Raw genomic sequence first — 250506 nt, forward strand, 5'->3', positions numbered from 1 at the left:
GCTGCCGACGTCTTCTCAAATTGTAGCTTAAAGACCTGGAAAGGAACAGAACCGTCAAAGGATGGTGTTTTTACCTTTGGATTGCTTGCTGAAACAGCTGGGCGGTTTAATTGCAACTCTTGTATACGACCTCTCAAAGCATCCACCTCGGCTTCGATTTTTTCCTCAAACTGCGTTATTTTCTCGTCCATACGTGCTTCGAGTTTTGATGATATACGCGCCTCTTGCGGTTCGAGTTGTACTGTTATGCGTGCCTCTTGTTCTTTCAGTTGTGTCTCCATCTTTGATGTAATCTGTGTCGACATTTCTGACATACGTGTTTCTTGTGCTTCTAGTCGGGATGATATATGTGACGACATTGATGATACTGTCGATGTTTGAGCAGCTATTGCAGCCAATATCATGTTCAAGTCTGTGCTCGTAACTGTCTGCGATGTTTCATTTTTCTCTTCAATTTTTGTTGTTGTCTCGTCCCCATCAGGATAAAAGGCATACTCGTCCACATCAATTCCTTGCGACTCCATTACCTCTCGTAGCCGTGCTTGAAGTTCGATCTTATTGCCGGTTGTATTTAATCCACGGTTCTCCAACTCCTTTTTCAGTTGCTGGATCTTCAATTCACTGAACTTTGCCATGTCCAAGTTGTATTCCCAATCTTCGGAATTTATTCAACAATTCCTCTTCTGACACCAATTGTAACGAATTTGCTTGCAAATCCTCTTATTTGCAATCCTCTGCTAAGTTCGAATCACTAAACTGTTGAATAAATAACTCCAATTTGTAATAATTCAAAATGGCCTTTATTAAAGTACTTCACAATAACAAACTGTGCAACGAATAGCTTGCTTAATAACCACACTGATTGATAGCTCAATGAAACTCTACTATTCAAAATAAGACTGCTATTGCTCGCTAGATATCGTCTTAATCAAACTGCTTGACAACTCAAATCAAACTGAATTCTTCTTACTCGCCTGCACTGCTTTTATAGTTTACGCTGCATACTTCTAGGCTCTTCGATTTCCAGAAGTTACTAGTTGTTTCGGCTACAAAATCGCCAGCCACAACTACGTGCACAAATTATTGCTCTCTCTTGTGACAACTCAGATAAGATATATGCATGTATTTGTGCATTGCCGCTCAGATGTTCGTATACGTACATATGTGTAGACGCAATTATTTATTCGTTTATGTAGATACATAATGATGAATTATTGATGTGCATTCACGTCACTGGTTAGCATCGGCTTAGAGATGATAGCATCGCTTAGTGCTGCTAACATTCGTTACAATATGTTGAATATGATCTTTCCAGTAAATCAACAAGTCATAAACTTTTCGACAAACCATGGATACCAAATCGAAAAATTTGCAGTAGCAAATTGATGAATTTTCGATAACAAATCGGCAACTTTTAGATAAAAAGTAGATTTTTTTCATAACAAATTCTAATCGATAACTAATTTATAACATTCGATAACAAAATTTCTCGACTCCAGTAGTGGTTCTGAACGACCTGATTCGGGGCCTAAAGGACAGGGGCTGCCAAGTGTCGGCTTATTGTGATAATGATTTTTAGGAGAAATTTATATGAACACACTGATAGGAGTTTTTTATTTTATTTTACTTTTTTTTTTTAATTAAACCCAGTGGACTTTTCACCATACCCGCCGAAACGACCAGAGTTGCGTATTCTGGATGTCATTTCAAAGTGATCCTGGATCATGCGAACTAGTTGTCATCAATAGTAAATGGCTCTCATTCTTCTTCCTTTTCTTGAAGCGATAAGATTACTCTCTGAAGGAGCCTTTTAGGTCGTCCAACCACCTCCATAAAGAACTTGGGGTCCCCAGAGCCTGACCTGCTAAATGAAAAGGACTTACCATGGGCATATTAGGTAAACAATTGAATTGCTCGGGCAATCTCTTAAAACGGTTGGCCTACAAACCACTTTTAATCAGTGCGAACTCTCTCCTAGGGTCTGAGGAAGGTAGGCCTGATCGCAAATGAGGCCGTGACACATAACCTTCTGAATCATGCGCATCATTCTAGTTTAGAAAGATAGGTTTTCGCCCCTATTGGTAGATTCACCACTCACATTCTCGTAAGATAAGTGTAGGATGCGAAATTAATATTGGGCGGAAGTCTGGCACACTATTTAAGCCAGGCGTTAGGCGAAATATAAGCGGTTCTATGACTGTAGCGTTTTGAGACGAATATCGGCGCTATTAAGGATGCGATGCATGGAATGCCATCTGTCGCTTAGACGGCGAGGCTATTAAATATTTACTTAAATAATCAAGCGGATTCCAGGTAGGCCTCGAGATAGCGAAGCCACCGCTGGAGTGGCATCATTTCTTGTCGGGTGTTTTACTGTGTTTGGTAAATCTAAACTTTGGGTGGAGGTATCAGGGCTTACTAAAATTTATATTTCCGTGCTTATGGACTTTGGTCCAAGGTATCGGGGACCAGCGAATTGCTTCAGCTTACCGCACGGTTTCCGCAGAAGCTGCTCTAGTCGGTACAAGAACCATTCGCTCTGAACAGAGAGTAAACAATATACGACAGCGAAATAGAAGCTCGTAGATATGGTGTTGTGACGTAGGCACAGAAGAAATCGAACCGAGGCCGGCAACAACAGTGGAGTAGCAGTACAGAAAAAATTGGCCTAGGGAACTTATTTCCGCACTGAATCCATTGTTGAAACGATTGCGTGGAGACCTCTAGCTGACTCATTTTTTAAGCCGGTTACGGTTACTCCTGCAAATACCTCCACAGAATGAGGAAAGTTGAAAACCTGAAGTGCCTGCAATGTGAATACTTTAGTCAACAACGAAAGAGGATACAAGACGCATTTCGTGACCTTTTATCGGACAGTGTCATTAATATCATGACCTGCTGAAGGGACATTTGGGATACGATCAGCAGATGTGCGAGGCATTTACTTTTCAGTAAAAGGGAACATGAACTCCTAGCATATTAGAGCGAGAGTACGGACCTCTTGAATATGATCAGCAGATATGCGTGCATTCACTTATCAGCAAAAGGAAACATGAATTCCTAGCCCATTTGCGTTAGAGTAGTCATGGTGTGCGTGCGGTAATGCGATCCCAGGTACGAGTAAGAGTGTGGTGATGGTTTGTACATCAGAATTCGTTTTAGAGGTATGGTTCCTTCGGCAAAGTTTCTTATTTTGATCCCTAGAATACGATTTTCACAGAGCAATGAGCGATTTTTAAATCGACCCGCCCTAATATACATACATATGGTCCTGAATTAATTTTACTTCCATTTATGGCTCCCGAAACATAGAAAATTGCTTAGTCAAAAAGAGGCAGTGCCAGGCCCATTTTTTTAAATTTGAAGATTTTCCTATTTATTGTTATAAATCCACTTGGGAAATGAAATACCATTGATATAAAGCTCTTTTTTGCAAAGATATAGCTTATTTTATTCGTCCACAACCCTTTTAAAAATCTTTTATATAAAAGTAGGCGTGGTTCTTAACCGATTTCGATAATTTTTCTTCAAAACATTCCTTAGGGTAAAGCCAACCTCTCTGCCGAATTTTGTTACAATAGGTTTAACGATTTTGCATTTATGATTAATAATATTTGTAAAATTGATTTTATCACAAACAAGTGGGGGGTGCCACGCACATTTTAAAAAATGTTTTCAAATTTTTCTGAAGAGTCTCAATATCAGTCCACGCGTCAAATTTCAACATTCTAGCTGTATTATTTACTAAATACTCATGTTTTTTGTGTTTTTCAAAATGTTATATATATAAAAAGTGGGCGCGGTTATCATCCGATTTCGCTCATTTTCAATACCAATCTATTCTGGGTCCAGATAAGCTCGTGTACCCAATTTGGTGAAGATATCTCAATATTTACTCAATATATCGTTTTAACAGGCAGACGGACGGACGGGCGGACGGACATGGCACAATCAAAAAAATTTTTTTTTTCGATACTGATGATTTTGATATATCGAAGTCTATATCTATCTCGACTCCAACCGTTATCCAATCCAATCAAAGTTATGTATGCCCTGTGTACAAGGACAACTGGGTATAAAAAAGTTGTAAAACCTCTAACCGCACCGCATTCCAAACAGTAAATGCTTCTATTATGGCCGCAATCAACCGCAAAAGTGGCGATTCGTTTTATGTTGCACAAAACTGAATGGAAAACGAGCAACAGCAAAGCAGGTAAAATCAAAAGCAAAACTAAAAAATATAAACAAAAATAATCAACGAAACAACAAATTTCATTGCACAGCTGATGGATTGCACTTGACAAGTATACAAACTGAGCTATAACGTCCGCTTGCGCTTTACCCCAGAGCTCAACGATGAACGCGAAGCCGTGGCACAGCGGATTGGTGAATGGTACGTCATAATGCTCTAATGCCACGAATAACAACCAACAATTAATTTGTTGATGTATACGTGCCAAAAGCTAGGATGACCAACATCAAATGCAACAACAACAACAGCATATCTATAAAAACAAATGCAGCAGCAGCAATTGCAACAACTGGATTTTTTTATTTACCATATTATTTGTCTTAAATGTTTATTTTACTACACAGCAATTGCACCTTTATTGTTTGTATCTAAATAGTTTGTGTCTACATATACATTAGACTGGGTCGATTTATTAACCAATATCGCGCTATTGATTTTTCGATAGGATTTGGGCTCAGGAAAAGAAGTTCCACTACGCATACCCAAAAAAATTATTTTTGAGCCTGCAAAAAAAATGACGAAAGGGTAAATTTTTCGACCAAAACACTTCCCAAAATCCAAATATTTTTTTCTAAAAACTGTTATCGCCAACGTTTTTACAATAGTTTTTTGAAGAAAAAAAATTTTATTTTTTGAGGTTTGGGGAGTGTTTCGGTCGAAAAATTTACCCTTTCGTCATTTTTTTTGCAGGCTCAAAAATAATTTTTTTGGGTATGCGTAGTGGAACTTTTTTTCCTGAGCCCAAAGCCTATCGAAAAATCGATGGCGCGAAATCGGTTAACTTTCGTCCATACAAATCGACCCACTTTAATATACATACATTATTTTTCAGAAATAGTTTTTCCATTTCTAATCGGAGCATTATTGCTGACAACAAACATATGTAATAAATTATAAGAGCAAATTGCCCCTTTTAGTAGACTCATTGAAGCATAATCGGCTCAGGTGAACGCTGCTGCTCTCATTACCAATTCGCAAACGGTTCTTTGAGGTATCGGTTTGTTAGCCAAACATTGGCAGCGAAGCGTATCAAAACAAGCCAAGCAAACTCAAACAGCGTATTGCAGTGAAACGTTTTGTTGTTACGTGGTGGGAAGTGCAGTGGGTATGTGTTGGAAAATGTGTAAACAAATATACAGCCGTTGAAGGTCACAACTTCATATTATGTGGTAAGTGAGGTCAAAGATGTAGATGCTACAGCAAAAGTATTTCAAAACGGGATCGCTTCTCGGTAGTAGTTTGATAAATCCACCTAGTTCCTATTATATTAATCTGGCTTATCAAATGTTGTACGGACTCACCGTGAAGGTAAAGTTGACCAAAGGTTCAGTAGCTAGGCCTAGATCTTCGCGGAGGTTTTAACATTATACATCTAATTGTGATCTTCTATCCGTTAGTGAGATTAAAGACCTTGGCGTAATCTTTGATACTGAGTTTTCGTTTAACAACCATATAAATTATTTAACTTCCATGTCATACTCCATGCTTGGCTGTGTTAGGCGCAATAGCTCGGAATTTACTGACCTATACCACAAAACTGCTTTATACCTCTTTAAAATATGCTGCATTTATTTGGAGACCAAATAATCTTACAGCTATAAACAGAGTTGAGAGAATACAGAAAGTTTTTATTAAATACGCCCTTCGGCCATTAAACTTCTCGGAACTCATCCCTTCTTATTCGGCTCGTCTTATGCGCTTAAATTTGAAGTCCCTTGAAAGTCGTAGATCAATACTTTGTTTATCCGTCATTTCTTTGAAAATATTATTTCAATGTTCCGCAATGAACCCCCCGGAATTGTTTATCCTTTCTATGGTAATAAATTTAGAACTTACTTACGTACTTAATTGGCGCTTAACCGTCTAAACGGTTGTGGCCGTCCAACAAGGCGCCCCTTCGCTCCGCCAATCGGCGCCAATTGGTCACACCAAGGGAGTTTAAATCGTTTTCCACCTGGTCCTTCCAACGGAGTGGGGGCCGCCCTTTACCTCTGCTTCCATAGGCGGGTTCCGATAGAAACACTTTCTTGGCCGGAGCATCATCTTTCATTCACATAACATGGCCTAGCCAGCGCAGCCGCTGGATTTTAATTCGCTGGACTATGTTGATGTCTGCGTATAGCTTTGCGTATAGCTCGAACAGCTCATCATTAAGTACCATCTATGCAAATAATGCCCCAATTAATCGTGCTCTCGACTTGTCCCTCCCTAGAGCAAATTTTTCGATAATTTTGTATTCTGCTCTATAAGTAGTTGGAGTCATACGGAACCATAAGTAGATTGTATTTAATATTTTAAGTAAAAATTATAGTTTAGTCTGTAAGGATTGTAACCCAAAGGCTTAAAGATAAACAATAAACGATTTTTATTATTTCAGAGGATGATATTTAATTGTTGGTTCATCCCTTTTTTCATTTGGGAAAACCCAGAGCATGAAGTTACAGGCTAATTCCACCTCGTCGTCCGACATATACTTTCCAGGGACATGCCTATGCCTTGGCAGCACGATAGCGTTTATCGAAAAGTAGTAGCGGTTCATGACAACCCTCGAATTCCTGGTGGCATAACTTACCGCTTTGAAAGCCGTCTTCCTCGCAGTTAAACGGTAGATAGCATTTCATCTACAGCATCCCTAATAGCGGCGACCTCGGCTTATAAAACGGTACAGGAAACGAGTAGACTAAATTTCCAGCTGAAATCGAGCTCCTGGTCAAAACGTCCCCCCTCTCGTCCAACCCACCAATCTTACCGTTCAGCTTGAATCAATCCGTGAGTAGATTTATCAGACACCTGCCCCGAATTAACTTCTCACTCAAACTGCTCCCTTAGTGAACTAGCAACATGATCAGTGTTCTGTCCTACCAGGAATGAAGTCAAAGCCGTCTAGAAAAGTAAAGTGTTCGTTATTCACAAGCTTATAACCCGCGTCTCGAAGCCTTCTTGCCGCGATGGCTGCTACCATTTAGCCCACGATGTCAACAGGGTTCAGGTTAAGATATGCACACTCATCTGTGCAGCAAAGGGTGTACATCGCCATCAATTTTGATGACTTTGTAGTATCCAACACACGGCTTCATTAATTGGCATACGATTTAGTTGAATCTTCCACATTCCAAAGGTTGAAAAGAGGTATCATTAAAAGCGCAAAGACTTTCAATACAGTACTTCAAGTTTCAAGTACATTATGTATCGTGCTTTACACAAAATATGTATCGTACAGTATATTGTATGTACAATACGTACCGTGCAGGACAGTACATAATGTAACGAACAGTACAATAAGTTATAGTACACTATGTGTTGCATAGTATAGTACAGTTCATGAACATTATGTGCCACATATTTGGTATCGCAAAATACAGTATATTACATGTCCATTATGAATCGTACATTACATTTACATTATTTTTCGTACAGTACAGTACATTACGTGCACATTAAGTAGTGTATATACAGTACATTATGTATCATATAGTACATCACATTACATGTTTGATATGTAAGGTAGTTTTCAGTACACTATGTATCACACAACACAGTGTACAGTACAGTAAATTATATATCGTACAATACGGTACATTATGTATCGCACGTTACGAAACATTACGTAGCGTACTGCACAGTACATTACTTGTGCATAACATAACGTATTAACACTTCTCTTCGGGCTTGAAGTGACTGACAAATTAAGCCAAACTTTTATCAACAAATTGTCTGCATACAACTACTGTCACTCGATAGTAAACAACATTTTAAGCATCGGCTAAAACAAGAGGTTTGCTGCAACTTTAAAATTGAAATGCTGCACAGTAACGCATTGGATCTCGAACCATTGAAAAGCAGTAAGCATCAACAAAAAGAGTTGATCTACATAGTGAAACGGAGGAACAATCGGAGAGATTGATAGTCCGTAAATTTTACAACGCATACTGAAAGTGATTAACAAAAGGAGCAAAACAAAAAAAGATTTAAGGCTGCGCGAGTTGATTATGATATTTATATAATTTGCTTACAAACTTAACTGCAGGTGGTGAAATTTCAGCTGTGAATATAAATCGCAGATTGCGCGTGAAATTCTTTGATATGGTTAGTCAATAAAATTCACCTATACATATGCGGAAAACAACAAAAACAAAACATTTGTTTTCCATCAATGCTGTGCGCGATTTTGAAGTAAATTAACAAAATAAGTTAATTAAGTACACAATAAAAAGCTAAACACAGCGAGTGGTCCATTAATTGTAAACCAGTGGTGTTTTAAATCTTATTTTTCCATTAAGTAGAGCTGTGATACAACTCAAAAGAGAGTTCAGCGGATAGATGCAATAAGCTATAGGATTATAACGATACAGGATAGCGCTTTAAGCTTTTTCTGGTGTACTGTCACAAACCCGGCCATCTCAGCAGACAACAGTTGCTACAGCAGAAATCTTCGCAAGCACTGTGGTAAGATTCTTGAAACTAAGTCGCTCATCTGTGAACTAATTTGCGGAGTCACTCCCGATGAATCCCTCTATAAGACTTAGGGGAAGGGTATGTATAACGCAACGAGTAATTTTTTCTCGTTGAACCGAATTTCGTATGATATAAGAACATTCATTCACTCCAGTGAGTGACAGTAAACCTGAGCGCCTTTGTGAAATTTTTTGTATTTATTATATTGTGGCGAATGTCGACGCAAAGTGTCACGGCGTCGTACATAGTCCGGCCATTAAATACCTAATGTTCACAGAAAAAACACAGATCACTATATGTCATTCCTTTTAGTGAGAAGGGATCGTTGCCTTATGAATTCATGAGCTCGCAAACACATAAATCGCGAAATATCCTTATTTGACACTAGTCCGCTCTAATTTGTATTGTACAAGCAACGTCTCAATTGCAACTTCCCAATCTTATCTCACTAAAAGAAAGATACCTTAATTTTGGGCCACACATACATAACTGGCGGCATGGAGCAGCTAACACTCGTATAAGGCTAAAGGAGAAGTGTGACGTCTTATTCAGCAGTAGTTCAATCAAGTCATGAGAGATGTCAGAAAATCGGTAGTGAAAGTTGAGTATCGATAACGTTGTCGCTGTTGGTACCAAATGAACAGTACCTGAACTACAGAAGAGCAAAATAACACTGCGCAGGATTAGTCCCTGGTTATACTAGGGTGTCATATGAGGGTGATCAGCAGCGAAATATTGATTGTTTGACGGCATGGATATCGGAAGTTGATTACATGGCCAATAATGAATGAACCAAAAAAATTGCCTGCTTATAATGGGTCAATAGTATTAAATATCACCCGTACCATGAGTTTTGAAGACGATTATGCATTATGACGAAATACGGCACCTCAGGACACAGTCGTATGAAGCAAAAAAGCACAAGCAGGTCCTCAGTGATATCGACAAACAGGCGGTAGATCTCTATGTCAGGAATTGACCAGCGTATTCCAGTTCTTAAAGAAAAACACCCAGAACTCGCAGAAGAGGAACGCAGTCTGCCTAGGGAAAGGCGCGTTACTCAAGCTCAACTTCGATTTGTATACTGTAACAGGTAAAACTCTTACCTATCCAGAATCAACCTCAACATAAAAAATGCGTGTGTGCTCTGTTTGCAATGTGTCGCATATGACATAACCATCCCTTTAATTGTAATGTGGAACCAACGCCTCTAACACTCCTCTCACTATGGTCCACCCCTGTTGAAACTGCAAGTTTACTTGGACTCCAGTTAGAGGAGATTGATGACAATTTGTAATCGGTCGCACCTATTGGATGGGGCGAAGCACTGCTACAACAATGCAGCGCACCTTTGAACTGTGGCGTATTCTCAAGTTATTTGGTATAGCTCATCTTTTAGGTTTTTCTCATTATTTTTTAAGCAGTAAAACAACTTCCCATTATTCCCGCCAGCCCCAATTTGCCTTTATTACCTCTTTTTTATGCAAAGATAAATCCCCACTTGATCTTCTCCCCGCTGTAAATGTAGCAAATATTTGCTTAACAAAACCTGAGCTCTATAAGTTGTTAGATAGTTTCACTTACTCTTTTATACTCAGCTGTGCACAGCACATAAAGTAGAACTGATGTACATAATATTGTTAGAACTAACCAACTTCAGACGAGGGAGTGCAGAGAGGCTCATGTGAAGAATTAGACTCAATGGATTGGACGGGAAGGCTCATGCGTTTTTTTTTTATTAGGAAGTCGATCTAAGTCACAATTTCATGCTGTCCGATCACTTAAGCATCTTGGATTGGTGGATCCTAAATGACGGCAGCCCCCACTTGAAAGAATTCTATCAAATGCTGTTATGGCAACAAAACCTTACATAATCGGAGGGCCAAGCAGCAATTCGAGTCCTTTGGTGCGATTGAAGTTAGTACTCTTTGCAATTTTAAAATAACCCAACCTAACCCAATTAGTGTCAAGGAAAAGTCTTAGAATTATTGTAAAAGCAGTACAATGTGCAACCAAATGCCTAGTTCAAATTTTTTCCTACTTGGTCCTTCCTCGGCCATGTGCAATTCTCATTATCATTAATTAACGGCCTAAGCGAGTTTAGCCGTTTCGGAACAAGTATTGCCAGCTATCCCTGTTTCGCAATAAATGATGCTAATTGGGTGCACCAAGGGAGGTCAACTCTTCTTCACCTGCCTTAGTGTAGGTCTCCCACTTTCTCTGCTTCCAAACTGCGGTGTCGATTGAAAAACTTTCTTGCCCGGAGAGTATTCGTGCAATCCCATTACAAGACCTAGCCAGCGGAGCCTTTGGATTTTTATTCGCTACACTATCGTTGTATCAGCATAAAGCTCATCATTATACCTACTTCGGTACATGCCATCGGCATCGCTTACAGGTCCGTCTTCCGGAGAACTTTTTTCTCGAATACTCCCAGAGCCATATCATCTTCTCTCGACACCATCCATGATTCAGAGTCATACATCAGGACAGATATGATGAGAGACTTATAGAGCGTAATTTTTGTTCGTGGAGAGAGATTTAACTTTTCAATTTACTACACAGTCAAACGTGGCACTTGTTGGCAGGAGTTATTATCCGTTTGATTTCTTAGATGACATTGTTTTTGCTGTTAATGCTGTCTCCTTCACAGTCACGAATTTATATCCATCAACAGTGGCGTGGCTACCACCTTGCTAACCTTCTTTCAATCTCGGAATGTTACAAGCCTCGAAAGAGGAGCCCGTTTTAGCCCTTGCTGGCTTTATTTCCCCTTATGTACGTTTGCAAGTTACAGCTGTGTATACAAAGCTCGGTCTTAATTGGATTTTGTTGTTTTAAAGTAATTACTAAGCACAAAACTTTCATATAATTTATGGTGTTTCCTAATAGGCTACAAACGATATCTAGTTGCTGTTGTTGTAGCGATAAAGACACTCCCCGAAGGTTTTGGGGAGTGTTATCGATGATGTTGATCCTTTGCCGGCTATAGATCCGGTATATTCCTGCAACAAGCACCTTTAAGGTACAGCCCGACCATATTGGGAACGATGCAATATGACCACATTGAATGTTCTAGGCCAACCTCCACCCCATTCTCTATTTCGATGGAACTTGGGGGCGCCAGAGCATCGGCTGCTAAAGAAACGGTGTTCGCTACGGGTAGGAGAGGTTTTCAATTGGGTTGGAGAAGCTATAAATTGCGCTGGCAACCCCCCTCTGGTTTAAGATTGTATCCAAGCTAAAATTTTTGAATAAAGTCTCAAAAAGTTTAAATTTTTTTTTTTTAATCTGGATATAAGATAGCAAATGCTATCTATCACATAAAACTTCTGGGCGGGTCTGAATTTGAACCACCGTATTGAACTTTTCCAATCCGGACCTAAATTTATATAGTCTTTATCGCTGTGCGCCATTCTTTAACGGTCGAAAAGTGGAACCAAAATTTACATGTGATATTTTGGATCTTTCTGTTGCTATTCAGAGGTGTGAAAGTAGAAAAAATCGATAATGGATTTATAAGCACCACCCTAATGTTCATTTATACATCTAAGCTCAATTTTAATTGCGGTTTTTCTTTTTTGGTTTATGGCTTTTATTTAAACGAGTCTTAAAATATTTTTACGACAGATTTCTTTATGAGACCGCTTTTTGTACAACCGACGTCCGGCGACAGCGTTACAGCGCTGCCAAATTCAACGCCTTAGACGACCTCAATACGCGCACCTACATTTTGTGTTATGAAGTTGTTAGTATAATATCCAAAATCTCCAAAGATCTACGCGTGTAGGTCTAACATTGGCGGGCTCATCTGCTTTAGTTAATTGAAACAGCTCCAACTAAAACAAAAGAAATATGAAGCAGCGGATGGCATTATATTTGTGTAATTTATTATTATTGTATTTGCTTAGTAATTTAGCATACAAATAAACTCAATCCCAAGCAGCATCACTCAGGCTTATACAATGCCGCAGTTCAAAAATAGATAGAAAGAAAGCGAAAAAGTGGTAAAACTACAAAAACACGCGTGTGAAAAAAAAAATAATAATAATAATAACACTGGTCGACGGCCAAAATTTACCAGAGACGCCGTCATGAAATTCGTATGTAAAACCACCCCCTGATTTCGAAAATCGAGTTCATTTTTGAGTCTATGGTAACGTTTTTGAGATATTTGCAAATTACCGTTATTCGAAAAAACCAAAAATATGGCTCCCTTTAATTACGTATATCTCACGAACGGGTCAAGCAATTGCAAAGAAGTTTACAGAATCAGAAAGACGATAAAATTTTCTATAAATGTATCGTACAATGTTTTTTGCTCAACCATATAGTTTTCGAGATATTAGCTTATAATTTCAGATTTTGGTTTTTTTTATGAAAAAATATGAAAAAATTACTCTTTGCGAGGGCAGCATTCCAAAACCACAACTTTTTTTCCCGATATTTTTTCTTTACGTAAAGCTCTGTTTAACTAGAAAAACGATGAGCCATCATCGAAGAAAATCGATGCAAAGTACGTAAGTTAAAGCGATCAAATAAAAATACCCAGGTTGCGCCATTTAAACATATACCTCAAAACGTATGTATGGTATAAAAAGAGTGAAATATCTAGCTATGCTCTGTTTCTATTTAGTTAAAAGTTCAATTTGTGAATGAAATTACCCATAGTTTTAACTTTTTTTTTTAATTTATTTATGTTTATACTATATTCTGACAATCTTTATCTTAATTTGATTTTACTATGTAGTCGAAATAATTATGCGTTCTACTTTGACGCTTATTCAGTTTAGGATCGGTTTCTCTTATGAGAAACCAGCAGTAATCACCCATCATTGCTACGTCCCAGAATCCTTGATATCGATTCTCAATTAATTTCATTTGCTGATGAAACCTTTCGGCATGTTCGTCACTTTCGCCGCTAAGATTTGCCGGAAAAAAGCTGAAATGTGAGTGCATAAAGTGAATTTTTAAGGACATACGCTTGGAAAGAAAATATTAGTTAGGTAAACAAGTTATAGAATTTTGGGAACTTAATTTTAATAAGACTTGAATATTTACCCATTTTCGCATAATTATTGATTAATTCGTTCACTATCTGCTCGTAGTTAAAGCTTTTGTGTCTACCGAGAAAAGAAGCAACGACCTTTTCAAAGGATTCCCACGTTGCTGCCTCAACTGATGAGAGTAGTCCTTTGAGTTGGATTATTGTTGATCAACTTTTTTATTTGTGGTCCAACAAACCTCAAACAAACCTCCCTTTATCTTGGCCTGAGAAATATCTGGAAAAATTGCTTTCAAATAGTCGAATGCTTCGCCTTCTTTGTCTAAAGCTTTAACAAAGATTTTAATGAGACCGAGCTTGATGTGTAAAGGTGGAAGTATGATTTTCTCTTTCTTAACAAGAGGGGTATATTTGATGTTATCCACACCAACGGTAAACTCGACTCTTTCCGGCCAATCCTTTCTGACGTAGTGGTCCTTACGAGCTCGGCTATCCCACTTGCAGAGGAAGCAGCAGTGCTTGGTGTAGCCACTTTGTAGACCGCATAGCATTGCAACGGCTTTGAGATCAGAACACATTTTCGAATCATGCTCTTCATATTTGAAAAATTTGGTTAGTTTTGTATTTCCTCGTAGGTTTCCTTTGTATTTACTGCATGTGCGATCGGGATAGAAGGCTTTTTGTTATCAATATGCAATAATACAGCCTTCAAACTCAGTTTATTGCTGTCTATGAACAATCGCCACTCTTGAATCATATGTTTGACCAAACTCTTTGAATAAACCAGGAATGTCGTTACAGTAGCATATACTGTCTTTCATGGTATAGTGTTTGGAAAATGGTTCGCGACGACTTCTACAATATATCACCTTAACATCGGATGACACAAATTTACATTGTTGCATACGAGAAGTGTGGATATCGGCCTTTTCCTTGGACAATTCCAAATCTCTTATCCAATCATTAAGTTGTGCTTGTGACAGAACGTTTCTCTCGTTTCCCATGCGAAATTCAGTACAACTTGATTCCCCGCACTCAGATATTACTGTTGACAATGGAACTGGATTCGCAACTGCCATTGAATGTAGTACTAGTAATGTCACTGTAGGTACTCTGGCATAGGTTAATCTTCTTGATCTTCCAACGCCAAGTACTTTTGTTTGACAAATATAACACTCTATTGAATGGCAAGTAGGTTCTCTCCATATCATTGGTGTATCAAATTTTATTTGTTGTCCTGATTCCGACTGAATCAATTCTACTCGACACGATGTACACAAATTGTTCGGTGTCCATGGTTTATCAGCATTTTTAGGCTCAATGCCAAAATACTTGGAGTATAAAGTTTTCATATGATCTGGGAACACTCGTCGTCACCTTATGATAGTATATTGGCCACACATGAAACAGAACATATCTGGATCGTTATCACACTCAAATTCTCGCGTCCTTTTACTCATTTTATTTTTTTAATAAGTCTCGGTTTTGAAATTTGACTTATAAACTGAACTATCTCCGACGAGCCTTGCTGATGTTATGAAATTTCAAGGCGCATTAACTCATATTTATACTCGGAAAAAGAATAAAATTGAAAAATCAAATCTTACCTAGACAGAAAGGTTCCTTTTTATACGAAGCCGGGAAAAGAAAATACTACCTGCTTTAGATGTAGGCTTTAAAAATTTTCTATGTCTTATAATTTTGAAAATCTACCTGCATACTTACCCATAAGTGACGGAAATACATGTTTATAACTATATGCCTACAGCAGGTTTCGAACCCAACCACTCTTCCTTTCGATGCAACCACTCTACCTACTATAACACAATTCTAGTATTAAAAGTACTATTTGATTTATTTAAAGAAAAAGTATTATCATAGTTATGGTGTTATTCGTTTATCCGGATAATATCCCATTTGCACTTTATACCTTTAATATATGTATGTATACATCCATTGAAGTTGCGCAACCTGGGTATTTTTATTTGATCGCTTATAACTTACGTAGTTTTGCATCGATTTTCTTCGATGATAGCTTATATTTTTTCTAACTAAACAGAGCTTTACGTAAGAAAAAAAAATATCTGGAAAAAAAGTTGTGGTTTTGGAATGCTGCCCTCGCAAAAAGTAATATTTTTCATAAAAAAAAAATAAAAATCTGAAATGATAAGCTAATATCTCGAAAACGATCTGGTTGAGCAAAAAACAATGTATGATGCGTTTATAGCAAATTTTACCTTCTTTCTGTTTCTGTGAACTTTTTTGCAATTGCTTGACCCGTTCGTGAGATATACGTAATTAAAGGGAGCCATCTTTTTGTTTTTTCGATTAACGGTAAATTGCAAATATCTCAAAAACAGTATGATAGAATCAAAAATGAACTCAATTTTCGAAATCAGGGGTGATTTTATATACGATGTTCATAACGGCGTTTCTGGTAAAGAGAAAAAGTTGAAATTCGTGGTCCAGTGTAATTAAATGTCTACAGATGCATTAAGATTGCGTTGGACAGCAACGACGGATAAATCATTAGAGGTCACAACAACAACACTTTCACTTTCAGGGGAATGTTTGTTATGCACTGAGCTTTAGCTGTTGGCTTCGCAGCCCCAAAGCGCCAACACGCCGCTATTGCAGCGATAGCAGGGGCGCATGCGTGACTTCTATACTTTTCCGTATTTGCTCCTAATAAATGTTAATTACTTTCTCAATGCTGCTTTACTTCACAGATCAGCGCTACAATGTTTGTTGTCAACAGCGCGCCTTCTTCTGCTGCTAATTACTTACGCCGTAACAACACTTGCACAACGATAACTGTCAGTTTATACCCAATAGCAATTAAAGTCAGCAGCGACGCGGGCGCAAACGCCGACAACGCCAGTCAAACAGGCAAAAAATCAAGCTGATCTGGCCAAAAAGCCAGATCGTTTGTTTGATTATAAGTTGATCATTGGTTAATGTGAAGTCAGTCAGTCGAGCGGTATACAGTGAAGCGGTCCATCCGTATACCGCCAAATTGTATAATAATTTTTTGTATTAGAATTTAAAAAATAAACAATTAACATGGTTGCGTTAATTTTGTTATTGCTTTTGTTTATCGTGTTGGCGTTAATTTGCATTTATTTGCATCATAAGCAACAATATTGGGTGAAGCAAGGCATACCGCTGTTAAAACCTTACTTGTTTTTCTATTATGGGCGTGGTCGTATTGGTACCGATATACACGCCATCGATTTGCCCAATGAGGTGTATCAGCGTTATCGCGAGTCGGGCGTTCCATTTGCGGGCATGTTTATGCTTAGTGATCCGCTCATAATTTTACTCGATTTGGAGCTGATCAAGCATGTGCTGATTAAGGATTTTGGTAATTTTAGCTATCGTGGCCTGTATCACAATTTGCGTGATGATCCCCTAATGGGTAATTTAGCTGCAATTGATGGTCCATATTGGAAACGTTTGCGCGCCAAATTGACGCCCTCATTCACTACTGGCAAAATGAAGTTTATGTATCCAACGCTAATAAAAGTAGCTGAACAATTGCCTAATGTGGTAGATCAACGACTTTCTATAGATGGTGTAATCGATGTAAAAGATTTATCTGCTTGTTATACTACAGATGTGATTGCGTCATCTACACTTGGCATTGAATGTGATAGTTTAAGTAATCCATATGAAGATTTTCGTTTGATAACGTTGAAGTTTTTTGAGGAATATAGCGTTACGCGTGATTTGATAAGTCAATGTTTGCCGCAATTAGCTAAAATGTTGCGTTGGACGAATACGCCCAAATCGGTTACAGATTTCTATATCAAAGTGGTGCGCGATAATATCGCCTATCGTGAGGAGCATGGCATCGTGCGTCAAGATTTTTTACAAATTATGATGGATCTCATTAAGACGGAATCGCTTACGATGGAAGAGATTGCAGCGCAGGTGTTCGTCTTTATTATTGCTGGCTATGAAACCACTTCGACGACAATGACGAATTGTTTGTGGGAGTTGGCGGTGAATGAAGATATACAAGAATTGGTACGCGAAGAAATTGTGCAAGTGCTGCAAGAGCATAATGATGTGCTGACGTATGATTGCCTCAAGAAGATGGCTTACTTGGATCAGACTTTAAAAGGTGAGTAATTGATTTTGGATAGGAGTGCAATTTAGAATTTGAAAGGTCAATCCCATAACGTTCAATTAATTTATAATATGAATGAGAGAATAATAACGGCATCCGAAATTTTTTCTCCAGCTGGACGTTATCCATAGAAAAGATTTCTCGGGAGGAAGTGGATGCATTCCCTTTATTTTGATAGCGTCGTGTGATGCGCACTTTCGAGCTTTACCCCAAAGGTATCTGCTTTAGCCGATGAGTTAAACCGCTGTAGCTCCTACTTTCTCTTGTGTGAAGTTTTTGTTTTGGCGACTGAGCGGCCGTTTGAATTACAGATCCTTTGATTTGTTTCTGGGTGGACGTTTTCTTCCGATAAGGTCTCGTGCCTCTGGAAAAAATTATAAAAGGGAGTTTGAAGAAGAAGTAGAGATCAAGGAGTTTGCTGTGCCCGGTTCCTTCTGGCTCAGTAGCTCCTGTGGATGATTCGAACTCTGATGATGATGCTGGACCGCGGAGGTTCTATAAGGATTTAGTTGGTATGCGTAATTCGGTTGTAGGTAAAAGATTTATTAAGATGATGTGGAAGGTGGCTAAGGCCAAAAAGAAGGGCAATATGATTGCGGACAATGTTATGCAGGAGATGGTGGTTCCCCGGTTGCCGGAAACTGATGATGACTAGTGTTCTACGAATAGTGATGGTCAGGTCAAAATTTCGGTTTCGAAGGTGGTTTGGGTTGATTAGTGAGATAAGGGGTCGAGGGTACAGGAGGGATTGGTAGTGTGTTGCAAAAGTCACCTAGAGCTATGCCAGTAGGTAAAGTGGTGTAAGGTACCCACTACTCCGTGCAATACAATCTAGTTAACTACGACAGTGGCCGCACAAACAGTGGTCTGGAGTTTCAAGGAATATCTGTCCGGTCAGAAAATCTGGAAATCATAAACATTTGCATCCACCGTGTTACTTGCTAATCCAGTGTTTACCGCCCGGATATCAGTGATTTTCTTAATGACAAAAATTGCAATATTTTAGGGGATTTCAATGCCCATCAAGATCTAAGGCACTCCCAGCCTAGAATTTGACAGCAGGAGTAATTTGTTGGCAGCTCAAATAGACAACTTGTCGTTTTGCAAAGCGAACGGGGACGCCCCCACATGTATGGTAGGAAATCGTCATAGCTCGCCAAATATTACCATCATTAGCGCAGAACTGGTCGACTACTTCAACTGGCAGCCGATGATAACACCTACCTACTCCTCTCGTTAGAGCAAGGTAAAGTGGCCTTGATATACAGTATATATGAGTAATATTTTTGCTGCCGTTCCAATCTTTACTGATGAAGGGAAAGTGATTTTCACATGATCATTGAATCCATGTCGGCTCGTTTTATCACCACTGGAAGAATTCTGCAAATGCGGACAACGGAGACCAAAACTTTGTAAGAGACTTTGCGAGAGAGCAAGATTATGACGGACCTTAAATCAGGCTTATAATTTTTACATTACACAGCTTGTGGATAAACACCGGTATTGGAAAGCTATGGGAGAAAACGGGACTTCACAAAACAACACTCCGGCACTAGAGTTTTAATGGCTACTGATGATAATTCGATGCAGCGCGGCACAGTCGGCACCCACACTAGTTTCTACAGATTTATAAACTAATCAATTAAGGTCCGCAACTATTTCAAAACAACCTTTGACTGAACCAGCTAGAACGCGCTCAAAACGGCTGCGAAGGGGAACGATTGCCATTTCGGTAGACATCACAATGTTAAAGTGTCAGTTGAAAGCATAGCAAAGGCGAAAGGATCAAAACTAGTACTGACTCTTTGTGCAATGGTTACACGTTAGCTCGGAACTAGTGCTATGCGTTGCAGGGATGTTTTTCGGCTTCCTTAACTACGTAATTTCTTCACAACAATCTCCCCTAAAAACGCCGTTTAGTTTTTCTTGATATTTTGTTCTGGTATATTAGCTGTTTTTTTTTTTACATGTATATATACATATGCACTTCAACTTCATATGGCTGCTAAGTGTGTGATTTTATGAAACTTATGAAATTGTTGCGCACAAAATTAGGTTAGGTTAGGTTGAACTGGCCGGTCCGTGAGGACCTCACATAGACTGATTGAGTCCGTAGTGTTACCAGAAATTTGTTTTAACGACCAAACTGAAAACCCCCATCAAAAACCAGGACCTAGTTATAAAACAACTCCGCCCTCTTGGCAAATACTAAAAGCTTCCTAGAACTTAAGCCACTTGCTGCTTCTAGATCTGACAGCTGTATCACTTCTAACAGCTGGAGTCTTAGCCTGGCAAGTGCAGGGCACGAGCACAGAACGTGCTCGATCGTTTCCTCCTCCAACCCGCACTTCCTACATCTGCTATCACTGACCAAGCCTAATTTAAAGGCATGTGACGCTAGAAGGCAGTGTCCATACAGAATACCCGTCATGAGTCTACAGTCCTCTCTTTTTAATGATAGAAGCAACTTTGTTAGTCTAAGGTTGTAAGACCTACACATAATCTTCGAAAATTTAAAGCCACGCGCTTGAACCCACGCCTTTCCCGCTTGGTCGATAATGTGCACCTCTAGCCTTCGCTTTATCTCGCCCAGTCTATTTGGGACGTCTACGGAGCAAGCTTCAAGGGATGCGCCCTTTTTAGCTAGTTCGTGCGCTTTTTCATTCCCATCTATTCCCATATGCCCTGGGACCCAATATAGATGTATGCTTCTCCCTGTCGCGATTCACTCCAGAGACTGCTTACACTCTAACACGCATTTAGATGCTGTGCTATGCGAGATTATTGCCTTAATTGCTGCTTGATTGTCAATATAAAAGTTAACACGGTTGCAGCTTAAGCTTTTCTCTTCCTGGTTACGGCTAATATTTCCGCTTGGAAAACGCTACAGTTATCCGGCAGCTTTTGGGATCTGCGTATTTCCGAATCAACACAGTACACCGCAGACCCTACTTCCACTACTTTGGAACCATCTGTGTACACATGTATCGCCTTGTTCGCTATTTGCGCACCCTTGCGTCAACCGTCCACCTCTATTGTGGCCTTAAGATCTCCCTCGAAGCGCAGATAGGGAATCAGGTAGTCTGTTCGTCTTGTGATTGATAACGCTATACTACTATGGCCATATGGGCGGCTCTCAAGCTGCCCCGAGGCACCGAGCCTGTTTGCGGTTGTTAATGCTATGTTCTTTGCTACCAGGTCTACAGGTGGAATGTGCAGAATGGCATACAGTGCAGCCGTCCGGGTTGTTTTCAGGGCTCCCGTAATGCTAAGCATCGATAATCTGCATATCCCCTCTAATTTTTTGAGGTATTTTGTTTTTTGTGTGGCTTTCTACCAAACAAGAACTCCACAGTATAGAATAGTACTTACAATCGCTGTAAAAACCCAATGAGAAAGAGAGGGTGATAAGCCCCACGTACACCCCAGCATTCTTTTACATGCATAGAGTGCCGTTGAGGCCTTCTTGACCCTCTCCTCCACGTTGAGCTTCTATGACAGCTTACTGTCTAGGATGATTCCTAGATATTTTGTGCAAGCTTTCTCCTGTAAGGCCACCCCTCCTAACTTAGGCCTGGTCCAATTTGGGACCTTGTACCTCTTTGTAAACAAGACCATATCCGTGTTTTCCGCATTGACTTTCAACCCGACGTTAGATGCCCAGGTATGAATATCCCGAAGAGCTCGATCCATCAAAGAACTAATCGTTGGAAGGCACTTTCCCCTTATGACAATTGCAACGTCATCTGCGTAAGCCGTAAGTTTTACGGGTCCCTCATCGAATCGTCTGAGCAGTTGGTTGATGACCAGCGTCCACAGCAGAGGTGATAGCACCCATCCCTGCCGCGTGCCCCTGTCCACTGATTTCGTGGCCTCGTACAATCCCCATTGTGATGTAATCTTTCTGCAATTTAACATGCAGCCGATCCATCTGATTAAGGCAGGATGTAATTTAATGTAATTAAGACTATCCATAATCGCCCATTTAGAAACATTATTGAAAGCCCCGACAATGTTCAAGAAGACTCCTAGAGCATACTCCTTATATTCCAGGGATTTCCCTATGCAATGCGGTGTATACCGACTTGCCTTTGGTGTACGCATGCTGTGTTGTGGAGAGCAGATTTTCATTCACGTTGGACTTTATGTACACATCTATCAGCCTCTCAAAGGCCATACTTGAAACTTGTAGCATGGCCGGGATATATCATCTGGGCCCGGCGACTTAAACTTAGAAAACTTTTTCACTAGCCATTCGATCTTGGTATCGGTCACCAAGCCCGACACTACCCGCTCCGTGATCGAAGTGTGAGTGATGTCTGCTGGCTCTTCTAAACCGTCTCCCGATGGGAAATGTGTGCCGAGAAGCACCTCAAGTGATTCCTCACTATTACGTGACCATTCCCCGTTCTCTTTTTTATTAGTCCCTGGCCCCGCACAAAATTAGTACTGCTCAATTTCAGTATGCATTATACTCAGCTGAAACTGAAATGTGTCTCTTTATCTTGTCTCGACAATATTCTCCACTCCTATGACCGAAAAGTTAGTGTGTGCACGATTCATTGCAACCGATTCTGCTATAGATTTTACAATGTGACCAACAGAGGTTCGCATATCCGCTATTAAGCACAAAGCACAACCCGTTATGTAGCGAGTTATTTAGCTACTGCCGCGAGTCTTCTATAATTACCGCTAGATGGGTCTCCTTAACATTATCTGAGTGATCATAAGCGTTTTTTCACCCGCAAATGTAGATGAATATACATGTAAATAAAATAACTAAAAAAAAATTTTTTAAGTTAAACGGTTTTATTGAATATATATATTCTTTCAATTCATGTATTTATTACGTGTTCCAAATATTAGCCAAATCGGACCACAAATATGGTTTTTTTGAATATCTCGATCCTTGCGACACCTAGCGGCGAGTTTTTTCATAGGTCGCTTTCTATTTCTGTATGTAATATGTGTTCCAAATATGAGGCTAATCGGGGCACAAATACGATTTTTTGAAAATCTCCATACCTGCGCCATCTAGCGGCGATTTTTTTCATAGGTCGCCTTCTATTCAAGTATGTATATATTATGAGCCAAATCGGACCACAAATATGATTTTTTTGAATATACCGATCCTTGCGCCACCTAGCGGTGAGTTTTTTTCTTAGGTCGCTTTCTATTCATGTATGTATTATGTGTTTCAAATATGAGCCAAATCGGACCACAAATATGATTTTTTTTAATATATCGATCCTAGGCGGCCGCCGTGGTGTTGTGGTAGCGTGCTCGCCTATCACACCGAAGATCCTGTGTTCACGCCCCGGGCAAAGCAACATCAAAATTTTAGAAACAAGATCTTTCACTTAGAAGAAAATTTTTCTAAGCGGGGTCGCCCCTCGGCAGTGTTTGGCAAGCACTCCGAGTGTATTTCTGCCATGAAAAGCTATCAGTGAAAACTCATCTGCCTTGCAGATGCCGTTCAGAGTCGGCATAAAACAAGTAGGTCCCGTCCCGCCAATTTGTAGGAAAAATTAAAAGGAGCACCACGCAAATTGGAAAAGAAGCTCGGCCTTAAATATCTTCAGAGGTTATCGTGCCTTACATTTATTTTTTTTATATCGATCCTTGCGCCGCCTAGCTGCGAGTGTTTTTCATAGATCCCTTTCTATTCAAGTATGCATTATGTGTTCCAAATATGAGCCTTCGGGGCACAAATACGATTTTTTGAAATATTTCGATCCATGCGCAACCTAACGGCGATTTTTTTCTTATTAATGCATTGTCATCGGGTTCTGAACTATATTCCAATTTTCAGGCTTGTAGCTTATCGGGAATTTACTTAAAATCAATTACAAAATTATGTTCGCTACACAGAGTCAAGCTAAATAGAACCGTTTAAAAAACACGGATGACTAGCGGGCCTAAAAGTGGACTTCAAGTTTTCAAAAAAATGTGTATGTATGCAATTTTGGAAAACTTATACATTTTAAAGGACAAAGAAAGCCATTAGTCTCAAAAGGAGATTAAGCGGCCGATGTAATGAGTAATTCTTACAGCAGAAAGATCTGAAATAGTTGAAGAAACGCTCCCTATAGAACGCAGCTACTTTTTGAGTATCCAAGCTTCCATTACAACACTTCTATTTGCTCAACACTAAGCAAACAATTGCAAATCAACAAATTAGCGATTTCTTATTTTCGCATATTGAAAGAACCAATTAGAAGTTAAATTTTTGCTTTTGGACATACCTTTAACTCAATTTGGTTAAGAGCTAAGTCACGGAAAAAAATGTGCACAAAACAAAACATTACCTCATACAAAATGAAAGTCAAACAAATTGGCTAACAATACTTACTAAAGTAAACACAAACCCGTTAAATGAAATACAAATAAACGAAGTAAAATAATATATTAACATTGCATTTGAACTAGTTGAACAAATAAATACTTTACTGGGCCCGCATTATGTGTTACGATCAGTGACTGAAAGCAATTTTCACTCAAGCGATAATTATGCAACTGTTTAACGAATTCTAAAAATTAAAACAAGTTATGTATCTAACGAGTACTTTTTGCTGGTACTTTGCATATACCATACGATCCACCGTTTCAGAACTATTGTGATTTAAAAAATGAGTTTCGATCACTGATCGTAACACGTAATACGGGCCCAGCCTTAAGTTAGATGCTTAATGTGTTCTCTTAAATAAATCTGATGATAAACATGTAATGAAGTTATTGTTTAAAACCGTAAAAGAGTAAAAGCTGTTGAGAAAAGTTGATCACGGGATGAGTCAGACAAGAATGCAAAGAACCCTAGAATCTTGGCTATAAAACTGATATACCTTTTATTAAGCTAGGGACCAATGACGGAATCTGTTTCTATCTGAACTGAAACTGAAGCAACCTGAAATGCTGTTGAACCTCATTTAAATTATTATTTCAATAGTAATAAAACTAAATTGATTTAACTTGAGTAATTTTTTTATTTTCTATGCACAGAAACACTGCGCAAACATCCAATTGCGCCCGCATTAAAACGTGTTTCCTACGAAGACTATAAAGTACCTGGAACAAATTACGTCATCAAAGCACACACAACTGTTCTCATACCATCCGAAGCAATACAACACGATCCACGCTATTATGCCGATCCAGAGAAGTTCGATCCAATGCGTTTTACACCTGAAGCTATGGAACAGCGTCATCCCATGACATTTTTGCCATTCGGTGATGGACCACGTAATTGTATTGGTTTACGTTTTGGACGTATGCAGGTGCTAATTGGTCTAGTAATATTATTACGTAAATATCGTTTTAGTGTAGCAAAAACAACGCCAATACCAATTGTTTATGATAAAACAATATTGTTAAGAGCGCCAAAGGGTAAATTGGAATTGAAGTGTGAGCGTATAGTAGAGGAAGAAAGTGCCAAGCTGAGCACTGAGGAGATGAAAAATTTTGCAAATGGTATAAAAAGAGATGAGCGCGTGAAATTACAGTAGTGGGGGAAAAAATGCGAACTCTGGATGAAAGTTTAAATTGAATATTTGTATATATAGTTGTAGGTTGTGCATAGTAGGCAGTAAATATTGAAATCAAATAAGTACTCTGAAAAGCCCTGATCACGAGCTTATTAAAGATTGTTAAAACTCTTAATATTAGGTGTATTATAACGAATTACGTGTGTAGTTTGATGACGAAAATCGTATAGGCGGTTATGCGCCATGAACGAGTGATGACACTTATTATGAAAAGAATATACTGTAACGAATTCTCCGAAATTCCTGATTATTTTGCAGCTTCTTTTAACGTTTGAGTCTCTAAAATGTTTAATAAATAACTCAAATATTCAGTATAACAAAACGTTCTTTATTTAGACTACATTGGGAGTAGTACTTAACAATTACAATTATCACGTACTTCACTAAAGCGTGTTAAAATCAAACCGAATAATTATTCCTCAGCTTGCGCTGCTTTTATACACTCGGATACCTCGTTTACCCATTTATCCTAAGGTCTAGGCCTAGATAGTTACAAACAAGCACACATACAAGTGAATCTAACATAAACGTGTTAAAAATCATTTTACATAAGTGTTCTCTTACAGGTACGATACTCATATCAGTTCATGGGAGAACACGTTTTGGGTGTCTTTTTTCCGGTGACGAAAACAAAACCCATCTAACAGTGGGAGTCAAATACATTTGCATAGTACAAGAGCAAACGTCATTACTTTCACCATGGTTTACGTTAAAATACTGGTGGCTCCAGTTTTCCCTTTATTTTTAATTTTTTTTATTAAGCAAGTGTAAGGCGCTCAATGTATGGTGAAAACAACAACAATCATATGCGATGTGGAAGCAGGTGTCTTCTGTGAACATCTTAAGGTGTCACTGTCTGTTCGTCTACCTACTTTTGCTAGAGACTGTCGGAGGACTCGGTGGGGAGCGCTAGTTGTACATTTACTCAGATAGCCAAGCAGCGCTTATGGCGCTTAACTTTCCCTTCAAATCATTTAAGGCCGTCAGCAGCTGCAAGAGGTCACTTCAAGTCGCACCTAGCTTCACAAACATAACCCTTATATGGGCACCTGGTCACAGAAACATCGATGGCAACGAGAAGACAAATGAACTTGCAAAGGCAGGGGCACTGCTGAAGGCGATCGAGACGCATCTTTCACTTACATAAATCAAAAGAAACATTCATAGCAGATTTAAGGAGTTAGCAGCCTCCAGCTGGTATTCCTCGGACAACTGTAATTAACCAAGCAAACCTGGGCGAATTACGTTAGTAAGAGAACAGAGGACCTACTAAATAGGTCAAGGAAAGAAATCTTTATGATAACTGCCACAATCATGGGTCACTAGTCGCTTAACCTGCATGCTGAGAGAATGGGGTTCCTTTGAACAGTATTTGTAGGAGCTGCGCGAGGAAGGCAGCAAAGAAACAGTCACGCACTAACTGTGTGAATGCCCAGCTTTAGCAAACACTAGGTTTCTAACTAGGGGCAGATTTCTAACTGCCGACGTATAAGGAAGTAGCTAAATGATCTGTAAAAAATATCAGCAGGTTCGTTGTCCACTCCAAATTATTCGAACGGAGTACCGACTAGCCAAACGAAGTCAGTACCAATTGTTTTCAGGAGAATCTTTGATATCCGGACAACACAGAAACCAACCAACAACACTTACGACAAACTTATTCGTTGGACTAATAAATTTAGGGGGCAGTTGTTTCACGACTCACATAGTCACACTTCTTGCCGTTACACTGATTTACGTTCGTTTGTAGCAATGCTTGAAACTTAATTCTTTGATATTTTAGTAATGTATGGGCTAGTTTTTACTTAAAGTAGCTATCTTCGTAGAGCTAAATGTAAGAATTTGTTAAGAAAAGTTGATGCCCAATACATTTAGAAGCATACGACGTTCAGTAGTGTCCGAATATGTATAGATATGTTTTTTGACAGAGAGAAAGAAGTTTCGTCTGTAGTAATCTATGCGCTCAAAAAAAATTTTCCATAGAAATTTCTTCCACAAAACAATGAAATTTTTCTAAAAACAAGAAAACCTACCTTAAAAAGACATACATATGTAAATTTTTCTCATTGTTAAAAAATTGGATACCAAATTGAGAAAAAAAGGCGAAATACTATTTTCTATTTTCTGAGGAAGTTTTCTTAGTGTGTGGTGAATGTTTGATAAAATAACGACCTTTGGGAACTCAAAATTTTTTAGTGCTGTCAAATTTGCATGAGCGAAAGCTTTCCTTGTTACAGGGGCGTAGGCAGAAAATTGCCTTGGAGGGTTCAAAAAAAAAGTTTTTATTTTTTTTTTTCAGTTAAATAAATAAAAAAAAAAATGTTGTCTTTAGCTTTAACATTAAAGTATGTGTATTTAGAATATGATATGAAAAAGGTTACATTAAAAACTCTAGCGCATGCGTCGGCTTTTCATTGCCATTTCATCTAAAACTTCATCAACGGTAACAATTTGATCACGGTGGATGCTTAGTGATGCACAGCCATTCAACCGATTTTCACTCATCGCATTTCTCAAATAGTTTTTAATCAGCCTAAGAGTTGAAAAAGATCTCTCGTTCGTTGCCGTTGTTACTGGAAGCGTACACAAGATTTTCAACAACATGTGAAAAGTAGGAAAAGCCACAGAATCGCATTCCTGTAATATTAATCATAGATAACTTGATAAAAAAAAACCGAAGTACCTCCTTCATGTAGAATTCATGCTTTTTGAGCCTGGGCATGAGTTCTAAAGTATACGTATAAAAAATTCAAAAGAAAGAAACTGATCGAGATAAATTTAATTTAAAAAAGTCATATCTACACGGAAAAAACACTAATGTGTTTTTTACATTTTAAAATGTTGAAAGGTAATTCCAAATTCTGAATTGCTGAATCTGGAAATGGAATAAAAATTTGTATACGGTAGTTATCTTCCGGGTTTGTTTGAGCACTTTTTCTAGGCAAAATAATAGGGATTTCATTAGAAAAGGATACTGCTTAAACTGTCTGGTACATATTCGTTTATATGTAGATTGTCGCCGTGACGTCAGGGCAGAAGAATCATGCAAATATTCAGACGCATGGAGTTTTCATATTTGCCTTTCCGATGAATGTAATCGCTGTTGAGGCAAACGAGCAAACGCCTGAATTGATTATACTCACGAATGAAATAAGTTGGTTATTTTAAATCAAAGTCGATTATGTTCATTTAAGCAAGTTGGATCATTGAACACGATCATATTGCATGTAATCGAACGTTGTTGTGTTCGATTTTTGCTATTCTCTGATATGTATGTAGATGGTCGTTAGACAAATTTACAAGGAAACTTCTTTATGAAATTATAGTAAAAGTTAACATGTACATTTGTATTTTTAATAAATTGCAGAATTATTATGAAACAGAATATGATTAAAATATATAAGTGTTCACTTCGTGCATACATATGCTTGCATATTAAAAATATAATAACACCAACAAAGAAAATACGTGCAGAATTATAAAGAAATTTATTAGCATAGACATAAAAACATCAAATATTTGAATTGTAACGACCTAAAAAATCAAATGATCCTTAGGCAAGGGGGGAGGGGGTTAACCCCCAACCCACCCCCCCCCCTCGCTACGCCCCTGCCTTGTTATGGAACCATAGGGCATTTCCAAACTCATACTTACTTCAGCTGGTCAACAGCTAAAGACTAAGTGCCGATCCTCAGAAAATTTAGGAGTATATTCTGCTCGAGGACGCATATATACTGATGTACCGGATTTGGTAAGTCAATAATCGTCCACTTTCTATTAGAAATATCCCAGTCATGGAAGTGACAAGATTTGCTGGATCAGATACTAAGTGTGTGCATACTTATTGCATATGGTATATGATTCACTTGTAATGGTTCTCAGATTGCTCTATAAAATTTTGTATTATAACATCCTCAGTTGTATTTCATTCAAGGGCCCATTACTGATACTTAGCATAGACTTGACTTGACTTGGCGTAAACTTGGCAACTTAGCCACGACTATACTCAACTTGGCGCATACAATATGGCATCATAATCAATAAATGTCAATTAGTATGACAAAATGTCAAAATAAAATCGAAACAAACAAATGGCATCTCAAAATGTAAACGTCACTTAGAACTTACATAGAAAATCAAAATTCAACAGACTTCTAAGTCCAGTTAAGTGTTGCTAAGTTTTGAGTAATCAGTAACATGCAATTTTCATTTAACAGAACTGTAAGTGACAGTTCTCAAGTCAAGTTAAGTTTATGCTAAGTGTCAGTAATGGGCCCTTCATTCTGTGTAACGCTTTGAGGAAAAAGAGGTTCGAGGTGCATATACCTTCAACTGCTTTTGCTGGATGTACATATCTATTATGTTCCGTTTACCACTTTATAACCCGTAAGGAAAACGAAAAATAGAGGGTTATGAGCGCCGTTAAAAATAAAGGCCAAATAAAGCAAAAAAACTTCATATTGGTGGTTCAAACTAGTTAACCAAATAGGGTTTATTACATTCACGATGTTGGCTACAAAGCGAAATCTGTCAAATTATTTTTCAGTTTTTATAATGGGGGCGACAAAGCAGCACGAGAATCAATCACGAATACCGCAGAATTCATTGGTATGTCTTTTTAGCATAATCATGGGGGAACCAGGGTCAGCTGACCCCCGGAAAGCAGCTGATTGGTACCTTTTGTATATGATTTGACACTTCAACTTCCGGCGCAGTACTATTTTGACATTAGCCCATCGATTTAAAAAAAAAAAAAACAAAGTACGTGGAATTTTTATTTATGTTTGTATGTATGTCACCGTGCTGCCACCTTGTATGGTTCCGCCATAAGCATAATTAATTTTTTATTTTTTTTTTAATTGTGCGCTGCTATTCGCTATAATTTGTATTTGCGGCTGCCTCGTTCAAAGTAATCAACGACGGTTGCCGTCAAGCTTTGCTTTATTGTGGTTGTGGTCTGTAGCCGCCGTGTTCAATGTAATCAGGCAAAATGTGTTATTGCAGTCAATTAAAAATTAATATTTTTACTTTGTAATATTTACATACTTACCAATGTACATATTTATAAGAAAATAAATTATAAAATGTTTTTAATTAAATTTGGTTTTCATTTTTTATTTTAAAAACTTCATTTTTCCCTAAGCTAAGCTTTCGCAAAAACATTTTCGCAAAGAGCTTTCGTTATATATTCATTTATGAATATTTTTCTATCATTAATTTTTTAAGTAATTTGTGTTTATTTTAAAAGTTGCAAGTAAGTATATATTATGTATGTATGTAAGTAAATTTAGAACTACTACTAGTTATATAACAGTTTTTTTATTAGTAGTATTTAATTTAATTTTAAACTAAATTATGTGCTTTGCTTTGAAAATTTGTCTATTGCTTACTACTTGTTATACATACGCTTTAGAAATTGACTCAGGTGCTGTTAAAAATTTTGCATATTCAAATTGCAATTTGTTATTGTAATTAATTATTTGGAATTTGTTATTTTTACATTTTTTGTGAATTTATTTTTTATTTAAATTTATTCGACTACGAAAATCATATACATACACCGAAAAAAGTTATAAAACAAAATATATAAAAAAAATTTCAAAAATGTATGTCGTCATACAAATTTTTACCTCAATTTAGCAAACGAGATTTTTAATCAGGGCTGTTCAAGCATTTTTGTATTGAAGTGCAAATCACATTACATATACAAAATTATATGTACACTGAAACTTTATTCAATTGAAAAAAAAAAAAAATTGTTAAAAATATCGATTGTCCTCTTAATGAATAAATTTGAAATAAAAATTTTTCTCAGTGCTACAATATTTTTGAAAATTTTTTTTGTTGTCAATTTGTTAGTGCGAATCTGAGTATCATACCGAAGGGCCTGGGCTTCATATGGAAGTGCCTTTTCTTTGCACTTTGATAAGAATTTCGGGCACTTTCATATGAATCGAATTCATATGTGAGGGCATATGAGAGTGCTATGCAATTTTTTTATATTCAAAGTGTGAATTTGTATCTGTGACTGTTTTTAAGGGCAAAACCAAAACAAAGGCGCTATAAGTGTAAAGGGTTTGAGCAGCTACGTTTTTATTACCAAATAAATTTTTGTTTATTGTAAAATTTTTTATTCATTTCAATGAGTTGTATGCATAATAGAGCAAACTAGTTCTATAATGAGTAATTATTTAGGTTTTGAATTTTTGAAAACCACTTTTAAGTGCTTTTTGTGTTCTATTGCTTTACGTTAAATCAAATTTTTTAAATATTAATTACAAAATAATATGTATTTACGAACTTTTTAAAAACAGAAAATCTGTTGTATGAATATATTTTTAAGAAAGCAAACGACCCAAATAATTAGCAAAGTACAAAGACAAATTTTTTGAAAATTCTATGTACCAATTTCAAAATTTTCATTAAGCTTTTATAAACACTTTTGAGTTTTCGATTTTTTCGAAATTTGTTGTCATAGTTTCACCACACAATTTATTTATTTTTTTCTAAAACCAGCGCTAATAAATATCAGAAAAAGATATCAGTTTTGTGTATAATTTTCGCAATTTTTTTGCAAGATATAGCGAAAATATTTGAAAAAACTATTAACTTATTTTCTCAATAATTTTTTTTTACGTATTTTTGTCACGTTCAACTTTAATCATTTATATAATGAAAACTATGTAAAACAGTTTAAAAAAAAATTTCGAAAATTTTCGAAAACTCAAGAAGTTTTCAAAAATTCTCATGAACATTGCATATTATCATTTCGAGTTTCAGGATACTTTTTGTAGTCCAATCAGTTTTCAGTACAAATTCTAGCTCTATCAAAATTTCCTTTGATTTTTAAAGTTTTCCAAAAACTGCCAATAAAAACTTTGAAATTTTTCAAAATGTTCTCGCAGTTCAGTTTTCAAGTTGAATTTTTTCGAAAACGTTTTCGAAATTTGTTTGCCTAGTTTTCATCACATAATTAATCATTTTTTCTAAAACTAACTCAAATAAATAAAATAAAAAATATCAGATAAAATTTGTTTATGGTGTTTACATCTTTAAAAAAAACAATCGCAAAAAATGATTAACAAATTTTCTCAATATTTCTTTTTATAAATTTGCGTTTGGTTTGGATGAAACTTTAATCGATTGTATAACGAAAACGTTGTAGAATTTTTTCAAAAAACCGTTCGAAAATTCGAGACTTTTCAAAAATCGTATGAATAGGCCACTTTTGGTTCAGAATTTTGAGAAGCTTTTTGAAGTCTTATTAATTTTAGAGTAAAAATTTTAACTCTATCGAAAATCTTAGTAAGAATTTATAGTTTTTTAAAAAACGTTCTAGCATTTAAGTTTTAAACTTAAATTTCTTCGAAAATGTTTTTGAAATATGTTTGCATTGTTTTTATCACATTTATTTATTTTTCTAAAACTAACGCATATAAATAAAAGAAATTAGCTACAAATTTTTTATAAAAAAATATAGCGCAAATATTCGCAAAAAATAATTATCAAATTTTCTTAGCCATTTTCTATTTTTATTTTTTTCCGTTAATTTTAGATAAAAAAAATGCATAGATTGCTCTACCGAAAACTATGTAGTGCTACTTCTAAAACCTTTTTCAATAATTGGAGATATTTTTATTTTTAAAACCTTCATGAACATTCCAAATAATTTAAATAAATTCAAAAACGTGTTCGAAAAACTACCATTCAAAACTTTTAAAGCTTCTTAAAATTGTATGTAAAAATTGGAAATTTTTTCCAAGGCGTTCTTGAATTTAACTTTTAACTTAAATTTTTCAAAAACATTTTTGAAATTTTTTTTGCATAGTTTTGATCAAAAAATTCGTTTTTATTTATAAACCTAACACAAATAAACAAAAGTAAATAATATCAGACAAATATTTTTGATTATTTTTGCTACTTTAATATTACTTTTTATAAAAGTTGTGAAAAAAATATTTAATAATAGACGTATTATTAACAAATTTTCCAAATTTTCTTTTTTTTATACATTTTGATATATTTAGATAAAATTTCCATAGATTGTTCCAACGAAAACTATGTAATGCTATTTCTAAAACTTTTTTGAAAATACGATAAATTTTCAAAAATTTCCTAAACATTCAAAATGTGTATTTGGAATTTCGGGAAACTTTTCATAGTACAATCAATTTTAGTAAAAATTTCCGCTTTACCGAAATTCTCATAAATTTTTACAGGTTCCAAACTTGCTAAACAAAAAATTCTATTTTTTTTTTCGAAAACGTTATTGCATTTAAGTTTTTAACTTGAATTTTTCGAAAACGTGTTAGAAATGTGTCTGCATAATTTTCATCACACAATTTATCAATTTTTTCTAAACCTAAAGCAAATAAAAGCAAAAAACAAATATCGCATAAAATTTGTTCACCATTTTTTTTATTAACAATTTCAGAAAACTTTTTGTAGTGGAATCAATATATGTAAGCAAAAATTTGAGGTCTAACAAAATTTCTATGGATTATGAAAGTTTCCAAAAATTCTAAGTAAAAATTTTGAATATTCGTATTTCTTCGAAAACTTTCATGCCTTTAAGTTTTTTACTGTGAACATCACAAAAAGTAAATTTAGTAGGTACATAAAATTAAGAAACAAATTTTTAAAAAATTTATATCAGTTTTTTTGTTATTTATATACTTTTAATTATTAAAATTAAATTTAAATAAGTAAGAATTTTTTTTTATAATTTTATTGAGTTTAAAAAATGGTTATTATACAATATTTTAATATAAATTTATTTTCAAATTAATTTAATATTAGTTATGCAGTTTAAATTTGTTTATTCGTTTTCATTTCTTCGTTGTTTAAAACAATTTTTTTTTCTTTTTTTAAATTACAAAAGCGTTATGGAATGTCAGTGCGCTTGATTGTGCTTGTCAAAATTGGCATTAACAATTGATATGCTTGCTTTCTTATTAAAACGGAGCAAAAGCTTTCTATAAAAGTTTATTAAAGCCCGGTTTTCAAGTGCAAGTTCAAAATACAGTTAAACTTGAACAAAGTTTAAGCTTGTCGTTGTTCATGCTTTGGTTAAATTTTTCAGTGTGTATGTCAGTTAATCGAAATCAATACAAATTTTCTTTTAACTTGACATTCTTCTGCACTTCGAATTGGTTGAATTCGCTCTGTCATCACCTTGTATAGATTCGCCTTGATGTTAACTAATCGGAATCAATGCGAATTTTCTTTCGACTTGACATTCTTCTGCTCGCCGAATTGCGTTTAATTCGCTTTGCTTTCAACTTGCATGGATTTGCTTTGCCGTTGTACTAAGACGTTGCATGCAAAATAATTAAGAAGAAGAAATTAGCTGTTGGGATAACAACACATGGTACTGAATTCGCCTTGACTCGCACTGAAAAATCAGGCCTCAGTAAGCGCACATTTTTCGAGTATTTCAAAAACAAAAGAAAACTTTAATTCGATAAATATTATTACTACATAATTTTGTTTTTAACCAGCACGCTTAAGTGTAACGTTTTTTTAAAAAATTTTCAAACCTTTTATGATTATAGCAAAATCTATTGATTTCAAGGAAAAAAGCGTCATACATTGTTCTATATTTATTTGTTTGGCTGGCATCGTTTTTAGTTATACATATATTTTTTTTTTTACATGCAAGAACTAAGATATGTGTTTTTCTCTGCTTGTTCGAGAAATGTTCCTACTTTCCTAATATTCACTTGGGGGGCTTTGGGTGACGCGGCAGCTCTAAGGAAACGCGCGTGGCTTCAGCACGGTGCGGCTGCTTGCTGCGCAACATTTGCTCATGCACATACAATAACAAACCGAGATCGCGATGTCCAGCCTGCCAGGCAATCTTGAAGGCCGTAGCGCCATCCTGAAAAATAAAAAAAAATTGTAATCTTATTATTAAGAATTCATGAGCTTAACACCGGCTTATAATAATTGAATATTCAATTATTATGTTTTTCTAAAAGAAACTGAAAAGAAAGTAAGAAACCTTTACTGGCATATTGCGATGGTACCATTTCGAAAACCGCCACGAAATCATTGTCAGGCAATTTGGTAATGATATCAAAGGTCAAAATTTTTTAATGTTTTTTAACAAAATAAGTTTAAGAATTTTCGTTTCAACTTTCAACTTACCACATCAACTATAAGCGAATCACAATCAGGCTGTGACAACAAATGCTTCACAATGTCGGTGCGTCCATGTTCTGCAGCGCACATTAGCGCAGTGCTGCCATCCTCATCCTGTATATTAATATCAGCGCCAGCGGCTAAAAGCAGCTCCACCATTTCGTTGTTACAATGCGAAACAGCCAACATCAATGCGGTCTGGCAGTGCTGTGCGTTTTTTTTTTTTTTTTTGTGGGGTAGTAAAAGCAAAATTATATTTTTTGGAAAAAACATATTTTAAAATTTTAGCCAATTTTTTGTTAGTAAGCATTTGAAGAAAAAGAATGCAAGAATGATATGAAATTAAAAAAATAAAAATTAATTTTTTACTTTGGCATGAGCTTAAATTAAGTTTATCCATTACCTACCTTTTTGGCTCGTATATTGACATCGGCCATCTGGAACAGTCGTTCTACGACTGTGCGATGCGCAGCGTTTTTAAGCTTTGCCAATGAGACGAGCATCACACAAGTGTATCCAGCATTATTCATTTGATTTACATTGCAAACCTTTGAATCAAGTAAAATGGATACGACGTCAAAATTGCCATGCGAGACCGCATAATGCATTGCTGTGTTGCCCTGCGATGAGATAAAAAAACAGAAATTTCATAATAATGGTAATATAGTATGTAAATCGAGGAAAACTCTGAACTGTATTTTAGAGCGGAAGTGAGACTGTTTCGTAGATACTCGGGTAGAAGAGACCCACTTGAGCTACATGATGGCCAGTTGGGATACTACATAAAACAGCTATAATTAGGCCTTGGATATATCCTCCTCTTCGCTTAGTTCTGACGAAAGCTAGCCACTTAAGCATGAATAGATCCGATGATTGCATCTTTTTATCCTCCATGCACTAAGAGTTTTCCAGTATCTCGAGATCTATAACCGAAGATAAATGAGCGTTAGCATTGGGGTTAATGCTCTCGACAGACCATCGCGTAATAACCAGTTTAAGCTAACCAAGCGGGATAAGGGGCTTAGTATATACGCGCGGTAGATATACCTGTCGAAAGATGCGACTAAAATACAAAATTGATTTAAGGAATTGTGTAGCGCAATCCTATCTAGGGCTTGTCAGCGCAATATATAGCTTCTCCAACCCAATTGTCAACCTCACCTACCCGTTAATCCTGTTTCATTAACAGCCGAGGCTCTGGCGACCCCGAACTCCTGATGGATATAGGGGATGGGAGGGCAGTATGGCCAAGAAGGTTTCATGTGGTCATACCAAATGGTCCCCGAGATGGTCGGGCTAGTACCTTACCCCCAGGCCTTCGGGTAGTATCCTTACAGCTACAACAACAACAACAACCAGTTTAAGCCAAAAATAACTTGCTATCCTAATAAATATGGCATCTTTCAAGCGCTAACTTAGCTGACTTGGGGACTGCTTTTACAAGGACAGACCACAGGCGGCCACCCAAACTCCGCGGCTTTTACACGCCGCCCATTGTACCCATTCGGGCTAAGAGAAACGCATGAAGGTTTTCCGCGAAATTATTATATCCCGAAACCCAGTTGAACACAATGCCTTTATTGCAGTTTGGCTATCCTAGTAGAGGTTGAAACTTGCAACCTTAGTAGTACTGAATAGCATTCCATCCATTGCATTCTTAATAGCGGTGACTTCCGCTTGGTAAGCACTGCAGTAATCCGGCAGCTGGATGGAGTGGCTTACCTCGAGCTTCTAAAAAAAAGTCCCGTCACCGATCTCACCTTAAAACTTCGCCCCATCAAAGAAGCAATTTACATGTTCACTTCCCCAGTTGAGTCTTTCCTCAAATCTCTCTCGATAGGAAATAAAGATGTTGAAGTGCGCACATGGAGCAGTTTTTGTCACACAATAATCTGCCGAAGTTTTTGATAAGAATGTGCCAAAATTCAGAGAGCATATTCCCCCATATAACTAAGTCGCAATAATAGCAATGAACCACATTCAGAACCACAGTGGATCTTGATTTTAGAGCGCCACTGATACCAACCAGGGTTATTGGTTCTATCAGATAAAGGAATAATTTGATTGATGAAAATCGCAATTGTGAAGACTGTGTATACGGCTACAGCAGTTCACGGCAACCGAGATCTTTCTCTAAGCACTATCTTCAGTACTAAATTTTGACAACAGGTTCCTGTCCTGTATAATTTCTACAAATTTAGCCTGAAAGCCTGCTCGCAAAAATAACTAGATCACATGACCACAGTCCAGCTGGTAGCGATTCTCTCTGCTATGTGCCACTGAACTGTCTGAATGAAACTAGCAGAGTTCAGCAAAGGGTGCAGTCACTTATTCCACGCAATAACAGACAACTTCTAAATACCAAGAGAAGACAACTCGCTCTACACCAAAAAAAAAATCTGGTGATGTGTTTTCTTCTCCAAGCCAAGGGTTCCTCTGATTTGTTTTCAGCATCTTTTACATTGGTTAGAAATACTGCGTGAACAATGAAGAAGTACAACCGTATCCTTAATCTAAACTTGGGCTTGAAAACTGCAGTTGCAAGAGCTTTACCGAGCTATGCTCATATGCCGATAGGTCTGCATGCGTAAAAGTTTAACATTACAGTATCCAGATCAATTTCGATCCACAGTGCCTCTAGCCACCTCTGCGCACTACTTAGTCGTTATATACAATGGTGGAAATGGAACGTGACGGCTTAAGCCTGGATTTACTAAGATACGTTTCTAGCAGGTACTTACATTAGCATCCACCATATTCACACAATATTCGAGCAACGCCACGGACATTTCCTCAAAGCAATCCAAATAATCTTCTACCTCGTGAGGATTCGCTTGCTCCGTGCTAGAGATGCGAAACCATTCTTGCTGGATCACCAATTTCGAAGATTTTAGGCTAGTCGCCGACAGAGATTGTGCATCAACTTTCTTCAACAGCGAGGCATTAATAGTTTTCAGCGCATTTAGCATTTCAACAGGCGGAACGAATCTAGCAACGAAATGCAACAAAATACATTTAAATAACAACAAAAGTTTAAAATTAACTTAGCAAATGATAACTCACTTTTGTCGTGGTTCCGCCTCAACCATTGCTAATTTCTGTAGCAGCGCTTTGGAGGGTGGACGTTCTTCCACAGCGCTCGCTTCTTTCTTTGACTCTTGTGCCTGCAGTTGATTTGTTGTTGATGTTGTGGTTACTGTTGTTTTTGTAGTTTGCACGCTATCTTTCTGTTTACTTGGTATTTGACTAGATTTCAGTGTTGTTGTTTTACGACGCGCGCCCTTTGATACATCTATTGCCGCAGCAGCGCTATCCTCCTGTTGTGCACTTTTCTGTGACTCAACAGTGTTCGCCGCTTCTTGTACTTCTTCTAATTTTGACTCCTTTAATTTCTCATTAAAAGAACTCTCCATCGACCGATATGGTGAAGCGCGCGGTGATGCATCACGTGACCAACCGATGCTTACACGCTTCTCCTCGCGCACAATCAATCCATCGAGACTGGGTGTAAGCGGTTTGGGCTCATCAGCTTTGCTAGATTCTTCGGACGCTATGCATTTTTGACTTGCATCGGAAGCGCAAAACGAACTTGCAGCCGATGAGGGGGCAGTAATGAATGCATTGGTTTTAGACGGTGCAGCAGTGGTGGGTTCGGTGATGAAACTTTGTGTTTCGCTGGCGGACTCTGGAGGCAGGAAGTTGACTAACGACGGTGGTTTCTCGTGCAGCGAACTGAAAGTAGGATAATAAAATGTGAGTTTTTAAAAAAGAAATAGAAATATACATTTTTTTCTGTTTCCTTATCACATACGTCAACAAGAGCGCGGAACAGCCACTCACTATCAGCGGATAGCAAGTGAAGCTGCTAAGACTTGAAAACATTTCCTTTATTCAGTTCAAATGTTCATTCTCTAAATATTTATTAACTTTGAAATGGACAATAACAATTAAAGCCGAAACTAGTTTTCACGTACACTTAATAACTAATTTAATACTGCAGCAAAAGAAAAAATAATCCAAAGAAGCTAAGCGCGCTTGACTGCGTCCGCATGTACGTGAGTGTAGCGCTGCGGAAGCGTTGCTGACAAGAACTACAATAGCAACTCTTCAGTTTTACTCAAGATGCTGGGGAATAACTTTGTGGGAGAGAAAATTACTTTGAAGGTCATTCGTTGCAGCGTTTGTGGATGCGGCACAGTGGTATGAAATGGCTAAAATTTCGTATTACAGATATATGACTAAATAAGGAAAAAAATATATATTTAATCCCTTTACGAGGTATGTCAAACGACCTACTAACCAACTAACCTTATCACCTATACCAAGTAAAGGCTAGACTAGTAATCAGAGAAATAGGGGGAAGAGCTTGCTTTCTAAGCTTATTTTTCGATCTTTGATAAGAAACGAGGTAGTGCGACGGAATTGAACAAATGCGGTGTGAGTCTCTTCGGAAGACCTCTAGAAAGTTTACAGCATTTTATGCACTGGCGCCACTGAACGTATTCATACGCTTCCCAAGGCAGTCGGTTCTATGTACCGGAGCGACTCGGGATTTTTCCCGACCAAGGACTGTCATTTCAGTGTGACCCCATCTAATTTGTATCGTCCCTCCCACAAATTGTCATCCTCCCAGCAGCTCCTTGCAGCAGGACTGCTCCATATTCTCTTACTCCGGGAAGGCATCGAATCCAATCCGGGTCCGTCTCCTGACCCCGGTCCTGAGAAATGGTTTTGCTGCATCTGCCGGAAAAGAATCTTTTTAGGACGGTCATACTCTGTTCAGTGTGTCTCGTGCAAGTGATGGTTGCATCGGACAGTTTGTTCTGGGCTTGATCCCAAAACCCGACGTCCACGTAACTTTTATAAATCTTTTGTGGCTCCTTACTGTTCATGCCCAAGGGCGTCCCGTAGTCTACGCCTTAGCGCCCCCCCCCCCCCCACTACCTTCCAGTAGCCCCGCTGCTCAGCAAGCCACAACAAGTACCCGCTGCTGCTCGCGCCCCACGGCGCCAACAACTCAAACAGCTGATACCACTCATAACTACTACCTTCGTAGTAGAGTTGGTAGCAATGCTGAGCATCAGCCCCTGCCCCCGTCTTCTCCCCCCTCTTTTCCGGCAGCAATCGTGCAGGTCAGGGAAACAGACTCTTAGTCCCTACCTCCGTTTGCACCGTCTGCCAGCACAGAATATATAGGTTTGCGACATCCGCCCAATGCAGCTCCTGCCTTGGGTTGTGCCATTTTCCTAGATATTCTGGTCTCCGCGACGGCAACCCCCCGACGGGTTTCAGCGCACCATGCTGCCAGGTCGCAAACCCAAATCATCCGGGTACCCCAATGCTTGCCCAAGGACGCCCAGTCCCAGGGCCACAACAGCAATTGCGTCCTGGCCTTCCACAACCCAGGCGTAGTCACCCGTCACTTACCCCCAGAGTGGCGACGTCTCCTCTTATGCACTTCAGAATCCTGCAGTTAAACTGTGATGGACTAACTGGGAAGATTACGGAGATAGTCGATTTCATGAAGCGGCACAACATCCGCATTGCTCCGATTCATGAGACTAAACTCACAGCAAGATCCGCATTGCAGACCTGCTCTGGGTATAACGTCCACAGGAAAGACCGCGAGAGCGGAAATGGAGGCGGTCTCGCGTTTATCATACACCACTCTGTGCAATATTATATATTTGATCCTGGCATCGACCGCAGGGACAATGTCATAGAACGTCAAGGCCTATCTGTCCGGTAAGGCGATGCAAACCTGGAAATCATCAACATCTACATCCCTCCTGCCACCTGTTGCCCCAGTGGATACCGCCCTAATATTAGGGCCTTACTCACTGGCAACAATCGCATTATCTTAGGTGATTTCAATGCCCATCATGATCTATGGCATTCAAATTTGCGGGCGGACAGTAGGGGTGAGATGTTGGCGGATCAAATAGAAGAAACGACGTTCTGCACAATAAACGGAGACGCCCCCACACGTATGGTAGGAAGCTGTCACAGCTCGCCAGATATCTCAATCGTGAGCGCAGAACTCGTAAACTGCGTCAACTGGCAGCCGATGGTAACATTGGCATCCGACCACCTGCCCATACTTATTTCGCTTGAGCGTACCGCCGACTTTATCGTCACTGAAAAACGCACTTTCATAAACTTCAAAAAGGAAAGTGGGAAGAATATAAATCCTTTACAGACAGGCGCTTTGCTGCCCTCCTTATCCCGACTGATGCCCGCCAAGGGGAGCGTGCCTTCCGTAAGGTCATTAAATCCGCCTCGGCACATTTCATAGCCGCCGGGATAATTCCCGAAATCCGGCCCACTTCCCGGCGGAGGCCGCAAACTTAGCGAGAGAACGTGACCTTATAAGACAGCTTGATCCAGGCGACCCCCAAATAAGGGATATAAACCAACGCATCAGATTGCTTGTGGATGAACACAAGCGGGCGAAATGGGAGGAGCACCTAAGAGGTTGTAACCTCTCTACCGGTGTGGGTAAACTTTGGTCCACCGTAAAGTCCCTATCGAATCCGACTAAGCACAAAGACAAAGTTTCCATCGCCTTTGGCGACAAAGTGCTGTCGGACGCGAAAAAATGCGCGAGCGCTTTCTGCCGACAATATATAATGCATCCTACGGTCGACACATAAACACGAATTCACCGCGTCACCAATCACCATCACCGCTAAAGAGGTTGAGGACGCCATTGGTCGTGCTAAACCATCCAAAGCAGTGGGCCCAGACGGCATAGCCATGCCGATGCTTAAAAGCCTAGGGAAAGAGGGTTTCAAATATTTACCTTTTACCTATTATCTTTGTCATACCTGAGAAATGGAAAATGGCCAAGGTGGTCCCGCTACTAAAGCCTGGGAAACCAGCTAACATAGGTGAGTCGTATCGTCCGATATCTCTCCTATCGCCAGTGGCAAAGACGCTTGAAGCCATTTTGCTCCCTTATTTCCAAGCAAATTTGCAGCTAGCCCCTCATCAGCATGGCTCCAGAAAACTCCATAGCACTACCACCGCGCTAAATACCATTAGCACCCAGATAAATTGCGGTTTAAATCAATACCCCCACCATAGAACAGTAGTCGTAGCGCTAGACCTATCAAAAGCTTTCGATACGGTCAACCATGGCTCGTTACTGCAGGACCTGGAAGGGTCTACCCTTCCCCCATGTCTTAAAAGGTGGACCGCAAATTATCTGGGTGGTCGGCAGGCATCGGTGCAATTTAGAAACGAAACATCAAAACCAAGGAGAATTAAACAAGGGGTGCCACAGAGTGGTGTCCTATCCCCACTTTTGTTTAATTTCTACATATCTAAGCTACCTTCACCACCGGAAGGAGTCACAATCGTTTCCTACGCCGATGACTGCACAATAATGGCCACAGGCCCAGGCCCAAAGATCGATGCGCTATGCAATAAAATAAACGGCTACCTCCCTGATCTCTCCAGTTTTTTCGCCTCGCGAAACCTGACATTATCACCGACTAAATCTTCCGCGACCTTATTTACAACATGGACGCCCCAAATGTCGACCATTTTGAACATCCACGTCGATGGCACTACGCTACCGACTGTCCTACACCCCAAAATCGTGGGCGTGACGTTTGATCAGGATCTACATTTTGGTGAGCACGCAGCCGCAATTGTTGCCAGAATTCGGAGCCGTAACAAAATCCTCAAATCCCTCGCTGGCAGTACTTGGGGAAAAGATAAAGAAACGCTCATGACTACATACAAAGCAATTAGCCAGCCGATTACGTGCTACGCGTCACCCATATGGTCGCCAAGCCTAAAAATCACCCACTGGAAGAAACTACAGGCCTGCCAAAATACTGCTCTCAGAATCGCCACGGGCTGTCTTCTTATGTCCCCAGAACACCATCTGCATAATGAGGCGAGAATACTCCCAATCAGGGAGAGAAATGAGATGCTGAACAAACAGTTCCTGTTGAATACCCAGAAACCTGGGCATCCCAACAGACATCTGATTGATGAACCAGCACCGCCTAGGGGCTTAAGGAGTCATCTCCGTAAGCATTTTGAGGAAATACGGCACCTGAGAACTCAGCCGTATGAAGTGAAAAAACACAAGCAGGTCCTTGGTGAACTCCATAAACAGGCGTCAGACCTTTATGCTGGGAATTGCCCGGTGAATCCAGTGCTTAACGAAAATTATCCAAAACTTGCGGAAGAGGAACGCATACTCCCCAGGGAAACGCGTGTCACTCTTGCTCAACTTCGTTCTGGATACTGTAACAGGTTAAACTCTTACCTATCCAGAATCAACCCCGACATACAAAATGTATGCCCCGCTTGCAACGTGTCCCCACATGACACCAACCATCTCTTCATTTGTAATGTGGAACCAACGCCTCTAATACCCCTTTCCTTATGGTCCACCCCTGTTGAAACGGCAAGTTTCCTTGGACTCCCGTTAGAGGATATTGATGACAATTTGTGATCGGTCGCGGCTATTAGGTGGGGCGAGCATTGCTACAACAACAACAACAACAACAACAACGTATTCATACATGCCTACGTGAGATTTTCTGTACATAAGCGCATACCACACTGGAAGTTTGCGTGCCCGAAGGATACTTAGCAAGGCATAGCTTTATCTGTAATCTCCTCCAAGACGATCACGATTTTTGACATCACGCACAGAAATTTGAGATCAGTTTTATTGGTTTGTCGTCATGACCTACTGAGCCTTTTACTTTTGGGCCATATAATCTCTCATTTTATTGTGTCGTTTATGACATCCAGGCAACGTTTGAGAGAATCGACAGTAATGAGAATGCTGATGAACTGGCACGATGAGCTCCACATAAACAAGTGCAGGAATAACAGCACAACGAAGCACAAAGAAAGTAAGCGAGTACCTGGAGCATCCTGGCCAGACTACGTTGATAACCGAAGGCTTCTAAGTAGACCTTTAACTGCCAGCTATAATCTTATTTCATATTTTTATGGAAATGCGCGGCTCTACCTAGAGCACGTCTAAGATTAGAAAAATGCACTGGTTCGGCAAACTTTCTGCCTAGAAAATCTTCTCAATGAAGATTCATGTGCCTGCACATGTCGTTCGAATTCGGCATAGAACATAAAAGTGCCGCCCCGCCAATTTGTAGGAAAAATTAAAAAGGAGAACGACGCAAAATGCAAGAGAGGCTCCCTTAAACTCCTCAGAGGTGAGTAGCGCTAAGTATTAACTTTTTTTATATTTTTTATTAGCGACTCCAGCCGATTGTAGCAAGAAGGTTTTGACTAGCTCTACGACATCAAAAGAGCTTGTTTTATCTATCTATGCGGTGTAGATTTTATATCACATTCGATTTAAAAAAAAATAACCTTGGGGTTCTAAAATTCATGCAAATACGTTGGCAAAAAAAAACTTTGATAAGTCCCTCGTCAGGCCAGGTACTAATACATAGCTCGGAATCATCGGCGCCCTTGGAGTTTTCGAGATAAAAATTTTCGAGATAAAAAGGTCCTGTCTGTGAAGTCGACTGGGAGTATCGAAGAAGGTAAATTGATCGACTGTAGGAACTTTACGCAGTTATGAACGTATTCCAACAAATGAAAGCCCAATGTAGCTCGCTGGCTAGATCATCTTATGCGAATAGTCGAAGAAGATCCGTCCAACACCAGTATTTGGAAGTAGAGGAAAGGTGAGATCTGCACTAAATTGGCAGAGACAAGTGGATGAAGACTAGATCTCCCTTAGTGCTCCGAATAGTAATCATTTATAGCGACACGCGGATAGCTGGCGTGATTTGTTACTCAAAAAGAATTGCCTACGCGGTTAAGCGCCAAATAATAATGATTGATAATGAACTCATAATAATAAATTTCGTACCCAAACAAATTTTCTTGAAATTGCCCACTGTGCAGCATTAACTTTCTGTATGCCCTGAGCGCATACAATTTTTTGTGCGCATGCGCCAATCAGCTATAAAAATAAATATTTGACCGCTGTAATGTCACCACAAAAATACATAAATAGTGCTAGCCGAGATAGATGGAGTGGGCCAAAAGGTTAGTGGAGCAGGTCAGGGCAATAAAGTGGGCCAATGTGACCAATGTAAAATTCATTAACAGACTTTACACACATACAAATACAAACAAAAAGATGTTATCATTTCCATGCACAGAATTCTGTTATTCCTCTGCCAAATAAAAATTCAGTAGTGAATTCTATGGTGGAATGCATGAATTCGCCAAATATCAGAGTGCATTCACCACTTCACCAAAAACTTCTTAGCAAAGTAACACACCTAACACGCGTAATAATCACCAAATAATTAATATCAACTCACCTCTTTGTTGTATTCGAAGTTTGCTTCTCCGACGTTGTCGTTATTGTGTATGTGTTTTGCCGCTGGAAAGGACGACGCACCGGACTAGGACTTGGTGGTATATTCGTGCGACGCGGTATACGCGAATCCATGGATGCGCTGCGCACTGGTCCTGGCGGGCGCGCACGCGGCGTGGGTGGCGATTGTGACGCCAAAACTTTTGAGAAATCTTTGGCCAAATTCTTAATCGCATCCTTACAAGAATCACAGTAATTATCAGCACAGGCAATAGATATATGAGGTTTGACAACATCACCGCAGCCAACATCACGCTTGCGCACCGAATCTGTATTCGCTGCAGTGTGACGTATGGCTGCAGGCGGTAACGTATTGATACCTTGATCAACTCTGCGTGGAGCTTCTGTGTTGCTGGCAGTTGTACGTGTCATTGGTCTGAGCGCTTCTTCTTTCTCAGGTGGTGCTGCTGGTGGCGGCGGCGGCACATATTCCTCTGTGCTAATTTGTGTAGCACAAAGGCGTATTAAGTCACGCGTATCTGTTTGCTGCATCGCGCGCTCGACTTCACTTTGTATGCTCGCATTGCGTTGTTCAGGCGAACATTGTACACCAATTGTATGCACATATGTCATGGCAGTTTGGCAACCGTTGCTATGTACTGAAACTGGCGTATATTGTGTGCCTGTGGATTTGTATATACGTCCAAGGCGTTCATGTTCACCCAACGAAAATGTTTTGCTGCGTGAAAATCCAGGGGAGTCGAGTAATTTCAGTGACACCGATTTGACTTTGATAAAACCTTTATCTTCGGTACTGCATGCAATGCTGCGCTTAACAGCGCGACACTTTTCACATAGCGGCAGTAGAATTGTATGCTCAGAAGAAGCAATAGAGCGCACTTCTGGACGGCAGCTTACGTAAGCCTCGCGCGTTTGTGGGCTTGCCATTACGCTGGCATTGCTTTTTTGAACTTTTGGCTCGGACGATGTTTGCGTCAGGCTGTCTACACAACGCGGCACATACCTTTGTGTACCCATATGCGCGGTTTCCTTGTGTTCCTCCAGCGCGCGTCTTTCTTCATAACGCGTTATCGCAATTTCTGTATGCTCTTCCATTTCATATTTTGTGTGCAGCGTATCGGTAATATTATGCAGCTGTTGTGCAGGGTTAGTGCCTACGCTTCTCATCATATGCACGGGACTACCGACAGCAATGTCGCGCGTTGCATGCAAACCGCACATTGTCGCTACATCGCGCTTCAATATTGGTGTCGTACGCAGCTGTCGCTCAGAGCTGGATGAGTTGGCACGAAAACGCGTAGTTAAACTTTCCAATGAAACAGGACTGATACGTTGAGGTGTAAACTGTACAGGTGAGCCATTTTTCAAACTCGCCGCCGGGCTAGGTGAAGCAGATGCACGCAGTGGTTCACGAGCGCGCTGCAGCTCGTCTTCCTTGCGCTGCAGTGATTGCTGTAAACGTTGCTTTTCGTCGCGCAATTTTGTGAGCTCGTGCTAGAGGAAAGAGGTTAAGCAATTAAATATGAAGTGCAATTTTTCAATCCAATCACAACTAACCTGCAGTTCGGGTATGCTCTTCACTTGCTCTTCCAAATCTTTCATGCGTTTCAAGCTCAGCGCCATTTGTTGACGTATACTAAATAGCGTGTGTGCGTCAGTAGCAGCGCTAGTTTCCGCGCCATTTGTTTGCAGGGGGGAGGCGTATTTTGGTGTAAAACTTTCCAAAAGTGTTGCTTTTCTGTCGACATCGTCCTTGTTTGTAGGTGTCGCGTCACCGTTACTGAAGCTCAACAAACTACTGGGCGGCGGCGCATGTCTACGCGGTGGTGGCGGTGGCGGCACCACCTGTTCTACAGGTGACTTAGCGTTTGCCGCCACTGTGGCTTGCACATATGATTCATATTGCTGCTCGGCAGGTGAGAGCTTCTGATGGACGGGTGGCGCAGCTGAAGTGTTAGTTAGATAGCGCGCGGAGCGCGGCGATTTATTGTCAGCGACGCAGGAATCTGAAAATGTAAGAAGGAGAACGGAAATATATAAAAGTTGTGCATTTCATTAAATTTGTTTGAATAGACGTTTAAAATCTAACTCTCTATGTATATATGTAGATATTTATTTTTCCCCCCCCCCCCCCTCAACCCACGTTTTCTCTTATCATGCAGTTTCACTAAAACAATTTTGATGCGCAAACGTTCCATTAGCGCGCGTGATAAGCAACTGACGAACGCGCTGCGGTACAAATCGGTCGAAGCAAATTTGAAATGGTTTTACGAGTTTACTGGTTTCTTACCAACCGTATTTGCTGCTTCTTCTGCCTGTTGTTATTATGAATTCCTTTATTGTTATTTCCGTTGTTTTGTTTTTTGGCTTTTTGTTAAGCCAAATCTAAAAAATATGCAATAATTTATAAAAACAAAGTCAGCAGCAGGTCGTCAGCGGCAACGCTTAACTCTAACAAACAACTTTAGGCAAGTTTTGTCTGTTCCAAGTCAAAGTTTCACATTTCATTGTCATTTGTCGTTCCGATTTATTGCTTTTTATTGCAAATACCATAATATTATAGAACTTGAACCCCCTAAAGTGTAAAGTGGTAAAAGCGAAGGAAGATATTCGAAACCGCGTTTGGGGAAATGCAAATTGCATCTTTGTTGGTTGAATTATTGGTCTAAAATTTAAAAAATTTATTATGATTGGTGATAGGAGTACCAAAGTACGCATAGCGACAGCTGTCTGTTCACAAAAGGTCCTATCTCAGAATTTACATCGCCTTATCTCGGGATTCGCCTGGTTGTAGCTTAGAAATCGGATGATGATATGCTATGCCTGAGGAACAAATGATGGCTCTAATTTTCATTGAATTGGGCGGTTTTGATACGAATTTGGTTGTTGATATATTGCTATTGAACCGAAAGGGTTAATGGGCTAAAAATATTCCCCCGATAGGCATGTCTGCCATGAGATGTGACTAAAATCTACAAAACCGAATGTTTCAGTGTTGAAGAAAAATTGTTCCTATCGCAGTGGGTAGCTAGAAGTTGCTAGCACCGGGGCATACCGAATTTATATAGAACCATTTACCTTAAACCTCCCATAAGCTTTCGGGTTGTGTTTTGCGGTTAAAAAACAACAACATAGTGTGACGTTACATTCCATCAAAGATATGGACGTAAATTTGAATTTTTCTCTTTGTCGGTGCCAACTTGGAGTCCCAGTTGCTCAGCACGTTAACAAAATATTCTGAAACAACTGACCCCATTTTCATCAAACTCTTCCTCTTTTATATGCCTATTACGGTTAGATTGTAGTCCCTTTGCTTATTTTCTTCAAAACCAAATAACTTCGCGAAGTTTCTATGGTCCACTCTTACTCTTCTTTCCAACTTCTCTTATTCGTTCCTCTCTTTAGCTTACTTTTCATTCGCTTTTTCATCTACTTGCTCTCTTTGCCTCCCCCTATCCCTCTTATACTCCCTTTTGCAGTTCTTCTTACTCTCTCTTCCCGTTTTCTGTTCCTGCCTCAACCTTCACCCTCTTTCTTCTTTCTTTACGCTCTCTGCCGATATATATATAAATTTGCACTGCAAATTTGCATACATACAAAACTGCATACATACAATATAGGTCTGTCTTCTTGGGTCACTGTCCGAAAAGCAAAGTATACCAAATCTTAAAATTTTGAGAAAGCTACCCAAGTAGCACATTGCGACCGAATCGTATTATAAATACAATTTTTTAGAACAGGCCGATCCCCTCAATCTTACCTAGCTAAGCAAAATTTATTACAGAGATTATAGGCCACATGCATAAAAGGGTGAAGTAGTGATTACTTAAAGGTAAGGTTAAGTTGAACTGGGCGGTGCGTGATGACCTCATGAGTGTATCCATAGTGTTACCAAAAGTTCACTTAAAAACTAGGTAGAAATTCTAAATTTTTCGCCGAAAAGTGTTTAGTGGGTTTTGCATATGGCCCATTATGATTGCGTTGCGCTAGCGTAAGCTTAGTATTGAAAATACTCTTAAATAAAAGAGAATATACTCAAAAAGAGAAAAAGAAAACCTTTGCTGAACTATAAGTGCAAGTTTATTTCAAAATTCATAAATACAGTCAAAGTTATTCCTGCTATTTAACCGACTCCTTTCTTACAGTGTCATTTGTCAAGTAAAATTGAGACTCACAAATATTTCTTCACGAAAACGGGGCTCTACTTCTTTTAAAGTTTTGTAAAAAGTAACAGAAATCGTTCTAACTACCTTTCAAAATAAGTTGATAGGGAGAATTGAAGTAACGAATGGCCAGAGAGCTGCTACCTTTAGAAAACTGTTTGAGCATAAATTTTTAGCAAGGAATTGAAACAATCCAACCTTAGTTGTATTTTCACATGTATATACATGTGCACTTAAACTTTATTTGTTCTGCTAAGTGTATAACTATATCTACACTTATGGAATGGTTGCGCAAAAATTTAGTACTGCTAAAGTTCAGTATGCATTATACTCAGTTGCAACTGAAATGTGTCTCTCCATTTTATCATTTTATTCAGTACAACCTGTTTTATAGCGAGTTATTTGCCACTACGAATTTACAATAAACAATATCTAAGTGATTATAAGCGCGAATTTTAACACACTTAATAAGTATTTTTATTTGATATTTTTAAGGAAACCCTTTGTATACCTACAATTATTCCACCAATTTTTCATGCTCTTCAGCTTCGGTTTTGATTTGCGCTTAGCACTTTCGCCGTCATTGCCAAAAAGCAATTTACGATCATTGTGTCGATTTCCGTTATTATTCGTTGTAAACATTTTTTATTGAGTTAATAATTGTTTATTATGCTCCAACCTACTTAAATCTGAGCTTCAAAGATAATCGGAACCAATAAACAGAGCAATTTGTTGCATAGCGGGTTCAGAGTTCAGAGTCATTCTTAACGATTGAGACAACCAAGCACTGATAGCGATTTAAGTATTCTATGAACAAACAACTACGAAACATAAATTTAATTATTTTTTATGAGTTAGTACTTATTTGTTGGAAAATATTTATAAGTTGCTATTAATTTTATATAGACTACTGCGGTAGAATATGGCTTATAACACAACTAACGCTAATTGCACTAGGGCAGCGCTAATGATGTATAACAGTGAAGGCCACAGTTATTAGGACGATGAGTAGAAAATTTATGATATATATTTTATTCTATTTACTTTGATATCACCAATTAATTTGAGATACAAACTTTAGCAGTTCGCAATTACTTAAGATAATAAATATCTCTTTTCACTTAAGTTTGATTTTTGGTCTCTTTTACAAAATAACCTGTTTCCATTTAATTTTTTTTTTTTATATTTTAAACTTCGAACACATTAATAACACAGGTCGACAAAATGAGACCGATTTTTTTGACCATAAACCAGGCGATACTTTCCTAAAGGTATTCAATGCACTGAATTCAAATCTGCACGCAGAATTGCTCTATCACGTCAGGATTTTGAGATATCCTAACCTAAATGTGTAAAAAACACCATTTTTGCCTATTTTTTAGGTTATATATAAATGACAGATTTTTTTTTTAAATACACACATAGCATCTTAAAGAAGAAGTCTTTCTCTTACGAATGACGTTGAGTTTGCTCAAATATCTTTTTTTTTTGCGCTAAGATAGAGCAATTATCGTAAGACTTATCGTAAGAGGTATTTGTTCTACTGCATCATACCTACGTTAATTCAGTGGTTTTTCAGCTATAGGAAAATTAGCAAATTTATAAACTTTAAATTGCTCTATCTTAGCGAAACTGCTCTATCTTGAGCAAACTCAACGCCATTCGTAAGAGAAATACTTCTTCTTTAAGATGCTATGTATGCTTTTTAAAAAAAAAAAAAATCTGTCGTTTATATATAACCTCAAAAATAGGCAAAAACGGCGTTTTTTGCACATTTAGGTTAGGACATCTCAAAATCCTGACGTGATAAAGCAATTCTGCGTTCAGATTTGAATTCAGCGCATCGAAAACCTTTAGGAAAGTATGGTCTGGTTTATGGTCAAATTTCTTGTCGGCCTGTGTAATGAAAAAGAAAAAATAAGTAATTAGTTGCTAAATTTTTTATACTTATATCTCTCAATTTTCACTTTCAAGTTTATTTTTGCTTTTTAACACATTTTCGCCCACACATTCACTACCACTCTTAAACGAAACGTGAACGTTGCACGCCATATACGTTCTTGCTTTCTTTTATTTGCTGTGATTCCAAGTTGGCTTTGCGGCTTTCATTTAAATTTTAATTACGTTCATTGCCGGCTTTTACAACGCCCGCAAGTTTAGCAGCGAACGCGAAAATAGCAGTTGTAAGTTTTAGCAAATTTCATGCATTAGATTGTTTTATTTTAATTTAAGCGAAAACTTACATAAATTTTGTACTTGGAGTATGCAAATGAATCTCAAAAACATTTTCAAACAAATTCGAATAGTCGAGACATTTTTCGAGAACTTGGAACTTTTTATTTAACTGTTTCTGAATTTTTTTGACTGAAGTTTTGTAGCCCAGTCAATTTTAGTAGTACAAGTTACAGTTCTGCCAAAACTCCTATTGATTTTTGAGAATTTCTTTATTTTCTTCCATACGAAGGGCGCAAACTTTTTTCAGCGGTTTTATTTAGCTTGAATTGTCAGGCTGGCTGACCGGCACGAATTTTGTAATTGAAATTTAAGTAACTTCCCCATAAGCTACAAGCTTGAAACTTGAAATATAGTTCAGATATTCAAAAAAATCGTATTTCTAATCCGATTTGGCCCATATTTGGGACACATAATACATTCATGAATAGAAAGCGACCTATGATATCCGATTTGGCTCATATTTGGAACAAATATTACACGCGCCCAACGCTTTTATTTAATTGTCTGATCAACACCCTAGATTGATGACGAGTGTGATGACTAGCACCTAGGACCTACCTAATTATTTTCTAGCTTTTAGTATTATTATTACTTCATGTAAGTATTGTTTTCAATAAAACCGTTTAACTTAAAATTTTATTATATGAAAAAAATCTGAAACGTCCCTTCGAAATAAAACTGTCAAGAATCAATCTATAACTTGAACTTTGTAAGACTGAAATTGATTGGACTACAAAACTGCGTACTCGAAAAATTTGAAGATTTTGCGAAAATTTGCGCGAACGTTCCAATTTTTTCTAAAACCTTTTCGAACTTGCTTTCAATAATTCCAGTTATAAAATTTGTAGACGTTTTTTAATTGACGTAATTTGCTAAAAGTTACCACTGCTATTTTAGTGTTCGCTGCTGTAAAATTCTGTTTAGCTCACTGCAACCTATTTGGGTTCAAGTATCGTTTTTGGTTCTAGCTACGGTACTAGTGCTAGAAGCGGCAAAGATAGATATCGACAACGAGTTTTTTAAAGTAATATAATATACATTATCTTAGCAAATCTAACGTAAAAAGTAAAGCGTTGCAATACTATAGCAACTAAAGCTGGGTATTAGCGTTTTTTTCTCGCTGAAAACAATGCAGCCAGCGCTGTGGCTGCTATCAACGCAATATGCTAGCGCAATTTCATGAAACGAAATGTTAAAGGCTTCATAGAATATACGCAGAACGAAGCAAATATGTGAGTTGAACAGTAGTGCGCTACTGACGGCATTCAGCTTAAGTATTTGTCAATTCCGTTTCTGAGCCAATAAATTCATTGATTTATTTGTGTATCAAACAATTACGCAACACCGCTAACTATAAAGGAATTTGTATATTAGAAGATGGCCTCGCATCACAGGGTCTTTAGTAAATTGAACTGAAATTCCTTTCTCTCTACTAAGAAATAATATATGACCTCCAGTGGCATCATCCTCGGCATCAACTCAGGCGTACCGCAGAGTTATACAGCCTTATTGACTACAGTGATTCTTTTTGAGGTGGTGCGTACAAAGTAGCACAAGTTTTAACTTGAGTGTGATGCGTGAAGGACAACGTCACATTGATGCGATACTCAAAGTACCAGCTTCGTTTCCAAAAAAACTAGGGCTTTTATTAGTTAAACACTACTACCCTTCGCTGCAGGGTAGCGTTAATTAAGCTTTTGCTTATAGCATTTTAAGTTTCTTTAGCTATGAAATTTCTCTGTTACCAATTGCTTTCATTTGCGGCTTAATTGCATTCAACGTCGTGCAAAGTTTTAGCATAAAATTCAGCGAAAACGCAAAGCAATTACTACAATTGGTTGGTTTAATTACTACATTTATGTATTAACATTAATTGTTGACTTCAATCACTGACTATATACTTTGTTTCCACATTTTAAATTTGAGTTTTGAAGCTGTCTTTAACTTCTTTCGTTAACTTCTTAATTATTTTATTGTACTACTTTTAACTGATTTTATAATTTATTTTTTACATTTTATTACATTTGATTTTTATTTAATTTATTTCTCAACCACATTCGTGTTAAGCGTTTCAAATGGTTTGAGCGCTCACAATCAACTGATAGATTGCTAATTAAGCCGTGATTTCGTGCTTTCTTCTTTGCTGATCACGAAGCGTTTTGAGTTTCTTTGGCATCTTGCATTGGAATTTTTTGGCCATGGAAATATTTTGTTCAAGTAATTTTTGTGCTTGGAATGTGGTTTTAAAAGATAAGCTTTTGTTGGAAATTGAGAGAGTAATTTTTTCGGATGCTACATTGGCTAGCAATGGGCACTTTCAGCAAACAGAGTTTGGGTTGATATGTTGCCAACATGTTTGCGTTAGTTGAGTGTTAGAGATTTTGTTGTATGAACGGCGAGTTAAGCCAACTGTGAAATGAAATAATTATCCTTAAATTTTAAGGAAAATGATTTGTTGTTGTTGTAGCAGTGCTACGCCCCATCAAATAGGTTGCGACCGATCACAAATTATCATTAATATCCTCTAACAGTCCAAGGAAACTTGCAGTTTCAACAGGGGTGGACCATAATGAGAGGGGTATTAGAGGCGTTCGTTCCACATTACAATTAAAGAGATCGTTGGTGTCATGTGGGGACACATTGCAAGCGGGACATAAATTTTGTATTTGGGATTGATTCTGGATAGGTAAGAGTTTAACCTGTTACAGCATCCAGATCGAAGCTGAGCTAGAGTGACTCGCGCTTCCCTGGGGAATATGCGTTCCTCTTCCGCAAGTTTTGGGTACTTTTCTTTGAGTACTGGATTCACCGGGCAATTCCAGGCATAAAGGTCCGACGCCTGTTTGTGGAGTTCGCTGAGGACCTGCTTGATTTCGTATATTACTTTTTACACTTGACTATAATATTTAGAGGAAAAATCGTTTTCATGACTAACACTTTTAAATGTCAAAGAATTTCCAAACAGCTGATTAAACATGCTGAGCGAATGTAGCGCAAACTGCTTCTACTCAATAGTTTGCCGTTAATTCCAACCGTTGACTGCCTCCAAAATACTCAACGGTGCGTTCAGAAAGCTATCACTCGAGGACTTATCAACAGCTGTGTTTGCTGAAAACGCCAAATTAAGGATATAATGTAAGAAAAGTATAGGGAATAAACATTTTTGACATACTGATACTTATCGGCACTTATGAGCGGCGCCAAATAATTAGTAAACTAATAAAAATTGTTAGTAAAATGATACAAATTCTTAATATTGTGTAGATATATTCAGCTATGCGCCGCCATTAAAACAAGATCATTATTTTGTTGCGTTTCTAAACAAATACGTACGAAAAATTCGACGCCTAGATAAATGTTTGTTAACAATCTTAAGACAATTGTGCATATGAATCATGTAGTCACATAGTCAGTGATGATGCCAAAAAAGATACGTCACAGACATAGTCATTGGTTCAGCATCTGATGACGCCGTAACACATTCAGCTCATAAGTACCTACTTAGCTGTCGTACATACTGCCTGTTGATGCACTTTCTTGGCCTTTTTTTTCGGACAGGCGTTGTACGCAGTAAATCTAAATATATGCGTGATTTTCTGTTGTTTTAATGGTACTTTGGTGTTTTGTTGAAAATCGCTTTCTTATTTAATAATTACCTTTTTTTGTTACTTAAATTTTTTTTTTATCAAAAACTTGTTTGCTGAGTTGAAGTAACAAATGATTGCACAGTGTTTCTATTAACGTTCCTATCCTCAGGAATATGTTTATTAACTTTTAAACCGCCTAATCAACATTACACAATCAACGTTCTAATATTTCTTTCATTAAAGAAAATAACTTTTCCAATTGATGATCATGAGCACTTTTTCGTAGATATATATGTATATCATGGAAGCAACTTTATCAAACTCAACGACAATATTCAGATATGTGCATTTTCTATTTATAAAATAAAAAATAAAAATATAAAAAAATGTATAAGTACGGAAATATAAAATTTACAATGAAAACCGAAAAAGGCGGAGGAATCTATTATCTAGACCTCACGATAAATATTGAAAAAGAAGCCAAAAAATTTAACTATGACATATATAGAAAGCCAACGGACACCGACACAATAATACATAATACCTCAAATCACCCCCAACAGCATAAAAATGCAGCATTAAGGCATTTGGTACATAGACTTGAAATAACACCTCTTACACAAGAGGAATATAAGAGAGAACTTGAGGTCATATATAACATCGCTGCAAACAAAGCATATAAAAAAGCACTGGTAGATAAGCTCAGAAGGACATATGGAGAACCAAAAAGGAATAATGAAAAGGAAAATAATAACTGGACAACTATGACATATACTGGAAAAGCAACATATAAATTGGCCAACTTCTCTAAAAAATACAACATTAACACAGCATTCAAAACATCGAACAATCTAGGGCGAAAACTAAGAACTAGCACTAACTCAGAGGATCCGTTTAGCAGCCACGGCGTATACATGCTTACCTGCGGATGCCAACATAGTTACCTAGGACAAACAGGACGACAAATAAGAACGAGGTTCAGAGAATACATTAGAGATTACAACAAAAAATACGGAATCCAAACATTATACCAGTGTCTAACTCCGCGAATCACATGATCGAGAATGGATGTTCCCCAGCAAGCATCAATAAAACAGTTTGGGTTCTTCACATAGAAGCAAGAGGCTGACGAATTATAAACGAAAAGATAATTACAATTTCTGACACAATATTCGAGCCTTTAAAACTTGTTTACAAGAAACAAAGTAATCACGCAGGTACAAGAGACAAACACACAGCAACAAATAAACACAAAACAATTAACGCACCAAAACAACAAACCCACAAAGAAGGTCAAACGACTAAAATTACGGATTTTTACCTGCCTCAGTCAGCCACACAAATCGTTCAGTAAAAACCACCCTCGGTTCGGAATGAACACACAGCATATACACATAACTAAATATACACAAGCATCAATTTTTGACAATACCTGCTCATGTACCTACGAACTATAAATACAGGACAAACGACAACAACAGAAAAGAACGAAAATCGACACTGATGATGGCACAACGCCTCAAAACCAAATTTGACAAGAGATGACGGAAAATCGTTCCTATATACATTATAAGTACTTCGTGTATATAAATGGACCAGAAGAAACAAAAAATGTCTCTTTGAACAAAGTCATAATTTTTATTGAAGGAAGGTTTCAAAGTTTTGAAAAGTTTCAGCTTTTGTAACCGGTTAGATAGCTTGGTAGCCGACTTACACAATATCGAGATTCAGGGTGTTGTGTAGAGCAAATCTTACAAGGAGTTGCCAGCGCTATTTTATGGCTTCTACAACCGAATGGTCAATCTTCTTTATTAGTGACGAATGCTAGTAACGGTTAGGCTAGCATTTTAATTGCGATCTTTTCCGGAACATACCGCACTATCCGACAAAGCATCATCAATATCCATAAAACCTTCTCGATTATACCTCGTAAATCTCTTCAAAGCCTTTTCTCCCGGGAGTGGAATTTGAACCCGCACTCCTACGATGGTTGAAGTGTTACAAACGCATTCAGCCACGTCATGTCTTAGTGGTTGTAAAATTTATCCCAATTGCCTTCCTTGCATGTTTTATTCTTTTTGCACGGTACGTATTATGTATGTAATCATGTGTTAAAGTTATGCTTGTTGGTAAGGCGGTCTCAAAGAAACTGGTATTGTTTTTGCTTTTGTTCTATTTATAGAGCTACAAAGAATTAGCCAATGTTGTTTATATGTATGAATTAAGCTGGGTTGCCCTTATTGCTTTAAATGTATGAAAACGTTTATTTTAAGCAATTTTCAATTTTTTTTTATAATTTATTCAATAACTTGGGAAAAATTTAAACAACGTGACATCAGCTCTCGCATTGTCCGTCCTGATGTCACATTGTTTAGATTTTTCCCAAATTATTAAATAAATTATAAAAAAAAAATTTAAAATTGTTTCAAATAAAAGTTTTCATACATTTAACCCTAGTGCGATAACGCACGTCTGTGAGACGTACGTCGTTTTAATTTTGCTCTCAGTCTCCTACAATCGCAAAGAGAGAACATTCTCGTTCTCAGTTTTCTCAGCTACCATTACCAGCTTGTCAGTGGGGTGTGTTTTTCAGTAGTAACTTTTTTGTTTGCTGAAATATATTCGATTGGTTTTTAAAAATACGCCTAAGAGACGTATCGCTATCTTTTACGTGACTACAAATTTTATATGTAATTTTTGCCTAAAATGGTAATTTTAACTAATATTTTTTTTTAGGTATAGTTTAAAACAGTTAATTCATTCAACTGAATTTTTTATTTTGTTTTAATTCTTTTATTTTAATTCTTTTGCTATAAACTGAGGTCCTTCGAAAAGACTGATTGTTGTAAGGACAAGCCAAACTTAATTTTTAATATATTAAAAAACAATATTTTTCTTTAAAAAAACATTTAAAACGTGTAAATATATATCAAATAGATGATTTAAAAAAAAAAATATATATATAAAAGTTTTTTTTATATCTTTAGGGTCCTTAAACTTGAACACGTCTCTCGGACGTACGTTATCTTTCTAGGGTAAAAAAATAACGTCATCTTTCTAGGGTTAAAGCAATAAGGGCAAGCTCCGCTTAATTCATACAAAACCATCTCAAATATTCGGGAAGTCGCCTTGTCGCATGTCTCTAGATTCGAATTTAAATGTGCCCTGCCGATTTCTTAAGAAACCCACATCGGGGACTAAGACTCTTTATAATAACTAGACACCATACACTTCACAGTAGATAAAGAAAAAAGCCTACGCTGAAAGGCAGTGCAAGACAGGTAAATCATTGAGAACCTTCTCATGACAGAAATAAACTCGGAGGGCTGCTCAAAATACAATCGAGCGCTACGCTGTTGTAAACATTTTTCCTAAGGTATTTTGATTTTAGTATTCCCGTCACTTAAGTCTAGGACCTTCGTCTAATTAGGTCAGCAATCTACCTCTATAATGTGGCAGCCGCCTGCTTAATATCGCATATAAAGTTTAATGTAGCTTACTTTGAGACAGCAAACCAAGTTGACATTATCAGTGTTGCTTCAGACCAAGTTAAGCACACACTAAATCCTGGAAAACGCTCAAGATAAGAGAATCGACACGCAGCACAAATTTTTTGATTTCAGAGCAGCATTTAACGGCGCGCAGGAAGCTGCCTCTTAGCCAGAATTTTACTCCCTTGCTAATCCTATACGGCTGTGTCAAATGAAGAATTGATGCGCGCACAGTGGGCTTTTGACCATTAAAAATTATATATAAACAAAATTTTATAGAAGTGAAAATTTGCAACTCGAGGAACAGTAAGTAACCTCAGTAAAGCCGGTTGTATTAAGACACGTATTCTATTGACAAAGTGAGTCAGAAAATCTAATTTAAATACAATACACGCCCGCGATCTAACATGTCCAACCTCAAGCGACCTACATTTTTATTTAATAGAAACTTTTTTTTGCATTTATGTAAGCAAAAAGAAGCGAAAAACACACGCCCAAAAAACAAAAATTAAAATAAATTCTACTTGTTTCTTATGCTTTAGGGCAAATATTTGAGTTCAGACACGACCCAATGGTGTCGACAAGCCTTAACTCAAACAAACGCCGGGTAATGCATCTCAAAACTATCGAGGCGTGTCTGTCACCGTTAATTCGCTAAGCTAGTTTGGCATGTAAACTTTACATTAAATATTTGCCTATTTTGGCGCGAATCAATGTAAGCGCGCGCTCAAAGTGAAATAAGTTTATTTATCAAGTTTATAAAAAAAATTTAACCAAAGCGCTTAGTCACCTTACGCAGTTTCTAAGCTTTTAATATCTGCAGTTTCACTACAACTAAATCATATACCAACAATCAAAATCTTCTTACTCACCCAAGGATTGATCAGCGGAACGCTCCCAACCAAAACACAAACGCTTGCCATTACAATCATAACCATTATTACGCCCAAACGTATCGCAGCGCGTCCAATTCGCGCCGCCCAACTTTGACTGATGATTATTATTGCGATCGCTGGCCACGCCATAAGCGTATAATTGGCCATTTAACATACCACCACCACCACTATCGCGTTCATTACTGCTGACCGCCTTCTTTCGTCGTATTGAGGTGCGCTCCAGCGTACGTTCAAAATCGCTGCATACCTCATCGAGCGCATCACGTAGAAAAGCGCGCGTTTCGGGCGCATCACGTCGTGATTGATGCCCTTGTTGACGCTGTCGTAAAACGGTGTAGGGCGCATCACTTTCGGCGCCACGCACTGAGGAGCATGTGGATGAAGCAGTGCCAAAGGGTGATTCAGCGCGCGGCATGCCAGCACCGTTGTTGCTGGCATATGTGTAACGCGGCACCGACGAGGAGCGCGGACGCGGTGTAGATGTATATAAGTTATTGCTGTGCGACGCGGGTGGCGGCGGCAGTAGGCGTGGTGAATCGGCAGAGTCATTTTCGTGTGGCACCTGTAAGGGAAATGAATGTGTGAAGTTTTATGATTTGTAATGTGATAAATTTTTCTGTTTTTTTTTTATCAAGCAAATATTTATTCTATAACACTCATTTTTACGATTAGCTACGCTGGCGTGAAGTGGATAGGCGCGTTTTTTTTTTTATACCCAGCTGTACTTGTACATAGGCTATTATAACGTTGATTGGATAATGGTTTGTTGTACAGGTATAAAGAAATCGGGATGGATATAGACTTCGATATATCAAAATCATCAGTATCAAAAAAAAAAACAAGTAAGGAAGGCTAAGTTCGGGTGTTACCGAACATTACAAACTCAGCTGAGAGCTATGGAGATAAAATAAGGGAAAATCACGATGTAGGAAAATGAACCTAGGGTAACCCTGGAATGTGTTTGTATGACATGTGTATCAAATGGAAGGTATTAAAGAGTATTTTAAGAGGGAGCGGGCCATAGTTCTATAGGTGGACGCCATTTAGGGATATCACCTTTATGGCGATACCCTTTATGGCGAGACCAGGGCTGACTCTAGAATTTGTTTGTACGATATGGGTATCAAATGAAAGGTGTTAATGAGTATTTTAAAAGGGCGTAGGTCTTAGTTCTATAGGTGGACGTCTTTTAATTATATCGCCATAAATGTTAATATATGTAAACCGCGAACAGTATTCCTGCCAAGATTCCAAGGGCTTTTGATTGCGCCCTGCAGAACTTTTTCACTTTCTTCTACTTAATATGGTAGGTGTCACACCCATTATACAAAGTGTTTTTCTAAAGTTATATTTTGCGTCAATAAACCAATCCAATTACCAAGTTTCAACCCTTTTTCGTATTTGGTATAGAATTATGGCATTTTTTTCCATTTTTCGTAATTTTCGATATCGGAAAAGTGGGCGTGGACATAGTCGGATTTCTACCATTTTTTATACCAAGATAAAGCGTGTTCAGGTAAGTATGCGAACTGAGTTTAGTAAAGATATATCGATTTTTGCTCAAGTTATCGTGTTAATGGCCACGCGGAAGGACAGGCGGTCGACTGTGTATAAAAACTTGGTGTGGCTTCAACCGATTTCGCCCTTTTTCACGGAAAACAGTTATCGTCCTAGAATCTTAGTTCCTACCAAATTTCACAAGGATTGGGAAATTTTTGTTCAACTTATGGCAGAAAAAGTGTTCTAGACAAATTAAATGAAAAAGGGTGGAGCCACGCCAATTTTGAAATTTTCTTTTATTTTTGTATTTTATTGCACCATATCATCACTGGAGTCGAATGTTGACATAATTTACTTATATACTGTAAAGATATTAAATATTTTTTTTAAATTTGATTAAAAAAAAAATTTTTTAAAGTGGGCGTGGTCGTTCTTCGATTTTGCTAATTTTTATTAAGCATGCATATAATAATAGGAGTAACGTTCCTGCCAAATTTCGTCATGATATCTTCAACGACTGCGAAATTACAGCTGGCAAAACTTTTAAATAACCTTCTTTTAAAAGTGGGCGGTGCCACGCCCATTGCCCAAAATTTTACTAATTTTCTATTCTGCGTCATAAGTTCAACTCATCTACCAAGTTTCTTCGCTTTATCCGTCTTTGGTAATGAATTATCGCACTTTTTCCGTTTTTCGAAATTTTCGATATCGAAAAAGTGGGCGGGGTTATAGTCCGATATCGTTCATTTAAAATAGCGATCTGAGATGAGTGTCCAGGGACCTACATACCAAATTTCATTAAGTTACCTCAAAATTTACTCAAGTTATCGTGTTAACGGACAGACGGACGGACGGAGGGACGGACATGGCTCAATCAAATTTTTTTTCGATACTGATGATTTTGATATATGGAAGTCTATATCTATCTCGATTCCTTTATACCTGTACAACAAACCGTTATCCAATCAAAGTTAATATACTCTGTGAGCTCTGCTCAACTGAGTATAAAAGATGATTAAGTCATGTCCGTCCGTCCGACCGTCTGTCCGTCCGTTAACACGATAGCTTCAGCAAATATTGAGATATCTTCACCAAGTTCGGTATAAGGGCTTATCCGGACCCAGAATAGATTGGTACTGAAAATGAACGAAATCGGACGATAACCACGCCCTCTTTTTCGATATCGAATATTTAGAAAAATGGAAACAAAATTTATAATTCGAAAACTAATCCAACTAACGAAATTTGATGGGTGGATTAGTTTTATGACGCAAAACATTTATTCCAAAAAATTTTGAAATATGGGCGCGGCACCACCCACATTGAAAATGAGCAAAATCGCACACTTTTTCGATATCGGAAATTTAGAAAAATGGAAAAAATTTTATACTTCAAAAACGAAGACCACTAACTTAATGAAATTAGGTGGGTGAATTGGTTTTATGACGCAAAACATTAATTCCAAAATATTTTGAAATATGGACGTGACATCACATACATTTAGAAGAGGAAAATTTGGAAGTTTAACAAGCCATACATCAAAAGCCGTTAAAGATATTACATTGAAATTTGGCGGAAATACTATCCTTGCCAATTTATAAAGACTGAAGGAAGATGAACAACATGGGTTAAAGACCACGCTCACTTTTCCTAAAGTTCTAACCTCAACAAAGTTTGCAATAACTCTATGGTATTTAACTACATCTGACTGATATTCTACCTCAATAGTGGTATGATTGAGCTAAAGTACACAGCTGGGTATGTAATGTTCGGTTTTACCCGAACTTAAACTTTCATGCTTGTTTTCAATTAACTTTTGAGTTTGTTGTGCAGTGTAGCTTTTTAATTTCACTTTTCATTAGCTGTTTATTTTTCGCACTTTTTAATTTTACCACGGCTGTGAATTGTCATCTGTGTAATTTTGTGCAACGTACTTACTTTGATATCGCCCACACGTGTTGAACACTTGGGATAAAATGTCATTATTGAACGCTCCCCTTTGACAAGTAAGGGCTTTCGATGCGTTTCGTCTTTTGCTTTTTCCTTTAGTGGTTTTATAAGAAAAAATTGTTCACTGCAAAAGTCTTTTATTAGATCAAAGTCATTTTTTTATGACTCAGAACAGGAAGAAGCGTATAAAGCACGGAGCTACATCTCCCCCATAAATTGAGAAAACTTAAATTTATTTAATTTTTTAAGTGCCACTTTTGGATATAATTAGCCCATTTGCAATGAAATAATGACATCATAAACGAAGTGGAAAAACTTAATTAAAACCGTCTTCCGACAAATGGAGTTTTTTTCTTTCGAGAAATATAAACTATTTGTTCTTTATTAGTCAGGGATGATTTACCATATATAAAACTGATAACATTTATTCAGAAAATGGTGAAATAGGAAAATCATCAGAGATCGACTCACTTCTGTTGCACCGTAACATATTTCAAATTGCTGAGTTTAAAGCTTGGCTCCTAAAAAAGGTAGCTATTGAAGTGAAATCCCGAAACATGTCCTAGTAATCATTGCCCTGTGAAATTTTAAATTTGTTCTCTAATACCATTAACAAATAAAAACTTTAATTTAACGATATATTCTTTCCTATTGCGCATAAGGTCTTGCCGACAACTCTCTATCGGCGGCATGAGGCTCCCTTGAGACTTCCAATAAGAAAAATGGAAAATACCCAATGCAATTTTTTATCCAATATCAGCTTAAGAAACTATTGATAACAAATCTATTTCTCAAATATACAATGCTAAGCCACATCAAAATGCATAAAACCACGCCGTTTTTAGCGTTTTCAGGCTCTCCTTAAGCGTTTTTTTTAACTCCTTTTCTAAAGTAATCTGAGACCGATTCATTTTGTTATATTGATTTTCCGACAATATTGAAAATATCTTTCGTAATCCGTTGTCATATCTTATTTAGAGACACAAACCGGTTTCAGCGTTGTGCCATCTTCAGTGTCATTTTGCACTCAAGACATTTTATGCTAAAAAATCCTTCTGAAGCTAAAACTGCGGTAAGAAGATAACCACACAAAAACTCGTTGGGATCTAGAAAACATACAACCTTACCTACCTGGCTTACCTAGTAAACTAATAAACCAATACTAAACCCCTCTTCCTCTTGTGCGGCATAAGAAGAGCTTCTAAGCAAGACGAATCGCAGGCAGCGCTATACTGAGACCACTGTTTGGGCTCTAGTTAGTTGGGTGTTAAGTTAATATGGTGTACCTTCACAAGCAGTTCATTTGTGATATATTTGAGGTGATCTCGCTACATAAAATATTCCCCGACGAACGGAATAGACGAGGCCTTGCAATTTCATGGAAGAAAATTATGCAAAAAGCTTGTACGTAGGAAATATCAGCTAAGATCTCGCCAAGAAGAAGCAGCAAAACCTAGAGGTAAGCTACTGAAAAGTTGCGCTACGTATGTGAAGTCTTTCTCTCTCTTTAATATTATTCTTATATTCCTGCACAGCCAGGTCGCCCTAAAGTGCTTACACTTTCGCCTATGAAATAAGAGCACAATTGTGTTATATACTGCAGACCGCTACGTTAAGGTCGAATATCGTGCGGGGGTATCGAGTCTTGCTGGATTCTTTGGCACAGAGAAGTTGATGAAGATGGTTACGCAGATAAGATGGTCAGGAATGGTCAATATGACATCACTGGGTTAAATCCAGAGGAAAATCAAGGAATAGAAAATAAGAGCATGTTTGCGCGGTCTCAAGGTCCTTTTGGCCATGTTTGAATAGGAAATGAACTAACAAGTGAGAGTACTTACAGGTGTCATCATAGGCCATTGCGCTATTGCACCGATGCTCCGGCGTTGGCGTATAGCAACAAGCTTCCTCTACAAAAGCCGAAGGGAAGAGTAGTAACAGGTGTCGATTCATCACTTTTTCTGTCGATGCCCAGGACTGCAGACAAGACGACTCAAATACATTGCGCAGTTTTTCTACAGCCTGGCAGAGGTTGGGCGTAGGTGCATCAGTGGAAAAAAAGATTCGTTTAACTCTATGGAAGTAATCTGGTTGTACGTATGTGCCGCCGCGCCCCACTAAAGAGTGGGAAGTTCTCATGCACGCCCTATGAACCTAATCTTGCTTTTATAATAATTAATTCAGTCACACAAACTGACTCAACAAATATTTATCTGTCATATAAATTATATGACGCCTGTAAGTAGACCTGAGAGAAGTTATCCTGCTCGAACTTGGGTTTACTTAAAGTTTTAGAATAAATTGCATAACGTTTTCATCGTTTATCCTCTTCTCATCTTACATCTTCATTTACGTCTTCCCGATCGCTCTACTTTCTTTCCTATCGCATTCTTCCTTTTTCTTTGCGTCTTTTCGATTTTCTTTTTGCTGCTTCTAGGGAAAATTCCATTCCCAATCTCTTAATTACTTCCGGTAACACCACGGTCTAATTCAGTCTATGTCAGATGTTCACGAACCGCCCAGTTCAACCTAGCATAAACTCATATTTAACACAGTTTTCTATCGCTCACCCAAATTCGTACAATTTTTAAAGTAATCCAAAAACAAATAGCCACATTTGTTTATTGAAAAATCATTGAATTGGCCTCTAGCATGCCATTGAAATAAATTTCATTGCCAGCCTTTAACCCGCCATAAGCTATTAATCAAAAAATTGCAGCCGTCTTAAACGAATTTGCAAATAAACAAATACCGGCAGAAAAATAAATAAACTAAAAATAAAAAAAAATATGTATAAAGCCATATTTATGTATGCAAGTACAAACATCATAGCATTTAAAGCCAATGAAAACCAATAAGACAATAAATTACAAAATGACTCGCGGCTGCCGATGACGGCCGTACACTCCACGCCATCAAACGTGCAAAACTCAATTAAATATTTCGACTTTGCAATTTCTGGTAAGCCGCCTTTGAATTTGTTTTCGGCGCTTATCGTTTGTGGCATGCCACACAGTGCACATCCACTCAACCCAAAGATACATACATATATCCACTCACCTCTGGCACTGCCTGCACCCGAGCAGCGGCATCCCACTGCTCAAACATTGCATCCAAACCCAGCATGAATTCCATTGATTTACGCGAACGTCGGCGACTGCGTCGCTGCAACTCCTCCTCCGATGGCTTGGCATTAGCTAACGATTCGCAGTAGCGCACAAAATCCAAATCGATATGATAACCGTAAGGGCAGCAATTGCAATTGCGCACATTTGCTGCTGCAGCGGCGGATGCAACAGCCGGATTGCCAGCATACAATTGTGCCAGGCGACCTACAGCAAAGTAAGATAAATAAATAGAATAAAAGAAATATTAAAAAAAAAATTATATAAAGCAAGAAGAAACAGCAAATGTACGAAAAAATTGCATAAAACAATAAATACATATTTACGTAAATTGCTTATGGGTGCTTACTTATGGTAGATAGTAAATTATAAAATAAAAGTGTTGCCAAGTGAAGGAAACGTAGTAGAAGCGCGCTTGAGTGAGCGCTTGCGCAGTGTGCAATGCGCACTAGCGCCGTGTAGCCTTTCAAATATTTTATGATTTTCCATAATCTTTATGGCACTAAAAAAGGAAAACGGCAGCAGGATTATATAGGTTGGTAAATACTCAGTCGTTGGCACACATTCATTTGTGCACACCTACAAAGCGCATGCGCACCGGAAGAAATAAAAATGATTGCCAAAGTAAATAGCTATTTGGCATGCCACCTTTCTTGAATGGCTGAAAGTGCGCTCGTCTGGGTACAAGACAGCTTTAAGGACCACACAAAATACAAAGATGCAGGTCAGGTAACTATTAGCTACATCTTTACATATTTGCGTCACACAATGTGATCTAGGAGACTGTACTTCAGTAATCGTACCGTAAGTAACCATTCTAATAGTTTCAAATGTTTTAAAAAGGGCAAAGTAACATGAAAGACCTCCAAATCCATTACATTAAAGAAGGTAGTCTCACTCGAAAATTAAAGAGGTTGAATTCAGAGGATGATTTCTGGAAAGGATTTGAAGTGTGGTAGGCAGGGAAACCTATTTTCAGTCGTCGAGTGTAATTGCATCTGAATTTATTTTATGTTTTACTAAATACAGAATACTCCCTGATGAAAGTACAAAATAGTACTGAAACGCGTAGGAAGAAGTCGCAACTTTGTCGTGTGCCATTGAAAGCATAACGGAAAACTCGATCACATTCTGAAATCGACATGAATAGGATGATACTTAGAGTCCACAGCAGGCTTCACTGTGGGCTATAAACTGGTAAGTTCTATCGATGTTATTTGCCATATGTTGATCCAGTAAGTTCTAAAAAATGTCTCACCACCTCCTTAACCACTATTTGTGCTCAAAACTTCAATAGTTGTGAAAAAATCCCAAAGCAAATAATCCACATATCACCCGCATTGCAAAATCTCAATAAATCGCGTACAAAAACCGCAACCGGTATTGTATTTGTTGGGACCGTTATGCCGCTAGACTCGCTCCTCTATACAAAGGAGGAAGTTCATGTCTTATGGGCATTCTCCATAGCCACGATTGAGGAAGCAATGCTTAAAAATTGTCTATCTTCTTCTCTGGCTCTCTTCCGCTTCAAACTATTTCGGCTCAGTCGAAAGAAGAAGCAATATCTTTCAAACATCAGATATAAAGTTTTCTTATACATATTGGTATGCCGTGTATAGGGGATAGCTCTAAGTGTTCGATCACTTCTGTCAACAAACTTCCGAAGGGTGTATCCGAAAGTGTTTTATGTTGCTTTTAAACGGATCAGACATATTCACATCCCTAGTCGTTAGACTGCTTTGAGTAGCACAACAAGTATTCATACCTCTAGTCGTTACAACAACATACGCACCCTCACAGTAATAAACGATCAGCAAGAAAATTCGAAATACATACACAATGCAAGCGTACACTTGCATGCATTTTGTTCGGTAGGCAAGCGCTTACACTGAGTACGTTAACTTCTCAAACATTTTATCATGACTTTCATTTAAGTATATTAATTTTCTCCTGACACATTTACGAGAACGTATATGTTCAAAAGAATCTCGTGCATGCAAACCTTCCACTCTCTACCTTCTCTCTCTTTTCTTTGTTGAGTTCGGTTTTCAGCTGTTTTGGCACAACCTCTTCGTCCTCGGTGCTTACACCGCTTTCATATATACGAAGCCAGAGCACCTAATAAGTTTAAGTTTCACTTTCACCGATACACCGGTTATAAATCAACTACTCGTCATTTCATCATGCACCGGCCGAGGCTCATTCCCCCTTAAGCATTCTTCATCAACGATCTATCACCCACACACAACCTTCCACCATCCGTCTTCCTACTATCGATTCCTCCTTCCTACTATCGATTCCTTCACCGGTTGGTTATACCAATCACAACTTCACCCAAAGTATTTACGAAAAGTTTATAAAACATTCACCTGCTAACGGTGTTTCTACCACAGCACCTTCAATGCGCTCTAAGACGACAGCGGGAATTCACCTAAATGCACACCCTATACATTTGAGCAACAGTCCCAGCGAATGATTTCACATAAAGTATTTAAGTATGACGATCAACAAACAATAAAAATATAAAGCGAAGATATAACAAGAAATGGTATTGTTAGTTATTCATTTGTATACTTAAGGCATTCTCAAGGTCAAGTTTGAAATTCGAAACGCTTTGCCAATCGCACGTCTTCATATGCTAACGTGCTGTTTCAGCGCAAAGACAACAACAAAATGTAGGTATTTGAAAAAATGCATGCTAAATATTTCTTGGAATACTTGAAAGGTGATTTGGCACAAATAATCCAAGACAAATAAACGCACAAATATTATAACAAAAAAATAAATTTAAGCGTCTGTCGAATCGTGCAAACAGGCGGTACCAAAAAAAAAAAAAGACAAGTAAATCAGGTACACAAATTCGATCGTAAATCATGCGCTTTGACTTATTGATGTGCAAAGGCAGAAGGACCGTGGAGAACAAAAGTTGAAAAACTAAAAGCGCCAAACCAAGCTTAAGCCAAGAACTGAATGAAATATTCCAGAATGCCACACCTGTCATTTGTCTGCCCTTTTTTGTAGGTGCTATAGTAAACAGCGCAAACAATAGTTTCATCTACTTTTTTTGCTTCTCTTTGTTATTAAAGTCCTTAAGTATCGCATCACGGCTACCGCCGTGGTGTGATGGTAACGTGCTCCGCCTACTACACCGTATGCCCTGGGTTCAAACCCCGGGCAAAGCAACATCAAAATTTTAGAAATAAGATTTTTCAATTAGAAGAAAATTTTTCTAAGCGGAGTCGCCCCTCGGCAGTGTTTGGCAAGCGCTCAGGGTGTATTTCTGCCATGAAAAGCTCTCAGTGAAAACTCATCTGCCTTGCAGATGCCGTTCGGAGTCGGCATAAAACATGTAGGTCCCGTCCGGCCAATTTGTAGGGAAAATCAAGAGGAGCACGACGCAAATTGGAAGAGAAGCTCGGCCTTAGATCTCTTCGTAGGTTATCGCGCCTTACATTTATTTTTATTTTTTTAAATATCTAGCAACGAAATTATTTTGGTTCGGAAGTTTCACAAAGGCTCCCATTGCGCTGACTTGTCACACAAAACTGTTACCCAATAAATATCTTTGAGTCAAGGTGAATTCAGTGCCAAGTCTTGTTATCCTAACAGCTGATTGCTTTCTCTTGATTATTTTCCATATAACGCCTTTTACAACAATATGGCAGTCAAGGCGAATTCAGTACCTGTTGTTATCTCAACAGCTGTTTGCTTCTTTTTGATTATTTTCCATATAACGTCTTGTACTACAACATGTCAGTTAATCCGAATCAATGAGCATTTTCTTTTGACTTGATAATCTTCTGCACGGCGAATTGGTTGAATTCGCTTTGCCACCACCTCGTTTGGATTCGCATAGATGTCAGTTGAATGAAATTAACGAAAATTTTCTTTTGACTTGACATTTTTCGGCACGGCGAATTGATTAAATTCGCTTTGCCATCACCAGGTATGGATTAGCCTTGATGTCAGTTGAATGAAATTAATGAACATTTTCTTTTGACTTCACATTCTTCTGCACGACGAATTGGATGAATACGCTTTGCCACCACCTGGCATGGACTCGCCTTGGGTGAGCCATTTCAACAAAATTTTAATTGATTTTGATTAACTCCCATATTAGAGTACAAGGCGCTGTTTGGAAAATAACCAAAAAGAAGCAATCAGCTATTGGGATAACAATACCTGCAAGGCGAATTCATTACAGGTGGTGTTATCCCATCAGCTGATTACTTCTTCTTGATAATTTTTCATACAACGCCTTGTACTGCAAAATGTTGGTTAATCGAAATCAATGAAAAATTTCTTTTGCCTTGACATTCTTCTGCACGGCGAATTGATTGAATTCGCTTTGCCACCACCTGTATAGATTCGCCTTGAATACCTGGTACTGAATTCGCCTTGCTTTGTGTGTTATAGAATATTTTTCTATTTATTATTATTATTATTATTATTTCTCACGCTTACTTGCCAACTCTTTGTAGCTTTGCAATTGTCTAAATCGTACTCGCTGCGCTTTACTTAGGTTTCTTCCGAAATAAGCCGATTTGCGCTGACTAAAATGCCACAAGCCCACCCATAACAACAACACTGAATTCAGAAACATAGCGAAAACATTATTGAATATTGGTTACGAGGAAAAGTGCGCGAGGATAAGCGATGGATGTATTTTCTTTATAATAAAAGTGATAGTCTTTTGATTTTGTTATCCAGCAAATATTTTTCGAATTAAACAAATTTTAGTGTACGAACTAAAATAATAAAACATCACTTTGTAAAATGTAAGCACGCTGACCACTCTTTTCTTTCCAAACAAATACTTTTCAACCGAAATTGTCTAAATAACCAACCAACGTACTAGACGCAACGAAAACTAAACTGAATTTGTTCCAATTAAAAGAATCAAATTTTTATCAATATTTTCATATCTAATAACCGCCACCCTGTCCTTCAAAGACTTAACTACAACATTTTTGGGGCTAACGAGCAGGCATTCCATCATTTTCAGCTTTAATCTTTGTTTGCGGAATGAGTTCATAATTGAAAGGTGACACTCACTGAAGAGAAACTGAATTTTAGAGCAAAATCATTAACAAAAAGTGATAAGATTGTTTATCTAAAAAAGCACCGGAATTGCAGGCGTACAAAGAGAGTAATGCAAATGCTCGATTGAAGATAAGATATGAAAAGCTTCCGATAAAAAAAAGCTGTAAGAAAAAGTGGAAACTAATAATGCCTAGCCACTTTTTCGGTATTATGAAAACGAGCGTTTTAAAATGAAACCAATTAAGACTAGTGATAGAACGATACGAGTACTGAGTGAGTAGTATCGATATATTTCCTAAAAATACTGGAGTATTTCGTACTCGATGCTTACTTCTAAGTACTTAGTAAAGTATCGATACTTTACCTCGTTACTTTCCCCGATACTCCCGATGGGCTACATTTATAAGACCAACAAAGTTCAGTCCATCAACGCAATAACTTTAACATAAACTGAGATCGTCGATGATGTAAAAGCTTCGCATTTGACGTACACAGACTTTTTGATAATGTTGTAATGAAAGGCGATTTCTGCATATGGTGGTAAAAGAAAAGTATGTGTTTATTATCCAGAATCACTAACTTCAAGAAAATTATGAAAAGCTGGTAGCTCCATAAAATTTCAATACATTTTAACTTGTCATGCAACAGAGCTTTTTCGGTCTACTGTGAAATTTTGACGGGTGGTATCGACGCCCGCTTTCAAAAATGGTTTAACAAATACTGATGAAGTGGTGAAATTTGACGAGTGGATAAAAAAATTACGGTGTACAATATAAATTTATGTATTGGAATTTTTTGAAATGGGCGTAGTGCCGTCCACATTAAGCAGAAGAAAATTTACAGTTTTAATCTTAACAAAATTTCCAATATATATGTATATTGTGGCCAATATTAGCATCACTATGCTGTTAGTAAGTAATCAAAACAACAAAAATAGCAAGCAGCCACACTTATGTACATGTACATATTAAAGCAAGCAGGGCAACGAAGAATATTCCATGCACATAACCAGCAGCTTGAAGCAGAGAAATTATGTAGCCTGAAGCTAAGAGCAGAAGTTGTTACACACACATATGGCATATGGCTATAAGAAAAACATAAACTACAGATATACATGTATATAAGTAGGTAAATAACCAAGCAAGAGATACTGAAACTGTTCTTGAAGGCAAGGTCGTGAAACGTGTAGACCTTAGGAGAAATGGGCGAACGAAATAACCGAGAGCGCACGCTGAGGAATCAGTTTGATTTAAACACGCTATTAGTGAAGTATAATTGTAATTGTGAAGTACTCGTCCCAAAGTAGTATAATAAAGACCATTTTTCAATACTGAATATTGGAGTTATTTGTTCGACAGTTCAGAGATTCGAACGTTAGCAGAAGGTGTTTAATTATCAGGAATTTCCCAATTCCTTACAATATGCTACGTAACAATACTACCAGTAGGGATATGACAGTGCAAAGTACAAAAGCTTAAAAAATAGGAATATCGTTTTGACCCCTTTCTATTCAGTTAATCTCTGCACACGTCGAGGCGATTTTTACTTCCAATTTGCGACATACAATTTTTAATTTTCGTTACAAATTGAGGAAACGAGACCAAGACAGCGATTACGAAGGGCTTCTGCAAGGCAGATGAATTTTCACTGGAAAGCTTTTCATGAAAAAAAAACTCGGAGTACTTGCTTTTTCTAACTGTAAAAACTTCTTTTTTGAATGCCTTAAGTCGATCGAAAGTATTTTAAATCAATTAATGTGGAAACCAACAAAACCCGTTACGTAAGTACAAAAACTGAGGCGAACAGTGTTGCTAGAAGTGTATAAAACCGTTTGACAAAACTTGATGTCGGGTCTCACCATAAAATTTCGGTCATATGGACAGCAACGAATAAATTTATAAAATTTCTTGATAAAAAAAAAATAATAATTCACGAAGATCTTCTCAAATATTCCGAAATTATTTGTTTCTCGTAAAGTTGTCTCTATTGTGGCTTAACTACAGCCTCTGGGCGAGCTCTACTTAATTTAAAAACACCTGTTTTTAAACGACGCCTTTATGTGTACACAACGAACTTCAAAAGTACATACTTGGTACTTACGCCGTTCTTTTTTTAAATCGCTTTTAAAAAAATAATAAAATACACTCACTTAACTTATTAAATCAGAGCAATCTGACGCCCACATAATTTAGCTGATAGCAACGCGAAGAGCCTCTACCATACATACATGCCAAAAATCAAAAATACCACTTCGCAAGAAAAAATTTCAACGTAAAAAAAATCGCAAGTGAAGCCAACGGAAACGTGCTTTGCATTTTAAAACTGTGAATTTCAGCTTTATTAAAACCCAGAAAGTGGCAGCTGTCCGTCCAAGTGTCTCATACTCTTGCGTTATTCGTCGCAGCAGCTGTTGCCAAAGTAATCGCTTAATGTTTTATTTTATCTTTATGCTTTTAAGCAACAGCATCTCAGCAGCATTCAACAACATCAAATTTCATTCATCGTGTCTGTGATGCAGTTTAAGCGCATGCGCGCGCTGTTTGTTGAAGCTGTTGTCTGTCTGACATAAGCTACCGTAAATGTGCTTTATATTCGTCACACGTTATTGTTGTAAAGCACCATAATATTTGTATTTATGTATATTTAAGCCTATATCTGTATGCCTGTAATGGTCAACAATAATCGCCTACCTGCGGTGTAAGCTCGTCTTTGATTGCTCCTCAATGCCCTTTTCTGGTTGGCATTTTTGTCATATTTCATTTTGAGGTTTTTCTTCCGCTTCTTTAAACTTTGTAATATATGCAGCAACTTTCCTCATTGTCACTTGGCTGCAGCAATTCTTTACTTGCTTCACTCCCTCTATTTTATCGGCTGCAGCTTCTTGGTCCATTCTCTTGTTTTTTTTTTCTTTAAGGCGCGCCCTAATACTAAATGCTTGTCACGCAAGCGCCCACTTGGCATTTTTCACATTTCGTTTTCGTTATAGTTGTTATTGTTGTTAACTTTTAACTCTTATTTTTTAAAAAAGTTTTTTGTTGCTACTTCATTGCATTTGTGTTGCAGTAGCAAAGTTGGCTCTGTCTACAGGCATCTTATTTACACTCGGCATCTTTGGCTTTGCTTTGTTGCTTGACTTGATTTTCGGTTCCACGCCACCTCCACAAATAATTTAGTCATTAAATTTGACACACATAATCAACACACGTGCGATATACAAACAAACTTGCATTCACTTAAACCAATACAACACAACAAATACTTGATTACAACGTTGAACAATTTTTTTTTGTGAGCCACTTTTGTTCATATGGATTTATGATCGATGTACAAGAAAGCGTCATTCGGCTTTGGTCAGTTGATTGGGGCAATGCACTTGGTTGTATATTGTATTTGTTGTTACTTTTGTTGTCATTTGTGCTTCTACACAATTAAATTTTTATTTATTTATTTTGGTACATGAGTAGGTCGCATTTATTTGTTTGTCTGTCCATTCAATGATACACGTTTTTGAGTGCATTTTCAAACTTTTTATTATTTTTTTTTTTGTATTCAAGCGTTTTTTTTTTTTAATTTTTTCTGGGTTAAATTGCACTTAATCTCTTTTTATATATCATTTATTTATTTTTCTCATTTATATCTTAACGTTAGCAGCATTTATTCTGTTTATAAAACCTACGGTTTTGGTAATTTTAAATTAAGTTGTACGTTTCGTACCTGAGGGAATTTGGTACAATATTTATCGTGCCGTAAATAGTTAATTATATTTCCTGTGAGATTTCATATATAGCAAAAAAAGTTGAAGAAATATTACTGCTAACAATTTTATAAAATGTTTGCTGTTTTTTTTTTTTATTTTTTGTTTTTATTTATTTAAGCCTGACAAACTAAATATTTTATTTACAAATACATACCTATGTATTTATATTAAAATAAAATTGCAATAAGTATGTAGGCCGATAGATATTGAGCTTCTCAACAAGAAGATAATTTATCGGTTTACTATCGGCGTGTTATGGTTTTTTCATAGAATATTTACTTGATTTAAATAACAAAGGTTATCTATCGACAAGTTATCAATTTTTATCGACAAGTTATTGGTTTGCTACTGAAACGTTATCGATATAATTTTGAAGAGTTTTCGATTATTTATCCGAAAGTTATCGACTTGTATCTGCGTGTTATAGATTTTTTCTGCAAAAGGTTATCGATTTGCTATCTAAAAGTTATCGATTTTTTATCGAAAGTTTGTCCATATGATTTACTTGATTTAAATTACAAAGGTTGGAGATAAGTTATCGATTTTTTATCTACAAGTATTTGGTTTCTTATTGAAACGTTATCGATATAATTTTGAACAGTTTTCGATTATTTATCCGAAAGTTATCAACTTGTATCTGCGTATTATAGATTTTTTCTGGAAAAGTTATCGATTTGCTATCGAAGAGTTATCGTTTTTTTACCGAAAGTTTGTCCATATTATATCGGATAGCTATCGACCCAGCTTAGAAAAATTGTATTCTTATTGAAAAAAGACTTTTTTGTGATTTTTTTGCATGCGATTACGTGATTTTTTGCTCAATACTGCCGGTCACTTCGGGCCAAGTATCCTCTGTGTAGCCACTGAGCATTTCTTTAGTGCTGAGTTAAAGTGAGAGGGTGATAAACTGAGTAGGCAACTCCAACATACTCGGTTTAAGGGCTAACTAGGGGATCGCATCTGCAGCTTCTGCCTACTAAGAGGTATGGTTGCAAGCAGGCTTGGCCTTGGTTCGAGTGTATCGCTATATAAACGTGCAAGTAATATTTTCATCCCCGATTAGCGAGTCGTGCGATTTTCCGTTAAAAGGACACCCAGTTAATTAGGATGACCACTGAAAACGTTACAAAAGTATTTGATTTAAGGGAGTGCACCTGGATTGTACGTTCGCTTAATGAGATTGGTACATATGCCCGGTTCGTGAAGGCAAAAGCTGATATCACCGCCATCCAAGAAATGCAATGGACAAAACAGGGCAAGAAAAGCATGAACAAATGTGAAATTTACTGTAGTCGTCGTGTAAATATGTGCAGTTTCGGTTTCGGATTTGTGGTGGAAGAGAGACTTAGTCGCCAAGTGCTGTCGTGCCTTGCCCGAACATCTCTCCGCTACCCGCATAGCGGCGAAATTCTTGAACATATCTTTCATCTGTGTCCATTCACCGGAGAAGGACAATGACGATGAGGCAAAACAGGCGTTCTACGAGCGCCTGGAACACCCATATTAGCGCTGCCATCGCCACGATATATAAGCCGTGCTAGCCCACTTCAACGCCATGGGGAGCAAAGAAGGTGTTTTTGACTCCACAGTCGGATATTTCAACCTCCACAACGAAGCCTTCCCTAATACGATAAGGCCTATCGTCTTCGCTGTGGGTCGAAATTTTGCAAATTGGCCAAATTTCGCAAAATCTGCAAAACATTACAATGACCTATGTGGCAAAATAAATATCGTCTCTCGAGAGAGTGGTCAGGCAACGCTTTCGAAAGATATTTCGGCTTCTTTTTTCATCTTCGTTGTAGATAAGGTTTAGTTGGCCAGTTCCACTAATTGTACTTCACACCGTGATACCAACTTCGAGTTATTTAACGAATGCTGCGTATCAACGATAAAGTCACGGATAAGGCTTATTTTGATCTTAGATATATTTTTCGCACGGTTGAACACGTACCGACGAAGATATTAAGTACTGCTTGACAGCACCCTGTCATCCGCCATATGGCTAGCAAAGATAGAGCTTTCCAGTGTATTAAGTGGCATTGTACACACATTGGGAAGTGTTTTGTTAGTATTGCAATCAATATGGAAGAAAGCCCTAATAATTCCGCCGAGCGGTTGTAGTCAACAACTGGTAAGAAAGGCGTCGACAGCTGGCAAGAGGTAGTGCCAGCACAGCGTTTACTTAAATTATAACCCCCACCAGTCCAGAAAAAGAGAGCAAGTGGCCAGCGGAGCCCAAAAGTTTCTCCTTGCAGTTAACAAGTATCCGCTCAAGTCAAGAGATCAACGTGATAGTTTATTGAGATCCCTGGCACACAGATAATTTATCCCCTGAAATTAGCGCGATCCTACTGGAAATGAAATCTAGTAATACCTAAAAGCGCTAGACCCAATAGCGGAGGAACTTAGCGCTTTGGTAGCAATTTTTTTTGTTAAAATTTTCTTGATTTTAACCCAGCCAGTAAGCGACCAAAGTGTTTACTTAGAGATGACCAGTAAAATGTTATGTTATCCATTAGAGTGACAAGATAAAACTCGGCTTAACTTTGAATGTCGCCTAAACTAGCTTTTGATATAGTGGATATAAATCTTTTTGGCGTTAAAGTTTAATACCTACAAAAAGAGTAAATATTTTGAAATAATAACACGACTCTGCTCAAAAAGTGGGTCATAACAAACGCCCCAGCAATACAACACGTACACTCACTCAAATCGAAACACCCACATCAATGAAGCAAAGCTTGAAAATTAAAAACAAACAACAAAAGTGTAATGAAAAAGGAATTCAAAAACACACCCACATATGTACAAAGGTTGACGTTAAAATTAAAAATGTATGAAAATGAGTAAAAAATATGGCATCACCATTGGCAAAATAAGGCAAATAATTGGCATTAAATTTAACAAATTTATGATATGCAAGACTTCAAAATGAGTTGAAAGACATAAATGGCGGACAAAAATTTTGGCAAATTGCTTAAACGCAAAACACAAAATTGGTTTTCTGTAGATTTAGCATAATAAATGAAAAATCTTATATAAAACAGCAAAGCAAGTAAAAATAACAAGTAACAATGAGCCACGCAACTTATTTTTTTTTTTTTGTGATTTTTCCACTAACAACAATGTTTCAATAGCACATCAACCCACGCACAACAAAATCACAAATGTGGATAACTTCAATCGCCTATTTACGACATATGACTAAAGGTGGCAAACTAAATTAAACATCAGCCAAAGGCCGAGCCACAATGAAGTTTTTCATATATGTACATGCGTTCAACGCGATCTTATGCATGCCAGTAACACCGCCACAAACACGCACGATGTTGTGTTTGTCACTCCAGCGGTTACGGGCTTAGAATATACCCGCGGCAGGTATGCCTGTCGTGAGAGGCGACTAAAATACCAAAATTGATTCAAGCGGTTGTGTAGCGCAACCCTTTCAAGGGATTGCCAGCGCAATATATAGCTTCTCCAACCCAATTGTCGACCTCACCTACTCCTGGCGAATCCTGTTTCCTTAACAGTAAGGGTACGGTGACCCCAAGTACCTTATGGAGGAGCTGGGAGGGCGGGATGGCCCAGAAGGTTTCATGTGGTCACACCAAATCGTTCCCGAGATGGTCGGTCTAATACTGTAATGGTGCTTGTTACCGGAACGTACCGGATCTACATCCGGCAAAGGACCATCAAGTCCCGAGGACCTACGGTGAGTGACCTCATCGCTACAACAACAACAACAAAAGGTTGCGTTTGTGAATATTAAGGAACTTCAGACTTGGCAATTGAAGTTTATTTCGTCTTGCCCATTCACATACAAAATTTCGTGAAGCACTGTTATAAACATACTCACTTACTTCATTGACGCTTAACCGTTTAAACAGTTATGGGCGTCCAACAAGGTGCGCCAGTCGCTTCTTCGAACTGCCAACTGGTCACACCAAGGGAGTTTAAATCGTTTTTCACCTGGTCCTTCCAGCGTAGTGGGGGCCGCCCTATTCCTCTGTTTCCATAGGCGGGTTTCGGATAGAAACACTTTCTTAGCCGGAGCGTCGTCTTTCATTCGCATAACATGGCCTATTCAGAGTAGCCGCTGCGTTTTATTTCGCTGGATTGTGTTAATGTCTGCGTAAAGCTCGTACAGTTCATCATTAAATTTTCTTCAGTACTCGCCATCGCCAACGCGCGGAGGTCCATAAATTTTTCAAAGAACTTTTCTCTCGAAAACTTCCAGAGCCGCTTCATCGGATTTTGTCATGGTCCATGTTTCTGCACCATATAGCACCATAAGTGACTTGTAGAGCATGATTTTCGTTTTCAAAGAGACAACATTTTCACTATACAAGAAAACTACTTTCTAATATATTTTGTGTCGTATGCATTTGTTTTATTGCAGCTTTATGAAATATAATTTCACTTGCAAAGTATGAGGTCACGCATAACAAAAGCAAATGTCAAATTCTTCTTCTCATGCTTTGCTTGCAACAAAAGTTGGAAGATTTCTACTTTTTCATGTCAGATGGTACCAATGTCGCTCAATCTGCCGTTCTCCATGAAAAAACGTGCAATCAAACGTGCATAAGATTGCGTTAAACCCATCTTTATGAAAAACTGCTTATGTGACGGGGCTTTAAGAAACTAACGAAGACAAGCAAAATTTAGAAAAAAAAAAATATTTTTAACAACAACATATTGCGTGCATATGGATAAAATTTAGCAAACAAACATAAAGTGCCACTACCAAAAATTGATGACGTGAAATTTATGACTACAATTTCCGTTGCTGCAGCATTCCGTGCTTACCTTTGGGGAGGTGGCAGTTTGCAATAAAACAAGTGGAAATATTTGAAAAAAAAAATTCAAGCGCTCGCACATAGTAAAAGCGTTTTTCTAATTTTTATGCTCACGAAATGTGTAAATTGAGACGTTTAATAGCCGCTAGCAATAACAACAAACTTGTTGAGTTACACCATAAATTATTATATATATATGGGGTATTCCATCCCATTTCGACCAATTTTGAACCGACCCCTTTAGAATTGGCTGAAAGTTTTTCTTCTTTTTCTAGCTTACGAAAAACGTTTTTCAGAATTTTTTAAAATTTTTTCATCCAACTCAAAAAAAGTTATGAATTTAAAAAAAAAACACCGTTTTTGTTTTCAAAATGCTATAACTTTTTCAAAAATTGACCGTTTGGGATCTTTTTTTTTTTTTTAAGTTTGTTTTTAAATGTTTTTTTCGGAAAAAATACAAAAAAATTTGTAAAGTTTTTTTTGTAATTTTTCAGTTTTTCGGGATTTTTCGAATTTCGCCATTTTTTTTTTTTCTCATAAAAAACTTCAATCAATTCTGCAATCATCCCCACTAATCCCGAAGTGGGCCGATAATTTTTTTTTTTAATTTAATTGAAAAAAAAACTTTAAAAATTTTTTTGAATTTTTTCCGAAAAGTACATTTAAAAACAAATTTAACAAAAAAGATCCCAAACGGTCAATTTTTGAAAAAGTTATAGCATTTTGAAAAAAAAACACCGTTTTTTTGGACACCGTTTTTGTTTTCAAAATGCTATAACTTTTTCAATAAGTGACCGTTTGGGATCTTTTTTTTTTTTAAATTTGTTTTTAAATGTACTTTTCGGAAAAGATACAAACAATTTTTTAAAGTTTCTTTTTTCAATTAAAAAAAAAAAAATGATCGGTCCACTCCGGGATTAGTGGGGATGATTGCAGGATTGATTGAAGTTTTTTATGAGACAAAACATGGCGAAATTCGAAAAATCCCGAAAAACTAAACTTTAAAATTTTGTTTGTATTTTTTCCGAAAAAAATATTTAAAAACAAATTTAAAAAAAAAAGATCCCAAACGATCAATTTTTGAAAAAGTTATAGCATTTTGAAAAAAACACCGTTTTTTTTTAAATTCATAACTTTTTTTGAGTTGGATGAAAAAATTTGAAAAAATTCTGAAAAACGTCTTTCTTAAGCTAGAAAAAGAAGAAAAACTTTCAGCCAATTCTAAAGGGGTCGGGTTCAAAATTGGTCGAAATGGGATGGAATACCCCATATATTTTTTTAATTCTTGAAAAAAAACTCAAATTGATGATGAGTTGTAACGTTTGCCATTTAAGGTAAGCAATAAATAAATTATTTTGAAATCGTAATTACTTTAGCGCCCACATAAACAAATAAGGTTAATAGCATTATATAATTAACTGTGTTAACAGCAATAACTGTATCATGAGTGAAACTGGTTGCGATATCAAAATACTTGCAGTAAGATTGGTGCCAAGAAGAGCGAGAAGCTCATGTTGATATTTTCAAAATTTAATATTGAATCAAAAGAATTTTCAAAATTGATCTATTCAAATAAGGGTGTCGATTGAAATATTTTCTTGGTCCATGATTCAATTACTAGAGGTTCGTGCTCCAATGATGACAGAACTTTGACAACGGGGAATAAATCAATCCCCTTCAGCGAAAATTGTAGTAGAAAAGTATATATATTAGTAGTGATAATAAATTTGGAAATGCCAAAAGGTTTTTGGGGGAAATAATTCATTTTATACTAAATATTTCGTGAATAGAGAAAAGGCGTTCATCAATCTAATATATGTGACCCGGTCTATGAAAAGGTGGCTTATGACTAAAAAAAAAACAGCTGTTTACAGCTTTTTCTCGCAATTTCTTTTTTGAGTCATAAGCCACCTTTTCATAGACCGGGTCATATATAATATAGGGCGTTTTTGTAACAAATCCTGAAATGGGAAGTTTTTGAATAATATTTTGAGATAGGACGATTTTGTACAGGCAGCCGACATGCGGCGAAACTTTACTCAGCAGCCGCAATGAACTGACAAAAAATTTAAAAGAGAATGGCTTATTGTCTTAGAACGTTATATTCCGGCTTTGACTTTGACAGAAGAGTTAAACTTCTGTGCGTTCCTGCAACACAGGAGTATTCACCTTTTAGTTCTGTAATTCCCGCTAAACCGTTAATTTAGAATATTCGGAACAAGTTTGTTTGATACTAACTCACGAGGCCGAATATATTAAATAAGTATATGCATAATATTTCAAATATAAACCGATTCTCCCCAAATCTTAAATGGAGACGATTGTTCCGAGCATCCGGAATGAATAAGTTAACATGCTTAATGAGTAAATTTCGTTATGGCATCTCCATAAATTACTAATGACATGAACCTAGAAGGCTCAATGTGGTCATACTAATCCGTTCCCAATATGGTGCTTCTTGTACCTTAATGATGCTCGTTACCGGAGCTTACCCTACCTCTGGCAAAGGACAATATAGTGTCTTTATCGCTTCAACAACAACAACTATTCAAACGTTTATTGTAAACCTAAGGAGAAAACGAGGCACTCAGTGTAGTTCTAGGGATGAATATTTTCAGCTGTATCATGCATTCAAGGTGGAATGTTAGATGATGTCATTATGTCTGCCAATCAACGTTTGATGCGCATTATATTATGAGCTTCAGATAGATGACACGACTGTCATATGTTGAGAATAAACTTTTAGCCCAGAGTCTTCTGGAAATTTCATAGTGGTTTGCATCGCAACAAAAAGTAGAAAGCTATCCAAGGCGAAACGATAGAAGACAATGTTTTCTTAATATAAAACTTCTAACGAACATGTTAAACTATTGTCGCTCTACGACATGGGTCTCCTAAAATTTAAAGGGATTGCTCTTTGGCATACGCAATGAGAGTACAGTTGTCCTATGGAATGCACACCACTGCTCTATTAACAGAAACTTTTCCCCTTAAATGGCACAAAATAGAGAGTATGTTTTTTCATTGTACACGGCCTTTAACAGAACAACACACTTCAAATTTAAATCTCTTTTCTAAGTAATTTATTGGGTTTGTGGGATTTTACTTTAAAGACCTAATAGTTTGATACAATTTTTCGGTTGTGCCTATTAGGGTCATAACTTAACTGATTTATCGTAGGGTGAGCCACCATCTCATAGCTTAAGTTTGTCACTGATCGCTGACAACCTGTCCTACTAATATACCTAAATATTTCTGATATCAAAGTATTGACCTCCTTTCACTTTTTTAAGCCTTAATTGATCTACCTTCTGAGTTGATTAAATCTTCATTGCATTTTATTTCATTTTAATAACAAAATAGAAAAAAAACTATTTTGCATCCGATTTAAACACCTGTTCTAATATTTGTGCCATTCATAACCTGAAATCGAATACGTAAGCGAAATCTAATCGTCAAATCGAATGCAAATCCATCCATACAAAGTCACCTACGCACCATTTACTCATGATTATTCGAATGAAAGTTCATTAACAAAGTCAACAAATTTTGATTTGATTTGTATAATCACCACCAAAAATAGTAAATTCGCAAATGATCAGTGGGTGTATAATGTAACACAAGTATGAGTGATTAAATTTTTAGTAACAAGTCAGTGTTTTTTCTAATGATTAAGAACTTAGTAAGATATTAAAAATTCAAAATAACACAAGTTTATTTTTAAACTGAGAACTAGTTTTTTATTTGATTCCCTCACTAAAAAAATCGGCGAGTGCGTGAATTTGTAGTGACTTCATTCATAAAATTTTACCACGAAAAAAATAACTTTACTTTAATTCCATTACGAATACACAAATATTTCGGTGAATACCGCCTGCGCATTATTGAATAACAAAAATAATATTATTTTAAATGCATACATGAAACATTGATATTTGAGGCATGAATTGGAGCTACATATATACACGTTTCTTAAACGGTTTTATTTAGGTTGACTTGACAGGCTGGACAGCACCTTTTTTGTAATTGAAATTTAAGTAACTTCCCGAGAAGCTACAAGCTTGGAATATAGTTCAGAACCCGATGGCAATGCAATAATAAGAAAAAAATCGCCGGTAGGTGGTGCAAGGATCGAGATATTGACAAGAATCGTATTTGTGGTCCGATTTGGCTCATATTTGGGACGCATAATACATACAAGAATAGAAAGCGACATATGAAAAAAAATCGGCGCTAGGTGGCGCAAGGATCGAGATATTCAAAAAAAATCGTATTTGTGGTCTGATTTGGCTCATATTTGGAACACATAATACATACAAGTATAGAAAGCGACCTATGAAATAAAATAGCCGCTAGGTGGCGCAAAGGTCGAGATATTCAAAACTATCGTATTTGTAGTCCGATTTGGTCCATATTTGGTACACATAACTCACACACAAGAATAGAAAGCGACCTATGAAAAAGCGCGGCTAGGTGACGCAAGGATCGAGATATTAAAAAAAAGTCGTATTTATGGTCCGATTTGGCTCATATTTGGAACACATAATACATACATGAATAGAAAGCTACCTATGATGGCCGATTTGGCTATTATTTGGAACAAATATATACAGTCCGGTAGAAGTGTCATCAAAATATTTTGCAGTTGGAAGAGGGAAAAGCATACGTGGTGCACAGTTAAGTATAGTCTTTGGAAGGATTATGTATTTAGGACTTAGATTGTAACAAATTGTCAGGAAAGAGTCCTGGTAATAATGAGTCACCAAATGAACTAAATAGAATGAGATATAATAAGCGATTAAATAAAGACTAAAAACTTGAAAATAAAATAATTAAAAAAAAAATTTTTAAGTTAAACGGTTTTATTGAAAACAATACATAATCACACTCCTCATCAATCTAGGGCATTGATCATATAATTAAATAAAAGCGTTGGGCGCGTGAAATTTCTAAAAATGTGAAGCGTAGCATAACCTGATTAAGGTTCAGTGGGTCTTATATATGACTATCAATAGAAATTTGATGCCTTAAACTCTTTTATTTAATTGTCTGATCAACGCCCTAGATTGATAAGGAGTGTGATGACTAGCACCTAGGACCTACCTAATTACTTTCTAGCTTTTATTATTATATTTACTTCATGTAAGTATTGTTTTCAATAAAACCGTTTAACTTAAAAGTTTTTTTTTAATTATGTTTCTTTAACACATGTAGTTTCTCAGAGAGCATGCACACTCTATTATACCCTTTGTACTGCTTCTGTGTGCATATGGTAGTATTAATGCCGAATGCATTCAAAAGCACTAGAAAAACATGTATACATCCATACGTATTTTCATACATACGTACGAAATTACCATTCCTGCATTGATTAATTGTGGTTTATTCTACATATATAATAACAATAACATTGATTTGATGAAAGATGGGGCAACTTGAAGCCATCAACTTGGATTATATGTACCATTAATACACGCAAAATCCTTATCTGTTTGGTCAAACGCCATCATCCTGAAAATTGTCTTCACAACAGTTCAATGGCGGTAAAGCATCCAAGCCTAACGGTCAGCGGTCGTAGTAATTAATCCTCGATATATTCCAAGTTCAATGTTCCAAGTTGACCAATCTCTTATCAGTTATTCATATTCTGAAGTTCTTTTCAGGAAATAAATCGTTTCAAGTACATACATTTCGTAACTACAAATAAATTATTCAAGACAATATTACAGAGTCCTAAACTACCCTGCCAGCAATTTTCTGATATTTTATCAACTATCGCACAGGAGTAACTAATTTGATAAGTTTTGTAGTTACTAAGGCGATTTAAACGTATTTCACAAAAAAATAACTTTAAGAGAATTTTCTCCTCCAAGCAGATATTTAGGCGATAAATAACTATGTTTCGAATTTCTCTTTACACTGAAAGAAAAAGACTGGTAAAATCAACCGAAATACGGGTCAATTCAACCGAAATTTCTGTAAATTTTTATCCATCGCAACAAGATGTTGAATCAACTGCGCACAAAGCGTTGATTCGTAATTGACCGTTTTAGTAGTCAAATGAACAAAAAAAGTGGTTGCGACAGCTTTGTATAACGAAAGTACCTATGTTGCGGCATTTACAAGCCAGATGAGTTTTCACTGAGATATTTTCTTGGCAGAAATACACTCGGTGTGATTGCCGAACAGTGCCAAGGGGCGACCCCGCTTAGGAAAATTTTCTCCTAATTGAAAAACCTTATTTATAAAATTTGTATGTTGCTTTGCCCGGGGTGTGAACGTAGGGTCTTCAGTGTGGTAGGCGGAGCACGCTACCATCACACCACGGCGGTCGCTATAGACATACGTAAATATGTGCATACATATAGTTGAAATGACCAGTGAGATCAGTTGTGTTAACAAAAATATCAGTTAGTTTGATTAGGAATCTGTAAATTTTACAGAATTTTGTTAACTTAAGAGCGACAATTTCTCTTCTGTTGAAATGACTATACTAATTTGTTCGCTTTACAATAAACTCGGTCGAATTAACCATAATTCGATCAATTTCACCGAATCTCCGTTAAGTCAAGAACAACAGAACCGATTTGTTGATTTTACTAGCATCATTTCTTTCAATGTATTACAATAAGTTTCAAAACTTTTTGTAATTAAATGCTTTACACTTCCTGAACTCGAATAAAACCTTAATTGTGGTAAATGGTACAAACAGAGGCGGAAGAATCTCTCTTTTCATCACAAATGGCTTCCTAGGTTTCTGTAGACTTCTACCGAAAGGTTTTCTCACTCCAGTATGAACCTGCTAAATGTCGTTTCTCTCTGGAGGAACAAGTCTTCCCGAAAGCTGATAATAGTCGAAACAACGGCGATATCTCCGGCGATCATTTCTTCAGATTTTCCGCATCGAATAAGTTACTTGCGCGATAAAAATTTCTGGCAGGGTAAATACGGGCAGGCGAAATTCAGAAAAGTGTATTTTTACAAACATACGATCATTGATACAACATGCCTAATTTATGCCAGCATAGAACCTTTACCTCTCGGGTAGCATTGAATTGCTCAAACTTTTTCACTAATACAGCATGCATACTTTTTGTATAGACAAATATGTTTAGAATTCAAAAGATATGAATGTTACGTACTTTTTTATGCATTTAGCATGCATACCTCCTGTATGCATACGATTTACTTCAACTATGAAATTATGTAGATAAGTATTTAAGTACTTAAGTGTATTAAAATACTATTAACATATTTTCTTCTTTTTATTATATTTTATACTTAACTAAGTTTAATCTATAACATGACAGCTTCTTTATTTAGTTTTACGAAAATAGTTATAATGCTGCCCATGACTAATAATTGAGTCATCTAATAATACCGGCATGAATTATAAAAAAAATGGTCTAAAGATGTCATCAGACCAATATATTAGACCCTTAAGCATTTTGTAATAGCTTTTATCTATTTACTCAAAATTTGTGTGGTGTGTGAGTTCAACAGTGCTCAAACTCGGATTCAGCACTTTGACTTACGATACAAATAAAATCTTGAAAGTCCCGCCATTTACATCTTGTGAGTGCTTCATTAACACAACATGCCACTGTTATTCGTTATTCATTATTAACATAATCTACTAATATTACAGATTAAAACATTAAATTATCGTTAATTTTTCATAATTCAGTTGAAATCATAACGATTTGCGTCATTTATTAGATATTGAAAAAAAGATTTTACTCATTGCTATTTGTGATTGAAGACCCTTGACTGTGGTCAGTTCAAGATCAAGCATTGATTCATTTGTGAAGTATGCTGTTATTTACTTTTCTGTGAGATTAACAAGCATTGCAACTACTTACAAAACACGTAAATGCGCTTTTGATAAATACAATTTATGAGAAAAAATTCTATTACAAAGTGATCTCTCTGAAAAGCTGACATTACACTTCAATGAACGCTTAAAAAATGATTGATCAGTGAGTGATCCGCATAAAACGTGCTTAGATTTAGCAAATTTTTAGATTACAAATGCTTAGTGAAGTTCTTTTTATGTACACATTTATTCGGGTAAAGCAAATAGTTTCTGACTTCATCGTTGAAAATAAGTAATAAATCACTGATATTATAGTAGTTATTATGGAATTATTAGAAGTACAGTTTCGTAACTACTAGACAATAGTGTTCATGGAAAGCGCTGCTCAAAACAATATGAGTCGATGCAAACAGCGCAACTGATTCAGACTTTTTCTTGGGTAGGTTCTATTATGGAACTTATGGTTCGAGGGACTAGCCCCAGATGTTTTCCTAGGGTATTTTAGTTGAGACAAGAGCAAGGAGAGTAATTGTGTAAGGTATAAAACTATCGCTGGTTGAAAATAAAAAGAAAGGAAAGGAGAAGAGATGAAAGGTAAGATTAGATATCAAACCCGAAACCGGACAGCGGATTTGCCTTTTTCATCAAAGAGTTAACGGGTTGTTATCGATGAGTTATAGGTGTGTTATCGACAAGGTTAATTCCGTTTTTTATCGAGAATTTATTGATTTATTATCGAAAAGTTATCGATTATTTATATAAAAAATCTAGGTTTGCTATCAAAATTGTCCAATCAAGTCATCGATTTTTATCGAAGTGTTTCAAATTTATTAACAGTGTGTTATTAATTTTTTTAAATTAATCGTTTGCTCAAAAAATTTATCGATATGTTATCAAAAATTTATCTTTTTACTTTCGAAAAGTTATCGACTAGAAGTCAAAAAAGTATCGATTTATAATCGAAAAGCTATCGATTTGTTATCGAAAGGTTATCATTTTGTCATCAAAAAATTTTCGATAAAATAGCGCCCATTGGTGACCGCCGTGTGTGGTGGTAGCGTGCTCCGCCCACCACACCGAAAATCCTGGCTTCAATTCCAGGCAAAGTAATTAGAAAAATGTTTTTCTAAGCGGAGTCTCCACAAGGCATTAATTTGATAAACACTCCGTGTGTATTTCTGCCATGAAAAGCTTCTCAGTGAAAACTCATCTACCTTGCAGATGACGTTCGCAATCGGCGTCAACATATAGGTCCCGTACTGCCAATTTGTAGGAAAAAAAGCAAGATGCAAATTAGAAAAGAAGCTTGGCCTTAAATATTTGCGGGGGTTATCGCGCCTTGTATTTATTTATTCTCCTTACTGAAGCCTGTCTAGCTCCACAAAGAGTTTTCTGACATAGGGCATACCTAGAGAAAGATCAGCTTAAAGATAAATTCTTCCAGCTTATTTTTGCCAGCCGATAAGTGTTAAATTATAATTAAAACATATGCTTGCCACATGTCTTTAGTATAACAATTACTCACCATTTTCTTCGCCAAAGAGACGCGGTGCATTACGCATCACCACCGACCTGTAACGATACAAAATTATACAAATCCAATTAATATTTTACAAGCAAAAAATATGAAAATGAAATCAAATAAATGGTAAGAAAAAAAAACAAGTCATACTCTAGGACAAACACTTTAATTTCCATACTCCTAACTATGAAAAACAAGAAACAGCAAAGGCAACATAATCCAAACAGAAATGAGATTGGAGTACTTTCTGAATTGGCGCGCAACATTTCATGCATCATTCAACAGCAACAAAATGCATCATCAACAAATGCAACAGATTTTCATAATTAATTGCATTGGATGTGGCAAAGAAATGTGAAATTGCAACATAAGCAGCCAAATAAACAAAAAACACACAAACAAACGAACACTTGAGATGAGTAGATATATCTACATAAAAGGCCATTATTTTGGATTCTCATCCGTCTGAAGAGGTGGGCTGTTGCTGTCATGGAGCTAGTTTGCTCATTCAAATTAGCGTTGTTGCATCTTCAAAAAGTGTGTGTGTGTGTGTGTGTGTGTATGTTTTTGTTGCACACATTTAATGTTGAACATTGGCTGCCTTTAAATTAAGCATAACAGGCGCCCAGAATGCTTCTTTGGCTGCTGCACTTTTGCTGACAGTAGCTTTATGAATAGTTTTCGATTTGAAGCAACATGCTGATGATGGAAATAAGATTTTGGAAAATAACATAATTTATAGACGTGCTGATTTATGACTGTCGAAAGTGTCATGAAAAGTGAAGTGAAGTTATGTATGTATTAAAGAGACTTTCCATGCAGAAAATCACAGGGATCTTTAGGCTTTTTTGGAAAGCATATCAACATACATATATACAAGGTGAGTCAAATAAAACTAATTTAAATCGGAAGATGAGCTAAGGCTCACACTTCTCCACTGGGGTGTAGCAGTCCTTATTGACTCTGTCCTGAGGTAGCTTGTATTGAGTTTGCAAGACAAGGCCCGAAAATACGACTAAGCAGTTTCTAGAAAACCTCTTTACAAGGTTTCTCCATCTGTTAATGATATTATTGCGGAGATGAGGGCTATAGAAGCAATGCCTTGTTACGAAAGCGCAGCTCAGCCAGTCTCCCCATGAATTTAAGCAAGAATAATATCATGTTGATAGGCCTCAAGCTATTAATAAACTAGTATTATTTTATATCTATTATTATATTATATCTTTACAGACCTTGAATACAAAGTCAGCATCGACTTGTACTCAAGATTGTGGAATATAAATTGTACAAGTGACGATGTGAAAATATTTGTCAAAGTCATATAGCTGAAATTTGCTACTCTTAGCTAGAAATTGAATCATTTCAATCGCTGTTTCCAGTGTTGTTTCTGTTGCTGGAGCGATAAGGAGACTCCCAGAAGGCCTCGGGGAGCAGCGGCTATCTTTCTAGCAGAGGTACTAGGAATGCAGAGGCCTTGTTGCAGAATCTTGTAATCTAACGTGAGGTCTGCGTCCACTTACGTTATAAAAACAATTTACATAACAGATACAAAAGGTCGCCATTCTAAATTGGCTTACGACGGACAGCTGTAACATCACCAAAACAAACGTGATCTGATTACAACCAGAATAGAACAGAGAGTTTACTAATATTAGTCCAAGAAAACAAATTTTTAGAGCTAAAAACAGGACGCTGGGCTTAAGCGACGAAGAAACGCAAATATTTTTCTATTACGGATATAGAAGCTGTCGCCAAGAGGGTTGTAAAGAACGGTGACCCACTTATTGTGATAGTGCCCAGCAATGACGGATATAAGTTACCAAACTTACGGCAGTTTTGTACTGCCCGTTATAAGGGCGATCTCAAAGTGCTCCACAAACAACAACAGGATTTATATTGACCTCACTTACTTAATTGGCGCTTAACCGTTTAGACGGTTATGGCCGTCCAACAAGGTGCGCTAGTCTTTTCTTAGCTCTGCCAGCTGGCACCAATTGGTCACGCCAAGGGAGTTTAACCTGTTCCTTACAGCGGATTAGGGGACATCCCACCTTACCCACTGGTGTATCTGCATCGACGTACTAGGATTAATGGTTAATTAAATAATTGGATCTAGAAGAAGGTGCATCAAACCTACACATTGTGCTTTTTTTGGACCCGGTCTCTCCGACCGGGCAGCATAGCAATCTATCAGCAAACCAAGACATTCGCCAGCTTTGTTTCATTTACAACTGAAATGACAGTGAAATACTCTGGAGAAGTAGCATTTTTTGCAGAGCGTATAAGTTTCATCTGTTCCGATTGTGTGCTGCGGTTTCGAGCGAACTCCATCGTTAAACTGGTTTCTAGGGGAAGTAAGATAAGCTTTATACGAACTGTTTTTTTTTTCTTTTAACAGGGAGTTTCGGGTATTGAACTCCGAGGACGGGATTCGTGGAGAGTTTATCGGCAAAGTAGTTTTCCGCCTCATCATAGAAGAAGCTAAGGGGCGGTTTATGTGCATCAGGATCAAACGGCTGAGTTCTTATGCGTCGGATTTCTTCTGAGTGCTTTCGGAGATAACTCCTTGTGCCCCTAGGAAGCGGACCCTCTTCAGTTAGATATTTTGTAAGATGTACAGTTGTCTAAGTATTTAACAGAAGTTGTTTGTTCAACATTTCGTTTCTTTCCTTTGTGGGGAGATTTCACAACTCACTGTTATAAAAAATAGTGCCGTCGCTTTTAAAAGTCTAGATCAGCGGTCCCCATTTAGTTGAATAACTATTGGCGCCACTTCACACGTATTTTTATTCTCTTTCGTCTTTATTCGTATTTAGTTGTCGCTGAACAAGCAGAGTAGCAACATCGGGTAAGACTATTGTTTATTTGCGCATTTGCGAAAAGATATGTATTTTGCAAACAAACGGTCATGCGCATAATGTTTTAATTTTCATGTTTGCTTAAATTTTTCTTAGACTCAAGCAATAAATAAAAAATAAATGTAAGGCGCGATAACCACCGAAGAGATCTAAGGCAGAGCTTCTCTTCCAATTTGCGTCGTGCCCCTCTTGATTTTCCCTACAAATTGGCCGGACGGGACCTACATGTTTTATGCCGACTCCGAACGGCATCTGCAAGGCAGATGAGTTTTCACTGAGAGCTTTTCATGGCAGAAATACACCCGGAGCATTTGCGAAACACTGCCGAGGGGCGACCCGCTTAGAAAAATTTTCTTCTAATTGAAAAACCTTTTATTTCTAAAATTTCGATCTTGCTTTTCCCGGGGTGTGAACCCAGGGCATACGGTGTGGTAGGCGGAGCACGCTACCATCACACCACGGTGGCCGCAATAAATGATATTTGTTTCTTTCTTTTCAGTTTCTCTGGGAAAAAAACATAATAATTGAAATTCAATTATTATAAGCCGGTGTTAAGCTCATGAATTCTTAAATATAAATGATATTTATTTGGCATATTTACGAATTACTTTTTGTGTGTTAACAAACATGCGTGCACACGTCCTACCTCATTGATTTTTCATCAACAACTAAACCACGACCAATAACATGATTTTATATTTGCTCACACAGCCATAGTTTGAATTTTGGGTATCCCTGGTCTAGATCTTAGAGGTATCCAACAAAATAGTTTTTGCCATGCTCTTTTTATACCTTTCATGAACATGAAATGGTATATTAACTTTGGTCCGATGTTTGTGACGTTGAGAAATATAGAAGATAGACTCACCATTAAGTATACCGAATTGATCAGGGCGGCGAACTGAGTTGATATAGCCATGTCCGTCTATCCGTCCGTCCGTCTGTCTGTTTGAACGCAAACTAGTCCCTCAAATTTTGAGATATCTCAATGAAATTTGGGACAAGAATGTATTTTTGTATTATATTAGACATTTGTCGGACCCGGTAGGATCGGACCGCTATATCATATATCTCCCATACAACCGATCGTTCAGATAAGACGATTTTGGTTATTCCTGCTGCAATTTAGAATGTATAAACGTGAAACTCGGTGATATATATTGTAATATCTCATAGAAGATATCCTGAAAAAATCACTTTGATCGGAACTATATAGAGTTATATCCCATACAACCTATCTTTCAGATAGAAAGATTTTTGGCCATTTCTCTCTTAATTTAGAAAGTATAAACGTGAAACTCGGCGATATATATTTTAATATATCATAAAAGATTTTCTGAAAAAATCACTTCAATCGGAGCTATATATACAACCGATCGTTAAGATAGAACGATTTTTGGCAATTTCTCTCTTAATTTCCAATATAAAAACGTTAAACTTGGTGATATTTATTCTAATATATAATAGAAGATGTCCTGTAAAAATCATTTCGATCGGCGCTATATATATAAAATATATCTTGGCAGGAATACTGTTCGTGGTATTACATATATAAATAAATTAGAAGTACCCGACAGATGATGTTCTGGGTCACCCTGGTCCACATTTTGGTCAATCTCGAAAACGCCTTCACATGTACAACTACCACCACTCCCTTTTAAAATACTCATTAACACCTTTCATTTGATACCCATATCGTACAAGCAAATTCTAGAGTCATCCCTGGTCCCCCTTTATGGCGATATTCCGAAAAGGCGTCCACCTATAAAACTAAATACTAATTAAAACCTTTTATTTGATACCCATATCGTACAAACAAATTCTTGAGTCGCCCCTGGTCCACCTTTATGGCGATATATCGAAAAGGCGTTCACCTATAGAACTAAGGCCAACTCCCTTTTAAAATACTCAGTAACACCCTTCATTTCATACCCATATCGTACAAACAAATTCTAGAGTTACCCCTGGTCCACATTTATGGTGATATCTCGAAAAGGCGTCCACCTATAGAACTAAGAATCACTTCCTTTTAAAAAACTCATTACCACTTTCCATTTGATACCCATGTCATACAAACACATTCCAGGGTTACCCTAGGTTCATTTTCCTACATGGTGATTTTCCCTTATTTTGCCTCCATAGCTCTCAGCAGAGTACGTAATGTTCGGTTACACCCAAACTTAGCCTTCCTTACTTGTTTATTTTATATTTATCTTAAAAATCGGTTAGGTATGTACATTTGTTCACTATATATTTCTTATCTTATACATCCGATTATTTGGAGTTTACGAGTGGGATAAGAATATTGTTCAGCGCCGCTCATGAAAGGTAGTGCCGTCCTTATTTGTTATTTTTAAAATAAATCAACGTTGCTAAGAGAATAATCATATTCTGATTCACTTCAACGAAGCGAAGTTGTCAAACTACAAAGCACATTCCATGTTCCTTAACATAAGTATTGAACACTTTGATTTAAAACATGTATGACACTATTTTAAATAAATTTATCATACGAGTATAAAAGACTTTTTATTACAGTTGGAATTACTTGGTAATCATGTAAGGCGGCATGATCCACTTTGAATCAAAATTTAATTGCTTTTTTATTGCTTGAATATCATAAAACCAAATCAGCTGCTGTTTTCAAGTTCATTCCACAAAACTATTTAAAGGTAAGAACAAAGGTCATTAACATTTTTACATGGCATGCGTGTATTATTTAATCTATTTCATGAATTTTATGCTTAATATAAATGGTTGTTTCGAGCCAAAGGGGCAAACTAACCAAAAGTAAGATTCCTTCAATCAATCTTTCAAAAAAAATTTCTCTCAATGCAGAAATCTGGTATCTTTGGCGCACATATAAGCGCACCAAACTTAAGTGATTTACTTCGATGTTTTCTTTCCCCCACTCTCCGAATGCGTTGTGGTGTTTTTTTTTTTTTTAAATTGTATTTTCGTTTGCCTTTTTAATTTATTTATAGATTTCAAACTCTGACACTTGACAGCAGTTTTCCATTTTTCATTTTATGTTCAATGTCTAGGCAAAGTTTGAGGAGTCTATCCATGTCATGTGTTTAAATTTTTTTCTTGCTCAAAATTGTTGCTTAATTAATTTTGATTATCTGGAAGAGCTTTTTTTCAGGCATGATTAGTTTTGATTTACTTATGTAGGTATTTTCGGTTTAGACTTCAAATATGCTAGTTAATTAATTTTTTGAGTATTGACTTTTACTTTGGTATAAAACAGAACTAGCTCCGGTAATAGAAATAAAACTTCGTTGAAAATATTGTTTTTATCGTTCTTAATATTTTATTATTCGAGAAGGAGAAAAATTTTACTGTCACTCTCACTTTAATGTTGTGCACGTAAATTGATACCAAACTATTTTATGCCCCAGTAAATCAAAGCAGTTCTAGGAAACCAGTTTGCTTTAGTAAACAGGGGATTTCTGTGTTCGTGTCCTGCGCTCGCCAGATCAAGGCTCCAGCTATTAGGAGCGGCAGAGTTGCCAGATCTCGAGGCAGCAAATAAGCTGGGTCCGAGAAAACTTCTAATATTTACCAAGAGGACGGAGTTATTCTATAACGTATGTCCTGGCACCTGATTGGGGTTCTTCCGTTTGGTCGCCAAACAAATTCTGTTAACACTATGGACACATTCAGTATATGTGAGGTCTTTATTGACCGGCCAGTTCAACCCAACCTAACTTAACAGGGAATTTCTTTACATACTTACAACCCTGACAGAGGCTTGGTTTACGGGGAAAGAAAATTTTACGATTGTAAATCATGAGCTGTTATTTGAGGCCGACTAACTCCCTCGAAGCCAATGTACATAATGCTAGAGAACCAGGTGATATTGCCTTTCTTCCAGTTTTTAATTGAGACGATAAATGATTAATTACGTTGTTCACAGTAATATAATGAGATTGTCAGTCTCAAATTTTTTTATGGAATTTTACGTAGTTTGGTATTTGGTCCGATTATGGACAAAGAATGAAGGAGTGAACTAAGTATAGTAGGCACCGTTTGGGCATAGATTAGAGTCCTCCATGAACTAGACGCCCGCCGTGGTGTAGTGGTAGCATGCTCCGCCTCTCACACCAAGGGTCCTGGCTTCAAAAATTTATACACAAGTTTTTACAATTAGAAGAAAAAAATTTAAATCGGCGTCGCCCCTCGGACGTGATTTGGCAAAAATTCTGAGCGTATTTCTGCCAGGAAAAGTTATCAGTGAAAATCATCTGCTTTGCAGATGCCTCTCGGAGTCGGCATAAAACATGTAGATCCCTTCCGGCCAAGTTGTAGGGAAAATTAAAATGGGGCACGATGCAAATTGGGAGAGAAGCTCGGCCTAAAATCTCTTCAGTGGCTATAGCGCCTTGCATTTGTATTTTTATTCAATGATGTGGAAACAAACATGGAGCTACATCATCATTTTACAATCCCGAAACTTTTTGTGACCTCAGTTCTGTGAAAACAGTTCTGGAAGAGTGGACAGACTGAAAAATAAGCCAAACTGTTCATAATTCTATCAAAAAGAAGTAGAAGGCAAATACAACATCACTGGAATGCTCAATATAGGGGCGGCCGACATATTTTTACAAAAAATTTAATCAATAAATCGCACAGACGGCGTCTAATTCAAATATTTGAATAAATCTTAGGAAAACTCAAAGAGAAGGCAAGATACATAAGAAAATAAAAATTATGGAAAATAAAGAAAAAAGTGATGAATATAGAATAGCAGAAATCGATGGAAAAAGGAAAAGACACAGTTAAAGTCCAGAAGAGAAAGAAAGAGAGAGCAGAAATGAAATGTATATAGTAACATTGAAATTATGAGAAGGAGGAGTGATGTAGAGGCAGACTCTACATTGTTTGGGATAAATGGGCTTGATATAGGTTGGTTTAAGCCCAGCCTAAGCGTTTCCCAATAGCATGCTGTAATGTTATATGAAATAGTCCAAAACTATTTTTTTGTATAGAACATTAAAAAGCACTCTTTGAAACGTCAACAGGTAGATCACTCTGGCTAGCAGCGCTTTTTCCCGTTGTTGGGAAATGTGCTCGGTGGTAGGCCGAGGGTTCTTTCGAAAAAGTTTTTCTACGCGGGGTCACTCCAAGGTATATCGAAACTTGACGAACGCTATACCTCAATTTTTTCCAAAAAAAAAACAACTGCTCTCTGCACAAGTTTAAGCTATTTTTCTGCTATAGTGCGCTCTTCAAACTAAGTAGGGGATGGGAGTTGGGTGACCTAGTAGGCTCGACGTGATCCCATCAGCTAGTTCCCGAGATATTATTTCAAGAAACAGAAAAAGACTAGAAAACATCGACAGGTTAGGTTAGGTTGAACTGTCCGAACAATAAAGACCTCACATAGACTGAACGTGCGCATAGTGTTACCAGAATTTGTCTTACGATCACAGGGAATAATCCCATCAGGTGCCAGAACTTATGTTATAGAATAGCTGCGTACTCTTCGCAAATGCTAGAAGTTTTCTAGGGTCTTAATTGCAGCCTCGAGATCTGGCAACTCTGCTGCGCCTAGCAGCTGGAGCCTTTACCTGTCGAGCACATGACATGAACACAGAACCATAGATGAATGGATTTGCAACTCTTTGTTTCGAGAGAGCGCTGTCAAAATGCACATTTTTTATAACATGTATCGCATTTAACTCGCAGTGAAAACCATATATTCTTATGAAATTTCAGTAAATCGGACCTATGATATAATAGTTAACATTATTTAATGGATAGGGCTTATCCTACATGTCTGGCGTTCCAGGTTCTGTGATCAAAATGGACTGGTTGCATCGGGAGTTCATATTTACAAAACCTGTTTTTATACTCAGTTGAGCAGAGCTCACAGAGAATATTAAGTTTGATTGGATAACGGTTGGTTGTACATATATAAAGGAATCGATATAGATATAGACTTCCATATATCAAAATAATCAGGATCGAAAAAAAATTTGATTGAGCCATGTCCGTCCGTCCGTCCGCCCGTTAACACGATAACTTGAGTAAATTTTGAGGTATCTTGATGAAATGTGGTATGTAGGTTCCTGAGCACTCAGATCGCTATTTAAAATGAACGATATCGCACTATAACCACGCCCACTTTTTCGATATCGAAAATTTCGAAAAACCGAAAAAGTGCGATAATTCATTACAAAAGACAGATAAAGCGACGAAACTTGGTAGATGGGTTGAACTTATAACGCAGAATAGAAAATTAGTAAAATTTTGGACAATGGGGCGGCACCGCCCACTTTTAAAATAAGGTAATTTAAAATTTTTGCAAGCTGTAATTTGGCAGTCGTTGAAGATATCATGATGAAATTTTCAGGAACGTTACTCCTATTACTATATGTGCGCTTAATAAAAATTAGCAAAATCGGAGAAGGACCACGCCCACTTTAAAATTTTTTTTTTTTTTTAAGTAAAATTTCAACAAAAAATTTAATATCTTTACAGTATATAAGTAAATTATGTCAACATTCAACTCCAGTAATGATATGGTGCAACAAAATACAAAAATAAAAGAAAATTTCAAAATGGGCGTGGCTCCGCCCTTTTTCATTTAATTTGTCTAGGATACTTTTAACGCCATAAGTCGAACAAAAATTAACCAATCCTTTTGAAATTTGGTGGGGGCATAGATTTTATGACGTTAACTGTTTTCTGTGAAAATGGACGAAATCGGTTGAAGCCACGCCCAGTTTTTATACACAGTCGTTCGTCTGTCCTTCCGCATGGCCGTTAACACGATAACTTGAGCAAAAATCGACATATCTTTAATGAACTTAGTTCACGTGCTTACTTGAACTCACTTTATCTTGGTATGAAAAATGAACGAAATCCGACAATGACCACGCCCACTTTTTCGATATCGAAAATTACGAAAAATGAAAAAAATGCCATAATTCTATACCAAATACGAAAAATGGGATGAAACATGGTAAGGTAATCGGATTGTTTTATTGACGCGAAATATAACTTTAGAAAAAAACTTTATAAAATGGTTGTGACACCTACCATATTATGTAGAAGAAAATGAAAAAGTTCTGCAGGGCGAAATAAAAAACCCTTAAAATTTTGGCAGATATTACATATATAAATAAATTAGCGGTATCCAACAGATGATGTTCTGGGTCACCCTGGTCCACATTTTGGTCGATATCTGGAAAACGCCTTCACATATACAACTACCACCACTCCCTTTTAAAACTCTCATTAATACCTTTAATTTGATACCCATATCGTACAAACTCATTCTAGAGTCACCACTGGTCCACCTTTATGGCGATATCTCGAAAAGGCGTCCACCTAGAGAACTAAGCCCCACGCCTTTTTAAAATACTCATTAACACCTTTCATTTGATACCCATATCGTACAAACATATTCTAAAATCACCCCTGGTCCACCTTTATGGCGATATCTCGAAAAGGCGAACACCTATAGAACGAAGGCCCACTCCCTTTTAAAAATACTCATTAGCACCTTTCATTTGATACCCATATCGTACAAACAAAGTCTAGCGTCACCCCTGGCCCACCTTTATGGCGATATCACGAAACGGCGTCCACCTATGGAACTAAGGATTACTCCCTTTTAAAATACTCATTAACACCTTTCTTTTGATACCCATATTATACAAACAAATTCTAGGGTCACCCCTGGTCCACCTTTATGGCGATATCTCGAAACGGCGTCCACCTATGGAACTAATGATTACTCCCTTTTAGAATACTCATTAACACCTTTCATTTGATACCCATATCGTACAAACGCATTCTAGAGTCACCCCTGGTCCACTTTTTGGCGATATCTCGAAAAGGCGACCACCTATACAACAACCACCACTCCCTTTTAAACCCCTCATTAATACCTTTAATTTGATACCCATGTCGTACAAACACATTCTAGAGTCACCCCTGGTCCACCTTTATGGCGATATTTCGAAACGGCATCAACCTATAGTACTAAGGCCCACTCCCTTTTAAAATACTCATTAACACCATTCGTTTGATGCCCATATTGTACAAACAAATTCTAGGGTCACCCCTGGTCCACCTTTGTGGCAATATCTCGAAACGGCGTCCACCAATCGAACTAAGGATTACTCCCTTTTAAAATACTGATTAACACCTTTCATTTGATACCCATCTCGTACAAACGCATTCTAGAGTCAACCCTGATCCACCTTTATGGCTATATCCCTAAATGGCGTCCACCTATAGAACTATGGCCCACTCCCTCATAAAATACTTATTAGTGCCTTTCATTTGATGCACATGTCATATAAACACATTCCAGGGTTTCCCTCGGTTTATTTTCCTACATGGTTATTTTCCCTTATGTTGTCACCATAGCTCTCAACTGAGTATGCAATGTTCGGTTATACCCGAACTTAACCTTCCTAACTTGTTAGTGATAACTTTTGAATGGGAAATAATATTTACCTTCCGCCTTCGAACTAATAATACTTACACTAAAACAAGTATTTTTATCCTTTTTCCCATAATTTTTTAACGCTATTCTACAGTTGTAGGTCAAACTAAAGTTTATCAAAATTTTTGGCACGTTTTTCGTTTTGGCTGGCACATTTTTTGTTCTGGCACCCGCTTCAGCTGGCGCGAGGGATTTATCTGTGATTGTTGCCAGCAACAACTAGAAGATAAATCCCTCGTGAGGGCGAAAATATGAGAGCGTAAACAAAAGATTCGTATCAATCTAATCTATGCACAGAACGTGCTCAACTGTTTCTTCCTGCAGCTCGCACTTCCTAAATCTGTTGTTACTGACGATGCAAAACATATAACAACGCCTAACAAAATTTACGTGGAATGTGTTTTTTTTTTTATAAAAACAACAACAAAATTTTCGCACATAAAACTTTTCGAAGTATAACAGGTCCACAGTTCTTTTTTTTTCGAAAAACGAATTGAATATCGGATGAAAGCTCTGCCTACAAATCATCGAAATTAAATTAAAGCACGACTAAAAAAGAGGAAGGAAACAAATCTCACTGCTTTCGCGTTTTCTCATATATATATATATTAGACTGGGTCGATTTATTAACCGATATCGCGCCATCGATTTTTCGATAGGATTTGGCTCAGGAAAGAAAGTTTCACTACGCATACCCACAAAAATAATTTTCGAGCCTGCGAAATTTCATTTTTTTTTTACTTTTTTTCGGCATTGATTTTTAAGGTTTTTATCATGATCTACTAAAAAATTTTCATTTGATTGTAAAATTTTCATGTATACCCTGTCCGACCCAAAAATGTATGCAAAAAAACGTTGGTTATAATGAACGCAAATATTTTTTTTTTCCAAAAACTGTTATCGTCAACGAAACGCGAATTTTTTCGGGCCGGACAGGGTATACATATGAAAATTTTTTAATAGGTTATGAAAAAACCTTAAAAATCAAAGTCGAAAAAAGTCAAAAAAATTAAATTTCGCAGACTCGAAAATTATTTTTGTGGGTATGCGTAGTGAAACTTTCTTTTCCTGAGAACAAATCCTAGCGAATAATCGATGGCGCGATATCGGTTAACTTTCGTCCATACAAATCGACCCACCCTAATATATATATCTTTGTTTTTAACGAAAAAGCACCAGTTCCGGTTCAATTCATTTGAAACAAATTGAAGGATTTATTTTGATAGCCGTTAATTTATTATTGAATTAGTCAAGCATGCTGAGTAGCTACAACAGAAATAAATCGTCATGGGCATTGAAATCCAAAACAAAAAAGAAAACAATGCTTACACAATTGCACAAACTCTCTAAATTAAACAAGTAAGGAAGGTTAAGTTCGGGTTGTAACCGAACATTACATACTCAGTTGAGAGCTATGGTGACAACATAAGGGAAAATAACCATGTAGGAAAATGAACCGAGGGAAACCCTGGAATGTGTTTGTATGACATGTGTATCAAATGAAAGGCGTTAAAGAGTATTTTATGAAGGAGTGGGCCATAGTTCTATAGGTGGACGCCACTTAGGGATACCGCCATAAAGGTGGATCAGGGTTGACTATAGAATTTGTTTGTACAATATGGGTATCAAAAGAAAGGTGTTAATGAGTATTTTAAAAGGGAGTAATCCTTAGTTCCATAGGTACACGCCGTTTCGAGATATCGCCATAAAGGTGGACCAGGGGTGACCCTAGAATTTGTTTGTACAATATGGTTATCAAAAGAAAGGTGTTAATGTGTATTTTAAAAGGGAGTAATCCTTAGTTCCATAGGTGCAAGCCGTTTCCAGATATCGCCATAAAGGTGGACCAGGGGTGACCCTAGAATTTGTTTGTACAATATGGGTATCAAAAGAAAGGTGTTAATGAGTATTTTAAAAGGGAGTAATCCTTAGTTCCAGTTCCATAGGTGCACGCCGTTTCGAGATATCGCCATAAAGGTGGACCAGGGGTGACCCTAGAATTTGTTTGTACAATATGGGTATCAAAAGAAAGGTGTTAATGAGTATTTTAAAAGGGAGTAATCCTTAGTTCCATAGGTGCACGCCGTTTCGAGATATCGCCATAAAGGTGGACCAGGGGTGACCCTAGAATTTGTTTGTACAATATGGTTATCAAAAGAAAGGTGTTAATGCGTATTTTAAAAGGGAGTAATCCTTAGTTTCATAGGTGGACGTCGTTTCGAGATATCGCCATAAAGGTGGACCAGGGGTGACCCTAGAATTTGTTTGTACAATATGGGTATCAAAAGAAAGGTGTTAATGAGTATTTTAAAAGGGCGTGGGGCTTAGTTCTATAGGTGGACGCCTTTTCGAGATATCGCCATAAAGGTGGACCAGGGGTTACTCTATAATGTGTTTGTACAATATGGGTATCAAATTAAAGGTATTAATGAGAGTTTTAAGAGGGAGTGGTGGTAGTTGTATATGTGAAGGCGTTTTCCAGATATCGACCAAAATGTGGACCAGGGTGACCCAGAACATCATCTGTTGGATACCGCTAATTTATTTATATATGTAATACCTGCCAAGATTTTAGGGGTTTTTTATTTCGCCCTGCAGAACTTTTTCATTTTTTTTCTACTTATTATGGTAGGTGTCACAACCATTTTATAAAGTTTTTTCTAAAGTTATATTTCGCGTCAATAAAACAATCCAATTGCCTTACCATGTTTCATGCCTTTTTTCGTATTTGGTATAGAATTATGGCATTTTTTTCATTTTTCGTAATTTTCGATATCGAAAAAGTGGGCGTGGTCATAGTCGGATTTGGTTCATTTTTCATACCAAGATAAAGTGAGTTCAAGTAAGCACGTGAACTAAGTTCATTAAAGATATGTCGATTTTTGCTCAAGTTATCTTGTTAACGGCCATGCGGAAGAACAGACGAACCACTGTGTATAAAAACTGGGGGTGGCATCAACCGATTTCGCCCGTTTTCACAGAAAACAGTTAGCATCATAAAATCTATGCCCCTACCAAATTTCAAAAGGATTGGTTAATTTTTGTTCGACTTATGGCGTTAAAAGTATCCTAGACAAATTAAATGAAAAAGGGCGGAGCCACGCCCATTTTGAAATTTTCTTTTATTTTTGTATTTTGTTGCACCATATCATTTATGGAGTTGAATGTTGACATAATTTACTTATATACTGTAAAGATATTAAATTTTTTGTTAAAATTTTACTTTAAAAAAAAATTTTTTTTAAAAGTGGGCGTGGTCCTTCTCCGATTTTGCTAATTTTTATTAGGCGTACATATAGTAATAGGATTAACGGCCCTGCCGAATTTCATCATGATATCTTCAACGACTGACAAATTACAGCTTGCAAAATTTTTAAATTGCCTTCTTTTAAAACTGGGCTGTGCCACCCCCATTGTCCAAAATTTTACTAATTTTCTATTTCGCGTCACAAATTCAACTCATCTACCAAGTTTTATCGCTTTATCTGCCTTTGGTAATGAATTATCGCACTTTTTCGGTTTTTCGAAATTTTCGATATCGAAAAAGTGGGCGTGGTTATAGTCCGATATCGTTCATTTTAAATAGCGATCTGAGATGAGTGCTCAGGAACCTACATACCAAATTTCATCAAGATACCTCAAAATTTACTCAAGTTATCGTGTTAACGGACGGACGGACGGACATGGCTCAATCAAATTTTTTTTCGATCCTGATTATTTTGATATATGGAAGTCTATATCTATCTCGATTCCTTTATATATGTACAACCAACCGTTATCCAATCAAACTTAATATACTCTGTGAGCTCTGCTCAACTGAGTATAAAAATAGCTAAAGCGCCTAAATGTATGTTTCTATGTGTGTTTATAAATTGATATTATCTTCTATAGTTTATGAATCCGCTTACAACAAAATACGATTAAACCCATTCAAGCAGAAGCATAGAATGACAGCAAATAATATATACATATTTCAATAACAATTCATTTTTTTAAATTTCCACTTGATTTATGCACAAATCGTTTCGCTATCCGTATAAACCACTGCTTTAGCCCAACCTGCGCTGCCACCCAACCACGCAAGCAGTTACGCTTGGCGCTAAAATTGTGAATGAAATTTTCTTCTACTTCATTTGTTTTTTTTTTTTTTAATTCTATTACCTCCAGAAACGGCGTACGGCCTGCTGTTCATTTGGTGTTAAATCTTTTATTTTTGCTTCGAAATTCTGCTCCCACTCTGTTTGTGGGTTAGTTGGCGCCACTGTTGTTGTTGTTGTGCGCGACGATAAACTCGTGAATGACACATAGTTGACAGCGTTGCTGTTGGCATTACTTAATTGATTCGCACCGACAACATTCATTCTTGCAAGGCATTTGATTTAAACAAAACACAAATTATTTATAACTAAAAAGTGCTTGCAGAAATTTGTTGCAGGGTCTCTTGCTGATTGTGCTTTTGCCTTTTAATGTACTTGATGATATTTATTTCAAATTCAGTAATTTATTTGTTAATAAATATAATGAGGCGCCGGTTTTCCCTTGTTTTTGTTTTACTTTTTTTAATGCTTTTTCACTTCAGCTTATTTTTTTTTTTCTATTTACACAATTTTATTAAAGAGTAAACTTAATTAGCGGCATAGCGTGCAAAACGGAAATGTATGCCCCGCAATTGGATGATAAGAAACTTGTGAGAGCCTATCTGTGTTAAAAGGTAGCAAATTAGGGGAACGCGCTTTTCAAATAATAAGTACAGAAACTTCTCCTTCAAACTCTTCAAATAACGATAGTTTTCGTTTAAATCAGACAAGTTCCTAATTTTAGCTAATTACAGGCAAACATAGACGTACAACCTGAATAACGGGTACCGGTGCGTATACGTAACTTTTTTTTTTTTTAGTTATAAAAAACTAGCAGACCCGGCAGACGTTGTTCTGCCCTAAATTTGGTCTATCTGCATACATCTTAATGAGCTTTTTCCGTCTAACTCTGCCCTCGCCCCTCTACACTTTTTCCTAATCTTCGTATTCACTCTTCCCTCCGTATTTTTCGCTTCATCTATCTTTTTCTTCGTCTCATTCTATCTCTTTCTCAATCTCCTTTTCCTTCTCTCTTTTCTCTTCTCTCAAGTTTTTTTCATTCTTCGAACGAACGAATGCAAAACCGTTCGTGGTTTCCGACTTATTTTTATATTGTAGATAAATAAATGCAAGGCGTGATAGCCTCCGAAGAGATCTAGGGCCGTGCTTCTCTTCCAATTTGCTCCTTTTAATTTTTCCACAAACAACAAGGTCAAACTGGCCCGCACGTGATAGTGATAGTGTTGACCTGAACACATTTTTTCTATTTATAGCATTTATGTTCGCACGTAGCTTACCGAATCATTGACTGGAAAGATGCGGCTAGTCATACTTCTCTTGGCTGGGTCATCAGCTCCAAAGCTGCCTTTCATATCCAGGTAAGCATATATCAGTCTTATATGCATATGAAGTGCACTGACATCTCATTGAAATATCTGTGGCATTCAGTGATCATCAAGCGTAGAAACATGAAGGACTTTAATGCGGTCGGACTATTTCATAAAATAAATACACGTTTCCCAACTAGCGCTTAATCGGTAAAAAGATGTCGTTATCAGCTAGAGCCGTCGGTGAATATGTTGATGACACCTTGAAGAGTATGTTTTTAATGATTAAGTCTTGTCGTATGGAAAGCGCACTATCTGGTGCTAGAACTCGAATACTCCATGAGCAAAGATCTTATGACCAATTTCTGAGTTTTTCCGCACGCAAGCTTCTGTTTTTCTCAAAGCTGCGATCATAACTATTTTCCTCGCCTCCAAATCAAGTGATGTTTAAACCAAAAAAATAATGAGTACCTTAATCGAAGTGGAGAAAAGAACACAGCTTATCTCATTTGAACTTCGCAGCTTCGAACTCATTTGACCTCTTCACAAAATTATGAGGTTCGTAGACTTGGTAAATGCAGGTTACCCGACCAAAACACTACACAGTAGAGTCGATTGTACAATAGCTGTATACTTAGATACAGTGTACTTCTTTGGGAGAAACCCCCCAAACAACGCGGTTGTGGCGTTCTCTACTCGCTCTGCTTTTTTGTTACTCCATTAACGTTTTCTGCCTCAAATAACTGACAGATTTTGTAGGTAAAACCTAGGCGTACGCCTGAAGAAAAGCGAGCTTGCACTTTTTAAAACACATACCAGCGATGCTTTTGACAAAAACTGGAAAAGAAAGTTGGGGCGGAGCTATATTCAAAGTATCTGCAAATCAAGCACTCTTATCGATTTTCGGGTCTTTTCTCAGCGGAGGTAAATGCTATAGTGGCGAATCCTTTTTATCTAGCAGGCGCTGTTCCGGCGATCGCTAAAGAAGGAATATGAACGACATAAAAGTTCAACGTGGTCACCTCAAATCGTTCCCGTGATGGTTGAGAATTTTGCTTTTTCAGGAGTTTACCAGACCAATCGATAAAACTACCCAATACCTACGAGGAGTGTACCTATGGCTAAAAGAAGGAGAAAAAGAAAAAGTTCGTAGAGGAGAAGAATAAGTTTCGATGTTCCAGACTGCAAACAAAGCGACTCAGATTTGTGGGGGCACCTGCTCTCAAAAGTCTGTTGAAGGTAAATAAAGTGTGTGAGAAGCGAGTTCAGCATTTGTGGTGATTCGAAGCCAAGATATTTAGTTTCAGCTCAATGTTTTGAGATGACCGCGTGTTTCGGAAAACGTAAGCCAAGTTTTTTGGGTTAACTTAATTTGGAAACGAATATGTGAAGCATGAAAAGAGGGTTCCGGTATATGAAACTAATTATCAAACGATTGTTAGGGCCTCGTTAAACCTTCTACGTCCTCCAGCCCCCTCCGTCTTGTTTCATTTGAACACATGTATCACGACAATCGTTTATAATGTTTTTTCTCTTCACGAAAACCCCACCAATGTATCACGGGGCACTGCAGGCGTATATTCTCATTGTAACAGCTTAGAATATACTCCTAGTAAGGTATACCCGACTTTCCGAAAATTTAGGGAGGTGTTACGGATATGAACGCCGTTCCCGAACTGGCAGCTACCCGAATTCGGCGGACACAAAATTGTGTACCCTCGACGCATCTGTTTTGTGAATTTTCGTTATCCTTAAAGTAGTTTTCGTAGAGGTATACTTAATTAGACTCTTTTAGAACATGGAACACAAACTAAAGGAGATTCCTTGGAAGGAAAATTACAAATAAGTAGTAGAAGCCCTTTAACTGTGACTTTCCTATTGTAAGACTATGTTCTTCCTTTGAAGGAATCCTGCAGACTGCCAGATTACTGCAGCGTCCTTTAGACGGAAATTATAGCCGTAGAAAAAGCAGCAGAAATTCTGGAGGAATCGTGCTTAAGCTGCAGTCGCGTCAATATATGGGTTGATAGTCAGGTGGCGATTAAGGCAATAATCTCACACAGTACTTCATCTAGAAGTCTTCTGGAATGTTAAAGAAGCATTCGAAAAACTTAGCTCAGGTCGGACCATACATCTATACTAGGTTCCCGGTCATAAAGGGATAGAAGGTATTTGCCAATAGCACGGAGTTATTCTATAGCATAAGTGCTGGCACCTGTTTGGGGTTCTTCCATTTTTGACGGCAAGTTCTGTTAACACTACGGACACTTTCAGTCTATGTGAGGTCTTTATTGACCGGCCAGTTCAACCTAACCTAACCTGCTAATGATAGATCACTTAAGCCTTTTAAACCTAATTTTGTACTTTAAACACTTTGTTGTAGATCGATGTGCTTACTATTTCCGCTTATCTGCTTCTAAATAACTTTTTTCAACACATTTTAGCGACCTTTAGATCGTGCCTAGATCAGACACACGCTTAAAATTTGTTATTGTATTATATTTAATTTACACTTTATTCAGCCATAAAATAGTTCAACTTTTTCATTGTGTTTATTTTTTGTGTTTTGCTCCCTTAAACTGCTTACAGAATCACCACTTTACTCACGATCACTTTAAAATAGCTTTTTTACGAGAATTATCTCATTCGCGCACACACAAGCAATCGATCAAGTGTCGATTATCATTTCAATATACCAACCGCACTCTAAATGTGTTCAAATCAGACTGAGTAAAAGATCTTCATCGCTGACGGCATAAACCACACACATGGCCGTCAAAGCACCAAGCACAAAGTTGAAGATCGATTTATGCGGCTGACTAACTCGATTCACGTCGACTGCTTGAATGACTTTAACGATGTGACTCTGAGTGGCTGAGTGATCACGCTTGCCTAACTAAAGAATCGTGCATTAGAAACGCCATCAACATCAGAAGTTGATGAATTTGCTGACTGTTGCATCACTTTGTAGATGATCGAGATGCAGATGATCATGGCAACGAGCGGCATGCATCACGCCTCACGCGCAGCATTTCTCATCTTTAATGCTGCGGTGCAATTTTTTTTTTTTTTTGTTATTTTTAACTTTTTGTTTCCTGCTTTTATTTATATTTCTCTCTCTATTTATTTATTTGAAGCACTTTGATGTTTGTCTTCTTGCACGTGTGTTGTGATTGTGTATAAAGTTTTGCATTGAACCGCAAGAAATCACTGCCGCCACTAAACTGACTGTGAATGATAGATTTGGAACTTGGCAAGCCCAGCAGCCAGCCTAAAAAACAGCCAAAGCATACTTTAGCAACAGCTGGCAACAGATGGCCAAGTCAGCAAAAAACGACAAAATAAATGCGTAAGAGACAAAATTTGTTTAAAAAGATTGAAACCAAAAGCGTTTGAGCGCCAAAAACAAAGTCAAGTGGTAAATAAATCGACGTATTTATATGTGTGTAGTTGCATATGTGTATGTACAGCTGTGGTCGCACAAAATAGTAGCAAAAGTTATTAACAAATGTTTTCAAACTTTTTCTTTTTCTACATATTTTTCTGAATTGAAAAGAACATTATTTAATAGTAAAATAAAACTTGTAAATCATTATCAAAAAAATTTATCGTTTTTAAAATAAAGTTATCAGACTCCCTGAGGAAGACGTGAGAGCGTCGAAACGCGTACAAGACAGAAAGAAAAATTTAACTCTGCTTTCTCATTTTTCGGCCGCAAAGCTCCATGAAAGCAAACGATTTCAAAAATGTTTGCGAAAATTTGAGAATTAAAAAACTGGAAGTGGCTATTTGTCCGGAAAAAAATCTTTTTTCGCCCGAATGAAGTTAAATGAAGTAAAAGTGAAAAAAAACAAGCAAAAATCGGGAATTTTCGTACTGAATTGTCCAGACGAATCTTAAAACTCCCAGGTTTTTTTATTTAATATAAATTTAGATTTTCAAATGAAAATTTTTAAACCAATTTAAAAATATAGAACGAACAGAACCAGTTCGTAAAATGAACCGCTAGCAACAAAGCGTAGCTTTGGTACAAACAAACATACAAATTACGACTGTCCAAATTACGACTGCAAAGAACGCAATTGAAAATAGTTGCCCAACCACTAAAACATACCTTTGGCTGAATATGTTTTTTTAACTGTTCAATCATTGTTGGAATGCGGGTTCGAGTCAAACTCCATAGAGACAAAGCTTTGAAGAGATGTACAAGGCATAATCGAAACAGCTGTCGCCTTATGCGTCCTGATGAAACGCTCTTTCAATTCTTCCCAAATTGTTAAACAATCTCAAAACCCTTTTCTGAAAATTCCAGATAAATTAAAAGTTGCAAGTGCCTATTCGTCCGGAAAAAAATTTATGTTCTTCTAGAACAAAGTGAAATTAAAAACAAAAAAACAGTAAACACACAAACAAAAAGTATACAAAAAATTGTGTACTACATTTTCCACATGAATAAGAAAAGCCATAAAAACCTACATGAAAATTCAAAATTTATTTTAATAAAAATTTTTTTAATTTTATTTTGAATTTAAAACTCAAAATATTGAAAAGTTTTTTAAAATTTTCCTTGAAATTCCAAAGTTTATTTTCGTTATTTAGATTTTTTTTAACTATCAATATAAGGAAATCTTTCGAAGATTCGATATAAGTTTGAAGTCTCTAAGAACTCGAAACTATTTTTGATAATCTTTCTTCGATGGTTTCAGGTTTTATTTCCATACAAAAAAAAGTTTTACACACTTTTTATGGCACAAAATCCTACAGAAATATGTATGTACCAAAAACTAAAGCAAATTTCAGAGATTGCAAACGTGGACTTTATTAAAATAAAATGAGTTTTCAGGAAAACTCTTATATTTTTTTAAAATTTTTGTAATTAAATTCCTTTTAGAAAAAAGAATCCACTAACACAGCTGAACGGAAAAAGTGACAGCTGTTTCGATACAGGGGAAAAAACTAAAAAACATTACCAAAAGCGAATGCAAATTTGTGGCTTTTAGACAAAAATGAAGAACTCATGAGACTTTAAGGGACTTTTTCGAAAACTGTTTTTAATTTTTTTTTTTTTAGTTAAACACAAACACTGCAAAACGGCCAAGGTGACATCTGCTTCGGTATTAAATGAAGAAAAGAATGTATACATTGTTAATTAACTCTTGCTGCTATTTTTAAACTCGCAGGTGTATGTGTGTACGTATCAAATTGAAAATGTGATATTTAATTAATAATATTTTCTTAACTTTGTGAATCTATGCTGGTATGTGAGTAGGTAGATATACATTAGGGCGGGTCGATTTAAAAATCGCTCATTGCTCTGTGAAAATCGTATTCTAGGGATCAAAATAAGAAACTTTGCCGAAGGAACCATACCTCTAAAACGAATTCTGATATCCCCCAATTTGGGTAGGGGCAAATTTTGAAAAATCCCACTTTGACCCATTTAGAGTGCTCCAATCAAGTCCAAATGTATGACCGACCCCCACTAACTTTGTAGGCCCGACCCACCGATGCCAGTGGCACACCCCTTGGAACCCCCTGGGGGTTCACCATACAAACATTTCAAAAAATAGCCGGTTTTGCACTTTACATTAAAAAATCAGCTAAATGGCTATGTTTTTTCTTTATTTTTATTTATTTATTTATAATAATATTTATTATTTATTTATCATAATATCTATTTTTTCTCTTAAGAAATTTATTTAGTCAGAACATATGTAAATGAAAAAAATTATTTAAGTGAGTTATAGAAAAGAAACTAAAAAAAGTATTGTTTGAAGTCTTTTTTACTTTCAAGTCTGGGCAATTTCTCACGGCTCTCTAATGTCGTCGCCATAACAGCCTCTACATTTTCCGGTATAACCCGTTTGGAAACGCTAGCTAGCAATTGAACATGTCGTTCCGTTCCTTGTATGTGTGATGGAATTTTTGGATCACTAAACGGTGGATCATCTTGATTTAAATATTCTTTCAATGTATGGTACGGAATGCTTCGCGTGAATGGTGGTTCAAATACGATATTTATATCATTCAAATTGATCATTTCCGTATAACGTATGCAATTAAAGTTTATATCTGGTTTTTTATAAACTCTTAGTTCCATTGGCTCTTCAACATCGGTTCGATAGCAGAGAATTTTCTTGATGGGACAGTCGCGCTTTTCTTTGCTATCATCAAACAACATTGATAACAAGATATTTTCCGAATGCGCATAATATGAATTATCTTTAATTACTTGATTGACAATTAGATCCACCGGAACCACGCCGCTAGAAATTGCATGGGCCATGTCGTATGAGTACTTCGGATCGGTGGAAAATTTTATTTTTTCTGGAGCAGGGGCATATTTTGCAACTCAATTTTCTAGAAGCCGTCCACCACCTGAAAATATATAATAATAAAATAATTAAAAATGGTTGACAATTATAATAAATGAGTGATAGCAATAACTTACCGGAAGAGTTTCACAAGTTTCGATTTGACGGCTCAGTTTTCCGGTTGCCGATCTTGGTCCAGTGCTGGTTGATTTATCCAAAGATTCAAACAAATGCCGAAACGGAAGTTCGTTGAAGAGTAGAAGGCAAACGAAGCAATGCAATGGTCTTTTTAACAGCAATTCGAATCGTCGTATAATTCCACCGTGTGGGCCAATGTTTGTTGGCTCACCGTCAGTGCATATTCCAATTAATGCATCCAGTGATATATTTAATTTGATTGTTTTGTATTCAGCGGTTTCATGTTCCAGTCTTACGTAACCAATCAATTTAGAATTGGGTTCTCTCAAAATAACAAAATGAGGTTCTTTTACCATCCTTGTATGATACTTCTCATCAATTTTATCTATCGCTAAAGTATCATCTTTTCTGCCATCGAATGAAAACACTAACAAATTGGCATCATCTAACCGTTTGCGAAGCACTTCTTGTCTGCATTTCTCTTTTTCTCTGTGAACTTTCGATTTATCCATGATGAGAGGTTTCCCATGCTTTTCTTTAATTTTAAAATCTTGCAAAAGAGCGGTTCCCAATGCTGATGCTACTTTGTCAGGCGCACCAAATCTGTCACATAACAAGGCAAAGTTAAAACAATCGTATCTCTCTGTGTATTGTGAACTTGTGCTTCTATCCATATCTTCTTGAACCGGTGGCGGTGCGTTGTTGAATCATCGGGATCTTGGTATGTTGGCATTGATGACATAGACGTTGCTCCTTGCTCTTCAGTTTCCATCATAAATGCATTCATTGTTAGTCTTCTCTGATTATGTGCATGAACTCTTTGAGGCATTCGGGAACCCAGCCGCATGCACATGGAGCTGCCTTCAAATCGCATTTACATGTTCCAATGTAAAAAATTGTTTCCAGAGATTTTACATACTCTGTAAATTGTTGGGTGTTGTTTCTTCTCTTGATTTGCTCTTGGTACTTGTCAAGCAATTTATTCAATTTATTAAATACACTTTTTTCAGCATTATTTCCATACCAAGTTTTTCCCAAATTCCAATCAACTTATCTTGTGCTTGAATAGTGAATGATTTATGGGAAAACTTTTTTGTTCTGTTTTAGCACGTTCGCTTAAGTAAAAATAATATCTCAAGATATCCAGATGGGTTGATAAATTAAGATCAGTTAAATCAGTAGACACACCAAAAACAGTAACATCATGCTTGGGTATATGACTCATTGGGTTTTCGATAGTTGTTGTTGTAGTTGCTTCATCTTGCGGTGTAGAGGATGGTGGAATCATTGTAAACTTTTGATTTGGAATGGTCACTTCACTTATTTTTTTTTTTTTGAAATATTTTTTTATCTGAAATTAGCACTTCACATTTTGAGTTCTTCACAACGACTTAATGCATTCACAAAAACTGTTGCGTTATATATGGTCTACGAGACGAGGTAATAAGAATGAAATGGCAATTTCAATTCTACCTGCTGTGTCTTGTGGTGGCTTAAAAAAAACAACACAAGCAATTTTACGATCTGCAATTGTGTCACAGTGATACCTTCATTTTTTAAAACGGTTGAATAAAAAAACCACACAACTATGTTTACGACATGCAAATGCATCACAGTGATGCCTTGGTTTTAAAAGGGTTGTAAAAACGCTAATTTCTAATAATTTTTTTTTAATTTCTTTTCTATTACTAAGTTAAATTCATTTTTTCATTTACATATGTTCTGACTAAATAAATTTCTAAAGAGCAAAATAAACTCCAAAAAGAAAAAACACAGGCATTTCGCTGATTTTTTCATGTAAAGTGCAAAACCGGCGATTTTTTGAAATGTTTGTATGGTCAACCCCCAGGGAGGTTCCAACGGGTGTGCCACTGGCATCGGTGGGTCGGGCCTCCAAAGTTAGTGGGGGTCGGTAATACATTTGGACTCGATTGGAGCACTCTAAATGGGTCAAAGTGGGATTTTTCAAAATTTACCCATACCCAAAAGTTCGACCCAAATTGGGGGACATCAGAATTCGTTTTAGAGGTATGGTTCCTTCGGCAAAGTTTCTTATTTTGATCCCTAGAATATGATTTTCACAGAGCAATGGGCGATTTTTTTGCCTCCCCACAAATCGACCCGGCCTAATATACCTACATTTATACATATGAGCAGGCGTCTTAAGACAAGTAGGAAGCGAGCAAGCTGTTGTTAACGAACCGAGAATTATTAGCTTAGCCAAGGCGGTAATGTCAAACGCTTTCGAGCGAGATCTTTTACATTTTAAATTCAGCAAAAACCAGTTTCACAGCGTATGCACATAAGTAATAGCTTCAGAAAAGCTCAGTTTACACGATTCCACATACAACAAAAAATAAAAAAAATAAAACAACAAAGCAAAATCTTTAAAAATGCTATACTTGCTGTCCTAAGTATTATTTAAAACAATGAGAATTCAATTGCACCGACGAAAGTGTCGTAAAGTCCCGTCGAGTATGTCTCTATTGTACGAGTATGTAAATATGTATGTACATATGTACTTCTACTTATAAATATTTATGTATATGTTTACAAAATACTCTCAAAGTGCTGAGTACTGGTAATTACTGTGTTTATTTATTGTTAATTAAATGGTAAGTTGGTAAGTATTATAGTTTTCAACTCGTCTGTTAACCGATAAGCGTACACACTCATACGCAGCCACACACAGACACATATTCCAAAGTACGTCATTCATTCGAGTCATTGCTTGTTTTCTAAACAATTTATTCATAATCTTCTTTGTTTTTTATAATAATAAAATATTTATTTTAATTTTTCCTGGTTGCTGATGCTGTTATTGTTACCCACGCAATGTGGGAACGCAATCCAGAGAAGAGCTAAGGCACAACAAAAGGGGGAGGTCTATTTTCTTTACTTTAAATTGTGTTAGTAAAGGAAGTGTTGGACCTTGAATCCAAGACAGTCTGTGGGAACTACTGCAGGATAATCTGTATACGGTGAATACCTTCCGGAGGAACAAGTTCTATTGACAAAAACAGATAAGATGTCAGCTCTCAGGCCTCTCTTGATCGGGGGAGTATCAATGGTACTTGCTGTCGGGCTAAAAATGTGGGAGTTTACTCTAGAAACCTGATTATTCGTTAGCAATATTTAGGATAGTCCTCAGTGGCTTTGTCTACTGATGTCGCTGATATATGTGTCAGCGATGTCAGCCTTAAATGTGATGCTTAGAAAGCGTACCTACATCCGATGAATATTACGGCCAAACCGGTGGGTGCAGTACATGCCTAGATCAGGCTTTTTGATAGGAATTTGGGCTCTCTTAATTGGGGCACTCCAGCATTCTTACCAATATCGAATTAAAACAAGGCATGACGGATTATTGTGTGTGAACAACTGCCATCTGTGCGGGCTTCACCATCTTCATTCCCTCTAGGAAGGAATGAGACAGGAATTTAACTGGGGTTGGGCAGGATGTGTATATGTAAATCGTTCGCAGGTGGGATAAAGTTCGCCGTAAAGGTCGGAGATGAGGAATTCTGGCTCTATTGCTCTCGATGTATGCCGGGAATTCAAGCTGCCTGATCACTGTACCCTGTGTCTTATAAGCGGAAATTGGAAGATGGGACAAAATTCAGTTGTAATAAGGTTAGAGATTTGTATATCTACTCAGTGTCCCATAAAGCCCAGAGCTCTATTGTGGTACGATCGGCGGTGGTGTGGGAGTCCCCGATTTTCTACTGAATACTATTATTTTCGGATTAGAATCATTCGGGCTCCGGGGCATAGTAAAATAACGGCAAACAATAACACTGATATAATTGCCTAAGGAATATGCCTAAGTTGACCCTAAATGGAGTGCTAAACATATCTACTTACACCCGCTAAACATTGCGGGTAAGGCGGCTGCAGCACACACGTTGATCTCACATCGTAATATTAGATGTAATGTAATCTGACAACACCTCTTTTCCGTCTAGATAATAATGGAACAGGAAACTCAACTGATAAAGCGAACCAGTTAAATGGCTGCAGAGAATTCGGAGTTCCGCTTGCCAACTGCAACTTCCTCTTTGAAAGATAGAGCTTCAATCAGCTAGGAAAACGTCAAGCAGACATAAGACAATCCAGCGAAATTATTGGGCTAACTGATTCCTCTCTCTGTTTCTTCAGCACTTCACCGACATCTCGCTCTTCCTTCTTTCTCTATTTGTCACCCGCTCGAGTCATAGTCACGATATTTTCGAAAAGATCGATCGCGTTTTCGCCGAGAAGGAGGCTGTGCAAAAAACATCAAAAATGCATTCATATTCCAGTCTTTTTGCGTACTCTCGGCTACTAAAACAATCATAAAGGGGCTCATTTTCCTATCATAAAGGCTTTTGTTTGGTAGAATAGACTCTTTGAACGAGCCGTCTTATAACTTCTTTTTATGTTTTTTTTTTTGCGTCGCATTTATAATAACTTGTGATTCCTTTATACTTTGCTATTTTATTTTCAATAAATCACTTTTATGTATAAGAGGGAGTCATTTTTGAGTCAGGACCATTATCCGTTTATATTCTTCTTGGAGTCGTATTTTATATGAGTCATTTTTGAGACCATTTTGTTTGAGAAGGCTAGGTTAGGTTGAACTGGCCGGTTCGTGAAGATAGACAGAATGAGTGCGTAGTGTTTCCAGAAGTTTGTTTAACTACCAAACTGAAGAGCCCTATCAAAACCTATGTTACAAAATAGCTCCGTGCTCTTGGTAAATACTCGAAGCTTTTTAGGACCTATGCTACTAGCTGCTTTTAGATCTGACAGCTGTATCACTCCTTACAGCTACAAAACGTGTTGACCGTTTCCTCCTGCAACCCGCACTTCCTATATGTTCTATCACTGAACAAGCATACTTTTAAAGTGTGTGACGCCAGTAGGCAGTGTCCACTTAAAATACCCGTCAGATCTACAGTCCTATCTTTTTAACGATAGGAGCAACTTTGTTAATTGAAGGTTTTAAGACCTACAAATTATATTCGACACTTTACAGCCTTGTGATTGGGTCCATTCATTTCCTGCTTTGCTTGATTATATGTAACTCTCGCCTTCTCTTAATCTCGTCTTGTGGGACGTCTACGGAACAAGCTTTGAGGGATGCGTAATTTGGCTAGTTCATCGGCTTTTTCATTCCCATCTATTCCTATATGCTTTGGGACCCAATATAGATGCAGGCTTCTCTCTGCCACGATTCTTTCCAGAGATTGCTTACACTGTAACGCAATTTTGTATGCTGATCTATCCGAGATTTTTGCCTTAATTGCTCCTTGGCTGTCAATATAAAAGTTGATGCTGCTGCAGTTTAAGCTCTTCCATTGTTTCTACTGCGTTGGTAACGGCTACTAGTTCCGCCTGAAAAACGCTACAGCGATCTGGCAGCTTTTAGGATAAAATAATACCAAGCTTTTTTCAGGCCCAAATTTCAGGTGCAAAAGAGAAACCGAAATTCGGTGAAAAAAATGATGCAAAATCCATCGTATGAAGACTTAAGAAGAAAGCGTTCAAGTAAAGGTTTCTTAGTACACCCCATTGGCAGCCATGATTACGCAGGGCAATTATTACTTTTAAGCCATTCACACACCTACATACATATGTACATTTTGTGTATGTACCTATGCACCATCAATTTTATCACTCCAAATGTTTATAGTCATGCTATCCATTATTAAGAAACAATTTAAAAATTCTTCACTTCCATAAAGGTGTCACACAGCGAAATAACGCACAAGCCAACAACAAAAACATATATCAAATGTTATTAACGTCCAAACCCATTAAGTCATTATCAAGTCAAGCGTGTCATCATCTTTGGTTTCTAACCCGAACAAAGTCACATTTATCGTAAGTTATGTCAATAATTTTTGGAAGATCATTAATACTTAGAAAATAAAAATTGAAATCCCAAAATAGCGGCAACAAATAAATATAGCTGACATACGAAAAAAAAAATTTTACGACAACACTCAGAATAATAATTGATTTCATATGACATGTCTAACAAAAAAAAAACAAGAAAATCACAATAAAAAAAACCATACAAGATCTGAGGTGTCTAAAAATACTTCACAACCCACTCTCCGATTACACCATCCAACCAAGCGTGGGGTTTTTTTGTATTTTAGCTTCTCGTTTTGTTGAATTCAAGCTGGACAGACACAGCTGAGCAAATTAATTTTGAATTAAAAAAATTAGGTTTTTTTTTTTTTTTTGCTTTTTATTCGAAATTTTAGACTTGTGATATAGTAAATATGTATGTGGACTTGTTACAGTTCTTCGAAATATGTCATTGCGATAAGGTAGAGCACAAAAACTTGCAATTCACTTGCGTGTGCTATTTCACATGTGAATGTCTGTTTGTAGTAAGAACAAAACTAATTTAATAAAAGAGTGAAAAAAACTATCGTAAAAGTTAACAAAAAACAAGTAAGGAAGGGACTGTCTTCGGCTGTGCCGAAGATTTCATACCTTTCGTGAATGGGGCTGAACAATAATCTTATCCCGTTCGTAATCTCCAAATAATAGGATGTATAAGATAAGAAATATATAGTGAAAAGATGTACATACCTAAACGATTTTTAAGATAAAAATAAAATAAAAAATGACAAAAAACCCCCTTATCTGAACGATCGGTTGTATGGGATATATATTATATATAGCTCCGATCGAAATGATTTTTACAGGAAATCTTCTATGATATATTAGAATATATATCACCAAGTTTCACGTTCTTATATTGAAAACTAAGGGAGAAATGGCCAAAAATCTTTCTATCTGAACGATCGGTTCTATGGGATATAACTATATATAGCTCCGATCAAAGTGATTTTTTCAGGATATCTTCTATGATATATTTGGATATACATAACCGAGTTTCACGTTTATACTTTCTAAATTGTGGCAGGAATGACCAAAAGCGTCTTATCTGAATGATCGGTTGTATGGGAGATATATGTTATAGTGGTCCGATCCTACCGGCTCCGACAAATGTCTAATATAACACAAAAATACATCCTTGTGCCAAATTTCATTGAGATATCTCAAAATTTGAGGGACTAGTTTGCCTTCAAACAGACAGACGGACGGACGAACATGGCTATATCAACTCAGTTCGTCGCTCTGATCAATTCGGTATACTTAATGGTGAGTCTATCTTCTATATTTCTCAACGTTACAAACATCGGACTAGAGTTAATATACCATTTCATGTTCATGAAAGGTATAATAAAACTTTTGAGTAGATACCTGAAAAACTTCTGACAATTTTACAACAAAATTGACAGAAACTTCAAACAGCCAGGTGTAAAAGGGCGTTTGTAGTCCCCTTGACACTTTCTCATCCATTTGACAGTTGCAACTTGATAAGTTGACAATTTTAAAATTTTATATATGTATTTCAGCGTGTTTGAGAACGCATACAACTTGCACCGTTGCGCATGATTTAGAGATTTTATGAAACTTTTTTTGAATGTTTCTACATAAGTATTTGTTTACAGTTGCGAATACGAAAATAGCAGCGGCAACTTTTTATCAAATATCGTAATTTAAAATATTTTTTTCTTCTTTTTCGAAATTTTATGAAAATAGGCTAATAAAAAACGATTTAAGAAAACATTTCTTTTGGAAGGATGTTTCAGATTTTCTTTCATATATGGTGGTCGCCGTGGTGTGATGGTAGCGTGCTCCGCCTACCACACCGTATGCCCTGGGTTCACACCCCGGACAAAGCAACATCAAATTTTTAGAAATAAGGTTTTTCAATTAGAAGAAAATTTATCTAAGCGGGGTCGCCTTTCGGCAGCGTTTGGCACTCCGAGTGTATTTCTGTCATGAAAAGCTCGCATTGAAAACTCATCTGCCTTGCAGATGCAGTTCGGAGGCGGCATAAAAAACAAGGAAGGAAAAAGTTGGAAGAAAAGCTCGGCCTAAAATCTACAATCGGAGGTTATAGTGCCTTGCATTTATTTTTACACTCAGTTGAGCAGAGCTCACAGAGTATATTAACTTTGATTGGATAACAGTTGGCTGTACAGGTATAAAGAAATCGAGATAGATATAGACTTCCATATTCAAAATCATCAGTATCGAAAAAAATTTTATTGAGCCATGTCCGTCCGTCCGTCCGTCCGTCCCTCCGCCCGTTAACATGATAAATTGAATAAATTTTGAGGTATCTTGATGAAATTTTGTATGTAGTTTCCCGGGCACTCATCTCAGATCGCTATTTAAAATTAACGATATCGGAATATAACCACGCCCACTTTTTCGATATCGAAAATTTCGAAAAATCGAACAAGTGTGATAATTCATTACCAAACACGGACAAAGCGATGAAACTTGGTAGGTGAGTTGAACTTATGACGCAGAATAGAAAATTAGTAAAATTTCGGACAATGGGCGTGGCACCGCCCACTTTTAAAAGAAAGTAATTTAGAAGTTTTACAAGCTGTAATTTGGGAGTCGTTGAAGATATCATGATGAAATTTGGCAGGAACGTTACTCCTATTCCTGTATGTATGCCTAATAAAAATTAGCAAAATCAGAGAACGACCACGCCCACTTTTAAAAAAAAAAATTTTTTAAGTCCAATTTAAAAAAAAAAGTTAATATCTTTACAGTATATAAGTAAATTATGTCAACATTCAACTCCGGTAATGGTATGGTGCAGCAAAATACAAAAATAAAAGAAATTTTCAAAATGGGCGTGGCTCCGCCCTTTTCATTTAATTTGTCTAGGATACTTTTAATGCCATAAGTCGAACAAAAATTTACCAATCCTTGTGAAATTTGGTAGGGGCTTAGATTCTGGGACGATAACTGTTTTCTGTGAAAAAGGGCGAAATCGGTTGAAATCACGCCCAGTTTTTATACACAGTCGACCGTCTGTCCTTCCGCTCGGCCGTTAACGGGACAACTTGAGCAAAAATCAATATATCTTTACTAAACTCAGTTCACGTACTTATCTGAACTCACTTGGTATTGGTATAAAAAATGGCCGAAATCCGACTATGACCACGCCCCTTTTTTCGATATCGAAAATTACGAAAAATGAAAAAATGCCATAATTCTATACCAAATACGAAAAAAGGGATGAAACATGGTAATTGGATTGGTTTATTGACGCAAAATATAACTTTAGAAAAAAACTTTGTAAAATGGGTGTGACACTTACCATATTAAGTAGAAGAAAATGAAAAACTCCTACAGGGCGAAATCAACAGTCCTTGGAATCATGGCAGGAACACTGTTCGTTGTATTACATATATAAATAAATTAGCGGTACCCGACAGATGATTTTTTGGGTCACCTTAGTCCTCATTTTGGTCGATATCTCGAAAAGCCCTTCACATATACAACTACCACCACTCCCTTTTAAAACCCTCATTTACTTTTAATTTGATACCCATATTGTACAAACACATTACAGAGTCACCCCTGGTCCACCTTTATGGCGATATCTCGAAAAGGCGTCCACCTATAGAACTAAGGCCCACGCCCTTTTAAAATACTCTTTAATACCTTTCATTTGATCCCATATCGTACAAACAAATTCTAGTGTCAGCCCTGGTCCACCTTTAAGGCGATATCCATAAATGGCGTCCACCTATAGAACTATGGCCCACTCCCTTTTAAAATACTCTTTAATACCTTCCATTTGATACACATGTCATACAAACACATTCTAGAGTTACCCTAGTTCATTTGTACAAACGCATTCTAGAGTCAACCCTGGTCCACCTTTATGACGATATCTCGAAAAGGTGTCCATCTATAGAACTAAGTACCACTCCTTTTTAAAATACTCATTAACACCTTTCATTTGATACCGATATCTTACAAACAAATTCTAGAGCAGAGCCGGCCACACAAATACTAAAACAATTGCATAAGTGTGTGTAAAAATTGAGTGACAACTCCCCACAGTGTGCTAAAAGAAAATGTGGACTGTGAAGTTCGAAATTAAAAAGGACTCTGGTTATTTGATTTCAAGCTAATCCTAACAATATTTATTTATATTCATATAAATAAGGACGCGTAGGTCGAGCTAGCCAGCTAAAACTTTTTTATAAAAGAAGGTATGGTGTTCCTTCAATTCAAAATTTACTTAAAAAATCAGTTTTTCATTAAGAAAGAACTATAAAACAAAGTAAATGTAAAGATATAAATATATTTTCAAAACATAAAGTTATTCAATAAAAAAAAATATATAAAAATTAATAAAACTAAGTAGAACGTATAAAAAGTTACTTATATTAAATGTTCAATATTTATTAATAATTAATTAATTATTATTAATTATTAATATTTAAATCGTCAATATTAATATGTATGTTCAAAAGAACTTAATAATACTAACTAAAACGTATTAAAATTCACTTTACCCTTGCAGCATATTGTTTTTATTATGTGCCCAAAAAGTAGCATGGGCTTTTCCTTTTGCATTCACTGTTGAATTTAGTGAGTGACAAGCGAAAGCAAACGATCGTGATCGCACATCGTTAGTGTCTTTGTGAAAATACAAACTCAAATTGCACAATGTGCAACTTTTGGCCGGCTCTGTTCTAGAGTCACCCCTTGTCCACCTTTATGGCGATATCTCGAAAAGGCTTCCACCATAGAACTAAGGCCCACTTCCTTTTAAAATACTCATTAACACCTTTCGTTTGATACCCATATTGTACAAACGCATTCTAGAGTCACCCCTGGTCCACCTTTACGGAGATATCTCGAAAAGGCGTCCACCTATAGAACTAAAGCCCACTCCCTTGTAAAATACTCATTAACACCTTTCATTTGATACCCATATCGTACAAACAAATTCTAGAGTCACCCCTGGTCCACCTTTATGGCGATATCTCGAAAAGGCGTCCACCTATAGAACTATGGCCCTCTTAAAATACTCTTTAATACCTTCCATTTGATACACATGTTATACAAACACATTCCAGGGTTACCCTAGGTTCATTTTCCTTAATGTTGATTTTCCCTTATTTTGTTTCCATATCTCTCAACTGAGTATGTAAAGTTCGGTTACACCCGAACTTAGCCTTTCTTACTTGTTTATTTTATTTCCTTCTCGAAGCTTTACTCATGTATACATATATACATACATCTTCTCATAAACCACTAACGAACTTTTATTATTGCATAGCACGAAAAACCCAGAACGCCTAACCCAACGAACAACGAACGAAAAGAATTAAAATTTGGAGAAAATACTAATTCTCATTTGATTTAATATTTTTATTTGAAACTAAACAATTTCTCGAATTTTCAACTTGTTTCCCATACGAGAAACATTTGAGAAAGTTTAGAAATCAGCGAAGTCAAACTATGTCAGTATTCTCGTATACATAATACAAACAAGAATCGATAGGTCCTTCGCAAATAATAGCAACATAGGTTTGAGAAGCGTTTGAGAAAAATTAGTGTTTGCGAAGAGCAAATTGATATTTAACAAGGGATCCAAAGGGTTGATAAGCGCATTACAAAGCTTTACAGCTTGAGAGCTTCCGAGGGGCATCCTGTTACAAATATGAATGTATCATACACATATTTAGTTGGCGAGGCTCTGGTGACTCCAAGTTCCTTATGGAACTAGAGGGTGGGTGCGCGATGACCTGTGGTAATATTAATCGTTTCCGAAATTGCCGGGCTAAATGGTGCTTGTTACCGACAAAGCACCATAAACATCGATAACACTCGCCAAAAAACTTTAGGGGAGTGTCTTTATAGTTAATCCAATAACAACATCAACAGTTTTAACATATTTTCCAACCCATAAGAATTTATGTTCAACTGTTTATTGGATTCAAGTTGTTTACAAAGTTCAAACAGATGTAATAAAAATCTGATTGCTTAGGTCTGCTTAGTCAATATTATTGTTTATTATCTACTATTTTCAAATCTTTACAATTTCCTGCCAAAAAGATTGCTAGAGTTAACCCTGACAAATCTAGGTCGGTGTTTTCACTCCAGTTGGTGCTATTTTGATTTAATGTTTAATGATGAATTTTTTTAATAAGCAATTTTTTCATAGCGAGCGTTACCGTGAAGATTTCTCAATGAAATTCCATACTTCATGTAAATGAAAAAAATTGGTGCTATACGCTTTCTTTTGAACTGTTGTAGAAACTGGATTGTTGCTTAGATTATCAACTCACAGTTATTATCATATGCCTAATTGAGGTGATATGTTATCGAGCACACATCGACCTTGTAATTAGTTACAAATACCAATTAACAAAAGTGATGAAGCTACAAATAGAACGCTAGTGATGTAGCTATGGAATAAACAAATATTTGAGATGAGCTTGGATTGATGTTTGAGAGTGATTCAGAGGTGACAAGGTTAGGAAATTGTTGTGTGTAATCATTCATGTTTTAAAATAATTTTAAATCATGTTCTATAATTGAACGCCGTGCTCTTTTCTTGAATTTTGTCCTTTTTTATTTTTTAACAAAACGTTTAGTACTCTTGTCATTTGTTTTTGTAATGGTGAAGACCCCGTAGATTTAGCTAAGCATTACCGACGAAGTAATTTCTTTGTTGAGTTTGTGTACGGAACGCTTCAGCACTACAACCGACCTAGCCGTCCGCCGTGGGAGCGATTTATTTAACGCTTTGAGCCGTCGTGTTGTCTAATATTCTCAGAAGTAGAAGTTCGAATCAAGAGAGCCAAATTGCCTGAAAGCGAGCAAGAAATTGATACTGAGCAAAAAATATATCATAGCCGTACTTTAAGGGTCATTGCATTAATGGCCGCCACAAAACCTCTTCAATTCCTAGGCAAGAAACTTCGGACCGCATTAAGCGTCGTGAGCGTTCAGCAAAGGAAAAGTGGCCTCGAAGTTAGTATTATTTATTCGACGTTTTTCTTACCATCAGACGCTAAAAAATACCATTTTTAAGATAATCGTGGCCCAAAGAAACTGAAACAGAAAGGTACATCCGATATTCAAGGGGTTTTGGGCGCATTACATGGGCTTATATCTACCAAGCTTTTCTCACCCAATTGTCCCGTTCACTTTCTCTTTGGGAATTTTGTTACAAATATAAATATATGCGTATAATATATTTTTGCAGGTGAGGCTCTGGCAACTTCAAGTTCATTACGGTCGCAGATAGATGTATGTAATAGTTTTCTAGACAGTTGGGTAGATCTATATCCGACAAAGGCTATACACCACTACTCAAAAGAAAGAATAATGGGAAGATTGCAACGGCTCACTGAAATGATTATAACAGGGGCACTTTCCTCCATGCCCACAAAAATTATAGAGGTAATGGCCAAATTCACTTTTGGCAGACCTGTGTGGTCAACTACAAGTTCAAGTAATGCACTTAGACTAAAGTTAGTCAATTTGGAACAACATTAGATTTGAATATTATATGAAAACATATATGTATATTCAATTCCTAAGTATAACCCACAGCCAGTTTCGCTGAAGTGAAAGATACACAGATATATTGCAGCGCCTTTTATGCTGTATTAGCGCCCATAAAATATGCTGCTCGAAGGCTTCTATTTATAACAATAATAGATTCGTTATAGCTAAGCGGGCATAAAATCTTTTCAAGAATGGAAATCTTTGTCGAAGTAGTTTCACCATACAACATATTTCACGTAATCCCAGAAATAGGTGTCCTTATAGACCCAAGGTATGTGTTTTATCTTTGGTGATTTAAATCTTTGTAATTAAGCATGTGTTATCTGATATTAAGGAGCCCATGATATCTCAATGATTCTCAATCATCTTTTATTGGTTCTTGGTCCAAAAAATATTATTTTCCCTCACGCATCGTTGTAAATGTTTCGCCAAACCAAAGTCCCATCTGAACAGACCTCGCATGCTAGCATACCTAAGGTTATAGGTTTTCTATAGCCACCAAACTAATAACTTTGGCTACATTAGGTTTCGAACAACAAAAAAATCGACTTTGGTAGAGAAACACAGAATATAAGCAAGGGATGATATATATTACACTGGCTTGACTACGGCGCACACTCAAAGCAAACGATACAACAAACGCTCATAGCTGTAGCACAACTAAATATTTGCATAAATGTGTTGTTGTAGATTGTAGTTGTTTTTAGGGGACAAATTCCTAGCGATTAAGTTTGTATAGATTTAATTTCCAGATGTTCAATTCAAAACTCTTATTCAATTCTTAATTTATGTCAGAAATATTCTTTATTATACTCAGCGTGCTTTGCACACAGAGTATATTAACTTTGATTGGATAATGGTTGGTTGTACAGGTATAAAGGAATCGAGATAGATATACATAGACTTCCATATATCAAAATCATCAGTATCGAAAAAAAATTTTATTGAGCCATGTCCGTCCGTCCGTCCGTTTTTTAAAATGGGCGCGGCACCGCCCACTTGTGATAAAATCAATTTTACAAATATTATTAATCATAAATAAAAAACCCTTAAACCTCTCGTAAAAAATTCGGCAGAGAGGTTGCCTTTACTATAGGGAATGCTTTGAAGAAAAATTAACGAAATCGGTTAAGGACCACGCCCACTTTTATATAAAAGATTTTTAAAAGGGTCGTAGACGAAAATAATAAACTATATCTTAGCGAAAAAGAGCTTTGTATCAATAGAATTTAACTTTCTAAATTGCATTATAACAATAAATTGGAAAACACTAAAATTCTTGAACATGGGCGTGGCACCGCCCCTTTTATGACTAAGAAATTGTCTATGTTTCGGGAGCCATAACTCGAAGAAAACTTAACATATCGTAATGAAATTGTGTACACATATTTTCCTTATAGCAGAAAATATTTCTAGTAAAAATAGATGAGATCGGTTAAAGACCACGGCAACTTAGATATAAAACAAATTTAAAAGGGTCGTAGACTAGAATAATAAGCTATAACTTAGCAAAAAATAGTTTTGAATCAATGATATATCACTTATCAAGTTTTACGGTAAGAGGAAATGGGCAGACATTTTTTTTTTTTAAACGGGCGGTGCAACGTGTTATGTAGAAAAGCAATTTATCTGAAATGAAATGTACAATTGAAGCTCACGCTGAGTATATAATGTTCGGTTGCACCAGAACTGAGACACTTTTACTTGTTTTTATATTAATTTTAGGCGGATGTTAAATAAATTTACGGATTGGGTATTTTCGATATGCACAATTAAAATAAATCATATCATATGCCTTGCATACCTACAAATAATTTTACGTTTTCTTAAATATGATCAAAATTCGCAAAGAACAGGTTGTGAACTGGCTTGGATTAAATGTTTTATTTACTAGGCAATATATGCAGAATTTTTGTTGTTACTAAATAATACAGATACAAAAATAAAAAATTTAGCTTGTGGACACACAATTTTGCATACGTTTGCCTAATTAAGTAAAAAAAAAAACAACGATAACGCTTGAACTGAATATTCAACATTTAAGTTCTTTGCTTAATTCGTTTAAAGCGCTAATTTATCGTATTATAAACGCTAGTTTTTAGGTTGATCAAAACAAGGTGACTTAGTTCGCAGAACAGTTGAATATGATAATAAAGCTACAGTTACATTGTTTTCTAATTGCCTTTTATTATTAATATTTTAAAATCAAAACGAATAGAATGAATAGAGGAGCTAATGAGTTAGATCATCGTATACGAACTAAAAATATAAATATGGGTATGATGCAAAAACTTGGTTAATTTACATGCGTAAAGAAATATATACCGACATTCAGTAAAAATATTTTTTTAACGAATTTGTATGCCGTTGTCAACCCTTTATTTGTTTATTATTTTGTGCGCTTTTCAATCTGAACGATTAACAACTGTCAAACTTGTAACAATTTTCATATAATTCATAATTGACAACAACTCACTGCCACGCCTTCATCTCAACGCCAGACAAACGCAACGCCACATAACATGAAAAACACGTACAAAATAATTTAAAAAAAAAAGTTCTCGTAAATGACGAAATCATTACTGTCATGCGCTCAAGTTTACAGTAATACAAAAGTGTAGTTTACACTTAGAAAAAAAATTCGGAATGTCTTAGGCAAGGCGAGGTGTTGTTATCCCAACAGCTGATTGCTTGTTCTTGATTATTTTCAATATGTTCTTGATATGACAATATGACAGTCAATCAAAATCAATGAAAATTTTCTTGTACTTTACTTGACGGCGAATTGGTTGAATTCGTTTTGCCATAACCTTGTATCGACTCGCCTTGGTCTAGCCCACACAAAAAGGTTACACTATATTGACCACTAATAAAATTTCATCAATGAAAATTTTATTTTATTTCTGTGAATTACTGTGAATTACAACCTTATCGTTAATTTTAGTGTAACCAAAAATAAATGTAGTGCTTATTTTGAAAAACATTTAATTTTGCAAGGGGTCCCAAGTCCAACGATGCCACTCCGTAAAAAAACACCTAAATAAATGTAAGGCGCGATAACCTCCGAAGAGATTTTAGGCCGAGCTTCTCTTCCAATTTGCGTCGTGCTCCTTTTTTAATTTTTCCTACAAATTGGCGGGACGGGACCTACTTATTTTATGCCAACTCCGAACGGCATCTGCGAGGCAGATGAGTTTTCACTGAGAGCTTTTCATGGCAGAAATACACCACCAACCTTATTTCTAAAATTTTGATGTTGCTTTTCCCGGGGTGTGAACCCAGGGCATTCGTTGTGGTAGGCGGAGCACGCTACCATCACACCACGGTGGCCGCTCCGTAAAAACTTTCTTCTTTTTTCCTTATCTTATACAATTTGAACTTGAACTAGTTATAGGTATCTAATTGGTATAATAACGTCATGAAATCGACGAATTATAGACGAGTTATCAAAAAACTATCGATTGTTAATCGAAAGTCTATCCATTTGATATCGAAAAAATACGATATATTATCGATTAGAATAACACTTCGATAAGAAACCTCTAAATTTTCGGTAACAAATCGATAACCTTTCGATAACAAATTGATATTTTTTCGATAAAAAACGACAACTTTTCAACGAATTGTTCAATATTAAATCGATAACTTTTTGCTAACATATGAATAGATATTCTTTCGCTCACAAATTGACAACTCTTCCATAATAAATTGATAGCACGTGGATAATTTGCAAATATTAAACCCATAACTCTTCGATTGCAGTTTTCATCGCTAACATGACGATAACAAACTTGTGACATGCCGATAACAAGCCGATCATAATACCTGCCAAAAATGATTCCAAAGTAGTACCAAAATTAAGCCGAAGTAGTCGCTGATATAATCCCTAAACTACTTATACATGGCCTTAAAATAGTCGTACGAATAATCGCGAAAGGGTCACTAACACATTCTCAAAATGATCACGAAACAGTGCCTAAAACAGTTCCAAAAATAAATAAAAAAATAACCAATAATAGAAACGGAATGATCCCATTATTACTACAAGAAAGTCTCGAAATGATCCTAAAACAGTTCAAAACTATCCCAGAAGTAGTCCCTGCATGACCCAAAAAATATATGAAGCCCCTTTTAGTATAATATTTTTCTGGTTTAAATTTTTAGGAATAACAATTTTTTGCAGACAGAGCTGACGGGAAATTTACCATTCCCGAACAAATATTTCTGTAGCAAAATAAGAGTTTTAAAATATTCGTTTTGAAAATGAAAATGAATCACTCATCTCCAAACTTTCTGGGTTTTTACAGTGTATCAGTGTAACACGGTGCACTTTTTTCTGAAAAAAAAACCCAACGTAATTATTTATCATTTACTTGTCGTTTCTTTCGATTTCTTTGCTTTGTTTCCTTATTGGTTATTCATAGGTAAACAAACATATTGGATACAATGTGCTGAGCATGTTAAGTCAATAGCTTACAATATTTTTGTACGTCCGCCATGTATTGCATGTAGGTTAATAAATGATTAGCATGCGTTTAAGGGCTATGAAAACAAAAACAATAATATTATGCAGCAGCAGAACGCCACTTGTTAAATGTTAAGGTAATTGAAGTTTTATGTATGTAAACCAATAAAGGACTTGCTACTTTGCATCATAAATAATTTATTTTTGTATTAGCTGCAATAATTTTTTCATAATTTTACTACTTTCCCTATTTTCACATATCTAACTTCACACTAATAAATGTTTAAGGTTTGAAAGGCTTCAACAGCAACTTTTTTGATAGAAAAAACTTGTAAGCTGCTCAAAATCGGCAATTCAGCTCAATTCAGCGCTATTAGAACATATTCGGTTTATACCTACTATCATGCAATGAGCTGAAACTCAGCAAAAGTTCAAATGAGTGAATTCAGCGCTAATTTTAAAACTAGTTTTTTTATACTTTTAAGTATCCGCGAATGTTAACAAAATATAAATTCAGTTCAATATGTCTTAATTCAGCAATACTTTTAGAACGACTCTAACAATTTTGTGATCTTTCGCATATTTCACATCAAATTAATACGTGCTTCAGGTTTAGATGAATTCAGCAAATACTTTGGAGAAAGAAAAAACTTTGAAGCTGTTCAAAATCGTTAATTCAGCTCAATTCAGCGCAATGGGAAGTTAATCGATGCATACCAACTATATGTATTAACTGAAACTCATCGCAAATATGTCTGAATTGCGCACAATTTTATAAAGACTTCTTACACCTGTGTGATCTTACTCTCAACTATATTGAACGAGTTAGGGCGTTATTCAAACCACTTCTGAGAGATAACTTGTTTGAAACTAGTTCTGATAATTCAATCTGAGTGTTCAAAAGAAAATAAATTCTTCATCCGAATTCTCAGATAGTGCGACTCAAATTCGCTGTCGCGATATAAGGTGATATTTTACTATGCCATCGGGTTGAAAGTTTGTTAGTAAAATTCGTTTATGTTGTATCTATCTAGAACTCAGCAATAATCTTTAATTTCTAAATCGAATTTCATGATGCATAATTAATAAATAAAATAAATCAGCGCTATTCAGCAACTTCATAAAATCAATAACAAATTATTAATTTTTCTTACAAAGCCCGTTAATAATAATACAGCTGCCTCTCTTAGATTTCCAGTAATACTTTATTATTCAGCATCTTTCTTTATTTCAGTAATTGCATTTCCAACGATCTATTAGCAACAAGAGCAGTATTCAGCGCAATTCAGCCCCCGCTTTTAATTCAATATTTGATGTAATTATTTAATAAAACAAAAAAATTATGAAAGAACTAAGAACTCGTTAGCCTCAGAATAAGTTCATCAAATCAACTTCTTAATTTTTCATAACAAATACCATTAATTACAGTTCATCCGCCTCTCTTCGATTTCCAGTAATAATATATTATACAACTGCGTTCTTTACTACAGCAGCTACATTTTAATGACCTATTGGCAACAAGAACATAACTCAGCGCGATTCAGCCACCGTTATTTGCTCAACATTCTTCATTTTTCTTTTTACATACCATTAATAACAATTCAGCTGCTTTTCTTAGATTTCCAGTAATACTTTATTATTCAGCCTCTTTCTACACTTCAGCAATTGCATTTTCAATGCCCTATTAATAACAAGAACACTATTCAGCGCAATTAAGCTACCGTTATTTGTACAAAATTCTTCATTTTTCTTTTCACATACCATTAATAACAATTCAGTTGTTTTTTTCGACTTCCAGTGATAGTTCATTATTCAGCGTCTTTCTTTTCTACAGCAAATACCTTTGCAATGCTTTTAAAAGCAACAAGAACACTATTCAGCGCTATTCAGCTGCCGTTATATGTTCAAAATTTCTTCTAGTTTTTGCCTCTACACATTTTTAACTCCAAAATTAATATCCTTGACCACAAAAATGTCAAAAATTTCCTGTTTTTAAATGTTCCACTTCACACCCAAAGCTAATCTCATCCACACTAAAGAAGAGCGGCAAACGCATCGCATGCGATTTTAAATACTTTCGCTCATAGATCAACGCCAACGCTAATGTCACCTAATGCCAAATGCCTGTGAATGCTACATAAATAACGGTCACATTTTGGCATGCTACAGCAAAGAATTTGCATATGAATTAGCTTTAAATTTATAGCGTACGATTTTATCGCATGCGAGAAAAAATTCAAAGCAGCTACTTTTTTTTTCAAATTATTTTGAATTGTCAGCACTTATAGCTGTGCAATTCGCTTAAAACAACGTTATGCAAATTGCGCATAAGACAAATGTGGCAAATGTTGCTGGAGGCGGTCACATTGTTTGTATGTTTGTAAACAAAGTAATGCAAAAAGCGTGTGGAGCGCGTATGTTGGTTGCATGCTGCAAGAAGCTTAACAAAAAATTTGCAGATCTGTTAAATGGACACATTTGTGCAAAGTTGACTGGCTGACTATTTTTAAAGTTTTTTTTTTCTGTATCTTTTTTTAGTGCTAAATTTGTAGTTATTTGTGATAAATTATTTAAAATTTATTGTCCAATTGGCTGAAAAAATTTATGTGGCACAACTCAGCGGGATATTTGATGCTTGAAATGCCGCCCAATCATTGCAGAGAGGGACGTGACGTTAAAGTGCAAACATAATGAAATGCCAATGCGCGTAATTGGTGTGAAAAATATAGCGAATGTGAGCGCGCTGCGGGGCGTACAGTGAAGCCACGTTGCATTGAGCCGCCTATAATTTGCAGCTCATTAACTTTTCAAGCAAATTCCTCTTGTATTATCCATACAAATTTTACTGTAACAAGTAAGGAAGGTTAAGTTCGGGTGTAACCGAACATTACATACTCAGTTGAGAGCTATGGTGACAACATAAGGGAAAATAACCATGTAGGAAAATGAACCGAGGGAAACCCTGGAATGTGTTTGTATGACATGCGTATCAAATGAAAGGCATTAAAGAGTATTTTATGAGGGAGTGGGCCATAGTTCTATAGGTGGACGCCATTTAGGGATATAGCCATAAAGGTGGATCAGGGTTGACTCTAGAATGCGTTTGTACGATATGGGTATCAAATGAAAGGTGTTAATGAGTATTTTAAAAGGGAGTAATCCTTAGTTCCATAGGTGGACGCCGTTTCGAGATATCGCCATAAAGGTGGACCAGGGGTGACCCATGAATTTGTTTGTACAATATGGGCATCAAACGAATGGTGTTAATGAGTATTTTAAAAGGGAGTGGGCCTTAGTTCTATAGGTGGATGCCGTTTCGAAATATCGCCATAAAAGTGGACCAGGGGTGACTCTGGAATGTGTTTGTACGATATGCGTATCAAATTAAAGGTATTAATGAGGGTTTTAAAAGGAAGTAATCCTTAGTTCCATAGGCGGACGCCGTTTCGAGATATCGCCATAAAGGTGGGCCAGCGGTGACTCTAGAATTCGTTTGTGCAATATGGGTATCAAACGAAAGGAGTTAATGAGTATTTTAAAAGGGAGTGGGCCTTAGTTCTATAGGTGGACGCCTTTTCGAGATAGCGCCATAAAGGTGGACCAGGGGTGACTTTAGAATATGTTTGTACGATATGGGTATCAAATGAAAGGTGTTAATGAGTATTTTAAAAGGGCGTGGGGCTTAGTTCTATAGGTGGACGCCTTTTCGAGATATCGCCATAAAGGTGGACCAGGGGTGACTCTAGAATGAGTTTGTACGATATGGGTATCAAGTTAAAGGCATTAATGAGAGTTTTAAAAGGGAGTGGCGGTAGTTGTATATGTGAAGGCGTTTTCCAGATATCGACCAAAATGTGGACCAGGGTGACCCAGAACATTATCTGCTGGATACCGCTAATTTATTTTTATATGTAATACCTGCCAAGATTTTAAGGGTTTTTTATTTCGCCCTGCAGAACTTTTTCATTTTCTTCTACATAATATGGTAGGTGTCACAACCATTTTATAAAGTTTTTTCTAAAGTTATATTTCGCGTCAATAAAACAATCCAATTACCTTACCATGCTTCATCCCTTTTTTCGTATTTGGTATAGAATTATGGCATTTTTTTCATTTTTCGTTATTTTCGATATCGAAAAAGTGGGCGTGGTCATGTCGGATTTCGTTCATTTTTCATACCAAGATAAAGTGAGTTCAAGTAAGCACGTGAACTAAGTTCATTAAAGATATGTCGATTTTTGCTCAAGTTATCGTGTTAACGGCCATGCGGAAGGACAGACGGATGACTGTGTATAAAAACTGGGCGTGGCATCAACCGATTCCGCCCGTTTTCACAGAAAACGGTTAACGTCATAAAATCTATGCCCCTACCAAATTTCAAAAGGATTGGTTAATTTTTGTTCGAATTATGGCGTTAAAAGTATCCTAGACAAATTAAATGAAAAAGGGCGGAGCCACGCCCATTTTGAAATTTTCTTTTATTTTTGTATTTTGTTGCACTATATCATTACTGGAGTTGAATTTTGATATAATTTACTTATATACTGTAAAGATATTAAATTTTTTGTTAAAATTTTACTTTAAAAAAATTTTTTTTTTTAAAGTGGGCGTGGTCCTTCTCCGATTTTGCTAATTTTTATTAAGCGTACATATAGTAATAGGAGTAACGTTCCTGCCAAATTTCATCATGATATCTTCAACGACTGCCAAATTACAGGTTGCAAAAATTTTAAATTACCTTCTTTTAAAAGTGGGCCGTGCCACGCCCATTGTCCAAAATTTTACTAATTTTCTATTCTGCGTCATAATTTCAACTCATCTACCAAATTTCGTCGCTTTATCTGTCTTTTGTAATGAATTATCGCACTTTTTCGGTTTTTCGAATTTTTCGATATCGAAAAAGTGGGCGTGGTTATAGTCCGATATCGTTCATTTTAAACAGCGATGTGAGATGAGTGCTCAGGAACCTACATACCAAATTTCATCAAGATACCTCAAAATTTACTCAAGTTATCGTGTTAACGGACGGACGGACGGACATGGCTGAATCAAATTTTTTTTCGATCCTGATTATTTTGATATATGGAAGTCTATATCTATCTCGATTCCTTTATATATGTACAACCAACCGTTATCCAATCAAACTTAATATACTCTGTGAGCTCTGCTCAACTGAGTATAAAAAGCGCTCTTTAGTATTGATAGGAAATTGCATGAATTGGCATGATGTCGCAAATCCCAACCCATCTTTCAGCTGACTATTATTTGCCATCACCGATCAAATTATATTCATTTTTTGCTATTATTAATTTGTATGCTTGGCAATTTATCCCTTGCGGCTCTACACGACTCCTGCTGCAGTAATCATCTTGTATTTGCTAGTGAGTTTCATATGCAATTTCCGCCGCATTTTATAGTATTTTTGTTGTTGTTGTAGTTTTGTTTTCTTGTTGAGTTTGTTTACGAAATAAAAGTGCCGTCATCTGCACTCAAACCTTTTCTTCCAATCCTTTGAACAAAAGTTACCGCATAAACGTGTTGAGTTGATTACTTTAATTATTTCAAGAATGTTTTACTGAATGTAGAGATGTGCTGAATTGTGGCTGAATTATGTAGGCAGATTTCTGAAAACATTGCATTAAACTTCTAAGCCAAGCAGAATAAATTGCAGACATTTTACAAGAAAAATATCTGTCTTGAAGATATTTAACGAAACTAAATTACGTTCATAACTTGTGATAATGTATTACAGCCGTTATGGTTTAGAGATAGCGTCCCGGATTAATGCTACAATTAAGCAGTGCTTTAACAAGCCTTAGTCTAGTCTAGGGCAGTCAACTTATGAGGAAAATGGAGGGTTATGCCCCACAGAAAAAACTTGGCTTTAATCTCCTCGAAGTTTTGTATCGCCAAATTATTCTTAATTAAAATTTATCAAACAGAATAATTATCTAACAAAACTGAATTGAACTAAAAAAAACGTCATATTTCAACTTATTTAGTTATATGTTTGCACCCAACGTTTTTGAAACGGGAAAAGCTGAGCGCTGTATAAGAACTGTTTGCAATAACACAACTTATATTAATAATAATAAATCCAACGGATTAATACCCTCCAAAGCCCGCCCAACCGACACGAGGGGCGCATCCGCATGACGCACGGATTTTTTTTTTTTTTTGTTTTTGCCGAGTTGTTGATAGGCGGAGGTTTGTTAAGCGTCGAGATGTAAAACTGCTCAGCTACAGAATAAAAATCATCAGCTGAGTATTATATACATAACAGTAGAAAATTATACATATAGTAAATTGTTAAATAAGTTAACGATTTAGCATATAAATATTTTTATTTTTTTTTTTTATTTTTATTTTGTTACGAGTTAAGATAGGATAGGACAGTTTTCATTATAGTAAAAAGTGAATCCGTTATATCAAATGAATTCGAGTGAGAGTTAAAATCATAACACAAACACCAGAAAGGTTCATTTAATTCGAAATTAGTTCTACACTGCCTCAAAAGAAGAGGTTTGTAATGTCTTGACGCTCGTGATGGGACATTGAAGTTTACTTCGTTCAAAAGAAAGGGGATAGAAATTAGTCCATTCAGTAGTTTAGCCATAAATAATACGCCTAGCATTTCTCTACGGCTAGCGAGAGTTGAAAGATTGATAAGCCTTAACCGACTAGTATAAGGTGGAAGATTATATGCAGAGTCCCAATAATTCCTTAAAGAAAAAAGTAAACATTGCTTCTGTATTGACTCAAGCCTATCTGCATGAACTTGATATCGTGGATTCCAGACTACTGATCCATATTCTAGTATCGGTCTAACTAATGTGGTAAAAAGGGCTTTGGTTACATAAGGGTCACTAAATTCTTTAGACCATCTCTTCACGAATGATAGAACACCTCTAGCCTTATTGGCAGTAGTCATAATATGAAGGTTGAAACTAAGTTTAGCATCCATCGTGACTCCCAAGTCAACAAAATAATTTACTAATGCAAGACAAAAATTATCAATTACGTAAGAGGCTGCTGGCAAAGATCTCCGAGAGAGGCACATGAACTTACATTTATTGATATTCAGCGGCATTGAATATGCGTTGCACAAAGCAACTAAGCAGTTTAAATCCCAGCAGTTTAAATCCCACAGATGAATACCAAAAACAAATCAAAGTTGCTATAAAAAATGCAACAAATATAGTAGATTCTAACATGGCACATAGATTGGTCCAAATGAACCCTTCGGCTCCTCCACTGGTTGCGCTACCAAAAATCCACAAGCCGGACACGCCAATGAGGCCCATCATTAATTTTAAATCGGCACCATGTTACAAACTGTCCAAATATTTAAAAACGATATTGATAGACACTCTGGAGCTAAGGAACGAATATGCAATAGCTAACACAACAGAACTAATAGAGAGACTCGAGACCGTAGAGCTAACAAGAAACAGCAAATTGGTATCTTTTGACATAAAAGATCTATACCCATCTATACCACTATCGGAGACTTTGGACATAGTTAGCTCAACAATAGTTCATAACACAAAAAACAAAGTGAAAATTATGCAAATCACAAATACGCTAAGAACCACTTTACGTCAAAACTATTTTAAATTCAACAATAAAATATATAGACAAACAAACGGTCTTGGAATGGGAAGCCCCACATCAGCAATTCTTATGGAAGTGTTCATGCAAAATCTGGAAGAAAAGTACATACAGAAGCTGAAGTCCAAATTAGGCGTGTCATTTTATGCTAGATACGTGGATGACATAATATGCGTTTTAACTACTAATAACGAAGAGCTCGTACTGGAGTACCTCAACAAACTGCACGGCAATATAAAATTTACAATGGAAACCGAAAAAGACGGAGGAATCAACTATCTAGACCTCACGATAAATATTGATAAAGAAGCCAAAAGATTTAACTATGACATATATAGAAAGTCAACGGCCACCGACACAATAATACACAATACCTCAAATCACCCTCAACATCATAAAAATGCAGCATTAAGGCACTTGGTACATAGACTTGAAAGAACACCTCTTACACAAGAGGCATATAAGAGAGAACTTGAGGTCATATATAATATCGCTGCAAACAACGGATATAAAAAAGCACTAGTAGATAAGCTCAGAAGGAAAAATGGAAAACCAAAAAGAAATAATGAAAAAGAAAATAATAGCTGGACGACTATGACATATACTGGAAAAGCAACATATAAATTGGCAAATTTCTTTAAAAAATATAACATTAACACAGCATTCAAAACATCGAACAATCTAGGGCGAAAACTAAGAACTAACATTAACTCAGAGGATCCGTTTAGCAGCCACGGCGTATACAAGCTTACCTGCGGATGCCAGCATAGTTACATAGGACAAACAGGACGGCAAATAAGAACGAGGTTCAGAGAACATATTAGAGATTACAACAAAAAAATACGGAATCCAAACATTATACCCGAGTCTAACTTCGCGAATCACATGGTCGAGAATGAATGTTCCCCAGCAAACATCAATAAAACAGTTAGGGTTCTTCACATACAAGAAAAGGGCCGACGTCTTAACGTACTCGAAAACATGGAAATCTACAAACAGAAAACATTCGACGGTAGAATAATAAACGAACAGATAAACACCATTTCTGACACAATATTCGAGCCTTTAAAACTTGTTTACAAGAAACAACTTAATCACACAGGTACAACAGACAAACGCACAACAACAAATAAACACAAAACAATTAACACACCAAAACAAAAAACCGACAAAGAAGGTCAAACGACTAAAATCACAGATTTCTACCTACCCCAGTCAGCCACACAAATCGATTAGTAAACCACCCTCGGTTCTGAACGAACACACAGCACATACACATAACTAAATATACACAAGCATCAATTTGACAATACCTGCTCATATACCTACGAACTATAAATACAGGACAAATGACAACAACAGATCAGAACGAAAATCGACACTGATAATGGCACAACGCCGAAACCGGTTTGTCTCAAAACCAAATTTGACAAGGGATGACGGAAAATCGTTCCAATATACATCATTTATCCACCCTGTCGGAAAATCAACCAAACAAGATAAGTCAGTTTAAATCCGCTTGAAGCAATGGACGTTCTTCAATAGACTCATAAGACCTAAAAAGTTTTACATCATCAGCTTACGTTAAAATTTTGGAATATATTATTACGGTACAGATATCATTAATAAATAGCAAGAACAGAATTGGACCGAGATGACTGCCCTGTGGTACGCCAGTGGGAACATTAATGACCTCTGAAAGAGTATTTTTAAAAATTACTTGTTGCGTTCTACCGCAGAGATAAGAAGATATCCACTGAGTGAGACCTGGTTGGAAACCAAGTCGATCCAGCTTGTGGATAAGCAATGAATGGGAAACTTTGTCAAATGCTTTACTGAAATCAGTGTAAATAACATCGGTGTGAAGATTTTCTCTAAATCCATTAGAAACATGCGTTGTGAATTCAAATATGTTGGTAATGGTAGATTTGCCTCTACAGAATCCATGTTGAGAGTCTGCAATGAATGCAGAAATGGAAAATGTTAGCTGATTAGTAACAATGGCTTCAAACACATTTGGGATGGCAGACAATTTTGCAATTCCTCGATAATTTTCTACACATGACCTACTGCCGTTTTTGTGGAGGGGTATTAGAAAAGATTCCTTCCAAGCAGAAGGAAAAACTCCATGTTTTAGAGACATGTTGAATAAATCAGTTAGGGGCAGATAAATGTGTTCTGCACATCATTTGTGGGAATTAGATCAGGACCGTATTTATAAGATTCCTTCAAAGAAGTTAAATATGTAAGAACCTCTTCTGGAGATATTGATGGAATATTAATTGCGTTAAGTGAGTCAAGTTGATACGAGTATTCACTAGACAAAGAAATTAATTCAGCGGAATAGTTAGATTTGAAAAATTGTGCAAATTAATTAGCAATAACTTGATCGTCGCTAGAGAAATCATCACGGTATTTCATACCAGAAGGAAAGCCTTTAACCCTACGTTTAGAGTTCACGAAGTTATAGAAAGCTTTCGGAGTCTTTTTCATGGCACAGAGATAGGTATTGTAACACTTTTTATTTAATTCAAAATATTTATGACGCAATATAGGGTACTTCTAGTAGTCGGAGTGTGACCCCGTCTTCTTGTAAAGCTTGAAGGAGCGCGATTTTTTCTTTTTTAAAGATTTCAGTTCTTTGGTGTACCATATTTGGACCAGTTCAGTGAAAACACGTTTACGCGTAGGTACATGTCTTTCCAGAATAGCGTGAATGACGGCGTTGAAGTCAGAAACGTTTTTGTCAATATCTGCACCGTATTTGGGCCAAACTATTGTAGATAAAATTTGGTTGAGTTTATTAAAATTAGCCTTCGCGAATTCGAATCTAAAACTAGAGTCGTTTTCTGTGATAGTGCAACTCCGAGAACTTTCTTCCAATTCGTAAACTATTTCCAGCGAAGGATGGTAAGGATCCTCAGGTACAGTAAGAGGTTCACCCCTCCTAATAATGGATTTTGATGTATCATCAACAAATACCAGATCAAGCACCCTCCCGTACATGTTAGGCAAAGTTCAGTTATTTCAGCTAAAACGTCGATGCTGGAGAATTTTGAAGAAAACGGTACAATACCATGGTCGGATGTGGTCCATGATACGTGCGGAAGATTAAAATCACCCAAGACAATTATCGAGTCAATAGGCTTCAACATTGAACTGATATCTTTCAGTAACGAAATATGGTTCATATACACCGAGGGATCTGAAGATGTGGGATATAGCAAATGACAATATAGGTAAAACCTATTTCCAGCTGGGTTCTAATGCACTTAAATTCCGTAGCTTCAATAACAGGTAAATTTACCTCAGCGGAAGGTATAGAAGAATGTACCGCGAGCAAAACTCCACCTCCAACTCTGTTCAAGCGGTCATTTCTATATATTTGGTAATCATTGCAAAGAATCTCCGAATTAAGTAATATAAAATGCTTCATTTACTAAAATATCCTGTATAAGGTAATTTTCACTAGCTGAACTACATTGCACGGTACTGCACGGTACAGTGTTCACCAAAAACTTGTGAAGTTTTTTCTTTTCAGAAAATATTGCACTATAATTGGTTATTAGGATTCTTTCACGGCGTGATTTTCATGAGCTGAATTTTATTCAGCAATGTATGTTTGTAGGTGAATCGTGTTCAACTATTAGAGACTATGCATTACATATTCAATATCCTATATAAAGTCTTCTTCATGAGCTGAATTGTATTCCAGCAATGCATTGGCAGCTGAATTGTATTCAATAGAGGGATATCACACAATGTTTATCAAAATGTCGAACATAAAGTAATTTTCAAGAGCTGAATTTTAATCAGCAATATATTTTTACATACTTAATTGTTTTCAACTATTAGAGATTACGCACCATTTACTGAAATATTTAAAATGAAGTTATTTTCACGAGGGGAATTGTATGCAGCAGTTATTTCTGAAGGTGAATTGTGTGCAACTATCGGAAATTGAACGTAATTTATTTAAATAGCCAACATAAAGTGATTTTAATCAACTGAATTGTATTGAGCAATGTACTTTTGCATAAAACTAATAGAAAGTGCGCAACATTTACTAAAATACCCAACATAAAGTGACTTTCAATAGCTGAGTTCTTTTCAGCAATGCATTTCTGGAGCTGAATTGCGTTCCACTATTGTAAGTTACGCATAATTTATTAACCGTGGAACATAAAGTGATTTTCATGAGCTGAATTGTATTCAGCAATGTATTTTTGTATTCAACTATTAGAAGTGCGGAACATTTACTAAAATACCTAAACACAAGCTGAATTATTACTTGCTGAATAGCCCTAAACGCACTCCATAATTGTGAGTGCTCTGAGAACTATAAAATTTCAAATATATTCTCAGCTTGCGGGCTTTTCATAAGATTTTATAAAGCTCAAAACTACTTAATTAATCATAATTGCTATAAACAGCAGACTCATTTATACTTGCTATTTCAAAGATTCTACGTATTTGAAAAAAAAAAATAAATTAATAAAGCCTCTCCCAATCAGCTCTGTTAGATACTAATATCTTTCTTAAGACATAGCTACAACACATTTGCATACCAATTAACAAATCACTCCATCGGAAAAATTAACATTAAATTAACGTTAATGAAAGTCATCGGAACAATCAGCTCTAAACCGCACACAGCTGCGGTTGGCATTGACACAGCGAGATCAAACTAATAGGCGCAATAGCCAATCGCACAATAAACCTACCGCTAGTTGCATGAATGAGTCACTTGAAAGCATGGCGGAACGATACAAGGTGGCAGCATGAAACAGCTGATTATAAACTTTTTTATATGATTTGATACATCAACTTCCGGCGCAGTACGATTTTGACATTTGTCCATCGAATTTACAAAAACAAAGTACATGGGATTTTTATTTATGTTTGTAGGTATGTCACCATGCTGCCACCTTGTATCGTTCCGCCATGCTTGAAAGGTAGCCAGTGCAGTCAACAATTCAGCAAACGCTCAATCGGCAGACAGAGTAACAGTTGAAACGACTATAAAAAAAGTGCCAATTATCATTTGATATAACGATTAGAAAAATTGCAAAGGAAAATTACACTAATATGGCATTGATTACACTGAGATGACTTTCTATAGACAAATCTAGCGGATATGAGCCGCAAAATTATTGCTGAATTGATATTTGATGTATTCAGCGTTGTGGGAAAATAACTAAAAAATTTCGGAATTATTTTTCAATAAAAAAGCAGCGATACAACATACACAATAGCTCTTTTTTTATTAAGCTTCTCTGCTTTCGTATCAGTGAATATAGTGTCACATAAAATAGTACTTACATTTTTATGGTCGCCATTTTAATTGCTTATTTTTACGAACGTATTTCTAGTTTTCAACTCACTTCATTGTTGGCTCATTGTTCTCAAGTTTGGTCTAATGCGATTTGCTGATTAAAATGTCATTAGCTGAGTATTTTATTGAATATTTTCGCCATAACAAAATTATTGTTAGTACTGTCAAATCTCAATCGCCTAACGGTTAGTCTATCTTTGCCTATCTCTGATATTGTTTTTGTTTTTATCGGCCTATTGATAAATGATTCAAGGTTCGATTCGAGCTCAAGGCCAGAATAATAGTTTTTTCTAAGGATAATTATTATTATTTTTTAATTTTTCTAAATTTGAAAAATTGAAAAATTTGATAAATTGTATAGCTAAATGGTTAGCGCAGCGTGCCTAAAGCGTACTGATAATGAAGGCTTAGCACCCTTCGAAATGGATCTATCTGCGCAGCTATGGCAGGTTGTCTGAAAATTTTTCTACTTACTATTCCAAAAACCAAATACAATTTTTCAAATTTAGAAAAATTAAAAAATAAATATCATTAGAAATATCATTAGAAAAAAATTATTGTTCTGGCCTTGAGCTCGAATCGAACCTTGTATCTCTGATATTTTTACAGCACAGCTCTTTATGAACGTTTCGTGGCTTATTCATTTATGCGGATCATATTTTCAGCTTAACGACATACAAAATGGTATTTCGCATGCAATCTTTATAGTAACGCTCATAAATGCAACGTAAGTCAGCACAGCATGCAAGTGCGTGAATTTCAGTTAGACTTAGCGTTTTGTTGGCTGCAAAACGATTCATGCTTTCTACTACAATGAATCATTCATCTCTTTGCGAACAATGCGTTACGCATATAATTCCGTCGCATTTCTAGAGGCTAATAAGTGATTAGCTGAATGTTAATGCTGATTGCTTATGTGCGCCGTCATGCGAAATTGTAAGGTTGTTGTGAAAGATAATGGATAGTGATTTCCCAACAACAAGAGTAAATTCAGCTGACTCAATTATTAGTACGTCCTACTTCAGCAAAATTTTTATCAAGATATAATTTTTGAAGAAAAATTTATGGAAAATTTCAGATTTTAATGATATTAGCTATGCGCTGAATACACACTACACCTACTTTATACAAAAAATGTTGTTTCGAAATATACAAATTTTGTTTACTTTATCTTTAAACTAACGCCATTTGAACTAGTAAGCTGAATATATGCTTTTGAATAAAATATTTGATACAATTTATGCACTGGAATATGTATCACACCGAAATAGGGGTTCTCTAACAGTTTAGCTGAAAATATTTTGTATTGCTGAATAGGCGCTGAATAGCGAAAATGCGCTGAATAGCTACAAAAAACAGCTTCTGAATGCATAAAAGTTCTCTTACAGTTTAGCTGTAAATATTTTGTATTGCCGAATAGGCGCTGAAAAGCGAAAATGGGCTGAATAGCAACAAAAACAGCTTTTGAATGCATAAAAAATGTCGGAACTGAAGTGATAAAGTGATACGCACTGCGCATATTCAAAAAATCTAGCTTAGAATTAAATACTTAACTTACTAAATAGCTTACTTAAATAGCTGAATAACCTGGAAGCTAAAGCAATGGGAACAGTGACTAAATATATGCGTTGAATAAAATATTTCATACATCTTATGCGCTGAATTATATAGCACTTCAAACCACGCATTCCCTGTAGATTTCTCTGCAAGCATTTTGTATTGCTGAATAGGCGCTGAATAGAAAATTATGCGCCGAATATTTATATAATTATAACTCTATAGTACAAAAATAATGTAGAACACATGAAATCGACAATAAACAGCTTTTGCATATATAAAAGTTTTCATAAATGAATTACAATTACATTTTAGAAATCATTTTAAGAATTATGAAAAAGTCACGTCAAATAGCGAGCAGTCTGTGAAATAATGGTGTCATAAAGTGTTTAATTAATTTAAATCAATATACATAAGGCTCAGCTCAGCTAACACTCTATACATATTAGAAATCTAAGCATTTTGTAAATCAGCTCATGCGCATGCGCAAATTTGTAAATCTGCGATATTCATAAATTTATCAATGGCATGATATACAGAACACGTTCGACAATTTTAGGCAAATATCTAAACGCGGAATTGTAATAAGTAAGCAATGTGCAAAATTTTTGAGTGCTCGCAAGTTGTATATGGCTATATATGAAAATAAAATGCAAAAATGATTTTGTCAAAGGTTTGCAGCTGTCCGATGTTTGTATGTCTTTGTCTATATAAAAGTAAATATATTTCAGAATAAGCATAATAAACAAGATTTCCGCTGTTATTCTATTCATTTATACAGTAATTTTTTTTTGTATTTATTTTTGTTATTTTTGTAAATATATCTACGGTTGTCTGTCAATCAATAAGCCACCGTATGCGGTAGCGTGAGAATCAAACATTTGGGAACTGATTTTTCAGTGATACTTATCTTTTTTGCAGTTTGTTGTTGTTGTTTCTTCTAAAAAACTATACATTTTAATAGAAACGCTTTTAAAAATTTTTTGCTTCAAATGAATTCATTGAATTCAGAATCATTAGCAGCAGTTGTTATTTACGAAAAGCTTGCTAAGCGTAATACATCAAATCTGTTCGTCTCTTGGCCTGAGGAAACCCTCCATCGTTTTTTGTATCTTTTAAATATTTAAGAATTTTTTCGAAATATTAACGCTCGTTATATTAATGACTTTGAAAATTAATACTGTTATCCATCAAATAAAAGCTTTAAGCAATCAGCTATGGGTCAACAGACATGCCAATTTTTTTAGGTACCGATTTGAAAGTAATTTCGGTATCTCGATATTTCTTCAAGTAAGAAAGACCAACAACAAGATAAAATGAAATGAAAATGAAATGAAACTGAAATTGAAATGAAAGTGAAATGAAAATGGAACGAAATTTCAATGAAAATAAAATAAAAATGGAATTGAAATGAAAATGAAATTGAAGTGAAAATGAAATGAAATGAAAATAAAAGATAAATGGAATAAAAATTAGATGAAATGAAAATGAAAAGAAAATGGAAATGGAATTGAAATGAAATAGTTATGAAAATGAAATTAAATTGGAATTAAAATGATATTAAAAGGAAATTAAAAATAAATGATATTGAAATGAAATGAAAATAAAATGAAAATCTAATGAGAATGAAATAAAAACGAAATAAAAATTAAATGAAAATGAAATCAAAATGAAAGGAAATGAAAATGAAATGAATATGAAATGAAATGAAAATGAAATAAAAATGAAAATGAAATGAAAATGCAACAAGAATGAAACTAAAATAAATCGAAAATTAAATGAAAATGAAATGCGAATGAAAATTAAATGAAAGTAGAACTGTCCTTTTGAAGTGCATTATCAAACTCATAACAATATTTTGGATACTACCTTTGAAATCCGCCGTGGTCTTGTTGTAGTGTGCTCCGTCTACCACACCGAGGATCATGGGTTAAACACCCGGGCAAAGTAACATCAAAAAATTTAGAAAAACGTTTTTCCAATTTGGAAAAAAACGCCTAATCGCCCTTCGGAAGTGATTTGGCAAACACCCCAAGGGTATCTCTGCCATTCAAAGGTTCTTCATCTGCCATGAGAATGCCGTTCGCAATCAGGAAGAGAATATCGGCCTGAATCTCCGCGAAGGTTAATCATGCCAAGCATTTATGTTTTCGAAATATGGAGAATTTTTTTTTTTTTTTTGCTCATGGCTTGATTTCTTTAACGAAAGTGGTTCAAACCAATACCTAGCAGGGCTGTAAGTATTTGCAATCATTTTAATTAACAATCAACGATTGTTCTGCTTATTTTATTGCAATCTAATTTTAATGCTAATTTTGTAAATGTAAAATTTACAACCTACAATGAGTTTACAATCGAATATCTCAATGAAATTTAATTCCGTTTTTCGTGATTGTAAATTAACAATCTACAATCGTTTTGCAATCAAATATTTTAATCAAATTTGATTGCGTTTTTGTGAATGTAAAAATTCAAATCTACAATCAACTTGATTGTAAGCACTTTATTTCAATCAAAGTGATTGCAATGAATTTTGAGACTCAAGCAAATGCAGTGATTGCAACCATCAATTATGCAATCATATGCATCTCGATTACATTATCTTCCCATACATATGTTGGTTTGTACGTATTTGAATGGTTACGATTAAGGTACTTTAAAAACACTTCATTAGCGTTTCTTGTTAGTATTGTAAAATTTCTACTACTGGAGGTATTTTTGAGATTGATTGCAATAAGAATTTACTTTGAAAAATCAATTACTTTAGCCGATATTGACTGCAAACATAATCATTTGTTGTAGAAAAAAAAGTGATTGCGATCACATACATACAAGTTATATTAGATTAAAATTTATTTGTGATTGCAATCATATGTCATACATATGATTTAAAACTAAGGCGATTGCAAGATTTGTTGTGATTTGTCATTGCAGTCAAATTTGATAACTAAATTTTATGTTCATATCCATCCGGGTAATGTATAGTGCAAATACATTGAAAGATTTTCTGATGAAATATTTTTATGTTCCTTGAAATCTTTATAATATCTACAAAACATTAATTGATTATTCATGTCAAAACGAGCTTCAAACAGAGCCAGCCGCTGCTAATTAGTGCTTTAACCTCAAAGTTTTTTAACTGATTTTTTGTTACATTCTTGACTATGTCTAAATGATGATTGTGGCGATTCTTAAACTATTTACAACTTCCAAAGTTTTTTGTTTTTTTTTTTTTCGTCGTCTTTACATAAATAATTGGATTTTATGCAAAATTTGCAGAACTGGACGCAAAACTCTTTAATAAACAAAAAATTACAATACAGCAGTGGACTTACAACTGCTACATACATACTATTGAAAAAAATAGGTAGTTTTTCCTTCAAAAAGTGGCTTTCCAGCTGTCTCTACAAGCGCCGGCGCATAAGCCCATATGGTAGTCTACGGATTTAAACTTTAAATCCCCTTGCGCACACAAATCCGACCAGTTTACATATATTTGGTTAGTGCGTCAGCGCATGCGCTTAGCCACTCGTTTTGACGTATGATAAATGTGATGTCGACGCTTTGTCTCTGTAGATTTTTATTATACTCAGTTGAGCAGAGCTCACAGAGTATATTAAGTTTGATTGGATAACGGTTGGTTGTACATATATAAAGGAATCGAGATAGATATAGACTTCCATATATCAAAATAATCAGGATCGAAAAAAAATTTGATTGAGCCATGTCCGTCCGTCCGTCCGTCCGTTAACACGATAACTTGAGTAAATTTTGAGGTATCTTGATGAAATTTGGTATGTAGGTTCCTGAGCACTCATCTCAGATCGCTATTTAAAATGAACGATATCGGACTATAACCACGCCCACTTTTTCGATATTGAAAATTTCGAAAAACCGAAAAAGTGCGATAATTCATTACAAAAGACAGATAAAGCGAAGAAACTTGGTAGATGGGTTGAACTTATGACGCAGAATAGAAAATTAGTAAAATTTTGACAATGGGCGTGGCACCGCCCACTTTTAAAAGAAGGTAATTTAAAAATTTTGCAAGCTGTAATTTGGCAGTCGTTGAAGATATCATGATGAAATTTGGCAAGATCGTTACTCCTATTACTACATGTACGCTTAATAAAAATTAGCAAAATTGGAGAAGGACTACGCCCACTTTTAAAAAAAAAAATTTTTTTTAAGTAAAATTTTAACAAAAAAATTAATATCTTTACAGTATATAAGTAAATTATGTCAACATTCAACTCCAGTAATGATATGGTGCAACAAAATACAAAAATAAAATAAAATTTCAAAATGGGCGTGGCTCCGCCCTTTTTTATTTAATTTGTCTAGGATACTTTTAACGCCATAAGTCGAACAAAAATTAACCAATCCTTTTGAAATTTGGTGGCAGCATAGATTTTATGACGTTAGCTGTTTTCTGTGAAAATAGACCTTGATGGTTGATGCCACGCCCAGTTTTTATACACAGTCGTCCGTCTGTCCTTCCGCATAGCCGTTAACACGATAACTTGAGCAAAAATCGACATATCTTTAATGAACTTAGTTCACGTGCTTACTTGAACTCACTTTTTCTTGGTATGAAAAATGAACGAAATCCGACTATGACCACGCCCACTTTTTCGATATCGAAAATTACGAAAAATGAAAAAAATGCCATAATTCTATACCAAATACGAAAAAAGGGATGAAACATGTTAAGGTAATTGGATTGTTTTATTGACACGAAATATAACTTTAGAAAAAAACTTTATAAAATGGTTGTAACACCTACCATATTAAGTAGAAGAAAATGAAAAATTTCTACAGGGCGAAATAAAAACCCTTAAAATCTTGGCAGATATTACATATATAAATAAATTAGCGGTATCCAACAAATGATGTTCTGGGTCACCCTGGTCCACATTTTGGTCGATATCTGGAAAACGCCTTCACATATACAACTACCACCTCTCCCTTTTAAAACTCTCATCAATACCTTTAATTTGATACCCATATCGTACAAACTCAATCTAGAGTCACCCCTGGTCCACCTTTATTGCGATATCTCGAAAAGGCGTCCACCTATAGAACTAAGCCCCACGCCCTTTTAAAATACTCATTAACACCTTTCATTTGATACCCATATCGTACAAACATATTCTAAAGTCACCCCTGGTCCACCTTTATGGCTATATCCCGAAAAGGCGAACACCTATAAAACGAAGGCCCACTTCCTTTTAAAAATACTCATTAGCACTTTTCATTTGATACCCATATCGTACAAACAAAGTCTAGCGTCACCCCTGGTCCACCTTTATTGCGATACCTCGAAAAGGCGTCCACCTATAGAACTAAGGCCCACTCCCTTTTAAAATACTCATTAGCTCCTGTCGTTTGATACCCATATTGCACAAACGAATTCTAGAGTCACCCCCGGCCCACCATTATGGCGATATCTCGAAACGGCGTCCATCTATGGAACTAAGGATTACTCCCTTTTAAAATACTCATTAACACCTTTCTTTTGATGCCCATATTGTACAAACACATTCTAGAGTCACCCCTGGTCCATCTTTATGGCGATATCTCGAAACGGCGTCCACCTATGGAACTAATGATTACTCCCTTTTAGAATACTCATTAACACCTTTCATTTGATACCCATATCGTACAAACGGCTTCTAGAGTCACCCCTGGTCCACCTTTTTGGCGATATCTCGAAAAGGCGACCACCTATACAACAGCCACCACTCCCTTTTAAAATCCTCATTAATACCTTTAATTTGATACCCATATCGTACAAACACATTCTAGAGTCACCCCTGGTCCACCTTTATTGCGATATTTCGAAACGGCATCCACCTATAGTACTAAGGCCCAATCCCTTTTAAAATACTCATTAGCACCATTCGTTTGATGCCCATATTGTACAAACACATTCTAGAGTCACCCCTGGTCCACCTTTGTGGCAATATATCGAAACGGCGTCCACCTATGGAACTAAGGATTACTCCATTTTAAAATACTCATTAACACCTTTCATTTGATACCCATATCGTACAAACGCATTCTAGAGTCAACCCTGGTCCACCTTTATGGCGATATCCCTAAATGGCGTCCACCTATAGAACTATGGCCAACTCCCTCATAAAATACTCTTTAATACCTTTCATTTGATACACATGTCATATAAACACATTCCAGGGTTTCCCTCGGTTAATTTTCCTACATGGTTATTTTCCCTTATGTTGTCACCATAGCTCTCAACTGAGTATGCAATGTTCGGTTACACCCGAACTTAATCTTCCTTACTTGTTTGTATTTATGTATTTGTTTGTTTCGTGTTTTTTTTTTATTGGTTTTTTTCATTGAAATTGTTTAAATAGTTTTTCATTTGTGTATTTACTTATCTTAAGCCTTGACGGGTTCACGCTTGTTGAACGGACATTAATCAAAATAGTTCGGTACGTTTGTGAGCCGGTTTATGGCATTGAAAGGCGCATTACTGTACGCTTGAGATGTTTTGATTGGTAAAAAAAATCTCAAAAATAAATAGGAAATATTAGCGCAGTATTTGCAAGCTCATTTAAGCAATTTATTTAATATTTTTTTTTTTATATTGCAGAAAAATTCGAAATTCAATTGAAATTCTTTACCAGTATTTGCATTCATGTTCTTATGTAGCTTATTTTATAACTCGCGTAAAAGTTCTTGCATCAAACTTTCAATTCTAGTCAACCAAGTAAATATCAGCATTCATGCTTATTTAATTTGCTTAATTTATTGCAACGCCTGCGCATTTTTTTTTACCGAACATCACCTGTCGAGTTTGCTTATTTAAGCATTTAAAAAAATATATATTTACATACGTACCAAATGAGTTACATCATCATCCCACATAGCGAATTGTCATTTTTCAAAGTTTCAATCGATCGAATGTTCTGCTAAGTTGGCTTGGTTGGATAATTTGTTGTGTGGCAGAAACACATTTTAAACGCTAAAAATTCTACGCTTTTTGACTATTTCTATTAGCAAATATCAATATTTGTTTTGTATGTGTTAATTTTAATTTGCATATTCTACGATAAGGAATTTTTACTATTTTTTACGTTTTCAGTTTTGCATGCATTTTTGTTGTTTTCTCAGCGGGGGTATTGATAGTCAAGTTTAATTATGTAAATTCTTTCAAGTGCGACTAACAGCACTTAACAGCACTTTTATACTGTGCGTATAAAAAAAAATTGTTGTAGGTTTGAGGCTTTTTACAGTGGGTCTAAGGCAGTGATGCACTCGAGAGCTTCGGCAACTATTCGACGTTCACCTAAATGTCGTGTGAGCGCAGCAACAGAGATTCAGTAAAGCAAGCAGCTAATCTGTTTTAGCTTGTACTTCAAGCAGTAACCATCTAATGCGTGAGTTCTATCCTCAAACATTCTCCATGTAAACACATACATATGGTAACAAATTTTGGGAAATTCCACTTATGCCAAACCTTCTGCTAACGTTCAAATCGCTAAACTGTTGAGTAAATCACTCCAATATTCAGTATTGCAATATGAGCTTTATTTAGTCTACCTGGGAGTAGTACAATTAATAGTACAATACCTCAGTTTCATGTACTTCACAACAGCGTGTTTAAATCAAGCTGATTACTGATTCCTCAGCTTGCACTGCTTTTATACTCTCCGTTGCCTCGTCTGCATATTTCTCCAAAGGTCTAGACGTTTTTCCTTCTAGAATCTTCTGCTTTGTTACCAGCTATAAAGGTGTATATTTGTAGTTTATAACCATATACGTGTGTATTTGTGAGTAACTACTTCGGCTGATGACTACATGTGCGTGTGTGTGAGATATCTCTTCGTCGCTTTCTACATAACAGTTGCTAGCCTTAACGTGGACATGGTTATAATAGTGGGTGCTTCATGTTTTTTTTCTTGCGTGGTTATTTACTAACAGCATATTGGTGTTAACATTCGTCACAATATGTACTGCTACAAAAAAAATTCGTTTGTATTCAAAGCCCTGCGGTGCTGTGCACTACTGGTCTAACGATATCATGTACACTGTCGAAAGAGGATGGAGTATTCGAGAGAAAAACTCCAGAATATTTCAGTTTCTTTTTCATGCTAAGCTATCTGTGATTTATACGTCATCATCATCATTGATTGGCACTAAGCCGCCTTAGCGATTTTGGTAGTTTCGTAACAAGTCACGCCAGCTATACCTGATAACAAACGCCATTTGGGAGCACCGCGGGAGGTCAAAAGACAAGCCAAAACATTTAGTTTGCAAGTAATGTGTGCATAAATTGCTTTCAAAAATGGTTTTCTTTAACTAATTTATACTTGGCAATATTATTAGAAATACTGAAATTATTGCCTACAATAGCCTAGAGCAAGTTCTAGTAATAGTTGTACTATGGACTTATATGAAATGTCAAGCTCAGAACTTTCACAACATTCAAATCACGAGATAGCTGTGGAAATCTGAATGCGACCTTCAGCCAGCAATTTATGAATAGAAAAATTTACAAGTGTGAAGTATGCACGGTAATGTCAGTTTAAGACAGAAGCTAAATGAAATAATCAGTCAGGTTTTCTACATTAAAACCCATATTGAACTCAATCTTCTAGACAATACTCAAACTTTTAATTATCTCATTATTGCTTTATTGAATACCTAATTGAGTGCACGTTTTTTTGGAGCTGCTGACAAATGTTCGTTAATGAAGGCAAAAACTATATGTAAACAGGGAAATGTAATTATATCATTAAACGAAATTATGATTTTTATATCACATATTAGAGCATATAACTGAAACAACCTTACATAACATATAGCCCTAGTACAACAAATTAAAACCCCATTTAAATTAGATGATTGTAATCGATATTTTGATTAATTACAAAATAACTTAATTCACACGTAGCATATTTAAATTTAGAAACAAAGCTTTGACAGCACGCATTTTGTTTCGGGTAGTGGTCGTGATTTATAAGATGATCACGGTATTTGATTTGAATATATTAATACTTATTTGTATGCTTCTCAGTTTCCGCATAGAGGTACTATAGTGCAAATAATAATATCTGTTACACGTTTTATAGTTTGAGCCTGAATCTGAAACTTTTTTGTACTACATATATGACCGAATCAAATTTGGTTTCAAATATAAATAATATCGGTCTTTCTGAAAATGAGTACACAGAGCTGAGTTTCATGCCGTTGTAAACAAAAGAAAAATCTAGTTGGCGGTGGCCTGGTTTCGAACTGACGTGCCGCGGATTTCAGTAGCTTACTCTACTCACTGAGCTATCACACCTTTCGCAAAAAAATCTATGACTTGCAGCACTTTTCACGAATGAAAATTTTTATTTTTAAATTTTCGGCGCCAAGTTTAAACACTTGGGGTTGGTTTTAAGACCAGATGTTTATACAAGTTTCTATTTTTAAGGTTTTTAAAACTTTTTGGTTTTGTTTCAAACCTAAAAGAAATTAAAGTTTCAGTATTTGGATTTATGAGATTTTTTTGGTTTCGTTTTAAAAAAATTTTAAGAATTTATACTTATGGTTGAGATATGTAAGTTCTAAATGGAAATGTTATGGTTGAGATATGTGAGTTCTAAATTGAAATCGAATAAAATTAAAAAACACAGTGCTACGCCTCTAAAGGTTTCCAATTTTGTACAAACTAGTTTCAAAAGCCAATAAATGGTTTAAAAGTTGGGCTCAAATTTATTATCGTGTGCCTATATTAATTTATTTCTCTAATAATTTTAGACGGAAGCATACTTTAAAATGACAAAAATTATGTGTACGGATACGAACGAGAGTATTGTGCATCTTCAAGTTTGTCACCTTAAAGCAGTAAAACGTGATGTTGTCGAAGCGACTGTTAAATATAACATTATAAAAAAAATTGAACGTATAAACGTAAGACAAACACATTATACATTGTGAATAAGACAAGTATGATATCTTCGGCATAGACGTAAAAATTACAAATAGAATAGATCACCTGATTTTTAAAGTGAATGTCGTGGTCTCATCCTGTAACTCTTTCTATCACACGCTGAAGATAGAAGGTCGTATAGCCCGCCATATTGAACATCCTGTAAAAACGCTGCCAAAATGCCAAATATGTAGTATTCATCTGGAATATCCTGTTAGGCAATTGCCGAATAAGATATGCACCTGTGTTGTCCACAATGATATGAGAGCTTCATATACGGTTCTCCCCATAATTTCAGAAAACAAAAATTCTGACACACATTTTTTCAGAAAACATTAATCAGAACCCTTTTTTCAGAAAGCCAAAATTTCGAAGTCAAAACTCAGAAACAAAAAAATTCAGAATCAAATTTCGGAAGTCAAAATTCGGAAGTCAAATTTCAGAAGTCAAATTTCAGAAGTAAAATTTCAGAAGTCAAAATTCAAAAGTGATCAGACAGCAAAAAAACATAAAATTTTGCGCAAAATTTAATGTTTTTTTTTTGCTGTCTGATTACTTTCAGAATTTTGTCTTCTGAGATTTTACTTCTGAATTTGTTTCAGCCTGGAACACAGCCACGTCGAAAGAACGCGTTATATTCAATCGAATTATGGAATGTGTATAATATCACCAAATTGGGTGAAGTCCGTACAAATAATTCAATCGAAAGGTGGCACAACGTCATTCGGAGTGCGTTTGGGACACACCCTAATATATTTAATTGCATAAATAAAATAAAAAACGAACAGGCCATAATAGAAACAAAACGGCGGCAATTTTCAGTTGGAGGCGAGCCATATCGGAAACGCAAGAAAAAATATAAAGACTTCGTTTTTTTAATACCGCAAATTCAAAAGATCGCCGGTTCGAATCGGGCTCAAGGCCTAACTATAATTATTTTATCATTATTATTGTTATGATAAATTTTTTCTTAATAGAAACAACAAAAATTGGTAATAACTCCCAGAGCACGGGGAAAACGTGTCAATAAATATGGCCCTCATAAATATGGCATCATTGCCATGAAACGAATCCAATTTTCACATCCATTCTGCAGCAGATGTCGCAGTGCCGTGAATATCAATTGACATGAAACAGGGTAGAAGTAGATATAATGAAGACAAACAAACAACCGCTGTGATAGCTGAATGGTTATAGCAGCGGCGCCTAAACGTTGTCGATGTAGGAATTTAATCGTTCCCGAAATGGATCTATACAACGAGCTTTGGCAGTTGTCTAAATTTTTTTCTTTTTTTTTCTAATTTCAATTAAGAAAAAATGTACCATAAGAAAAATAATGATAAAATAATTAATGTTAGGCCTTGAGCTCGATTCGAACCCGCGATCTTACAAATCAGTAGGCCGATATAACAACAAAAATTGTAAATTCATTTGAAGAAGGTAAACGCAAAAAAAAATTAATTAATTACATGCTTGCTATTGCACACAATTCAAAATTTTAGATTGTACTACATTTTCTTTATACATAATTCTTTCCAAATAAATAAACTATTTTGAATTTTGACAAAGATTTTATGTTTTTCCTGTCGTCTGATTACTTTCTGAATTTTGACTTCTGAATTTTGCCTTCTGAAATTTGACTTCTGAAACTAGACTTCTGAGATTTGACTTCTGAGTTTTGACCTCTGAATTTTGTCTTTCTGAAAAAAGGGTTCTGACTAATGTTTTCTGAAAAAATGTGTTTCTGAATTTTTGCTTTCCGAATTTATGGGGGGCGACTTCACATACAGAAGTGAACAGAAAAATGGAACTGGCAATTCTTTAACAAATCTCCTCTTTTTAGTCCTTTTTTTCGAGATTTTACGAAAAAAATTTTATGAATTTCGTAACTATGCAAATCAAACTCAAAAATGTTTTCGTAAAACTTTTGAATTTTTTGAGTGTGCAGATTTATATCTCAAACAATTTTAGTCTAACAAAGTTCAAGTAAAGTTCTCTCGACATTTGCATTGATTTTAGCATTTTTTTTCTCGAAAAGTGTTCTGAGCTTTCCTCAATATAATTGTGAAATTTTTTTTATCGAAATCCAAACACACTTCGGAAAAAAATGTTTCAAAAATTAATTTTGAGACACCTATAACTTGTAATTTGTTAGACTAAAACTGTTTGACTGTACAAAACAAAAAAGTTCGCAGTTTTCTAATGCTATTTTTCCGTTCGGTGCTAAATCTACTTATATACAGTGGTGGTCTACTAATTAGAGGTAAATTTTAAATAAGAAGATTTACGAATTTTTATTTCTTCGGCCGGATTTACATATAACTCTTGTCGGACTACTTCACTCAGACAGGGCCATAAGCAAGCAAAAAGCCGTGTTTTTTACATGTATATACATCTAAGTTTGAGATTAAAGAAACGCTCATGCAGAATTACACACAGTAATGGGCACAATAGACCAATGGTCGCAGTGCGATCCTCAATTAATTATCTATCTATTACACACAGTAATAGTGTATGGAGATATAGTGGATAGGGGAACCTTTTAGGCTATAGTGTAGAACGCATACCAAAATTGAAAGTTGAGAATAGTGGAGATACACACTTTTAGTACTAATTATACCTTTCATGAACATGAAATTGTATATTAGCTTTGGTCCGATGTTTGTAAAGTTGAGAAATATAGAAGATAGACTCACCATTAAGTATACCGAATTGATCAGGGCGACGAACTGAGTTGATATAGCCATGTCCGTCTGTCCGCCCGTCCGTCTGTCTGTTTGAACGCAAACTAGTCCCTCAAATTTTGAGATATATTAATGAAATTTGGCACAAGGATGTATTTTTGTATTATATTAGACATTTATCAGATCCGGTAGGATCGGACAACTATAACATATATCTCCCACACAACCGATCGTTCAGATAAGACGATTTTGGAAAGTATAAATGTGAAACTCGGTGATATATATTCTAATATATCATAGAAGATATCCTGAAAAAATCACTTTAATTGGAGCTATATATAGTTTATTTCCCATACAGCCGATCGTTCAGATAGAAAGATTTTTGGCAATTTTTTCCTTAATTTCCAACATAAAAACGTTAAACTTAGTGACATTTATTCTAATATATCATAGAAAACTTCATGAAAAAATCATTTCCATCGGAGCTATATATAATATATATCCCATATAACAGAACGTTCAGATAGAAAGATTTTTGGCCATTTCTCCCTTAATTTCCAATATAAAAACGTGAAATATGGTGATATATATTCGAATATATCATAGAAGATTTGCTGTAAAAATCATTTCGATCGGAGCTATATATAACAAATATCCCATACAACCGATCGTTCAGATAAGGGGGTTTTTTGCCATTTTTTATTTTATATTTATCTTAAAAATCGTTTAGCTATGTACATCTGTTCACTATATATTTCTTATGTTATACATCCGATTATTTGGAGATTACGAACGGGATAAGATTTTTGTTCAGCCCCATTCATGAAAGGTATGAAGTCTTCGGCACAGCCGACGACAGTCCCGTTCTTACTTGTTTTATGCTCAAAAATTACCTAAGTGTAGATAAAGTTATGCACTTAGCAATCTATATGAAGTTTAAGTGCATATGTATATACATTAAAAAAAAACAGCATCTTTTATTCTCGCTTTATATACCACAAATTTTGTTTTGCAAATTTACGAAATGGCAATTGCCCATTGCAGAGCTTTAGCACACGTTTTTAGCTAGCTCACTCATAGTCGGTTCTGATATAGCCGCTGAGTTTGATTATTTATTTTAAATACATAAGACACAGGCCTCAGTGCTTTTGCTACTAGTGTGGCTGCCAACTGTTCCGCTGTTCACTCGTTAGAAACCAGTTCGGACTTAGTTGCTAAGCCTGTAGGGCGAAATCGTCGCTTTTTGTGATTGTCCCCATTTTTTTCTTAATGTGCGGCCAAATATTGAACTTATCTATCAGGCAAATCAAACCAACAAATCGTTCTATTTAAATCCAACATTGCTCTTTATCTGCCAATAAGTAGTTCGCCATCACTGTAGTATATTAAAAATTTCTTTTACACATTATTAACTCCATCTTACAGTTACATGTGCAAATGTTAAGAAAATACAATACATACGAACCGTTTGTAATAAACACCACATTGAACTTATGCTCTTTTTTTAAAAATCCGCAAAAATCTTATCTGAGAATTTTATTCAACCTAATTGAGAAATATACGAATGCAAATCACACCTGTCCATATGAGGTGAGTTTCTGCAGTTTTATAATTTTCTGTTATTTTTATCCTTTTTTTTAATCTTATTTGTTTTACCAATTTTTTTTCGATATTTCAAATTTTTTTTTTTTTTTTTGTAGAATGAATTCATCGTACAAGGTTTTCGACCAGAGCATGATAAACTTGTATTGCCTCTTCCATCCGCTGATTATTTGATTATATTTGGCCTCATTACACCCCCCTATTTGATAACCAATTTGAAAGTTTGGTTCACTTTTCGCGAAGAAGAATTTTGGAGACGTCCACTTACTGGTAAAGAACTCAAGAAAGTTTGAATAATATGAGTGTATTTTTATACATCGACGTCTGGATGGAATATCACCTTAGCTCAGCTGTCAGTTTGATAACGCTTTATCTCAGAATTGTTTTTCATAAGCGCTCTATCTTACGTCAAAGTTTATTGAATTTGTGTTCTCAGGTGTTTTTGAAACCAACTCTCTTTGATGAGACGTTCTTTAACCAAATTGTAGAATAAAGCATTATTCAAAGAAACTCTGAGATAGAACAATTTTTGTAAAATATTCCGAGCTAAATCGCTTTGCAAACAATTTCTAATAAAGGAGGTCTTCAAAAATTCTCTGGTAGAGCATTTTCAAAACGGCAGCCGAGACAGGGTGATATTCCGCTTGGCAGTCGACATATCCTGAAATAAAGATATTTGATTAGCTTAGCTGTAATGGCAAATTGGGATGAGTTTATTGTGTTTTGTTCATTCTGTAGCTGAACATATTTGAGCGAAATTAAAATTAAGGATATAATGCTGAATGACGATACTGATACTAGTAGTTTGAAAAGCCTTTCCGCAGTGGAAACCAAAGTAAGAGGAATCTGTTGTAATTCGCTTATATTGGCTTCACGCCTAAGTTTGTATGTATGTATGTGTCTAACTTTCGTTTTTGTGCCAAGTAATTAAGGAAACATCAGTATGCGTCTTTTTAGGCGATACGAATAAGTTTGCGAGTAAGTTGGTTTTAGATCAGGGGTCGGCACTCCATAGCAAAATTGTGCTCTCTTTCCTTTGGCGAAAGAGCAATCACTTTTTTGGAGACCTATGTTTTAGATTTAGAAAAAACGTGCTTATAGCATATCCAACTCAAATCCTTTCTCCTCTCTCTTAAATAGTCCTATATTCGTCAAAAAAATAAGTTATTTTTTTAGAACTGAAAAAATTATGTATATTAGGAATACTTTAAGCAAGTATTTCAAAACATGTATGCCCTTCTATTATTTACCTCTCACCCCTCTACTCTCCTTTCAACATTCTTTTCAGTGGCTTCCTTTCTAAACAATTTCGATTCTATCCATTTTCGCAAATTTTTATCGCTCTCTTTCTCGCCTGCGCTAACCTCTACGGTATCTGCCACTCACTCGCTCTGTTTTCTTTTTTCCCCCTCTCTCTTCTCTCTATCGGAAAATTAATGCGACTTTTCAATAGATCGATTATTTGATCACTCTCTGGAATAAAGTACTTTATATGCGGATTATAACAAAAGGCTCTCTATTAGTGGGCGGTGGCGCATTTCTCATTCTAGAAAAAAAAAAAAATAGATTCGTTAAATTTTCGCAACTAAGAACATACCGAGTGTAAAAGAGAAAAAATAAAGAGATCTTAGGCCGAGCTTCTCTTCCAATTTGCGTCGTGCTCCTCTTGATTTTTCCCTACAAATTGGCCGGACGGGACCTACATGTTTTATGCCGACTCCGAACGGCATCTGCAAGGCAGATGAGTTTTCACTGAGAGCTTTTCATGGCAGAAATACAATCGGAGCGCTTGCCAGACACTGCCGAGGGGCGACCACGCTTAGAAAAATTTCCTTCTAATTGAAAAATTTTATTTCTAAAATTTTGATGTTGCTTTGCCCGGGAGTTGAATCCAGGGCATACGGTGTGATAGGCGGAGCACGCTACCATCACACCACGGTGGCCGTGAGAGAGAAAAAATAAGAAGCGCAAAAAAGGCAAAGAAGAGAGAATTAAATAGAAGAAAGATAGCTAACAATCCAGACTCCACAGAGTTCAGCTGGGCATATTAAAAAATGTAAGTGTTCTGAAATTATTCCAAACCCATCCCGAGGATAGTCCCGAAATGATCTAAACCTTATTGAAATAGGTTTGAATCGAAACAGAAAAGAATTCGAAATTATAATAACAATTCGGAGCTTAATCCGAAATCGTACCGAAGAAGTCGTTTAAAGATCCTTGAATCAACCCGAAATCATTCCAAGGCCGCCGAAATGATCTAAATCTTATTTAAATTGATTTGAATCGAACCATTGAATTGAAAACTTTTCAAGAATTATTCCATAGTTGGATCTCTTCTTAAATCTTCCCGTAATAGATCTAATGGGATCCCGAGACGGTCCCAAAATTGCCAAATCTGGAATTGTACCTGAAGTAACCCTCACAACACAGCTTACTTTTCCAAAATTTATCTGCCCTCATTCTAAATGACCTAGATTCCTAATGGTATTGGTCTAAGTCATATAATACTCGTGTTAGCCCACGTTTACACATGCCTTGACCTACAATAAACCGTTAACATAGATTATCTACGCACTTTCATATGTTCCATCCCTGAGAACTGGATTATTTTCTGTAAAATGTTTACGTTTTTTTTTTTATTATGTGCTACTGGCAGAGCAATACCATCTATCTATCTATATCTTATTTATAGAAATAAAAAGCGATTTCAAAAATTGTGTTAGATCTAGTTATTATATAAAGAGATCATCTTCATTTTCGTACTTAACTCCTAATCGTTAATTATATAACTAGATTTGCCATATATATTTGTTCCCCTCGATAATCGGTAATTATGAACAAATTTTATAGATGCTTTCTTTTGTCAAAGAAAAAGTTCCACCCCTACGTGACAATTTTACGGTAAATAATCTAGTCCCCAGGGATGGAATAGAGTGGACTATTACTGGAAGTGAGTAGTGGGTGTGGGAGTAGGAATGGTATTGGGTGTGGAAGACAGACAAATAGAATAGGGGATGGACAAGAATTATAAGAAAAATGGAAGATATAGTAGAAGAGAATAGGATAGATAGTGAAAAGAGGGAGCGATTATCAGTTTTTAAATGTAGGCAAACCAATTTTCGGGCAAAACAAATTTGCGGGGTATTCTAGTTTGTCTATGAATCCATTTGGAACACCATCAATATTTTTACATCTATAATGGGAGTTATACTAATAGTATTATAATTTTGCTTTTTTGTGCATGCGTAATTGGTGTGCTAAATTTATAGCAAATTATACATATTTATTACGATAACGATCAATAAAAATATGCAGCGTAATTATCAAAGCTGCTTATAACTTTGAACAAAGCAAAACTGTTTACAACTAATAAACAAATTTGTAGTTCAATTTATTTAAAGACGGACGAGATACTACATCATGCTAAAAATGTGCAAAATTTCTTTACTGGCTGTTATTATACAAATTATTTTATTGAAAAATGTAGGTAAATATGAAGATAAAAAAAGTAATACATAGCACTGATACATTTTTTTAATTATATAAGAAAGTAAATTCTTACTTAAATAAAATTATATTAATTTCTATATTTAAAGTGTTTAGCGTTGTTCAAACTAACGAAAGTCGAATGCCTAAATGAGAATCCAGCTTTTGTGCATGTGAATGCCTGTCGTTTGAAGGCGATCAGTCGTGATGTTTCCGAAATAACATTTCGCTTGCAATTAAAACAAGTTTTGGAACACATTTATGTAAGTGCTTTGTTTCATTCTGGTTTAAATTCACTTTTTTATAAGTAATTTGGGTGACGTATAGCAGTGTCTATGGAACTAACGTCAACTGATATTAATTCGAATTTGAAAGTGAATTAATGTCAATGCTATTAATTCCAAACCCGAAAGAGAATAAATGTCAGAATTGTTTTGGAATCAATGCCTTTTGCAAAGAGAATTGATGTCAAAACTTATTACACCATCAACGAACTTTTGAATAAAAAGTCGCACAAAAATAATTCCAAATGAAGTCGTCTATTCCGATAAGATTTTAAAAGTTTTAGTAGCATTCATTTATTAAATAAAATAAATAATTAAGTTAAACGGTTTTAATGAAAACAATACTTACATTAAGTAATAATAATACTAAAAGCTAGAAAATAATTAGGTAGGTCCTAGGAACTACTCATCACACTCCTCATCAATCTAGGGCGTTGATCAGTCAATTAAATAAAAGCGTTGGACGCGTCAAATTTCTATTGATAGTCATAAGTAAGACCAACTGAACCTTAATCAGGTTATGCTACGATCTCACATTTTTTTAAATTTCACGCGCCAAACGCTTTTATTTAATTGTCTGATTAATGCCCTAGATTGATGAGGAGTGTGATGACTAGTACCTAGGACCTACCTAATTATTTTCTAGCTTTTATTATTACTATTACTTAATATAAGTATTGTTTTCATTAAAACCGTTTTACTTAAATTTTTTTTATTATTTTCTTTTCAAGTTTTTAAGTCTTTATTTAATTGCCTATTATTTCTGCTTCTATTTCGTTCATTTAGTGACTCATTATTAAAGAAGTCTTTCCTGACAATTTTTTACAATCTAAGTTCTCAATACATAATCCTTCCAAAAACTTTACTGGACTCAGCGCCACGTATGCTTGTCCCTCCTTGAACTCCAAAGTATTTTGATGTCACTTCTACCAGGCTGTATGTAATATTTGTTCCATATCGTACCACAAATGCGAGTATTTTTAATATCTCGATCCTTGCCGCACCTAGCGAGATTTTTTTTCATAAACTGATTTCTATACCTGTATGTAATATGTGTTCCAAATATGAGCCAAATCGGACCATAAATACTATATTTTTGAATATCTCGATCCTTGCGCCACCTAACGGGAGTTTTTTTTTCACAAAGCGATTTCAATTCCCGTATGTAAGCCAAATTGGACCACAAATACTATTTTTGTAATCTCGATCCATGCGTCACCTGGCGGCGATTTTTTTCATTTGGCGCTTTCTATTCATGTATGTATAATGTGTTCCAAATATGAGCCAAATCGCACCACAGATACGATTTCTATCCGTGCGCCACCTATCGGAGTTTTTTTCTTATTATTGCATTGTCATCGGGTTCTGAACTATATTCGAAGTTTCTAGCTTGTAGCTTATCGGGAAGTTAGTTAAATTTTAGCTAAATAAAACCGTTTAAAAAGCTGCACAGTCGAATAATTTGAATAAAAGCTCGCGCAATTTTCTAAAATTTTCTCTTTGTATTATAATTCGATATTAGTAAACTTATCCAAATTTTCTATCGCGATTTGTTATTAAAAATTTTGAAAATCAATTAGAAAAAATATCTTAATATCGTGTCATAATAATATCGTGTCGGCCGTCGTGGTGTGATGGTAGCGTGCTCCGTGTACCACACCGAAGATCCTGGGTTCACGCCCCGGAAAAAGCAACGTCAAAAACTTTAGAAACAAGTTTTTTCAATTAGAAGAAAATTTTTCTAAGCGGGGTCGCCCCTCGGCAGTGTTTGGCAAGCACTCCGAGTATATTTCTGCCAAGAAAAGCTCTCAGTGAAAACTCATCTGCCTTGCATATGCTGTTCGGAGTCGGCATTAAACACGTTCGTCCCATTCCGCCAATTTGTAGGAAAAAAATAGGAGCACGACGCAAATTGGAAGAGAAGCTCGGCCTTCTTTCAAAGGTTATCGCACCTTACATTTATTTATTTATCGTGTCATAATATAAATTAAAAATTTGGAATAAAAAACGCGCGAATTTCTCAAATTTTCAGTTCATATCATAATTCGATATTAATTAATTCTTCCAAATACTCACGCGATTTTTTATTCCAAATTTTTTATCACAATTTTTTGTTCCAAAAATTTTGGCTGCAGCATTTTTTTTTTAACTTCGGAAACTAATTCGCACAGATATGAATAGAAATATAGGAATAAAAAATCACACGGTTTTTTAATAGTTTTGGAGATTAATGCGAATAATAATTTTAAAATCGTATCATAACATAAAATAAAAATTTGGCTGACTCAACCCCAGATACATCACCCACAGTATTTTTGTTAACGGTCTAACAACCGCAACGCAATTCACAGTCTTTTTACTCCCAGCCCCTATTTGCGTGGGCGGCGTTAAGTATTCACAAAACGTACTCAAATCAATTGACTTTAAATCTCTTTCGTGCTTGGAATTAATATCATTGACTTTATATCTCTTTCCAAAGAGAACTTATGTCAATTGATATTAGTCCATTGACACAATTACGCGTCAGCGTAATTATCTTACATCCCTTTATAGCTTCATATTGAGCTTAAACGCAAATACAACACTTATCAGCCATTTTTCATAAATAAAACGATCGATGTTTGTGCATTTTTAAAATACCGCAAAGAAGCTGTTTATTTGGATATTTTATTTAAATTAATACTACCATATACAAATGCGAATCACACTTGTCCTTATGAAGTGAGTTGCAATAATAACAATATAATATACACTGTTAGTTATATAATTTTTTTTGTGCAGGGCGAATTGATTGTTGATCATTTCAGACCGTTGCATAATAATCTAATTTTACCAATTCCTTCCGGTGATTACCTCATTCAAATTGGATTTCGTGAAAAAACTAATGTCACTGTTGATTTGTTTGTATGGTTTACGTTCAAGGAACTGGAGGCATGGGAAAGGTTTAACAAAAAATCTAAAAAATCTACATCTATTCAATGAAACAAAAAAAAAAAATTGTATAGCTCTGGTATTCACACTGAACTAGTTAATTGGTTATAAGCAGAGTTCGGATTTCTGTGCAAATCAAATATATAATATATATTCAAAATATATGAAACAAATATTTCTGTAAAAAAATTCGCGAATACCGAGTACGTGTGAAACATCAAATTTACTGTTACTATTTCTTCACGAGTGTGTGGCCATTTACAAAAGTGTTTTGGTGTTATTTTATGGTCTCTTTCATGATTCGCATGGGGTCTTTTAGGAATGTTCTCCGCCTTTAGGGGTCAGTTAGGAATATATTCGGAATAGCTTCCTACTCGTTAGTAACCTTTTCGGAATGACTTTAGTATCATTCTGTGTCAAGTTCGAAATCTTCTCGTAATGATGTTCGGATAGCTGCGAGATCATTTCGCATCTACTTCGGGCTTATTTCGAAAATGCTTTGAAACATTTATCGGTACCATTCCAGTATAATTTCGTGACTTTTCGAGAGGAGCTTCATTACCTGGTTATCGACAACAACTGATATCGACTAATCATATGTTTGATATGGGCTGGTTATTGTAGAGTCAGCCTTATTGTTGTAAAAACACATTTCAGTGTGAGCGGCATTCAAACTTGGGACTTTATCCCCAGAACCTTGCCAGCTGTTGTGAAAAATGCAAGGCTCCTCCAGAACAAAGCAGTAACATTTCTGCTTCTCTTATTTTCTTTTGTAATAGTTTTAAGAAAACAAAAAAAAAATATCATACACATTAGCGTGGGTCGATTAGTATGGACGAAAGTTAACCGATATCGCGCCATCGATTTTTCGATAGGATTTGGGCTCAGGAAAAAAATGTCCACTACGCATACCCAAAAAGATAATTTGCGATCCTGCGAAATTTCATTTTTTTACTTTTTTCGACTTTGATTTTTAAGGTTTTTTTCATAACCTACTAAAAAATGTTCATATGTAACCCTGTCCGACCCAAAAATGTCCGCTAAAAACGTTGTCGATAACAGCTTTTAGAAAAAGAAATGAAAATTTTACAATCAAATGAAAATTTTTTTAGTAGGTCATGAAAAAATCTTAAAAATCAAAGTCGAAAAAAGGTCAAAAAAAATTAAATTTCATAGGCTCGAAACTTATTTTTTTGGGTGTGCATAAGGAACTTTTTTTCCTGAGCCCAAATCCTATCAAAAAATCGATGGCGCGATATCGGTTAATAAATCGACCCAGTCTAATACACATTGCTAAACGCACATTCTAGTCAAACTCGGCTAAATATGCACCACAACAAAAATGTCAGTTATGTGGGTTGACAATTCGTTGATTTCTCAACATGGCGCACAGCTGTTTTAAGCAACCTAACAACAAAGAAAAGAGCAACAACAACAAATTGCGCACACAACCAAACATCAGGTGAAATAAAGCTAGAACGTCTTGAAAATACAAGCCAGCCAACTAACAAAAATATTTTACTGCCAACGCTGCTAGCAATAAAAGACAAAATTGAAATTCCATTAATATCACATACAGTTAGTAAAATCAGTGATGCCAGCTATTTTTTCTCCGTTGTGGCATAATTATAATAATAATGACTTGGTGCGATATATTTCCGAGGAGCTTAAGAAAGAGCTTCTGCGCTTATTTGTGGCATGCTGATTTCTAATTTCTCCTACAAATTTACGGATTTAAAGAAAATAGCTTACTTCGCAAACTAAACCAATGTGCAGTGATAGTACCTACTAGCGAATGTCATTAGAGTTCCTAACCTAACCTGACCTTATATTAGACATATTTTCCGGACTCAATTGAGCAGATTTTTTAAGTGTAAGGTGTAAAGTAAAATAAATTTATTTATTTACTTTTTTTTAATAACCTTTCAGTGCACTAAAATATATGCCCAGCTCGAGCGGGGCGTAAAACGCGAAAATGTATCCAGTTTTGGTGGATTTGTTTCTATTTGATGGCATCACTGTGTCGATATATATCAACAACAAAAATCGCCAATAGCTGTCAAAAGCAGCGAACATATCACTTGCAACAATATGGATGTCAACAATAATATACACAAAGCTCCAACATCTACACCAATTGTCTACTCGTGACAAATTTAAAGGAAATGTGAGCTAATTGGGGGTAGAGTTGGCCAGTGAGCGGCAATAGCTGTTATTGGTGGTCCGTCGTAGCCAGCGTTGCTACTTTGGCTTTAGATTAAAAAAATTTCCACAGTAGATCTCTAAAAAAGCTTGGCAGAATTTTTGTGAAGCAGATTTTGTTCTAATCGGGTAAACTGATTTTCAATAAATCCGGCATATATCACCCAAAGTCACCAAAAAATATGTTTTCTGTTTTATATTTAAAATAAAAAACTTAACCTGAAAATAATAATATTATGAGATTCGTACTAAGGAAAATGTTTTGTTCCGAAAATTACTGATATCAACATGTTGGCAAATAAAATTGTGGTAGATTTTTTTTCAAAAATGGAGGTAGATGAGATAGAAAGAGAAATTTGCCAAAAATGTGCTAAATCTATCACAATTGTGTTAAATTGGCTACACTAATCGTTTTACTCTTCAAAGCAGAAGGTGAGCTTAGATAGCACCTTGACGGTGTTAGATGAAAGCGAACGGTGATAATGCGGGAGACTTAGCCACAGAAACTTCCGCTCCACGCCTACAGGTAGGTATTTAAAAGTGTGATCGAAGTATGAATGAAACAAAGCTGCACCTCAAGGCGGTGGAATTATATAAGTCAATATGTAAATTGCTGACGATGTTCGAACTTGGGTACGATAGGAACGCTATAAATTTTACTTATGAACATGGAAAAAATTGCATTTTAAATAATATAATTTATTTAGAGGAACTGAACTTTATTTATAATGATGATTAAAAGGCAATTATGGCCGCTTCAGCGTTGTAGTAAAAATATTAATAATTATGGATAAACATAAAAAATGACTATGACTCATAAAACAATATTCAGTTCATGTTTGTTATGATCACAAAATACGTAACGTTTTTTGGATAACACTTCCGATCAATAGTTTTCATCACAGCCCAAAATATTTGTACGTATACACATTTGTCTTCTTTTTCTTGCCAATTATTTGATACGTAAACACCGATTACGAAAATCTCTAGGTTCCGAAACCTTGGAGCGAAGGTTTCATTGCTGTTTGGGATGCAAATATCGATAAAAAAATCTCGATACCTTTGTGATTTGTTTAATTCATAGCGTTATAACAAAGCAACGCATGAAAGCTCGTTAACCTTGTAATCGTTCCTTACTCATATGAAAAAGCTTTCATTTGCGAGCTTTCTGTGGTTATGAATCAATTGTGCGCTTAATTGGGTTGATTATTGAATAAATAAAAATTTATGGAAATTATACTACCTTAGCTCAAAAGGCAGTGCTGTAAATTTTCAAGGTTGGCTCAAATGAATAAGAGATACATATGTATTGACTAAAACTCTCAACCCATGTAGCTCTTAATTTTTTGTTCAGAATTCGCGAATCCGGCAGACGCTATTTTATGCGAAAAGTGGCTTGCCTATAACTGAAAAGTGGTCCTCCATTCAGCCCTTCTAAATCTCCCTCCCATCCTTGTCTAATTGAACTTCCTTTTTTTGCTACTCCTATCTATCCCTTATTGGCTCTACTTCTCTCCTTATTTCACTTCATATCGATCTTCCAACCCACTACTCCACTCCCATGCCCACGACAGTGCCTAATTCTCGGGCTCTGGTGCCACAAGTTCCACGTGAAAGGGGGGTTTCAATGATCTAGAAGGTTTAACGTGTTCCCATTAAATCGTTTCCGAGATGGTCGAGCTAGTATCTTAATTGTGCTATTTTCCGGAGCGTGTCAATTAATATCAGGCAAAGAACCATCAACATCAATAAAACCTCCTCCTCCACAAAACCTCCCCTTTACAAAAGGAAGGACTATTTGCTGGCTACTCCAACACTTTGAAGGCATTTGTTAGTTGAAACGATTTTCTAGACATATTTGGATGTCCATATAAGCATATAAACGCATATGTGAAGTCCCAAAGAGAACTTTTTTACTAATATCTCCGAGAGCTGTGAAGGCCTACAGAGATATTATATATATTTTCTGGTGTGTCATCACATTCACGAGAGTGTCCATTAAGTCCTTTGCTGAACCCGCAGTGGTTATTGTATTATTCTTTGGGTAAAATTTAAATTAATTTCAGTTTTTGAAATATAAATTTTTTCTGGCTATTAACATGTCAGAAGTCCCTTCAAGGGCTGAGAAGGCTAATAGAGATATATTTTTTCTGGTGTGTGATAGCACCATCTTTCGAAACACAAAATTCACCTCTACAAGTCACTTATCACACCTGTCATGATACATGGCATTGAAACGTGGACGGCGTTGTAAGACGATTAGATGGCTGTTGCAATGCTTGAGAGAAAATTTGGCCGAAATATTTCTAGTCCTGTCCGTGATGCTAAAAGCGAGTACCGAAGAATGTATAATGACGAGCTGTATGAGCTTTACTGCTCAGCTGCAGAAAAAAAGGTTTGTAATCTCTCAATGTTCGTGATGCGACGTTGAAGTTTACTTTGTTCAAAAGAAAAAGCATAAGAGCCATTCAGTAATTTAGCCATAATTATTACGCCTAGTCGGAAGGTTGATAAGCTTCAACCAACTAGAATAAGGGGGCAGATAATACGCAGAGCCACACTAAAAATGCCTTAAAGAGAAGCAGTAAAAATTGCTTTTGTATTGATTCTTATCTATCTGCATGAACTCGATATTGCGGATTCCAGACTATTGATCCGTATTATATTATCGGTCTAACGAATGTGCTTTAATTACATAAAGGTCACTAAATTCTTTGGACCATCGTTTCAGGAATGATAGAACACCCCTAGCCTTATTGACTGCAGCATTAATATGAAGGTTGAAACTAAGTTTAGCTTCCAACGTGATTCCCGAGTAAACAAAATAATTTACTGATACAAGTCAAAAATTATTAATTACTTGAGAGTCTGCTGGCAAAGATCCCCGAGAGAGGCACGTGAATTTACATTCATTGAAATACAGCGGCATTGAATTTACGTTGCACCAAGCAACTAAGAAGTTTAAATCGGCTTCAAGCAAGTGATGTTCTTCAATGGACGCATAAGACCTAAAAAGTTTTACGAAGTGGTTTTAGTAAAGTATTTTGCACTGAATCTGAAATAGTCTCAAGGACTCGTGATTGTTTTCTATTGAGGAGAAGAAAGATTGGGAGCATTCAACCGACGCCTTTCTAACAGCCTGATTCCTGAGTTGGCAATTTCATCACGGTAGAAACTTTATTTTATGGGTGAAATTGTTGTAGGTAATCCCGTCGAAATACCGTTATCATCTAAAGGCCTTAACTCCAACTATCATCTCTATGAACGTAGCTCGGCATATCGAAGTATTGTTAAAATTACCTCTTGCTTACCAATAACCTTTAATTACGCAAATCTAATGCTTTAAAAATCGGTGTTGAGGGGCGTTTATTTGGCACATGCCGTGCATTCATAATATTTAATTTGATTGCTTGAGTCGACTGTATGCCGATAGGTGGGCGGTCTAAACAATTCAGCATAGCAATTTTCTATTAATTTTATATAATTTATGATGAAAAAATTTGCATTTGATAATATATTAAGAAGCTATAATCAAAATGCAATTTATTAAGTCTTGAATGAAGTTAAAGAGTATGGACCGGAAATGAACTAAATTTACATATGTGTATGTGTGTTCGAAGGTTATATTAGTGGGTATGGCAAATACATATGTAAGATTTAGTGAGAATTTGGACGCGTAGGGGAAATGATTGAACTGGAAATGTGATGTAAAGGCAACACAACACGAACTATTTGCTATTTGGTACTTTATTTTCTAATACATTTTTATTGTAGTTTATAAACAAGTAAATTTTTTAAGCACATAAAATGATCAAATGATCCGCATATACTCTACGCAATCCAATCTTATCTAACTTCTTTCATTCATCTATACGAAAAAAAAAACTCTGGATCTTTATACAATTTTGTATTGTCACATTGCACGAATGACCTAAATACCGGGACACAAGGTTACAAACATGGCTGGAACAGCCTTCGATTTGTAGCACAATGTGAGAAAATGAAAGAAAAACGAAGAACGCACATTTGCAGAAGCGAGAAAGCAAGAAGGACGACGACTAACTGAACACAGATGACCAAAAAACGGCATTTCACATGAACTGCATTAGATCGATGACTGTGCGGGTAGCAATAAAAGAAACAACAAACAGCATACTGCAACAATAACAAAAGTAGTACAACATTTCTATTTACTACAATGTACAAAATTGGCAACTTGTTGAGAAAGCAACAGTCGCAACTGAAACCGATTGACAATAAATAACTGCGCGATTGTGAGAAATATTGCGTGTGTAAAAAATATAAAAAAGTGGCAAAGGGTGATTCGTTTCGGTACCATTCTAGAATTGTTGAGCCGATCAAACAGGAGATTGCCGGCTAGAAAATAATCTAGGAAATCCACACATAACCTGAGCAATTTCCAGTTATGCACTTTGACTCTGTCTAGCCCGTAGTAGAGACAGCTCGGAAGGACTCCTGATTTTTCCTAGGTTACATATCGTGGTTGGATATAAAATTCTCTCTCAGTGTTGAAGGGGAAATTTTTGAAAATGCTAAAGCCATCTGCAAAATACGTTTCCAAACTCCGCATAAATCAGTGAAAAATCCGGTCAGGTCCTTGGCAAAATCGAGTCACAGTTTCTTGCCGGCATTGAAAACAATGCAAAACCAAATATTCGTAAGACGCATAGGGTCCTTGTAGCTTGCATTCATAAACAAAGTTCCATATTGCTTTATTTATAGACGTGTACAACAATAGAGGGACTCGCTTTGTCCGTGCCCCCTTTGAAGGATTTTTTTATATTCTACAACAAAATATACAACTCTACGAGAGCACCCCATTGCGTGACATAATTTGTACATAAATTTACAAAATACAACGAAAAAATTTGAAAAACAATTGTTCAATCTTTTCGTGAGTCAAATGACAGGAATACCGTCAAAGCAGGGTTGATTTTCATGTCCAGGAATTCGTTGCACGAAAATATACATACGTTTGAGCAAACTATAAATTGCACGAATCGCATAAATTTTTTGCGTGTATTTTGTTGTTGTGAATTTACAATACATGCAGCCCATGCATTCCGTGAAATCCGCGCACCATTTGCAATACAAAACGAATTCCCCTAATGTTTCACCCTACAACAATAAAATCATACAACGCTATTTAATGCTATTTGGAAAATAAAGAAGTTGTTATAAAACTGAAATATGCGTTTTTCTTAGCCTTACAGACACCAGTCAATCGGCAATCAAAGTTTTGTGATACTCACATGTTTAGTGCGTCTGCTATTTCCACTTTTTACCGTTATTGAGTTGTTTTATTGCGTTGCCGTTGTCAGCTGAGACAATGTTGCTGCGTGAAGGATGCAATGTTTTTATAGGATTTCTGTTGTTGATTGTTGTGCTGCTGGAATTTGGCAGATATGATGGCTCTGAAATGTTGACGATAGTTAATTGTTAATGCTTTTGACTTTTTCTTTTATTTATTATTTCTTTTCAAATTTTAATATGCTTTGATTGTTTGTTTTCATATTTTTATCAATATAATTTTTTTTGTCTTAAGTTTTTATAATACTTTTGTTCTTTATTTTTTTGTTTTTGTTATGTTATTTTATTTTGTTACATTATAACATCTTTAGCATTTTGCGCAGTATTTCCTCATAGATTTACATTAAGTTATTTTATTTATTTATTATTTAATTGATTCAAAAAGTTCTTGAAAATAATGAATTTCCTGTTAACCTTTTAAAACAATTCATACATTGCCATTTCACAACGTCTAGAGACAAGAAAGCTAAACCTGATAAAACATATAAATCCGCCACTTTTGTACCAGGTTTGTCGAATAGAGTAAAGCATTCGAATTTGTACGACACAGAAAAATTTTAAATTGCCTTCACATATAATAACACTTTACAGAAAATATTTACTAATACAAAAACCAAAATCGGAAAGTATGAGAAATCTGACGTTATATATAAAATTAAATGCAACGGTGCGGGTCCCACGTATGCAATAAAGTATATGTGGGGACAACTAAATCCAAACTAAAGACAAGGATTTCCACTCATAAATCAAACTTAAAAAACAGGGAGCACACTAATGATAACAAAACGGCCCTCACTCAGCATTGCAAACAAACTGGGCGCTCTCCGGATTTCGATGAAGTTGAAATTCTACAAGAAGAAAAACATTATACGAAACGCTATATTTTGGAAATGCTACATATAATCAGCACACCCAACGATAAACGAATGAATTTTAAGTCAGACACAGACCCAATGCGCTCACGCATACAGACAATTGAAATAGTGGAAATAAAATACATACTTTGCTATGGGTGTCGCGCACATCTTAACTTTTTATACTATATTGTTGTTAATAAAAATTTGTTTATAATTACGATTCCTTATTTTTTTACCTTTTTGTGTTAATTTTCTTCTTTTGTCACTAGATCAAATATTAACTTAGTCGGCCTGGTATATCCAACGATGTAAGTCAATGTCTATATATACATATACTTTTATATGTTTTATTATAATACTTGTCATTTTGTATTTCTAGTCTTGAAGATGACTTCTAATTGAAGTCCAAATATCGATAAATAAAACGACAATATATAACGCATATAAATAAACAATTTTTGTGTGTTATTTAATATTATATGGCCTCGAGCTCGAGAATTTACAATCATTTTTATTAAATTATTTTTTTAATACTTTCTTTATTTTTTTGTAACTAACCTCGTATTTAAATTTTTTGCTTGTTTTTTCTTTTTGATTTCTATTTTTTCAAATGCTCCCTCAGTTTTTTATTTTACTTCATATCATCATAGTTTACTTCTAAATATTTAATATTACTTTTTTTTTAATTTTTTTTTTTTGTTATTTTATTTTATTTTAATTTATTTTTTTTTTACTTTGTTTTAATTTTTTTATTTTACCTAATTTTACTTTATTTTACTTTTTTAACTAACTGTTGTTATTTGCTTTTTTATTTTGTTTTATATTTTTATGATATGTTTTAGTTTTTTCAATTTTAATATTTTTTTAATTAAACTTTTTTATTTTACTTTATTTTGTTATATTTTATTTTATTTGTTCTTTTAATTTAATGTGTGTATTTTCTTCATTTTATTTTGTCTTATTTAATATTATTATTTTGTTTTAGATTTTATTTTATTTGATATATTATTTTATTTTATTTAGATTAATTTTATAATTTTGTGGTAATGGTTTTTCATATTATTTTTATTTATTTTATGTTCTTGTATATTATTTTGTCTTATTTTATTTTAATTTTACAAAATTTTATTTTAATGTATTTAATTTTTTTGTTTTTTTTTATATTTATTTTATTTCTCTGATAATTTTTTTTTTTATTCTGTTTGATTAAATTTTTTTCTCTTTTTCTTTTTATTTCATTTTGTTTTATGCTTTATATTTAATTTCATATGACTTTTTTATTTTGTTTAATTTTTTAAGTTGAACTTATTTAATTTAATTTTCTTTTATTTCATGTGTTTTTAATATTCTTTTCTTTAACTTATTTTATTTTAATGCTACTTTATTTTATTTTCTTTTTTATTTTATTTTATTTATCTATTTTACTTTATTTTATTTTTTTTTTAAATTTTTTTTCTTGATCTATTTTACTTTGTTTTACTTTCTTTTCCTTTTTTTCTAATAATTTATTTTATTTTTAATTTTTTCTTAATCTGTTTTATTTAATTTTGTTTTCCTTTCCTTTATTTTCTTTTATTTTTTAACTTTATTTGATTTCATTCCATTTCATCTTATTTTACTTTATTTTATTTTATTTGGTTTTATTTTATAAAATTTTTTTTTTTATTTACCACTGTTATTGCATTTTTGTCGCCACTGTGTCACCTTATGCTGTTTTGTAAAAATAATTTCATTAACTGTTTCTTCCATTCAATTTTTCATATTTTTTCTGTTTTTTTTTTTACCTTGTTATTTCAATTTTCCGCCACTTTAATTGCTAGTAATCAGCAACATCTGCAAAAAAATATCACCAACCATATAAACAAAAATTCGCTGCAGCTTAATTAGCACCAACGGAGTGCAATGGATCCCCGGGGTAACATCGGCAATACCACATCTCAGCCAGCTTACTTGCAAATTGATATACAACAAAAAATATACAACTCGCAATAAATAAAACATTTTTGTGCCAACATAGCAATTTTCTCGATTTGCTTGAGACGGGAAGCCAGCAATGCCTGGGATAAGTGAAACACTCGAGGAATTGCGATGGGGGTTGCCACACCACTTTATTTTGAGACCTAAATTCAATATGAAAATGGACCAAAGTTTAAAAAATTTCAAGCAATGATTAAAATAGTGCTTGGTAATTATGTTTAATATTTTGGCTACATTAATACATTTAAGTGAAGGATTTATGAAAGGTGATCAGGCTATAGGGTACTGTGTCGGTCACAAAGTTAAAAATTAGTGAGAGCTTTGCCCTACTAATTTGGAAATATAACGTTTAGGCATGTAAGCGGTTTCCGTATCATCATGACTAGCCGAATGTCAGTATAATAATAGCAAAAACTATTATGGAAAGCAGCTGACCAGAAGTCCAAACCTAAACAAAAAGTACTATTTTAAGTTCAAATGAACCACCATGGCAATCGTGTTAGTACAATTTCTGTTGAATTTTTTGTTGTTGCAGCTGCCATAGCTGCGTATTGTGCTTATATCTGGCGGCTAAACTAACACTATCAACGGCTGTCAGTTTATCTGGAGAAGAGTAGGATTGAAAGGACGGACGCAGGGCGAAGTCACGGTCGCAACAACCAAAGTGGCAATATTGCTAGTGAATAAATTTTTATTTTTCTTACATTTTTAATTCTTATTGTTACAGCATTGTGGTGTTAATATTGTCACTCTGCTCAAGCTGCTAATGAATTTCGATGTATTTATTGTTGCTTCCTTGATTCGCGCCGCTGATATTGTATCAGATAATTTTTTGTTTGTTTAAATTTTGTATTGTTGTTGAGTTTTTATTTGACGCATGTTGCACGTTACAGAGTTCATTATGTATTCACATTTTATCGGCGCGTATTTAGTTTGCATTGCTACCGATCGATGGTACGAGTACGATTTCAAAAACTGCAGTCGTTCTTTCCTATGACATTTTTTTATTTATTTAATTTATTTATTTGTTTCTTTTAGTTTTCTCACACAAATTTTTTGCAACATTATCGTTGGCGGCCGCTAACGATCGGCAATGCACAAATCGCGCTGTTTGGTTTTGGTTTTATTTTGATTTTTATTTTTTCTTTTTATACCTTTCATGAACGTGAAATGGTATATTAACTTTGGTCCGATGTTTGTAACGTTGAGATATATAGAAGATAGACTCACCATTAAGTATACCGAATTGATCAGGGGGACGAACTGAGTTGATATAGCCATGCCCGTCTGTCCGTCCGTCTGTCTGTTTTAACGCAAACTAGTCTCTCAAATTTTGAGATATCTCAATGAAATTTGGCACAAGGATGTATTTTTGTATTAGATTAGACATTTGTCGGATCCGGTAGGATCGGACCACTATAACATATATCTCCCAATTAAGAAAATTAAACGTGAAACTCGGTGATATATATTCTAATATATCATAGAAGATATCCTGAAAAAATCACTTTGATCGGAGCTATATATAGTTATATCCCATACAACCGATCGTTTAGATAGAAAGATTTTTGGCCATTTCTCCCTTAGTTTCCAATATAAAAACGTTAAACTTGGTGATATTTAATCTAATTTATCATAGAAGATTTCCTGTAAAAATCATTTCGATCGGAGCTATATATAATATATATCCCATACAACCGATCGTTCAGATAAGGGGGTTTTATTTTATATTTATCTTAAAAATCGTTTAAGTATGTACATCTGTTCACTATATATTTCTTATCTTATACCTCCGATTATTTGGATATTACGAACGGGATAAGATTATTGTTCAGCTCCATTCATGAAAGGTATGAAGTCTCCGGCACATCCGAAGACAGTCCCGTCCTTACTTGTTTTTTTTTTTTTAATATTCGCGCACGTTGCTCACACTCGCTGCATGTTAATTAGTTGACTGCTTGCAACACTTTGTTGTTTTTGCCGTGTTGTTGACTTGTTATCTTACTGTTGCCGCATTTCGTTGCTTGTTGTTGTTTTTGTTTTTGCTATTGTAATACTGTAAATAGAAATCAAAGTGTTGCTTGTTGTTTATTCAACTCGACATTAAGGTCGCTTCTATGATTTGCAATTTAATTTTTTAGTAAATTGTTCTATTATTTTTATTTAAAGTGAACAAATGTTTACATTATTGCTCTTGTTTGGTTTTTTATACAATACGTGTTGCTAGCAACATTGTTTACAACGCATTGCAATTAAGTTTTCAAATAAATGTGTTTGAGGTATTTTTCTTTTTTTTTATGTTCATGGTTTAATCAAAGCGTATTGACACCAAGTTGCTGAGATACTCATTGGAATAACAACTGATATCCGGGATAACTTTTTCCAGTTCGGTCACCAGAAGCATGCTTCGCCTACCTAACTGTAGGGCCTGGGTTCAGGTTCCTGACAAGGCATCTTCAAAAATTTATAAAAAAGTTTTTCTAAGCGGGGTCGCCCAGCGACAGTGGTCTGGTAAACACTCCGAGTGTTTTTCTTCCATGAAAAGCTTCTGAGTGAACATTCGTATGTCTATGTAGATAAGTGGAAGGAATCCCACAACAGCGTAGCAAATGCAAAGCAGGCAAAAAGAATGAGCTGTGGAATATATTTCATGGAAAAAATTGTGGACGAATTAAGGGATTTTTAAGGATCTAAAAGCGGGAAATTGGCAAAGTAAAGATATCCTCATGCAAAAGCAGCAATTTTAAAGAATTTTCTAGGTAGAAACGAAATATTTCACTGCCTGATAAAGAATAGTGATGCGAAATGGGCAGGCAGGAGTCAAAAGTACCTTTATAAAAAATAAATAAATGAAAGGCGCGATAACCTCCGAAGAGATCTAAGGCCGAGCTTCTCTTCCAATTTGCGTCGTGCTCCTCTTGATTTTCCCTACAAATTGGCCGGACGGGACCTACATGTTTTATGCCGACTCCGAACGGCATCTGCAAAGCAGATGAGTTTTCACTGAGAGCTTTTCATGGCAGAAATACACCCGGAGTGCTTGCCAAACACTGCCGAGGGGCGACCCCGCTTAGAAAAATTTTCTTCTAATTGAAAAATCTTATTTCTAAAATTTTGATGTTGCTCTGCCCGGGAGTACAAAGTACCTTTAGGCAGACAATATTTATCATTAGGTGATGCAGAGAAGCTGGTGGGCAGTTTAATGAATAATACCAAAATCGAGTGAGCTGTAAAAAAATTGTCAAGATTTAACCGTAGAACGGATAACCAAAAAATACTACGCAAACGCATAACGGGGGTACCCGTGTGTCCACTTACAAGTTTTTACCGTTACAAATGCACAAAAACAAAATTCATAAGTAAAAATTATTACAGATTGTGTGGTGATCAGTGAGTTACTTACTGCGACAAACTCGAGAAAAGCGGTAACTGGATCCTGCTACCTATGATATACTGAAACCCCCAAACGAAGAATAAAAACGCGAAAAGCATGCAGCATATTGTGACGAATATTAGTGACACTAAGTGATACTCACATCACTAGTCTGATGCTAAATAAATGAAGCCAAGACAACAATTGATTCGTTTATGTAGATACAAATGACTGCCTGCTTTATTATTGTTGTGGCTTTATTTACTTAGTATCAGATTAGTGATGTGAGTATCACTTAGTGTCACTAATATTCGTCGCAATATATTAAAATTTAGCATTTACGAGCAAGACTTCAAGTTCAAACCACAAAAGTTAATAAGCGTAGTATGCTTACGGTATTCAAACGAATAAAATATGAGTTTTGTTTGGCTGCAATAAAATTGCATTTCAAGTGTCCCAGTTAAGCAACAATAAAATCAGCTGGCAAAAAGTTATCAAAAGGTGTAACAAATATTTAGAAGTACCAGATTATTAAAAAGCGTGTCAAGTATACGTGCGATTTTACTATCAAATGTACATAAAATATATGTATGTATGTGTGTAGCATTAGAAATCATTAGTTAAAGCAACTGCCTGAAATGGCTATAGAAAAAATAAAACAGCAAGCTCATTTATATCGAAAAAAAATATTTTTCCCACAGCCGAAAAACGCACATTTAACGAACTTAAAAAAAAAACGTTGTATGAAATAAATTTGCACAAGTGTTGTTATTGAGCCACTTCAGGCACGAAAAGCATTTTAAAAATATGCAGGTAAATTTTAGTCATAAAATTTTTGTTTTTTTTTTAATATTTTGAGAACAAGCTAATTAGTAAAAAAAACTATAATCATGATGAAAATATTCAGATGCTCTCATTCCGTTGACGTTTTCCCTTTTTCTGATAAGTTCGGCATGCATATTTTAGAGGCGGAGGAATCAACTATCTTGACCTCACGATAAATATTGATAAAGAAGCCAAAAGATTTAACTATGACATATATAGAAAGTCAACGGCCCGGCACAATAATATATAATACCTCAAATCATCCCCAACAGCATAAAAATGGAGCATTAAGGCACTTGGTACATAGACTTGAAAGAACACCTCTTACACAAGAGGCATATAAGAGAGAACTTGAGGTCATATATAATATCGCTGCAAACAACGGATATAAAAAAGCACTAGTTGATAAGCTCAGAAGGACAAATGGAGAACCAAAAGGAAATAATGAAAAGGAAAATAATAGCTGGACAACTATGACATATACTGGAAGAGCAACATATAAACTGGCAAACTTCTTTAAAAAATACAACATTAACACAGCATTCAAAACATCGAACAATCTAGGGAGAAAACTAAGAACTAACACTAACTCAGAGGATCCGTTTAGCAGCCACGGCGTATACAAGCTTACCTGCGGATGCCAGCATAATTACATAGGACAAACAGGACGGCAAATAAGAACGAGGTTCAGAGAACATATTAGAGATTACAACAAAAAAATACGTAATCCACACATTATACCCGGTCCAGAATGAATTTACCCCAGCAAACATCAATAAAACAGCTAGGGTTATTCACATACAAGCAAAAGGCCGACTTCTCAACGTACTCCAAAACATGGAAATCTACAAACAGAAAACATTCGACGGTAGAATAATAAACGAACAGATAAACACAATTTCTGACACAATATTCGAGCCTTTAAAACTTGTTTACAAGAAACAAAGTAATCACACAGGTACAACAGACAAATACACAACAACAAATAAACAAAACAAATAACACACCAAAATAACAAACCCACAAAGAAGGTCAAACGACTAAAATTGCGGATTTTTACCTATCCCAGTCAGCCACACAAATCGATTAGTAAACCACCTCGGTTCTGAATGAACACACAGCACATACACATAACTAAATATACACAAGCATCAATTTTGACAATACCTGCTCATGTACCTACGAACTATAAATACAGGACAAACGACAACAACAGATCAGAACGAAAATCGACACTGATGATGGCACAACGCCGAAACCGGTTTGTCTCAAAACCAAATTTGACAAGGGATGACGGAAAATCTAATATATATCATATTTTAGAGGCTTGTCTATCTTACGTAGCTTCATTTTAATTCTACTATGATCGGAGTAGATTTTACACGTTTAGAAATATAAATAACGATATAAGTCGCTACCAGAATTTTTTAGACAAAAAGATCAACGTAACTTTGTAAAACTTTAGCAAAAAACTAATTTCTTTGAACAAGTTGTACGAAAAGAAAAGAAATACAAATTTATTACTTTTGTAACACAGCCCCACAGAAAAAAAAAGTGGGATGTACAACGGAGGAGACAGGTCAATTCTTATGGATTTTTGGTCGCTGAACACGAGTCCGTTGTCAGAGTTCAAAAGTTAGTTCTTGGTTTTTTAAAGAACTCCCGTTTTTCGTCTCAAAAACTCGAAAAAACGGGAGTTTTTTGAGGTTAGAGAAAAAAAAAATAAGAGCTAACTTTTGAATTCTGGCAATGGATTCGTGTTCAGCGACCAAAAATCCATAAGAATTGACCTGTCTCCTCCGTTGTATATCCCACCTTTTTTTCTGTGGGGCTGTGTAATACACGTAAATACTGGTAAATAGAGCTGCCAAAAGGGTGAGGTTATGTTGTCGAAATCACCTTTATTATTGCATTATGAAAAATAATATTAGTTTCTGCTGGTTGTTTTCAAATGGCTCCATATTTGGATTAGTCTAATCACTTTATACATATTATCACATTCGACAGCCAAATATTTTCCCAAAAAAAAAAAAAAACAAAGAGATATTATATATATATATATAAATCGATCGCGTGAACAGGATTAGCCCGGTTTCATTGGGCTACTTGAGGGCAGCGCGCTGCCACAACGTCCATTAAAAAAAGAAAATTACTTCCGTTTAATCGGCCGAGCTATGTACCCAATCTTTATACGTTGTAAAATATTTTTTATCACTTAGCAGACTCACACTCTAAGCCAACGATATATAATCATGAACCAATAACAGATCCCGCATTAAAAAATGAGAGAGCAAAAAATCATAGTTAGCTGTGAAACAAATTTTCTCGGCGTGACGTCACGCTTTTGCCAACATGTTTCATTGCTGACGCAGTGTTCAGACTTTATTCCAATCGGAGTATTTTGCTCAGCTCTTACCACCTACTACATTTTTTATCTGAAAGGTTAATTTGGGTCGAGTTGAAAACTAAATAGCATTACTACCTAATATCTTTTGGTTGAAGTTTTTATTCTATACGTATGAAAAGCTGATTGTTTACAAGTGACGATTGGATGATATGACGTGAATTCATTGTTTGTGTGTTAAGACATGTTTGTTCACATTCTACTCACAGTTTCTGTACTTTTTTCGTACGGATTGAGAAAAGGAGTAAAATGTAAGCAAAAAATGTGTCCGGGCGCGATCTGTAAATCCTGCCAAAATTCAACATACAGCACTTCTTGAAGTTTTATATAAAAATGAAGTACATTGAGTCAGTGAGGTCAGCTAACTCTGTTTTGCGATAACAGTCGCCAATTGGGGGCACCAAGCGAGGTCAAATCTTCCTCCAGCTGTTTCTCCCAACTCAGTGGAAGTTTTCAATTTCCTTTGTTTATAAACCTTCCCAAGAACTTTTCACTCGAATACTCCAAGAGCCATCTCATCTCCTCTTGACACCTTCCATAATGAGTGATTTGTAGAGCGAGAATTTTATTCGTCGAGAGAGGACTTTACTTTGCAATTGCCTAAAGAAGCACTTGTTGGCAAGAGTTTTTCTCCATTTGATTTCTAGGCCGACATTATTTTTGCTTTTAATGCTGCTTCCCAAATGAACGAAATCCTTCACAGTCTCGAATATATATATCCGTCAACAGTGACGTAGCTACAAAGGCCGCGATGAGAGCAAGTACTTCGTTATGTCCAAATTAACTGCAAGACCCACTTTATTTTGCTTCTTTATCTTATACCAACTCTTCGCCTTCATGTTTGAACAGCCCGGCGGATATCCCGTCATTACTTGGCACCTTGTGATTTTTTAGCCGTGATATTTGATGCCGGGGAGTGTTTTTCATCATCGGCGATCGGGGTATCGGGTTCGTCTTCCCCACACTCTGTATGTCAGTTACCTGGTCGCCATTATCGTGGAATCTACCTCGGTCTTGAAACCGTCTGTCATCAAAAGAGCATGAAATATGTATGGTAAACCGAAAATAATAATATTTTTCCGCGATAAATATCCGGGGAGATAGAATGTGGTATGTTAAGGGGAGCATTAATTGGTCATCCTACACGTTTTAGGCCGACTCCATGTGCATCTGATAAAGCAGATAACTTTTTTTCTGAGAAATATTTAATGAAAAAAACACTATCGAAAGGTTTGCCAAGCCAGAAGTCAATTTGATGTTAGTTGTTCGCCCGCTTTCAGAAAGGAAAAAAAATACTCCAAAAATTTTAATTTTACTCCGGCGTAGTCGTTTACTCCGGGAACAGTTTTAAATACTCCGAACACTGGTAGCGAAACATGAGAGAAATAAATCGAAAAATTTCAAAAGCACTACGTCATCAAACTTTTTGTTCAAATTCCATTACAAATACAACAATTCCGGATCTTGGCTCATTCGATTATGTGTAATACTCCTATATTGCTAATAGAAAATGCTAGCAATGTGTTTTGAATTCGAAATCAAAACAAGAGCACCTATAAAATTTTTGTGATTGTAGCAGCATAAGTGTGACAAGACAATATTTAAATTTAACCCAGCCAGCATTTTTTGAAAATTTTGAAAAAAAAATATTGAAATATCATACCCCAAGATGATTAAAAACGTTCAAATTTAAAAGCATTTTCTGTTCGAAAATTAACGTATCGTCGGGAGAAAAATGTACCATAAATGTGATTATTCTTGAATAATCATTTATGATTCCTATTTCGAAACGCTTTTTATTCATATTTGATATTATTTTAAAATTGAGCTTTAATAGTTTTAGAGTATTATTTGACTGCTTTTCACAGTCATTTTCTGATCATATTCGTGAATATATTTCAATCGTTTTGGTTGAGATTTTTGAATCATTTTTGAATGACATTATAATGCATTTATTCTTCATATCTCATTCAAAATGGGATACTACATAATAATGTTATTTCACCAGGGGAAGAAAGCAGGCGAAAGTGAGCTATTCGAACCACAGCTAACTCGCAAACAAACTTGACCGATATACACCTGCGACTACAACATCCAACATCAGCATTATCGTCTGCGTCTTAAAATACGGATACGATACGGGATGTTGGAGCCGTATCCAGGTATGTCAAGATAGTTTCACTTACCTGGGGTTCAAATAGCTCACAACCTACATATGTATTGACCAATCATTATGTATTTTCTGGGAAGCTGAAGGGGAGAAATGGTTGCGGAAATATTCGTTCACGAATAACATTATATTATTTTTGTCTTGAAGAATATCTTTTGCATAAATAATAAAATTTTTATATATTTTTTCTTAGCTTCATAATTGAAAAAATATGTGTATGTGAAAAAATAAAATTTTTAATGAAAAGTAAAATTTCAACAAGTATAAAATTCATTATTCAGTCAAGATATATATTCTTAAAAGATTCAGAAAGCCGAATGAAAAATGGTTATAAATTTTTGATCACCTAAGGTAAACACATTTGATTCAAATATGATTCCAAAATGTGATTGAAAAGCTATATTCGGTTTTTGATCATCAAAGGTAAGCATATTTGATTATTCTTTTTGTTGGTTTTTATGAAATATTAAAACTTAGTCATTAAAGGACTTCAAAAATGATTCCGAAAAGTGATCGAAAAATGCTTTTCAGTTTTTGATCATCAAAAGTATTCATATTTGAATATTTCTTTTGTTCAATTGTATGATAACTCATTATTTAGTCAGAAAGAGTAGTCAAATTGTATTGATATGTAGGGAAATTCAAAATTGAATCACCTAAATGTTGTGTGGAAAGTACATTCGATTATTGAATGCAAAAACAAAAACATTTAAACAACAATATATCGGCACTCTCATGTTTGGGAATGTAGCTTTTTGTAGCTATATAGGAGTATTACATATATGCCATTCATGAAAACAATTTCGTTAGGATTTGTGAGTTTTGTTCGATTTATGAAATCAAAAGTGTTGTGGGGAGATTAACTAAAAATCGGAGGAGCCATACCACTCTACTGAGGTTAATTATCAGATCATAAAGATATTGCAAATTTTGGGGTTTAATGTGGTGCAATACAAAGCTCTATAGCTGCACAGCTTCCCAACCCAATTATCAACCTCAGTTACCCGAGACAAAACTGAACAAATATGAACGTATCATACACATATTTGGCAGGCGAGGCTCTACGACTTCAAAGTCCTCACGGAACTAGGGATTAAGGTGAGGGATGACGTAGAATTTTCAAAGTGCTCAAATTAAACTGCTCCCGTGATTGTCGGGCCAGTACCTTGAGGGTGCTTGTTGCGGAATGTACCGGATCAAAATTTAACAAAGCACCATCAACACTGCCAAAAACCTTTTGAGAATATCTTTATCGCTACAAGAAGTAGAAGTACACTACAATTTTGGTTAAGGTTGGGCATAAAATTTTTTTGTTTGTTTTGAATTAACCGCTCCGCAAACTTTGACTCGGTCCATATGTAGTAGCAAAAAAAAATCCTGTTGCTTAATTTCAACATGATATCTATAATTTACGACATTTGATTATCAACGTAAAAAACTTTTAGTTTTTCCGTCATCCCTTGTCAAATTTGGTTTTGAGACAAACCGGTTTCGGCGTTGTGCCATCATCAGTGTCGATTTTCGTTCTGATCTGTTGTTGTCATTTGTCCTGTATTTATAGTTCGTAGGTATATGAGCAGGTATTGTCAAATTGATGCTTGTGTATATTTAGTTATGTGTATGTGCTGTGTGTTCGTTCAGAACCGAGGGTGGTTTACTAATCGATTTGTGTGGCTGACTGGGGTAGGTAGAAATCTGTGATTTTAGTCGTTTGACCTTCTTTGTCGGTTTTTTGTTTTGGTGTGTTAATTGTTTTGTGTTTATTTGTTGTTGTGCGTTTGTCTGTTGTACCTGTGTGATTAAATGGAGAACCAAAAAGAAATAATGAAAAACAAAATAATAGCTGGACGACTATGACATATACTGGAAAAGCAACATATAAATTGGCAAATTTCTTTAAAAAATACAACATTAACACAGCATTCAAAACATCGAACAATCTAGGGCGAAAACTAAGAACTAACATTAACTCAGAGGATCCGTTTAGCAGCCACGGCGTATACAAGCTTACCTGCGGATGCCAGCATAGTTACATAGGACAAACAGGACGGCAAATAAGAACGAGGTTCAGAGAACATATTAGAGATTACAACAAAAAAATACGGAATCCAAACATTATACCCGAGTTATCGCGAATCACATGGTCGAGAATGAATGTTCCCCAGCAAACATCAATAAAACAGTTAGGGTTCTTCACATACAAGAAAAGGGCCGACGTCTCAACGTACTCGAAAACATGGAAATCTACAAACAGAAAACATTCGACGGTAGAATAATAAACGAACAGATAAACACCATTTCTGACACAATATTCGAGCCTTTAAAACTTGTTTACAGGAAACAACTTAATCACACAGGTACAACAGACAAACGCACAACAACAAATAAACACAAAACAATTAACACACCAAAACAAAAAACCGACAAAGAAGGTCAAACGACTAAAATCACAGATTTCTACCTACCCCAGTCAGCCACACAAATCGATTAGTAAACCACCCTCGGTTCTGAACGAACACACAGCACATACACATAACTAAATATACACAAGCATCAATTTGACAATACCTGCTCATATACCTACGAACTATAAATACAGGACAAATGACAACAACAGATCAGAACGAAAATCGACACTGATGATGGCACAACGCCGAAACCGGTTTGTCTCAAAACCAAATTTGACAAGGGATGACGGAAAATCGTTCCAATATACATCATTTATCCACCCTGTCGGAAAATCAACCAAACAAGATAAGTTTTAGTTTTTCCTTCTCATAAATCGTGGCGGCCCATTTTTTCGAAAGCTTGCAAAATTTTTATCTTACGTCATTAAATAAATTTTTTCTTCTTTCGAAATTTTCGATATGGAAAGACTGGGCATGGTTAGGCCCATTTTGGCCCGTTTTCAATACCTTTCTATTCTGGGCGAAGATACGCCCGTGTACCTTCTTTTATGTAAAAAGAACATATCTTCACATTTGATCAAGTTATCATGTCTGCGGACGGCCAGACGTACGGATGAACGAACGGACAAAGCTCAAACAAGATATCTTCCGAGACTGATTACTTTCGTATATGGAAGCACATATCTATCTCCATTACTCTTTGTTATTATAATCCACGGTTATTCAATTAGCATATTCTGTGTAGAAATGCAGTTGGGTATACAAAATATGCATAAATTTATGGATAGAAATGTCGGAAACAAAAAAACATTTATTAAAATAGGAAATATTCTTGAGTTACACTGCAAAAATTCAAAGGTTGAAATAAATAAAAATTTGAACGAGTAAGGACGGGACTGTCTTCAGCTGTGGCAAAGACTTCATACATTTCATGAATGTGTCTGAAAAATAATCTTATCCCATTCGTAATATCCAAATAATCGGCTTTATAAGATGAGAAATATGTAGTGAACATACAAAGTTTCTTATCTGAATAATCGGTTGTATGGGATATATACTGTATATAACACCGATATATAAAATTTTTTCAGTATACAATGAATGCTCTATACGTACGAGCTGTTAATATGGGGCAGTAATTACGAAAAGCTTCTTATATAAACAATCGGTTGTGGGGGGAATATATGCTATATATACGACCGATCTCATCCATTTTTTCAGACAACAATAGGTGCAATATACGAAAGCATATGGTGAAGTTTGAAGCTTCAATCTGATAAATTGAGGAAGCTATGACAAAAATCCTCTTTTCTGAAAAATCGGTTGTATGGGGGATATATGCTATAGTAGTCCGATCCGGCCGGTTCCGACAATTGTCTATTAAGACAGCTTAATATACCCGTTCGCCAAATTTTATCAAGAAACTCAAAAATTGAGGGACTAGTTTACATACAAACATACAGACGGACATGGCTAAACCAACTCAGCTCTTCATCCTGATCATTTCGGTATACTTATTTACTAATTTTTAGATTTGTGACAAAGTTAATATACCATTTCAGTTGCATGAAAGGTATAAATACATAGAACAGCTTCTATATTTGTTTCGAAATTTGTTTACTGTAATGTAGGGATTTTTCCTCCTTTCCAGCGTTTTTGATTTGTTGGTATTATTTCACGTAGAATTATTCTGAATATAATATATTTTAATTTATTATAAAGCAAAATTTTGTTATTTCATTTTATACATGTTTACTTTTTGTAACCTTTCCTGTACTTTTATGGAAATAAATTAATTTATTGTTGTTTAAGAAAATAAATTAAATAATTTGTACTACGTAACTCAGATTTTGTCTGCTTAAATATACTACCCAGTATTTGTTGTTTAATATCTGGCTAAATAGCAAATGTGGTGTATTTGTAGAAGACTAATAGTAAACATTTTTTTATAAATTTTTGTTGTTACAACAATTTTTGTTATTACATATTTTATATAAATCATAATTTTTCTAAATGAAGAGAAACACTAAAACACTTACAAAACAGCCATTGCAACACAATATTTACGATTTCATTATTACGTTCTTATTCAATTATTTTTAACGTTATTCTTAAAAATTTTTTCTAAACACACAAATTTTGATTTATACTTTTTGCCGTTCAAAAGGTTGTTGCAAGCGCGACGCATGCGATCAGACTAATTTCTTTGCCACCGAAATGCAACGGCGAATGCAACTGCAGCTGCCACCTTCAACTCCAACCAGTTGCACTCAATGGTGATGCTGCAATTGATTGTTGTTGTAGCAGCTGTTATTCTTTATTTTGTTCCGCCGTTTGAAATGCATTCATAAGATACACAACAACAAAAGACGTAGCTCATCCAACAAAAGCAGCAGCTGTCACAGTCAAAGAGAGTTAACAGTGATATTTAGATACACGAAGAGAAGCACGCAACAATTGGCAGCAACAATAACAAAACAAATAATAAACACAATAACATACTAATTCAATGCGTAATTGAAGCAACAAAGAATTGTAACAAGGGTGAGATAATGCACTTTTTTATACTCAGCGTTCTTTGCACACTTCCATATATCAAAATCATCAGTATCGAAAAAAAATTGATTGAGCCATGTCCGTGCGTCCGTCCGTCCGTCCGTCAGCCGATAACAAGATAACTTGAGTAAATAATGAGATACCTTCACCAAATTTGGTACAAGAGCTAACCTTTACCCAGAATAGATGTATTGAAAATGAGCGAAATCGGATGATAACCACGCTCACTTTTTATATATATAACATTTTGGAAAACACAAACAACCTGATTATTAAGTAAACAATAGACCTAGAATGTTAAAATTTGACGTGTGGGATGATATTGAGACTCTTGATAAAAATTTAAAAAAAATATTTTAAATGGGCGTGGCACCGCACACTTGTGGTAAACCCAATTTTACAGATATTATTAATCATAAATCAAAAATCGTTAAACCTATCGTCGTAACAAAATTCGGCAGAGAGGTTGCCTTTACTATAAAGAATGCTTTGAAGAAAAAGTTACGAAATCGGGTAAGGACCACGCCCACTTTTATATAAAAGATTTTTAAAATTGTCGTGGACGAATAAAGTAAGTTATATCTTTGCTAAAAAGAGCTTTATATCAATGGTATTTCATTTCCTGAGTGGATTTATAGCGTGGTACCGCCCCTTTTATGAATAAGCAATTTTCTATGTTTCGGGAGCCATAACTCGAAGAAAAATTAGTTAAGAGCAGAACCATATGTGTATGTATTATTGCGCAGCCTTGTAACACTAAGCACACAAAACAAACAGCAACAGCACTTTAAGTGTACAGCTGGGTATGTAATGTTCGGTTTCGCCCTAACTTAGACTTTCATACTTGTTTTAGTATTATTTTTTTCTTCGCGTTATCAAGTATTAAACGCACACATGTCATTAGCAAAGATCAGCTGATGAGAATAACAACAACACGACGATCATACACTAACAAAGTCATTACATGAAAAACAATTTGTTAAATAAACTCGATTTCACACCTTTATAATATCGCACCCCGAACGAAAAAGAGTCACAACTAAAAAAAATCCACGCCGATTGTTTGTTCTTGAACTTCTCAAACAAAACACTTTACATAGGTACTAGCAGTTTTTATTTTTAAAATCACCTCCTTTTCACCCGCTATTGATCACAGTAAACGACTTTATTATTAAACTCCGACACTGATCAATGCGAGATACGTGCAACATTCGTCGACCGCTCATTAATGACTAAAGAAAAAACGCGCCCCTCGCTAAGGTAAACAAAAGTCTCAACATCGAATATGTATGAATGTTAGTTTGGTAGTTTTTTTTTTTGCACATTGTTGTTGACGTGGGTACGTAAACCTTATAGGCAAATCAACTAGTTGTAAACTACATACCTCAAAACTAGTATGCATCCCAAACATTCTTTGATGGGCTCAAAATAGACCAACAGAAATACTCGAAAAATCACTGCAAGTGAAGAAAAGCCAATATCTCATAAGCATGTGCTTCAAATGTCCACCGTAGCGCATGTGAAAAGTCATACGTAAGCTTCAGGGATATACCAGCTGAACTATCAGCGCGAACGGTTTTTATTAGCACGTTTAACCTTCTAGATTATCTACCCACTTCTTCCGTAAGGAACTTGGCGTCGCCCTGGGGTCTCAATTATTTGGAACGTTCTAAAATTTCTTAAGAAGTTATTAGGCTGTCGTGTGGTACCCTTCACTAAAGTCGTGACAACACTTGAAAGTGATAACTATACCTTTGGTGATATGTTGTCTAACTTATTATTTTAGTAAAGTAAAATGTCTTAATCATCCGGCGTAGATCTAACTAAATCAACTTTATCCTGTACAAGCAATTTTCACATATGGCTAATGTTGAGTGAATATCCAGGAACCTTTACAATTGAATTAGAGCCGTCTTAAAATTTGAAGTTCTCCGAGAGCAATGCCTCTGTTGTACCAGTAATTTGCGACCCGGAGTTAAGCCTCACTATTCTTTAAAGTTTTGTATTTGTAGTTAAATAAAAACTATCATCCTCTGATAATTCCGATTTCAATCAGAGAGGTATAGTTGTAGATTAGTCACGTTTGTGTATAGTTTGGTGTTCCACTGCTACGATGTACCTGAACACATAATAGCTAAACCTACTTAGTATTCCATTGTTGTTATATTTTTCTCCAACGGTGCTGGTGGTGTTGAAGGTGACTTCTCAACGTTTCAGTTAGTACGCGCGTTTTTGTTTACTATCTCTTGCTTTGTGTTGGTCTTGTTGTTATACCATGCACTTTAAGGTGCTCATATAGAACCTAACAAACATATAAGAAGATATTTGAAGAGAGAAGAATTGTAATGATTTTGCTCTCAACAATGCATTTAATGTTCCTAGACACAAGGTTGCTGGCAACATGCTGCGAGACAAAGAGAATACTACCTTATATTATATTAAAAACATGTCTTGCCACTACATTGGTATTACGTCGTTTGTTTTAAAAACATTTGGAGAGACTACTCGACTTCCATATTCGGCAAAGATTTAGCAAGGCAGGGTCAGCCCTTGAGAACGAACAGCTTTGCTGGGCTCCTTTCATAATGTTCGGCTGGAATCAAGGAAGGTTGCCCTCTATGCCTTGTAGAGATTTACGCCGATCACTTTATCGGCGGCGGCAGCGTTGGCTCTATTATATACCGGCGTCGGCGGCGTTGGCGGCGCGCCGACGTACGCCGGTGTTCTTACTTTAAAAAGCTCTCTATTTAAAAAAATAATATTTAGAAAAGGTTTTGTTTGTATGTATATAGGGAAATCGACGTTTTGGCCATTTCGGAAAGATCCGCGGTTTTTGCCTCAAAATCTCGCAGATCGTTCAACAATTTTCAGGAGTAGCTCCTTGTGGAGGGATTGTCCCTCGTTCACTTACTCCAGAGAAGCTTCGAACCTAACCCCGGTCTTTGGAATTGGAGATACATAAAATGGTCACACTTTTGTCTGTATATCTCGTGCAAAGCGTAGTTTCACCTGGGGTTAACTCCTAATAATCGTCGAGAACACAATTTCTTTAAATCATTTGTGGCTCCTTGGCGGTCACGCACAAAGGCGACTTGCGGTTGCTATTAATGGTCTATTAATACTCATGACTCTCGTGGCACAGGGCGCCTCCAGTTTTTTCGGCTGTTTTTAAAAGCTATAATTCCCGATGTGCGAACAGTATCAATCCCGACCGCCAGTCGCTACCACGCCTCCTGAACTCATACCTTCGTCGACGTCACTTTCCTAGAAGCTCTGGATGTACCTCCGAAGATTTTCTAACGGATGTTTTTGTCGCGCTATGCTGCCAAGATATACCAGAGAAACACGTTGAAACGTTAGGGTGTGACTATTCGGCCAAGGATGCCGCCCTCGAAATCATAAGCAGTCTAAGTGGATGTCATTGCGTAACTCATGGGTGAAAATCGTATAATCCTCGGTGCATCTACATAATTAAAATTTTACAAGGGCCCTGGATAAATTTTTTAAAATGTAGACCAAAGTTTTCAGACGTTTGTGTTCACAACATTGATTTCAATAGTCTTCGTTAAATCAAAACGATATTTTAGAATGAAAGTCGACCGATTTCAAGTTGAAAGATGTTAACTGCTGGTTTCCGGCCTTATGCTATAAGAGCTCATTATGGATGACAGCTTCACTTTTCAGACTAGTTCGACTATCCACTACATTAGGGTAGTAGCACACATGATCATTAGTTCGACTGTCTTAGGAAAGCTTTTCCTTCACCCCTTTGAGTGTTCTTGCGAAGGACAAAGCTTCACCTGGTAAATATATGTGCCTACGTATTCACATTTGTAAAAGGAGCCGTAACGTGTAGGTGCTATTTAAACTTGGTTGATAGGCTATAATCAATGTTATTCACTCCAAGGGACTAGTTTTGGATAGGGCCGCCAACTTTATGTCAAACCGGGAGACTTGGGTCTTGAAGGATAAAGTGTGAAAATCAAAATTAACATTTCAGTCGCTATTGTATAGTTTCGCAAATAAACAACAGATGTTTGAATGTAAGACCAAACGATTTTTCACACCCTCCTTATAAGTACATATATCCTCAATTTAAGTATGAGGTAAGAAACATTCCAAAGGAGTGTTTATGCGCCTAGAACCTACTAAAGGATTTTGCATCACTGATTCCCCAATCGCAATATAAAATTCTTTAAAAAATCGGCACCTTTTTTGGGTAATTTGCTTTTTTTAACAACTTGGAAAATTTGAAAACATGTTCGCTTTGGGCCATTTTATTTGAATTCATTGTTCATTATTAATTTTTTTAAATAAATACGGAAAGTGAGCATATAAATTTATTATATAACTTTGCTTTTAGTGTTTTGTTTTAATAACTTGGTGAATTGGGTGATGCAAAGTCCGTGTTAAGCTAGCATCGAAAACGCCTGTTTTTTTAAATAACTTTTGAACAGTAAGAAATAGTTAAATTTCGCAATTAGTTTCTTATAACTGACAGTGGTGCGCATCCGTTGATACTACTTTCGACCATATCCGACCAATTTTCGACTAAACAGTCTTAAAAGATTAGAAAATATAGTAACGCGCCGGACGCCTCCGCTGCCGCGCCGATATTTTTGACAATCGGCGGCGCGGCGGCGTTTAACGGCGGCGTATATCTCTAATGCCTTGGTATTGAAAATCCTGTTACTAACTAGATATGGTCGGCTCTGCGGTCTAGAATGATTAGGGCTAGGCTAGGGGCTAGTAAAATCGTCGGACATACATGAAGGAGGCCTCCACAAAGCGGAATTCTGTTATCACTGTCCAGTTTACAATATGCCGTTAATGTGGTGGCATATGCGAATGACATAAGAATAGTGGTATCGCAGGGATACTAAGGAGTGGATGGAAGCTGAGGGGAGACCTCAGGTCTTATCGCCTTCCGCAGTTATATCTCTGGAAATGCGATACGGCCACATCTTGCTCAAAGTAAATGGTATCTAGTCTTCGATAAAAACTATAAGCGAGTCTTTCTTACTAGGAAGGGTGGGTAAAAATTGGGGAGCTCAATTAGAGCTTGGCTTGTAGAATGGGAGCAGCTGTATTTGCAACACTAATGGTCACGCCCATAACTATTTGTCTCAGCGACTGTGTATCAATTCAAGACTTTCGCTATGCGTGCTGGTCAAACATTACTGATTAAAAATAGTACAGGTTAAATGGTAGCCAGATTTTACGATAGCTACAGCTTTTCGGGATCTGGGTTATGGGAGAATGGTTGGTCGATGTAGTAAGTGAGTCATGAATCCAGCTATTCGGGCACTTCTTTTGGCTGCCGGAGCATCATTCATACCGGAATTGGGGTATGTATACTCCTGGAATTCAGTAAGGACCACGTAACTCAAAACTGGCTTCAGGTGAGTTTCTATGAGCATAATATGAATAGAATGGGTGTTTCAGATAAGTTCTGTCACTCACTGGTCTATGGATAATTAGAGTTCACGTGGCACAGATAGAATTGAGTCTCAGTACGTCATATCATAGTCTCCCAAGAAAAATGGAAGCATTGTAGCCTCTACTATATGACGGTTCAGCTCATTGTCGAGGTAGATTAAAATATCTGGGAAACCCCTTTTTGAGAGTCTCCCAGAACTCAAGGTTGTTAGCCCTGCGTGGTAATTTTAATAATTAAACGCAAAGGAACTCGAACTGAACGTTTTTAATATTCATCAGTCTTCGTATAGTAATTTTCATTGCTTAATTTATGATCGTAGTATCTAAGGGGCACATCAGCTATAATTGGAGACAAAGGAGACTCTCCAGAAAAATAAATCCATTCTTAAGGGTTCACTTTCAGTCCATAGATTATGTTAGGTCTATGAGGACCTACATACACTAAATGAATGAATTCGTAGTGTTACCAGAAGTGTATTTTAACGACCAAACTGAAAACCCCGGACTTATGTTATAAAATAAATTCGTCCCCTTGGCAAATAATAGAGCTTTCTAGGACTTCAGCGACATGCTGCTTCTAGATCTGACAGCTGTATCACTCCTAATAGCTGGAGTTTTGGCCTGGTAAGCGCAGGGAACGAGCACAAAACGGTCTCGATCTTTTCCTCCTCCAACCCGCACTTCCTACATCTACTATCACTGACCAAGCCTATTTTATTTAAAGGCATGTGATGCCAGATGGCAGTGTCCAATCATCAGTCTACAGTGCTCTCTATTTAGTTATAGAAGCAACTTTGTTAGTCTAAGGTTATAAGACCTACACAAAATCTTTGACACTTTACAGCCCCGCGCTTGAACCCACGCCTTTCCCGCTTGGTCGATCATGTGTACCTCTCGCCTTCTCTTAATCAATTGCCTAATGTTGTTGGTAGTGTTGATGCTGGTTCCCAAATAAACGAAGTCTTTTACTATTTCGAAATTATGGCTGCCAACACTAGCGTGGTTGCCAAGGCGCGTATGCGCTGACTCTTTGCTCGATGACAGCAGGTACTTTTGTCCTCATTCACCATCAAACTCATCCCATGCATCCCATCCCATCAAACCCATCAACACAAGATACAAATTTTCAACCAAAAGCAGCATTACTAAGTCCTAGTTTCTTGGTAGATGCCAAAATGAAAGTCTAGTGATTTCCCAGCTACAACATTAATTTAAGTACATCATCCAACTCGATACGATACCAAAGTTTGGAGAAGTCGATGCTTAAAAATGTCATTATGTAAGTATCGAGCGAAAAATATGAACATCGTGTCCTCAACTGAGCTTTATTCAGAGTGAAGATGGATTTTATTGCATGTCAAATTCTTCCGCACTACCCAACGCATCTCAGGTATTTAAAAAAATTTTTTACAATTCTCTCAAAATCTACCTTAACGCCAAAAAGTCATAATTATAGTAACAACAACATAATAGGGCATACCGCAGCTAAGCGCATCAGATTGTGCTATCAAATTGCACCGTAGGGTGAAGAACGCCTGCTGTGAGAAGGTCATCTGTAGCTGAGCGCAGACATCATTTATCAACTAACCATCCAGTCATACAGCAAAAAGATATCAAAATGATGAGTCTCCCAGAAGTAAGAACAACAAAAACAAGTAAGGAAGGCTAAGTTCGGGTGTAACCGAACATTACATACTCAGTTGAGAGCTGTGGAGACAAAGTAAGGGAAAATCACCATGTTGTAAAAAGAAATTAGGGTAACCCTGGAATGTGTTTGTATGACATGTGTATCAAATGGAAGGTATTAAAGAGTATTTTAAGAGGAAGTGGACCATAGTTCTATAGATGGACGCCATTTAGGGATATCGCCATAAAGGTGGACCAGGCCTGACTCTAGAAATTGTTTGTACGATATGGGTATCAAATGAAATGTGTTAATGATAATTTTAAAAGGGAGTAGGCCTAAGTTCTATAGGGGGACGCCTTTTCGAGATATCGCCATAAAGGTGGACCAGGGGTGACTCTAGAATTTATTTTGTACGATATGGGTATCAAATGAAAGGTATTAATGAGTATTTTAAAAGGGCGTGGGCCTAAGTTCTATAGATGGACGCCGTTTCGAGATATCGCCATAAAGGTGGACCAGGGGTGACTCTAGAATTTATTTTGTACGATACGGGTATCAAATGAAAGGTATTAATGAGTATTTTAAAAGGGCGTGGGCCTAAGTTCTATAGATGAACGCCGTTTCGAGATATCGCCATAAAGATGGATCAGGGGTGTCTCTAGAATTTGTTTGTACGATATGAGTATCAAATGAAAGGTGTTAATGAGTATTTTAAGAGGGCGTGGGCCTTAGTTCTATATGTGGACGCCTTTTCGAGATATCGCCATAAAGGTAGACCAGGGGTGACTCTAGAATTTGTTTGTACTATATGGGTATCAAATGAAAGGGAGTGGGCCTTAGTTCTATAGGTGGACGCCTTTTCGAGATATCGCCATAAATGTGGACCAGGGGTGACTCTAGAATTTGTTTGTACGATATGGGTATCAAATGAAAGGTGTTAATGAGTATTTTAAAAGGGCGTGGGCCTTAGTTCTTAAGGTGGACGCCTTTTCGAAATATCGCCTTAAAGGTGGACCAGGGGCGACTCTAGAATTTGTTTGTACGATATGGGTTTCAAATTAAAGGTATTAATGCTGGGTTTAAAAGGGAGTGGCCCTTAGTTGTATATGTGAAGGCGTTTTCGAGATATCGACCAAAATGTGGACCAGGGTGATCCAGAACATCATCTGTCGGGTACCGCTAATTTATTTAAATATGTAATACCACGAACAGTATTCCTTCCAAGATTCCAAGGGCTTTTGATTTCGCCCTGCAAAACTTTTTCATTTTCTTCTACTTAATATGGTAGGTGTCACACCCATTTTACCAAGTTTTTTTCTAAAGTTATATTTTGCGTCAATAGACCAATACAATTACCATGTTTCATCCATTTTTTCGTATTTGGTATATAATTATGGCATTTTTTTCATTTTTCGTAATTTTCGATATCGAAAAAGTGGGCGTGGTCATAGTAGGATTTCGGCCATTTTTTACACTAATACAAAGTGAGTTCAGATAATTACGTCAACTGAGTTTAGTAAAAATATATCGATTTTTGCTCAAGTTATCGTGTTAACGGCCGAGCGGAAGGACAGACGGTCGACTGTGCATAAAAACTGGGCGTGGCTTCAACCGATTTCGCCCTTTTTCACACAAAACAGTTATCGTCCTAGAATCTAAGCCTCTACCAAATTTCACAAGGATTGGTAAATTTTTGTTCGACTTATGGCATTAAAAGTATCCTAGACAAATTAAATGAAAAAGGGCGGAGCCACGCCCATTTTGAAATTTTCTTTTATTTTTGTATTTTGTTGCACCATGTCATTACTGGAGTTGAATGCTGACATAATTTACTTATGTACTGTAAAGATATTAACTTTTCTTTTAAAATTTTAATTTAAAAAAAAATCTTTTAAAAAGTTGGCGTGGTCGTTCTCCGATTTTGCTAATTTTTATTAAACAGGCATATAGTAATAAGTGTAACGTTCCTGCCAAATTTCATCATGATATCTTCAACGACTGCCAAATTACCGCTTGCAAAACTTCTAAATTACCTTCTTTTAAAAGTGGACGGTGCCACGCCCATTGTCCAAAATTTTACTAGTTTTCCATTCTGCGTTATAAGTTCAACTCACCTACCAAGTTTCATCGCTTTATCCGTATTTTGTAAGGAATTATCGCACTTTTTCGATTTTTCGAAATTTTCGATATCGAAAAAGTGGGCGTGGTTATTGTACGATATCGTTCATTTTAAATAGCGATCTGAGATGAGTGCCCAGGAACCTACATACCAAATTTCATCAAGATACCTCAAAATTTACTCAAGTTATCGTGTTAACGGACAGACGGACGACGGACGGACATGGCTCAATCGAATTTTTTTTCGATACTGATGATTTTGATATATGGAAGTCTATATCTATCTCGATTCCTTTATACCTGTACAACCAACCGTTATGCAATCAAAGTTAATATACTCTGTGAGCTCTGCTCAACTGAGTATAAAAATCAAAAGGGAAAAATATCGTACAACGCAGTTACAATTGAAGGCGGGGCTGTCCGTAGTTGATGCGGGGCACAAGGTGCAATACGTGCCCATTTAAATGACCGTTTTGTGTGTCTGCATGCGTAATTTCTTTTCTTTTATACACAGCTGTACTTGTACACAGGGTATTATAACTTTGATTGGATTTACAGGTATAAAGGTTGGTTGTACAGGTATAAAGGAATCGAGATAGATATATACTTCCATATATAAAAATCATCAGTATCGAAAAAAAATTTTATGAAGCCATGTCCGTCCGCCCGTACGTCTGCCTTTTAACACGATAACTTGAGTAAATATTGAGATATCTTCACCAAATTTGGCACACGAGCTTATCTGGACCCAGAATAGGCTTTTTATATATATAAAATTTTGGAAAACACAAAAACCTGATTATTTAATAAAGAATACACCTATATTGTTGAAATTTGACGTGTGAGCTGATATTGAGACTCTGGATAAAAATTTTAAAAATTTTGTTTAAAATGGGCATGGCACCGCCACTTGTGATAAAATAAATTTTACAAATATTATTAAGCATAAATCAAAAATCGTTAAACCTATCATAACAAAATTCGGCAGAGAGGTTGCCTTTAATATAAGGAATGCTTTGAAGAAAAATTAACGAAATCGGTTAAAGACCACTCCCACTTTAAGATAAAAGATTTTTAAAAGGGTCGTAGACGAATAAAATAAGCTATACATTTGCAAAAAAGATCTTTATATCAATGGTATTTCATTTCCAAAGTGGATTTATAACAATAATAGGAAAAACTTTAAATTAAAAAAAATGGGCGTGGCACCTTTTATGACTAAGCAATTTTCTATGTTTCGGTAGCCATAACTCGAAGAAAAATTAGTTCAGAATAGAACCATATGTATATGTATTAATGCGCAGCCTTGTAACGCTATTAAGCACACAAAACAAACAACAACAGCATTTCATGTGTACAGCTGGGTATGTAATGTTCGGTTTCACCCGAATTTAGACTTCCTTACTTGTTTTTTTTTTTTTTTTTTTTAATTTTTTCTTCAACATTTTTTTCATTCTTTCCAGCACATGCAGCTGTGTGTATGGAGATGCTAATGTGCGCCTTCATTGTAATGCAATACTTCGAGAAGATTATAGACTATAAAAAACGTGCAGACACAAGCGATCGAAGGGTTCAATTAATGTTGGACAGACGTTTTGTTTTTGAGTGCTTCTTTTATTTGATTTCTTTCTTCATACAATATATACATGATAATCATGATTTTGTTATGATTTTAACATTTTACCTTTTGTTGTTACAAAGCACACAAATGATTTCGTTCATGGCGCATGCGCAGCAGTTCTGTTGGCCAATTTAAATTTACAAACACATAAAATGTTTTCTTGTTGCCGCTGCTGCTGCTGTTTTGGTTGTCTTTAACATTTTGTTGCCTGAGATTGGTTTTCTTGTTTGTTCTTTTTGTACTCTGCATATTGCAAAGAATTTATTTATTGATTTTTTTGTTCTTTCTTTCTTTTTTCTTGTATTTACATAGCCCAAAGTGAAAGGATGCAATGCATACACTTTGAAGATGATAAGGATGCATCAGCATTCTTTAACCTTCATTTCTTTGGTTTATTTATTTGTCTGTGTTTGTGTTGACGTATAGGAGCGCGCTAAGACAAGTCAAGTCAACTACTTAAGTTCATAAATCAGACAAGTTGTCAGCGTTTTGTGCCTATAGCTTTGCTTTTGTTATTCTGTTTCAGTATCTTGCTCCATTTATTCACTCTTTTGGTGGTCCATGTTGATAAACAACTGTTGTAAACCCGGGCCCTTATGGGTTTTTTTTAACATAAAGGCAGGAATATAAAGCAGGATTAATTGACTCAGAATTTAAAAGGAAAAGCAGATTTGTTGCTGATTGCTAAGACAAATATTTTGAAAATGTTATTTGGAAAACAAACTAACGCCTTTCCGAGAAGTACCAGCTACAAATTGTATATTTGTACAGACCGAATTCGTTCTTCATCCTAGTGGTGTTGAAATTTGTATTTATGTATATTTGGGGAATTAAGCCGTAGTCGTAACCATATCCTCAACTGCTTCCCTAAGCGCTTCCTTGACTGTTGAATAATATCCCGCCAATTCCAAAAAACGGCTCGGGTAGGGTGGGAAGAACAACGAGCTTCAAGACGTTGGAGGTAGGAGCTGCCAGATGGTGGATTATACTATTGGCCTGGAAATCGTTGTCAGATGGAAATTTTTTAGTACAGGGCGAGGGAAGCTTCTGTGACCTTGTACTACTGTCAAGAGATGATTGGCAAATATTGAGGGCACCCACTAAGGTACATAAGCTGCGTGATATGATGGTCGATCTTAATCTCTTCCATTTCGCTCTCATCGGGGGGACAGCACCAGATACATCTACCGCCACCAAAGAAATTGGAGTGGCGCATAGATTTTTGTTGATGCGAATAAAAGAGGGCTTTCCCATAACATATTCATGGGCACTAAACGCTGTATCTGTATCTTTATACTCAGTTGAGCAGAGCTCACAGGGTATATCAAGTTTGATTGCATAACGGTTGGTTGTATAGGTATAAAGGAATCGAGATAGATATAGACTTCCATATATCAAAATCATAAGGATCGAAAAAAAATTTGATTGAGGCATGTCCGTCCGTCCGTCCGTCCGTTAACACGATAACTTGAGTAAATTTTGAGGTATCTTGATGAAATTTGGTATGTAGATTCCTGAGTACTCATCTCAGATTGTTATTTAAAATGAACGAAATCGGACTATAACCACGCCCACTTTTTCGATATCGAAAATTACGAAAAATGAAAAAAATGCCATAATTCTATACCAAATACGAAAAAAGGGATGAAACATGGTAAGGTATTTGGATTGTTTTATTGACGCGAAATATAACTTTAGAAAAAACTTTGTAAAATGGTTGTGACACCTACCATATTAAGTAGAAGAAAATGAAAAAGTTCTGCAGGGCGAAATAAAAAACCCTTGAAATATATGCAGATATTACATATATAAATAAATTAGCGGTATCCAACAGATGATGTTCTGGGTCACCCTGGTCCACATTTTGGTCGATATCTGGAAAACGCCTTCACATATACAACTACCACCACTCCCTTTTAAAACTCTCATTAATACCTTTAATTTGATACCAATATCGTACAAACACATTCTAGAGTCACCCTGGTCCACCTTTATGGCGATATTCGAAACGGCGTCCACCTATAGCACTAAGGCCCACTCCCTTTTAAAAATACTCATTAGCACCTTTCATTTGATACCCGTATCGTACAAACAAAGTGTAGAGTCACCCGTGGTCCACCTTTATTGCGATACCTCGAAAAGGCGTCCACCTATAGAACTAAGCCCACTCCCTTTTAAAATACTCATTAACACCTTTCGTTTGATACCCATATTGTACAAACGTATTCTAGAGTCACCCCTGGTCCACCTTTATGGCGATATCTCGAAAAGGCGACCACCTATACAACTACCACCACTCCCTTTTAAAACCCTCATTAATACCTTTAATTTGATACCCATATCGTACAAACACATTCCGGAGTCACCCCTGGTCCACTTTTATGGCGATATCTCGAAAAAGCGACCACCTATACAACTACCACCACTCCCTTTTAAAATCCTCATTAATACCTTTAATTTGGTACCCATATCGTACAAACAAATTATAGGGTCACTCCTGGTCCACCTTTATGGCGATATCTCGAAACGCCGTCCACCTATGGAACTATGGCCCACTCCCTCATAAAATACTCTTTAATGCCTTTCATTTGATACAGATGTCATACAAACACATTCCAGGGTTTCCCTCGGTTCATTTTCCTACATGGTTATTTTCCCTTATGTTGTCATCATAGCTCTCAACTGAGTATGTAATGTTCGGTTACACCCGAACTTAACCTTCCTTACTTGTTTTGATCTGTATCTTTTTGACTTCGAGGGAAAAATAGCAGCAGCACAAGGCCGGACGCGGGGTTATAAGCTTGTTAAGCACAGGCACAGCAGAATTCTGGGCGGCTTCGACTTCAGAATTATATATTACTAAGGTCTAGCTTTTTTCCTGTTCTCGATTCATAGATCGAATTTCCTCAAGAAAATAATGGTGTAGGGAAATAATATGGGGCAAGAGTCTGGTGAACCGGTTTACGATAACATCTAAGGTGGACGGAAGGTTAGTAGAAGATGTGAGGCGACCATTCTGCCAGGAATGCAATACGTTCACTGTAGTCCTGTCCGAATTTTGCGACCTTTAAGGATGCGGTAGATAGAATACTTTCATAGACATTACCTTAGGGTATTTACTATTTACTCAGATAGTCAAGCGCCCATCAAAGCGCCGAGCTCCTCCGCCGTGAATGTAACTACTTTTTGATACTAATTACCTGAGTGCCAGGGAATACGGATATTCCTGGCAACTGTCATGTTGATATCTTGTTTCGATCAAACGCTTTTGAGCTGAACAGGCCATTAATAGAGACTTTGGTATTCCGATGTTGTTGTAGTTGTAGCGATAAGGACACTCTCCGAAGGCATTGGGGGTATTATCGATGTTGATGGTCCTTTGCCGGATGCAGATCCGGTACGTTCCGGTAACAAGCACCATTAAGGCACCAGCCCTACCATCTCGGGAACGATTTAATATGACCAAATTCAACCTTCTAGGCCATACCGCCCTCCTACCCCTTAGATCCATCCGGAGTTCGGAGTGGCTAGAGCCTAGGCTGTTAATGAAACAGGATTCGCCACGAGTAGGTGAGGTTGACAATTGGTTTGGAGAAGCTATATATTGCGTTGGCATCCTCTTGAGAGGGTTGCGCTACACAACCCCTTGAAACAATTTGGTGTTTTATTCGTCTCTTACGAGAGGCATATTTACCGCGGTTATATTCTAAGCCCCCTAACCCGCTTGGACGTTGATATTCCGAAGGCTTTCTCTGCTGCTGGTAAGGGTGGGCCTAGAATAAGTTATGCACTCGGTGGGCTAACATTACCTCATACTAGGTGTCGAGGTCTTTCTTGCCACTGCTTTAGGTAAAGAGCTCGAATGAACTATTAGGGCTTAGCAAAGTTCATCTATCCATGGTAGTTGCAACGTTAACAAGATATTGCTTAACTGCTAAGCCTCTGCGAGGACAAGGCATGGAATCTAGAGAGGGACATATTGAAATTGTTGAAGGAAGTAAGCCGCGTTGATATGTGCTTTATCCTTAACTTTAACGATGTTAGAGAAAGTGGTAGCACATGGCCTAAAACGAAGTGACAAATGAGCTGTAATTAAAAGGGATTTCATGCATTCATAATTAATTATAAATAGAGCATCCAGCCCCGAGACCGATAGACTTTTCAAATTCGAAGTCGAGCTAAAAAATTTCGAAATTGGTGTAGATAGATCCCCCTGTCCTCGTAAAAATGCCTTTTGATATCGTTATAAGCTCTTTAAATCTTTGAGATATTCCCTATTAAATTTTCCTCCCTAGCGTAGACACCTTGTCGTTGGTGTGAGAGCTTAGCTGAACTCCATAGCGCCCGACTATGAGGCGGAGCGGTTTAGGACTGGCATCTACGCCGTTTCGCCTCATAGGAGTGCGGCGGGATGCCGGTGACCAAGAACTGTGAACTCCATAATTGGACGATTTGCAGCCAGGGGATAAATTTCGCTGTATTCGAACGGAGCCTTCCCGATACCGCGCCACCTCCGGGAGTATTGATGGCCTATTCACAGAAAGGGGCACTGCTTCTGGCATCGCATACCTTTAAATTAGGCTTGGTCAGTGATAGGAGATGTAGGAAGCGCGGGTTGGAGGAGGAAATGATCGAGCACGTTTTATGCTCGTACCCTGCGCTTGCCAGGCTAAGACTCCAGCTATTGGGAATGATACAACTGTCAGATCTGGAAGCAGCAAGTTGCTTAAGTCCTAGAAAGCTTCGAGTATTTGCCAAGAGGACGGAGTTATTTTAAACATTTGTCCTGGTTTCTGATAGGGTTTTTCAGTTTGGGCGTTAAAATAAACTTCTGGTAACACTATGGACTACCTATGTGAGGTTCTCATGGACCGTTCAGTTCAACCTAACCTAACCGTCTTATTAAATTTTGGAATCGGACACCTCCTTGGATGGTCGAATTAAAGTCCTGAATGTACCAAGAAGGTATCCAAAGGAGTCACTCCATCTCAATGGAAATAAAATATATAAAATTTAATGAAAATTAGAGGAAATCACAAGAAGTTTTACATTTGGTATCAGGTCTCAGATCCTATTCAGATTTGCCAAAACTCAGATTGCAGAAAAAGTAATTTATTTTTCTTGTGGTTTTATATGAATTTACTGTTGTTATAGGCGACTAAAGTCCACAGACCAAAGGTTCAAGGGGTCAAAAAATCGTTCACAACGCAGTCGTGCAAGTATCACAGGTGATACAAAAAACCATCAACCAGTACTTTCCTTGACCTTCGGGGAGTAGTTGGCGGCTACCACTACTGTTTTATTTATTTCCTGGAAGTATTGTGGGATATAGAATACCTAAGCGAAAGAAGGTTTCGGATCAAAGCGTGCAAGGATTCTTCACAGAAAGTATGCACACACTTTTATATTTTTTGCGATATCTACAAGTCAGAGTCGTTTCAGGGCACGATCAGCTTCAAAAGTGTGAAGTCTATATAGCGTAGTAGTTGTAAGTAAATACGGCGGGTAGAACTATAAATGTACAGTCCCGCCTACGCTATTGTGAAAATGTTGGATGTACGGTTTTGAACCTTTACCAACGATTTTTTTCTTATGGCCGCCAATTTTGTGTGGCGGAGGCGTAACTGCAGTGGTGGCAGTTTCCACACCAACAACATTGTCATGATGCAAACTTATAACAAAGACACGAATTGACAATTTGTTAAAATTTTATTGCAGAAAATGTGAAAAAAGCGCATATACATATATAATAAAAAAGAGTAAACAAAAGAAGACCAATTGGAAGAAGATTTTAAAGCATCGTTTCGTTTAACCAACGATAAGATGGACTAACAGCTTTTGTATCTCTTGTTGTTGCTGGTGCCGAAACAGGAAGCCAAAAGAATTTCACACATTGTGTGTTTGCCGCGTGGCTTTGCAATGATAGCGTTCGTATAGATGTAGTTAGCCATTAACCCGCCGCGTGAGTGTAGGTCAAGTTGCCGAGTTTTAATGCGAAAGTACACTAGCGACAAGCGCACAATCGAGCTAAAGTGGTGTTCACACTTTGCAAGTGTAATATAAATTAGACTTCAAATGCAAACTCATATTGAGAAGAGGCTGGAAAGACATCCCATTACACCGCGTTACACACATTCTGTCCTATGAACCAAATATACTTTTTCGGAAAGGGGAGAAAAAGTAAAAATACACGTGTATGGGCGATTTTCATGTACACGTCAGAATTTTTTCTTATGTATAAAGTATAAAGCTCGTTATGTTCGTCTGTCCGCCTAAGTGAAAGATTTTGGATCGATTTTTAACCCTTTTTCCGTGATTCAATCGAGCTGAATTTTTACAGGCAGACTTGTGGAAATGTCAGTATCCCGTCAAATTAAAAAAAATTGATTTTTGTCAATTCTCAGATTTTCCTGAATTTTTTGTTTTCATATTTTTTTTTCATTTTTTTCTGCATAACTTGAAGGGACTCCAAATTTTTAAACTACTAAAGCGTTCCAAAAAAAAAATTTGTTTTTCGACCCATCCTACTCCATATATTTGTAGTTTATCAATAGTAACTTTCTAACACTAAACTGTTCATGGCGGACAGACGGACACTACGAGCTTTATACTTTACACATAAAAAAAAAAATGTTTGACGTGTACATGGAAATCGCCGATACACGAGTATTTTTATTGTTTCTCCCCTTTCCGAAAAAGTATATTTGGTTCATAGGACAGAACTAAAGCTCGTTTTTGTAACGCAGTGTAATGATCGTAATTAATTGGCGCTCAACCACCCAGTCAATCTTGGTCGTTGCGTAACATGCCACCCCAGCTATCGCGATAACTGTCGGCAAAAGGGATAACCAATGCAGTTTAATCCCCTCTGCTTTCAAATACGGTTTCCATAAGAATACTTTCCGATCGGGAGCATCTTCTCATATTCACATAATATAACCCAGCCACCAAAGACTTTGGGACAGATATGATGAGACATTTATAGAGAGTGATATTTGTTCGTCGAGAGAGATCTTTAATTATACTCAGTTGAGCAGAGCTCACAGAGTATATTAAGTTTGATTGGATAACGGTTGGTTGTACATATATAAAGGAATCGAGATAGATATAGACTTCCATATATCAAAATAATCAGGATCGAAAAAAAATTTGATTGAACCATGTCCGGTCGTCCGTTAACACGATAACTTGAGTAAATTTTGAGGTATCTTGATGAAATTTGGTATGTAGGTTCCTGAGAACTCATCTCAGATCGCTATTTAAAATGAACGATATCGGACTATAACCACGCCCACTTTTTCGATATCGAAAATTTCGAAAAACCGAAAAAGTGCGATAACTCATTACAAAAGACAGATAAAGCGACGAAACTTGGTAGATGGGTTGACGTTATGACGCAGAATAGAAAATTAGTAAGATTTTGGACAATGGGCGTGGCACCGCCCACTTTTACAAGAAGGTAATTTAAAAGTTTTGCAAGCTGTAATTTGGCAGTCGTTGAAGATATCATGATGAAATTTCGCAGGAACGTTACTACTATTACTCTATATGTGCTAAATAAAAATTAGCAAAATTGGATGAAGAACACGCCCACTTTTTAAAAAAAAATTTTTTTTAATTCAAATTTTAACAAAAAATTTAATATCTTTACTGTATCTAAGTAAATTAAGTCAAAATTCAACTCCAGTAATGATATGATGCAACAAAATACAAAAATAAAAGAAAATTTCAAAATGGGCGTGGCTCCGCCCATTTTCATTTAGTTTGTCTAGAATACTTTTATTGCCATAAGTCGAACAAAAATTTACCAATCCTTCTCAAATTTGGTAGGAGCATAGATTCTATGACGGTAACTATTCTCTGTGAAAATGGGCGAAATCGGTGGAAGCCACGCCCAGTTTTTATACACAGTCCACCGTCTGTCCTTCCGCTCGGCCATTAACACAATAACTTGAGCAAAATCCGATATATCTTTACTAAACTTAGCCCACGTACTTACCTGAGCTCACTTTTTCTTGGTATAAAAAATGGGCGAAATCTGAATATAACCACGCCCACTTTATCGATATCGAAAATTACGAAAAATGAAAAAAATGCCATAATTCTATACCAAATACGAAAAAAGGGATGAAACATGGTAACTGAATTGGTTTATTGACGCAAAATATAACTTTGGAAAAAACTTTGTAAAATGGGTGTGACACCTACCATATTAAGTAGAAGAAAATGAAAAAGTTCTACAAGGCGAAATCAACAGCCCTTGGAATCTTGGCAGGAATACTGTTAGTGGTATTGCATATATAAATAAATTAGCAGTACCCGACAGATGATTTTCTGGATCACCTGGTCCACATTTTGGTCGATATCGCGAGAACGCCTTCACATATACATCTAAGGGCCACTCGCTTTTAAAACCCTCATTAATACCTTTAATTTGATATCCATATCGTACAAAAACGTACCAGAGTCACCCCTGTCCCACCCTAATAGCGATATCTCGAAAAGGCGTCCACCTATAGACCTAATGCCCCCTCCCTCTTAAAATGCTCAGTAACACCTTTCGTTTGATACCTATATCGTACAAACATTCTAGAGTCACCCCTGGCCCACCCTAATGGCGATATCTCGAAAAGGCGTCCACCTATAGACCTAGTGTCCACTCCCTCTTAAAATGCTCAGTAACACCTTTCGTTTGATACCCATATCGTACAAACATTCTAGAGTCACCCCTGGCCCACCCTAATGGCGATATCTCGAAAAGGCGTCCACCTATAGACCTAATGCCTACTCCCTCTTAAAATGCTCAGCAACAGCTTTCGTTTGATACCCATATCGTACAAACATTCTAGAGTCACACCTGGCCCACCCTAATGGCGAAATTTCGAAAAGGCGTCCACCTATAGAACTAAGGATTACACCCTTTTAAAATACTCATTACCACCTTTCATTTGATACCCATATCGTACAAACACATTCTAGAGTCACCCTGGCCCACCCTAATGGCGATATCTCGAAAAGGCGTCCACCTATAGACCTAATGTCCACTCGCTCTTAAAATGCTCAGTAACACCTTTCGTTTGATACCCATATCGTACAAACATTCTAGAGTCACCCCTGTCCCACCCTAATGGCGATATCTCGAAAAGGCGTCCACCTATAGACCTAATGCCCACTCCCTCTTAAAATGCTCAGTAACACCTTTCGTTTGATGCACATATCGTACAAACACATTCTAGAGTCACCCCTGGCCCACCCTAATGACGATATCTCGAAAAGGCGTCCACCTATAGACCTCATGCCCACTCCCTCTTAAAATGCTCAGTAACACCTTTCGTTTGATACCCATACCGTACAAACATTCTAGAGTCACCCCTGGCCCACCCTAATGGCGATATCTCGAAAAGGCGTCCACCTATAGACCTAATGCCCACTCCCTCTTAAAATGCTCAGTAACACCTTTCATTTGATTCCCATATCGTACAAACACATTCTAGAGACACCCCTGGTCCACCTTTATGGCGATATCTCGAAACGGCGTCCACCTATGGAACTAAGGATCACTCCTTTTCAAAATACTCATTAACAGCTTTCATTTGATACCCATATCGTACAAACACATTATAGAATCTCCCCTGGTCCACCTTAATGGGGACATCTCGAAAAGGCGTCCACCGATAGACCTAAGGCCCACTCCCTCTTAAAATGCTCAGTAACACCTTTCATTTGATACCCATATCGTACAAGCAAATTCTAGAGTCAGCCCTGGTCTACCTTTATGGCGATATCCCTAATGGCGTTCATCCATAGAACTATGGCCTACTCTCTCTTAAAATACTCTTTAATACCTTTCATTTGATACACATGTTATACAACCACATTCCAGGGTTACCCCAGATTGATTTTCCTTATTTTGTCTCCATAGCTCTCAACTGAGTATGTTATGTTCGGTTACACCCGAACTTAGCCTTCCTTACTTGTTTTCAATTAACATTGTTTTCATTAATGCAGGTTCCCGAAGTACTTCACAGTCATAATATATGAAGTCCTTCACAGTCTGGAACTTATGTATATCCGCCCGCAGTGACGTGGGTGCCAAGCCGCAAATGCGCTGAATCATTGCGGTACGACAGAAATGACTTCACTTTGTCCTCATTTACCACAAGATCCACTTCCCGAAAAGGCAATATTGTAACGAATTTTGGGGGATTCCGATTATTATGCACCTTCTGCTAACATTCGAATCGCTGAACTGTCGAATAAATTACTCCAATATTCAGTTTTGCTAAATGGTCTTTATTTGAACTTCAAAATTATTCTTCATTTAACAAATATTAGCGTGTATAAATTCAACTGATAACTGATTCCTCATCTTGTGCTGCTTTTATAATCTCGGTTGTCTCATTCGCATGTTTCTCCTAAGGTCTAGATTCTAGAACATGCCTTCTGGAACAGTTGTATCCCATACTTGGTTATTCAGCCATATGCGTGTGTATGTGTGAGTAACAACTTCTGCTCTTAGCTGATGACTACATATGTGTATGTGAGATAATTTCTTCACTTCGAGCTGCTGGTTATGTGTGTGGAATATTCTTCGTTGCCTTCTACATATGTGTGGCCGGTTGCTTAAATATGTACATGTACATAAGTGTGGCTGCTTGCTTTTTTTCGGTAGATTTTGGGATTATTTACTAACAGCATAGTGATGCTAATATTCGCCACAATGTCATCAGTAAAAAAAAGCAGCTGTACCCTCCTATAATAGGTTAAAGAAATAGAATGAATGGGAGTCACCTTTTCTGAAGCCTCGTTTGGCTTACCGAGTTAACTTTGCAAGAAACTTAAATTCAGTCATGTTAGCATACAAGAAAACACTTCTCGCGCTGTCAAAGGCTGCTTTGAAGTCGGCAAAAAGATTGTGAGTGCCGATCCTTTTATCGTTAGTCTTCTTGAGGATCTGTTCAATCATGAAGATTAGGTCGATAGTATATTAACCAGGTCTGAAGCCTCACTGATAAAATCCAATCAGTTCGTTGACTTTAAACTTCAGTCTTTTGCAATATTAAGCAGGCTAATTGTTCAATAATTGGCGGCGGTCGCGAGCTGACCTTTCCTCTGGATTAGGCAGAGTACCCTTAAATTTCAGTTTCGAAACATATGCTCGTCCGACCATATTTTGCATAGAAATTGATAATGCGCTTTAATTTTTTAGCCTAGATATTTCCATTCTCTCTCCGACATCGGCGATTAGGGTATGCGGTTCGTTTTTTCCCTCGTTAGCTAGCAATGTTGGAAAGTGCTCTCAACACTGCTTAAGTACACTCTGTCCCGGTCTTGAAACCGTCCGTCATCCACCGGATTTTTTAATAGAATTTTCAGGCATTTTTCCTATCAGCCAGCATCTGGAGCTCATCGCACTCATGCCGTTCTGCATCACGTTTTTTCCTTCTTAATTGGCATCTTTCTTCCTTCAAGTTGCCTTTTCTCATCGTACAAATGGTTTGTGATAGAGAAATATACCAAAGCTTACCAACTGATAAAAATCTCGGTGTAATACAATTTATTATAATGACACTAAATAATATACCCTAGTATTGTACCGAGTTGGACGACTTCCTAATTCACAATTTAGTCCACATGAAGGATGCCAACGCAATGGCTTTAATGGCTCTATATGACCCACAAAAAGATCACTTTGGTGCCGCTTTTCACCGAATAACAAAAAATCAATTTCAGTAGTATTGAGCGTAAAATTGAATTGCATTGATGCCGCCGTGAAACACACTCAGAGCAAACTGCATAATCATCGATCAACATTTATTCATCGCATACCGGTCAGTGGTTTCCAAAAGCGTAACTTCGGCAACTTTTTTTTTTTTGTTAAGTAAAAAATTTGTTTTCCCTTATTCCGAGAAGGAAGATGTTGCAATTTTTATTGAAGTTGTTGCCGTATAACTCCAAGACCTAGGCTGAATCCTTTGTATGTTTTCTATACCAATGAGATCTCAATACTGATGCTGAGCTTATAAATTTCAGGCAAGGTTCAGCGCCCACATCTGAGTGTTTGATGCTTCAGTATTCTTATTTGTAGGGCATTGAGTGGCCTATTTAGGCTTGCTACCTAAATTTTCTTGAATACTTTCCAAGTGTGAAGTCAGACTTATATTAGAACGCATACGAAAGTACCGAAGATTGGACGCCGAAACGAGACACGCAAATCGCTTTTTTATTATTATTATCTACAATAACTAACCAATATATGTTTTTTGAATTTATTTCTCTTGGTCGCCTTTTTCTTTTTGTTTATTTTGAAACATTTTTGTGGTGATTATAATTGCGTCGCAGGAGCTGCATGCAGCTTACACTTAAATGAAATGTGGCAGCAACCATTCGCTAACTATCAAACATTGTATCAGTGCTTTGTTGTTAGACGTTTATGTTTTTCTTATCTTTTTTCTTATTTCTTGCCAAAAGTTGTTAGCCAAGTTAACATGATGTTGCTGCTACGTTAGACCTAAGCCATTGCTTATTGTTGTTGCTCTCGCAAAATGCCGTCTTATGCTCTTAGTAAATGCAGTAAAGCCATTGTTGTTTTTTTAGCTGAGATGCATGATTTTTAACACTTCATTTCACTTCCTTTTGTATGCTTTTTAAATCCATCGATTATATTCAGGTGAAAGAGCAATTGTAAAGACATTAATCTGGTGAAATGGGTGACAAACGCAACATGTTGCATGCAACATTGTACATAACAAGACGATGGCAATTTAGCACTGTGAAAAAACATCGGGCATACAGGAGATTGAAGATACTGTGCAAAGGAGTATGTATGTAAATTATAAAAAAAAAAATGGTGTCCCGGGTTAACGCTTTACGGTCTGTAAATTAACGTTAAATAATAAGTTTCTGCTACGCGTTTTGACACTTTCGCGCCTTCAACAGGGAGTATGGATGGGCAGCACCATGTGATGTGGTCGTATTTCAAAAATACCGAGCAGATGGCCCTTATAAAGTTTTCTGTTACATATATTTCTTGACTTCAGTCTACCCAACAGATAAAATATTAGCCTAGAGCTGCTCTGCTGAGAAAGTACGTGGCGTTTTGCATCATCTTAGGAGAACCGCCACATCTTAGATTTGTTTAGGAAACAAATCACTTCTTTTTATTATTGGCTATGAAGTTCGGTAAGGTTGAATTGGTCCATCAATAAAGACCTCACATGGGTTGAATATGTCCATAGGTTAGGTTGGTCTGGCCGGTCCTTGAGGACCTCACATAGACTGATTGAGTCCGTAGTGTTAAAGGGTGAATGTGTCCATAGTGTTACCTGAATTTTTTTGACAACTCAATGGAAAAACGCCAATCAAGTACCAGGACTTATGCTATAGAACAACTTCATCCTCTTGGCAAAAAATAGAAGTTTTATAGGACGTAGCTTAATTGCTGCTGGGCACGAACACAGAACTTACCCAATCGTTTCTTCCTGCAGCTTGCACTTTCTTGGCTATGAAAACCAGCGGGTGAAATATCTCATAGCTTATATAGTCGGCCGCAATAACGCCATTTCAGCAGAACTGTGACGGACTCAGCCGATCCATTTTAGTCAAACAAGGAGTTAGATGTCGAAGACAGAGTCTTTTATATTCTCTCAACTCAAAGCCAATTTACTTCGTAATAATTTAGAAAACAAATGTAAAATTGTTAAAGTTCTGTATTCTTTAGACATTATCTAGAAACAAAACGAAGTGAAGGACTTGCTGTCATCGAAGAAAGGGTTATCAAGACACCTACACTCTGGAAGTGATGTTTTTTTTATAGTTTTACATTTTAAGCTGTGAAAACCTTCACCTGAATCGGAAGTGGGCAGAAAGTATTCCCACTAATAGTCGACAGAGGTCTTGGAATAACATTATAGTTCTCAGCAGGATTCTTGCATCAGTTATAAAATAGACTTCCCCTCAAGAAAGAACTGTTGAGGAAACAAAGTATGCAGAAAGCAGCCAATTTCAATCTACACTGAGAGGGCCAAAATGAGCTACGGCATGAGAGCTGGTGTTTCCCTCCAGCGGCCGCCGTTGTGTGGTGGTAGCGTCCTCCGCCTACCACACCGAAGGTTGTAGATTCGTGTACCTGATAAAGCAGCGTCAAATTTAGAAAACGTTTTTTCATTTTAAAAAAAAGTTTTTCTAAGCTGGGCGCGCCAATCGGCAGTGGCTTGGCAAATACCCCAAGAGTATTTCTGCGGGAATGGAAGATTCATTGAATTATATCGTTTTTATTGTTCTACTGTGACGTGAGCTACGATTTAGATCATATTGCTTTTCTGTCCCCGTTCTGTCACGGATACGGATACAAATCGCTGCAACTAAGGAGTCATAGTCATGTATCACTTTCCTCTTCAAAGTTGGTGGCATCTACCAACTCTTCTTCTTGCCTCACCCACTAGATCACCCCCAACACATAAAGTATAACTACCACAAAGTCCTTCAAATACGTCAAAGACCTTACGGTTACCAACCATTATAACTCCGATCGCATGAATGTCATTGAATGAACACATTTACACTATTCGCTTTTGAAATAAATCATCATCATCATCATCAAAACAACCACCGACAGCACTGACAACGTCAACAACATTCGTTCATTAGCCTATCCAAATGCCAATCTGACTTGACTGCACCTCTCGGTCGCATGTGCACCAAAATGACATTCGCGTGCAGCCACTCACTCACAACAACACTTCCTTCAGCAGCTAAGCATCATGTTTAGTTGGACCGAAAAACTCTTATCGCGCTCATCTCAGCCAACTGTCAGACGCAAACTTTTTTCTAGTTTGTAACTCTTTTAACTATGGAACTTTGGATATACAACCTATGGAAGTATCTATTAGAAGCACACGCTTCAGCGCTTCATAGCCATTAGCCGCATTGCTTACATACTTGCGGTTCCTAACCATTTGACATTTCAGATTGCACGCCGCCAATGCGAAGCGTTAATGCAATGTTGCGCGCTAACGAAGTTGACAATTTGACATATGAACGCATAGCATGAAAATATGTTGTCGATATTCGTGCATATTTTAGTTGAATTCTGTGTTTTCTTTTCTTGGTTTTTTAATGGATTTATCAGGCAACAAAGAGAAATAGCAACTTTATTGTTGCTACCACCTTCTACCAGCTGCGCGTGCGCCCACAAATGTGTGTAGCCTCATTGGCGAAGCTGCGGTTTCAACTTTATGAGGTTTTGCATTCAAAATAACTAGTTCACTATTAAGCAGGATTCAGTGAAAATATGCCCACAAGCTTACATACCTACCGATATAAGCAAAATACGTAGCAATAAATTCTTTAAAACCGATCAAAGCTGATTGATGTGACATTCGGTTGCTGTGGTGGTGTTCGTCGCTAGCTTTGGTTTTAAAGTAAACTATTTCTGAAGCAATTTAGTATCCCATATGTGGTTTAATAGTCCACTTTCTATTATTTCAATCAGATAGGAAGCATGACGCAAGAAAATCGATACGCGTTGTCTATAGATTTGGGCTATGAACTCACTGACTTCAAGCACTTTAGCATTGTTACCAACTTCGACTTTATCTAAGCCAGGTCAGATTATTGCTTATCAGTCCCTCAAGTGAGGGGAGAGGGAGCAAATTCGAGCTATAGACTATTTAACTGGTGCATGGGTGAGTCGAAGTTGAAAGGGAAGATTGACGGTGAGGTCTACAGCAATGTCTTCCAAGTGAAAGTCGCCACAATTTTTTTTTTTACATTGGACGTTGGGTAGCGTACTACCCTCAAGTGGCCCAAGGCCATCTTACTCACAAGAGGCCAACAATCTATTTGTCCGTACATTCGGGGGACTAAATTCCTAAGGCTCCTCTCCAAAAACTCAGTGTTCAGAGAGTCTTTCGCCGTGAAAGGAGTGCAATGAAACATTACATGTTCTGCGCTTTCCAATTCGGAGGGCCAGTGTGGACAGAAAGGATCCTCCTCTATCTCACGCTTATGTAGATATTCCTTGAAGCCGCCGTGCCCGCTCAATACCTATGTGAGGTGGTAATTTAATTCGCCTTGTTTTCGCTCGTACCATTCCGCTATATTCCGAACTAGCATGAAAGTCCAGCGCCTTTTTCTCGCTTCTTCCCACCGTTCTTGCAACCTAACTATTGTTCGTGACTTTGCGCGTTTCTTATCATCTTCAGATGGTCGGCTGATTCCAATGCCATACAGATCGGCCATTTCACCTGAGAGTAAATCTACTGGGATTTCCCTGGATTAAACATGGATCGCGTCGTCGGATATCGCCACCCCGATTAAGGATGCGCTGGATACCCAGGAGCTATGTAGGGCAACCCTTTCAAGGGGCTGTCAACCAATTGTGAAACTCACATACCCGTAATAAAACCTATTTATTTAGCACAGCGACCCCTATTTCAGACAGTATCACAACTGACCTTTACATGGTCAAAGTTAGCTTCGCCTAGCAGCGCCACGTTGAAGTAACCTAATTCAAACTAATTTCCTACTCGTTCTGAAAGATTCTTAAGGAGAAGTTCTTTGCTTAACTTCAGAGCTGGAGCATCCTTGCAACGGAGCATTTCAATGTAAACATATAGAACTCGTTTCGGACGGAATAAAAGAAAGATAGACGATTAACATATGATAAATTTAAACTTAGGGATGCAAAATCTCTTCAGACTTTTGATGGGCGTACTTAGAAGTGCGGGTTGCAGGAGGAAACGACTCAGCTTGTGCTGTGTTGGAGTCCTACGCTCATCAGATTAAGGCTTTAACTAATAGAAGGGACAGATGTAGTAAGTATAGTAGGGGTTTCTCAGTTTCGCCGTCGAGCCAAATATGGATGATGTTGTTGTTGTTGTAGCAGTATAGCACTATGGATGCTTTCAGTCTATGACAGATCGTTACGTACCGGTCATTTTAACTTAGTCTTACCTAGAGATTCTATTACTAAAATTGCTTTCGAATTTGTTTATAACTTTAATTAACTTTGATATATGACGCGCTTCTGTATATAGTGAGCGAGAATTTCGAGACTTGAGATTTGAGGCTTTTTGCTAGATTCTCAAATTTTGAAATATTCGTTAAGCTCGCATACTTCTCGACATTCAATTCAGTCGCTGCAGTCGGCAGTAATATAAAGGACTTATGTTTTCTTCTCGACCAAAAGCGAGAATTTCAGGAAGAAATCGTAAGCTCTGGGACTAGGAATTAGGGAAGTAGAAGAATAAAAAGGAGTAGTGAAAAGAAAAACGAGGGAATGAAATAGAGTCAGTCGAAGATGGAGAGATAGGGATAGATGGATAGAGGGAGAGAGAAGGAGGGCGAGCTTGAGAGCAAGGAACGGATGGAAAAGACGGAGAGGGAGAAAGGGACGCAGAGAGAGGAGTGAAAAATTGGATAAATAAAAGGGCGAAGGAGAGTAAGAATACTGTTTAAAAGTTCTTTAAATTACACAATTTGAATTTGTTTTCTTGAAAAATCGGGTCATTTAATTTGAGTCAAGTTTTTCCGGTTTAAATAAAAAATATTCTTTAATATATACTAAGTAAGATAACAAAACAGACATAAATTTTCGAATAAGAAACACCTCAATCCTTTTTCTATTTCATTTCATAAAACAATTGAGTAAAATTAATATTCGCATACAAAATAATTAAGCAAAAAAATAAGTTTTTTCTTGTCACACATATTAACAGTAAACATACATACTAACCTAGCCCTAATACAAAAGTAAGAAATGGCGAATATTTTAAATTAAATCCTCTATACTTTTTGCCAAGGCGAATTCGTACCAGGTGGTGGCAAAGCGAATTCAACCAATTCGCCGTGCAGAAGAATGTCAAGTCAAAACAAAATTTTTATTGATATCGATTAACTGAAAAAGTACAAGGTTCTGTATGGAAAATAGTGAAGAAGAAGCAATCAGCTGTTGCGATAATAACACCTGGTACTGAATTCGCCTTGAGATGAGTTAAGCGAAAAGCAACAGCTGATTGATTCTTGATTATGTTCCATACAACGCCTTGTACTCCAATATGTCAGTTAATCGAAATCAATGAAAATTTTGTTTTGACTTGACATTCTTCTGCACGACGATTTGGTTGAATTTACTTTGCCATAACCTTGTATAGATTCGCCTTGGGTCATCTCATCATCATCACAGCTGCCTCTTAGTCCTCTTTAATGTCATATTCCCGCTTTTAAAGCTTCGCCTTAATTATTGAATTTGCCGCGACGTTGATTGACTGTGATGTTAGCGTATGAGCATTCCCTTTGCTTTCCACCTGCCATTGCTCCTCCGTTAATAAATTACCCGCAGCGAAAATATTTTTCGGATCCAGCTGTCTTTTCGCCGCTAAATACAATTCGCTGCCAGCGCTCGAAATAGTTGTCTCATACCATTTGCTACGTACTTTACCAATGCCATGATGATGTGAAACCGAACCACCCGATGTTAAAATCTCTTCGCGCGCACTCATCTCAATCGCTTCGAATGTTGCGACAGGATCATCAATGGCTGAATACTTAAAGGCGAAATAGAAGTAAACACAAGCGCCGACATCGTACGTTTGTGTAACGCGACAGGATATAATGAAATGATTTATGTTGCGCCTGTAACATTCCTAAGGGTGAAAAGAGAAGAAATTAATAAACAAATATGAAAACAATCTTCAGCACTAATTTAGTTTTGAATTGACTTTGCTTATCCAAGGCTATATTCTTTAACTGCGACTCACCGCTTCTACGCGTCGCTTCACACTACGACACAGCGCACTGCAGCGATCCCAGGGCACAGACGTTTCAAAGGACTCACCAACAATTTTCTGAGTCAGCGCAAAATCCTTCAATGAATGAGTGGATAAATAAATAACCTATAACAAAAAAAAAACAATGATGATGCCACTCACCCTGATGTAAGCTATGACAAATGTCAATATGTAACCGCGCTCACCGTTCTGACCACCTGCCGAGAAGCCTTGAAACTCTTTAGCAATCTCATAAATAAGCGCTTCCTGCCTTTGCACATCCTCCGCCTCGCCTTCAAATAACAGCGTGGCCGCAACCATCTTTGTCAAGTCCAGTCCTTTCCACATAGTGACATAAGAACGCTTCAGAGTATCGACAAAATTTGATAGCCAACCTCTAACTGGTTTCAGTGATTGCCCCAATATAAACTGCACATTATCCATTAAACGCACTGATGCCGGCTGGCAACGTCTACGTGCCACTTCGCGCATAAATAGCACACCTCGCTCGAAATCGGGAAAAACCAACGAACCATAACGTTTAACCGGTGGCAGTGGACGCACCTTCAGCACAACCTCGGTAACAACACCAAGTGTGCCCTCTGAACCAATTATGATGTGATTGAAATCTGGTCCACAACTAATACGCGGTGCCATACATTCGCGTTCCAGTACACCACAATTTGCAGTGACCATACGTACGCGCACGACCAAATCTTCAATATTTCCATATACATTTTTCTTCATGCCTGAAGCGCGTGTTGCCACCCAACCGCCAAGTGTTGAGAATTCATAGCTGTCTGGCTCATGACCCACCGTCAAGCCTAGTTTGCGTAGCTCGCGTTCTAAATCTTGCCCCACAATGCCCGCTTCAAAGCACGCTGTCAAATTGGCTTTATTCAACCAAAGCATGCGATTCATTTGCGAAGTATCCAAAACGCAAATCATACGTTGCTCTGCCTGCGGACACGTAATTGATCCAGAAACTGAAGTACCGCCACCATATGGTATCACAACAACATTATGTTTATGCGCGAGCTCAACCAATTGTACTACTTCCTGATGGCTACGTGGCCAGAGGACAATATCAGGTATGCGTTTGAACTGATTGTTCCAAAGCGTGTAGATATCGTGTAATGTTTGACCGTGACAACGTATCAAACGATCTTCTCCGGAACTTGAGCTTGCGAGTTTAAGCGTTTGAAGATCCTGCAGGAAGGGCGCATTAACGGTTGGTGCCGGAAACTCGGCAGGCATTTGCGGATATTGTGTTTTACCGTCGACTCGCATTTTGAATTTGTCATAAACCCAGTCGGTGAAGTAGGGCAGGGTACAACCTTCAAGGGGGTATCTGTAGGCAGAAATGTTGTTAATATTTGTTAAAATATTTAAAAATTCTTCAACAGTTATTAAATCCTTAGTTTAAAAAAACTACAGTTTATCAGTTATATACTTTAAGGTGGGTCGATTTGTATGGACGAAAGTTAACCAATATCGCGCCATCGATTTTTCGATAGGATTTGGGTTCAGGAAAAAAAGTTCCACTAGGCATATCCAAAAAAAAAATTTCAAGCCTGCGAAATTTCATTTTTTTGACCTTTTTCGACTTTGATTTTTTTCATGACCTATTAAAAAATGTCCATATGTATACCATGTCCGACCCAAAAATGTCCGCTAAAAACCATGTTGATAACAGTTTAAAAAAAAATTGTTGGATCGGACAGGGTACACATGAAAATTTTACAATCAAATGAAAATTTTTTTAGTAGGTCAAGAAAAAACCTTAAAAAGCAAAGTCGAAAAAAGTAAAAAAAAATGAAATTTTGAAGCTCGAAAATTACTTTTTTGGGTATGCGTAGTGGAACTTTTTTTCCTGAGCCCAAATCCTATCGAAAAATCGATGGCGCGATATCCCAGTCTAATATACATACATACTTGCATCGATATCATAGAAACATCAAAGTCAAAGAAGTAAGGAGCGCTCCGAAATAGTAGCAGGAAAAGACTTCTCCCTGGAGGACCACTAGGAATACTAAGTACAAAAAAAACGGAATCACAACCTCTATTTATGGCTATTCTCGAATAGTTTTCGGATGCCCTTTTATTTAATAAATGAATAGAGGAGTTCTTACAGAGTGTCCAGAAATTATCTGAGTCCTAAATAAGACACTTGTATCGTCGAATACTCCCTAGGAGGTTGAATGCACCGAGCAATGAGTCATAAAAGTCTACTCTGTGTCCTTTCCCGATTTGTAGGTATTTGATTAATACAACTATCAGACCGCCGGAGTTGGTCGTGGTTGCCTATTAATATTAGTTCGGCAGAAATAAAGCCACATGAGATAATTTTATTGACTAAGAGCTCGTAAGTGAAGTCCCGCATCGACAAAGAAAAGTTATAAGCAATGAATCACTCCATCCAAACAATGCCTATATCAAAGACAAATGCTCTTAGGTATACTGGTGGCTATCGGAAAGAGATGGGGGCTCTCGCCAGGAGTAGTATACTGGCTTTATGATATGGTGGTCAAACTGATTCTGCTCTATGGGGTGCTGTTCTGGTGGAAAGCACTGGACACGTCGAGCACCTCCAAAATGTTAGTGTCAGCGCAACGGACGGCGCTGATTGGTATCAGTGTCGCTCTGAGAACAAGACCTACCGTGGCACTGAATGTCATGCTGAACATACATCCAGTAGATATGGCGGGAAAGGAAGCCGCGGCCCGGTCGTTGGTCAGGCTTCGTGGTATGGGTTATGGGCTTTCTGACTTCGGGCACTCTAGCCTTCTTACTAGTTTCGACTTTATCCCGGACAGGACGGACTACTGTATGCCGATAACCGCTCCCTATGCAACCTTCACCCCAGTCATTCCCCCGAGGGAGGAGTTGGGAAGATGAATTATCTGGGGCATGGGACCGGTTAATTTGTTCACGGATGAGTCAAAGTTGGACGGAAAGGTTGGCATGGGGTCTTTTGTCAAGAGCTAAATGTAAGCCGCAAGTTTAAGTTGGCTGAACACTGCAGTGTATTCCAAGCGGAAGTTGCTGCGATTAAGGATGCGGTGGATGAAATGATATCAAGTGCTACTATGGTTAGGGAATTTAACATCTACTCTGATAGCCAAGCGGCTATAAAGGCCTTGAGCAAAACTACAGTTCGATCCAGGGTGGTCTGGGAGTGCCTGACCTCACTTGCGATTGCATCGAATTATTTTACAATTAAGATTATCTGGGTCCCGGGCCATAGTGATATTCCAGGTAACTGTCAAATGAATCTCTTAGCCCGAATCGGTACAACTGAACCGGATGAAGATGGCTGTAGGGATTTCAGGATTTCGCTAGCCACCTGTGGCTTGCTCCTCATAGCTGGGCCTCGAGTCAGCTCAGCAATCGTTGGGCGGATACTACATTTTGCAAGATCTTTCTGCCCGAAAGTGAATGGCAGCAGGTCTGCTGAAATAATTGGGTGACAGGGCACTGTTTCATGGGTATCCATGCGGTACGTCTCAATATATTGGAAACTCCATCCTGCTGCAACTGTATGGAGGATGATCAGGTGGAATCACCAAATCACTTTATGCTTGATTGTCCAGCTTTTGCCAGAACTAGGCGAAAGTATTTCGGTCGCGACTCACTTGGATCTCCCGAGGAGCCATCCAAGGTTGAGATCGGGATCATTCGGAACTTTATCGTTGCTACCCAACGATTCTCTAAGTAGTAATATCTATGTCACCGTTATTTTAGTTTATTATATGTGGTATCACAACGGACCTTCATGTTGTCCACGTGAGCTTCCCCTGTCAGGGAAGCTACCACCCAATCTAACCTAACCTAGGTATACTTGTGACGACAATCCACTTAAGGCATTTTAATGAGTTTTACGTTCTTGCGTCGATATAGATCAGCGAATAAAGATACAGCTGCTATCTTCTGTGGGTCTGCGAACAAGGCCAGTGCCTAAAAAATTCTCTCGAACTCATTTCAAAATCTTCGTTAAAATCCACTTCAAGTTTCTTGACCGGAGCCGCACATCATTCGGCGATATATCCGAAGGCTCGTGGAATGGGATGGATCACCTCAAGTTGGAGCATCTTTTGCCCGAAGAACGAACATTACGGCTACTCCGCCTAGGCTTCATGGGCGGCACTCCGCGAATGCAGCTTTCAACAAATTTTTGCCCCAAGATCTCTCGGTGCATTACCGGGTTAATGCCAAAAGCGATCATCTGACTCTCCCGAAGACATCGGCTTGTAGCGAATGCACTATTGTTTGTCTGACACTGTAGCTTCTTCTAAGATGAGAAAACAATTCAAGACGAACTGCCGGTTATCGGAATGAAAAACCTTGGACACTCCGCAAGCGCTAAATTGGAGTGATGCTAACATTACAAGATTTTAATGGCAATTAATGAACGGTAAGGGGTAAAATGTTGCTACTGCAACAAAAGTTGATCATATTCTATATTACGAAGCCAAATTACGCCTACTTTTGCTGAAGTTCATTGCCATCAGAGTGAACTGAATGATTAACTTAGGCGCTTAATTTCTGCCAAGCCAATTTACAGGAAACGTCCAATATTGTCGGCAAGCTGGCGCTAATTATTGTAACCACCAAACTCTGCCTAATACTGGTTTTAACGCCATAAGTTTAGTCAATAAACAAAATGATAAAATTTAGATTAAAAATCGGCAAATACATGGATATGAAACATAAACATAAGATCGTTTCAAAAAAATTATTTTTTTGTTTTCCATGGAACAACGCTCAAAAGTTATATTTAAATGCGAAAATAGGCCTCCAAAATGGAGAATTTTGATTCCACATCTTCTATCTCGTACTTAAACTTACTTAACTAGATTTTATAAGAAAAATCGTTTGAGATAGTTTTGTATTTATTGAGAGAGACAGGCTCATAATGCTTTATACTTTTATTTTTGTTAGTTATATTAGAGAAAAATTAAAAAATTTACACCCGGTGATGGTTACTAGGACATGTTTCTTAATTTTACTTCTTCAGAAGTTAGCTTTTCGGGAGCTGAATTTTGAATTCGAAGTCTCCAACATTCATACTTCACACTGGTGTTAATGTTGATGCCTGTAACCACTTAGTCAAATGAATGCCCCGCTGCACGCTAAGTAAATTGTCTCTAAGTATTGTCTTGTTTTTACACCCAGCTGTACTTGTAAACAGGGTATTGTAACTTTGGATAACGGTTGGTTAAACAGGGTTAAAGGAATCGAGATAGATATAGACTTCCATATATCAAAATCATCAGTATCGAAAAAAATTTGATTGAGCCATGTTCGTCCGTCCGTCTGTTCGTTAACACGATAACTTGATTAAATATTGAGATATCTTCACCAAATTTGGTACCCGAGTTTATCTGGACCCGAAATAGATTGGTATTGAAAATGAGCGAAATCGGATGATAACCACGACCACTTTTTATATATATAACTTTTGGAAAACACAAAAAACCTGATTATTTAGTAAATAATACACCTAGAAATGTTGAAATTTGACGTATGAACTAATATTGAGACTCTTGATAAAAATTTGAAAAAAATTTTTAAAATCGGCGTGGCACCGCCCACTTGTAATAAAATCAATTTTACAAATATTATTAATTATAAATCAAAAATCGTTTAACCTATCGTAACAAAATTCGGCAGAGAGGTTGCCTTTACTAATTTTAATTTACGAAATCGGTTAAGGACCACGCCCACTTTTATATGAAAGATTTTTAAAAAGGGTCGTGAACGAATAAAGTAAGCTATATCTTTGCAAAAAAAGCTTTATATCAATGGTATTTCATTTCCCAAATGGATTTATAACAATAAATAGGAAAAACTTCAAATTTAAAAAAATGGCTAAGCAATTTTCTATGTTTCGGGTGGCATAATTCAAAGAAAAATTAGTTCAGAATAGAACCATATGTATTAGGACGGGTCGATTTAAAAATCGCTCATTGCTCGGTGAAAATCGTATTCTAGGGATCAAAATAAGAAACTTTGCCGAAGGAACCATATCTCGAAAACGAATTCTGATGACCCCCCTTTGGGTCGAACTTTTGGGTAGGGGCAATTTCAATTCTACCTGCTGTGTCTTGTGGTGGCTTAAAAAAAACAACACAAGCAATTTTACGATCTGCAATTGTGTCACAGTGATACCTTCATTTTTTAAAACGGTTGAATAAAAAACCCACACAACTATGTTTACGACATGCAAATGCACCACAGTTATGCCTTGGTTTTAAAGCGGGTTTGTAAAAACGCTAATTTCTAATAATTTGCATTAGAATTCGTTTTAGAGGCATGGTTCCTTCGGAAAAGTTTCTTATTTTGATCCCTAGAATATGATTTTCACAGAGCAATGGGCGATTTTTTTGCCTCCCCACAAATCGACCCGGCCTAATATGAATATATGTATTATTGCGCAACCTTGTAACACTACTAAGCACACAAAACAAACACCAACAGCATTTCAAGTGTACAGATGGGTATGTAATGTTCGGTTTCACCCGAACTTAGACTTCCTTACTTGTTTGATACTCCTTTTATACACAATTTTATACATACGTTAACTATATGTTAATCCAAATTGTGTGGAATATTTATAGGCGCGTTTCAAAAAAGCTTAGCACAACATTGGATTTTCAGCAGTGCTTTAGTAGCAAAATATTTCGCTGTTCACTACCGCTGTACGCTTTGTAAATTGTTATAATAAAATTAATAAAATATTTTGAAGATTGATAAATTTTCTAAATAATTCTGTTCGAGAAACATTTTCCCACAGAAATCCGTTATATAGCTGCGGTTCCATAAGTTTTAAAGAGAAACTTTAACCTAACTTGAATATTTAAAAAGAAAAAAGTATATATATATATAACCCTACTTTAGCTTGTGACGGGTGAGACAAATCACATTGAAAGCACATAGTAATGTGAGAATAAATTTCAACTTTCTACCTCAGTGGAAATATTAAAAAAAAATAAAAAATTCAATAAACCGGATTCCTAGAAGATAAGTATTTATATCTACTTCACTTTTTTACTTATATTTTGATTGCATTTTCATTTATTTCCAATTTTTAACCCGAGGTGCTTTTTCGATAGATTTGCCCTTTATACAAATAATAAGATATTGAACCAAGTTTCCACGTGCAATTCGTGTGGCAAACTTAAATGTAAAATGAGGACCACCCTAACATTAATTTAAGGGACTCTCATTTTCAAAGGCCTGTTTGTCGTCGCAAAAACATTTCAAACGATCTAATAAATATATAGATTAGAGTGCTCCTTAAACATCAAATAGAAATGTTTTTTCTAGTTCCGCCCAATCAAACGGCAAAAGTACGGTTAAAGTAACAGTATTAGTCTCGACTGGAGACGATTAAGCTGTGTCTTCATAGCATAGGATTGTATGCGCTTTGACCTGTATGTTACACTATTTTACACTCTAATCGAGACCAAAGTTTATATATAATATATTTGACGTAGTATTACCGTTTGAGACTAAAAACCATAGTCCCTTGAACTTCTAAGAACAACCCTAATATACATAGTACATGTGCATTAAAGCGTATTACGATGTACAGAGACAAAAAAGATAAAAATGTGCACCTCTGATTTGAACTTTTTCTTAAAGACATTTCTAGAAATTAAATTAAACAATTTTTCGCCACCCTGTAAGAACAGCGGAATTGCATTTTTCTCTATGTTTTCTCTATCTTTTTTCTCACTTTTGCAATGTCTCAAATATGAAAAACCAAGTAATTTATATATTAAGAGGGTTTGTAACTTTTGTCGAATAAAAGGTGTTGGTTTTAAGGAAACCTCGATAAAGCTGAATGTGACCAGATAGCTTAATGACTTCTTCGGACGAATTGTGCACTGATTGAAGCTTTTTCCAACAATATATCACTTATTGAAATCACTGATCAAGCAGATAAGTTATAACGAACACACAATTTCAAATTCTCTGTTTTATAGGGTGCTGAAAACAATATTTTTTTCCATTTTTCAATACTCGACTTAGTATGTACATTTTTAACTTTTTAGTGATACGGTCTAATGTGCACTCATGCCTACTCTTGTAAGAGGTGTGTCAATTTAGTTTCGGAAATTTAGTTACAATTTTAAAACTGGCAGCACTTTTGCATTCATCATCTTTCTATGAGGAGAAACCTTGCTTTTAGTTAAGAGTTCAAAGTAGTGAAGTACTTAGATAGCACGTTTGGCTTGTATTTTATGCGTATTTGTTTGATGGTTTAGTGAAAATATTTGACGTACATCAGAAACAATGTCTTGTGATTCATCTTTTAGTGAAATCTGGCGAAAAACCACAAACAGGGTGTCACTGGAGATGGGACTTGAATATTTGAGTATAACTCTGAGCTGCGTAAACAAAGACAACAGTGGATGGAAAAGAGTGGAGCGGCCAAAGAAAGCGAGGATGTCAAAGTCACATATGCAGGCAATTTTGATTGTTTTTTTCAACGGCATCATTCATCGTGAATACGTTCCCGTTGACCAGATAGTGACTGGAAAACTTTATATTGGCGAATTCATCAAGGATGGCTGGATCTTGCATCACGACCATGCACCGGCACATTCCTCGTTCGTTCTGCAAGAGTTTTGGGGGAAAAAAGGCATCCCAACGTTGCCTTACCTACCCTAAAGCACCGTTATTGCTCCTTTCTCTATTCCTCAATATGACATCGCAGCTCAAGGCAAATCATCATGGAATTTTACGGGAGGTCCAAGAAGCTGTCACTGTGATACTAAGCGGACTAGCGCCGGAGGACTTGCAAGGGTGCTTCCAATCATGGGAGAAATCCTGAAATCGCTGTGTAGAGTAGGACGAAGACTGTTGTGAAGGTCGATAGTAAAATTTTTCTAAACTTTCATTTTCTTGTTTTTTATTGACCGATTCGCGGAACTTAAATGCCACACCTCGTATATTCAGAACGCATGCACATATGTAAATTCTTAATATTCAATACATACTTATCTCCCTTGAAGCCAATGACACCGTTATCCACATAAAATTGCGAGTCCTTATAACCCCAACCATACCATTTCAACACATCTTGGCTTTAGAGCGAAAGCAGATACCGGAAAGAAAGAATAAATAAAGTTTTTAAAGTTACAAGTTATTGATGAGGAAACTATAGCTGATGATAACCGTTTAATTAATACCCGGAAATTAGCCGGGTAACTTAACGTACTTTCTTGCACCTTTTATACTTACCATAGACAGCCACAGTAGCAAACATTTGTATACGTGCACATATGTACATACACAAATGTACCTGGTTCCAAACAAGTACCCGGTTTATCAAAAATACCTGGTTTCACAAAATAATCTGATACCAAAAAAGTACATGGTTTGACAAAAGTACCCTGTTCAGCAAAAGTACCTGGCTCCAAAAAAATACCCAGTTGAACATAGCTACCCGGTTCCAATACAGTGCCCAATTTAACATAAGTACCCTTTTCTACAAAAATATCCGGTGCAACAAAATTAGCCTTTGAACAAAAGTACCCGGAACTTTTTTAGAAGCGGGTACTTTTTCCATAACCAAGTAATTTTTTAAAACTGGGTACTTTTTGGAACCGGGTACTTTTTTTTAGAACCGGGTACTTTTTTAGAACCGGATATTTTTCTTGAACCAGGTACTTTTTCAAAATCGGGTACATATTTGGAACCGGGTTCTTTTTCAGAACCGGGTACCATTTAAAAACCGGGTGTCTTTTTAGAACTAGGTATTTTTTTGGAAAATCATTGAATTACCCAGATAATCATCAGCTCTACAGGAAACTATAAAACTTGTATAATACTTACCGTTTTAGAGGATAAACACCCTTTACTTGCTGCGAGAAACGTTGATCCAACAATACAGTGGTGGGCCTAATGAACGGCTTGTTAACGCCGCCGCTTTTGCTACTAAACGAATTGTTTTCACACAACACACTGCCACCCCCATCGGAGCTAGCACAGCTGGTGGTTGACAATGGTGTGGTGATACACTCCATATTTGTTGTATTCATCATTTATACTTAATTCTATTTTTTATTACTTTTGCTTCTGGTATTTAAGTAAATTATGCTACAGCGCTTTTAAATTTTTTCTGCTTGAAAATATTACAAATTAGCTCTTTAAAACAATTAGAAATTTATAAATATGTACAAAATAAAGTCGCACAATTATTCTGTATGTATTTTTAACTTTATTCACTGCCTTGTGGGTTTTTGTCACAGATTTGGTTGCATGTGCAAATGCTTACGCACTTCGAATCGATTTTTTCAATTTGTTGAAAATTATTTTTTCGACTGTTCGCGTTTTTTTGTGCACTGTTGTATTTTTTAAAATAATGACTTGTGTATAACTTTATAAAAATTTGTTTTAAATATTTTAAATAATAATTTTTTGTTCTTAATTAGTATTTTATATTTGATATTTTTTATATGCCTTAATTTAGTAAAGTTTTCTTTTAAGCACTCATGCACGTTGTCGCCTGCCGTGCAACCAACTCAATTCTAAATAGTGAATGAGTTTATAACAGAGGAGAGTGCGGGCAGTTTGTTCGCTTACACTGTGCAGTTCACAAAGGGGGTTAAAACTGTTCTATGCGTATGCTTTGAGTAAATCTAAAAGTGTGACCGGCGCATTCTTCAGCGCTCAATTAATTAGTTCTGAGCTGTTATATCGAATGTGACATTACTTTGGGCGGCAGAAAGTGAAATGCGTGAGAGCACAAAACAAAGTTGTTTATGGGGTTTAATTAATTTTTTCGTTATTTGATATTTTGCTCCAGTTTGTATATATTTTTGCACTCAAAAGTGCTCTAGTTTAACTTTTTGATGTCACTGAAATGAACATGAAGGTGGCCCTTAATTTTATGGCTAATTTTTTTTTATAAGCTAACAATGTGTACTTCTCTTACAGATGTTCATAAGACCTAGTTTACATATAACGCGATTATCTTCATTTGCGTACCTAACTCCTAATCGTTAATTATATAACTAGATTTCCCATATATTTTTCCCCCTCGGTAAATATGAACACGAAAAATAATTAAAAAAAACAATTTTTAAGTTAAATGGTTTTATTGAAAACAATAGTATTATTATTACTTCATGTAAATAATATTTTCAATAAAACCGTTTAACTTAAATTTTTTTTAATTTTTTTTTTTTTTCAAGTTTTTAGTCTTTATTTAATTGCCTATTATTTCTCATTCTATTTAGTTCATTTAGTGATTCATATTACACGTACTCTTTCCTGACAATTTGTTACAATCTAAGTCCTCAATACATAATCCTTCCAAAGACTTTACTCAACTCTGCGCCACGTATGCTTGTCCCTCCCCCAACTCCAAAATATTTTGATGTCACTTCTACCGGACTGTGTGTAATATTTATTCCAAATATGAGCCAAATCGGATTTTTTTCATATGTCTCTATCTATTCATGTATATATTATGTGTTCCAAATATGAGCCCAATCGAACCACAAATACGATTTTTTTGAATATATCGATCCTTGCGCCCCCTAGCGACGATTTTTTTTCATAGGTCGCTTTCTATTCATGTATGTATTATGTGTTCCAAATATGAACCAAATCAGACATAAAACCGTTTTTTTAATATCTCGATCCTTGCGCCAACTAGCGACGATTTTTTCCATAGGTCGCTTTCTATTCATTTATGTATTATGTGTTCCAAATATGAGCCAAATCAGACATAAAACCGATTTTTTTAATATCTCGATCCTTGCGCCACCTAGCGACGATTTTTTTCATAGGTCGCTTTATATTCATGTATGTATTATGTGTTCCAAATATGAACCAAATCGGACCGCAAATACGATTCTTTGAAATATTTCGATCCATGCGCCACCTATCGGAATTTTTTTTTCTTATTATTGCATTGTCATCGGGTTCTGAACTATATTCCAAGTTTCAAGCTTGTAGCTTATCGGGAAGTTACTTAAATTTCAATTACAAAATTCGTTCACAACGGCCTTGCAGTCGTGCAGCCGGCCGGTCTGTCAAGTCAGGCTAAATATAACCATTTAAAAAGTGCCACCTCTAGAGTGTAATCTCTATTTGGAAGCACAAAATAAAAGAGCAGCATGAAAATTTGACAGAAAATAATCTAGTTCCGAGGAATGGAACACATGTAAACACGTAGATAATCTATTGACGATTTATTGCAGATTAAGGCATGTGTAAATGTGGTCTAAGGGTGTTTAATGGCAATTAAGTTCAACATTTAGGGTATTGTACTTATAAATGATCATAAGATCAAGTTGAAGGAGTAATGCTTTGAAAATTTTTTTCGAAGGCTCAAAGTAGAAGGCTTGATTACATTCACGACGGCGGTGTCTGCCAAACAACAATTGGATTGCGGAAGCTCTGAAGCTATAAAGCTTTGTATTGCACTTATGAACCCTTCTACAATCAATCGCGAATATTCTATGTTTTTTTTTAATAATTTGTACATATTTTTATCTAAATTGATCAAGTAGCCACTGCTAAGGCTACGGTTGTCATCTAGTTTTTCTTTATTGTGGTTGTGTTCTATTTTTTTTAACTACTCTGTAAGAATGCCTTCAGTAAATAACAACAAAATTGTTATAACCTTTTCAAATGACTTCCAATAACAGGCGAACGCAGAACACAAATCACCAAGCCATTAATCGGTTTGCTCTTCAAGAACGTAGACTATTCTTCAGAAAGCATGCCCGGGTCGCTTTACCTCTCGTTTTGGTGATTTGCTCTTCGCAAATCGATCACCCAATATAACCTTTTCACACTTTTTTATGTTGGTTTACTGAAGACACGGATTAAAGTTAATATTGGGCAGGTCGCTCGAAGCTGAATGATGAAACGGGTTATCAACCGAACTTTTAACCTACCTGGTAAAAATAAAACTGTTTTGCATTTTGATTTCTATGAGAACATTGTTTAACAGATGAGGTAGACGTTGCTATGCTTTATCTCGTATTTAAAAAAGTTCATGTTTTGAATATAAACGATTTTTTGGGCTTTTACTCTTGAATTGTAGAGACCAATCTCGTGTTTTATTTATATCCGCTCACATAATGTAATGAATCATGTTACGATATTTCAGTGCCAAAAACTAGACCTATCTTATCTTATCAAATGATAAACTAGTAATTTTATATCATAAATACAACGAAGTATTTGATAAAGTCATAATTTTGAGCGAGCTCGCTTTTGAGTGATTTTTGTGCTCTCAAAGCTCAATTTTCAGCATAGAGTGAGCACAATACTCAATAATATATGGCATGCGCATGGCAGTGAGCACCATAAGTAATTCGCAACGTAATTCACAAATTACTACAAAACAGTGACGGATCGTGAGCTTGGCTGTGGGGGCGCGAAAATTGTATCAAAAAGTTTCATAAATTTTGTTTTATTTTTATAGAAGCGGTATTCATGTATAAATTGTCATGCATCGTCAAATGCCAAAATTTTGTGCCGACTGCTATTTTCATGCTCAAGAAAAATGCAAAATTTACCAAAATACTTAATAATACCAAAATGTAAGCCATGGTTCAACTATATGGTTGGCTCATCTGTACAGCAACAAATTATGTCTGTTCAAATTGTCAAAATCTGTGTATTGGCATTAGGCGAATGGAATGAAATGAAAGCATAAAACATAGCAGTTTTTGTGTGTGGTAAGTAAATGTTGTCAATGTGTTGGTTTCATTTTGAGTTCGCTATCTCCTTTTGACAATCCCATCGACCATGCAATGATAAAAATAAAATGAGCTGATGGATGAGCCAACCATATAATTGAGCCATGATGTAAGCTTTCGATTTCAAAGTATTTTCGAAAGTATGTATGTATTCTCTTTTTAAATACTTTTTGTATTTTTTATTTGGTACTTTTATCCATGGTATAAATATTACCAGGTAAAACCATTTACTCTTCTTGGCGGCCATAATGGTTTTTTGATTTTTAAAAAAATTTTAAAATCACTCTCTTGAACTTTGTGGAAATGCCAAACCAAAGCAAACACCAAAAAATGGTTGGTTTGACATTTTAATTTTTTTTTAATGCCAAAAAAATAAAATGCTTATGAAATAATTGAAAAAATATTTCAAAAAGTTTTGAAATCGGTTTTTATGTATGTATATGGCAAAAAAATGAGTAACCAATATAATGGATGCCTCAACACGTGCTATTTTGCAAAGCGACAAAAGAAAAGGCCTTACTTCTCAACCTCTTCTAATTAAGAAGCGAATGTTGGAGACCACCCTATTGATTTTTCATTAATCCTTCTTCACCTTAAATATGCTAAAACTTAACTTTATAAGAAACACCAGTCTCAAGTGTCCTCGCTACTGGGGAAAAAATTGATCTTGGAGATATTCTTTGGGTTGTTTTGGTCCTTTTCCTCGCGGTTGGAAGATACATTTTTTAATTAGCGTTTAACCGTTTAGGAGATGCTGGTCGTTGCGTAACAAGTGACTCCAGCTAACCCTGTTTCGCGATAACTGACGCCAACAGGGGGCAACAAGAGAGATCAAAGTTTTCCCCCACCGGATTCTCCGAACCCAGTGGAGATCTTCCCATAACTTGCCCACGCCAGCAAAAACGCTGTAGCTCTTCGCAGCTTAGCTAAACATCATTGTCCAGTTGGAGTATGATAGTTCGTGGAAGCTGAATTTGCCGGCTCTGCGGTCAAAGTCTGCCGCCGTGGTCTAGAGCTAGTGTGTTGGCCTATCCATCGAAAATAGTTAAGAAAATTTGTATAAATGGTATTGATTGTCCCTCGGCATTACCTTGGCACCAAAAGTTCGTCCGAATTAGAAAATAAATTTTTGGGTCGACACAAAACATGTATTTAGGTGAGCCAGTTCGTAGAAAAACGAATACACGATAAGTAGCCTTCGAATTGGATGGAAAGCTAGACCTTAATCTCCTCAGATATATATCACACAAAATTGTTATTATTAGTAGATATGTATCTCTTCCGTACACCTTGGCGGTAAGTCGGGTTTTTCTTCTCGTCGCGCAGACGCGGATACATTTCTAAACAATTTGTTGAAGAAAATTCCTCAGAAGAGGATCGTGGCCTAATGCTTCCTTTTGCGGCAAAGCACAATACAATTCTTGAATTGAAAATACTGGAATGCGGTTCACCGTTGATATTTCTTATTTTCTGGTTATTTCCGACAATAAAAAATTCGGTTTTGCATAAAATATCATAATATTAATGTTAGAACGCAAAAATATATGGTAATTTTATACGATAGCATGACACTGGTAATACGCGTCCAAAAATACCGATAGAGGTGCCAAAAACCAGCTGACCTCGACAACAATAATCCGAAGTCGGAAAATAAAAATTTTAGATGGTTCAAAAGATATTAACAAAAAACCGACCAGGAGTACTCCAAGACCGAGGGTGGGATCCATAGTATTTTTGCCCATAACACCTTTTTGCATTGGCTGCCTTTGGCCGCGCTTATACAAAATTGCCTTGGGTGGGTCCAACACCGGGTTGGAGACCAAAACTATATCCGCGGAAAACACTTACGTGCAAAATTTTTTTTGTGGGTACCGCAAAATCATCAAACTTACAACAAGCACATGAAAATTTTAAAAAATTCTTTTGCAAATATCTCTTTACAGACCCAAAATTTTTTACCTCCGCTTTCGGATTTGTTATATTTTTGTTATGAAAACAACACCAAAATAAAAAAAATAAAAATGTAGAGCAGTAAGAATTTTAAAATTTTTTTAAACGTCATTTCGGCTCTCACCGGTTTTACCTTGTAATATTTATGCCATGCTTTTATCATCACTGGGTGTGTATATTTCATACTTATATAATTTTAATAAAACAATGTAATAATAACAATGTAAATAAATGTTATGTTTAAAGACATAGAATGAAAACTTCTGAAAGTGATCACCGAAAAACGTCATAATTTATTTTTGAGCAACAAAGATATTATTTGATAGCTATCGATAATACAAACAGTTGCTCGTCTTCGATTTTTCCAAAAAATACTGTATCCTTAATTATCGCCATTTGAATTTTCTTTGTACTTTTTTTTTAAAGTTGAATAGCAGCCGATTGGCTCCACCGATTTTGACAATTCGGTAAAAGTCTTGTTGAGGGGTTCATTGCTATTACGCTACCCATGGTGGAATAAACAGGTGAAGTAAGCCGTCAATTGTCTCGCTCTAAATTCTTCTTTGTTCTGTCATTCGGCTATCTGAAAATGTTTCACCAATGTACCAATATTGTCCCCGAAAAAGTGTTGTTTTTTTTTTTAGGGGTAAATTATGATAGTTTTAGTACTTTTTTCATCTAAACCAGTAGGCCAGTAGGTGAATATCGATGGACCTTTATCGGATTTAATTACAGAAATTCATATCTCTTGGTATCTTTGGTATGGGCTACCATAAATAAAGTCGTGCTTAACTATTGCGTTTATATTATTGATGTTCCCATTATATAATTTGTTCCAAAAAATTGAAACAGGTCTTTGTTAAAACAAACTATTTGAATTCGTATCATATCCAACAAGGATTTTCGGTTGTGCAACGCTACTAAAGACTTTCGAGAAATGTGCAAGAACACCAAAACTGTCGTATTACACCTTATTTATGTAAACACTTCGCTAAAACAATGGATTTCTAAATACAGTTACAAAAAATTGTTACTCACTATTGTTGTTTTGGCCTAAAAATTAGACCACACTAAGATAAGAGGAATGTTACAGTTATGGATTGTAATTTAGAATATATGAATTCGGCACGATCGGATTAGCACCTTCTGGTTCTAGGCCGACTCCTATTATATCCTCTGACATATTTTAGTAAATAATAACTTGGGAACATTAGTAATACATCATGAATTAACTGTCAAGAGCTTATGGGAGATCTTCTGATCAAGTTTGTATGATATATTAGAAGGTCATATCTTTTACTTCCGACTCTCAATGTCAAATCAACAGTGCAGATGGAAAGAACAATGAATTTTTAGAGATCGAAACACATTTAAAAGTATTACGATCACTTCCAAGTGTGACTGTAAAACTTTTCATCAAACCCGAAACCAATTTAAGTGCGCAAAGTTCCTACAGTTCAACTATATAATGGATAACACCTCTCCCACTTATTATTATTATTATTAATAGGTCTGGAAGCACTGCGACCTTTGTGCAGATCTATTGTGCAAGCCTCTCCCACTTATGTCCGGTTTTTCGATAAAAGCTTCAACTGCAGTTGAAGTTGAGGTTAGTTTACTTTAGACGCATTATTGAATTTTACTACTCATCGCAGTTTAAGTTTTTAATTTTATTCGATGCCTAAAGTAATATAAGTTCGCACTGGTCCTGTGTATCCCTTTTGTATTGGCATTAGGTTGCACTGATATGCTGAAAAAACAGTCTGTAATGGTTTTCGTAGCAAGGCATTTGTTTTTCTACTCCTACTTTTCCAAAGCGGGTAAACATTTTACCCTCTTCTGACCGTTGAAAATACATCCCTACCTATCCTCCCCCCCCCCCCCCTGATCCACGCCTGCTACAAAATATATTCGTACTTCATTCACCACATTCACGATACTTAGATTTTTAAAGGGAATGACTTAGTTTTGATACTGCTATGCGGGATTAATGGATTTAAAATATAACTTACAACGGTTAACGCAGTCAACCAACACCAAATCACCGAAAAATGCAATTTCATGCTTTAAGCAAGTTGGCGGGGGTACTTTATAGTTTTTGAATACATGCTTACTTACACGGGTATATAGGGTAACTTCGTTTTTGATCTCATTCACTATAGTCAGTAAAACAAATAGAAGCGACTCGAAGGCAACCCGGAAGCCGTGAAGAATGCTCATCAAAGCCAACCAGCCTTCTAAATAAAAAAAAAAAATAACTCCAATGGATTATGAGTCAAACACAAAACAGGCACTAAACCTAGCACACTTCCTATATTTTTTAATCCGTTACTCAAAATACTTAGATAAGATTTGGTTAGAAATCAAAGTTGTGTGACATACATTGATAAGAAATATTTAAATTAAATTAAATTAAATTGAAAGTTTAAATTAGGTAGGTGGGTCGAAAAAATGTTGCAACAGTCCGTCCCCAAATTTGATGCTTATGTTGAGAGTGTATCGGAAGCATTTTTTTGTGATCCTTGCAAATACAGCCAAAATAGCTTTTTTGTTGTAACTTGGCTATTTTATATCAGATTTTTAAGTTTTATATGTGATGAGGCCTAAGTGGACAATATAGACAAGAAACGACATATGATGACTGCCCCGTTATAGCATCGAAAACATGATTGTGCACCTAAGCGTTAGCCTAGGAAAGGGAAGGACTTTGGTCCTGCAATCTAAAAATTCAGCCTTCACGATATAACATCTATCAACAGCTTGATAATGATTGACATCGGCGTGACAAAAAATACATATAGCTATTTCGAAAAAAATGTACTTAAGGCAAGAGTACAAGAAGCTTCATAAGCTGAATGATAAGAATAATGCCAGAAAATGCGACGGAGAACGTAAGACGACCAGTAGTCGACTTACAAAGTCTGCTTAAGTTGTATAGGAAACACTTCTTCAGATTACTAGCGAGGGAGATATGGAACACGATACCACAATCCCAAACCACGAAATATACCCCCGATCCCCACCCAAATATGAAGAAACTTGAATAGCAATACAAAGAATTCTTGGCGCGATTTACCTTTGATAAGATTTAGACAGGGCTGCTCTTACAATTTTCGTCGTTATCCTTTCTGATTTTTCCTACAACGGGACGGGACCTGCATGTTTTTCTAATTTAAAAAAAATTTTGCTAAATTTTTGACGTTGCTTTGTTAAGGACTTGAAACCAGGAACTTCGGTGTGGTGTGTGGAGCACGGCGGTCGAAATTGACAATGTAATAAGAAGCTGTACGGTACCGATGAACCACGCTCCTTGCTGTTCAAATAAATACGGAGTTGAAGGTTGCAGATCCGTTATTATTGTTGTTGTAGCGATAAATATACTCCCCGAAGGCTTTGGGTGGTATTATTGATGTTGATGGTTCTTTGTCCCTTGAGTCCGCTCAAAGGCTCTTACACCGTCAACACCACTCACTTCTTTCTGAAACGCAGTCCTTAAATTGTTATCTCTTTTTATTAAATATTTTAAATGTTGGAATTATTAATTCTTTTTAGTTTATCACAGCGACAGCTGTCAAATTCTCATAGCATTATTAGCAATCACCACTTAACCACATAAAAAATTACATCAATATTAAATTTATTCTCACACAAATACCAATTTTTAAGTCTTACAATTTCCAAACATATTATTAAATCGTTCATCACCCGCTCGCTTCTAGAAAGGTATTGCGCACTTTTCACATCATAAATCACGACTAACAGCTAAGAGTTAAAAATTTTATGCATTTTCACCTCGATTTATTAATGCGTTGATCTTCGTTTTTGTTTTTAAAACGTAAAAATTTTCACTCAGTGTGTTTTTTTTTTAACTGAATTCAATTATTGATTCGTTTAATAGTGTTTAACCGTTTCAAAACGGCTACGTATGTGCACCGGGAGTAGGCTAAATACATATTCAACTTTGAGTTGTGGGTTCATACCAGACCTGTAAAGTACTGAGTACATACTTGTACTAATACCAAATAAGTACAAGTACTCAAGTACTTCAAATCTAAGTAAGTAACAGTACTTGTACTTCGAATCCGAAAGTACAAGTTGATATACTTACGAAATACTTGCAAGTACCCTCCAAAAATCGTTGGACCATGTGGTCCACTGGAGTACTTACCATTCTACTCCACTGTAATGCAGCGATGGACCAACTCATGTTTCTACACGAACATGTTGTAAGCCGATCATTGCTCGTTTTTAACGACTGTAATCACTACACGATGTTTATTGGACTGTGGGTACTCCATGGATTACTCTGATGTAATGCGGAGCTGGAGTATATGGCCCGGTCCTAGGACATCGCAATGTTAATTGGACCATATTTTTTGTATGAATTGTGGTTAATTTTGGAGCACTCGCTTGGTCCATAGCGAGTACTCCATACATGCATGCATGGAGTACTCGCGATTTTTGCAGGGTACGCGAAAGTACTTTCTCTGATAAAATATGTCAGTTTGATTCATAAATGGAAAATCAAAATGTACAACATCTGTTATAAAATGTTTATTGAATATGAGTAAAATTCATATTAAAAGCAACAAGAAATAAAACAACATATTAAATAAGTATAAACGAGCCGGACCCGTGCGCATCCTGCGCAACCAATATAAAATAAAACTGGATTTCGATTCGATTTTTAATCGATTCAATCGTTCTTTTTTTAAGAAATGAAAAATCGATTTTCTTTTTAGAATCGTTCGATTTTTTTAGCCTTCGATGTTTTTATCGCTTTCAGCAACAATAAGTACAATTTCATATTTATTTTATAAAAACGTGCAAAAATATATTTTTTGTAATTTTTTATATGTGTAGGTTTTGGCGCATGTTCACCGACCAAATAAAATAGTGTTTAAATTTGAAAAAAGTTCGACTTTTTTAAAAACCATGAACTATGACTATACGTAAAAGGAGAAATATGAAGAAAATTTATCATCACCAGCAATTGGCACTTACCCGCCTAGGATATTTTGGCATTGCCTAAGTTGCGCAAGTCAGCCTACCTATACCGGCTTCAACATAACTGGCACCAATTGCGAACACCAAGGGAGACCAAGTCTTCTTGGCGGAGGTCTTCCGCTTCGTCTGTTTCCAAATAAGGGTGCCGATAGGAATACTTGTGTTGTGTCCACACTTCTTCATGCCTTCCCATAACAAGACCTATCGGCTGGTTCAATGGAGATGACCATAATTCATAGACATGGCTTTTCTCTTGAACACTTCAAATGGCTATGCCAACGACTCTCGATACGGCAGCTATGATGAGATATTAATAGAAGGTTATAGCTAAAAGTTGTTCTCCTTTTGATTTCTAAGCTAATATTTCAGAGAAGTCAGCACTAAATGAAGAAATGCCTGCACACAAAATTGGAATATCTGGTAAGAACACAGAAACAATGTATCGAATATACTACCAACCTCACTCCGATAGGAGCAACAAGTGAATAACCCTGTGGCAGTACCTGTGGTTGCCAAAGAGCCTCAGTCAACGAAAAGAGAAAGAAACTGACGAGCTTTATTTAGCGGTACAACCTTGGTAAACAATTGAGCAACAATCAACTTTTTTCAGCTCGATTTAATCGATTTGATCGATTCTTTTTAAGAATCGAATCGAAAAAATCGAGTCGAATCCAGCTCTAATATAAAATTCTCTTATCAAATATCAACAGAAATCAGTTGTTCTATTAATCAATTAAAACTTATTGCGCTGCCATCTGGCGTGTGGTAGCAAATGCCGGTAATGCAGTGCAAATATTCACAACAGTGTCAAAGTCAAATAGATTTCTGTGTGTGCTCACAATCGTTTATTTTTAACAAATTATTTTAATATAATATAGCTAAACAAAAGAACTAGGGCCAAAATTGCCCAAAGCTCGCTAATAGCCCGATTCTCCATCTTTACAACCAAACCTTTATTTATAGATTTGGATTCCAAATAAGAGCGAAAAAGGGACCCGTACATAAAAACAACAATTAGAAATAATATATATGATTGTACAATAGCTAACAATATTAAAGCAGTTTTGTGTTTGCCTTCATTAGTACTAGCTTTTCAAAAAAAAATTCCGTCATTGAGAATAGCTTAGGCTGCAACCGTGTTAATTTTTATATTGACAGTCAAGCAGCAATTAAGGCAATAATCTCGCATTGCACAGCATCTGAAGGCGTGTTAGAGTGTAAGCAGTCTCTGGAGAGAATCGCGACAGCGAGAAGCATACATCTATATTGGGTCCCAGGGCATATGGGAATAGATGGGAATGAAAAAGCGGAAAAACTAGCTAAAAAGGGCGCATCCCTTGAAGCTTGCTCCGTAGACGTCCCAATTAAACTGGGCGAGATTAAGCGAAGGCGAGAGGTGCACATGATCGACCAAGCGGAAAAGGCGTGGGTTCAAGCGCGGGGCTGTAAAGTGTTGAAGATTATGTGTAGGTCTTAAAACCTTAGATTAACAAAGTTGCTTCTATCATTAAAAAGAGAGGACTGTAGACTCATGACGGGTATTCTGACTGGACACTGCCTTCTGCCGTCACATGCCTTTAAATTAGGCTTGGTCAGTGATAGCAGATGTAGGAAGTACGGGTTGGAGGAGGAAACGATCTAGCACGTTCTTTGCTCGTGCCCTGCACTTGCCAGGCTAAGACTGCAGCTATTAGGAGTGATACAGCTGTCAGATCTAGAAGCAGCAAGTGGTTTAAGTCCTAGGAAGCTTCTAGTATTTGCCAATAGGACGGAGTTATTTTATAACATAGGTCCTGGTTTTTGAAAGGGTTTTTCAGTTTGGTCGTTAAAACAAACTTCTGGTAACACTACGGACTCAATCAGTCTATGTGAGGTCCTCATGGACCGGCCAGTTCAACCTAACCTAACCTCCGTCATTGATAGCCTTCTAGGACTATAAACAATGCCTGCAAAGGAAAATAAACGCTCTACTGGGACGGAGGAAGCTATGGGTGTATTCCTTTTGAGTGATAGGTCCTTCATAAGAGGAGAACTCTGGAGCTTACTGAAATCTGTTGATGTATCATTAAGATACCTTCAAAACTCTTCTTCAACCATTTTGTCAAAGTTAGGTGATCGTAAGGATGCTGGTTGATCATGGCCTATTTCTTCGAATAGCTCATCTATTTTAAAAAATTAAAGGTTAATGAAGATATAATTTTCATAAATGCATACAAAGGTAAAAAATAAGGTATTAATACCTGGTGTTTTAAAGTCAAAAAATAAATCATTTCTTTGCGCATCGATCGGCCTGGAATTTCCAAATTCGATCTCCATTATGTTCTTGCGTGACGAGTTGCTTCAGTGATAACAATTGTGTACATATCTGCGGTGGAAAATGTAGTAATTTATATAGCTTGTAAGGCTTTTAGCCGTACAACAATTTCATTAGGTGGGAAGAGGTTTGATAACAGAGTGATGAGCTTCACCACTCTGAACTGTGGAATGGTAATCATTCCAACAAATGTTGAAAGGAACTTCGCTCAAGGTGATGAGACGTTCAAAATTAATTACTAAATTAGCGAACGGTTTAAAAAAATTTTAGTATCATAAAAGACCTCATATTTGTGGAAAATACCGTTTCGATGAGTATTTGGGTTGATTGTTAAAAAATATTAGTTGATCCGCTTCAAAAGCGTTCAATACTTGTCAAAGTACTTACAAGTACTTTACTTGTGCTTCAACAATTCAAGTACAAGTACTTCGATACTTATACTTGTACTCATTTTTCGAAGTACTGACACTTATACTTGTACTGGTACTTTTTTTACAGGTCTGGTACATACTTAAAAACATTTACAGTAGGCGAATAGCTATTAGCGATTCTGTATTAAACAAATAGCAAAAAAAACAAACTTGGTTGACGATACAAAAATAATAAAATCAATAATAGCTGTGTTTTTTTTTTACATCTATAGACGTTTACGCTTAAACTGTATATGGACTGCTAAGCCTCAAACTTTAATTACACCTCTGAAATTTCTGCGCATAAAATTAGTACTAAACTAATTTTCAGTACGCATTATACTCAGATGTAACAGAAATATGTGTCTATGTTTCACATCTACACTAATTCTATGTATCACCTCTTAAAATGGTGCCTGTCCACAATTCATCGCAACTGATTCAGCCATACACTATGGCCATCAGAGGGTTGTGTCTCCGCTTTTCGGTACACTCTGTGCTGTAGCTAGTTATTTAACCACTGTCGCTAGATGGATCTCCAAGCATTATGTAAGCGAAGATAAGCATTTTTCACGCCCAAACGTAAACGCATACGCGTGTAAAAAAAAAACACGGCTAAAATGTGTAACCAACGCGGTACACATATTTGGGCCGAGCTTTTTTTCTTTCTTTTTTTTTTTTTGCTTTTTGCTTTTTGTTTAAGGATAGCTTCCATCCTAGTTATTTAACGGTATATGGAAGCAAAATGATGTTTCAGCCCTGGAAAGGGAATAGTCAACTTATTTAAAAAAACTTTACACTTGATCAAAATTTGAATAAATATCATTATACAGCACCCGACTGGGTGTTAGGTTAGGTTGAATTAGCTGATCATTAAACATAAATAATATAGACTGAACATGTCCACTGTGTAATCAAAATTTTTTTTACAACCAAACGAGCAAACCCCAACTAGGTGCCAGGACTTATGTTATAAAATAAGTACGTCCCCTTGACAAATCCTAAAAGTTTTCTAGGACCTGGCCTAGTCGCAGGCAACTCTGCCGCCGCTAGCGCTGGAGCCTTCACCTCGCAACCGCAGAACAGGAACATACACGTGCTCAACCATTTCTTCCTGCAACCCGCATTTCCTACACCTGCTGTTAATGATGTGGTCTAATTTACATGCATGTGATGCGGCAAGCACTGTCCAATTAGTATGCCAATCGTGAGCCTTAAGTCTTCTCTATTTAGAGATATGAGCAACTTTTGAAACTGATATCGTAGGATTTGCGCATGATCTCCCACGCAAATCTCGCAACCCCGCGCTTCTTTCCACGCCTTTCCTGTTTGATAGATCATATAAAACTCCTGTATTTTTTTTTTGTTTCCGCCTAATGGAATGGTATGTCTATCGCCGATTTATCGAACGCAGCACCCTCCTTAGCAAATGCATCGGCCTTTTCGTTACTTTGCTTTCATTTTATGACGGAAAACTCAGCATAGATGAATGATCTGGCCTTAGCGAAATCTCTTGTTTGCATTCCAGGATACTTATTGATGCTTCTGCTGAATGACACTAGAGTGATATGGAAGCCTGTAGGATCTACTTATTTCTAGATCGACACAGTTAACAGCATAACCGACCTCTTCCGTTAATTTGGAACCATCGGTATACACCGCCTATACTGCTTGTAGATAAGTTTAATTTTTCCACTTTGTTTTAATAGCAGACGCGTAAAAAAGTTTTAATGATAGAAACCGAATAATATTGTAACGAATTTCGGGGAATTCTGCTTATGTTACACCTTCTGCTGATGTTCGTATCGCTTAATTGTTGAATAAACAACTTCAATATTCAATAATGCAAGATGGTCTTTATTAGGCTACTTTGAAAGTACTTACTTACACGTAGGACAATAACACTTATATTTCGCAACCAATAGCGTGCTTAAATCAAACCGTTTACTGACTACTCAGCTTTCGCTACTTTTATACTCTGTGCCCAAATGTCTAGACCTTTCTTCTGCTAGAATTTTCTACTTGGTTACCAGCTATAAACTACAGATACACGCTTATAGCCTCTCGCATAGCCATATGCGCGTGTATATGTGAGTATTACTTCCATATATGTGAGTACTACTACATCTGTATGTGAGTTATCTCTTCGCTGCCTTGTATGTATGTGGGTAAATGATGATTAATGTGTGTATGTAGCTTGCCTAATGTTTCTGTTGTTGTGTCTTTATTTAATAACCTTAGGGATGTGAGACAGTAAGTGATGCTAATATTCGTCACAATATTGTCAACACGCAGTACGTAATTGAGAAGCCTCTAATTTAGTAAACCAAATTTTGAACAATTGCTGAAATTGCTCAATGTTTTAAAATTTAGGCGTAAATTTTTAACCGTGTAGGTATTTTCTACTCCTAGAGATCCTCAACAAAATAAATATTACTAAAGAAAAAAATTATGTCTAGGTCATCGCCTTTTCGTGCGTATTTTTGTATGCAAATCTGTATGCAATCTTTTATATTATATGCACTTGTAAGTAGATATCTAATTATCTTTATACCAGAGCTAGAACTTTATTATGATCGTAGTACAGTTACTACTACAATTACCCTTTGCTTATAATTCAGTATGATTTTTGAATGTCAAAGTTAAGTCCTACTCATGGTGCAACATGCCAGATAGGTGAAGTCAGTAGTACAATAACAAAAATTTGTAGCCCTCATAATCCGGTAATAAACTTTGAAAGAGTGGGAAAGGAAAATGTGTGGTACTATTTGGCTACTTTTTTACTCCTTATGGAGAGGAAGGTAGAGGAAACGGTAAAGGGGCAAGAGGAGGGATTGGTAAAAGTAGGAATAATAATATCATTAAGATAAGATTAAGAGAAGAAGTAAGAAGGGACTAACAATCAAACCTAAACAAGAGCGGGAGCAGCGCATTTTTCATCGCAGTCAATATCGGCTCCTTCGACCTTGTAAAAATCAGATCGTTGTTGTTGTTATTGTTGTAGCGATAAGGACACTCAACGAAGGTTTTGGAGTGTGTTATCGAAGTTGATAGTCCTTTGCCGATCAATGTAAACTGGAAAAACAGAGTAATTGGGGGGGAAGATCTAGAATTTTGTTTTCAGTTTCACACTTAAATATTTGTTCAGCCAGAATAACGTGTGTCCGGTCTACTCGTTTCCAGTGTTAGCCAGTACTGTATAAAATAAACATTTTTTGAATTAAAACTTTTTTTTTGTCATCAGTTAAATCTATAAGATTTGATTTTTTGAAGCATCATTGCTATAAAATCTCTGTCATTATATATTATTGCATCATTCATTTCTTTCAGATCCATAATGTTATGTTTATTTGGGTAAATACGCGCTTCGAGGGCAATCTTAAGGCCACAATAGAGGTGGACGATTGGCGCAAGGGTGCTCAAATGGCGGACGAGGCGATACATGTGTACACAGATGGTTCCAAAGTAGTGGAAGGAGTAGGGTCTGCGGTATACTGTGCTGATCCGGAAATACCAGATCCTACAGGCTGCCGGATTATTGTAGCGTTTTCCAAGCAGAAATGGTAGCCGTAACCAAAGCAGTAGAAACCCTGGAAGAAAATAGCCCAAGCTGCAATCGTGTTAACTTTTATATTGACAGTCAAGCAGCAATCAAGGCAATAATCTCGCATAGCACAGCATCTAAATGCGTGTTAGAGTGTAAGCAGTCCCTGGAGAGAATCGGGACAGGGAGAAGCAGGGCGAGATTAAGCGAAGGAGAGAGGTGCACATGATCGACCAAGCAGGAAAGGCGTGGGTTCAAGCGCGGGCCTGTAAAGTGTTGAAGATTATGTGTAGGTCTTACAACCTTAGACTAACAAAGTTGCTTCTATCATTAAAAAGAGAGGACTGTAGACTCATGACGGGTATTCTGACTGGACACTGCCTTCTGGCGTCACATGCCTTTAAATTAGGCTTGGTCAGTGATAGCAGATGTAGTAAGTGCGGGCTGGAGGAGGAAACGATCGAGCACGTACTGTGCTCGTGCCCTTCGCTTGCCAGGCTAAGACACCAGCTATTAGGAGTGATACAGCTGTCAGATCTAGAAGCAGCAAGTGGCTTAAGTCCTAGGAAGCTTCTAGTATTTTCCAAGAGGACGGAGTTATTTTATTTTTTGATAGAGTTTTTCAGTTTGGTCGTTAAAACAAACGTCTGGTAACATTGCGGACTTATGCAGCCTATGTGAGGTCCTCATGGACCGCCCAGGTCAACCTAACCTAACCTATAGGTAAATACGTTATACCGTTAAAATCGACTCTCTTCATATTACCAGCCTTCCCGATATTCAGAAGCATCTTCATGATATTGGTCCAAATCGTCAGTCAACTTATTAACGTCCATGGTCTATTTCATATTTCAGAAAGGCATGAATTGGGCAATTCACAAAAGTGTCGTATTGAAGTAAAATTTTAAGATTTGAGGTGTTTCAATGGCTTCCAATATAAAATCTGCTTAAAGCTTAGCACAAACAGAATTTATGAATTTGCTTAATGTTATATTTTTTTGTCTTAAAAATATCTATGCAGTAAGGAGAAGTCGAGAGGCATCGCCTTAAGTTATGAGGGCGAGAATTGTCAAAGGCGACTCAATTTCGTATTTTTGACTTCACCTCTAATGTTTATTACACCAGTAAAAAGCCGTAAAAAGCTTTGCTTTCTTTCATTGTTACATACATAAGGTTTTACAATTCGAGAGTAAGGATCAGGAAATGCTCTTGAAAAAGTTAAGATTGCTAGACAGTATACAAGAACTAAAAATACTAAATAAATTTTCTGTTCCTTTCTTCCAATGAAACTGGTCAGGCAAATTAATAAGAGTTTGTCCTTTAGTAGCTTATGACATGATGCATTTAGCTATGTACATATGGGGACCGCTCTGTAAATAAGGAAAACTCACACCTATCCACCAAATAACTTTCAATTTCAAATGTTTTTTTTTTTTTTTGAAAATATGCACGCCAAAGCACTTACACGCGGGTACATCCATACATATTTACATTGGCACACCTATGCAAAATAGGCTCATGGCTGATTAACAAATTTGCAAAACACTTTAAAGTGAGTTGCTGTCTGTACATCTATCTGTGTGATTTTCCGCATAGGAATGTAGCTTTCCATTCATTGATATCCAGTTGTGCTTAAAACAAAACTAAACAAGTATGTAATACTAATTAATGTGTTAGGTTTAGCAAGTTACTTTGCAATGATCAATTAACATAATTTGGACGATGCGCGAAAAAGCAAATTTCCGGGACACTCCTTACAAAATTTACTGAAGTACAGCAAGAGCTTAACTGAGCCCAGCGGGTTAGGGGGTCAGAATATATCCGCCTGTCGTAAGAGACGACTAAAATACCAGATTCAAGGGGCTGTGTAGCGCAACCCTTTCAGATTACTAGCGCAATATACCTATAGCTTCTCCAAACCCAATTGTCAACCTCACCTATCCGCGGCGAATCCTGTTTCACTAGCAGACGAGGCTCTGGCGAGCCCAAGCTCCTCATGTAACTTGGGGGTGGGGAGGGAGGGATGGCCTGATGGATTAATGTGGCCATATAAATCGTTCCCGAAATGGTAGGACTAGCACCTTAATGGTGCTGTGTTACCGAAGCATACCGGGTCTGTATCCGGCAAAGGACCATCACATCAATAACTTTCCCCCAAAGCCTTCGGGGAGTAACCTTATCGCTACAACAACAACAAAAGCTTAACTGTTGTTGGTATATAAAATTTTCAATTATTAGTAATAGTAAAACACAATTTATATTTACATACTCACGTCATATGCAGTAAATTAAACAAATAATATAAATGTGAACAGTAATTATCTTTAAAAATTTTAAACTTTGCAATTTAAACACCGTATTTTAAGCAGAAATTCATGAGTTATGTTTCATTTGAATTCTTATCAGTTGACCATCCTAAATCAAAACCAGAAGTTAACTAAACACAGCACTGTCTGCACAAAAAGTGGATAAAAGTTCTTTTGCTGGACTTTTACAAAACGCTTTGGTCGCTTCAAGGCAAAGAACGCGACACGGCGTTCTATTTGCCGTCTTTCAGTGAGTTTTACAGCTCCAGCTCACGCTCAATTCTCACGGGAATGCTCTGGATCATTGAAAGACTTGAGAAGCAGATATCGTGAAATTTTCGCACACGTCAAATGTGATAGGCAGATGTCGCCGCTGTTTTTCATTTAACTCATACGGCGAAAGGCTAAGCAGCGATATCTATTTTTGAAAAAGTAGTTATATTAAAGGCCGCGTTGCCAACCTAAAGAGAAGTAATTAACAAATTATTTGGCTCACAAATTGAACCAGACTTCTATCTGGATTTATCTGGCTCAAATCGTTGTTGTTGCATTTACATGCAAAATTATTTATCTGGCTCAGGATTTTGCCACCGGATGATAGCTATTTGCCATCTTTCAGTGAGTTTTACAGCTCCGGCTCACGCTCAATTCTCACGGGAATGCTCTGGATCATTGAGAGACTTGAGAAGCAGATGTCGTGAAATTTTCGCACACGTGAAATTTGATAGGCAGATGTCGCCGCTGTTTTTCATTTAACTCATACGGCGAAAGGCTAAGCAGCGATATCTATTTTTGAAAAAGTAGTTATATTAAAGGCCGCGTTGCCAACCTAAAGAGAAGTAATTAACAAATTATTTGGCTCACAAATTGAACCAGACTTCTATCTGGATTTATCTGGCTCAAATCGTTGTTGTTGCATTTACATGCAAAATTATTTATCTGGCTCAGGATTTTGCCACCGGATGATAGCTATTTTCCATCTTTCAGTGAGTTTTACAGCTCCGGCTCACGCTCAATTCTCACGGGAATGCTCTGGATCATTGAGAGACTTGAGAAGCAGATGTCGTGAAATTTTCGCACACGTGAAATTTGATAGGCAGATGTCGCCGCTGTTTTTCATTGAACTCATACGGCGAAAGGCTTAGTAGCGACATCTATTTTTGAAAAAGTAGGTATATTAAAGACCGCGTTGCCAAACTAAAGAGAAGTATTTAAGAAATTAAATGGCTCACAAATTGAACCAGACTTTTATCTGGATTTATCTGGCTCAAATCGTTGTTGTTGCATTTACATGCAAAATTATTTATCTGGCTCA

At 36.5% G+C, this 250506-nt stretch overlaps 5 protein-coding genes across 30 annotated transcripts in view; 3 read left to right on the plus strand and 2 right to left on the minus strand.

Moving 5' to 3' along the window:
• The window catches only part of Cyp317a1 (Cytochrome P450 317a1), a 13896-nt gene extending 7233 nt beyond the window's left edge, over positions 1-6663 (plus strand). Inside the window, exons 2-3 of one of the 2 annotated variants that reach the window (XR_010950526.1) lie at positions 3917-4213; positions 4284-6663. The gene's annotated coding sequence lies outside the window, so the exon portion shown is untranslated. Of the gene's footprint in view, positions 1-3916; positions 4214-4283 lie in introns of those variants that run through there. The other variant, XM_067771174.1, reaches the window with a different exon arrangement.
• A 9454-nt stretch (positions 6664-16117) lies between these two features.
• LOC137243415 (probable cytochrome P450 6a13) lies at positions 16118-31573 on the plus strand. The gene is made up of 2 exons (XM_067771175.1): positions 16118-17838; positions 24844-31573. Exons 1-2 carry the CDS (start codon positions 16776-16778, stop codon positions 25344-25346), a joined length of 1566 nt encoding a protein of 521 aa, XP_067627276.1. The 5' UTR covers positions 16118-16775; the 3' UTR covers positions 25347-31573.
• Positions 31574-31876: 303 nt separating this feature from the next.
• On the minus strand, positions 31877-191592 carry Kank (kank). Of its 17 annotated transcripts, XM_067771163.1 has the most exons (15): positions 191354-191565; positions 177321-178672; positions 176424-176472; positions 176310-176349; positions 173725-173886; positions 89761-89807; positions 66759-67030; positions 60225-60810; positions 47434-47882; positions 45860-47370; positions 38592-39260; positions 38270-38516; positions 35936-36148; positions 35535-35735; positions 31877-35265 (listed from the first exon to the last, which is right to left on the minus strand). In XM_067771163.1, coding segments are annotated over exons 5-15 (4359 nt in total). In that variant the 5' UTR covers positions 173727-173886; positions 176310-176349; positions 176424-176472; positions 177321-178672; positions 191354-191565; the 3' UTR covers positions 31877-35103. The 17 variants fall into 17 exon arrangements, with proteins under 17 accessions (XP_067627264.1, XP_067627265.1, XP_067627261.1 ...); XM_067771164.1 differs by lacking the exon at positions 176310-176349; XM_067771160.1 differs by having other exon boundaries at positions 176424-178672.
• Positions 162900-166496, plus strand: LOC137243417 (uncharacterized). Its single transcript, XM_067771178.1, has 4 exons — positions 162900-163031; positions 163145-163297; positions 165872-166039; positions 166100-166496. The coding sequence occupies exons 1-4, from the start codon at positions 162969-162971 to the stop codon at positions 166298-166300; spliced, it is 585 nt and encodes a 194-aa protein (XP_067627279.1). The 5' UTR covers positions 162900-162968; the 3' UTR covers positions 166301-166496.
• A 27181-nt stretch (positions 191593-218773) lies between the features above and the next one.
• On the minus strand, positions 218774-239374 carry Agps (alkyldihydroxyacetonephosphate synthase). 9 transcript variants are annotated; one of them, XM_067771181.1, is made up of 6 exons: positions 239283-239374; positions 229774-230059; positions 228936-229022; positions 220090-221278; positions 219919-220023; positions 218774-219804 (listed from the first exon to the last, which is right to left on the minus strand). In XM_067771181.1, exons 2-6 carry the CDS (start codon positions 229980-229982, stop codon positions 219382-219384), a joined length of 2013 nt encoding a protein of 670 aa, XP_067627282.1. In that variant the 5' UTR covers positions 229983-230059; positions 239283-239374; the 3' UTR covers positions 218774-219381. The 9 variants fall into 9 exon arrangements, with proteins under 9 accessions (XP_067627282.1, XP_067627281.1, XP_067627283.1 ...); XM_067771180.1 differs by having other exon boundaries at positions 238905-239363; XM_067771182.1 differs by having other exon boundaries at positions 229774-230062; positions 239283-239358.
• Positions 239375-250506: the final 11132 nt, after the last annotated feature.

Source organism: Eurosta solidaginis, chromosome 3, assembly GCF_040869045.1.
Source record: "Eurosta solidaginis isolate ZX-2024a chromosome 3, ASM4086904v1, whole genome shotgun sequence".
In the NCBI taxonomy this organism is placed as follows: Eukaryota; Metazoa; Arthropoda; class Insecta; order Diptera; family Tephritidae; genus Eurosta; species Eurosta solidaginis.

Coding starts and splice junctions, on each gene's coding strand:
- LOC137243415 (XM_067771175.1), top strand. CDS start 16,776: ATGGTTGCGTTAATTTTGTTATTGCTTTTGTTTATCGTGTTGGCGTTA. Junction 17,839..24,843: donor CTTGGATCAGACTTTAAAAG/GTGAGTAATTGA, acceptor TTCTATGCACAG/AAACACTGCGCAAACATCCA.
- Kank (XM_067771158.1), bottom strand. CDS start 105,440: ATGAATGTTGTCGGTGCGAATCAATTAAGTAATGCCAACAGCAACGCT. Junction 47,883..60,224: donor TTCCGCTGATCAATCCTTGG/GTGAGTAAGAAG, acceptor TTACATTTTCAG/ATTCCTGCGTCGCTGACAAT. Junction 47,371..47,433: donor AGAGCATACCCGAACTGCAG/GTTAGTTGTGAT, acceptor TCTTTCCTCTAG/CACGAGCTCACAAAATTGCG.
- LOC137243417 (XM_067771178.1), top strand. CDS start 162,969: ATGCTAAAAATGTGCAAAATTTCTTTACTGGCTGTTATTATACAAATT. Junction 163,298..165,871: donor AAGTTTTGGAACACATTTAT/GTAAGTGCTTTG, acceptor ATCCCTTTATAG/CTTCATATTGAGCTTAAACG. Junction 166,040..166,099: donor ATCACACTTGTCCTTATGAA/GTGAGTTGCAAT, acceptor TTTTTTGTGCAG/GGCGAATTGATTGTTGATCA.
- Agps (XM_067771181.1), bottom strand. CDS start 229,982: ATGATGAATACAACAAATATGGAGTGTATCACCACACCATTGTCAACC. Junction 221,279..228,935: donor ATTGGCTTCAAGGGAGATAA/GTATGTATTGAA, acceptor TTCTGCCTACAG/ATACCCCCTTGAAGGTTGTA. Junction 220,024..220,089: donor TTGTCATAGCTTACATCAGG/GTGAGTGGCATC, acceptor CATTCATTGAAG/GATTTTGCGCTGACTCAGAA.